Genomic DNA, 287,722 nt, shown 5'->3' with positions numbered 1-287,722 from the left:
TATTGATTTTGTATGGTGGAATTTATTTAGCATTGCAGCATTTAACCCATCAGGATGATGAAGCCATGGCTCCAAAATAATCTTGAGATATTAATCTGTCTGGTGATGAATGGGCTGTTTGTCTTGCAACCTCAAACAAAAAAATATTGGCTGGATTTGTATTAGTACATCTAACTCTGTGTGTGTGTGTGTGTGTGTGTGTGTGTGTGTGTGTGCTTACATGTTCCTTGCCAAGCGCCACTTCTGTGAGCCTCCAGTCTCTCCACATCTTCCCTCCACATATTCTCATACTCTCTTCTCCAATCCACTTCTCTCTCTCTCTCTCTCTCACACACACACACACGCACACACACACACACACACGCACCCAGGCACACAAACACACACAGTCTATAATTTCCAGTGTGCTAGTTGAGGATCATGCACTCATGCTCTCAGGTCTTTGTCTCTGACTGTGGGCTAGTGACGCTTCAATGAACCACATCTGTTTTTTTCCTTTGCCTTTTTCTCCACCTCTTCCTCCTCTTCCTCGCCCCGCTCTCTCCCTCTCTCTCAATTTCCCTTCAATTTCCCACTTCTCTATTTTCCTTTGTCTTCCACTCCCAAGAGACAGAGGGATGGAGGGGGGAAAAGACCACGGAAAACGGCGTTTCCTTGGACGGTCTGATAGTCAGCTAAAGCTACCTGGAGATAAATTCCAGAGCAGTTTTACGATCAATTAAAAAGACAAACTGCTTTTTTTTCTGACATCAAATACAGCTCTAAATCATGACAGTATGACAAAAAGGGTGCACTTGGAAATAAATAATTTAGCATGTAATTCTGATGAAAGCAGATGTGACATAAACAAAACTTGACTTGCTGTATTAACACTGTTTTTCAGGATATGCATGTGTTCAGTTCACTCTCAACTGGTTTTGAGATAAAAACAAAACAAAACAAAGATGTAAGTATCAAGGTTCATTTTTTAATTTCCGAACATATATTCTGGAAGGATGGATGGATGAACAGAAAGAGGGCATGAGGCAGGGAGTGCCAGTTTTTCCCCATGAGTGCTTCAGCCTCTGCTTTCTGGACACACACACACAGTCGTGTTACTATCACTTCAGAGGACATTACATTGATTCTACATTCACTTCCTGGATCTTACCCTCACTGTCACCATAACCACTACTTGCCCACCTCCCGTCTTCACCCTAATATTTAGTAATTTACATTATGGTGACTTGCATCGTGTCCCCATAAGGAAGGAGAGTCCCCACAATGTGACTCTGTGAACTGATTTATGTCCCCACAACGTGAGTAAAACACATCCACACCCCGTAACACATACCAACTGGCACATAATCTAACACCTTTTCAAATACTCCACACGTTCAATACACGCTCCAGCAGTCATGTCGTGAAGCGGACAGACAGGCACATATATGAAACAGTCAGTTTGACATTCAAACACACAACAACAATCAGACGTTCGGTCCGTCCAGCGGGCAGCCACAAAGATCGGCCGTCATCAAACCAAAGGGCAGAAAATCAGGGAGGGGACGATATTAGCTTTATTCTCTCTGAAGTCAATTTTTCAGTCTATTTAACTGAACCTCTATCTGTGGCTCGATCCCCTTTTCTATCAGTTCCTCTCTCTCTCTCCGCGGCCTCTCTGTATGTCACTCTGTCTGCGTTATTTCACACCAATATCATCAGTCACGGTGCATCTCCCTACATTGTTTTGCTGTGATTTCCCATGGGTGTTAGATGAGGCCTTAACCCATAATGCCTAAAGCACTTCTTCCCTATCAGATTGGTTGGGGGTATTAGGGAATTGCTTGAGTGTGTGTGTACGTTTGTTCCAGGGGCTGGGGGGGGGGGTGGGTAAAGATGAAGTCTGTTCCAGATGCTAACCCTGACCTTAACCACTACAAACCCATTACCATCTCTAAGAAAATGCCTCGACATAACCATTTTAACCCTGTCGATCATTCAGATTGGTGGGCCAATTATAGTGCAGCTACCCATACCCCAGGTGGTATCCCTTATTACACGAAGGGGGGGGGGGGGGCTAATTTACGCTTTCAGTGGGTTAATTGGTTTTTAGCCACGCCTCATGCAGTAGGTCAGAACTCGCGTTTTATTTTAGTTTAACAGAAGAATATCTGCACAAGTGAATGAAGCAGCTGCACGTTAAAGCTGCTGTAATCAATATTAAATTAATATAAAAACATTGATAGTTAATAGTAAGAAATCATCATTGATCATTGATTGAGCCCCTAAAAATGCAGACCATGAAAAAAAACCCTTCAGGTCTTACATAGGCTTAGCTGTATCTCCACACCTTTGCTTTCATGTTGTATGCATGCATCTAAGTGGTCCCCACCTGTATCTCCACCCACCCCTCTGCTCGCCTGCAGCTTCTACTCTGCTCATGAATCAAACGAACCTCATCAGCAGCTTAACTGTCTGACAAACAGCATTTGACATGAATCATCTTCTAACTTTATCCGGCACACTGCAGACCTGTCTGCACCAAATGAAAGGCGCAGTTCGCGGCTAGCTGGCGAACATATATTAACTGCTATTTATTTTTGTAGTTTGGGTCATTGTTTCTATTGATTCTAATAACAATGTAATTGCCATTGATTGCTGATATCAGGGAAGGTGCTGAAAAATATTATCATAATGGATATAAATGACATTCCTCTAGTCTAACTCAGTTCAGAGAACATTTATTTGACCAAACCTTCAAGAAATACACATTAAAGGGATTTTTAAAGTATAGGTAGCTTGGCAGTTTCCTCTTCCATGTACAATAAAACAAACGTTTCTGCTAACACAGCCAGGCTAAAACCATTACAATCAAGGCTTGAAATTGACACCAGTCAGCATTCAAACCCCGGAACAAGTTTGACTGCAGCAGGCAAGTCAATCAAATCCATTATCTACTGCGGCATACAGCCAATCTGTGCTCAATCAGCTTGTTCTGTTCTGACAAGTGAAAACAAACTCGTCCTTGCACATGAAACTATATAGTAACAACGAATAATCAAATTGAATCACCTCAGGGCTAAAAATGATAAAATTGGCTGGTAGGAATGTCCCACAAGAGATGTGTTGAAAAAAGGCAATTTCATGCCATGATTTCAACAAATGCATCCATTGATCAAACACAGCCAGGGTTGATGCATTAACTCAGTGAATCAGGGTCGATGTTTTAACTAGAACGCCTATGATTAAATGTGTGGGTTCCTCTCATTCATCCTCTCAATCGGCGGTGCAGAATGAATACTGAGGGGAGTAAAATTAAGTGACTATTAGCATTCAAACTGGCCCCAGCAATCTGTTTTTTACTCCCTTCGAGGATGAATTGGGCGGTTTTCAGTTTGATTTACTGTCATATTTCTCGCATAATATAACCTGCAGCAAAAAGCACCGACAACAGCAGCTACTGATGTTGATATGAAATTGATACGAAAGGGACACATTTGATTTCTTGGATAAACGAGGGTATCTTCCTAAAAGGTTTGCAGCTCTAACTTTCTCAGTGTTTCTTCTTCTTCCACTTTTTCCCTCGTCCCCTCTCGTCTCACTTTCCCCTCTTGAAAGGGACACTGATTCACACGCCGCCTCGTCCCATCACACGTCATCTTCGATAGCTCCCATCATACCTTCGCCTGTCTGAACCTCTCCGTCTCTCTGCTGCCTGCCTTCTCCATCGCCCATCTTTCAGTCTTCTTTAGTTTCAGTTTCTCCCCCCTTTCACTCTCTATCTCTATCATCTTACCACTTTCCCTGTGGTCACTCCTCCCTCTCTCTGTCACCACTCCATTGTGTGTTTGCCCACTGAAATTGGACGCCTGGATGGGTATGGGATTCAACATGGCACTGTTTTGGGACTGTTTGGATCTGGTGTGTGCACATATGCAAGTGTGTGTCCCTCATGTTTTCTTCCGACTGATATAATGAATGACAGATCTTCCAACAACTGGCAGAGCAGGCCGACACCAACACGCGTACAATCACACGCGCGCACATTCACGTACACAGTATGCAAAAAAAAGCATGCGGGATACCCCTCCCACACAGCACCCCACCTCCTCACTAAATGACTGACAGCTGAGTGTAGTGTATGTGTGTATGTATCTGTGTGTCATCAGACGCCCAGAGGGTGGCTGCATCCTTTATATGACACAGTGGACTACTGACAGTTAGCTGTCTAAGAGTGTGCGTATGCGTGTGTGTGAGAGAGAGTTGAATATGCGAGTGTGTGTGTGTGTGTGTGTGTGTGTGTGTGTGTGTGTGTGTGTGTTTTGCAACACGATGACAGTTCTCTCTCCACAGGCTCCTTCTCCAAAGCTGTCAGGGATGCCACATCAGAAATCTTTTTAAAGATTAATTTTATGGCATAGCTGCTATATTAGATAGTGCAGTAGCGAGTGACAGGGAGGATGGGAGTGTGACAGACTGATATATGGTATGAATCTCAGGTTTAAACTCAAATTACTGTCAAGGCAGGATGTACACCTTATCTTGCCTCTGGGGCTCTACAGGGGCCTTATGGAAGGCAAAGATACACATGAGATAGAAAGTTCCATCAAACGCAAACGGTTGAGAAGGCAAACATGTCATAACAAGAGTGGTGATAAAGCAATTTATCAATCAGTATCTTTTTAAATTTAATAGAGCATTTTAGTCTCTTGATATCAAATAATTCCTGGTGACAGCTTCACAGATATAGAGGTTTTTTTCTTAATATCGTTGTATAATGTAGACAAAAACACAAACAAATAAGCAATTCTTGGGTATGTTTGAAGCAAACTGGTTTGTCAAGTCAAGCCTGAAGGCAAACGTATTTATAGCTGCTTTGAATGGTCACACTCAAAGGTGGAGCAAGAAGAGAAGACTGAGACGCATCACTCTTTCATATGCGAATAATGGCACACTCTTCTGAAAGCCATTCATTCTGTTGAACTTGGCAGTGCAGGAAACGGCTGTGTGAAGCATGAAAAAAATCGACTTTAAGAGAGAAGTTGACTTTCCCACCGTATACCTGGCCAATTGCTGCCTGAAGTATGCATGATTTTCAGATCGTGGGTTCCAGAAAGTCACAGAATTGGCATGTCGGAAAGGTGTGGGGGGGACGTGTGGAAGAACGCTGTTCCACCGTCTGACAAGACAAGCAGCTGTTATGTGAGTGGCATTGTGTGAAAATCTGTGAAGAGCTGTAAAAAAAAAGTCTTCTGCGGTTCTAAAAGAAGCTTTCTGAAGTTTCTCACCAAAGCCAAGAGTGATCTATCAAGCTTAACTTTTAAGTCAACGCGAACAAGAAGTCTTAGTGGACGCTCAGATTGAAATTGGCGTGGGTGTGTTGCTTCAGGTGCTGCGACACAATGAAATATAGATCCGCACAATCCACAGGACTTTACTGTGAAAGCTATCCCAGTGACAATCCCTTTATCTTCTGCTGCGAGGACTGTGGGGTAAACAGGAGAAGCACAGCATTTGCTATACAAAGTAATCTACGAGGAATGAGCGCTTTCAAGTGTTTGATTGGCCACGGCAGTACCTTGCCAGATGACGTGCCGAAAAAACTCGAGCCAGGTTCGCTGGAGTCCCTTGTGTTTGCACCCCTGCTGTGTCAACACAGTGGCCTGATCCAAATGAATAAGGGGGGCTGCTCTGAATCATAGAACATTTGAACGCCTACACTTCCACTGCAACTGAGCTGATGAGAACTGTGTGGCACGGTCGAAAGCTCCAGAACGAGAGAGTAAGAGGACATCAAGATGTTTTGCAAGCTGCTCTTGACAATGTCAAAAATAATTGATGGTGTTACGTCCAACTTACAAGTTACAGTCCTTCTGTATACATTGGACAACGTCAGTGACTCATCACTGACATGCAACATGCGCCTCACAATGTGCTGCTAACTGACGCAAATGATGCCTCATCAAAGCCACTTTGTTATTATCTCAACCATGATGATCTGTGTTGTTCCTCCAACGTGCGTCCATCTGGCTGCCTGATGGGAGGACGTCAAACTGAGCTGACAAACTCTGACGCAAATCCCCTCCTCGCTGTCTCTTCCACCTTTCCACTCACTGTCTGGGGTAGACTTTCCTTATCAAGATGAAATGTCATAGGCATTTGGCAAATTTCATATCTTTCAGCGCTGATCTTTCTGACTTAATGCCAGGAATATTTGCAGTTCACCTGCAAGAACATCAAATAGTCGGCGAGGAGTGCTCTGCACACTTAAACTGACACACTTCACAACAAATATGTCTGTCATCATGAAAGGCGTAGAATGGATTTGTTCTCTTTGTCTGCACTATTTTCTGTTGTTTAACACAACATCCAAATGTATGTAAATTCAATTTCATTCATTTAGAACGGGACGCCCAGCTTCTAAGTATTCACTTACCTCCCTGACAGCCTGATCAGTATTCTAATAAACGTACACTGCTGGCAATGGGGATGCGCATATCGGGTCTATTCATGGATAAAACACTGGAAAATTACATCAAAGCTACAATACAAATCCTCGAGTCACTGATAGCATGGCACAAATCAAAGCCAAGCTGATTCTCTGCCTCTTTCATACACAGAAAGATGTCGGATCTCTGTAATGAAGAAAAATGGAGTCTGTCGCAATCACTTTTGTCCTGTGACCCCAAAGTAATGGCCTTAGTGTATAAAGTAATGTATTAAATTGGCACTCGGTACTGGCCAATACATAGAGCCCTGCACTGTGATTCGCTATTGAACATTAATAGAAGTGCTTTCTTGACAGGGACACATTTCCTCAAGTCTTGACATTGGGAATATAGAGGAAGAGAGTGAATGAAAAGGAGCCGAAAAGGTGAAGAAGAGCGAGACGGAAGAGGAGCACAGGACAGATTCACATGGCACTTTGCAAAACAACATGAAAAAGACTTGATTATAGGGTGAGCAGAGGGAGAGGAGGGATGAATTACACAGAGATGAAGGGAGCGAGGCACAGGAGGAGGGAGGAAGAGGGACCAACAAAGAGGGAAGCGGCATCAGAAAGCGACAGAGAGGGAGATTAAGAGATTTTCATTTACATCACAGTATTCTTGAGGCACAGAGCACACCATCATTACCCTTATCAAATAGCAACGAGTGATTCTGATCCACTTTGCTCAGCGAGAAAGACACATTAAAAAGAGGCGAGGCTGAGCAGGACAAAAATTGTCACCCTGGTATACACTCATCCTGCTCGTCTTTTTGATCTTCTGTGACCCAAATCTAAACCGGCACTGCCTACGGTGCACGACATTAGATTTCAGCTTGTGACCAATGTCTGCTGTCAGTAATGAAGTGTTCATTTTGGCATCTATTTCTGAGTCAGGGCTAGTCTTGTAGTCATATTTTAGTTAACAAAAAGTTAAGAGATAATTCATTTTTAATTTTTCTGGATACTAAGAATTGGGAGGCTTGTCACATCATGGTTACAGGTGTTGCGCCAATGTGTGATTTAGCATTTGCTCTGTCTGGGTTTAGCATAATTCGCTAAAATGTTTGACAGTATTAACAAAGCAATGTTCCTTTAGCAAACATCAAGATTTTGTTGGTTGTCAGCCTGCCAGACATTAATCATTCACTCAAAGTTACTGTCGACATGAAAGCTAGCCAGCTGAAAATACACACTGCAACTTTACGCCCACATGCAACATAAGCTAAAGTAAGCTAAGTGAGCTAATGTTAAGGCTTACTTTTAAAATAAATGTTAGCATACAGTCTTTTCTCACGTCTTGTCTAATAGTTTTCCAAGAACCAGTAATGTTTGCTAACTTTACCTACATTACTGTTATAAGATGCTGCTCATTAGTGCAACAGATCAAGCAGCTAATCCAAAATCAGGTTCGTAATTTCTTCATTTGTCTGTCTTTTATGTTATTAAGTTTTATTTGTGGACAAAAATTGTGATAAATTTCTAACATTCTCTAATTTTCAGAGCTCACTTGTTGTTTGCAATAGCAAAATGATCCTCTTTGTTTTGTTTGACATCATGCAGTTCTCCATAACAAAGCATAAATCTGGTTTCATCATTTGGGGAGCTTCTTCATTCTGAACCGAGAGGCAACAATCACAAACATAGCCGTGCTTGTTTTACATGTGGTCCAGTGTAATAATAGCCCTCAGGTCAGTAAACAAGCCCTGGAACGCTAGGTGATGGATTCATATCTCATACAACAGCTGGTGAATCCGGCAGGGGTGGGGGTGGGGGTGGGGGTGGCGGCAGCGGCGGCGGCGGCGGCGGTGGTGGTGGTGGTGGTACATTTGTGGCTCCCCACTCCCTCAATAACTGGGTCAAGGTTGATGTGCCCTTGAGCGAGGCGCACGCAAACTGTTCTGGCCATAAAAACAAGCTGTTCAGCATCTGGTTCGAGCCTGCTTCTCTCTGATTGGTCAGCAGGTAATTGACAAAGGTGTCCCTAATTAACTAGCTGCTTCCCCCTCGTTAGAAACCAGATGTGATGATTCTGGTCAGGAGGGCTGAAGCCTTTTAATAAAGACCTTTTTTTCTAATAAAATGAAGAGAAATTCTAGACTGATATAATTTTATAACAGAATATAAATGACACATTTGGTGATATAATTAATTTTATTCTACGTGATTAACCTTTGAACCATTATTACCCAGTTTTTCCAGATGTTTCTAACTTGCTCTTTAGCCTTCCAACATGGCAGGCAGGCTGGTACTTTCAGTGTGATAAAGACAAAAGCCAAAAAGCAGTGCCATGTATTCCCTGGTGCAGCGGTTGTTCTTCTGTTAGAAACTAGGCGCCGTGGAAGTGAGAGGTGTAAATATCATTAAAATCACAGATCAATGAAGCTGCAGGTTTCTAGACAGAAGGTAGGGGGATTTTATACAACTGTTGACTCACTGTTAAACTTCTGTGCATAGTTTCGATGGCAGCAACACTTAACAAGGTGCATAGTGTGTGTGCGTGTGTGTGTGGGAAGAGCAGACAGACTGGGGATGGGTGTATCGAACAGTCAGTGAGGGAGCAGGAAAGCTAGCAGAAGAATATGCACCAATTAAGTTTCAGCCCAAACTAACAGTAATAAGTGATCAAAAAGCTGGAAATACCAATAAAGGGAGGATTAGGATAGCTGACGTGTGCTGCTGTAACTGCAAATTTGTGCAATTTGTTTAACTAGTAGCAGACCTGTTACATAAATGTCCAATGGAACGAGTAATTTGGAGCAAATCGTGGTGGGAAAACTCCACTTTTTTTTTCAACACCACACCACAGAGTGTAATCAGCTATAATCAGCACTCCCCATCAACTGATTTCTTCTGTTTATAGAAGTGCTGATTGGCCCTAATTAATTGTCCAAGTTGATAATCTGTATGTAAAATCGACTAATTTTACTGCAGAGAGGGAAGACTGTTGCAGTCTGAAAAGACTTGAACAACCTTAAGGCATGTATTATACCTATATATGTGTGTACAAGCAATGCAAAGAACAGACCTGCTTTCATTACAAACACCTTATACATCATCGCAAATTAGTTTGTGAGAATTAGAAATCTCTCCAAGCTGCATACATGATCGCTCCTCCTCTGCAGTGCAACAGTGTCAGTACGCAGTCTGTGGAAGTGGCCACTGACAGGGTCTTGCCAGCGTGATTAAGGCAGCTGAATTTACACGGAAATTATGTGACCCCTCCTGTCAGCAGAGACAGGAAGAAAGCCGATTTCAACACTTGCGGTCAAAGCGGGGTGATCACTCCTCAGCCTTTTATCAAAGAGGATATTTGTGAGCGAACAAACACACCTTCCACTCGCGATAGCAGAGCGATGCTGCAGAGTGACACGTCTTTGCCGGGTACAGACAGCGGCTTGCAGAGAGCATATCAAGAAGACAACAATGTAGTTTGAGAGAGCAGTGATCTGTATGGGTACGAGTGAGTGCGCATGAAGACAGCCTTTGTCTCGCTCATGGTTCTTTCGGGGGACTCGTCCATGGGTTTGTTTGTTAGTTCATAGCAAAAGTTATCCTTCTTGCATTACTCCGCTTCTCTGGACTGGAGCAGGGTCTACCCACATTTGCAAAAGTCTGCGTTCAAATAATCAATATCAGAAGCGTGCGACGACTAGCTGACAAATGGCTTGAGCTAACGACTACTTGTCACCAAGGAAAATCTTTAGTGGGAGGCAGCCGTCATGACTGAGGAAGATCACAAAGGAAATGTAGGCTAAATGAAAATGAAAGTATTCTATTGTGAACAAATGCCATTAAAAGACCAAAACCAAAAATGTTTTTGTTTCTGTGCTTCTCTACTCAGCCTGTGCTTTGTCACTTTCAGCAGACGTTAATCGAAGAGGAGTAAATAGGGCATTTTAGGGACTATTTTCAGCCGCTGATTAATGCACACTGGGCACACTGGTGAGTATTAATGGCAGGAGGACGGTGCATGTGGGATGGATTCAACATAAGCTACAGTGCCCATGTTCATGGAAGCAGGGGAACGAGTCTCTCTGGAGAGTTTTTAATTCTTTGAACAATGGGGGACTTTTGAATTATGACAGAAGACACCTGAAATGCAAGAGCAAATCAGGACTTGGAGATCCATTCTGGCATCCTGCATGCAATAATGCTGTAATACTGCAATCTACGCATTAGTGAAGTGACAGCGGTTGTTATTCTGGTCACAGAGTGAAAAATTTGACAAGGATGCAGAAATAATGTTTTCTTACTCTGGACAGATCTCCGACCTCCAGGTAGAAACAGATGATGAAAACGTTCCAGGTCATCCATACAACCAGCCAGGCTGCATACTGCAGAGAGAGGCGGGGGGGAGGGAGAGGAAAGTGAGAGGCAGTTTTCCAGATATGAGAGAAGATCAGTTGTTTAACATCATATTTAACCTTTTTCAGCTGAAGAGGTCACTACGATACAATTTTCATGGACGGCAGTGCTATGAAGCCTACAAATTACTGGACTAACTTGCAGTGAGACAAACGCAAACCTTCCTCAGTCCTCGTTATTTAATGTAGAAAGAGCTGAAAATAGGTCGATGCTAAAAGCTTGAGCAAAGGAAAAAGTAAAATGGTTGTTTCAAATGAGTGTGTGAGTGTGTAAAACCCACCCCGGTGACGTATCTCGGCCTGAACTGAATGGTGCCAAACAGGCCAAGGATGACGATGATGATGTGCAGGAAGTTGGTCAGGATGGGAGCCCACTGGTAGCCCAGGAAGTCTATCACCTGACGCTCCAACACGCTGACCTGAGAGGAGGCGGAGGAGGAGGAGGAGGAAGAGAGGAGATTAAGGGTGAGAAACAGCAAATCAACAACAGCAAGTCATGTTTTCTACAAAGCATGTGGCAGCTGTGGGCTATGCAGAGGTGAATGTAGTAAAGAGCGAAGCATCAGTGTGATCCTTTTAACTTTAGCAGCAACAGTTAATCCACCTCTTTAAGCTGGTAAGAGCCTTAACCACTTGAACCCGAAATTCAATTAAAAAAAAAAAAAATCCAGCATGTAATGAAACTGTGAAACATTCAAATCTACGATGTGGAGCTGAAGTGATCAGTCGACTGACGGACAATTAATCGGCAACTATTTTGGTAGTTGTTTCAGTCACTTTTCAAGCGTCAGCTGGTGGTTTCGTTGGGTTCATGATGGCTAACTGAGGATTTTCGGTTGCTGGTTGGACAAAAGAAGCTATTTAAAGACGTCACCTTGGGCTCTGGGAAATTGACTGACATTTATTGCAATTTTCTGACATTTTTCAGACAAAACGACCTGTCAATCAACAGAGAAAAGAATCGGCAGATTACTCAATGATGAAAATTGTCTTTGATTGCAGCCCTGCTATGAAGACAATTTGTAAGAGTCAATGGTATTAATCAGATCGCTGTTTTAGTCAATTAGTCGATTAATCAGCCTTCAGTGTCACAGCCAACGAAAAATGTGTTTACTTTCTGTTTTGTAATGGAAAATCAGTCATTCCTCATTGGACATGTATAGGCACATAACACACATTGCCACAGTAGACAGAGCTTTGCTCTGTGTTAAGCCCCTTATTTCTACAGATCACTCTGCATGACTGCACTCACCTGCAGATCAGCAATGACAATATGTACTTTTGTACATCGACTGAGTCATTCTGGGGAAGGATCACCATGTCTCCATCTGCACAATGCAACTACATGCGATGCTAGCATGCCAGATTCACGCCCCCTCGCTCAAATTCAGCCAATATCAACGATCTTTCTCCAGAATGACTCACCCCATCATAAAGTGAAGCGTGTGTGACTGCTAGAATCTCTTTAGCTGGACACAAAATCCCCAAAATCCAAATATCATATACTCGGCCTATTTGGGATTTTCAGAATGGCGATCCTGATTAGACTTTAAATGATGGTCAAGTCTGTTCCTTAATGATGGACTTGCTAAAAGGTCTGTGGGGTTAAAGAGGATGCATTTACAATTAGCACTTTCATCATAATGAATAAACTGTAATCAGTTATCTCTGCATTACTGTTAGGCTGCCAGGGCTGCCTGCGTGTGTGTGTGTGTGTGTGTGTGTGTGTGAGTGTGTGTGTGTGAGTACATTTATTATCATTCAGTCACTGGAGCATCACGCTGAGATAGTTAATGAAGTCAGCACAGCGTACGATACGGCACTGCTAAATATATTAACACACACACGCACACACACAGGGAGACAGACAGACATAGAGAGAGAGAGAGAGAGAGAGAGAGAGAGAGAGAGAGAGAGAGAGAGAGAGGTGGGGAAGAAGAGGAGGCAGGATATAAATGAGGATGTACATTAAGAAAGAAAGAAAGAAAGAAAGAAAGAGAAAGAAAGAAAGAAAGAAACCATTATTAGCTTCATTTAGCCCAAAAATAGACTGATATTTACTGTTCTACACTATCTAGTAGGAGTATTTAAACACCAACAGCTTACATATAAAATAAAGGGTTTTATCTTCCATTATTCTCACTCTCTTCACACAAACACACACACACACACACACACACACACACTTCTGGATGGCTGAGTTTAGAGTGCCCTAATGTGAGACCATATGGCAACACTACAGCCTTTCACAGCCAAGCAGCAGGGACACACACTCGCAGACACACACTGTGTAACACACACATATGCAACCTGGAGCCTCGTATAAACTACACCTATCAGACATTAGTTTTAACTATGAGAGTGGTTACTGGATACGAGTGTTACATGAAGAAGAAGGTGTATGAGCGAGCGTGTAGTGTGCTGGCATATGTGCATCCACCCATGTGTGTGCGTGTGTGCGTGTGTTTCCATGTCAGGGCAGGTCTGCTGTGCTTGCATTTGACAGCACCTGCTGTTATTGGACACACTGGGCTCAGCTGGCACCACAATGTGTGAGTATGTGTCTGTGTCTGTGTGTGTGTGTGTGTGTGTGTGTGTGTGTGTGTGTGTGTGTGTGCGTGTGTGTGTGTGTGTGTGTGTGTGTGATAGAGAGAGAGAGACACACACACAGAGATTGTGCTTCTTTGTGTCCATGCCTTTATGTGTGGGACAGGCTCCATCTCTCTGTCTCTGTGTGTCTTTGTGCATCAGCTTCATTTTATTCTGCACAAGTGTGTCCACCCATTGACAATTATATACTGCTGCAATTGTGCCTCACTCACAAACACACACACACACACCCATACAGAGGCCATTATAAGAAGTCAGAGGCCTCCCAGCCCATTACTGGGGCCCCCGGGGGCCCCTCTTTCATCACCAATAATATAAACAGTCTTCACTCCAGCTGGGACACACACACAAAAACTCCCAATAAATCAGACACAAACACAAGTGGCACAGAGAGAATGTGATCGAAGGGACAAAGAATGTGTTTCTACACTACAGGCAACAACCATTTTGATTTCTCTGGGTGATTATTACGCACATCCTTAAGGGTAAGTCAGCACTTTTTTTTTGCTTTTGTTTTTATTGTTCAAACCTGAGTTAATACTGAAGAGCAGTACTGAAAACCAGACCATCTGTTCATTTGCACCGCACTCGTCTTTGATGTGAAATTCTCATTACATGGCTCAGCTGCAAAACAACTAACTTCAGCTGCCTCGGTGCATCATTCTTTGCAATTAAGTCACTGAGTTCTCCTGAAAAAAAAAAAACAGGACAAAGCATGCATATAGCCCCCGCTGCCACACTCCCAGCATCCTTTGCATGTGTCAAATGACAGAGGCTTCAGATAAGGTGTGAAGTCTCTCGGCCTTTCAACAACTGTGGCTCTGATGGGGGGGGGGGCTTGTCTCTAGCAGCAGCTATGTTAGCAGATATGGCAGTTTTGTGATATGTGCAGCTGATGAAAGCTTCGGCGCTGTACAGGTGGAGCTTCAAGCTGGCTAGCAGGGTCCTTTGGGATCTGCTGCGACAGGCTTTGATGCTGCCGACAGAGATGTTCATTTCGGTTCTGCAGCCTAAAGCACATGGGCAGGGGCACGCTCACATTCAGCTGGTTTATCTAGTCATACACTGTACGGTACATCCACCTGTGGACACAGCACATTAGTCTTAATTGCAAGTATTGAGTGAGGAGTTTTGTCCTCTCATAAAGCTGGTATGGCTCTGCAGTGGCTGCACATAACAATCTATAGAGCTAAATAAACACTGTCAAGTCTGCTATGAATGTATTTGTGTCTATGACTGCATGCACTGTACAGTGTGTGTGTGTGTGTGTGTGTGTGTGTGTGTGTGTGTGTGTGTGTATGCTTCACAAAACATCGAAAACAAGTTGCTATGAAGCCTCTAATGGCGGCACAAAAACCCTCAGGGACCAAGAATGTTTATTGTTTTCTGTATTGTTAGCATACACTGATGCTCATGCTCTTGTTAGCACATGTCTCCCAAATGCAGTAGTTAGCTGAGAGGCTGCATCCATCACTGTTCTGCTCTCCATCCTCACTGTGAACAGCCTTCAATCAAGTAACACGGCAAAAATAGTTTAGTTTTGTAGTGGCACAGGAAAAAAAACCTGCACTTTGTTTAAAAAAATGGCGATGATCTGTTTTTGCTGTGAGGTCTCGCAGGGGCCAGTCTCACAGAGCCAGACCCGTCTGCACGGCACTCAGATGTCAGCAGGGAAGCGGGGTTTCTTCTGGATAAATAAAAGTTGGAAATGAAAAGCAAGGTTAAAATGCAAAGAGAGACAGAAATTGGTCATTTATGGAGGTGGATGAAGGACTTGTGTGTGTGCTCTGTGTTTCACCCAGCACACAGACATGTAGCTGAAGTGATTGAAAAAGACACTCAAACACTTGGGGAATAGATTGAGGGCGATGAAAGGGACGGCAGAAGGAGGCAGAGGAGAAAGCGGGACGAGAGAGTCACCAGTGAGTTTGCAAAAGATTTTTTGTCCATTTGATAACGAATGATAGAACGATATCAAAGAATTATTATTGCTCCAGACAGGGAGATAGCTGCACCCTGTGACCATTATGAGACACTGCAGGGCGATGAAAGTGTCTTTTATCTTCCAGAGAAGAAGAGAAGACAGAGCAGAGGAGAGAGAGTAAGATGGCAAGGGACGGAGAGACAGGCCAAGAGATCTGATGAGAAGGCCCGAAGAGATGGAGAGGTGATTAAGATTCGACTCTTACTGAGGAAAGAGGAAGAGATGAGAGAGACGCAGTGGACGAGAGAAATGAAAACGTCTCCTCGTCGGTCTCTCAGTTCCTCTGTTCTTACCTTCTTCCCTCTCCCGCCCACTCTGTCCTTCCTCTGCTAATCTTCTCTCATTTCCTCCCTGTCTCTTTCTTCTTTCCTGTTCTCCTCATCAGCGCCTGCTCTTTTCCATCTCTTCTCCTCTCCTACATATTTAATATGCATTCATCTGTTAGCAGATCGGATGTGTCATAGAACAACAAATTACCTCATCTGCCTCCTCCCTCTTCTCCTTCCATTGCTCCATCTCTTTTTTGTCACCGCTACACTACCTTCTCCACCTTCCGTCTTCTCTTCATGCAGCATTTCCTCTTCCAGCTCTCCTTCCTTCCCCTCCCTACATCCTGCCGGCCTGTTATCTCTCTCTCTCTCTCTCTCTCTCTCTCTCTCTCGCCTCCTCCCTCCCTCAGTCTCATCCTTCCCTCCCTCGTTCCCTCGGCGCTTTGGCTGAGAGTTTTCGCTTGGTTCTGTGACCTTTAAAAAACTGCTGATCAAATTCTGCTGCTCATCCCATTATAGACGACAGAGAGGGAGGGAAAGGGGGAGGGAGATGAGGTCAGACGGGGTGGGGTGAGCTGGGGAGCGAGAAGGAGCTGGAGAAGGAGGTGGTGGAGGAGAAGAGGTGAGCAGGAGGGGTGGAGTGGGGAGGAAAACAGGCAGAGGAAGTGAGAAAATGTCCAACAACACTTTGTGAGTCAGACAGGGAGCATCACGACTGAGTAGCAACAAATCAGAGACACATCGTGGTGAACACAAGCCCTTTTTTCCCTCTCCTCAGCTTTGGTTCTGAAGCCAGCGTTTTTTTTCTGTCCCTGTATTCATCGTAAACTTTATTCTCCTAATAAAACTCTGAAGCAATCGTGGTTTACTGTTAACTTAATTAAGGCCGCCTGCCTGCGCCGTATCCCACTGTGTACAGCAAAAAGCAATCTCCTATCGATTCGGTTCACACAACGATCAATTCATCTCCATTGGAGGCTATTAGGGACCATTTGTGGCTACTTAGGGCTCGGAGAGAGAGGAAAGACGGCAGGGAAGATGGGGCGAGCGACGAGAGAGGGGGAAAGATAAAAGGGTGGAGAGGAAAGAAAAAGGAAGGAGTGGGAGCAAATGTTGGAAGAGGAAAGAGAGAAGACGGGAGATGGAAAGCGACATCGATGATCAGAGGTGAAAATCTCTCCATTAAATATCCAATTTCCCCTCTTAGGCCCACTCATTGTCATCACAACTATTCAGTCATATCTGTAATAGCCGTAATGTCCATAGTCACTCAGCTATAGATAGACTGCACGCAACTTCAACTGAGAGCTCCACTTAAATCAAAATTACAGGATGGTCATAAGACTGATATACTTAAGGCTGTGGTAATAAACCTTATTAACTATGCTTTGGTGGGAACAGGCGGTGGTAACGTACCTGTGACTCACACAGCACAACTTTCCCGAGAGTTGTGTTAAGCTCCTTCTGAGCCCTGAGGTGCACCATTCAGTTTTTTCTGATCCTATGTGCTTTCTGGGCTGGCGCAGGAGATTATCAAAATACTTCGGGAGACACAGCTTAATTTTTAGTTCTGTGCTCGCATTTCATCATGTGTTTCTGCAGCTTTACATGCTGAGGTGAAAAAAACATACCAGGGATCAAATAATACTGCGATGTGATGTGGGAAATTGTTGCTATGGTGAGAGGATGATTTGCTCGGGTTAGCTTATACATTCTTACAGAGCTAAAAATAACACAGTAAATAACTGAAATGATTAGCTGAAGAAGTTAGCAGCTGCATGCGGGGTATCTGTCAGAAAAAAAACTGGTTCATGTGTCTTGCAAGATTTCGATGTTCTAGACAAATGGGAGAAATTCTGGTTGTAAGTTTCCTGTGTTTATGGGTCCTAATTCGCCATGTTTTAGGGTGGATATCAGAGAAGCAGCAGGGGAAAATAGCATGTGAAGCCAGAATATTTGCAGATCTAACACGGGAATTAATTTCACTGGAAGCCAGACGTCAACAGATTTTGGCCTTGTTCTCACCTGCCCAGATAGTACTGCTGAATGTACTCACACATCATATCAAACACACCAAGTTCAGACTTCAGAAGTTATTTTAAACTGGATCGCCCCTTCTGGCATATGTGCACCCCTAATCCCCAAGATTACATAACGTGTAAGAATATGAGCACTTTTTGTTATCTGTTTCATGTCGCAGTAAAGGACAACCATCAGTCATAATTAGAGTACACTGCATGAGTTGCCAGTGTCTGATATTAAAAATATTGGCCCAACAAATCAGTCAAACCAAACGCTTGTCACAACTCATAGATCCCTGTCCAGATTATACGCATTTGATTAATCTGTTTTGCACTTTTATTGGCCTGTTGTAATGTCAGTTTTTAAATATCTGGCTGCCATGGCTGTCAACAGATGGAAACAGAGGATGGAGGCAGTGTTAGCCAGTTAGCAACACCCTGTAAGTACCCCAATGTGTCATGTGGAACAACCGAGATGGATCAAGATGGCAGCGTGTTAATGAAAGCTGTGCTGTGGAGGAGCACTCGTAGGCTGTCATTATGGTCACTCATCTCTATACTACAGCTCTAGACAGGCTACTTAGAACTGTGATGAGCAACTGCTGGCCCACAGGCAAAATCCAGTTTCCCGCCTAATTTGCAATAATAAGGCCCAGCACCTGCACAAATTCTAACTGCAATTTAGGTCCCACTGACGTCCAACATGCTTAAATGGAGTGTCAGTGGAAAGACAGATGGATGGACCTTATGTAAATCTTGTTTCGGCTACCTAACCAGAAATGCCACAGAGGAAATTGCCTTTGTTCTGTTACTCTGTCTGCTTCTCTTCTTTTTGTCCCTCTGTCGATTTTATTCTCAGCTTAGAATGTCACAGCCGAAGCTGCAATACGGTGCATTCAGGTCCCTGCTCCCTTGAAAGAAGTATCAGAGCACCACGGCGTTTCAGGCCAGCGGTCAAGACGAAGATGTTTCGAGGTAGACAACACGACTTCACCTATTAGCTCAATGGGCTGTACTGTGATCGGACCATTGACTTAAAAGAGGTTTCATTTTATACTGAAAAAACCTACTGTATGCTGATAAGGTTTGCATCCCGAGTACTTTAAGGTACTTTGGATAAAAGCCATTAAATAGATGGAATTTCTTAGGTATTGCAGGTCCTACTGTGGTTTGTTGAACACCACCGCGGTTTTGAAGGTCATCAAGATTTCTGTATCTTTGTCTGATAATAAAGAAGGGTCAGACTTGTAATAGAATAATGACTCAACTAACATTTCAGCATACAGGAGGTCTTATTTTTGTGACACTGCCATTTATACCAATAACACGCCATTCTGCCAATGTTTCCTCTGTAACAGCCTCTTCCCTCTGTCCCTCTCTCCCATCACAAGCACCATGGATCCGTTTCACATGATTCTCCTTGTGAATTAACTCGAGTGATTAATATTCCTATGAAACATTTCTTTATGTAAACGTGGCATTTAAATGTCAGAAACACCGGCTAATCAGTTTGGTATTTCAACAGATCTTCCCTCTCTGTCTGCGACTGTCCACCCCTCTGTCTCCATCTATTTCTGCATTGCTCTTTTGTTTTCCGTTGGCTGGACGCTGCCTGGCAACAATGACAAAAAAGTCTGGCAGGAAATCTGTTTCTGTAACTGTAAATTCTGGAGGTGCCATGTGAGACTATACTTTAACTATATAATGAGGGAAGGCGACAGTGATAAATGAAGGTCCCCCCAGATAGCAAGCTAAGCTAGCTACTCTCCACTCAGGAAGTTGAAGCTAGTGAGCTTAGCTTGCTAAAAGTGTGCAATAACTTCTTCTTCTTGTTGTCTTGTTTCTTTTTGCTCATGTTAGGGCTAGCTAGCATTAGCGTGCTGAAATCCAAGGCGACGACTCCAGCTAAATGGGTCTACATTGTTCCACTCGCAGGATCAGTTGGTTACCTTGTGTAGCTGGTGAGCTAACTGCTAACATGCTTGGCAGATGAGGTTAGCACTGGTCAATCACTAGTTCTCTGAGCTCTTTTTCCTATTTTCTCTGGACAGGGCTGTTTCCTCCATCGTGACAATTTGTTCTCAGGATTGTAGACCATTTCATTCAATTAAGAGCTCATGAAGCTCACTGTCAGTTAGCAAGCTAGTTAGCTCATTTCAATTGGAAAGAACTGATTTGACAAAAAAAATGGCTGTCTTACATGCTGGTTCTAACAGGCCTGTGTGGCTGTTGGAAGTATATATTAAACCATTTTTAGTGTCCATCAAGACAGATATCATAGCAAAAATTGAGACCCCCTTGTGAACATTATTGTACGAGTAGCTATCAGGTCAGAAATGAGATGGAAATGTCCCCAAATTGGTGCTTACAGTTTTGATGAATGAAGTCCACGTGTGCACTTATTAGCAAAAAAAATCATGACTGGAATTTCATTTTGACTCGACTTTCAGATTCAGTGGTAAGCTGTTTTCACCCAATCAAATCAGTCAGAGCTTGTCATATCAGATCCGAGCACAACCTCAAACTGTGATGCACGATTGATGGCGTGTCCCCATCCCAAAATACAGACAAGATACAGGGAAGGTTATTTATAGCAGTGGCACTTGAATGGTGCATGCACGACAATACACTCTCGTGCATTCAAACACACACAGTTAAGCACACACACAAAACCAAAGCCAGACATACATGGATACATGGATACATAGATCCACACACACACAGGGCTGGAGGACATCCTCTCTCTGCAGACTATCAATCAGACATCATTAGACTGCTACACACAAGAACATGTGCGTGTGTTTGAGTGTGTATGTCGGCCCTGGGCTGATGCTGAGCCCAATGTGTCATTATTAATAATTGCAGGTTGCCGCAGAAGCTCTTAACAGTTATTTACCATGATTGACCAACTGATTATGATGACTATAATAAACATCATCCGAAGAAAAACACCTGACGCTCCCTTTGCCGTCTTTTCTTTTTCTCCGTCTTGCCTTCCTTCTCTCTCTTCTTCTAATCTTCGTCTCTCTCGGCTCATCGCCCTCCCTCTGACGCTCTATCTCTGCCTTATTAATCAAGCCATGTAGTAGCAAATTTCACGTCTTTGATGGAAAGCTTGTCCATCTGTTTGTCTCCCCGCTGCTGCCTTTGAAAACCGTCTCTTCCTCTATCTGTCAGATTGCCTTTTTCCTGTCTGATCCGGCCAGACCAAAAGACACGCTGACATTATCAGAGGAAAGCAGAGAGAGTGAAATGCTTGGATTTGTCTCGATATGTTTTATCTCCTGCGCCGCTTTGATCTAAACTGGACCGATTTTGACAAAAGCCCATAAGAGAGGAGAAGACAACAGAAGCTGGACAAAACTCAGTCGGACTAGATAAGTCGTTCAAACAGAGGAGTGGCAGTCCTTCACATTTCAAATTATACTTCTGGTACATTAGTCAGAACTCCATGATGGATTTTGGAGCAGTTAGGGGTAAAACCTTGTTATGCCCCATGGTTGTACATTCAAGAATTTGAGCCGTATGGCTGCCGTGATTTGAAATAGATGTCAGGAGTTTCAATTTGTGCAAACGTTTTTGTTCTTTTGCTTTTCCATTCCTGGCTCCTTAATGGCCTGGACTTCCTCTGCTTATTGCCTTTTCCCTCCTTCTTTATCTTCCAACACTCCCAGTGGCTCTCCCTCTCTCTTTTCTTGTTCTTTTTTCTTTCTTTTATCAAAAGCCTTCCTCCTCTGTGCTGCTTTCTGCATGTCAGTTTTCCTTTACCCATCCTTCTCTCTCCTTCCTTTTTGTCTTTCCTTTCTCAATTATTTCCTTCTCTTCTTCCTTCTCTCTCTTTCCTTTTTGCCTACGCTTCCATTATCTCTCCTTCCTCCTTTCTCCTGCTCTCCCCACGCCTCTGTTATCCCCTCCCTCTCTTAATCGGTTTGTGTGTTACTATTCACCTCACACACACGCACACACACACACACACACACACACACACACACACACACAGTTCCGTCCCTCCTCAGTCAGTTTGTAAATGAATTATCAGCCCACCAGTGGTTTTCCGTTCGTACACTCTTATATCTTAATGGCCAATCTATACCGGCAATGCTTTTATGAGGATAAAATGTGTGCCTGTGTGTGTGTGTGTGTGTGTGTGTGTGTGTGTGTGTGTGTGTGTGTGTGTGTTGGTACGTATGTGTGTGTGCTGGTTAGAACGAGGGGGGTTCAACTGCTGCATGATAAATAGGATGTATTAGGAAGCACCTCTATTGTACCCAGGGGCTCTCGTGTGTGTGTGTGTGTGTGTGTGTGTGTGTGTGTGTGTGTGTGTGTGTGTGTGTATGTGTGTGTGTGAACTGTGTGTGTTCATGTCCACATGTTAAATGCGTGTGGTTCATTGTACAAGCCTGGATTTTGTCTGCGCTTTTTTATGTGTGCATGAACAATGTAATGGTAGAGCATGCAGTGTGTGTTTAGTGTGTTTAGTACATTAAGCGTGTGGTTGTGCGTGTGTGTGTGTGTGTGTGTGTGTGTGTGTGTGTGTGTGTGTGTGTGTGTAAGAAGTAGCGGGATATGTAGAGTGGAAATGACACCAGACAAACCCACAGATGGACGCCCAGCGGGCTAAGAAACATTAAGGCTACACAAGCACATTAACACACTCACTCTCTCTCTCTCACACACACTCGCACACACACGCACACACACACACACACACACACACACACAGAATGGTAAGTAGATGTCTGCCTCTCTCTTTCTGAATAACCTCACGGGAGCCGAATGAAATCAACCACATCATTGGTGGTTGTGGTGTGTGTATGTGTGTTTATATAGATGTGTACAAGAGAGGAATACAAGTGAGTGTGTGTTGCATCGCTTTGGGTAAAAAGGAGGAATTTGAGTCCATAAATAATATAAAAGTTGAAAGAGTGTGATTCACACGCTAGGTTACGGTAGCTGAGAGCTGACAGCAGCGTGAAAACAGCCAGGTAGACCTTCTAAGCACAAGCTTTTCCCCAGAAATGTTTCAGCTCCTTCACTGAGTCACGAAACAATAGCATCAGTGTGGTTTATTGTGTTCGGGTCGCGGGCCAAGACTGAATTAACTTTGTGTCTGAATGGGAGACATGAAAAGAACCTGTGGTGTCCCAGCTGACAATGAACTGCCGGCCAACTTTGTCACCTTATTTAAATGAGCTTCATTGTGCTCACAGCGCTCATAGCATCAATGGGCGCCGGACGCTTTATCCCCCCCCCGGTTTGCTGTTATGAAGCAGAAAATGTGGCCACATTTCCATGATATTACTCTGGGCGCTATCACTGAGGCCGCAGTGCTGATCGCCCATTCAGCGTCAGTGGAGCACATCCAGCCAGCACTTGCTCCTGGTGCATGTGGACACGAAGGCTCGTCTGCGTGTTTACTGTACAAAAACGCCCACAAGCAGATTGCGCTTGAGCCATTTCTGATGCTGGGAATCTGGAAGCCTCTGCAGCTTTCCACCAGCAGGCTAGCTGCTACTACAGGCTAAACAGACAGCGTTTTCTAAGCCGGGCTAGCCTGGTGTCTGCTTCCTGGCACACTTGACCTGCTTTCCAAACTGGGTTATGTCTGCGAATCCTTAATTTACCTGTGATTTGTTTAGTACATTGTTGCTGGCATGGCTTCATAGAAACTGACTCATTTATAGGACAAAATAGGGCTGCAGGTGCTTACAGAGAAGAAGAAGAAGAAGAAGAAGAAGAAGCAGAAATCAGAGCACGAATAAATAAACAGGAACTTGAGCCATAAACTGATATTTTACATCCAGGCTGTAACAAGCGATTGTTGTCATTATTGATTAATCTGTTGGTTAATTGTTTGATTAACTGAATAGTTGTTTGAAATGTTGAATAAAATGCACCAAAACAGTGAAACATCACAGCTCCCAAATAGAAAATATTAACATCCAACAACAGCAAAAGCTGCAATTCCTCAAAGTCTGAGACAGTGGGCGGAACAAATGCTGACATTTTTACTTAATAAATGACTTCAACAAATAAACATTTATCAATTTGGTTGACAATTACTTTTCTGTTGAATGACTGATTAATTGAATCCTGCTCTTTTTTATATCAAACCCTCTGAATAAGTTGCTGTGTGGGATTGCATGTTTGTGTGCATGATGGCAGATGCTGTCTGTGTGGTCCTCTACATGCTCCTCTGTAATGTGATTTATCAGCCACTTCAATCCATCAGTTGTGTGTGTGTGTGTGTGTGTGTGTGTGTGTGTGTGTGTGTGTGTGTGCGTGCATGCTGTGCGTTTCAGCATCTGTGTCTGAGACCTTCTTCCCTGAAGCCAACTAGCCACTAACAGTCACACTACTTAAATATATTAGTCCTTCGGCCCCCCACAACAAAAATCCCAGCTTCGGCGTTGTCTGCCTGCAATAAACCAAAGCTCTCACAAAGTCTCTGCTGATTCTCTCTCAGCGCAGACAGAGAGACAGAGTAAAAGGACGAGTGTGCGTCTGCATGTCTGTTTTTCATTAAACTAATGACAACAGAGTCAATAGAGGCAATTTGGGATGAGAACTGTGGGAATGTTGTGGTAAACTTCCCTGATTTAAAATCAATGCACAGTAAATATCACTATTACAACTGGCATCAATGTTTCAGGTTAAATTCTTTTGTTTTTTGGGGGGGGATTTGGCATCATATTTGGTGCTAACCTCTCATTTGTGTTTTTGCTGTTAGATTGATCACTGCGCCGGCTAACTGCTCAGTGTGCTCTATTAATAATCATAACATGATTGAGTCACTCGTGTGTAATGCCACTCAGCGACAGAGCGGGCCGTTTATTAAATGAAAATGTCATTAAGACTAAATGGTACGCGTGTGGAACATGGATCTGAGAGTTATAATAAGCTCAGAGGAAACAACATGTTATCTTGCAGACTGTTTGTGGGGTTAGAATTCCCCTTTCTGTAATAAATGACAATAATACAGCCGATATACTGCAAACAAACGACAAAAACACATTCCTGGTACTTCTGGCAGCCACATGAATAGAATTCAGTTGCACCAATCACAGACTGGATAGACAAATGACTTTATGTGCATCAAGATAAGTTTCTTGCGACTACAGTAGTTGTCAGCTGCGGGGAGCGTATACATGCGGCGATGATGGATGGACTTTGTCCTGTTAACCGAAAAATATGGGTGCGATATTTGTCCCAGACCGATGGTTCTAAACTCTGCAGTGCAACACAGACATAGTCCTCATATCAGTGATGATTCATATTGTAGCTGGACAGCAAAGCAAACCGTAGCAAAGATGATTTGATAAGGATATTTATTCTAAGGTGCAGCGACAGGCTCTCTTTGTGTGCTTGCAAAGTTTCAAAGATGTAATTTCCTTTCCTGAAAACTGGGAGCTAAAAACTGGGGAAGTCAATCGTGTGGAGCTGCTTGAGCTGCACCACACTGAGCCTGTTAGAGTAAATAATAAAAGAAGCAGCAGAATGTAAAATGTTTCTCTTCCCAATATGCAAATGCATCGCTTCCTGTGCACCAACAACATCTCTTACTGCTGGTCAACTGTAAGGACCTACATGCTGTGTTTATGGGTGGACGTCCTTTTACTGTGCCCCAAACTATGATGAGTATTACTTGCAATATTACTAATTACACAGTACTTGTCTTAAAATAGCCTATTTAGTATGATAATTCTGTTCATGACAATATCCAAGTAGCAATAGCGCGCCTGTTGTGTAGCCGGTATGGATTCGGAGCAGTATTTAAAATGGTGAAAGTTCATGTAGATTTCAATGGACTCCAGTAAAATCACTGCAGGTGGTGGATTGGCTCGCAGGGGTGAAGTACATCTGTGCAACTGTACACCGCTGACCAATATCAAGCTGTGACCTTTTGCACTCTGACGCTGTTACACTCCAGCAGACAAAGGCAATGCAACACACGTCTACATGCGTCTCTTGTCAACATTTTACCCAATCAAATAACCTCCTGTAAGAGATGTCCAAGCAAGCGGCTAATGTGGCGTTCCGCAGCATTTTGTAAGGCTAGGTGTCCTGCGCTCTCCCGTGCTGAGGATTTTGCCTTGAAGTCACAAGGAGTGAAGGTGCATGTTGAAGTGAAGGGGGAACACCAGTTCAGTGGGGAGTCCTCTGCATGTTGGGGTGCTGCTCTTTGATGGATCAGAGGACATCACAAACAGCACCTTGCAACTTGACAGAGACTCCACCGTGTGGGAAAGGATGCGCTTAAAGCCGGCAGGAAAACGCTTGGCAGCATCTTCTGTGCATGACCTGGTCCAAATAGAAAATGCAAGCAATCCAGATGGTTACTCCAACGTCAACAAGGTGCTTAAATTGTCTCTTGCGCTTCCTTTAAGCAGTGCAGCGTGTGAGAGGGGATTCTCACATCTCAACGTAATAAAAACAAAAATAAAAGTCACATTCTCGTCTGTCAGCCCCGATGCACGTTCATCTGTCAAGGCCGACGGCAGAGACGTTGGAGCCAAAGCCAGCTGGTGACCTGTGGATGGAGACAGCTAATCCGGGGCTCAACCAGGGACTGAGAGGAGCATCTTCATCATACACCATGCAGGAAGCTGGAGGACAGTGAGGAAGACTGTGACCACGCTAATGCATGGTGTGAGTACCACGTAGAAACGTTCTGTGCATCCCTGGCTATGCTGCAGCTGCAACACAGGCACAAGCTCCTGAATCCCCCAAAATACAGAAGACATGACCTCAGTTTCCTCACTGGAAGCTAAAATCCTGGTCTCAACCTGCATCAGGGGAAAAACTTGATCCAGTATTTTGACATCAGTTAGAAATTTCCAACATCTTCCAGATTCCGGAGCACTTATACGTGAATGCAGCCTGAGCGTGCCAGATTCAGGTCTGCACGCACACACACACACACACACAGACCTCTGCATGATTCATTCCTCACAATCTTCGAGGGTCACAATTTGCATTTTTAATAGAGAATAAAAAAAAAAAAAGCTGCTAATCTAAAATAACTTTTTGAGTGTTTGTAAAAACAGCCCAGTAATTTTGTTTCCGTCTCATTATTCAAGGAGACGGCAGTAATGACACACCAGGAGAATGCGAAAGAATTTGGACCTTGAATTATTAAATATGCAAAACAGTTTCTCGTGTATTAAGTTCAAGAAGGAGACAGTTTTTTGGGGGGGAGGTGTGAATAAACTCTCAACAAAACTGAAATCTGTCATATCTGGAAAAAAATGAACTTTGGTTGAGCCACATGATAAATTTAACCTTACAGAGATTCACTCTGCAGACAAAACAATACAAATGCATTTGTTGCTGCTCCACAGCGCATTAGTTACTGCGCCCACGAGACCCAGTCTGTCCCACGGAGAGGACGAGGGAGGGAGACGCCGTCCGGACACAAGCATGAGAGCTCAGCCGTGGTTTAGAAACATGCAGCATCGTGAAGATACAGAACGTTTCATACATGAGATGTGCATAACGCAGACCTACCAACGTGGAGGCAGCCGCTTAATGTGACAGCAATGCTTTCTGGGTAAGTTTTGGAAGGGTTTATGAAAGCTTCACTCTTGTCCTTGGAAAAGCAGCTTGACAAAAAAAGTGAAAAAAAAACCCAAACGTCCTGAGCGGATGCACAGTTCTCATGGAGGCGCTTCAGTTATTGTCCAAACAAACGCAGCGCGGGACTTCATGTGAGGTCATGTGATCACAGGTGGTCATACATGCAGGCCGATCATAACCCCTGTTTACGTTAAAGGATGGTCTTTGGCACTGGATGTCAGCCGGCTCCCTCATCTCTCTCCAGCTGTCCACTGACTCGCTGTGATGTGGTGCGACATCACATGCGAGTCCTTCACATTAAAAGAGAAAATGTGCCGTTTCTAACTTCCCTTCAGGACCACACACACAGTCATTTGTCAAAACCCTCCAAATCCATTATTATTGTGGTTTGGGTTGGAATGACTTCTTCTGCAATAACTGTGAAAGGTTAAGGAACGACCACGCGGTTAAGAGGCACCAACAGTGACTGTCAGCAGGGCGCCTCAGACCGCCTCATGTATTAGTCTTTCTGACCCGTTCATCCACTCCAACCTCCTCCCTCTGCGCCTCCCTGACAACAACAACACACTTCTTCTTCCTTTGCTTTGCTCACAGTGGACAAGAGTTGTTATTCTTGGGAGGAAAAGTCACACACACACACACACACACACACACACACACACACACACACCACTCGTCGTGGTTAACAGCACATCGCTAAAGCTTCCCACCCATCAGCACATTTCTCCCTTCGTCTCACCTGTTTATTTCACTTTGCCACACCTTTACATGCCCTTCACTCTTCTCTGTACATCCTTGCCTCCTCCTCCTCCTCCTCCCTCTCTTCCTCCTGTGACCCATCTCTCCATATCTCTGCTCAAACACTGCTCCTTCCCTCTCTATCCTACCTACCCCTGCCTATATCTTAAACCCACCTCTTCTCTTCATCTTTCTGTCCTTCCATCCTCTCCTCTCCTTCATACCACCTTGACTCTCTGTCCCCATCTGCTGCAGCTTTATTTAACCATCTATCCATCCTCCACACCTTCGCCTCCTTCCTCTGACTTTGTCTGCTCCGTGTTTATTTGTCTTATCCTTGCTATGCATTGCTCAGTCCCCGACTTACTCCTCCCTACATCTATCCCTTTCTGCCACATCCTCACTTGTCCTTCACTGCCTCCCTCCTTTAGTCCCACATTATCACCACTAGCACTCAGGGCTCCACAGCAACGCTCACACACACACACACACAGTCACAAAATCACACATGGACAGACTGCACCATCACCTTTACACACACAAATACATGCAGGCAGGCAGGCACTCGACACCGTAATCAACCTCACACATGCAGACACACACACAAAACACCACTGCTCCACTCATCTCGTACCTACGTCTCATACACACTAACTCCACACACACACACACACACACACACACACACACACACACACACACACCCTCAGATGTAATCACCATGAGTGCTGAGAGTGCAGTGCAGAGGTGTGAGACTTCTAAATGCTACTGCCTGCCATCAATCATAAAATCCTTTCTGGGGATTGGACAGCTGTCGGCATTACGCATCGTCCCCTTTTATTTCGATCAATCATGTCCTCCGTACTGCAAAAGGCCTAAAGATTGCCAAATGATATTGGCTTGCTTTCATCACACTCGGTGAATGATTATGTGGGATTCTGGGGGGAGACTTGCTTTGTGTTAGCGTTTGCTCCGGTTGTGCGTTTCAGTGTTTTTAAGTGAACTCTTTCTGATGCACGTGGGCAGTGTAATAACAACTGGTGGATGTAGATGCTCGTGTACTGAAGACGATGCGACTGATGGGCCAATAAAAGAGAGGCCAATAAAACAGAGTTTGGATTCAGTTTGGATTTGGTTTGGGTCTAAAAATGTGGACAGTTGCTGCCAGAGGCGGCAACACAGACAACCTCTTCTATCAGCTCAAAATGAAACATGGCCGCGAGTGTGAGGTTTAAGAAAAGTTTAAGAAAGTGTCAACAAAAGTAACTCTGGCAAAGGTGAAAAAAGAAAAAGAGACATTCAGACGTCTGCCTGAGCTGCTGAGGAGCTGCTGTCTGTGTGCGAAGGAGGAGGACTGAAGGTATTTTATATAGGATATTAAACACATTCATTCTGTCGTGGAGGTGGATTCGATGGGATGTGGACTCTGATCAGTGAATCTAGGCTCAGTTGCGACTTCCACCTATAACCTGTAACCTAAGGCAGGCTAACAGAAAGTAAATCCCACCTTCATGCAGGTTGTTATGTTCCACTGTTGCCGAAGCTGTTTTAGATGCAACTAATGTCTCTGCACCTCTCATTATGGATGCTAATGTATGACAATTACTGTGTGTATCTCAGTTTGCAAAAAAAACAATTCTTGGTTCAACATCAATTTTGCCATGTAGTACAACATATTAAACTCGTTTTAACGATAAATAATTGGGACAGACTCACGGGAAAAATGGCAGCGTTTGTTTGATCTGTGTAAAAGTTTCCAGCCTTGTGCAAGACGTCGCTAAAGTTGCACAGTTTGCTCCATAAGCAGTTTTCCTGACTGTAACTCCCTGTTTCAAATGTAACTCTAGATAGAAACACAGAATAATGTGACAGCATTTTATGATTTTGCAACCTTGTTTCAGAAAAAACATGTTTCTTCCATCAGTTTTGAAAGGCAGATGGCCCTACATAGCGCAGTACCCACCAGCCTCAGCCCGTGAGCCAGTCAAAGGCCTGAATCAGAGCTGTAACAAAATCAAAAATTGCTTCACAAAACATGGTGGAGAAATAGCTGAATTCATCCAAATTTGACTCAGAATCTGGGAATGAATTCACTTAAGCAGCAGACTGAGCTATAAGTAAAAAAAAAAACATTATCTCCTGCTTGCACTCATTGTTAGCAGCACACATCACAGGAATTTAAGCTCAGTCTTTGGCTATTTCTTACCAAAATGCATCTTAGGAATTCTCTCTTTACATAATGAGACACACGAAAATGTAGACTCCAACCAGGCACGCAGTGGGGATGCTCAGCGTCTCAACCCCTAAACCATGGAGCGGCCCAGAACCCGATCCTTCCTCACTCAATTGCTCATCGTTTATATTGACGATTCAACCAGTGGAGTTTCAAGGCCATCCAAGCCTTGGAAGTACTCCAGCTGCCAATCACCAAGCAGAAAATGATCTGCTTTTTACTTTCAGATCCTTGAAAGCATGAAAAAAAAAACATCCACAACTCTGTTATGACTGTCCTTCCTGTGCAAAAGTTGGACGCAGCATGACCAATAATCTCAGGACGGGGAGGTGGGCAGGCATGGGTGGGTGATCAGCTCCTATGACCACGAAGGCAATCTTTCGCCCACCTGAGCCTGTTTCAATGGATCATACCTCATTTTGGAAGAATTGATGCCTAACAAGATATTTTCTCCTTTGCCTTAAACACGAGGAGTCAGACTGAGTGTAAATCACATTCAGTTGAAATTCTGAGGGACAATATTATCCACTGAGACATTCACACGGATGGTTTAATATTAAAATATACAACATAGAAACAGAAACAAGTTGCTTACTTCACTATATGTTCAATATATATTCATATATTCTATATTTGTGGTATTTTTTACCCTAAAAGCATGCTACTAGGGAGCACTGCTTTATAGACAAAACTATGTATGGACTCCGCTTCTCACACACACACAAACACACACACACACGTCGCATTTCCATCACTTTTAGAGAGATTACAGAGACTTTCCCTAACCCTAAGCCTAACCTAAACCTAAGCTTAAGTCTTCAGCCTAAAATTGAATAATTTACACAATGCAGACTTGTTTTGTCCCCATAAGGAAGGACAGTGTCCACAATGTGACCGTGTAAACGCATTTATGTCCCCACAACATGAGTAACACACGTTCCTGTCCACACACACACACACACACACACACACACACTGCACACCACTGCCAACATGTCTCCTGCATTCAAAAACATACTGTGCTTCTATTTTGGTGAGACATGTCTACACTTTGGCTGCTATGCTGATACGGAGTCCGGGCTGAAAGCTGAGACTGTATCCGTATCTTACTTTAGCTGCCGTATTCAAAAATACAAGAGATTGGCGGATCTGATTACTGTGTCTGTGTGTGCTTGTGCATGTGTGAGTAGGACAGAGGAAGCAGGAAAAAACACAAGGCAATAGTTGCTGTGTGTGTGTGTGTGTCTATGTCAGAGAGAGAGAGAAGAGTGGAGCCAAACCAGAGGGCAGGTGTGTAAGGTAATAAGACTAAATCAATTCAAACTGAGAGGGTGAGGGAGGAGAGGAGGAGAGAGAGGAGAGCAGGGCATGAGAGAGGGATGAGTGGTGGAGGAAAAATGATTACAGGTAAAGATGAAAGTGTAATATTGAGCTCTCTCTGCTCTCAGTATCTTCTCTATTCCTTTAAGGGATTCAAAACTGAAACAAAACTCTTCTTCAATGGTGCCTTCAGGGACCACGAGGGGAGAAGCGGATTCTGTGGATTCATACTGCAAGACATCAGAGCAAAGAACAGAAGGAGCGCATCTCAGCGTCTGCGTGTACATACCTGGCCTTGCATGGATGTGCGTTTGTGTTCATTTGAGTGTTTGTGTGTGTGCGTGTGTGTGTGCAAGAGAACAAAGACCCGAGTAATATATTTATAGATCAAAATAATGGCAGCTTTTGGAGAAGTGACAGCAGACCTTGGCAGGCGGCGGTGAAAATGTGACCCATCGCAGATAAGAAAGCTGCTGTCAAAACGCGCTTTTGTACCGTTATCTTTTCATGCTACCCTCACGCAGGGGCCAGCGACTATCAGGGCTGCAAAACGATGTGCTTAATCTCGTGTTTGGAAAACAGGAGCTTGTCAAAATTGAAGCCGTCAACACGCCTGATAATTATTCACAATCACATGAAGCATAAGGAACTGGAGGCAAGAAAATTCCCCTGAGTCACGTAAGGTTGGTGTGTTAGCCGAATAAAAGGACAAAATCCGCGCTAATCGATTAGGCAACGACTGTGAAATTTATCGACAACAATCTTAATGATTGTTTTGGTTATTTATCAGGCAAAAACGTCAAACATAAACATGAGGATTTGTATAAAAAGTCCTTCAGGAGAGGGACTTTGACAAATTATAGTCAATTTTAAATTTCTGTTCATCGTCTTTATGCTAAGATAAGCTAATCTAATCATGGCTCTAGCTTCATCCTTCAAGCTCAATACTGATATTCTCCTCTAATGTTCAGTAATGTCAAACTACTCTTAGAACTGCTAAATCTATTGCTAATTATCTCGTGGTAGCAATATTCAATATTCAATCGTCTTGCTGACTAATCGCTAATTAAGGATTTATGTGATTGTATTTCTTCGGTTCATTTTAGGCCACAAAGCGGTGCTGTTGTGTTTGGTTTTTGCAGCTCGGCCCAAAAGCATATTGTTCATTTCAACAGCTGCGGCTGCTGGAAGAAGAGTCTCAATTAATCTTCAAATAGTTTGTGCTCGTGGGCGTTCTGCGACGATGTCTCACCTCTCGCTCTGCTGCACACACTGCATGTTTATTCTGAATGGCTTGTTCTGAAGCTGTTGTGTAGGCCGATCTAATGTAAATAAAAAGTGGTTTGAGACAGTTAATTAATGTACTAGAACGCTTGGTTTCATTCTCAGAAGCTGATATGCAACAAAGAAACACAAAGCCAGGTTTCCATCCAAGCATTTTTTTTTTAGCTCATTAGAAATGCAAGAAGCGACCAAACTTATATATTCTCCTTTTTTTTGTCCACAAAGAGTTAATGTGACAAATAGGCAAAGGTAATTTGTGTTTGTTGCTGAATAAATAAATAGATGCAGAAAATATTACAAGACAGAGCAGCTGTTTGGTCTGATCCTAAACTGGGTTTAAACAGTGAAATTAAGCAGCAAAGGACTGTTTGTACACGATCTCCATCATAACTTCAGCCACAGCTGTCAAACACGCTGCTGCACCCTGAGGGGACACTCTCTGCTATACGGACCCACTGGCACCTCTCTGTCATTATTTTGCTTCGGAAAGCAAGACATATGGTCTCATATGAGCTGAAACAAAGGAACCTGCCAAAGAACAGCGAGGTCTAAACGGCCAAGCCCTTTTTTCCATGTTTTGTCCTGACATTGGAACCTTGTGCTCAGGTGAACAGCTTATTTTCTTCAACCCGACAGATGGAAATTTGCATCTTATTTGTGGCGATATTTTTAACAGAGGCCAAAGGGGAAAAAAATGCACCTTTACATCTCTAACTGTGGGGATATTAGTTGAGCGCATCAACAGTTGGGGGCACTCACTCTCGAGTCGAGCATTATTAAGATCTTGGTACAAGCTTGCTGCGTGCGTTTTGGCTCACTACCACTGATGACACGTGCTCTTTAGTATGGAAATTTGCTCAAATAATGGTGATTTGGCAATCGTAATAAGTGCGACAGGGGAAGGTCTAGCAGACAGAAGAGACAACAGACTAAGGAGAAAAAGGCTTAAAATGAAGGGAACGATGTGGAGGCTGGTGGGTGGAGGTTGCACTGTGGGGGGGGGGGGGTTCATAAAAAAGTTTTCTATATGTTTCACAGATCAATGAAAGAGCAGCACATCTCTGTGGAGAGCCCAGAAGACTGAAACAAACTGGCTCAGCATTGTATAATTTATTCTATAGTTCCTCTTCAGGGTCTTTCTGGCCTAATTGCAACAAGTTCAGTTGCACCAATGGAGCTCACTCTGGGCCCGAATGACACCTTTTCCCTCATTAAGGCCACATTTTGCAGGGTGGATAATACACATAAATAGATGGAGTTATGTTGAATGAGAGAACTATGTATTGATTGGAAATACGCTAAAGGAAGACATCCTCATCCTGCCAAATATTACAGAAGTCACGATTAGCCAGGATGTAAGTTTTTAAGCAAAAACACCACCTTGTGATTGCAGGCAAAACGCGCTGTGCCATCTGTTGTGCTGCTGCACTGAACTCAAAAATGGTGCCAGAAATAACAAATAAAACATTTACCTGAGTAACAAGTATCAATGAACTGAACGGGGGATCTTAGTCTGCCTCCAGGACTTGGCTCAGATGCCATTTGAAGTCACAGATTACAGGAAAAAGTAAGAGAGATTCACGTATTCAGTTATTTTTGTGTGCATTGAACAATATTTATGTGCAGTCATTTATATAAAAATCCCCAAATACATCTGTGAGTCCTTCTGTGTGTCGCTCATTAATACTGAGACTGATCTGAATCCATATCAGATGCACTCAGTGGCAAAAGCAATGTGAAAGACATATGAGATCAGTTCATTGGAAATTCTCACATTCCTGAAACGATTAATACTTCATTTGCACAAGAACAGAAAGCTCCTCTTCACCACAGCTTCTGTTCTTTCATGGCAGCCAGAACAGAAACATCAGACTGCATTTCCATGTTTCCACAGCCACGAATAGATGGAGTCAGGGTTAAAAATCAGACCTTCTCTGTGTGGATCGAACCTCTGAACCCGAGGAAGAGTCTATATTGACCAAGTGACAGTAAATCTTTAGTAGATAAATCAATAAAGGTCACACGCTCCGGCGGCCGGTCACTTTCCCCGACAATAACCTTTGGTTTTGGCCTGTTCTCAAACTCTGTCACTTTCTGGCCGCCGTCCACTCCCTCTGACCGTGAGCCAATCACATCAAAGCAAATGAAAGGCTTGATATCAAAAGGGAGACTTTGGAGTCAAATGAGAAAGCCATGCATCAGACAGAGGCAGCTGAAGGCGTCAGTGGGCTACTTTTCAATCCACTATAAGAAGCTAATTAGCGAAGAAGCTGACAATAAAACTCGCTGGTAAAAAATTAGATAAAGCTTGTTAATCAACCAGCTGCGGTTCTTTATATTTTCACCCCTACTTAGTTTTACAGAGCAGTACATTTTCAAATGTAAAAAGACGATTATAAGAGAAACAAACTAGCACTTCAATGCAAGTTACTCTGCAATTTATTACCATTCAGCTATGGGATTCTTCAACGTGTGGGTCTGAAACGCAGCAAAAGACTCCCATCAGCTCTGTTCAGAATGACTGGCTGGAGAAATATCAGATAATGAAGGGGACACAGCTGAATGCCACTGCAGGAAAAAGACAGCAAATGTCATTTTCAATAATCAGCTCCTACTGGAGTGTGTCCACTGTACCGTTTTTTTAATAAAAACTCATCAAGCGGCATCGTCATGAGGGTGTCAGATCAGATCAGGAGGACAGATGACGTGTTTTGACGTTTCATCTGAAGGACTTTGGGTTGACCTTAGCTCAAGCCCAAAAAAAAACGCCTTAACTCCAACCAACAGACTTCCACAGGACACCTGCACTGAACATGCTAGCAGATTAGCTCGGTACCAGCAGTGCTTGATCAGGTTTGTGTTCGGGTCCAATATTTCTCAGTTCTGCGTCGGTCCAGGTCCCAGATGTCAAATAACAGACAGGTCTGGTTCAGGTTTGGGTCTGGATTTTTGGATGATTGGGTTTATGGAGCAGCGCGGCCTCTAGTGGCCGCTAACGAGCCTTTTGGATCCCTGCTCTTATTTAGCTTAGCGGCCTCTGGCAGGCCAGCCAAAAGGCAAATTTTGGCTTTGATGGGCTCTAAACTACGGCCTTTTCTTGTCGGACGACAGCACCAACACATTATTTGCTCCACTTTCACAAAGCCAACACCCAACATATTTGGGTCTCTCCGCTGTCTGCCATCTACGGTCATTACTGACAACTCTGCAGTGTTAAACGACCCATTCATCCATTAATCATCCATTCGTCCATACACCTTGCGTATATATCCATCATTGATCCTTCCCCTCTTGTTATCATCTACCCCTCCCCAGTTTCCCCGACTCGTCTCCCCCAGCCGTCTCTCTACTCATTCATCCAAATCTCAATCCCTCCATCCCAGTATCGATCCACACCCAGACATTCATCTATCCTCTATGAATATATCTATCCAACCATCCGTTCTTCCCTCCCTCCTTCCTCCCTTGGCTCCTTATCCTAGTCAAAAGGCTTCTACAGCAAGACTTAACACGCTCCACCACCTCCTCTGTCCCTGCACGTGCGCGCACACACACACACACACACACACACACACACACACACACACACACAAAGGCACTCCCTACAGGATGCAGACGCAAAGACACACAGACATCGTTTTCACAGCTCCCTGAGCAACTCAAATGGCCCGGGAGAGTCTGTGCAGAGCAGCAAAGGAGAGAATAAAAGAGAGAGCGAGCCTGAGAGAAAGACTGAGAGACACAGAGAGAAAAATTACAAGGCAACAAGGGCAACAATGGGAGAGAGAAAAATATGGTGGCACAGTATGAGAAACCAAAAGAAATCCAAAGACGGTGAGTTGAATAGAAGCGGACATGGGATCAATTCACAAGTTTCCATCCATGTTTATGCAACTCTAAACGATGTGATAAACTTTATAGAGCGTCTACGACGACATTTTATCAGGAGTATGTTTACTGCTGACGGTTAGATCGTTAGCAGAAATAGAATTTACTTCTGCGGCACGCGGCAAAGAAAAACAAGAAAATGAAATTTTAGCACCATTCCCACCTGAAAACCTCATTTCTCTTGCTTTTTTTTCTCAGCTAAATATCAAGTTTTGCTAACTTCATACCCCTTTCTGTGCCGAGCCACCTTCCCAGCCTCCCGAAATCCATTAGACTCAACAAAATATCAGTGTCACGTCACAAAAACATGCTTGTTTTTTCTCCAGATAGGAAGTGTTCATCTGACACCAGTCATCTCTCCGTCTCATAATTATGTGTAATGAAGCTCGAGGCATTGCTTTTGCAGTCGCTCGCCATTATAATTCAAGCGCTCCTTTGATGTAATGAGATCAAAACCAGTGCGCAGGCGGAATATCAGGATTCACGGCAACAACAACAATAGCAACAACCACATCAACAGGATATGAGTTCTCAGAGAACAATAAGGAAGTGTTTCACCTTGAGGGGTAAATAGCAATACAGGAGCAGCGAGTAACGTAAAGTCAGCAGCACAACAGTTTGAAGTGTATTCAAATTAAACAGAGGGAAAATCAAACGTCTGTCTGCCTGCCTGTCTGCCTGCCTGTCTGTCTGCCTGCCCTTTATGTCAAGCTGTCTGTCTGCCTGTCTGCCTGTGTGTAAATATTGAGGCAGCGGTATTTGGCCAAACACCATCTCAGCTCATCCATCAGTGGTGGTCACACACAAGGTCAGCTTCCAGCTCCGTCGATACACATCTTTGCAGCTCAGCAGGCGTACGCTCCTGTGGTATCGCTCGCTCAAAGCCAGTACATGACCTTCGTTGCATGTTGTCGCCTCACTCCCCCCTCCCTCCTCACTCTCAACTGTTGAGTGTCAATTCCACACCGGCGACGATTTTTTTTTATAAAATGTGGTCGGGGCTCAGGAATGTGATGCAGGAAGATTGAAATTGGCCAGCAGATTGTTGTGAAGACGCACGCCATCGGCTGGCTGCGGTGGATCTGTCGGCGCCCTACACAGCTCCAGTTTAAGATGAAAGGTCCTGGAGGGTTTTGGAGGATACAGGGAAGATAACTTTGAACCTTTTGGTTCCTACAAACACTCATTGATGACATGTATTAAAGGACTCAAAACAGTGTTATGTTCCATTTTTCAGAAAAAAAAAAAATGGATAAAAGTTATTACATTTGTACCTGAGCTCCTATTCTGAGCAGTGTGCCCCTATGAAGTCTGCAATGTGTTCTATTATCTTGTGATATGTTGTTTCTTGCATTACAGATGAAGCTAGACATTATTTTGGAGGAGGTGTTTTGGGCAAGTCCTTTTCATTTTCTCCACACTTTCCTTGGATGGACATTAAAATAACTTCTGCATTAGACAATATCTGCCCGTGTGAGACATTAAGAACAGCTCCCAAGGTAACAAATATCCAATTACCAAGCTTCAGATTCTCTCCCTTGTTCCGCTGAAGGTGGACGGAAGCTAACAGCCTCTTTTCACAGCGGACATTTTGACTTGTGATAGAGTGAAAAGCACTGGTGTTACTAATAACATTATTAACGGCTCATTTCTATTCAAGTGTTCCAGTAAGCCATGACAGACACGAACAATGCCGGGGCCCTGAACATGACGTGGCTGAATAGAGTTCAGCCGTCTTTTATTTTGGTGTTTACACCTGAGCTGTGACACGACAAGTTGCCTTATATATACTTACTAGAGAGAACTAATTCACAATCTACAGTTTACTGAATTCAGTTACGGAATCTGTGTCAATGTTGGACAAATTCAGCAATAACTGTGTGTTAAATTTGCTACCGCTCAGTTTTAAGCCTTCAACTGGTGTCCTTCCCGTAGCAATAGCGGCTGAGGCTCATGGGTATTGTACTATTAAGAGCCTTGACTCATGTGTGTGTGAGTAATACTGACAGTAAATATAACAAGTTTTCAACCAAACGTGTTGGAATCGTAACCAGAGACTGTAGTTTAGAAGCATATCTGGACAAAGCTCTACAAAAAATACCTGGATAAAGCAAAACATTGTATGTCTAAAGTAAAAAAAAAGTATTGAGATGCCACTGTTCAGGGCTAATTAACATTGTTTGCTGTTAGATAACATTGTGTGCTGCGGTACATCGGCGGTCTATGCAGTGGATGAGATTTCACACTGCGTGTCAGCATCACTGAGACTAAAGAACAAATAATCCAAGTGTGTAAGGGTTCAATTTAAAGCCTCCACTGAGCTGTGGAAGAATATAGATTGAGTCAGCTTTTCCAGCTCAAACAAAAGATTTCACTTCTTCCTGATTCCACTCTTCCACAGTTTCACAGACTGTTTTATGATGACAGTGTGAGTTGATACACTATCATAGTGCTGCACCCTTTTTGTGAGCCTCCAAATGCTTTTACCAGACACACCACGACTGTGAGAGGAACTCATGTTGTTTTTACAATAAAAACATCTAGGGAAGAAAATTGCAGTTTATGAGAAAGCTTTCCAAAGAAAAAGCACAACAGTGGTGCTGCAGCGGGCTCGGTGCTGGTGAGGCGGTCTTTTAGAAACAGAATACATACAAAAGTTCTTCAGCTTTGCACTCAGCGGGAACATTTACTGAGGCTTTCACTGAGGGGCTGAAAGCAAAGGAAAACACCCAGAGCTTCTGGTCACCTGAGGGTCCATCACAAGGACCTCGACAGAGATAAACACGTGGACAGAGACCCAATGTGCGAACATTTTGTTTAACATATACAGTAAGCGCTTCAAGTATTAAAATAGCAAACATGGAGTCAATAAGTTCATAGTCCCCAGAGGATGAATCCTTTCACAAAACTCCGCCACCACGAGGTTCACATTTGTGTGACATGTTTATACAACTACTGGATGTTTTGCCATGAAATTTGCTGCCCCCCTCAGGAGGAAGTGTCCTAACTTTGGGGGTCAGTTTGCCCGATTTATGTCCAAATGCCTCCAGCTAACGTCATTGTCATCAGCTTGGGTTGTACTTTCTGTTTGGCGCAAATTAGCAATTTTATTTGGCAAACACGTTAAACTGAGATCATAAGCGTGTCAAATGCTACCTGGTTAACATCAGCATGCTAGCATTGGCGCTGTGAGCAGGTTAGTGCGCTGATGTTAGCATTTAAAAACATACTGTAGACTGCTAGCGTTGTTGCACGTTCTGTTTTATGCACTCACTGACTTAAATATGGCACAAACAACTAAAGCTAGAGCTCAAATACCTCAAACTGCACATTTGCGTTGCTCTATCTAAGCCATCTGAGATCAGCTGCTGAGACGAGAAGCTCTGTCACATCCAGATGTTCAGAGACAGAGACCTCGTCATCAGCAGCACCAGTCGTCTAACATCGAGGCTCCAGCAGCCTTCAGCTCAGCCCTTGGACACGTTCCAGCGTAAAATACACCTTCCTGCACATGTTCCATCGCAGAAGCTGGAATGTTTCCAAACCTTAATGTTTCGATCGAATCCGACGACTCGCGCAGAATCACGTGCTGTTTAGTGACAGCTCTGACGGACCTGATGGACATCTTGGGCTGATGGATTTTTCTCTTCTTTTTTTTTTTTTTTGTCAGCACAACAAATATGGCACCACATTTACAGCCAAGCAGCATCAGTAGACGAGACAACATTTTCCCATTACACAGTATTATCTGCTTGCTGTTTATCACAGCATTCCAAACATTCCAGATGTTCAAACTTATCATCCATGACAGCTTCAGTTAAATTGGATTAGAGGAACATCTGGGATGGACCAGTGGTTAATGCTGAATAACTGTGCCCATGGTTTCATTCAGTTTAGAGTGGAGCATAGCAGCCATGTCATGCAAAGAAACTCGTGGATTTGCACACATACACACACACACACACACACACAAACTTTTGATCAAGCCAAGTTTTCAAACCCTCCCCTGGAGATGACTGCTCACTATGACAACAGACCACCCTGATTATGCACAAAGTGTGCTGCTATCAACAGCCGTGTTGAGCAAGGCTTCTTGTGCTTTTAAGTGCAGAAATTATGTGACGTGTAATGCATATAACTTTGCAGTAATTCAGCATTTCAGGATAGAGGCGTTTCAGGTTGATTTGCTAAGAGCTAGACGAAAAGAACTCGATGCTGAGAGCTGAGGAAGGAAGAAGTGCTTTGGTTCTCTGTTAGTGTTCTGATGCCGAGGAAGCAGGAGTTTCGACAGAGTAATTAAAAATATCTGTTGACGTGAACGGAGCGGATCCATTTGCCTGACCTACGATAATGTGTATCACAGCACCGCGGCACACTGGCCTGAAATAAGCTCAACATCTAGAGATGTTGACTGTCAATGGAACAGTAATTGTTCTGGGAGAGTTCAGGCACTGCAGGTATGCTTCCTGCAGAAACACTGTTACTTCTGCACCACTGCAAAAAAAAAAAATTATATAAAATGGCTGCAGTTCACCCACAGTTTCCCCGTGCAGGTTGATTGGCCTGTTGTTTTCCTGTCTGTACCTTTCAAGCATCTGCAGATAAACACACTTCCACTGCAGAAGGACCATTTGCTGAGCCCCAACCCGGAACAGCGACTGTCCAATCACGGATCAGTAACTGTGATGAGGCACTGCAGGTTTGTCTGGCTTTTTTAAGACTTATTTATTTTAATTTTTATGTCAAGTTTTTGATTTCTCTCCAAAGTGAAGTGGTGCACATGAGGTTCTAACAGGAGAATACTAATATTAAAGATCAAATCTAACCTAAGTTGTCCTGGTCCAAGTGTTTTTTCTACACATCCGTTAAAACGGATAACATCGCATTTTTATAAATAATACTGTAGTGCACTATCTCTACCATGAAATGATGCTGTTTCATTATTTCCATGTGTGACAAAGATCATCAGCTGTTGAAGATGCTGAGTTTTTATCTGGGACACAAAGTGTAGCGTACGTAGTTTCCATGTGCATATGTGCAAAAGTGGAATACAGGATTTTGGCTTTAAATAAAATCAAAACTCTCTAAAAAAAAAAAAAAAAAAGTCATCTGCAAACTGTGCCCTAACCAACTAAAGGAGTTAGCATTAGCATAAGCTAGTTAGCTGCAGCTGACAAAATCAGCACGCAGCAGTCATAATTTCAGCCGACAAAATACCTGGTCTGAGGTGTAAAATCTGCATTAGTTTACAGCTGCGTGAAATCACAGAGCCATTGTCTCAAAAATTACTGCAAATCCTGAGCAGTGAATGTGCCACAGTTATCATTCAAACGGCATATGTGCTGTGGAAGAAAAGCTCGTGGGGTTGCAAACAGCAAAAAGTCAACCAAAAATACATTCGAGAAAACACACGGTCAAATATGTGAAAATAAGTGGCCTCACCGGGTACGAATTATATCAACAGTAGCTCAAACAAGGCAGGAAAATGCTTATTTCAAGTTCTAAGTAAGTGCCTCTAAATCACCTAGATTCACCAGCTTTTTCTCAAAGAGCCGGCACTTTTCAAGACACTGTATCTTATTGACAGCTGAAAGCCAGAGAAGCACAATAAGCCTTAATCACAGAGCACAGCCTGAACAATACGAACCCAGTTTGGGCTGATCTGCCAGGCTCGAGGTCTGATTTGGCACAATGGAACAGAACTTCGCCGACTGGTCCTCGACAGCGCTGGTATGTGAAAGCTTGTCTCGTTCGCAGACTCTACTGAGAAATATTGAATGAATTGCCAGTCAAGTCGGTGGCCAAGGTGTGACGGCTATATTCCTCCGAGCGCAGCCAGAGACAGAGAGAATGGGAGGAGGGGGAGACAGATAAAGAAATGAAAAAAGCAAGAAAGACATAGACCTGGGGGAGAAGAGACTGACAAATTAGAGACTGCGAAAAAGAAAAAGTGACAGAAAATCCATTGACTCAGAGCTGAGGCTGCGTGTGGCCCTTGTTGAAAGCAGCGTTGTACATAAAGGATAGCAAAGCCTTTTTATCTCACTGAGTTGTGCTATGAGGAAGGAGTCGTGAAGATTGTTGGCTGAGTGCGGGAGGCTCTGTTCGCTTTCAACTCAAAGCGCCCTCAAAGTGAATCCGCTTCAGACTAAGACGAAACGATATGCACAAAAAAAATCATACTGCGGTTACATCTACAGATGAGTCACGATATTAGCAGTTCACATCCACCTCTGTCCATATTCATATAACATGTGCAGTTGAGTCTTCAAAGGAGTTCAATAAACAGTGTTTTTTGACATGTTTGACTCCACAGAGAGCTTCATCACACGGTGCAACGACGATCAGCCGAAGCTCAATATCAGCAAAACCAACGAGCTTGTGATGGACCTCAATGCAAAGAAGCTACAAATTGTAAAACATGGAAAGGTGTTTTTGAATGACACCATGATGTCACAGCGAAGCTGACCTTCGACCTTCAGGATTTTAAACGTCATCATTTTATCCTCTTTGTCTAAATTTGGTCACATTAGCTTATGAATTCTTGAGTTATGGCCAAAAAATGTGTTATGTGAGGTCACTGTGACCTTTGACCTTTGAACACCGTGGACATTTGTGTTCTCTCAAGGCGTTCCTGAGACACTGTGTTCACCAGAATGAGAGAGACAGACGGACGGACAACCCTAACACATAAGGCCTCTGGCAGTCGCAGGCACAGACGCATAAAAATGATGGAGTCTGTACCAAACAAGCATGTCACTGCTGTGAGGTACTTCAAGACGCTGAGAAACCCACAGCATGATGCACATATGTAGAGCATCGAGTGGGAGAACCTCTTCACAAAGCTGCTGTATCTGAATTCAAATGGACAATTTACTCCAATTTGCAAGCCAATTCAATGGAATTCATTATACCAAACTCAGCAGGAAATGTTTCCTTTAAAATCAAGTTTTCCAATAATTTCAGAATCAAAGAAGAAAAAAAAAAAACTTGCAATTTTATTTCTGGGAGATCCGGCATGTCAACGCTGATTTATCTGTGCTGTCATTTTCCCAAACGCGTCTTTGATAAGTGGTGACTTCTGGGTTCGAACGACGGCACGGCCACTGTTTTGCAATCAGGTAACACACACGGCTCACATGCAGAGATACAATTTCTGTATTCATGTCGCTGCTTCCAAGTGGTAAATTATTCATTACGTCCCTCGATGGTGGAAATGTCACAGGAATGTAGTGCCACAGACAGACAAACACTGTGTCTCAGATAGCCTATGGCTGCTGTATATGTCCAATCTTGTTACAGCACTTATATACCATCTTGATCTTGTACTGCTGCTGTACAAAGATAAGTGTGTTTGAAGAATGTGGGTTATGAAAATTTGCTTCAGGAAAATTACCAAAATGTTTTGTTTTTTTTTGTACTGCCAGCCATGACAGCTTTGTTTTGTTCGATTTTTGAAGGATCAATTACATATCTATTCTATTGGATCGTTGATTATCGCCTCTCTGTAATTGTGCACTACGCTGCACTGCTAAGCTATAATTCTACTCCATTTACTCTATTCAATTAACTTGCACGCCAACGGCATAATTAGCGCTGCATCAACATACACACCCACCCACCGACCGACCCGACAACCCTCCGCACAAGCTCCACTGAAGCGGCCAATGAAGCGGGGCCATCAGTCGCCGTCCTGTTAGCCACCACGCCATTGGATAATTTAGTCATCATCTTTGTGACAGCAGCATGTGGGTGTGCGAACTGATATAGTAACAAGGGCCACAACCATCGCCACGGAAAGTGAGTCACCAGTGGCATATGTGTATCTGTGTGTGCGTGTGTGTGTGCGCGCGTGGGTGTGGAAAAGGTGTTGATAAAAACACCATCTGATCTGCTGCGATCTTTTCGCTCTTGTTTGCACCAACTTCACGATCTTCCTCTCAGTTTGCGTTAACCACTGCTGCCACTCCTAAACCTTGTAAGTTGCTTTGAAATTAACTGAATTATGAAGAAATTTGTTATTTTCAACTCACCGGGACTCAAAATAACCCAGATTGATTGACGCCGCTCTCACGTCTGCACAATAAATATCATTTCTCCTTTGTTTGAGCGTGTGGACTGTTTCTTTCTGGCTGTAGCTTCTTATTTACTGTAGCATGCAGATAAGAGAGTGGGGCTGATCATTTCATCTAACTCTCGGAGAGAAGTCAAACAAGCGTATTTCTTGAAGTCAAACTATGCCTATAAATGTATCACTTCATGATTTTTACCCCCATTTTGGCCAATATATCCTCGGGGATACAGACATTTTCAGTAAAACTGTCAGAACTATGCAAATTCTGAATTATTTAACATCCTCATAAACAAAAAAAACCTCATAAATCTGCAAAAATCAACTGCTGTCTGATTTATAAAACCTATATATGTATACACCAAGTCACATGATTACAGCACTCAGGCCAATCCTCCAATAGGATCAGCCCTCCAGCCTTTTCAATGCAGCTCAAACAATTAGCTGATTAATCAAGTTGGCCCATTGACAGAAAACACATCTGCAAGTATCATAATGGACTTATCGATGACGTCCTCCGGTTCCAGCTTCTCAACCGTGAGGATTTGTTCCTTATTTTTCTCTTACGTGATAGCGAACTGAATTTTTTGGCAGGCAAAACAACCAATTTGAGAGATGTCACCTTGGGCTTTAGGAATTTATGAGAGCCATTTGTAAAGTGTCTTTTATCGTGAAAAGCAATTATCAATAATCAATCGTGACAGCAATCATTCACTCTCGCTCGAGTCGCGCTGGCAGAACTTCACATGGCAGGGCCGTTCGTACTGGACGCACGGGGACGTCAGCTGTGAAGTGGACGCATCTCCAGCCCGCATCACTGATCTCAGCTCAGCTATGGTGACATCACATATCTTGCCAATTAACCTTGCTAATGAAGCAGGAGAAAAACTGCTGTTAAGAGTTACAAAAGACATGGGCTGCACTGCAGAAGACACCCTGACCAGCATTGTTTTCTGCTCCGAGGGGTCAACTATGAGGTGGAAGCTCACGTAGCAAAAACAATTACCTCCAGCAGGGGGTAAGCAGAGGGAAAAAAACGGCTGTCTTTGAATTTGTGGTCAATTAGGTTGCTTTGAAGGAAGAGGATCGTGGGCAGTGTGGTTTCTTATGGCTGCTAAAACCTGTGTAAAAATGCCTTTATTCTTACATACTGTGGAGAGTTTGTCTTTTTTTTTTTTTTTTTTGGATTTCACCATCAGGAGACTTCTGTCTAAATGGCTGAAACCATAGCAGAGCCAACCGTGCATGGCCACACAGTAACATGTAGCAGTGTTAGACCTCCAGCTCAGCTAGCGGTGGTATCAGCTGGCTTAGCTATTACAACAGTTAACAGAGCAAAACATGCTGTTGACTATGGCATAGCATTAGTTCCACCACATTAGACACAATGACTATCACTGTGACAGCATCTCATTCACAAGCTCACACACCCTCCCCTCATTTTCACCTACAGATACACACGCAGCATCCCCGTTTACAGCACAATGCCGTGTTTTGTGTACGTACAGCACATGTGGCAATCTCGTCGGCATTGTCCCGAAGACACGATCACTTGCGCCGCCGCCGTTCCTTTTCTCAATGAAAATGTCCCATTTCACAGCACAATAGTCCTTTTTGCAAGCACACCCTTTGTGCCACGAGGGTCACACACGTTAATATCCGACGGTAAATTAGGTGATTTTCATGTGTCGCGCTCTCTCTATGCACACACTACGCATGCAGACACACACACACACACATACATAGGGGCATCATGTCTGTAACAGTGTCCTATTCAACATGACAATGGGTCTTCAGTTGGCACATACTTACTGTACATGACTCCATGAGCTGAGAATGCTACAGCACAAGCACCCCTGCTCAGCGTCTTTATCACAGCATGCCTTCAGCTTCTACACACACATGTAGAGGGAAAAGTCCACCATAAGACCCCCTGACACTGCTGAGTTTCATAAATCTACCCTGTTTAAAGACTGATTTCCTTCATTTTCCAGGGTGGCCTCCAGAGACTCTTGCCTGAACTTGTGTGTCCATCTATAGCCGTTATTCTTGCTGGTGCTATGTGCAGTAACAACGCACCCTTTGGTTACACAAAGCCAAGGTGAGGACTCAATAATGGCAGCAATTCACACAGCAAGCAGCCACCATTTGACAAGAGCCGAAGAAGTAAAGTCATGAATCTTGCTGTTGTATTAAAGGTGCGCTAAGCCATATTTTTTCTATAAACAATGGGTGAAATTACTGTTTAATGTGAAAGGTGTCGCTCATAGAGACGAACTGACAGAGTTTTATCATCCAACTCTGCAGTTTCCTCCCGCGCTCGGAGATTTTAGCGCCATTGTTTTGGTTTTGGGGCCCACAGCTCTATTGTTTTGGTTAATTCTCACTGATCTAATTGCTGCTTTTTCCAGTCGTAGCTGTTTTCAGTGAAAAAGTTCCAGTATACACACTGCAGACAGACAAAGTTAGCAGCTAGCTGGTGAGCACAGTGGCAGATATTTCCTTCAGGACTTGGTGGAGACCAAAAACAGAGCTAATAGGAGGGAAACACCATTTCAAATTCATACTGATGTTGCTAACAGCAGCGTAAAGAGGTAACTGCTTGCCGAAACGTTCCCCATATCAGTTTTATGAGACCACAATCGGGTCAATGTCAGTCAACAGTCAGCAGTCAGTGTTGTGCTTGTAGCTTGTTCCACTACCTCCAAGTCGCCACAGCAATCAATACTGCACTAAGTTTCTCTTCCTCTTTCTGTGATGGATTTCTCTCCGTGTGACTGTTGAATGCTTCAGATGAAATTTTCTCTGCTAATCAAATGCACTGAACTGTAGCTGCCCCGGCAATTTCTCGACCTGACAGAGGATTGCCTGCACTTGTCCCTTTTTGTTTGGGAAACAAAAGGACTACGCAGTTTGCCGTTTGTTGCTTGATTTCATAGCCGGAGTTTTTTTCTCATATGAACGATTTGCACGAATGAACTAATGAAACGGCTTGTGTTCCCGCTCACGCATCTTCACATGCATGCACGCATACACACCTTCAGACACATCCCTCCCTCCCTCCCTATTGTCTTGCTTGGCACTGGTTCCCATTGACACAGATGGTGATGGGAGAATGAGACACAGACAGACAGACACAGAGGGAATGGCAGCAGCTGATTCTATGAGTTTACATCAGGTCTGTTCCTCCTTCCTTCCATCCATCCATTTTTTTCCCATACATCTACCCGTGCCAGCCAGTCATCCATCCCTCCTTTACCTTGACTGCCTCAATTCATCACTCCCAGCCTCCATTTATCCATCAGTGCTCTATATGGATTCTTAGTGCCGTCTTAGAGCTCCTACGAACAGCCATTCATCCACTCCATCCAGCTATTCATCAATCTGTCCCTCAAACCAGATCCTACCTTGTATCATGACCTTTTACGCACCTATTAACTGATGAAATGTGACCTTTCAGTCATTCATCTTTCCCCCTCCATCCATCCATCCATCCATCCACCATGCTCCATGTCAGCAAGGTAAAAATGTGTCTTTTCTGTTCCCCTGTCATGACTTGTTTTTGTTGAACTCTTACAAAAAATAAAACTTTTCTTTCTCCTCGCTGCTCTGGCCGTTTAGCCACCTCTGCACAGGATCAATAGTAATCTTAACACTTACCAGCTGCATGCCACAGATGAAGGCCAAGGTGCACCTGCCACTACAGCACCCCATGGTGTCCTCCTCCCCCTCTCCACTGATCCACGTGGAGAACAAAGTTTGGGTAAAACTCCTAAATCTCCAGCTGGACCTTCCAAATCCAAAAGCCCCCCGGAGGGCCGTCTGGCTGGCTCGCAGCCCAGATGGAGGCGCTCCCCGCTCGGCCTCAGAGTGCAGCGACGGTCCTCGTCAGCTCAGGGGAATAAAAGGCTACTACTTCATTCAAATGGAGGGGCCTCTGACAGGTAAACAGCCAGGAAATGTGGTCCCTTGGATTTCCAACACACAGGGGGTCAGGGATCAAAGATGGAAGGCGGGCCTCGGGGATGATTCAAGTCCACAGATTGTTCCTGATGTACGCACAGAGCGTGTTTCTGCACACAAACCCTCTCCAAGTGAAGGCAGTCTGATAAATCAGGTGGCGTGGTGCATTTTGAATGCCTGGTCACAGAATTAATTCAGATTTCTGATCATGCGGGTCTCCTGACACAAACCAACCGGCTCTCCAGTTACGTCCACACAGGGTCCACTTGTCCAACCATCGCCTGCTGGACTAGAGAGTCCGGTCGACAACCTCGTCCATTGATCGCCTCCTCATCAACGCTGAATATCTGACACTGAATTAACGCGGTGCAGCAGCCACTTACATAAACACACACAGACAATAAAAGCAGGGGGAGATGGTGAGATTAGATGGATGCATTCCCCGGATTAAATGCCCCTTTGTTGCATAATCCCGAGTAAGAGCTACTTGGATCTGGCTAATTTGTTCTTGGGTGGAGAAAACAAGTGCAAGTGGTCCCTGCCTCCTTCCACAGCTCCTCTCCTCTCCTCTCCTCTTCTCCTCTCAGGGGAAGTAACGGGCATGTAGCGGCAACATCCTTAAAGGCTCATTCACACCCAAAAATGCAGAAACATGAAAAGAGCGTTTTTAATCCTGGATTTGCTGTTTTCGCCACTCAGAGGACGGTGAGTGAAATTGTTGCGAGGATGTTGCGATGTGTCAACAGCCACCGGAGGCTGATTTCGGTGTCTGTGTTGGCTAATAAGTCCTCCTCCTCCGGCTCATCTCCCCATCAGCTCCGCCGGCTTGTCAGCCCCGTTAGCCGCTGCTCGGTGCCTCCTCCGTGACAGCTGATAAACCTCTACAACGTCAAACAACAAGAAAAAGAGAAAAGCGGAGTGAAAAGCATGTCCACGCTTCGGATGCAGTGGGACAGGGTGAAATTTCGGGTCGAGGTAAGTGTCCAAACGCAGCGCACAGACGGTGATACGGGCGGAAATAAGGGCTAAGTTTAGTTTGCAGTCTCCGGGTTGTCTTGAAGGAGCGAGCAGAGGGAGACAATGGGAACCGGGATGGACCAACGGACCGAGAGAGACAGCCGCGAGGAGCGTCTCCCGCCTGCCATCTGTCAAGTCAAACACCGCGCACCGGCATGGCTATTCCTGTTCCGAGTTTCAAAATAAAAGCATGCGTATATTCTTAGCCTGCTGAGCTGAGCTGCTCGCATGTTCTCTTTGTTGATGGTACCGGTGGGGGGCGTCAATGACGAGAAATCGCATCACGTGAATTTGCATTTTCACCTGTGAAGATAATTTTATGGCTTATGACGGAAGCCCCATACACAGAACTCTCCAAGATTATCCTATTGCTAAGATTATCATTGCTAGGACATGTAGCGCTCATGTTCTGCATTTACTGGACCTCTATCTCTGTGCTTCATATGACCTTGAGGTCCTTTGCGGTCCCCTGGGTCAATAACCAACATCTGATCTGGCACCCAAGCATGAATGGATTTACCATATGGACAAACTGGGCCCTCTGCCAGGGGACAAAGAAAATGTATGCATTGTTTTTGTGTTGGGCTGCACAGAAATATGATGCAAAGCTTGACCCATTCTCTTAATCTTGATGATTATCCAATCAGAGTGAAAAAAAAAGAAGTTATTACTGAGAAAATGTAGTCTCATGAGTGATTGTTTTATTGGTGAGATGACTGGGAAAGAGGTGACTGATGAGCAAGCAGCAATGCACTGTGAAGCTTGGCTCATGGTCAAGGTGAGTGGGTGTAGAGAGGAGATGGCTTACACTGCTCAGACTCAAGATTTCTTAATCCAAGTCAAGTTCAAAAATAGCGGACTTCATTTATATTTAGACGTGACCTACTATCAATAGTGTAGTCAGTGTGCGGGAAAAATGCTCTTTTTGACTGCCTCATTTTGTTAATTGGTGGCGAATCATGCTGCTGCCATGGTGTTCTCTATTTCTGTCTGATCAGGTCGACCCTGTTTGGACGGGGTCCTCTGGTTCTTTCACAAGCACTTGAGTTGAGTGACAAGTTTTTGTGTTAGATGGTGCTTGCACCCAGCCAGAAATCACACGCCTTAAAGTTTTATCCACTCCAGCACAGGTAAGCCTTACCAAGTTTTCATTTGTGGAATATATGTGTATGTATGCAGTGTAGCATACAGCAAAAATATGAACTAAACATCCAGTAGCCTTAGTCAGGAAATGAATGTTGCATAGCGTATGCAGAAAAGTTTTAGACCTCTTTGTTTCTTAAAACTGTAATTGTTTTTTGGGTCATATTGGTGCCTGATGATTGTAATCAAACATAAATCAAGCGTACTCTGCATCTGTTTTTTGTCTGCTCTGCTTTGGTTATTGTAAGATACATTATTAGATATGTTTAAGAGGGGTAATTTATGCTACCTGTTGAGACAGACGGCACAACAAGAGGCTGATTATTTAATTTTTATTTTAAATAAGGGTGTTTTTTATTCCCCTTTTAAACTATGCCTAAGAATATCTCACTCTTTGGACTGGTTGAGGTTATTATTTTGAAGGCTGAAGGATCCTCTTTCCGTCCCCGTTGTGGCTGCCTCTGGCTGGCTTGATGAGGCTGATGTTCCGCTCGGCAGGGGAGCGGCGGGGCTCTTTTCACTCACTGAGACACACAAACACAGACAGAGAGAGATGTAGCTTTGGTCGCCGTGCAGCTGCTCAAGAACATGGCCTTCAACCATTATTCTGTATGAGACTCTCTCTCTCTCTCTCTCTCTCTCTCTCTCTCTCTCTCTCTCTCTCTCTCTCTCTCTCTCTCAGTGTGGAGTCCTCTCTGAGTTGTCAAGATAATCATTTTATCCTCATTTCTCATTCACTTAATTGAAGGCTGAAGGGTCTCATGATAACCTGCTATTAAGGCTGAATATTTAAAAAAGGGCACAGAGTGTTTAAAAATTTCATGTAACGTATTAAAATTGCCCACAACTATCTGTCAATTATGGGAAAGAGCCTTGGGTTAACACTTCAAAGGGTGATTGCCTCATTTATGAATGACACTTAATTTTGCTCAGTCGCTCTGTGTTGTTCCCACAGTGGCTGGAGTTCAGTGAATGCATCACGGCTGCAGACTGCAGCCAAATTAAGCAACAGCAACAACAGAAAAAGCCCCTGAAAACAAGCAGTTTCCCCCAATTAAAGGTAGGGAATCTATGTGTGTGTGTGTGTGAGAGTGTGTGTGAGTGTTATGGGGTCACTTGTGCCACGCCTATAAAATGGCCAGCAGTTTATACAGACACAGGGGTGTAGAGGCTATCACTGCTTTAGCTATACAACATAATGGCCTGCTTTCCCCTCACCATCAATCTCTGTCACAGTCTACTCCTCCCACACACACACACACACACACACACACACACACACACACACACACACACACAGGAAAACAGCACACGCATTCGGATACACACAAACAAATGCACATGCGCGCACACGCACACTCGAACCACACGCGGTGCGACAGGAGTTTAATTATGCCGCTAATCTTGAGTGACAGTGGAATGTATAATGGCTGATTCCCTGGGGCAATGTGTCAAAGCATCCACCCATTCATCCATCCATCCCTTCCTCTATTTATCATCTTACCTATCCATCCATCGCCCCATCCGCTCATACAGCTTCTTCCCTTCTGGCTTCAACACCCCCACACCTCTCTTTTATATCATTTCCTGCTCTTCTTCTTCCTTTCGGTGCCCTTTTATGTCATTTTTGTGGCCTCCCTAATAGTCGCTCAAAAATTCAGCCTGCCTAATTTTCTCTTTGTCGCACGCCATCTGCTCTTTCACAAAGGTTTCTGACTGCATGGGCGAACTGGGCCTGCGCCTGGGGGCCTCTGAGCACTGGAACCTTGGCCGTGGCTCACCTGAGGGTGAGGCCCCAGGTGGTCTGAGGTTTGTCAGCTCAGGAGTGAATCCCGAATCGCATGTGTGTGTAAACCTGTAGCAATCTGGGTATTTTTGAAAGGAATAATAGCAAAAAAAAAAATCACTGCTTCCAGACTCTGACGTGAATATTTTTAGTTTTTCTGACTGTTTTATGATAGTAAGCATAATACCTTTGTGTTTTGGACTGTTGGTTGTACAAAACAAGACATTTGCAGATGCCACTTTGTCCTCTGGGATTTTGGTAACAAGTGTTTTCACTATTGTAGGTCACATGATTAACTGTTTAATCAAAAAATAATAAACAATAATCAGTAACTAAAATAATGGTTAGTTGCAGCCCTTGACAAGTAAACTATATCATCACAGTTTGCTATCACCAGAATTTGTTTAATTAAAAAGATTTTACATTTTAAAATACACCTTATCTTTGCTATATATTTTAATTATTTATCATTTTAGCTAATAATCTTTCACTTTAACAGAACATTAGGAGCATGCCATTGAATTCACCACACATAAACTGGTGACAAACACACCAAACATACGCATTTATGCAGGATAACAGCTGTAGAAATGGTGTATCATGGCGCAAATCCACAAATAATAAATAGAGGGAAGAGCAGCATTTGAATTGAATTAGAAACAGTCACTGGCCTTGGACACAGCCTTTGAATACATCACAATATTCACTAAGTAGCTGTGCTGGAGCTTTTAAATCATATTGCATGACCTTCCTCAGTCGATGGAGTTGTCCAGTTGTCACGAAAATATGGGAAAATAAATTCAGAGGCTTCAAATACGTCTCAGCCAATGTCGACTTGAAGGTAAAGAAAGGGGAGTACACCTGGCATGAAGCTGCTGTTGCAGTCTCATTTGAAAAACTGCACTGCTTTGCCAACCTACCCTGCTTTCCTGTCATGTCAATAAAGCTTATTTGAATTGGATTTTGACAGAGAGAGAGAGCGACAGGGAGAGAGAGAGAGAGAGAGAGAGAGGCTACACCTCCTTCCAGATAGTGAGATAGTACATGTTTATTACTTTATCTGTCGGGACCAGATGTCACCAGATGCCTGATGCTGCCAGCCTATCTCAGCCCACTCACACACACACACACACAGACACACACACACACAGTAGAAAAACACACAGACCTTCTGCCACTTTGACATGCTATACCTCCTACACCTTGTCCTATCGGAAAACAATCTAACTGCATTGCCAGGTAGTTGAAAATAGTCTTAATGTATGTGGAATATCAGTCACAGTGACTGAACCACTGCATACTCATATCTACTGTCGACACCACGTAAAACTGAGGACAAACATTGTTTGGGTACCGTTTGACATAGACAGACTGAGGGAAAACAAGAGAAAAGAAGGATGAGGAGGGAGAGGGAGACTTCACCGGTTCATGTGCTGGTGAGAAAAATAACCTCCATGTTAAGAGTTTCGATGTAAAAATAGCAGAAAAATACAATCGCAGGAACAAAAAGGCACATACTGAGTTAATAAGCAGCTGCTGCAGTGAACAGAGAGGAAAGGCTTTACACCGCAGAGACAATGGTGAAGATAAATAGCAATCAGAGGTGAGGAGAGTATAAGACTAAAACAGAGTACTTTGACTTAAATGACCAGCGTGTGGGATTCGGTGGCATATCGCTGTCGGGTTGCAGATTGAACTGAATACTCCTCGCCTCACCCCTCCCTATCCAAGAATGCAGGAAAACCTATGGCGACCATGAAACCCGTGAAAGCGCCAGTGCTTGGTTTGTCCATTCATAAGGTAGAGATACCTGAGGAGAGAAAAACGGGGCTCAGAGCCTGAAATATCCTGCCGACTGGCTAATTGTGGCATAACTGCATGATAATCTGTAACTGCCTTCTCACAACACTCGACTAGAAACCAAATTAGCTGAAAGTAGAATAACTAATTTTAGAACATGCTCAGAAAGTATATTGGCTGCTCAATTACAGTCATAAGACCTTTTCCGCCCTCTGGTTATCCTTTCCTGATAGATTAGCATTCGTTTTCATGACTTGCACCCATGAACAGAAATAGATAGTCATGATGAAATCACAGAAAAAATAAGGGGCCTAAAACACGGAGAGTCAATTAGCTGAACTTTGACTACAAGGCTGCAGGAAGTTAAAGTGCTAATCCACAAAACAGGCTCATAGCAGCTTGTAAAATGGCAAATTAACATTTTTATACTTTTTACTTTTTTTACTCAAATTAAGCAAATGAGATATAAGTTGTTCATTTGTAAGTGGTAGCCAGATTTGGTTACCTTTGGGTGGAGCCAGGCTAGCTGTTTCCCCCTGTGTCCAGTCTTTATGCTAAGCTAAGTTAAGTGGCTGCAAGTGGTACAGTAGCCTCAGATTTAACATACACACATAACAGTGGCATTGATCTCCTAACTAATCAAACTCTTTTCCACAGTCTTTTCCTCAGCACATACAAATAAGATGCTGATCAACATTAAGTCAGAGCATTTTAATGACTTTTATTTCTCTGTTTGCTACGCTGAGCATGCACAGTGAGGAAGTCTGGTGGAGAGTGTCATTGTTTGCTAACAGCTGAACCATTTGCAGCTCAGTGTCAGTAACATGAAGGAACAGACTCCAGACAGAGCAGGAAGATACAGACACCTGTCACCGTCTGGGATGAGGGGGTGTAGACGGGACAGACAACAGCATGAACAGGTCTGACAACATGAATTCACTCTGAAAGAACAGACGGTTAAGTCACGATGCGGAGTATTCAGTGTGCACGGCAAACTATTATCTTAAATTGCAGCCCGTTCACTGTTCTGCTGTTGTGTACATCAATATAAACATTTGTTTGAGTCATGCAAATTTATAGAGCTAGTGGTGAAAGAGAAGATGAGGTCCAAACTGAGCAGCATCTCTGCAAATATGTTCCAATCTCAATCTCTGATGTGCAGTCAGACAGCAGCGTTTAGCTGTTGGCTCGGCACCTCCAAAGGTGGTTCATAAAGACTCAATTTTCAGCATCACAGTCTTCTTTTTATATATAGTCTAGACCATTGGGACTGACATTTGAACACTTGCTAAAGATCCTATTCACTTTTTCTATTCACAGTGAACAGTAGGCTTAATAAAACGCCAGTTTCACTGAGGATTTTCAGTGTCATCCATGGAACACTTTCTCAAGGTCAGATAGGACTCCTCGTTGTATAAAAACACATTTTCATACTCATGCATTTATAAAAATTCACAATGAATTTTGGTTCTATGCAACTTAAAGCGCGCCGCTTCACCTGTGAAGGACTTCAAAGTCAAACACATCCATGCAAACTGGAAGTTTCCATTCAACAGTAACCGTGACCACAAAATAAAAGTTCTTTTTAAAAGAGACTTTTTTATTCTCTAAGAACATGTTAAGATCCCATTAAACATGACTGGATACGTTCTGTTGTCTGTGCCTCAGAAAACACAGAAGCTCTCCACAGATTTTGTACAGATGAAACATCCAAAGTATCATTAGACCATGTGTTATTTTGCTTTTAAGGCTAATTTGTTGTTTGAATAGAACAGCTGGTGTCCATGCCACTCATCACTGATTGATTCTATGTAATGGATAATGTCCATTAATTACTGATTATAGACACTCCGCAGGCCACTATCCCACTTATACTATGGTCTTGTGCCAAATAAATAAATAAATAAATAAATGATAATACAAATTAGACCATTCATTTATATTGTCTTGTCTTTTGTCTTTCCCTGGTAGCACCAGAGGGCTTGACTAATTCCTGGAACAATCATTACCCTCCCATAAGTTCTGAAACTATATGGAAACTTTGATCCTCAGAGGATGAGGCGTTGAAGGACTGCACTCAGTGTTGTAAATTAGATATTCAGATTTTTTTTCAAGGTCCAACTCAAGTGGAGGCTGGTATCTTTACCGCTTTTCCCGTAACATTTAAGTATGTCTTGAAACACCCCACTGCTCGTCTCGAATCTGGTGTCAGTCATGACATTGACTTCAGCTGAATGTCAGTTATTATCGGCCCTTAGAGTCCTCAGGGTGGCAAAGCTGTTCTCGTCCCCTGCCTTGGTGGACTAGGCAGCTGCATAAAACTCCTGCAGGGTCTCATTCATAGCGTTGGCAGTGCAGTTTTCAAAGCTGGAGTCCATTTGTTTTGGTGTAAGGAAGTCTCTCAGTGTATTAACTCCCCAATTTATACTTATTGTTTTCTTTGTTTTTTTTTTTAAATTTTACTCTCCTGGCGTTAACTCCTTGTGCCGTTTCTCCCTTTTCTTTTAATTTCTCTTTCCTCGGCTGCATCCCACTCATCAAAGTTGTCATGCTCTCCAAATAGGTTAAAATAAATACTGAAGCCATTCATTGTCCTAATGAGACATTAGCTTGTCAATGTCTTGCAATAAATGGAGGCTTTTGCAGTGTACTTGTTGCTATGGTTACTCATTTTGGATACTGGCTAGTATTAATTTAGAGCAGACAGTTTCACTGGAACTACTTAGTAGGTATCCATTATCAGGAACTAATGGACACCCTGCTGCCAATCGAGTGTTCACTCAGACTGTGGTATAATGACTAATACGTTGATTAATTAAGCACAGGGAAAAAAAAAAAAAAAAAGGTATGATGGTTAGAAGCTGTCATTTCCTTAAATCTTCTTAAATGCTAGCAGCTCTCTACCTTTTCTCAGTAAGGAAAGAGAAAAAAACATTTTCCCCATGCTGAAGTAGTAATGCCACCTGATTATCATCCCATTTCAAGTGTCAGTTTAAGGAATTTAATCGACAATCACAGTGAAGCGTTGCTTCAGGCTTGTGAAATGATTGTCATTAATTTCACAATTATAGAATTATTTCATTTGCCTTCGAGCATTTTTCTGAGTGATCCAACAGCAAAGGTGTCTTTATCCCTGTGAATTATTACAGCACAGGGTGATACGGCAAGCACCATTTTCTGTTACCAGTCATTTTTCTTTCTCTGTCCAGAAATTGAAAAAGTTGTTTATTTTTTTCTTTGACTTTCCAAATTGTACAGAGTGACAGAATTTAGTCCACTTAAATAATGGCCCTCAACATTTTATTCATTTTACCTTGTCCAGGATAGACAAGGACATGAAAACATAATGGAAAACACAACATGCAGCACTAAACACAAATATTGTTGAAGTGTCTTTAAGAAATCCATTTTAATCCTCTTACAACACCAATGTGGGTCCTCAGCAAATAATCACAGGTAGCCTAAGTAATGCTTCTGCAGATTACCATGCAAAAACAAAGGCAACCTCAAAGTGTGCATTGTCTCTGACATGCTGATACAGACATTTATACCATGAATCACACACTTATTCGGCTTTATTTGTGCTCCTTTTCTGAGGCTGTGTGTGTGGATGTGTATTGCTCATGTTGTGGGGACGTAAATCTGTTTATGCAGTCACATTATGTGGAGCAAACTCAAGTTTCCTTAAGGAAATAGTTGTATTTTAGGGTGAAGACTTCAGGTTCAGGGTAAAGTTAGGTTTAGGGTGGCTCGGGTAAGTCTCCAAGAAATGAATGTAAGCCTATGTAATGCCCTCTGAAGTAATGGAAACGCGACTGACTGTGTGCGTGTGTGTGTGTGTGTGTGTGTGTGTGTGTGCACGCTGGAGGCCTCATGTGAGTGCATGCACTCAGTCATGTGTGTGTGTGCCTGCAGGCAGAACTGTAAGTGCTATTAGACTTGGATATTGCAGCAGTAGCTCACAGGGGCTCAATACAATTCACTGCGTTTGTCATTTTTTATCAAGAGCCGGGTCTAAATGTATAACGTAAATCACAACAAGCTTTAAGTCCCATTATTGGATCCAGCCCCGGGTGAATTCCTACTCAATACTTTTAATTTTGCAGCTTCTGTATTTTTTTTATTTTATTTCTAATGACAGGAAATATTCTCAAGGACAGCCGTCCCTCTTAAATCCTCATACGTGACCTTCTGTATCTCCACTTCAAGAAAGCAGAAACAGCTCTAAAAGCACTCCTATCATAGCTCCTTCCTCTCTGGTTTGTTACACAAAGGCTTCCCTGTAAATACGTAGTAACAACTAAATTACCCCCAGGTGGATATTGCTTGGAGTTCAATGAATCACAGGGTAATTTCACCTTTCAGGTGTTTGCCCACTGAGAAAATAAGTGTGAAAGCGTTTGTGTGTCCGGACCTCATTGTGAATTATGATTTTGATTTACCTCATGTGCGCTCACATCGCTGTGTTTGTTCTAGCAAGTGCAAACATGCATGCTGTGCTACAGTGTGTTTAAACAAGTGTAAGAGTTTTAAAGAGAGAAAAGATATTTTCCCGCTTGCTGTCAGTGCTTTTAGGCGTGTTTGGTGTTTTTGAGTATCAATACTGGCGTCAATTAGTTCCCATTCTGGGCTCTTGATGTCTTTTTAGTGCTCTTTGCTTATGTGCTGCTGTTGTGCAGCGATCACCTCATTATCTCTGAAAATCTGAGGATAAACGTTATCATTAATATATTCATCAGGTTAAGTAATGAGCAAACAACACTGAGAAGAAATGCCTTAAGCTTAACAAATTGTTCAGTGGCAATTAAATCATGTTCTGAACAATATTATGAGAAATCTTGACATTTCTCTCCTCGACACGATACAACATTGGTTGCTTTTAATCATAAAATACACTGATGATAGAAATGATACTAGTGATTCTTGATACTGTCTCAAAAGCATTTTTTATGCAGATCCTTTGTGGATTAGAGTGCCCGAGACATTGTTAGGAAAGGTTACTGTGACAGTTTTTAAATGTCATTTTTCAACCTTGTGAGCACTAAAACCCTATTCATTCCTTCGTGTTGCAGTGGCAGCTGAAATATCCCTAAACTATGAGCAGTGTCTCAAAACTTGCTCAAATTAAGTTGAACTGTCTGCATTATGAGGAGCGGGGAAGGGAGAAAATATATTCTCCTTTTTTGTAAGTTGGTGAACAAACCCTTTAATATCTATGTTGATGTCTTTGAAATGGTGGCTGTGCGGTGCGCCCTGGTCGCTCACCTGGTAGAGCTCCATGCACAAAGGCTGTGTCACCGCTGCAGCAAGTTCTACTCTTTAACCAAAGAAGTGGTCGCTGTGCGAGTCCCCTCATGTCTAGACACTCATTCTGGGGTCTGTCTGTGACATCCAGACAGACTATGCTCTTCTTCTAATTAAGACAAAGTAAACTGGGACAGATCATTTCCAAAGTTAGTCAAATGGGGCAGGGCATTACAAGCTGAGACGAGACAGATAGTATGAAGATGGAGAGAAGGCAGCAGAGAGAGAGAGAGAGAGAGAGAGAGAGAGAGCACGCGAAGGACAACAGACTGAGATGAGGACGATATCGCGGCTCGAGATGGGCAGAGAGACCAGACAGAGTGAGATGAGAGAGACGAGACAAATTAGCCAACTTTGCAGCAGTTCAAGGAGAAAAGGCAACAGAGGGAGAAAGAGGAAAACAATTACAGTGTGTAGAGCGGAACAGCAGAGAGAAAGAGCAGCGACGAACAGAGGAAAATGAAGAGCTAGAGACGGAGAAAGAGATGTAGAAAAGAGGATATCGATTGGTTAAAAATGCATGAGGTGTCTGGTGCACAGCTCCTCATTTCTAATGCCGTCTGACCAGACAGTCTGAAGCTAAAGCATCATCTCCCAGAATAACTGTGTTTAATAGCTCAGTTTATATCATTTGATGTCAGCCGGTGAATCAGTCAGTCACTTGCTCAGACGGGCAAATGGAAACACACACAGAGAGTAAATTTGTCAGTCTCCAACACAATTAGTCAGTAAATAAAGGAAACTTTTAAACTTAACATGCCAAAATGGAAAGCAAACCTTTGCGTACAGTTGTTGAAAGTGTCAACCCCGTGTTTACCTTGCTTGCCTGCCTGCTGCTGCAGATGCACTGAAAGAGAATCTGGAAATAGAGCAGGTAAATAAAGATGTGTGCTGTGCCTGTCTGGCTGAAAGCTCCTTCCAATAGCACCAAGACCAAAAACAGAGGCATTGGACTGACAGATTGGTCTGTGGTCCTCTCAGGCTCCACGACAGTGAGCCAGTCTGTGCTGTTCTTTAAACTACGGCTCAGTCAGAGTCTTCATCCTCCTCTGGTGGTTTCTGTTGTTCTTCTTTGGCACTTGGTTGCCTGGTTTTTATTCAGCTTTACTTTTCAATTCGCGCATAAAAAAAAAAAAAACACACGAAGAGAAATGCCAGAGAGACAAAATAAAACTCAAAATATCACACCTTTGGCTGAGGTGGGAAGTGAGTGTGTAGATAAAAGCAAAAAGTGATAAAGTGCAGTGAAAGCAGATGTGGAGCATTATGATGAACATGGAGCATTCACTGAAGTGCGGCAGATTAAAGCGTCAGATCTGTGGAGCGTTAAGGAGACTGTAACCTTCCTCAGATGAATACATGACACAAACAGAACAACCAAAGCTTACTTTCCATCACTCTTCTGACTTACTTGATTTAAACCCTCTCTCTCCTAATGCAACACAGCTCTTCTCCATCACCCCTGGGCCGCCTTCCCCAGCCCTGTCCGGGTGAAGTTTAGTTCCTCCTCCATCGTTTCCGACTCCCTCACTCATGTGTTGGTGCATAGCTCTGAATGAGTGCTACCTTTATGTAGAATCTGGCACTGAATCAGGCTTCCCGTACCATCAGGGACTTCGCTGCTTCTCTCTGCTCGAGTCCACCTTGTTTCGTCCAATTACTGCCAGTTTGCCCTTTTCCATTTCCACCGCTATCTGTGCACTTTTGCCAGTCTTGCACATTGTTCTACAATTCCATGCTCCTTTACTAGTCCTGAGCTTGGGTGTGAAAGTTAGGCTGGCTGCACAGCTTTCATTGTACAGCGTCATGCTTTGCCCTTTCGACCTCAGGTGATAGCATCTTAGGTTCATTGCAGTTGTTTCTGAAATCACTGTTATCTGCTGAGTAGGGGATTGGCCAACCCAGCTTCAGCAGAGCCCCATTAGCCAGCGCGTTCAGGGGTTGTTCTATAGCAGGCTTTCATGGTAGCTGTAGTGTCTTAATGAAGGCATTACATTCTGGTCATCTGTTGCACATCTAACCCCGTCAGCCTGAAAACTTTCAACCATTTTTTTCTCAGCTTCAGCTTTTCTGTAGTTATAGCTCTTTCCCATATAGGGCAGAGTAAAGGAGGAAATGTTAAACCAATCGTAGTCGATGTAGAGATGTTTCACTGGATTTGACTCGATGCAAATGCCTGATGAGAAGTCAGAGGATCACCAAACTCATCAGACTTCATCTGTAATCTATGAATGTCTGGACAACATTTTGTGCCAATCTGTCAAATAGTTGTTGAGCTGTGTTAGTCTGTAAAATAAATACAGCAAAAACGACATTATGTTGTTAAAATGCTAGCTGGCCTCATTTTTTCCCTCTTGTTAATATCCAGTCAGTCAGTGTACATGTAATATCAGTCCCTGAGCTATAATTGTTCCTCCTGACACTGTGACTTTAATTTCCACGTCCTGCCTCCCTCTCTGCTATCTTTCCATCTGTCTGTCCTGCTTCTGCCAACACTGTGTCTAAAAGTGTGTGTGCGCACGTGTGTGCATGTGTGTTTACTGTATACCCTCCAGTATGTTTCTAGGTCTGTGAACTTGCATCAAGACACAGCGTGGTTTGGTGACGGCGGCCAGCAAGTGCCAGTGTGACAAAGAGAAGCGCTCGCCCGGCAGATCAGAGCTAAGATGAGAGGAATTTTACTTCCTGGCCAATCCGCAAAGCCAAAATGACTCCTGAGGCACACGGGCCACTCAGGCACCTGTTGGGTACACCCACCTGGCCTACATTTCCTTCAGTCTGCTTCCTGTGAAGAGTTGCTCACAGCCAAATATTTGGCGGAGCTGGCATTGAGACCAAAGTGACGAGCCAACACAAAAAGTAAAATAAGCCAGAAATTTCAAAATGTGTGTGTATAAACTCGTCAATCTCTGATATATTTATTTCACATTAAGACGAAACATGTTAGTTGTCCCGTCATGCGCACACATCAGGAGACGTGAAGAAGAGGCGGCGATCAAACTGCCAACGATTTAATTACAGACACAATATCAGTTTACATTTTTGTTTCTTTAAAAAAAAAACCTACCTATTCTAGTCTATTTTGTACTAATGCACTGTCACTCCAGATGTAATAAGCCCCAGGCTCGTTCGATTTAGCAGATTTCATGCGAATACACACATCAGCTCCACTGGTTGACATAATTATCTGAAACAGCAAGAAATTTTTCCTGGCCAGCAAGCTCGGCCTACAAACACTGTGCATGTGTGTGTGTGTGTGTGTGTGTGTGTGTGTGTGTGTGTGTGTGTGTGTGTGTCTTATCCCATCAGTAGGAAAGCTTTGGGCTGGTTTACATTTGCATAATGAAGTCAATAACACTGCCCTCCTGGGAGGGAGCATGGTGACATTATTACTAATTTAATAAGACGGGTTTTGTGTGTGCGTGCGTGTGTGTGTGTGCGTTTTGAGAGGGAGGAAAACAAAAATGGTGCGAGGTAGAGAGATAAGTGCAGGAGGTGAGACAGGAGGATGGAAGGGATTTCAGAGGGCAGATAAGCGGGGAGGGAAGAGGTGAAAGTAGAGCAGGTTGGGTAAAAGAAAGGAGGACAGAAAAGAAGACTGAGGGGAAAGAAAGAGGGAGATAGAGAGGACCAAGAGGTGAGGGTGAAAGGAGGACATCAAGTTAGAGAGGAAGACAGCGTGTGGAAGGAGGGTGTAGAGAGAAAGAAATGAGAGAAAGCAGGCAGACAAAACGTGGGTGAAGGAGGCAGACAGTAACGAAGAAGCAGAGAGATGAATGCCTGATGTGTGCTCTTCACTTCTGTTTTAATCACAGACTCGCTGTCCCTGCTGGTCCAAGGCCTGCAGCTGTCTGGAAGTCCAGAGCAGGTTAGCTGTGTCCCTGTGGCTGCATTGCTAACAGAAGACACAGAGCCTGAGTCTGCCCCTGGACCCGTGATACTTCTGCAATTCAAAACATTATGCAAGAAATTATGCATCTTTAGTCTTTTACAGCAACGCGTCTTAATTTAACAAGTGTAATGTGACACGTAACTGTAGTTTCGAACGATCTCACCAGATAATTAACGATGTACCTCACTGGTTCCCTTATTCTCAGGAGACTGAAAAAACTCAAGCTTTGTATTTCAGTAAAACTTAAAGGTACTTGTACTTTACCTGAGTATTTCCCTTACTTGCAGACTCATACTACCACTTCACTACATTTGTCGGACAGCTTTAGTTCTCTTATATATTTTCTTTTTGCCAATAAATTCCATGAACAGATCCAAACAAACAATGATGTGATCCTGTTAACAAGTACCGTCTGTGTATCCAAAGCCTGATAGGTCTTCCTTTGTGTCATTGACCTACATTGTCGTCCAAAAACTATCAATCACACACATCAGTGAACCACATGGCGGCAGTGGGTGACATGTTCCCTTTTTTATAACAAGCACAGACGCTGTAGTTTATGTTGAGTCAACCGGCCTTATTCTTTAAATACAATCGGGAAAGGAAAGACAGTTTATTCATATGGCACATTTCATACACGGTGGCAGCTCAAAGTGCTTTCCAAATTGCATGAAACAATATTTGGAAGGTGCCTAAGATCATCAGAGAGGTTGCTCCAAGTATGTGCGGCATAAATGTAGCTTCTCTGTGTTTTGAGTTGACCCTGCGTGGGAAGAGGCAGCGGGCTCGCAGACCTACAAGGTCGAGAAGGTTCACACTGTTAAAACATGTCTGAAATGTAACTTGTTTCTGGTTTTGTGAGCGATTTGTAGATCAATAGCTGTGTTTATAGTGGGCTCAGAGCTTTGGACACGACTGTAATTGGAGTCTTGAAGGTATAACTCTTGGTCATGCTGTACCAGTAGTGAGAGATATGTATAAGGACCTGTGTAACACAGAATCTTCAAGCTGAACCTTGCTGCTGAAAGGCACAAAGGAAGCAGGAAGCTACAGTCACACAATGCAGAGCCTTCGGGGTTTGGGTCTACGTGAGAACTGAAGTGCTGCTGAAAGTGTCTCCTCGGGCTGTTGGAGCGACATCTTGGTCCTGATCAGATCCAGCTGTGCCTCCCAGCAGCCACAGGTGTGTGCTTGTCCCTGCTCCCTGTCAGAGGTGCTGATCTGACGCCAGCAGGACCGAGCACCCGTGCCGCTGTCCGAGGATCTGAACCTCAGCCAGAGCCCGAGGTGCAGGCTCTCCGTGTTCTGTCCCAGAGACTTTCAAAGAGCCAAAAATAGCCTTCAGTTTTGATTTTGAGTGTGATGCTCAGAGGGAAAGACTCGCAGCCTTTGAGTTACAGACAGAGGGAAGAATTATTCAGGATGTATCAACACACACACACACACACACACACACACACAGCACACAGTGCGCTGTAGTGCAGACATGAGCGTTGTTCTTGTTGATTGCGCTTAATTTCATCAGAATTACTTCGGATGGTTGGTTTCATCACTCATGGGTATGCCCGTGTGTGCGCGTACAGCAGATATCTGACAAAATCTAATGAAATGACAGATAAATCAGCAAAAATCAAAATGAAACCAACAGTAAACATTTATGAAGTGGCTGAGATGTACCTGAACTGAGGCTGGATGAGCGTTTGAGCAGCTGGGAGCTGACTGACTGCCTGTCTCTGGTAGTTTGTCTGACATATTTTCTTTTTGAAGTGTTTATCAAGGGGCAGAAAACATTCTAATTTTAACGCGCCATTTGCTGACATAGACAGAAAGCAGGGCTGAAAATGGACTGTGGGAGGGATATCTGTCTTCTTCATTTTGGTCTTTTTTTGTTACAAAGATTTATATTTTATGCTCACCTTTACTGTTAAAAAGATCAGATTATTGAGCACGGTGGAGAAATTAATAAATCAGATCTCAAGAACATTCTCTGGAAATACAAATTAAGTTTTTTTCTTCCAGCTGAGACCCAAACACACACCACCATCTCTGATATCACCCTGTTAGCTGCTACGACCCACAGGCTGGTGCTGAAGTGTGGTTTTATATGAAGGCCAGTTTAGTTCATCACCCGAAATCACATCTGATTAGATAAATCAATGTCAACGTAATCCTCAAAATTTTATATTTTTACATTTATTTTGGACGTGACTACAGCTTGAAAAAGTATTTTCATTGTGTCTTTAAATGTTATCTCCACCACTGGTATTCCCACCTTCACTTTAATCTGCATTACAGTGGGAAAAATTGCCATAAAGTTAGCCTAAGACATTAATTCAACAGCGTGTTTAAGTTTTCTTGTATACAAACAACAAATTTTGGGTGGGTAAAGGTAAAATTTTACATCGCAATATCTTGAAAAGTTTCTTACTAGAACTAGAATAATTTAGTATGAACAAGACGTGAAAAACATTTGCAGCTCATTAAAATGGATAACAACACAGCACTTTACTTAAGTGAATCATTTTCATACAGTCCCGAACTTTTTCTTGAGTATGATCTCAAGATGTGTGGTTTGTGTGTGTGTGTGTGTGTGTGTGTGTGTGTGTGTGTGTGTGTTTGTGTCCCCCCCAGCCCTCAGTGCGCCCTACATATAAAGCAGTCCAGCCCAATGTTAACACCAGCTGCTGTCTGTATCTCTAATTATAGCCTCTTCAGTGCAGGCTCCCAGGGCGAGACTGGGGGTCAGGTTACTCCTTCCCCCTGCTCTCTCTCACACACACACACCCTCGTTTAAACTGGGCCTCAAAAACAGGTTCTGACAGGGCTTAAGAACTCACATGGGGCGAGTCGACTAGATATTTATTCGCTTATTTACTCTTCACTTTGACCTCTGTCTGACAGGTGGAGCACTGGAGGAAGAAATATGTTTCCCCTCGAGGAGGTGCAAAAATGGTTGAGAGAATTAGAAGTTTAAAGCTCTCTGTACTTTATTTCTCAAGTTGTTGTCAAGGACACAAAGTGAACACGCTCGGTCTCCCGTTGTGTTAAAACGACTGGCGCTGCAGTTATTGGAGGACCCACCGATCATTTAAAATAGTCAAATCGTATTAAAGCAGACGATGAAGCGAAACAAAATCAGCAATAGTGCCGCCTCGTTTATTTCACAGGTGTAAGGGAGCTGCCTTGATGTGTTGCACAGACTGGGTCAGTATGGCAGGTTAGGCATGGAGTAATGGGCCTCTCAGAGGAGTAACATCAGCTGTTTGCTGCCTCCAGCTGCCTCCATCATTATAACATGATTAATAAGCTCAGTGTGTCTGAGACATATAGCACCGGAGACTTTTCAACCTTCATCTCTTCACTTTATTCTTTCCTCCTCTCCATCTCTTGATGGTTTACAGCGATAAACACTGTTTTCTCTCTCTCCACTCCTCTCCTGAAATCTCCTCTTCCCTCCCTCCACTTCCTCTACCTCTCTATTTTGGACCCTCGGAGGGGGCAGGGTGACTCTCAGTAGGTCAGCCCTTCTCCCTGCTTCACTCTGTCGGCCTCTCTCTTTCTGTCTCTCTCCAGCATTTAACCAGCTCCAAACTGAATCCCAGAAACTTTGACTCAAGAATCTTTTGGACTCAAACTGAAACCTTCAAGAGGAACTTTGAAATTAACGAGAACAATAACAAAACGCAAAGAACTGTTTTGAGTTTCCTTCCATTTTCTCCTGTGGGGAAGATTTTAGTGTATTTTTAGACCTGCTGTGATCCAGCTTAACACAGTTGCTGTGTGCTTTTTGCTGCCGGATTTGAGTGTTGCCTTCATCGTCTTTTTCTCACAATCAACTGGGGCCAAAAAGGATTTAACAAAGGAGTTACATGCTTGTTTCTATGGTAACGTTGCATCAGGCGAGCCATCGAAGGACTGCAGGTTATCGCTGAACATCCAGCAAACTCAAAAGGTGCAGTGAAAATCCATTTTTTTCTGGCTAAACTTGATAATAATGATCTGATGTTACTGTATGCAGGAGGTCTATGCACAGTCACTCTTTCTCATGTCCATTTATATCTGAAAGGTTAGCTGCTACTGAAGGTACGCTGCCAAACTTTATAAGGTGGAAAACTGCAATATTAATGGTGTTCAAGGGATTTTATTGCTATTAAATAATTACATTTTGTGTTATAATATATAGTACATGTCAGCTGCAGCTTGAGCTGTTAATGTTTAATCATTTCAAGCAGGTGATTATGACCCAAATTTATGATTATTGTAAAGCTACGATCTCTCGTGGGTGTAGTAATTGTGACGCCGCAAAGCAGGACATCAGGTCATGTAGTATAAGGGCCAAAAAAGGTCAGCGCAAACTGTACATAACACTAATGTACTTATTCCCAAACCATGACCTTTTTACTAAAACTTACCAAGCAGTTTTGGTGCTTAAACCTCAGCAAACCGCAACTATTTCACAACGCTGGTATCTCCAAAAGTGTCATTTTGGGATTCATTGACAATTGACAATTGACCTTCAGTCATTTAGGATCGAGAACGTGTTGATATTTTACCTTTCGTGACTAAATACCACACTGTTGGCACTTTTAGGTATAATTGTGCACGAACATCTTGACGTTGAGTGGAGCAAATGTGAGGCACAGATCAATCAAACGGTAATTGTTTCATGTGAGGGAGTTTTAGAGGCCTGAAGAGTTGAAAGTTTTCAGTATTTCATGAGAAAAAACTCATATGTTTTTCTTTCTTTTTCCTTATATCATCCTGAGATCTCTCTGATGTGTCTTGGGATCCCCGGGGGGTCCAGACCCCCTGGTTGGGAGAACTGCATTTAAAAATATTTGCTTTGATGTTGAAATAATCAGTTTTTCTTCTCTCAGTTTTTTTCTTCGCACTTCATACAGTGCCGTCATGTAATTACTAAAAATGTAACCAAGAGGACGGTTGGCATGTGAGTCGCTGCTGTCATTGTCTGTGCACATAAGTTGAATTTAACACATATGACAACATACTGAGCTTCTGACAGATTAATTCTTTTGTCAGCTTATTCTGTGAGAAGAACCATATTACACTTCCGTGCTTTTACTCTCACTTGATGTCAGGCTCATATTATTCGATCAAATAATGATTAGTAGCTGAAGATGTATTTTCTTCCCTTTACTTCAGAAAAAGTACCAATGCAACAAGAAAAATGGCCCCTGTGACTGCTATGTTATTATACTTGACGTTATTATATTGATGCATCAATGTATAAGCAGCATTTTACTGTTGCAGCTGGTCAATATGGAGTTTTAACTACTTTATTTTAAGTTCTGTCTGGTGGTTCCCAACTGAGGGGTCAGGCTCCTTGAATGGGTCACAGGATAAAGGGTCAGGACATGATTAAAGAGGAAATAAAATGAATAAAAACATAGTTCTGCTGTGCAAATTTATACTCATTTTTGCAGTTTTGGAGGGTCACAAGCCAAAAAAGGTTGGAAACCACTTAAAGACCAGTGTGTAGGATTTAGGGGATATGTTGGCAGACATGCAATATGATATTCATAATCATGTTTTCATGTGTAATGACCTGAAAAAACAATCATGTTTTCGTTACCGTAGAATGAGCTCTTTATGTCTACTGAGAGAGCAGATCCGCCGTGTTGCACCGCCATGTTTCTACAGGAGCCAAGGGGTAATCATTTGGTTGCAATCTGCAACCTCACCACTAAATCTTACACGCTAACCCTAACCCTTTGATGCAAAACAACACGTTTTCTAAGGTGATCTTTTCAACGTTAAATGGTAATCTGAAAAGTTAAGTAGGTAACTCCAGCTGTCAGGTAAGTGTAGAGGAAAAAGGGTAATATTAATAATGTAATAATATAAGTAGAATGGACTGAAGGTAATCTAAAAATGTCTTAAAAGTGTACTTATATGCAGTACCTACATATGCTTAGCTACTTCCTACCTCTGGAAATAATACCCAACAAGATGACCCTGTAAGCAGAACCATGCCTATTTATCTTGAAGTTGGTGTATTCATAAAAGCGGGTGATGCATGCTCGTTAAAAAGAGGGGATGACTCACACTCTCATAAGTGCCTTTGTTGCCTTTCATTTGCCCTCAAATAGCGGTCGGTAGCCTGTTCGCACATCGTTCTAATTCTGTTCGTTCCTTTGGTGTGGAGGAGGCAGCAGCAGCAGCAGCAGTTGGTGTCCTTGTTTGTGTGTGAATATCAGCTCAACACTTGGTGGTAACAACAGGTGGCCTGGGTCATCTGGTTCTGAAAAGAGGACAGACACATACGTAGTGTATGGGAAAAATATTTGCAGGCTGTGACTCAAACTTTGACAGAAACTATAAAAGATGGGCCATATGAGAGAACTACACTGTAATTACATGGTTTGGAGAAGAATGGTGAAGTGGATGATTGCACAGTGCAGCGTTTTTTTCCTGATCTCTCCGCTGTAGGACATTTAGACTGTGCTCCAACCCTCTGTCATTGTAACGTCGTGACCGTTTTACCTGCTGTGGATCAATACGCAGGCCCGACCGGCCGCTGCCTGGGTTCCACTGGATCAATGGTCAGCTTTTATATCACACACGCAGGCACACACAGGCACCGTCAGCTCTTCATGTGAAATGACACACACATGCCAGCTGTTGTTCACCAGATCAATGGTTAGCTTTCTTGACGCACACGCAAATGCACATTCGAGTGTGTGTGGGCAGAATTATGTTAAATTGATTTTGTAGTTTGTTATCTGAATGCAGCTACAGAAAGGTCAGTCTGAGACCGGCCGCTGAATCAAAACACATCAATTCTTCACGTTATACAACTGTCCTAGATAATGTATGTTAAACCTCACCAATAGAAAGGAAATGTTCTTCCAGCAGTTTAATACTTTTAACATTTTGTTTGTTAAGATTTCCCTGGAGACGTTGCACCGTCATTTGCATTTTTTGAAACTGTGCACCACTAGCATACTAAAAAAAAAAAGGCATTTTTAGACTTTGGTGAGAGAATTATACTGCTTAAAATGAGTATGAGTACTATAGTATGGACAGGTATGGTGTTTGAAAGGTGAATAAGAGAATTACATTGTGATAAATGTAGCTTTGGCAATCATCTCTGTCTCTTTCAAGTCCCCAACTTTATGAGAGTACAATAGTAAGTTGCCAGAATAACCCTTTAAAATTCAGCCTTGATGTCATCTGGTAAAGGATAAAGCGATTACTGAGTTTGTGCCAATATGGAAGCAGGACTAATGTTGTTGCAGTGAAGTTCAGAGGTATCCATTCCTGAATATCAGCTATATCATTATCAATTCAGTATGCTCTCCTGGCATGAATGTCAGGTGAACAATATTGCCAAAGCGTCAGTGATAATGCAAGTCAATAAAGCGATCAGATAAAAAAAGAAAAATACAAAAAAAATATCATTATGATTGAACAGCATTGATGCTCTGATGAAGGAAGAGTGATGCCGAAATATCAATATCAGCTATTAGCTAGTCAACAGATTATATTGTGCTCAGATGGTCTGTATTCCTACATTAAGTAAAGGTCTGCCTGATCAAATTACCACAAACTACTTTACACACAGAGAGGTAGTCATCAATGTTTGGCCCTCGAGCCTCCGAACAGGTAAATCCAGCCACGCCAAAGTGCTCCTGCTTTTTCCATCAAGTCATAATACTTATTGCTGCGTTCACTGTTTAAAAGTCCCGTTCAGTCGAGCACTCCTTCTTCTCGGTTTGAGTGCACGGGCCACATAATGAGCTATAAAGTGGCCAATTTACTCAAGTGATCGGATTTAACTCACATATAGAAGCATATATATTGAGGGAGAAAAAGCACTGAATTGTGCCTTGAGGTGCATGTACGATATAATGAGGAGACGGGGGAGCATTGTCACCAGTCTACACTCGGCTTGTATGAATTGACAGTGAAGATGAAAGCCATTAGAGTCCAAACTGCCACCTAATTGTGTCAACGAGAGTGTCATGACGAATGGTGTTAAATACCTCGGCCGGACCAGCACGGAGCACGCATGGATCCGCATCCTTCAGGGCCTCATTAATAACCTTGAGAAGGGCATATTTCTTCCAGATTAGTCAGTCCTATTTTAATTCAAATCTCCGGCGCAGTGTGACTATCACTTTATATTTGCAGATAAGTGGTGTGAGAGGCAGGCAGCGAGACAGAGGGAAAAATAAATCATCTGAGGCGTTCATCGCAGCACGCTACATAATGAACACAAACAACCTAACGCGGGAGCGTAATCATGTTATGGCACACGGCCCCACCGCCATACAGTGATGAAAACTTTCTTTAGAGAAGTAATTTGTCTTGTAGAGCAGATTTTTCAAAGTGAGATGGAATTTAATCTCCTCATCCCCTCGGGCAATATCTGTCTGTCTCCCCCTCTCTCTCTCTCTCTCTCTCTCGTTGCTCTCTCCCACTCTTCCCCCCCAAATGTCTGTCATTCTCATCCTCACACAAAGAAAAACAGAACATACTTGAATGATTCACTGACATCCATGCAAATAAACAGCTGCTGTGTGCATTAATCAGAAGAACGGGGGACGTGAATGCAACAGGCTTGAATGTTGCACAAAGTGCAGATCTTACTCATATCAGTGACAGATTTATGTAACATCAGTTGGGCTCAGAGGGGAATTCAAGGTGGTAAATGTCAAAATCATGCCATATGATTATAGTACCAATCCTGGGCTCGTCCTGGGCTGTGACCCTGTGCTGCCCTCAATCAAAGGCCTTAAGGCAAAGTGAACCTTCCACCCTCACAATATTCCCAAAGGTTTTAGTACTTTATTTTGAAAGTTTTGGTTTTCCATCGCCAATCTTCCACCGAAGCCAGACAGCTTGTTGCTTCACTCTATTTCTCATCATAATCTTCTAAAGCAGGTGCTGATTGCATTGCAATCTTGTTCCTATAGATGGTTATAGATAGATGCTGCTTTAAAGGTGAGGTCAGCAATTCTAGAGACCTCAAACAAAACTAGTGGGTCAGCAGAAAGGGTTACACTGTGAGAGCTACGAGACGATGTTGTCATCAAAGTTAAAAGTGCATATAGCCTGGTTTCAAGAGGACACGCTCTCACACACTCCGACACTTTAAGGCTGCTTTAATCAATATTTCATATTAACAGTCTATCAGATAACTACTTGTATGTCAAAGCAGTGGGTCCAAGTGGCAAACCCACACGAGTTATCACCTGACTCTGCAGTTCCCCTCAGCTCCACATAACTTTTCTTTCAACTGGTTTCCCTTCCCACAGCTCAGCTGTTGTGGTCAGCTCTCGCTCCTGTCATGAGCGTTGTTTTAAAATGCAACAGGCAGCTGATTCCAGCACAAACCCACTCTAAACCACCCGCCCAGCACCAAACAGCACACAATGCTAATTGGTTGCTCATATGTGCTACATGTGCAAATAAGCTTTGTGAGTTTGCCGTATCAACTCAAAAGGGAACAATATGTCAATGTTGTGTTTACTGCTTGTTTTCGCAGTGGCAAAATAAATAAATAAATAAATAAATAAATAAATAAGTGAATGCAGCTTTAGAGGGGCACTGTACCAATTTTACATATACAGGCCAGTTTGCTAGCCACTGGGAGTCTGAGACCGTATCTGTGATGATCAGAGTTATCTTGGTTTGGGCTTGGAAAACTTTCTAACAGAAAGCCAAGTTTGGAACACGGAGATGAAAAGAAGCCGCAGTTTCCAGACACGGAGGATTTAATGAAAAGACGTTGCCGTTTGCACAAAGGGGATCCAGAGGTTTTTGATGGTTGACTTTGGAGCTTGACAAAAAGTTAAGCATATCTCAGCCTCTGCTGCAGCTTTTTTTATTTTGTTAGTCTTTTTAAAACCTGTCTCTTGTGAGTCCTTGCATTTTATGGAGATGAAATACTAAATCACACCTCTTTAAAGGTGTGACATGTCCCATTGCGGCATTAAAATGTCTAAAAACGACTAAACCTGTGTTATACAAGTTGTTAAGATAAGTTTAACAGTGAAGACAGCGACTCCCATGATCCCATGCTGCTTCATAACGTCACCAAACTATTTGATTGAGAGACCCCTAGATTTCAAAAATTACACACAGTGCATTTAAAAAACATCAAAATCAAAACAGCAAGCCTTCAAAATGATCTTTTCACACGACTCAAATTTACTTACTCATAATTATGTCCTCTCATTTCTCTCTCTCAGCTCTCCTCACCAATGAGCAGTCAAGCTAACGGCGGGGAGGCGGTCCCTCCGGCTCGGACCAATCAGAAGACATTTTTGGATGATGTCATCATGACCTTTAGCTCTCCGATGGCCTGGCTGCTGGTCGTGGCTCTGATCCTCACGTGGTCAGGAGTCGCCATCGTTCTCTTTGATCTGCTCGACTACAAAACTCTGGCAGGTAACGAGAGTCTTTGTCCATCATTTGTTTTTATTCTCATTTTAATCTCTTTTCGACTTTTGCTGCATTTTAAGTGAACTTTTTGTGCACCATTCAACGATGCTCATTCCATTGTACTGTGATTATATTGTCATGTTTTATTGTACCATATGACACTTTCCTTCAACTCATTTGTACCCATCCATTCACACGTCATTCACACATCCATATTTCATCCAAACAACAAGACATTTTTGAAGCAGTCTTCAAAAGTGGACACGCTCTCATGAAGCTCATCATTTTCAGCAACATCCCTGTGTCAAGTCTGGGGACACGCAGCGTCTCTTTTTTCTTTTCAACACATGTTAATAACAGCCTAATGTCCCATCGTCTGTGGTGCTCCACACTGTTTAAAGTGGCACATGGTGCGTCGTGTGCTGCCCCTCACTTGACAGACAGATGTACTGATAATGACACGCTGTTTTTACGAGTTCATTTTCTCACACTCACACGATCACCTCGACTCCAGCATGAATTCGTCCATCAGCTGACAGTTAATGTACCAGCGTAGTGACACAGCTGTGTACATACTGAGGTCTGTCCTTCTCATTTTCACTTAAATGCCTCACTCATACTCTTGTGGAACGGATTGAAAGGTCACTTCCTGGTGTTACCATAATAACTTTCATAAAAACATCTAGTAATTTAAAGTAACAATCTCTCTTTTTTTTTTTCATGCAGTTTCATACATTCCTGCCTGCTGCTGCACTACAGTAACTGAGTGCAGCTTTGTTTCCTCATGTATCTTTAATCCTGTTATCTCCAGCTCATGACTTAATTGTCCTGCCTGATCAAATTTCTTTTCTGTGATCACGCTTTAATTACTTCATTGTCATGAGATAACAGAAAATGAATTTCCCTGAGAACGCTACTATGTCGCTGATTGATTAAAGTAAATGCAGCAGTCAAGCTCTCTCCTTCAAACGCTTTCCATTCAGCTTAAGACTGTCTATTCACTGGGACCGTGATCAGCCTTACAAGGCTCTGCGCATCCATTAATTTATATCTTGAGATAATGAGAAACGTCTGATTGCAGCATAACAGGGGAAATCAAGAAAGAGCTGCCGTGCCACGTCTGCAGCGTGTTGTTTTATTTTTGTAAACATGGAATCTGGGTTGTTAACCACCCCAGAAATCAAAGCACTGAAGAAAAAAGTGTCGCCATGTTAATGTGATTCAACTCCACTTACAACTTACTTTACATTGAAAGCAAAAGTTGGACATTTTGGAAAGTGCTGTACATTTAATTAACGCTACAATACAGTCAGACTAACTGTACTGCAACTAAAAGTTCAAGATAAGACGACCACCCCGTACCCATTTGGTGCACTGCAATGACTTAAATTAAGCTGACACATGGTCAAACTGCCTCTGATCTTCCACCACACAACAGGAAATCAATCACTTTGATGCTGTAGCAGGTGTATTCCAGTGTGCAGTCAATTTACTGTGATAATGACCTTTCTATCAATTCTACTCATATCTGCTTCGTATCACTCCCACAACTACTACACACCACCATGTTTTTGGACTATCCAACAGTCTGAGGATAGCCCTGCCTCACACATCCAACACACTCATCTGTAACTCCTCTCCTCATTGTCCTCCTTTCTTCAAACCCCCCCCCCCCCCAACCCTTTACCTCTTCTCCACCCTCATGCTGTCAATCACCTGCCATCCCATCCAAAGAGTACACATCATACTGTGACGACCCAGTGTGTTTATCTCCTGGTAAAAACAACAACAACAGCAAAAACCACTAACAGTTTGACTGCACTGCTTGGTTGTATTAGAGCGTTGTCCTTGACAGACCAGAGAAAATCAAGACATACACGATCCCTGTCTAGCATGAGTCCAGTATTTCAAAACGTGGACAAAGGGTAAATCAACTAGAAATCCGTTCTGTATCATCTGCAAGTGTTTACCAGCTGCTGTCAAAAGTTAAACATCAGCTGTGACCCTTATGGGTGAAGCCACTGTGCTTGAAAGTTTCAAAGAGCTTGTTTTCTGCCCACACATTTGCTAAGATTTTTAGATATTTCCCATTGAGACTGTGGGCACTTTTGACTATTTTATGCCTTTGCTAAAAAACAGCTTGTTCTCACTCACAACTTGTCACACATGGATGCTTGTTCGGGACCCCGTGGTGTCACCTCTCAAGGCGTCGGGTACCTCTATAGCGTCATGTTTCAACCTGCAGGGTAGTCCGACCTGTATGCACAGCCCACTCTCACTCCAAAAGTGTCAAATGATGTGGTAAACTATGTGATGGAGACAATGGTAGACCCCAACTCCAGTGTTCTGCGACGTGAAATTAGCGCCTTTGTCAAAGGAGTCTGGTGGCTTTGAAGAGAGCGATATAACAGCTTCAGCTCCACATTGGAAAGGACTGTAAGATTGCAAGGTGAAGTGCTGAAAATATTCTAAATATGGCGCACACTTTAGCAGATATTGATTTTTTCATAGGTGGGACTATTTTAAGGTGGCTTAAACATGTTTTGCTACTGACTCCAGTGTACAGCAGTGCGTTGCTTAGCTTCCTTCACCAGTGCTCCTGCTGCTCCTCCAAACTGGGGGCGTGTTGACTGCCATCTTCTGTAGTTAATACAACTTACACTGACTATTGATATGGAAGTACTACAAACTGTTCTAAAAATCCAAACACGATGGATTTACCCTTTGAGTTTCCTGATGCAAAACTTTTATCAGTTTATGTGTTCAGGAGAATGTATTCTTGCCCTGGTCTGCTATCAAACGCATGTCTTTATCGAACCTCTCAGCTATGATGGATGGCAAATTAAAGGAAAAAATGATTTCAAGTCTAGAAAGGTGTTTGGCCTGTCATCAGTTCTCTCAAATTTCTGAAACTCTTCTGGAGGGATGAACAGAGCGCTGTCTGACACATCGCTGTAAAATCTCCTATTGGTGTACAGTTGAGTTAATTGAAATGTGATGATTTATGAGGCCATAGCATGTGATTAATATGTTATACTTTACCCATTTATTGGGGTTTTTTCTTTAATTTGTCACCAGTCTGTGTATTGTCTGAAGGTGCATAACAACTCAACACCTGCATGCATTACAGTGGTGGACCTGCATGTGTATTTGTGTTTCCTCTGGACCTGCAGTCCTCGATGGCTACGACGCTGTGTGATACACGGCCTTGTAATTAAAACGTCTAGGTACTGGGTTACCACTGTGGCGTCTTATGACAGCAGTAAATCTGTAGACCTGTTGGGATCTCAATTTGAATTAGTTTAATTTCGCAGGATTATTTTCTTTTAATCGCTGACATGGAAAAATATGTCGATGATAAGCTGATGTGGCTAAGGTGATAATATAAGAGAGCCTAAACAGAGGAAATGGAATACAGAGTCCCTGGATGAAAGTGATTTGTTTTATCTCCCATATTTTATGCAGAGTTATCAATAAAAACTAATAAATCTTTCTGTAAGTCAAAGAAAACCTTTCTCCCAGGTCAAAGGATCGGCCTGAGCCGTGGAGGAAATGCACATGAAAGCAAATGTCCCCTTTACGTTGTAGTTATCTTCCATTTTCTGAAGCAAATATTTGCAAGTTGACAATGACAAAATGCTGGGCTGCATTTTTAATCACAAGCCTTTTCTGCAACCATGACATTTCAATAAAGGCCAGTGCGTGTAAATGAAATGGCAAGGAGACATTTTTGGACAATAAAAGAGAAATGCAATTCTCCCCGTCGTGAGCGAGCAGAGATAGAGTTTTGTATTTGTGTGTATATAAAGAGAATAGACCAAGAAACATCAGGGAAGGATACAGATAAAGAAATGTGGAGAAAGAGACGCACAAACCTGCGTAGACATACTGTAAAGAAAAATACAGTAATTCAGAGGAGATTAAGGCAGAGCGTATAGAAAACAGCTGGAAGCAAGAAAATGCAGAGACATGAGAGAGAGAGAAGGTGGAGGAGGAGAGACAAAGAAGCAGCACTGCCAACACTTTAATCAGTCACCTTATCAAACCTTAGTTCTCTGTCAGAGAGGCAGAGGCAAAGAAAAAAGAAGAAGAGGAAGAGGAATAAATTCTTAATGTATGTGTTTCTTCTTGAGGAAGAAATGGTAGAAATGCTGCAGCCATGCAGTGTTAATGATGTGGAGTTAAATTGGAAAGCTGAAATATGTCATGTGTCCAGTTATCGCTCCTATGCAAGGTCAGTGTCACACCTGTAAGGAAAGAAGTAAGGAAGGAAAGGAAAGAAAGACAGAAAGGAATGAAGGAAGCAAGAATGAGGAGGGAAGGAAAGAAAGGAAGGAAGAATGAGGAGGGAAAGAAAGAAAGGAAGGAAGAATGAGGAAGGAAAGAAGGGAGAAAAGGAAAAATGAGGAAGGAAGAAAGGGAAAGGGATTGAGGGAAGTAAGGGAAGAAAGGAAGAAAGGAGGAAGGAAAGAAATGAAGAAAGATAGAGAGAGAGAAAGGAATGAAAGGAGCAAGAAGAGGAAGGAAAGAAAAAGTGAAAGAAAGAAAGGAAGCAGACAGAAAAAATAAAAGAAGGGAAGGATGAAATTGAGGGAGGACTAAGAAAGGAAAGAAAGAAAGAAAGATGTGGCAGGAAGAAAGAAGGATAAAGAGGAAGAAGATGAAGGAAAAAGAAAGAAAAAAGAGACAAGCAAAGCTCTGCATCATTTCCTTATCCAGTTCAGATGTGTCTCTTCCAGCTACTTCATGCTCTTTTCTTCTGAGAGGTTTTTCAGTCTCTTGCTTGTTTTTATCTCTGCGGCACAATTTGTATTTTTATTCTGTTTCTCTTTGTGTTTAATCATTTTGATGTGGCTGTGAAACTACACATAACTAAGAGAGAAAGGCAGAAAGGTGGAGAAGAGACAGGATGACATCATGAGAGCAAGACAGAAAATAGATTTAAAGAAAGAAGAGGGACAAAAAGAGACACAGAGTGAATTAGAGAGAGAAAAGGAAAGACAGAGGGGTGAAAGGCAATAAACAGAGAGTCAGCAGGGGGGAAATGCTAGCCTTCTATTCCTGGTGTCTGCTGCACTGTGCCAATCAAAGAAATGTCAGTGCATTAATCAGCTGTTTATGAGGTTCCATTATACGACTCCTTCACACTGGGCAACAAACAGGCAGATATCTTCTTCAACCTGAGAGAGGGAAAATTAAAGAGATTAATTAATGGGAGCACCTGCAGGGACAAAGCCATCGTAAACAGCACAGACGAGTCCGTGTACAAAAACAAAACAAATACAACCAGAAACATTTTTAACACAGTTGACTAGATGCTTTAAAATGCCTCCGCTGCATCATTTGGTACCAACATGTTACCAGGTTTTGAACCCTGACGGTGCCTGCAGCCTCTGCTGTGTGTGTTCAACACCCATGGTCACTAATGGGCAAAATTACCTGTGGGGGAAATGATCCCAAAAAAAGAAAAAATAACAACAATCTATCAGTCGGTATCTTGGTAGACGTTTCTCGTGAGTCACCCTTCATAAAGGCTTTATAAGCTGTGGTTAATAGCTTCATTACCAGTTAATAGAGCATGTATTAATGCTGTATACATCAGTCATCTGGAGAGACATGAACTGTCTATTTATTGATGAAATCATTAACTTTGTAATGAGCCATCAAGCCTGCAGTTGTGTTAATGAGTCGTCAATAAGCATCACAGGTCTCTCACTCTTTCTTAAGCCAGTCAATCGCTTGTAATTCTAAATGTAAACAAGTTAATAAGTTAATCAGAATTTGAAGGATTATCCATCATCATCATATGATTAATTAAAGAGCTAAACAGACAAAAGGAAGGATCACCCGCAGAAAATCCCCAATGGCTTAGAGCTGATCCATTAGGTGCTACTAAATGTTTTACTAAGCATTGATAAAGCTTTAGAAAATGGTACAATTATGTTTTCTTGCAGATGTGTTGGAATTTTGGACTCCTGCAGTGGAAACCAAAAGTTAGTGAGTGACAGAAACATGAAAAACCTGCTGAAACTGTGTGGGGGGGACGTCGAAATGCTGCTGAAAACATGCTTGTGTCATCGCTGTTTGTTGCCGTGTTCTCCTTCAGCATGTCGAGAGATGAAGTCCTAACATGTTCTGCATGATGGGAAATTTGTATGCAGTGTTATTATTATTATTATTTTGACTATCATCATCTTTATCATGTAAACTATTAATCTGAAGCTGTGTGGGTGTGAGTGACTGAGAACAGAAACTATGCAGGGCGATAAGGGCCACTGCTCGTTGTTCTCTTTATGGATTCTCTCCTCCGTTATCTTTCCTCTGTGTTGCCACCCTCTCCTTTTCTTTACAACCTGTATTTTACACTTGACTTCATGCTGTGTCTCCCCTCAGGTCTCCCTCCACCACCTGCCATCGCTAAGAGAGGTTTGAAGGCCAGAGGCAAGCGCAAACTCCTGAGCCATCACACAGTCACTAATACCACATTTAAATAGGTTATATCTAATATTAAACAATTCGTCTTTGTCTGGCAGCCTGCTGTAGCCAAACTGAGACTTACGGTATCTGTATAATAAATCATAGTGTTTCATAGTGTTTGAGCTCTACCACCTGCATGGGGTGACATATGCCTACATGTGTATGCACAGTATATACATGCTATTTAATGCATACTGCCATTATGAAGGTTATCATTTCAAAACTGTGTCGAGTGAAGAGCGACTTCAACTCTACAGTAAGGATTCCTGATATTTTGTCCACCCCCTGTTTACTTCTTCAAGTTCATATTTTACTTCTTAAATTACCTTCGGTTTGTCATATTCAACTTTTCTGTGTCTTTATTCTATTTAGGTGGCGTTCGCCCAATAAGATCAGGCCCTGCTGCAGTCCCTGGTGATGTCACAGCTCAGGAGAGCATTGATTGGATGGAGATGATATGGACTTTTGCAGCCAGTTTGGTAGCTCCCGATGAGGAGGAGGAAGGTATTCACCAGCTAACTGAAACCCTCACATGTAAGAAAACATCACCTCACGCTAATGAACCATTTAATGAGGACGATGACTAACAGCTAATATCGTGAATGGGATGCCATCTTATTCTGGGCGTGACACTGACATCATTGAATCAAACATTTTGATATTAATATGGAAATGTGCTGCAAAAGCAAACTAAATGCTGATGTTTTTAGCTCAGATGCTCGTGAGAATCTGTCGTGCTGATGATCGTAATGGAGCTGTCACAATGAAATCACTCACTGACTAACAGAGTTATAATGAATACGAGGCCCCTTTAACCCGCTAAATTGTGGAAATACATTAGGCATATAAAATAAATTCTCATCTTATCGTCTTCATCCAATTATCAGAACCAACGTCCCATTGAAAATACTGCTAATTAACTGTGGTGAAACCGCGATCACTTACTGTGTATTTCACAATATTTCATAGCACTTAATGGATGCTGTCATTCAGAAGGCGAGTCGCAGAAATGTGTTTGAGTTATTGTACCGTGAACGCAATAATAAATTAATTTATCATGGGAGAGATGCAAGGTCAAAACAACAACAGCAGACAGAGGAATAATTTTATTATTCTTATTATTATTTGCATGTAAAAAGCCATTTTCTGTGGATCTCGGTATTACTAATATTCACAAGCAGGATGGATGAACACCTCATTTTCACCTCCTGTCCTCCAGCTTTCCCCTCCGAGGAGCTCTGAGCAAGAGGACTGCGGAGAGAGGACAAGAACGGACAAGTATGAAGAGCCGGAGAGAGGAAGAGGAGGCAAAAGAGACGAGTGTCTGACTGCGGCGGGAGAGAGGACGTAAAGACACAGGAGGAAGAGGAGGAGGAGGAGGAGGATGTACAGTTTATCACAGTTATGTTTCTGTCTGTCTGTCATGTGGATTTGATGAATAAAAACTGCCCATTTGAAACCTGGGTTCTGGTTTCTTTCCTGAGTGTAATTAACACCATAGCATCTTTTTTGTCTCTCACAGTTTTTCATACTTTTTATAAGCTGCATCCTGTTATGGAGCCCCAGAAGGGACAACATGTAGTGAAAGACTATCAGCTGAAAACTGTAATTAAAAAAGTAAATACTGCTAATTAAATAATTAAAATGGAACGTACAAAGAAACATGAAGCCTAATTTATTAATTCAACTAAAACTTGAATGTGTATGAACGTCTATTCTCAACTTTTCCAATGCACCACTTCACACTCTCCTCAACTCATTTCTGATTTTGGGAAATGAGCTTGAAATGAAAAACAGAAATCATTCACAATATTCTGAATTTGTACATATATGTTTGCTTATTCATACCATTAAGCAATGTGGCAGCCCTTCATGTCCCTTGCTCTCCGTCTCCAGCCTTTCTATCCGTCTGTACTGCAGGTAGTCTGAGTTGGAAATGACCAATGGCTAACAAGCCCCCACGCTGACACCAGGCAAATGATCAGGTACAGCAACAGCAACAACCTGCCGGGCAGAGAGACGAACATTAATGCCAGGAAGAAGCCGACATAGAAGAGATAAGGATCAACTTGCCTGCAGTGGGACGCTCCAGTATCAGACTGTGTGACTCCAACGGGGAGCTTGAACCTTAGAAGTAGACGATGGCGGGCGACAGAGAGAAAAGACCAAACTGCAAATTCATAATTCTTCTCAAGATTAAGGGGACAGTGTGACCCACAGTTGAGAGAAAACAGGACTGAATAAAGTTGGTGGGAAAATAAGAAAAATAGGCAGCAAGCCTGAGCGTGAGATACCCAGCAAGATAGATGAATACCTCACATAGCCTCATTTAACCTGAGCATCTCCATATGAGCCAAACCAGGCATTCCCAATACTGTGAAAACTAGGAATAAAGAGAAGGGGAAAGTACTGCGTTCTGAAACACTGATATGTCTGCAGTTTATTCAACGAAAATAACGACAGATTTGAACAGATATTTGCCTGCACAAAGCAAAAAGCTATTTGCAGGTCTATCAGGAACACCAGACCAGCACTGCAGCGGTGGAAAGCAAAGCACAGTTACTCAAGTACTGAACTGAAATACAGTTTGGAGGTACTTACTGTATTGTATTTATTGTGTATTTGCATTGTCTGCTGCTTTGTACTTCTTCTCCACATCTCAGAGGTATTTGGAAATATGCGATTCTGCATAATGAGTACTTTAATTTTCAGTACTTTTTCAGTAATTTTCAGGACATTTTGACGCTAATACTTTTGTACTTTTACTTAAGCAAAATTTTGAGTGCAGGACTTGTAACAAAGTATTTTCTTATGAAGTAAAAATCCTGTATTTTAAATTTTATGTTGGTAAAAGTACAGAAGTAGTAAAATATGCTTAAAGTAGAGAACTTTATTTTGACATTTGGATCATTACTGTTGATGCTATGTAAGCAGTACTTCACTGTTGTAGTTGGTGGAGCTTATTTTAACTATTATGTATACTTCTGGGTATTTTGCTCTAAAACAATGCATCATATGTTTAAATGTAAAAAGTTTGTGAAATATTGTGAAATGTAAATAAAAATGGTGAATAAAATGTGAAATAATATAGCACGAAAAAAAGTACATTTTCTTCTGAAATGCAGTGAAGTAGAACTACGATGTAACATAAAATAAAACTAGATATTGCAAATACCTCAAAATACGACTTCATCCAAGTGGCACTGAAGTAAATGCACGCAGTTACTTTCTACGACTGACCAAAATTAGCATGAAAACATCTGTGGCATCCGACTCATCAAGTTGTGTACAAAACCAACTCCAGTTCATTTCCCAGACAAATATGTCGGCATCTGCCTCCTCATTTCTGATAATCTTGTTGTCTGCAGCCTCACATGGAAACATTTGTATAATTTACCAAATGTAAATGGGATACATTAATGTTTAATTAGAATGAGTGGGCTCACAATCAGTTTTGTGGAAATGTGATTCTGGCGTAATGAAATTGTCACAAAATTAAAATGAAATTATAATGAAATCATAACTTTATTACGGCTCTAATGGAGCTTTAACCACGTTGTAGTGAACGTATCGGTGTAGCAGAAAGCCTCGATGGCTGTACAGGGAGCTGATTCAGCAAATGACATTGCATCATGCATTATCATCTATTCAAGATACTTTCAGAGAAATCTTATCAGACATTTTTTTTTCTTATTACACATCACTTGTCTCATCATATAATGGCCAACTTACAAGAGGTAAACGTGATGAATGAAAAACATGAACCTTAGAGCAAGTGTCTCTTGTATGTCTTGATATATCCAGATTGGTCAGATGAAATCACTGAAAACCTCTTCAATAAAAATCAGTCAGCATGAGATTTCCTTCTCTCTGTGGAGATGTTAATGAAAGGGGCCTTTGATTTGTAAAAGCAAACACTCCATCCTCTCCAACACACACTTACACCGTCTCATCACAGTTTAGGTAAATGAACAGCAAATGAACACCACTTTCATTCTGGTAATGTTTTGTTTGGGAACTGAGCAGCAGCCAGACAATGATTTAGCACAGCATAATAGGTTAAATGATGATCTATTTTAACTAAACTGTGCGGTTTGATTGCATGAATAACATGAAACAAAGAGATGCAATGTGGCAAACTGGATACAGTGATGATCATTATTCTGTAACTTAGAATATTTAGACATTTTAGGAAATACCAACATGTCTTTGCAGAGAGTTAAATGAGAAGATTGATGCGACTTGAAGCTACTGCCAGCACCTGGTTAGCTTAGCTTAGCACAAAAACTGGGAGCAGCAGGAAAAAGCTTTAAAGCAGTTCACATCTGTGTATTTTCATTGCAGTGTGGGATCTACCACAGTAGACTCACAGTAGTGTAGGGAGGAAACAAGATGGTGTGGTCATGTGTGAAGAAGGTTCCTGTTGGAGATGTTCCAGCTACTTGCTGGGAGAGATCCTTGTAGCGGCCAGGAGGTGCTGACAGAATTATAAGTCAGCTGACCTGAAAAAGACTGCTGCAGCTGTCCTGTGTGAAGATTTCGCCCAATTAGTCGTCTTCGGTGCATGATTTTTGCTCAGAATTTCAGCAAAGCATTTAACCTCCATAAAAACCTTCAGATGAGTGAACATTTCCACACACGTGTCATGTTTTTTTCAAAGCTTTAAACCATAGAAATCATTTTTTAATCACGCGGATGAGCAACGGTCCCTATTCCGTCTTGTACAGAAAAACTGCTGAGTCAGCTTTTCGTGTGAGATTGAGAAAGAGAATCTCTCCATTTACGACACAAAGAAGCGAGGTTCAGCCTCCATTGTTGTGGTTTTCATTACTGGTATCAGGATGTAAATGGTATTCAATTTCATCAACAAGATAATGTGATGGGGTAAGAGCGGTTAATCTTTGAATAATTGGCAAAAATAATAATACTACACACACACACACACACACACACACACACACACACACACACACACACACTCACACACACTCACCTGCCTTTAGATTCCCGGCAGTAAAAGCCATGAATAATGGATCTTAGTTTTCCCTGGCCTGAGGGAGAAGCTTTTAAACATAATTTGTTGCTTTAATTTATTTACACAACCTGGCAACCCTGGCCCTCAGGCGAGGTGCATTACACAGAACTGAACAGCGCCGGGAGGGGTACACGCACACATGTACCGCACACGATAAAAAGTGCATGTGACACACACGCGCACACACGAGCAGGTACGACAATGTATTCTTTTCTGTCTTTTATGCAACTTCAATGTCACAGACAATCTGTTTGGCTCATTCATACAGAAACATGTTATTGTTAAATATTTAATAATGGTGCAGTGAAAACAGATGTCACCATCAGTCTGCTAACGTCCCACTGAAACCATTTATCTCCGAGCCGGATATTCTGCAGAACTTAATTTTCACCCTTGATGGATTTCATTTTGGAGAAGTTTTATACTGATGGTGCATGTTGTTGACTTTCGGAGATGCACATTCACACACACACACATGCACTCAGCCACACATGGAGCATCAGTTGATCCACAACATATGATGATAAGAATGTATGCAGCTTGTTTCATACAGACAAAACGCAGTTAGCAAGTTATCCCTAAAAGTTCTTAATGTTTTTCCAGGACGCAAGTATTTCACCCAAAATCAAGACCTTTTTGTACACTCAGCTCTGCCGCCTCCACCCGACCAAAGTCTGCCGCTCCGCTCTGCTCATCCGGTTCCCTGAAGGCCTCTCAGGACCTGAATCTCCTCAGCCTCGCTCTGCTCCGATCAAGCTGTGATCCCTTGCTCTCATCATCTCCTGCGTACTTGCAATAAACACTTAACTGCTTCCTTGGCTCCCTCGTTTGTCTGCATGTGGGTTCACTAGTTTCAAAGCCCTTTGACAACTCCTTTTATAATGACTCTGTGAAAATGGATAACGGTTGTGAAAACAGAAGGTCAAACTGCCACAAAGCACAGTTAAGGAATACGTCTCAGACAGGCTTATACTTGGCAAGTGAAGTCCAACAAATTACAAAACTCTGATGGAAGCTAATGGTCCAAAAAATCTAGCAGTGTACTTCTGGGTTGCCAGAGTAAGTTCTTAATCCCTCTCCAATGCTGACAAGATCAGACATCGCAGCTGCTGAGGGTTGCTTGGGAATGCCAGATCCAAACTGATGTTCGAGCAGAGTAACGTGTCAGAGGCTGATGAGGTGTTCAGAATCAGTGTGTGTGTGTGTGTCAGAGTCGCTGAAGTCTGTGAACTCGACACCCAACAACACCGTCAAGATTTAGCACTTACATAAAATACAACCCTGATTCAAAAAGTTGGAATCAGATTCTTTGGAATCAGGATTCTAACAAATATACACACAAAGCATATCATGAAGCTCTCTGGTTGTGGTTCTGTTTTTCTGACAGCAGCCTTCTGATATTTTCTATCCCATAAATCCAAAACAGATTTCAGGATCAGCAGTGCCACCAGCCTTTGATCATGCTCACCCCATGATGAGTCTCATGTTGCCAGAAGTCCAGAGTGTGCTTACAGACGGTGTTTACAGCACTCTGGTTGGTGGCCCATGATCCCGCTGAGTACTAATCATAATCACAATAAGCTGTTTACTGTGTACAAGCATCTTCAGTGCCCCATCATTAATAGTTCTTGAAGCCATAATATTAGACAGAAAGCAGACGCTAAGCACAAAAGCCAACATTTGACTGGATTATGAGTTTGCAGGAGCCTACACTGATGCTGCGACTGTTATTGCTGTCCCAGCAGGAAATTGGGAGCTTTTCAAAATTAGATATGGCCAGGTTATTACACAAAAATATTAAACCCTTAAATATATCAGTTTTAATATCAGTGAAGTTGTGAATGCACCCATGGTCCTTGCTGTAATGCAAAACTTATCAAAACTACAGGTTATGGTTTGGTTTAAAGGAGAGATTGTGGAAGTTATGAGTAGCATCTATTCTAACAGGAAGAGGAACAATACGACTCACTTTGGAGTCAGCCTCAAGTGGCCATTCGCAGAACTGCAGTTTCTGGCACTTCCACCTTGAATTCATCCTTCAGCCTCACTTTAACACTAAGTGTGAAGTCTGATGCTGTAGGTGATTGGTGTGAGCCAAACCAGTTGTACAGAAACAGCAATCTGATTCAGTCATTTCTGGAATAATTTAGCATTTTCAGAAACGCACTTATTTGCTTTCTTGCTATTTGTGAATGCTAATGCTTTGAGGGAGTCTGAGGCTGCAGAGATGACGTGAGGTGACAAAGAGGATACTGTTGTTAGGGTAGACAGAACTTCTACTAATGAGTGCATGCATTCGTTTGTGTGTGTGTGTGTCAGAGAGAGAGGGAGAAACTGTCATGCATTTCACCATTAGAAGTGACTTTCTAGTAAAACAGAATAGGAATGCATTGAATACAAACCGGAATAACTAAATAACATCAGCTAAACTGAATTATTGATACACGGATGAGATGTAAAACAGATTTGCCCTTATAAAATTCCACATTTAAAAAAAAAGATGTTTCTTCCAACTCTTGTGTAAGCTTTGATTTTTATCTGTTTCCGTGGTGTACCTTGTTATTCTAATTTGGCAGCATCTTATAACCAGCGTCTTTGTGGTTAATTATGATTCTCCAGCCAGCAATCGTTGTGCTGTATCAATAGTTTATGGATCCATTTTAATCTTCTCACAGCTGAATTCAGTGTAGCGGGTCAATCTTTTTAAAAGCGCCACGCAGCTCAGTGCAGCACGGCGCCGTATTCTCTATTTCCCAGAAATGGAATAATAAGACAGATATTGTCAGACTATTTAGCATGATATTCACAAACAGATCCAATTCATCTCCCCACACAACTTCTTGTAGCGCAGTGTTTGTCAGCGAAATGAGAAGGATATTAAATTTGCTGGTGAGGTTTGTCAACCTGAGAGCGCTTTTCTGTCACTGCGGCACTGAAAGGTAATCTGTTTCTCCATGCTGCTGTCGTGATCAAAGGAATCACACTCCCATGACTATCGCACACAACAACCCACACAGACGCATGCAAAGACACAATGAGGCGCATGGATACACCCTGACACATACTGTATGTGCACGCAACAACATACACACACCCGCAGACGCGCAAAGTTCCATGCTGCATTCAGAGGCGTGGACATGAGCTCAAACACTGCGACTTACATTCACACACACACACACACAAAGCAGATCCCACTGGCACTTGATGTTGTGTGTTTTCTTTAAGAAGCTTGGCTCCTGCTGGGAATACAGCAGAGGGAAAATGCAAGCACACGCACACACACACACACACACACACACACGCAAACACGTTCACACACCAATACTCAAAGCAGCTCCACAGCAGAACCCAACAAGTGAGTAAATGATCAGTCGAGGCTCCCACGCCATTTGAGACTGCAGAGAGAGAGAGAAATAATTTTATTTTTGAACATTTAGGATCTTTTTTGTAACGTCCCACATTTAAAAGCTTCCCGTACGACATTTACTGGCAGCCGCAGGAAAACTTGTAACTCTAATGTAGCTTTTAATTTCTCCTGCTCGAAATGAACGAAGATGAGGCTCATGCTGCGGCTTCAATATCCTTTTAGCTGAAATATTCAGCATTTCTACAAATGCTGGATTTTTTGAAGGCAGAAGGATTTTATTCACCAGAGAGGCATTTCAGTGATCTGAAGGCGGCAGCTGAGCCATACAAAATATGAGACGAATACAGACGGTGGGTTTATGTCGGTGGTTGTTTCATGGATATTTTCTACCTGCACCAAGGCCAATTTCTGTTTTAAAGATGTGATGTACCACAGTTTATCGTAGATGTGCTGCAGCAGGTTTTCAGTCTACACCATCCACTGTATCACTGTATCAGACCCCCCCCCCCCCCCCCCCCCTCGCTCGCAAGGGACTCTACCCAACCCTCCTTTCATGCTTTAGTCATCCCGCCTGGGCTGCTGCAACATCCCTCCTGGCTCGACTCCCAAAGCACTCTTTAGCCCTTACATCCAGAATTCTCTCCCCAACACACACACACACACACACACACACACACACACACACACACACACACACAGAGTATTTTTTTCATCACTTTTGGGGACATTACATAGAGTTACATTCATTCCTTGGAGACTTACCTGAACCATAACCATAACCACTACTTGCCTGACCCTAACCCTTACCTTAACCTTAACCCCAGTCTTCACTCTAAAATTGAATGATTTACATTATGGGGACTTGTGTTTTGTCCCCATAAAGAAGCTGAGTCCCCACAATGTCTAAACAAATGTATATCCCCACAAAGTGATTTGTTTTAGTCACTTTTGGGGACATTACAAAAACTTCCATTCATTTACCCTGACCCCAACCTTAACCACTACTCACCTCACCATTACCTAAATATTATATATTATTATATATCTTAACCACTGACCCAAAAATCAGCTGGTTTCCAATGGGGGAGGTAGAGTAGCTACGTCAGAAACACACACACACACACACACACACACACACACGGTCTGTAGACCCTGCGCTGGCTACACACAGCTGTTTGTGTCAAATACAAAACGCGGTTGCACAAACCTCCAGGCCACAGTCTAGTTGTGCACGTTGGCCTGTGATCTGCATTCTGTCGTTAGCTGCCACTTAGCTTCACTCTCCCTGCAGCAGGCTGGTTATCTCTCACCCCTCCTCCTCCTTTCCCCCTCTCTAAAGGTGGAATAACTTTACTCCAGATGGATCAGCAGAGTCACTCCCTACTTCCCCTCATAACCACATGTATCACATCACCTCTGACTTACATCGCCTATACATACATATATATAGATTTCCCCTCCTCAATCCTCTCTGCCACCTGCTTCTTATATTTTAGAGACATGCATTTGGACAAGGGGATTCAGTTTGCTCCAGTTTATTTGTAAAAGAGAGAAAACTGTGCTGACGGGCAAGTCTGAAGTCATTTAACTCTTCATCTCAAAAATGTTCCTCTTCGTCCTTTCCTGGTGACTTTAATCAATAGAACAAAAAGAGTGTTTCTCTAAAGCCATGTTGAAAGAAGATGCTGCAGGGTGAGCGAGCACTAAAGGGAATGGGGGAAGAGCATGAGAGAGAGGGATAATGAAAAAGAGCAAGACATAGGACAGACTGTGAAAAACAGACTGAACAGTTAAATGTTTTCTGTTCCTCCAACCAGGTAGAAAAAATCCCAAAGCATCTCATTACTGTCAACAGGATCTCATTGAGAAATTTCTGTTCAAATGATCTATGTTGCATGTATAATTTGGTTTATGACCAAATACCTGCAAAACCAACGAAGTCCCCATCAGCCTCAGCTGTACTTTGCGTTTGGTGCTAATTAGCAAACGTGAACGTGCCGCTGCAACCATTATACCTGCCAAATATCGCTGTGTTAGCATTGACACGGGCATATCAGCCAGACGATGTTAACGCATAGCTCAAGGCACTCCTAACTTTTTTTTTCAGTTTGTTTGGGTCATAATTTGGATTTATTCACAATAAAATCACAACTAATTCCATAGCTATCATCAGAAAGTATTACTGCACTGTGTGTCACCCTGTGAACAGATAACAGGAAAAAACAGTTGGAATGAGCCGCCTCTGTTTTTCTGCTGTTGCCTATTTCACCTCCCCCTTCAGCCCCAACTCAGAAAGTGAGGGGAGGGGGGTGGTGATGGTGGGGGGGTGCTGTTTAATCAAAAAAAGTGTCACATTAATTCAGACAAATTCAAGCAATCTAGTTTTCTAATAAAGCTGTCATATTTGCATCCGGTGACTTACACTCACCATCGTTTTAGATTAATTCCCGTCACAACCTTTTGATTTATGAATGCATAATAACTGAGGGCAATGTCTGTGACTGTGAGCGAGTGTGTGTGTGATAGAGAGAGAGAGACAGAGAGAGAGAGAGAGAGAGAGAGAGAGAGAGAGAGAGAGAGAGAATTTGTGTCTACAAAGCCCTGACTTTTAATCTAACATGTTGCTTGTGCCTAGATGAGAGAAAATCACATTTTGCGATAATTGAGCATGTTAAGAGGAAAAGATCAGACTAGTGGTGTGACGGAGCGTGAGTTGCATCATCGGATCTCTGTTTTACAGCAGCTCTTCAGCTTTCCTTATCTCACTGCAAGTCATGTCAAAGGACCAAACACATGCACGAATTCCTTCCTCTTGTTCGCCTGACATTGTCTTTCCGTATCCATCCCTCGTGTAAAACATCCACTGGTCAGCGCCTGCTCTTTCCACTGTGCTCCAACAAGAAGAGGCATTTTTTTTTCTGCAATTGCTGCTTAGTCAGCTGTATTTTTCCTTTTTTTTTCCAGCTCTGTGGTGAAATTGCAAGGTAATCTCTAATTTGCATAATTGTAGAGGATGGCAATGTTATCAATAAGGCACATTTTTGGGGGGATTTCATTCACTGTTATAGCGGATTTTATGCAAACAATCTAAAAGAGACTTCCTCCTACAACTGTTATGGCTCAATAACGAGTCCAGTTTAGCCTCTGTTCTTTTACTTCCTGTTGTTTCACTGTCTTGCAACTCAATTCCACCCCCCCAGTTGGAATATTATCAGGTAAACATTTGTGTTCTCCATTTTGTCGCCTCAGATGGTGTTGCCAAAAGACTGGAGGTATTGGACTGTCACAGAAAAACACCCACACCTGTTACGTTATTTGCTTGGATGCAACTGTTTTCACCTCACCGCTGTTGAGTAAAGTAACTGAAGTGCACACAATACATATAATCCTGCTATCACGACTGGATCCAAACTAAACAAGAGCCTGATATTCCTGATCATACTGTCGAAGTCTAATCTCATGCACAAACATTTCTGCCAGTGTCAATTTGCTTTGTATTCACCTTTGTGTTGCAGCGTCAAACATCCTCTCTGCACAGTAGATGATGGAGCGGCGTACCACAAAGCTCCATCAGCCGTGTTTTTATCAGCTGAGAAATATTTCCAAAAATTAAATCTATTCATGCTTTCATGTCCTCACGCTTTGATAATGGCAGCAGCCTTTTTTTTTACCTTTTTCAACCAAAAGCCTGTAAATGGACTACAGCTGGCTGACTTTAAAGCAGATCTCAGACCACATCGCAGCTGTTTCAGCCTTCTTACGCTGAACTCCAGTTTTAGGATTGATTCTGAAAGCTCCTTGTGACCTCTAGTTTCTGACCTTTCAAGCCCTTCACATCTGTATGGTAATTTTTCTTTTTATCGTGCATTTCTGGACTTGGTTTCATGTGTTTTCCTGATGATCTTTATTATTTTGTTGTTTTGTTGTCATGTGCTGCCTTTGGTTTGGAAAAGTGCTCTATAAATTTTAGGTTAATTTACCTCTCACTATTAAATCACCCAATTCAAATTAACCTGACGCACCAGATGGTTTATTTGAATTGAATTCTTTAAAAGCTTTGTCAGGCTTCCCTCAGTCTTTACTCTTTTTGTTTGTTGCCATCCCAGCTTACCAGCTGGCTGATGTTGTCCCGGATGCTTTTCATTGTGAAGTGCTTTGGTTTTGAAAAGTGCTCTATAAATAAATCTCGACTCACTTTACTCAGAATGAGATATGTTTGATATGATCTTCATAGTTGTAAAATGAGACCAGCACCTAAGACTGAGACATCTGTTTCTGTTAACTGTCGGCTCCATCTTTAAATCTGCTGATGCACTGCAGAGATCTGAGAACTAGGCTGAAGGCCAAATCATCCTCTGAAACTTCGCTGTAAAGATTCCTACGTTTCCTGAATGAAGCAGATGGACTTCTGATACCTGATTAGCATCTTCTGGCTAAAATGTGCCTCTGCTTGTAAAAACGGTGAAGGCCACCCACTGAACCAGCAGTTATATGAAAAGACTGAAAACATCCAAACACTTCAGCAGTACACATTGCAAATGAAGCTTTAATCCCTCTGTTGACATAATTAATGTCTGTGGTGCGTTCAAAGATGCTGCTGAAGAGGCTTCAAAAGATTTAAGCTAATATTAAAACCACCTCAGTTGCCTCTCTTCCAGCAGCTGGAGAAGGAGCCGCACATTTTCACTGCCTCCAACAGACTCTGCATGGCGTTACGCAGACAGCGTTATGTTACACAGTCAGAGCTGCACAAAACTGTCTGTTATTCCACCATCATACATGAAGGAGACTAAGCAGAGCCACCAGGAGCCGTCTCATGCCCTGCAGATCCAGATAGGCTCGTGGCAGTCTGACACCAGGGAGAAAAACATCTTACCTACTACTGCTGTCTGCCAACAGACCTTCATGACGAGTCCCAGCTGCCAGCGTGTGCAGACAATCTGACGAACGACTTTGGACAGACACACAGCGGCTTTTGGTGAAAGAGTCTCTCTTTGCTTTAGTTTTAAAGACAGAACATACAGCTCATCTGAGGGGAGAACTTCATGTGCTGAGGCACCGTGTTTTTAGCGTCAGTGTCTGGTGGGACTGAAGCTGTCCAAACCTGCAGACAAGCAAGTGAGAAACAGACAGACAGACAGACAGACAGACACGCGCACCACATACAGGCTGTGATCAGAATCTCAGACCGATTAGGACATCAAATTGAGTATGTAGTGTACTCTCACTGCATAGCGTGTTAATTCTATGTATGTGACTAATGCCTGGATGTATACCAGATTAGCAGCGTGGGCTTGCTGGACACACTCAGTTGCCCCAAAATGCATTGCATCTGACCTCAGAGCGGTAATTTTGTCATCACTGAGTATACTTTAGAGTGAACAGTCTGCTGATAATGGCCATAATCATTCATTTAGTGGGCAGTGTGCAGCACACACTGATTGAGTATGTAGCACACAGCCATTGTTTAATGGGCATCAGGGATGATTTTGATCTTCCAGTTATGGAAGTTAATATTTTTTTGGCAAATATATGTCTAGATGGCCCAAAAAGTGTTTTGGTTTTTTTTCTTTTCTTTTTTTGCTTTGTTTTTGCTGATGCTGCACATATCAGCCGTTGGAGTTGCAGTGAGCGTCCTCTCATCTTTAACCCTTGACAAGCAGCAGAAAGCGAGCTGAGAGCAGATGTTCAAAATGCCACAAAAGATTCATGGACTGCACAGCACCTCAAATTAATTGACTGAGTTTGCTCCTCTGATTCTTATTTCGGAAACCCCTTTGGTTGTACAAACTCAGGACTGCGCTGTCCCATCCAAAGCGCTGACTCACCCTTACAGAGCCGAGAATGTCATTTTACAATGATGTCAACAAGTGTGTTCATGTGACTGGAGCACATATGGCAGTGAGCGTTTGAGCAGGCTGCTTCAGTGTGGCATGAAAGGCTGTGCAGTGCTGCACCCTGCTGGCTCCGCTGTATACATGAACAGGCAGTGTTCCTGAAACATGATGCCACCTTTGGGCTAGGGCGCACGGCTGGAAGAATCTGTAATGACAAAGCAGGGCTCTAATTAGCAGCAGCCTGGAGGTCAAAGACTGAACAGAAAGCCTGGTCAGATGGACAAAGTAATTGGTTTCCTCAAAATATGAAATAATGATGTGAGTTTCTGAATAATTTTACACGGCAGTATGTGTGAATAATGTACAGAGGACATGTCTACATGCTGAAAATATAGCTTAAAATATGTAACGTTTCAATTTTATGCATTTGTAACACATATCAACATACCCATTTATTTTGCCACTTTCACTTTAAAAAAAAAACAAAACAAAAAAAACGTGTCAGAGCCGTGCGCGTGATCAGGGCGGGACTGCGGACGGACAGAAAAGGTCCCGCTGTTTAACTTTCACTTTCTGTTGCAAGTAAATGGTGAGTGTCTCTATCAAGAAGGTAAACCTAAAATACCATCGAGTGAACCTTTGTTCAGGTTAAATAACTGACGGCTAACTTGACTTCAGCTGTTGACACTTAAATTATTGAAATCATTCATCCATCGTGTGATTTGATCAGCTCAGAGGTTTGTCTCTCCCTTTCCTCCCTCCCTCTTCTTTAATGTGCTGTATGTAATGTATTGAAATAAGTGTGACAAAACGGGTGTTTCTGATTGTGCGTCTTGTTTTTCTACAGGTGGAGTCATGTCACTTTTACTGGAGAAAATAAAACGCGCCAACCCTCAAGCAGCCAAGGTACTCCAGAGTAAGTAGCCATTTTGAACAGGATGATGGAGCAAACAGTACAAATAAATCATAAAACACAGGTGCAGTGTGTGGGTTCAGGTTTTTAGAAACACAGAGAAGCTGTCACACTGGTGCTGGACACAGAAGCTGTTTTTCTGAGCTCATGAAGTTGACTTTTTAGAGATACGCAAGGCTACAAACATGATGATCTTACAGGATATGATGCATCGCTGTAGATTAAACTACCTAACAGTATATGAAGTAGTTCAAATGAGCTCAACCTTAAACATCTATATAAGTAAAGTGCAACATACGCGTTAATCCACAAAGCACTGACAGGAAGCATTTCACTGCACAATGAGTACTTTCACTTTTCATACTTCCAGTAAATTGTGCTGATCCTACTTCCATACTTTAAACTTTTTAATGCGGGACTTTTACTTGTAGTGCAGTATTTTTCCCAGTATTGCTACTTTTACTCAAGTAACAGATCTTAATACTTCTTCCAACACAACACTTGTTGCAGAGGCGAATTTACGCACTGACTCGTGTATCCAGTCACTGACTCGAGAAGACCTGCACGACCTGTTTCCTGGACCTGAGAATTTCCAACTGAGAAAGCACATCTTTGAAATAATACAGGAACAGGTGAGCTAATGAGTTGAAATGTGTAGAAGTGATTGCAGAAAGCTTTAAATGGAGATCAACAACATGACTAGAGACGTGTTACTAGTGTTATTAAGTGAAATGCTCCATTAGGATTGTTCTGACATTGAATATTTTTGTTTAAGAAGCCGGTTGATGAGCTCATCAGCAAACTGAAAGCTTCCATCCAACGTCAGCCCAGCGGGGGTATGTACAGTCTTGCTCGCAGTTGCTTTCACTTTCACATTTGACAGCTCTTTTGGTTTCTGTTTTATGTAACGCACACAACCTGATTCTCTCCCCCCAGCTTCTCTAACTAGCAATGGCGTCTTGTTCGATTACCTCCGTGTCCAGAAAGGCATGAAGAACCAGATGGATACCATCCAGGGTTTCCTTAATGCTCACATTGGACTCCTGGAGGAACTCTGCAATCATCAGCCAGACCAGCAGTCTGACAAAGGTTCCAAGTGCATAAGAAACACGCATCATTAATATGGGGAAATTGAATCTTCAGTGGGATAAATCAAAGCACATTCATGAATTAATTCAGATTGGGGAAGCATACTTCAGGCTACAGTGATGGGATTTAAGTGATGTTTATATCTGTTCTCTCTTGTGTGTTGTGTACTTTGCCAAACAAGACAGCTGGATACAGATTCCACCCGTGGAAAAAGCCAGTGAGTGAACCTCGAGTTTAGAAAATGTCATCACAGACTTCTGGTCGCAGGCTAAACATCTGTCTACCCAGCACCAATTGAGTCTCTTCCATATGTATTCAGTAATGTCCTACATATAGATGTAAAGTTAATCAATTTTATATGCTTTAGTTTATTTTTTGTAGTAGTGGGTGTAGTATAATTTTTCTCAACTGATATGTGAAGAATTGAGTCAAACACTGTAATCCATGGTAGTTTTCAGCAGCAAGTATTGTAGCAGAAGTGTGATAGTTCATGTGCTCAAAAATACAAGAGCAATGGAGAAATGGAGAAGAGGCACATAGAGGAGTTGAGCTGGTGATGCTGTGCAAGGCTGACATTGTGCAAGAGATCATATGAGCAAGTGTGCAAGAATGACACTGTGCAGCAACTATCAAAGTCAAACGATCATATGAGCAAAATGCCTGCAGCATGAATCTTGGTACTTTCCATGGTTTGCAGGTGTCTCTGCAGCCAGTGTTAGTAGGTTCTAACCGGTTCTGATCGGCATTGTCTGTAACCTTACATAACCCTGTGTGTCCTCATATAACCTTACTGTGTTCAATCTATGCTATCTATCTATCATCACTCTATGAAAGAATAACAATGTTATCAATCACACTATGATTTGTTATGTCTTAATGCATATTGATTTTTGGTGATTATTGTGATTATACTTACTTTTTAAAAATAGAGCTTATGACAATCAGAAGTTAATGGTGTAATTGTAAGAGGTAAATACTTTTTAAAAAACAGAGCCTGTGACAATTAGAAGCTAATGGTGAAATTTCAAGGGAATAAGAAGAGTAAAAGTATCTATAAGCCCAGACTAGCGGTCAAGAGATAACGTAATGGTGTATAAAAAATAGAAGGATCAGAAAAAAGAGAAGATGCCCCAAGGGTGGGGGTGACCTTGAGCACAACTGTATAAAAGACAGACACAGACCCTTGTAAGTTGGAGAGACTTGGAGAACTTCACTGGAGTTACATCTTGTGTGTCTCTGAGTGTTTCCCCTTTGTTGTCGACAATAAAGTTGCTTCTCGGACTTCGACTCCTGCAGCCTTTTTGAGCATTTTTCTCGGACAGCTGAATTTGATTTACAACATGGGCTCAGTAATTGCGTTATGCCATTGCACCTAAAGTTAGCTAGCGCTTTTCTTTGGGATACTGATTGAGTATGTAGCACACAGCCATTGTTTAAAGGGCATCAAGGATGATTTTGATCTTACTGTTATGGAAATTAAGATTTTTTTGGCAAATATATGTCTAGATGGCCCAAAAGGTGTTTTTTTTTTCTTTTCTTTTTTTGCTTTGTTTTTGCTGATGCTGCACATATCAGCCGTTGGAGTTGCGGTGAGCGTCCTCTCGTCCTCTTTAACCCTTGACAAGCAGCAGAAAGTTTAATGAGCTGAGAGCAGATGTTCAAAATGCCACAAAAGATTCATAGACTACACAGCACCTCAAATTAATTGACTGAGTTTGCTCCTCCGATTCTTATTTCGGAAACCCCTTTGGTTGTACAAACTCAGGACTGCGCTGTCCCATCCAAAGCGCTGACTCACCCTTACAGAGCAGAGAATGTCATTTTACAATGATGTCAACAAGTGTGTTCATGTGACTGGAGCACATATGGCACTGAGTGTTTGAGCAGGCTGCTTCAGTGTGGCATGAAAGGCTGTGCAGTGCTGCACCCTGCTGGCTCCGCTGTATACATGAACAGGCAGTGTTCCTGAAACATGATGCCACCTTTGGGCTAGGGCGCACGGCTGGAAGAATCTGTAATGACAAAGCAGGGCTCTAATTAGCAGCAGCCTGGAGGTCAAAGACTGAACAGAAAGCCTGGTCAGATGGACAAAGTAATTGGTTTCCTCAAAATATGAAATAATGATGTGAGTTTCTGAATAATTTTACACGGCAGTATGTGTGAATAATGTACAGAGGACATGTCTACATGCTGAAAATATAGCTTAAAATATGTAACGTTTCAATTTTATGCATTTGTAACACATATCAACATACCCATTTATTTTGCCACTTTCACTTTAAAAAAAAAACAAAAAACAAAAAAAACGTGTCAGAGCCGTGCGCGTGATCAGGGCGGGACTGCGGACGGACAGAAAAGGTCCCGCTGTTTAACTTTCACTTTCTGTTGCGAGTAAATGGTGAGTGTCGCTATCAAGAAGGTAAACCTAAAATACCATCGAGTGAACCTTTGTTCAGGTTAAATAACTGACGGCTAACTTGACTCGTGTCTGTTTCAGCTGTTGACACTTAAATTATTGAAATCATTCATCCATCGTGTGATTTGATCAGCTCAGAGGTTTGTCTCTCCCTTTCCTCCCTCCCTCTTCTTTAATGTGCTGTATGTAATGTATTGAAATAAGTGTGACAAAACGGGTGTTTCTGATTGTGCGTCTTGTTTTTCTACAGGTGGAGTCATGTCACTTTTACTGGAGAAAATAAAACGCGCCAACCCTCAAGCAGCCAAGGTACTCGAGGGTAAGTAGCCATTTTGAACAGGATGATGGAGCAAACAGTACAAATAAATCATAAAACACAGGTGCAGTGTGTGGGTTCGGGTTTTTAGAAACACAGAGAAGCTGTCACATTGGTGCTGGACACAGAAGCTGTTTTTCTGAGCTCATGAAGTTGACTTTTTAGAGAAACGCAAGGCTACAAACATGATGATCTTACAGGATACGATGCATCGCTGCAGATTAAACTACCTAACAGTATATGAAGTAGTTCAAATGAGCTCAACCTTAAACATCTATATAAGTAAAGTGCAACATATGCGTTAATCCACAAAGCACTGACAGGAAGCATTTCACTGCACAATGAGTACTTTCACTTTTCATACTTCCAGTAAATTGTGCTGATCCTACTTCCATACTTTAAGCTTTTTAATGTGGGACTTTTACTTGTAGTGCAGTATTTTTCCCAGTATTGCTACTTTTACTCAAGTAACAGATCTTAATACTTCTTCCAACACAACACTTGTTGCAGAGGCGAATTTACGCACTGACTCGTGTATCCAGTCACTGACTCGAGAAGACCTGCGCGACCTGTTTCCTGGACCTGAGAATATCCAAATGAGAAAGCACATCTTTGAAATAATACAGGAACAGGTGAGCTAACGAGTTGAAATGTGTAGAAGTGATTGCAGAAAGCTTTAAACGGAGATCAAAAACATGACTAGAGACGTGTTACTAGTGTTATTAAGTGAAATGCTCCATTAGGATTGTTCTGACATTGAATATTTTTGTTTAAGAAGCCGGTTGATGAGCTCATCAGCAAACTGAAAGCTTCCATCCAACGTCAGCCCAGCGGGGGTATGTACAGTCTTGCTCGCAGTTGCTTTCACTTTCACATTTGACAGCTCTTTTGGTTTCTGTTTTATGTAACACACACAACCTGATTCTCTCCCCCCAGCTTCTCTAACTAGCAATGGCATCTTGTTCGATTACCTCCGTCTCCTGAAAGGCATGAAGACCCAGATGGATTCCATCCAGGGTTTCCTTAATCCTCACATTGGACTCCTGGAGGAACTCTGCAATCATCAGCCAGACCAGCAGTCTGACAAAGGTTCCAAGTGCATAAGAAACACGCATCATTAATATGGGGAAATTGAATCTTCAGTGGGATAAATCAAAGCACATTCATGAATTAATTCAGATTGGGGAAGCATACCTCAGGCTACAGTGATGGGATTTAAGTGATGTTTATATCTGTTCTCTCTTGTGTGTTGTGTACTTTGCCAAACAAGACAGCTGGATACAGATTCCACCCGTGGAAAAAGCCAGTGAGTGAACCTCGAGTTTAGAAAATGTCATCACAGACTTCTGGTCGCAGGCTAAACATCTGTCTACCCAGCACCAATTGAGTCTCTTCCATATGTATTCAGTAATGTCCTACATATAGATGTAAAGTTAACCAATTTTATATGCTTTAGTTTATTTTTTGTAGTAGTGGGCTCAGTAATTGCGTTATGCCATTGCACCTAACAGGCTTTTCATCGGGCCCAAGTACCCCAGACACCCGTGATCAAGTGATGCGCCACGGTGACCAAAGTCGTGGCCATCTTCAAGAATTTCAAGGTGAATCTCCCTTTCTTCTTCATCAGGCTTTCATGACATACACTATTTTCTCACATTAATGTTTGTTAATGTTTACAACAGCTGTCCTATTCATTTGATTTAGTACTGCTAGCTGTCCCTGAATGTTCATACTTAGATTCTATTATGAGTCAAAGTAAAGCTTTTTGTGCCAGTAAGGCCTGAAAATATTTGGAGCTTCAAATGTTTGTAGTTGCCATGTCTGCCAGGCCTTTTATCAGCACATTTAAAAATACTTTATCCTGATGGTATATCCTTTAATCCTGTTGGGTGAATCATAAGAAAAAGGCCTTAGTGGGGTTGAAGTGTGTGTTGGGGATTCGTATCTGGCGGCTGCTTGAAGTCAAATTCAAAAAATTTGGCTAAATATAAATCAGTCTGACAGTGTTAGAGTTACAGTGAATGTTGTCTTTCTCTTTAGGAAGTTCCTTCAACACACAGGCCACTCTGGAAGGTGAGTGTGTGATAATTAGACACTCAGCAGCACACTTGGATGTGTTAGCTCTGCAGGCTAATGTGTCAGTACAGTATCCCAAAGAAAAGCGCTAGCTAACTTTATTGACAGCAACATTGTTCTCAGTGTTTTCGTGTTTTAATTTGATGATAGTAGGTCTTATGAGACACGATGTATCAGTGAACATGACTTCAGAGTTCATAAAAATATTTTTTAAAAGCTTAAAGCTGTATGTTTTTTCCCCCTCAGGATTTTTAGGATCATAGCAATACTATTTTAAAGAATTGTTTTATTCTATTGTTATGTTCACTCAGTTCTTGTAAATGTATGAATCACTGTTAGCTTCAGAGTCATTTTTCTTTCTATTGCCACAGTGAGATACCAGGTGGTCGTCACCGGTAAAACCTTTGATGCCGATGTCCAGCTGATGCATAAAGTGCTGAAGTCATCGAATCAAGCTGAGGATCAGGTTCAGTTTGATAGAAACAGTGTGAATCACCAGGTCACTGTTCTCTTCTGCCCAATCTGTTCACGTGTTGGGTCAGATATTGAGGCAGCCATGAGTGATGGTAAAGTTCAGGGTAAGATTGAAATGGTAATTGCATATAATCTGCTTTTGGTTTGGACTTTATCCTCAGTTCATTCTGGATAATCAAAGTTATCAACATTTTGCTGTATTGGTAAAAGAGAATCTTTTGGTAATCAGAATATAAATCTTTGGATAATCATTTGTGGTCACTAGTCAGTCTCTCAGAATTGCACTCCTCTCTCATACTCTCTCTTTTCTTTTGGTGTTCACAGATGGTAAACCTGTCATTCTGGTGTTGATGCACCACACACATGAACCCAGGCCTACACCATCTGTGCAAGCACGGGGGAGTTACCCTGGCATTGTGTTGGAAGTCAGCGTTTTCTTCCATGAGAGAGCGCATGGATTACTCCCATGTGAAGAAAATAATTCTGCAGCCAGCGGTATACGAAGGAAATTACTGGAGTATGGCACTCCGAGACCTCGACAGAGCAGTGCAAAAGGCCTGGGTGTAGGTGCTAAAAGTGGTGGGACTGGTAGTAAAACTGGTAAACTGTTGGGGTGGCTACAGTGATGTTGATGCTGGCACTAGTTACGCTGGTACCAGTTATTTTACAAGATTATTCCACTATAGCAAGTGACTTGTGATTCATCGGTTTTGGGCAGAAAATCTGTCTGAAATATCTCTATAGATGAAAGAAAATGTTGACTTTACTGGAAAGTGTTGATTTAAAATCAGTTGATATATAACCTTGTAATAAATTCAAATTCTTATAATCAATTTTCCGTTTTCCAGCTGCAACTATATCAAGTCAATAGTAGGCTATTCATAGTGTGCATTGAACCTGTGCTTTGTAATCAAAAGAAAACTAAAAGCTGAGCTGGTAGTTGTGAGCACACAGCCTTGAATCTCATGCTGCTGTTTGATTGTTGGAATTTTATTTTATTACTAGTGAAGTTAATATTAACCATGTCTTAGTTTATGTATATATTAAGACTTGAATACACAATAAATGGTTAAAGAGTGCACTAGCCACAAAGCTCAGACTAGCCAAATGCTAAACTTTGTGTCTTTTTTAGGACAGACACTAAAAAATTAATGCAAAAATAAAGATGCTTTAAAACATGACTGCATTTTTGCTGTACCCTACTCTAAAATGGTGCGGAAAGTGTGTAATGTGTTATATCGCTTACCTTATACACCTGATGTATTAATATTAATGATTAACATATTTAATGCTTTCAATAAACTGCATTTATGGGTGTAATCATGTTGTGTGTGGTCCTCTTTAGTATCCTTTTTATATACTTTTTTGATGGCATGACCAGACAGATGAACCTGGCTCATGTATCCTTTTGACACTTTTGTACACATAGTAGCCTTCACACCAAAACATTTTAAGAACATTGCATTATTAAATTAGAAAATAACAGTTTTTTTTCTGTGTGGTTGATTGTGAGGATGCCTGCAATGATATATCTCACTCAACTTGGCTCCAAGTTTAAATTCAGATGTAGGATTGTTTTCACAGATAGTATTTTATATGCAGTAGTAATTACAGCTGAAATGAATATTCAATTTGTGTGAATACAATTTAAATCCAACCTAAATGGGTTAAATGTATTACATTTACCAAAACCTAGCTGATAAATTCATTAACAGTCACTTTTATTAGGTTAAGGGCCCGGTGCTTTTATTCTGGAAAGAGAAAAGCTCTTTTGCCCTGGAAAAAATAGACCGGAAGTGTGACATTGTTTACAAACAAGCTGCTTCCGGGCCGACGTTAGCGCGTGCCGTGGAGCTGTTACTTTCCATTAATTGTTTGGACATAGCTTTTTTAACAGTGACGGCCACCAACGAACTCTCTGCAACAAAAACAACAGCATGACAGGTCCTCAAAATGATTTTCGGGTTAGTTTTACTAATTAGCTGCACAACTCCGTTACAGACAGTTAGCCAACAGTTAGCTAGCGCAACAGATGTCCGTAGTGTGGCTGTTTGATTCATTTCCACAGGTGATAGCTACAGGCACGTCTGTCTCTAAAGGTGTCTCATCAGTGACTATACCGAAGAGAGTTGTAGACATATGCTTTTATTTACGGCTATGGTATTTGTAGTTAGCTGTAATGTGCGTTGAACCTGCACAGCTGTTAACGTCAGTTGTACGTTAGCTTAACTTTGTCACTCCTGGTTGAGTGTCATGCTCCTCGGCCGTGTGCTGTTGAGCCCGATCAGATCGATCTGTTCAAAACGTGTTGGTTTACAGGGAGTTTTTGCTGTCAGTGAACTATCAGTTCGCAGGCTACATCCCATATCTGCCGCTCACTGCCACAACGTCAGCGCGCTGACATCTGCACACCGGTTCCGACTTAAGGTAATGAAATGAAAGCACTGAAAAGAAGAACTCCCCACGCTGTCATCGCCTCAGCTTGCAAACAGTACAGTGTGATGATAGTTGTGACCTGGTTGTCTCATTTCTGTCTGTCCTAGGCACAGTCCTGTCTCTATCAGCTAACAGTGAGTGATATGCAGGCAGCCAGTATCTCCTATGGCAAAGAAACCGCTGCGGTTGCCTTAGATGATGATGATGATGATGACGACGACGACGAAGGTGCGGCTGGGCAGGAGAGTCGAACTGAAAATGAGGACTTGAAGAGGACCATGGTGTTTCCAGATCAGGTGCAGGCAATCCGCATGGAGGTGCAGCAAGATGAGACTGTAGCCTCCTCAGGGTCAGGTGGGTTGAACTGACTGGCTGACGGGCTGGATGGCTTTGACAAAACTCAGTTCAGCGCCTGTTGATCTCTATAACTGAGTGCACCCCATATAAACAGCTGACACAGCACCGGTGGGTGGATGGTTATGGATGGAAGATGTTTTATGAAGCTTTGGGGCTTTCTTTTTATTTGCACTGACAAAAAGATGGAAAGCTTCAATGTGATTTTAACAGTTTTTGTCCATGTGCAATAAAGGTCCAAGCTGCCTGTGCACTGTTAAATCTAGGATACTCTTGTTCAGAAGGGTAGATGTTACTGTGCAATATATTACAGTAAAACAATCAATAATTATAAATGCATTATATAAGCTGCACAACTTTCAATGAAGCTCTTTATCAGTTGAATTCAAAACAAAAAAGATAGTCCAGCACTTGAAAGTTGACCATAAATTACATTTTGGGCTTGAGTAATGTGTGAACATGATGATCGTGTTTCCTGATATTTTCATGTTTCAAGTATAAAACTCGAAGGAGGTTTACTGTGTTCATGAACCATGTCCATCATACACAGTATGTTTGTTTTGTTGTCTTCTAATTCATTTCTTTTCTTAGCAGCTCCAGCAGGATCAAGTGAGAAGAGCACAAAGAGGAAGATGAGGAGGGAGAAGAGGAAATTGATGAAGAAAAAGCTCAAATCAGCCGATACCTCGGGCAATTTAATGTCAGAACTTCCGTTCTCTCTGACCAGCCCCACCACATGGAAGGAGCTAGGATGTGTGTACACTCTTAATAGTACTTTTCAACGTTTCTTTGAATTACAAGTTAGGATTTTTTATAGTCTACTGTGAAAGGTGGCCAGACACATGTGTTATTTACTATCTGACTATGCCTGAGGTATGTTTGCTCTTTCTCTCTAGTCCCCAGCCCAGAGTCCACCCAGAAGAAGAGAAAGAGGAAGAGAGGAGACGTTGGAGGGCGAGTGGACAGTGAGGAGGACGCAGAGAAGAAGAAGAAAAAGAAAGAGAGCCAGCGACCCAACTACTTTGTCTCCATCCCCATCACTAACACACAAGTAAGGAACAACTGTACTACTCCCTCACTGGTGTACTTTAATTATAATTCTGACGTTGGTGCACGTTGTACCCTATTCAGAGTCCTCTCCTTTCAGTTTTTTTTGCCAAGTCATTTTCAGTTTTTTTTTTTCTCTACTAAAATAGAACTAATCCGAAGTTTAAAATTATGTTAGGCGTTGGACAGCAGATGGTAGTAATGCAGACTGATAAAGATTTGTTATGAATTGGCTAAAAACGTCCAAAAACAATGGAGTGATGATTAAATACAATAAAGGGGAGCATAATTCCTTTTGTTTCCTCACGCAGCAATGAAAATGAGAGTAGTCTTCTCATCTTTACCATGTAAGAAACTCTTTGAATTCTCCTTTTGAGGAGAAATCTTTAATCCGCCCTCTCCAGACTATTGATGAATTCAGTGTTTGACACTTGGCCATGGTCAGTGCAGCTCAATCTATAGAGGAAGAAAATATCTTACGGGGAAAGAAAACGATTCAATTTCCTGACAGATGATGAAACTGAAATCTCCAAAAAGCTCCTCTGATTGGACATTGATTAACCCTGCAGTCGTTAACTATTGACGCCTCGTCTGTGATGGAGAAACTGCAGAAGATGCCCCGGTGTCTCCTCCTTTCAATCTCTGGCTCATACATACCAAACCAGAGGGGAGCTCTGGTGAAAGAGAGGGAACCAACACTTACTGTATGTGATCTGCCCTATTGCAACTGATTGAACTTCAATTTGTCCAATGGCAGATCAGTTCAGCTGTGATCGAGGTCCAAGAGGCGATACTCCAGCAGGAGCCCCGATTGGCCAAAGCCATGATCCCTGTCCCAACTCTCCACATCACACTATTAGTCACTCATCTCGCCAATCAGGAGCAAGTGGACCTGTGAGTGGGTGCAAACACAAACATACGCTCAGCATGCTCGCAGTATATTGATGCGGATGCCAGTCCTTGATTGGCTCAATAATATTCATCACACAGCTGAAAAATGTCAAAATGTTTGCAGTGAAAAACGTCTGTAAGCCTGAAAATGATCTTTATAAAGGCCATCAGAATATTCATGCATAACACAAATGCATTTTTTTCATTAAGCAGGAATCATGCATTATGAAGAGCTTTCAGTTTGAATTGTTTTTTTTTTCAAGCCAGCTGAGATGAAACTGGAATTGCATAGAATATGAGCCATATGAACACACACACACGACATGAGCATGTGACGCAAAGCAGAGTAGTTCAAAGTTTAAATAGTCCAAAACGCTTTCCAATACTGGGGCTTGAATATCGATAAAAGTGATTGCAGAAAACCATATACAGCATATTGATGCAATATTGATTTGTCCTTCCCCTAATGCATGCCGATCAGCTCTCTGACGTACACGCGCACACAGACCTGTACTCTGCAGCGGCCGATTGTTATGTCTGATCTATGATTTTGAATAGACCGAATTGCTTTTTTGTCCTGGTTTCTCCATTTTCCTCATTGCTCTTTCAGGATATAATGCACACCACAGCTAAAATACTGAACCTCAATCCAACAGAGTACCCCTCAAATTAGTTTACTTCCACAATCCTCTCATGCTCTCCCATTCAGTCTCTGTTAAAGCTGGACGTCGTCACAGTATCGGATGGATCAGATGGCCACAGCCTCGTTTGTTGCAGCACTGAATGTGCAGACTGAAGCTGCCGCTCGTCGACAGGGATGCAGTGTTTTGCAGTGACTAATTACACAGCATGTCACGTTCTCCTGTCTTATCTCTTCCTCTCAGCATTTCCAGGAAATGCTGTTGATGGGTCTATAAATATTTTAGGTTTAGATTCCAAAAATGAGCCTTGAAAACACTGTTGAAGGACAATGAGTGAGGTTAGAAAGCAGTCTGAGCCTTTTATTGTGATTCATACTCAGAATAAGACGTCACTCAGAGTAAAATTTCATCTCATTCTTTTGAGATATCTTAAAATTTGTCATGTGAATATTGGTCAAAATGTGTCTCAGGACACTTTTGGAGGAACTTAGTGTGTTTCCACCACAGGGATCAGGTCACTTTGGGAGCAGAGCTCGCAGCACTGAGCATATGTGATTAGTCGAGTACTCCAGCGTTTTATGTCAGCTATTTTTGAAAATCTGCTGCTGCAGTCCACGCATCAACATTGAGTTAGAGAAGAAAGTGAATGACAAATGGACGGACGTTCACCACTGTTGTAAAGTATCGTGCAGAACTGACGCAAAAACAGCTGTCGCTTTTCACTTTTTCATACATCAGTGGGCTAATTTGCAGAAGCCTCGCAGGTCTTTAGACTGTGGTGGAAACAGAGGCAACCGTGGGCTGAAGGAACCCTTTAGTTCCTTTAAAAAGTAGTTCCTGGGACTGTAAAGTTCCGGGTATTTTGGGTGGAAATGCGGCTATTGCTAACCAAACTACTACTATCAATGAGGAAAAATGCTACCAATTTGCATTATTTTTGGTCAATGAAAAGAAATATGAAAAAACGTTCCCGACACCGAACATTTCTTAATTCAGAAAGCGCTGGATGTGACCTCAGCTGTTTCGTGTGCCAGCCATGTTATGTGATCATACTGATGCTTAATCTACATCAAGCAGAAGACTGTGTCATTACTAATCACTGGATTATGTAATATGAGAGGGAGGGAGAGAGCGAGGATTAAGTCATGAATCGGTGTGTGTGTTGTGCATATTCATGTGTATTTTTCCCTTTAGGGCGGCAGCCGTTCTGGCTCAGATCGAGCCGTCATTGGCTGAGCTGCTGGGCGGGCGGGATCTGGTGCTGCCCTTCTCAGGGATCGGTCATTTCAGGAAGGAGGTGGTGTTTGTTGGGCTGGCCCAAGGACAGCACAGACACACGCTGGACAGTGTGGCAGGTCAGTGATAAACCTTTTCACTCTCCTTGTGTCCTTCTTCCTTCTTCTGTCCTGCTTCAGCACTTCTGTCCGTCTTTGTAAAAACTGAATTGTTCGTCTTGTAGTTTTCTAAGTGCTTCTCGTGCTGTGTTTCATAAAGGGATACATTTCATTAGAGGATGTTTTTTGATGCAGTACCTTCTCTTTTTGTCCCTGTGGAGGGATGTCTGAACTCGGGGGGTCAGCTGAGCTGCCCTGCAGCCCTGATTTGTTGTCTTTCTTTAGGACACTTTTAAAGTGTGGACGCCTGCTGCTATGGGATGTCACAGACAGCTTTAGGAGACTGTAGGGTAAATTCTGGGGGGTTGGTATCGGTAAGCTGACTGGGCTAACTCTCGCACTCTCAGTCATAGGTGATTGATCCTGACTTTTGGTCAGGTCAAGCAGTAGAATTTTAGAAATGAATGTCAGCTAGTATCAACACAGTGAAATGTGCCAAAAGTTAAGTGAGGATTTGCTGGCTCGACACCACTTCTAAGATGTAAAGATCCAGTTTTGATTAAAACTGATAAGAGCGTATACTGTGCCTATGGGTGTAAGCTTTAGATCTTTAGATCCTCTCACACTGGCTTGACAGTCAGTGTATTCACATCCTGTTTCTTAAAGCAGTCTAAGTGGATTTGGTTCAATGCTGTGATATTCGTGTGATTTTCTCCTTCTCTTTTTTTGTCTTTCTTTCTTTTCTGTTTATTGCAACCTTTTGTACGTTCCTGGGTTTATGCATTTGATATGTCTTCATTTATCTCCTTACATTTGTCCTTTTGCATCTGTGCACATGTTTGGGGGTGTGTGCAGAAGCATTTGCGTGTATGTTTTTGTGTTGTGCCTTTGGCAACAACATTAAGCCAACATTTCTAAGAGGATTCCCGCTCCATTGCTCTTGCGACACCAACGCACATTCTCGCACGCACACACACGTACACAAAATAAATGAGCTCACATATGCTGAATGCAGTTCGTTTACACTCTGAAATATCAGAAATGTGGAGTGATTTCTAAAAGGAGAGGCATGCATTTGTGCACATCAACACATGAAATAAGGACCTTTTTTTCTTATTCCACATGTTGCATGTGATCCAGAAAGTGCTGATTCTTTGTGCCAAGCTATGGATGAGTTGCTGGTGTTCAGAAATCTATATATTGAATTGTCTGAACATACAAAATTGGAGCAGCGCATTTGGATTCTGCTTTAGTGTGGATTTCCTAGCAGCTCCTGTTTGCTTGGATCTGAGCAGATGTGTATTAACTGCTAAGATCCAAGCAAATACTACATTTGGCACATTAGTGATGGCCAAGCTGGGACAAATCCCAAAAGGCGTTTCATCTCGGGGCTTGTTATAAATGGGAAATGGAATAAATTAATCTTTTGGAGAGATAGAGCCACGAGGGCCCAGTTTCTGCATAATTACCTCAACTATTACTATCAGGTTTTGTTTTATCTTAAAAAGTTATCCACTGGAATTGCGTGAAATGTGTTTGTCAGTCGGAAGAGGAGGAAGTAACGATAAGCTTTTCATACCGAATGACCAGAGGAGGCTGTGGTAGTGATGGAGGGTTACGTGACTCCATCAAACTTCGCCTCTTAGCAGACATAAAAAGAGTCAGACCTGCCACGATTGACCCAGACAAACACAACCCAAATAAGTGTGAAGCGTGTTGAGAGCTAACTTCTATCTTGTAAGCTAAAATGTAGTATTGGTATTCATGACTTCATGTGAGTACTACAAGCAAAATGCTGGTGTTGTGACAGTAAAATCAGCATGTACATGTGGACCTAAGCTCCTTGTAAGGACTTGCAAGTAGATCATTGACGCCATAGTGTTCTTAAGAATGGTGCCGAGCGGTTTCATCCTTCCACCGAGTTTTATTTAGGTCTTTGACATGAAGTAGGAAACGGCAACAACGCATTGTCACTGTTGGCAAAGCAACGTAAGGATAAGGCAGGAAGTCAGCCTCTCCCGTCCTCTCATCTGCTCGCTCCACCACTGTTATTGATTATGTACTAACCTTTCCCTCTATGTAGAGCTCCTCTTCTAAAAATACCTCAGCGGTTTCCCTCTAAACCTCATCAGGTGGCGTGTGCGTCTTTGTCCGTGTGTGTCTGTCCTTGCAGGTTGTCTTTGTGTGTTCCGTGCCCTTGTTTGTGTGTCTGTCTTTATCTGCGGGGTCAGATGACACACGCGAGTAAAAATCTTTTTCCTCCATCTTTTGACAGGCACTCTCTGCCATCCATGTGTCCTCCGCTCTGGCTTTTACAAAAGCCCGTGAAGGGGTTGAGATGGTTCATTGTTGTAGGTTTGAACCCATCTCATGGTCTCTCCCTTCTGTCCCTCTTTGGCCTGATCAATAAAATGGTTTCTCCTACTGGTTTTGGTGTCTTTGAAGTTTTGTGTATGTGTGTTGCAGAGTTGTTGCAGAGCCGTTTTGTGGAGCAGGGTCTTCTGCAAGAAGACAGTCGTGGGTTTGAACCCCACCTCACCATTATGAAGCTGTCCAGAGCGTCAAAACTGCGATCCCAGGTATGCACACATATGATCGAAATAGCTTGCGTGTGTGTGTCTGTGTGTTAACGAGGTTAGCGTAGATGCTGCTATAGCTTCAGTTAGAGCAGAGAGTATTTCTTCGTTGGAAGAAGATCAAAAAATGGCACTGAAGCCTTTTCTCTGTATGTTTTCACGCTTCTCCCAACTGGCTTCAGCAAGAGTCCTGCTACAATATAATGTGGTTTGTTATCAGATTGGTTGAAGTTAGCTCACGGTAGACGGTGATAGACAGATGGTTCATCCAATCACCTGCCAAGTGTTTTTTTTTTTTGAGCAGCCTGCCCTTTTCCAGACAGTTTCTGAGGACGGCTTTGCAGATGGTTCTGTGTAACAAACCATCTGCCACATCAGGCTGGTCAAAAGCATCAGCTGCAAGAATGTTAAATCGCTCTACTTCTTACACATATGGGAAAATAGTTAATCGATTTTCTCGCTGAAAGACAAAGTGGTGATTAAGCCATCATAAAGATTAAACATAATGCTTAACAATTGCTGTAGTTACATAATAACCAAAAGATAAAGTTGCCACAGCACAGTTTTGTGTTTGATGGATAATGTCAGCATAGATTTGCGTTGTATTACTCACTCGGGTTACGCTTTCATACGCAGCACAAATCATCATACAACTGACTTCGACAGAACTGCCAAACGGCCGCTGTGTTTCTTCTTTTTATTCCCCTCACCTTCCTCTCTCTGGCTGTAAAATGAAATGTGTCATCCAATAGCTGGATGCCAAATTATGGCTCCAGCTAAAAACTACCAGTGGGAATAACACATCCGCTGTGTTATTTTAAAAGAAAATTGAATGTATGTAATTTTATGGTTTGTCAGCCTTGTATTAGGATGGATTAGGGGGAGAAAATTACCCAGGAATAAGAGCAAGGTATATGAGGAGGGCAGAGACAATACGGCAGTGTTTGAGGGAACGGTGAAATGGATAATGATATATAAATGAGAGGGTGAGAGGACAGAAGGATAAGCAGTGGTCAGGAGGGCAGAGACAGAGGAGGGACAGCGTCTGTCTCTTTCCCTTTGACACCTGATGACATGTTATCCTGCCTGGCGTCTGCCGGGCGACATTCTTGTCTTCCCTCAGTGTCTATTTTTCTGTGTGTGTGTTTGTCAAGAAGGTGATAGGTGGGTAGGTGATAAACATTATGTAAACAGTATTTTCCCTTTGTGTCTTACAGGGTATAAAGCGTGTGGACCCAGCCCTCTACTCCAACTATACAAACAAGTAGGTGCATGCTTTTTCATGTATTATTCAGTATAGTAACCGGAGAGAACTACTGCACTTTTTGCACTTATCCAGTTCTAGCTCTTGACAATTTCGCGATTCACGACTGTCTGATTTTCTTCGCACTTTAAATGCACGTCAGATTTATTTGAACAGCACCATATTGCAGAATGTTTCCTTTCCAGCTTTGTGGTTTTTAGGATGAAAATGGAATCACACAGAGCAATTCGGTTGTCACTTTTATTTTGAGTGATCATTACTGCTAAGCGACTGTAATGGCCGACATTGGCCTTTTACGATCTGCTGAAGTCATCATTCTCTGCCTTCACACCTCCTCACTGTCACCTTTTCTGTCACACTGCAACACTCAGGTTTTTTGGAGACCAGACAGTCGAGCGAGTCGACCTTTGTTCCATGTTGAAAAAGAAGCAACAAGATGGATATTACCACACAGAGACATCACTACACCTCGGTTAGTATGCACCAGCATGCAAAACAGAGCCTTATTGTGTTTGTCTTATATTGAGCCACCAGAGGGCGCCATCTGCTTACATACAGGACTGAGTTAGAAGTTGGTTTCTGAAGCTGTGGCAGTGCCTGAAGCAGCATACGTATGGGTAATGAATCGGTGTGATTGTTGTTTTTAGTCTCATTGTTTCCATTGAATAAGACATCTAAACGCTGTCTAAGTTTGCAAATCGCTGCAGAGGCTGTTTGTGTTGGGGATAGACGAGAGCTCATTTCCATTTTTGACATAGCTACCCAGTCCACCACCCTGCCAGTTCTTTCAAAAGTTGGCAGTGCTGAATGAATGCAGTGCTGACGGGCCTGAAGAGGCTGCAGTAATTGGTTAAAAAGTTGATTCGAGTGGAACGTGTCGATGAGTTCTGATGCGCTTTTCCTGAGGTGTACAGTCACAGTGAAGCTTGGAAAAAAGATCCCCTTTTTATTAAAACTTGGTGTGAGCCGAGCAGATTATTGTTTTCTGATTGTGTTGGCAGCAGTACACGCTGCTCGTCTCAGTCCACAGTCGTTAGCTGAATAGAGGAAATACTCAGTTTAATGGATCTCACTGCACTGTGGGTTAAAATATGGCACAAATCAGATCAGTATGTTACAAAATGTGAAGAACACATTTTTGTGTTGTATCATCTGTGCTGCCAAGGCTTATTGTTGAGCAGTTTATGACACTGTGTAGCCCCACATGAACTCCAGATGGCACTGTTGACCACTGTGGGACTTGGGTTGAAGCCAGACAGGCTTTATCGATGTGCTCCTGGTGTCTATCGAATGCTCAAGGCTTGTAACAGCAGGCCTGGAGCGAGCAGAGCATTTTTTATCTCTACTAGGAAACAGGCTTTTAGAAGATTATTTCATTTTGTTTTGTTTGTGCAGACATAAAACAATTAGTCACAATCAGATTTTGAGCAGTCACTCTTTGTTGCACAGCTTTGCCACAGCAGATGTGGGACGCAACAAGTGTGGAGCTTTGTGACTGTTGTAAGCCAGGATCGACTGGCTGTGACAACAGCAGCGGCAACGTGTACTCTTGGTCTAAATGTAAAAATGATTGTTTGTGTTATCATGTACTGATTTAGACCGCTGGGGATGCAATTTAAGTAGGATTCTGATGGTAAGGATGCATGTACCTGATATTTGATATAATGAAACCTCATCAATCTCTGATCCCTGTAAAATAGTCTGTTATTTCTGATGATAGCGTACCAGTGGTGTAGCATGGTGCAGAAAGTGTTGGCTTTTCCAGGGTCTGTCATGCAGGAGCTTTTTGCGAAAATGGGAGGAAACAGAGGAATCATGTCATTTCTTTCAAAGTGAGTGTAATGACATGAAATTGCGTCTGGCCCATAAAAAAAGCCCAACTTTCTGTGTGGTTCTGTTCAAACCGGTCTTCTGAGGTCACAACCCTACAAGCCGATGTTTATGCTGGCTTTAGCAAAAAGAAAGCTTGGGGTTCTGCCAATTATGGCTTGAATTTGGCTTGATATTCTGTAAGTGGAGTACTGTTATAATATTTTGATATAGGCTGTGCAAAAAAAAAAAACAGCAAATCATGCCGAATGTGCCACTTTTAAGGCTTAATTAGGAAAAAATGGGTTTACTTGCAGTTGGATAACAATAACCACATAAACATGAATTCATTATCACTTTGTCATCATGCAGTTAACAGGATTAGCTTATACCCCCAAGTACACATGAGCACATGCAAACGTCCACATACAGTATATAATAGATTGACAGGGACTCCCCAAGTCCCACTGTCAAGTAGCTTCACTAATTGGTGTGTGTGTGTGTGTGTGAGTGTGTGTGTGTGTGTGCGTGTGTGCGTGTGTGCGTGAGAAGCTGTCAGCACGAGTGGAACTAGGCTGTCACAATGTTTTGTGGATCACTGAGCTGACTGCGAGAGACAAAGAGTGACAGTGTGTGTGTGGGAGGTGGAGACAGAGCAGGGGGATGTTTACCTCACACGTCTCATCATCAAAAAGCCAGTGTTTCTGTCGAGTGTTTTTCACAATAATGCATACATATTTAAAATGTGGTAAAACTGAGCTCTGCATGCAGTGACAGGAATTCAGGGTCTGTCTCCCTCAAGCTTGTAAGTTACGTACGATTTGTAAACCTTGACTATGTTAATTTTAAAAGACGGCCTGGTACAGTCACCCTCAACTGTCATGTAACTTCACAACTTATGCTACTGTTACATTTTTTAACACATCCCAAGTGCTGAATTATCTGTCTTGTCCCATTGCACTCACTCTGTCGGGTCACCTGATGATGTTCTGTGTTAAGCAAATCACTCAAGGAAATCTTTTAGACGTGAGATTACCCTGCAGCAGCCACAGTGGTCGCTGTCCTGTAGAAAGTTACATCATCTTGGTGTAAACATGCATCTCTTTTAGCCTTAATAGCTCCACTCCACAAGCTCTACTGGCTTAGCAGAACAATGATTCACCACGAGGATATTCATCGTTTAACTTAGGGCTGAACAATTAATGCACATATTATCAGAATCCCAATACGGCCAAGTGCGATATCTCAATCCACAGTAGCTGCAAATTTTTGCTAAAGGTAAAATGTGTCAGAACATGCCATCATAAATGAAGCACTGTGGTGCTACAGAGATGCCCAGGTCTGCAGATCTTATTCTCCAGATGTAAGAGAACGTGCTTGTTTGGCACAGAGATCATCATCATCATTTTTGTATTTTGTTCAGTGAAAATTAAAGTCGTGACTCAAATCCTAAACGCGGTATTTCTCAAAATGATCGCAGTATTTTTTGCGTATTGTTCAGCCCTACCTTAACCTCTGAACGAACAAGCGAGCAGTCACCCTCTAGTGATCCTAATTTTTCACGAGGTCGTATTCGATTTAAAATAAAAAATAATTGTGCCTCTGAGGCACTGACATGCACACACGACATGTTACTAAATCAATACAGGATAAAATGAGTCTTAGATGTGTGATGCGGGACCGATTGTACTCCCACAGATATACACGGGTGCCGTGGCCACAGTGTCAGAGCACGACATTACTGACATGAGACCGAGGTGTCGTTTTAGATCATGATAATCAATAATAATTACAACACTGACTAACAACTAGCACCAGTGTGGGAGATGCAGAAGCTGCTTACTGCAGACGTTGACTGAATGTGTCGACAAACTAGCATGAGTTAGATTGATAAACACATTTTTCATGAACTGCAAACAACGGCTAGATGGGAGGAAGGAAGGAAAAGACATCAATCAATCTACAAACCTCAGTGGTTTATGAATGGTAGAGCTGTAGAAGTCTGTAGCGTGAAGCCACAATGCAATCACTCAGCCAGCACTCAGCAGTGTCATTGCTCAATGTAGACGCTGATGCAGCGGGGAATAAAGGATTGATTCCTTACCCAAAAATTCAACCGAGAGACTGCTAATAACATGAATAATGGAAATGAAGGGGCAGCTGTATTGCATACTTTTCATTTTCAGTAAGAGCTAACACCTAAATTACATCTAAATTATTGAAAAAAAAAAAAATAACATCATACATTATATATTGGTATTCATAATGAAATATAGACTGTGTGTGTGTGGTTGGTACACTTGGAAGAAATAGTTTCATGTGTTGTCAAGTTAAAAATGCTCTTGAAATATGCAGGATCCCTGATTATCTGAGCATGGTGAGCAGTGACACTTTTCACAGGGAGTCAGTCAATGAAGGGAACTTGGGAGTACAATACAGTAGAATAGAAAAGATGTTTGTGCTTGGCCGGTGGCCCACCATTACTGTCTTACACCATGTCAAGCTGTGTAACTGATCCAGAGAATGCCGTGTCTCCTGGTTAAGCTGATTCTCGTCTGGTTTATCCACCTCTACGTCCCAGTTCCTCAAAGAAAAAAACTTGCTGCATTGTCCTGATGACAGCAAAAATACAACAGAAGAAGAACTAGTTTATGTGTTAACGGTGGAGCCAAACACGCTCATGATGTTTTAACACGAACAACAAAGTGGAAAGCAAAGACTGATGCTGATAGCAACATTATCATTCATTTTGAGTTCAGCCATCCCATCTCAGTCAGTTCACCAGTTATCCATGTTCTTTGAGACGGAGGTGCACAGTGGAGATTTAGACACATTTCAGTGAAAACAGAGAGGTGACAGTTAATCAAAACAGTAAAACTGCTGGCCCGACAGCTAAACGATGAGCTGAGACTCACTATAAAGCTCCATAAAGCCAAGCTGTTCTGCAGATTTAGGTGATAATCCTCTTGAGGTTCATCACTACAAGCTATTACTTTCATATTTTTTCTAAGAAAGAATATTGATTATGCAATAACATTGGTCGTGTAGTAGGATTGAACCCTTTATCACATGTTCTCCTGCCTGCTGTTGTGTCATTGTCTCTCTCCTCTGTCCACTTCTGTTTAGACTGATGGATCAGAGCGTTGGACTCAAAGCGAAGCTCGTTACCCAGAACAAAATCACACACTTAAATCTCTTCTCATTCGTTTTCCACGCTGCTCTGTTGGAATGCCATGTTAATGTAATCAGAATAATGGGGGTAATTAAAGAAGTGAGTGTTTGTGAGATGGATAATAGGTCCGTGCTGTGGTGACAAGTCTCCTCATCACTCGTCACGTCACTTCAGAAGGTGCGTGTTGGGGGAAAAGGGTGAGTAATGTTTAAACTCCTTTCAGTTAGCCAGAAAAGACGCTGTTAGTAAAAAGCTAGTTGGCAGCAAGTGAGTAGTTGAAAGGCCAAAGAAAAAAATAGAGAGTAACTCCAAAGTGTTGTGTCCTGACACACACAAACAAATGGCCGGTGTGACATTTCCAGTCGGTCTGTAAAGCGGAGATAATATTTTTTTCTGTATTTTTTTTTTTTTTTTTTTTGTATTTACAGTACAACACACTCACCCACCGCTTCACACGCAGAAACACATCTACAGAGGCACAAATATCTCCAAACAAGAGCCCATACACACCAACAACAACAAAAAAAAAGGAGTTTGCACACATGGACAGATGAAGGTGGTCTGCTGCTCTGTGACCTTTTGGTATTTTATGGAGATAAGGTCACTCACTTCTGTCCGGGCAGTGCTGCTTTGCTTTTCCCTCTAAAACAAGTCTTTGGCAGTGTTCATTTTCCAGTCGCCAGCCGTGAGCGCCAGATGCTGCAGTTTGCTGATTTGCATCTAAGTGGGCTAATTTGTTGCTATATATATATTGCAGTTATATTGAATTAGGAAAGTGCAGCATTTGAAACACCAATATTGAGGAATTAGGAGTTGTTTAACAGTATTGGGGGATTATTGAGGCCGTAAATTTGAAATGTAGCGTCAAGTCGTAGACACTGTCAAGGCTTGTTGGACGTGGTTGAATTTGTTCAGACTGAATATACACTAGGACACACTAGTTACTCTGTTGTGTAACTGTTAATTATTGCTTACAACTCAGCAGCTGATTTGCATTTTCTCCACTTTTTTCTCTTAACTTTGTCTTCAGAGTAGCATCTTCTGTCACTGTTATAGGACCTCTGTTACTGTAGACAGCAGTGATCAGTGTCTTATTACCACTTTTCTGTGCACGGGGACAGACATTGACAAAAACCAGAAATGATCGACCTGAAGGGTGAATATGTTCTCTTACTGCTTTAAGGCGTCCTGCATTAAACCATATTCACACAGCGGCCATTTTCCTGTGACTATCGTTTTACCGATGAAGAAGACAGACAAAGACAGTGGTCAGTGAAAATGCAGAGTGACTTCAAGCCATTTTTCAAGGTAAAACAACATGTTTGGTAACCCATTAGCTCCAGAAAACAACTAACATTATCATTCAGCCACTTGCTGGCTAACATTACCGTTTGATAGTGATGCGTTTGGAAAGTCGTAATGAAATATCAACGCATATCTTGGACACATTTATTTAAGCCTGGAAATAAAACACAGTGGATGTAATCAAGCTTGCAACGTATGACTTGGAAGCTGGAACACAGCAGTACAACGGTATCCTTTTAATACCTGAGCGTGACGTCAGAGCAAAATGGCCGCTATGTGAATGTGCTCTATAGAAAGGCTGGCACATCGTTACGGGCTTGGTTTTTAATGATTAATTGCATTGAATAGACTCTAAAACTGTCTTTCCCTTTGCTAACCCTCTCTGCCTCTTCCCTCTAATGCATTGCAGTGAATTCCTCATTCATCAGATAGCATCTGAATAAAGCCTTTGTTGTAGTATTGAATGTATCTCATACCGCAGAAGCATGGCGTCGTAACACTTCAACCATAAGCAATTTTATAGCTGCAAAAACGCTGCAGAGCATAATAAGACAATTGAAGAAAGTGCTCTATGAGGGGAAGAAATATTAATGGTAATCCAGCAGCCGCAGAGCTATTGTTGGATAGAAATGAAAAAGGCCCGATTAAGTGTGCAGTAAGAACGCTCACTAATGGCACTGGTGGGCCTGATATAGGTTGTCCTGCCAATGGCGCATTCACGTCATATCGTTAGTTCCCAGAAATGAGTTGTGAGAAGCGGGAAATATCTGACTCTGAATTACAAAGTGTCAGCAAACCTTTGAAGAAAAGCCTCCATCACTGTGTGTATTTGCAGCACTAAGTGGCGATGCGTCAACCATCTTTTTAAACAGTCATTGGTTCTGTCACACACAACCGTGAGTACGGCAGTGATGTTGGTGGTTCTGCCAGGAAAGAAGAAATAGATGTCAGGCTACCAGAGAACTCTGTTGAGGCAGCTGCCAACAGCATCTGTAGGATCCCAAAGACGCCTCGGTAGCAACAAGGCCCTGCTAGTGCTTTTCAAACAGCTAGTGTGGTGTCTAGATCTACACTGAGCATGTGGCAACCTGTGTTTGCAGAAGTGTTAAGAGGATAAGAAGAAGGGCTGCAGTGAGATTAAGCAGATGAGAGGAGAAAGGACTGAAGGTAAAAACGAGGCAGGTACAGGAAGAGAAAGGAGAAAGTAAAGCAGTGACGTACATGGAGAATAGAAGGAGAGCAAGGAATAAGTGCGGTCAAACAAGAATGATAAATGAGCATGGCCAGAGATAGCAGAGATGGAGGAGAGGAGAATGGGTTTGCACAAGCAGTAGAATTAAACAGATAGCGAGGACGAGACGAGCAGATAGCATGGCCAGACAGACGGCGAGAGAAAATTGAGTCTGAGCGAAGGTGACATTAAACAGATGAGAGAATTCAAGATTGATAAAAAAAAAAAAAAAAAAAAAAAAAAGCAGGACCAAGGAGGCCGACGGGTCACGCAAAGATGGAATCAAACAGCACAATGGAAAGAAAGGGAGAGGAATGATAGTGGAGTGCGGCGACAGACGGAGGAAGATTGGAAAAGTGTTTGGAAAGGGAGAATTGTCCCTCAGGTTTTCTATATCTGATGTGATGAGAATCAACCAAAACCCACTAAAGTGTTTCCCTCCATCGACTTGTCTTTGTGGCTGCCTCTAAATGTTTTAATCTAGTGCTGATCATTTTGAAGATTTCTTTGGGTGAGGCAAACTCGTTCTGCTGTGGCACATGACAGCAGTTACTTTAAAACCAGCTGTATCAGGACACGTTATTTCAGATCTGTAAATCTTCACATTAAATTCTGTGCTGTAACTTAAAAATAACCCTAAAATGACCACAGTTTACTCAACTTCAACTTCAAGCAATAATGGATTGCTTCTATTAGCAAATGAAATTAAGAAGGCCTTGTAAATAATGCAAACCTCAAGATGTAGAAATACAAACCCACAGCAGTAAACTGTATGATTTATTCAGAGAAGCTTTAACAACCAATTTAGCAATCTGTGTGTGTGTGTGTGTGTGTGTGTGTGTGTGTGTGTGTGTGTGTGTGTGTGTGTGTGCGCGTGTGTGTGTGTGTGCGCGTGTGTGTGTGCATGCAAGACGGAGAGGGACGTGTTAATTAGGAGAAGCAAACAGGCTTTTTATGTTTTTTCCCACCCAGAGCTTCCGCTATAATTAAAGTATGAATGGTGTTCTGGTTGTTCGGGTAATTTAATCCTAGGATTTTGGGCCAATTCAGTTGGAAAAACTCACGTGATGCTGAGTTCCACAAATGCCAACAGTGGAACCACCACATCATGTGGTCTTGGTATTGTGTTAAATGTAGGCTGGATTGGTGGATGCATATCACAGATAGTTTTCTTTCTGGATTAAGTGTCCTATAATAATGGGACCGAATGGCATTTCTACTCACCCAGAGAAGAGCTTAAGATTACATTCTGTTTTGATTCACAGCATCCCAACGTCTCTATAATCAGCCTTGTAAATTAGGAATACTCAAATGCGTGACCAGGTGTTGATACCAGCACTTAATGAATATGGACTGATTGCTGGACATGCTGTACTGTGCGGCTTCGCCTGCTTGTTTGTTGTTTCCATGTCTGAAAACAGTTGGAGCTGAAATGCTAGAATGGCATGCATGTCACACACAGTCATAACAATATTCATAACATGCAGGTGCTTGTTTTAGTGCTCGCACATCATGTTGTGTTCTTTTGGTATGCGCACGTTAACATGTCTACAGTTAATTATTAACATTATAGTAAACAGTAAGCCATATCAGCTGCAGCAGACTGAAGTCACTGTTATCTGCAGGCTCCAGTTGTCTTATTCTCTTTGTGTGCATAACTTGTCTTGTGACTAAGTTGTGAGGCACCGTGAGTTGACCTTCAGCTACACAAAGTCAACACTGTTGCAGTGTTTCTTCAGCCATCTCTCTCTCAGTCTCTGCAATGTGAAGGCTTTAAAATAAGTGGGCTCTTCAACAGGTACGCACAAAGGCGCCTATTACAGCATATGACATGCGTTTCCACTGTGTTGGTTGGTCTAAAAGCTGTTTTATAATTCAGGGAAACGCTTACAGGAGAGTTAGTATATCCACAAATCACATGCTGTTTGGGAAAGTGCTAGCTGGTGCTGATTGATGTGCGTTGGCAATAACAATAACCTGATCTGTGCCTACCATTAAAAGCACAAATCAATTAGATTATGAACACATGTAGGCAGGGACGATGCGTTCATGTACACATATGGGAAGAGTAGAAATGAAGCCTAGCAGCAATTTGGCCTCGTCAATGACAACACTTAAGCCCTGCAAATAGCAGTCCTCGCAGCTGTGTGTGTGTGTGTATGTGTGTGTGAAGGTGCCAGTGTTTGTGTGTAAAGTGGCAGCTGTGAGTTGAATGCTGCTGTTGGAGACAGGGCTCCACTGTGTGTTCACACAGCTGAGCTCAGTGCATAATGTAGTACAATGCATGCGGTGTGCCCGTGCTTCACACTCGCATCCCCTTACCCCTCGTCTTTCTAATCCTCCATTAACCCTGAAGAGCAGAGATGTGTTTTTAACTGGGCCTCATCCTCGGCGCACAGGCAGCAGCAAGAAGCGCTTCCCAGAGGCTGGTGCACACTCATTTGTTTTATTCAAGAGGTCATCAGCGGAGCCGCTGAAGGTGGGGGGGGGGGGGGGGGGGCTGTGGAGAGGGCTTGAACCAAGGCCTTCTGATTGAAAAGCAGCGTCTCTTATCACCTTTCTGCCCGCGTCCTCATCATTCCATATAGAGCGACACACTGCAACAACAACAGGTAGCTCAGAATTAGGATGCAGACCCGTCTCGGCTCGGTGTAGTCCGGACCAGCTTGCGCAGGTTGGCAGGCAGAGCTGGACGGTAGCCTTCAGTTGTAGGGGTGCAGTTTCTTCAGCAGCCCACAGTTCTTTGAATTAAGCGTGAATTTCCACAGAAGAAGACGTCCTGATTGTGTTTTCTGCACACCTGGCCTACAGTATTGCTACATTAAAATTAGCAAAGTGTTTACAGTTTCATAGCTTTGCATTGGAGTTGGATTGAAAGTGTATTTGTCACAGTTATGTGTCCTCGAGTAACTTTATTGAATAAATTGGACTTTTAATACTACATACATGCAGGCTTTTCACTCTTTGGTGCCGTGTCCACCAAAGCCTTTCCTGCTTTTTTTTTTTTGCTTTTTTTTTTTTTTAATATGCTTGCAATGGTAACACAGTGGATTTACAGTATGTCCACAGATATTTCAGCTGAAAAAATGCTCTTACCACCAGCTGGGCATCGTCAAAAAGAGCGTCTGGTGTTTTCAGCTGGAGAAATAAAAGGCTTTGCTGGACACAGCTCCTTAGTCAAAGACATTTTTGGAAGAACAAATACATTGCACTCCCATACATCAAGCAAGCACTCCTGCTGCTTTTTTTTAAATCAGTGTAAACTTCAAAGAGCTTGATGATCTGTTTTGCCATCATCATAGCTCCATTTCACCTACAGCAGAATAATAGGATGAAGCAGAACATTTTCTTCCTCTCCTCCGTCAGGGTAGAGTTTTCAATCAACGCCGCCGTCACATGGTGCCAGACTAGACCGAGCTCCGACTGCGAGCGCTCGTTTGAGGCCATTGCATCAGAGTGCATCGCTGACGCAGGGGAGTCTGTCGGTTTAGCCACCAGCACATCAAAATTGGCCAGCTATTCTCGTTATGCAAAAGAATCAGCTAAAACACTGAATCACCTTGTGTCTCCCAGGTATTACTGTGATCCTGCTGTGAGGCTTAGGAATGCCAAATTTTAGGATGAATGGACTGTCAATCGAATCACATTTTTAAACATACACTTAAGATAATAAAGGTAACTAATGATTATTGTTATCAATGATTAATCGATTAGTTTACAAAAGTTCAAATCCAAAAGAATACATAATGTAGTTTATGACATAAAAAATTGTGTGAAAGCTCATTTAAGGCGGGCGGAATAAGAGAAATAACAGCCTGAGCTGACCTGACACCATCGGGTTATGCTTGGTTAGGTTCAGGATGTAAATTCAACACCGGACCATCTATTATTCATTACTTTTGCAGCATTTTTTTTGAATCACTGTAGTGCACAAGATGATATGAAATATGTGCTGAATGTAAATGTGAAACTGCTCACAGTCTCTCTTGACCCTCACCTCGGGATACTCGTCTTTACTCTGTCCATCACCTGGACCGTAATCATACTTTACCTCGAAACTGACCTATTTTTATCAGTGGATTTGAATAGATTTTGCTTCTATTCTTTGGGAATATTTGGCCAAACCTGAAAACCATCACATATCTCATTAATAACACAGATAAATGCAGTAGCAGGCAGCGGCTGCCAGCTATTCAACAACCATTATTCAAGCTATGGTGATGGTGATGGTGTGGGAGGTGGAGTCTGGAGCCCTCCTCCCCCTCCATACACACACACACACACACACGCACACACACACACACACACACACAGTAGTCTGTGCTGTCTCCTCATATATACCGCTCCCTTTTCCTCTTGCAAACACTTGTAAGCATGCTCGCTCTGTCTCTTTCTTGAATACACGCTTACTCAAGCTTGATCACACAACACACCCCTCCTCCTCCTCCATCCCCTTTCATCGACACACACACACACACACACACACACAGACACTTTTCTGCCTTACACCTATCCCTCCTCTGCTTTCCCCACCCCACACACATTTAAAAAATTACACTCTTTTTGTCTTCCTGTCTCCATCACACACCGCTCTCCCAGTCTCTCTTTCTCGCTCTCTCTCTCTCTCTCCCTCCCTCCCTCCCTCTCTCTCTCTCTGACACACACACACACCCCTCCTCCCTGTGTCAGTGCAAAGTGGAGCGAGAGCAAGGAGCCACTCGTTCATTATTTTCGTCTGCTGACTTGCTCGGTCTTCCTCGGGCTGCACGGAGAGAAAGGGAGGCTTTTTTGTCGCCTCCATCCTCACTGGGTCTGTTTGTCCTTTTGAGGGGAGGCGGAGAAAGAGTGACAGAGAAGGGAGGTAAAGAGTGGGAGAGACAGGGGAAGAAGCAGGACTCTCTCTCCATCTGTCTTAGACCAAGGGGAAGAGGGAAAAGAGGGGTAACATCGGGGAGAGGTGACCGGGAGGAGAGGGAAGGAGGCGCCATGGGTCAACTGTGCTGCTTCCCGTTCTCCCAAGCGGAGGAGAAAATCAGTAAGTGTCTCCTGCTCCTCTCTTCATGCGTGGGTGGGTGTGTGTTGTTGGAGAAACCAATTGGATTGATATAATCCTCTGTGCTGTGCATAGGGAGCGACTGCATGCATGTAGTGTAGGAATATACTGTACACTGTATGTGTGTGCGTGTGTGTGCGCGTGTGTATGTCTCAGCAGTCTGCATCCATGGTCATCTGTGACCTAGAGATGGGCAGTGAATATTTGTGAGAGAGAGTGTGAACATGCAGTTCTTTTTGTGTGCAGCCTTGTGTTGTATATGTGTACGTGTATATTTGTAGGGTGACAGCCATATTTCAGCTGTGTAATTAATCTCTCGTTGCTCAGTGGCTCTATCTGGCTTATGATTTATGAGCTTTTACCACAAGATTGAATAGTTGCCTTGTTCGTAGTTACTGATGAGTCTCCTCGCAGTCCTCCTACTGCAAATGTCAGCCATCAGTACTAAATTTAAAGTGTGTTCTTCACCCTTTATGGATTGGATTTGATTTACCTCCAGGCATTTAAAAACTTCAAGCTGCTCTTCAGAGTTTTGTCTCTCACGAAACATAATGTGTATCTCTGAGATCTCTGGTTGATGCATCGCACACTTCTTTGCACATTACTGGCACCGACTGTCGATCAGCAGAGCAGCATGAAACCAGCGATAGGTTGTACATGTACATGCAGTCCAAACGAAACTGTGATTCATTCATGAAATTATTACTCCATAGCACCTCTAGTGGTCAGAAACTCCACAAGACACCTTTAAATCATCCATCTTTGGAGAAAGTGATTAATAGAGAACAGAATTAGGTTGAAAAGTAAGTTTTCTTTTCTTAGTGTTATGCATGTTGATGCAGTGCAACTGTCTGATTAACAGTATAATTAAGGTTGGGTATTAAACTTTTAAGGGTATCGACTGAATTACGTCAGTACTACCGAGTACCGATTCACCTTTAATCAGTCGGTGCCAAATTTCGGTACCTGAGAGCACATCAGAGTGAGAGACTAAGAGTATAGAGACAGAGGGAGGCAGAGTGACACTACACTACATTTTCACCATTTTGGTTGATGTTGGCTTAGCAATTTTTCTTGAGTTAGCCAACTCTCAGCCACCACCACTCTAATCTGGGATTTCCACCAGGCGTGTATCCATCACATTGTGTGTATGACTCCTATTTGCTCCACCCTACACACATCTTCAAACCCGACCAGTCACATTTCAGAAGCAGATCAGTCATTTTTCCTTGATTTTTTTTTTGTGCATCTGTCGTGGGTACGTAGGCTCCGGGGTTAAATGGTTTCTATTTTTGTCTGTTTTAATTGCGTTTATCGTTGGATGTATGATCAGGAGTCTGCACGGGGGGTGTTTTAATTTGAAAATTTACTGGAGTCTCTACACTGTTCCTGTGTCTGACTTCCTGTCTGTCTCAATCTACTATGTGCAGATTGATGTGTCATGTGTCAGAAATAGACTTGGCGTGTGTTCTGTGCTGAGTAGAGTGTAGATAAGTTTCTGGGACGCCAGTGAAACGGAGACGCTTCACGCCCGGTGGAATTGCACTCATTGAGTGGAAGGGCAGAGATAAGCTCCGTCATACGTGTTGCAGACAGAACGCAGTCGTTACGTCCTCAGTGGAAATTAGGGGTTCAATTCTGAGAAGGAGGTCACATCCACAACAGATTCTTACGCTATGCCCTGGTACCAGACTGACAGGCAGGAGGCTGTAGGGACAGGCTGGGAAGGGGAACTGAACAAAGATACTGTTGGGTACCGGTGCTAATAAAACACCTGTACCAGTATCGGTTCGAATGTAAACACTAAAATCATATCTTTCCATCTCTGTGTCATTGGAAAATCCAGAATCTATGACATTTTTCATTTAAAAAACGTTATTACTCGACATTAAATATCTGCTGCTTCACTCAAAAGTCCATTCTCAGTGTATGTGCACGGGAGATTTCACGTTTTCACACCACGCTTGGACTATGATTGGCTTCCAAACTAGTCGTGATGTGACAAAAATCATGCTGATATGAAGGCTTAATAACCACAATTCAAGGTGAACACGGTGAAACTTTCCTCCGTCAATGGATGAATGTGAAAAATGACTTATGAACAGCTCCCCGAGGGTTATCACCACTTTCCTTTTGTAAATGAGCGTGTGGCACAGATAAGCCAGATATCTCCACATCTGTACAAGCACAACCTTTTTTTGTTCCGTGTTTGATGTTACAGCAGCGGTCAGTTATGAAGGCAGATTAAAATGGATGAATAAACAGGCAAAGTAAAGACACAGATTTTCCATAAGCAATGGTGGAAACTGCACGGAATAAAATGAGCTCTGGAGGATGATTACTGATGAGGCTTGTGGTTTGATTACAGCTTTAAGCAGCGATTTCTCTTTCATTGTTCTGTGGACGCTGTAGCGAAGGTTAATTTGGGTTTTGGGTCAGTGTACGATTCAGTTTTGATGCCAGTACATGTTGTTATAGTAGAACTAGTCTTCCTACTCTGTTATTATCATAAAAACGATACACGCTCTCTTTAGAGAAGATTGTTTTCACAGCCATAAGCATATATTTGAGCAATTTAAAAATGTCAGTTACGAGCTAGTGATCCCGTTATTAGAGTATCATGCTGACATTTTGGCTGCTGCAGCTGTTTTTTTTAGCGTGGTATAGATTAGCTATGGAGTGAAGGGAGGCTTCAGTCGATACAGCTAGAATTCAGTGTTTTCCCTGTGATGCTCGGGGGAGTAAATTGGATTAGTTACTTGCTTGCTCCAGTTTTCATTCTAGTACAAGAAATTGAAATTGATCTTATTTAGGTGCTTAAACCAACAGAAAATGACCGGTCCAACTACCAGGAAACTTTCTTCCCATTTTTCTTAATTGAAGTTCGGAAAGTACAGTGTGTACAGTGTGTACTGTCACTGCTGCTAACATGTTGGTTGAATTAACGTTTTGACAGGGGTACAAGTTAGTAAAATGATGCAGTGATTTGTGGCCTGGACAGTGCGTGTTGGTGTATATAAGATGATGCTGTCGTACTGTAAATGAAGACATTGACACCAGCTGAACGGCGATTCTGGAAAAAAGAAAATGATGGTGCATGTGGGTGCATGTGTGCTCTTATGTAGTACTGCACTGGTAAAAACCGATATATTAAACTGGGCTGCCTGCACACACGTGCACTGTGCACTCTTTTCTTCCTGCTCCTCTGTGTTTCTCTTCCTCCCTCCTGTGTTTTCCCCCATGTGTCCCTCCCTCTCCCTGCTTGCAGCTGCATTGCTATAAACAGTTGAGCCACTGTGCCCTACTTCTGAGGGGAGAGAGATGGAGGGAGAAGGGGGGGAAGAGAGATGCAGGGAATGAAGACTAATGAGGGGGAAAGGAGGGAATGGGCTTAAAGAGGAATGGTGATATTGAGACAAAGGGGGAGGCGAGGAGAAGGAGAAGGAGGCGGACAAAGAGGGGGAGTGTGTGTAGGTCAGATGCTACCCCTGTGATGTGATGACAGTCACCCTCGTGAGCACAGCAAGGTGTGTGTGTGTGTGTGTGTGTGTGTGTGTGTTTGTGTGCGAGAGAGAGTTCAACCATGACCAATATGACAAGGTGTCACACAGTTGTGTCTGCAGTCGCTGCAGGTGAAAAACATACACACACACAAGCGAGTACTTGTTTGCACACACACAAACACAAAGAACGCCAGAATTAATTTCTTTGTACACATTTAACTGATCATTTTAAGACATACGTGCAATTATAGCATCAAGAAAAGGTGTGAGGGTGAGATGTGCAAAATTTTATGTACAACTCGAAAGGTTATGTCCATTTGCATTCATTACATTGCTGTCGCGTCTCCTGTTTTGCACTATGTGTAACAGGATATAATAATCTACTGTAAATTGAGTTAGCTTCATCATCAGGCAAAAAACGTGCTGGACGTTTATAGGAAACTGGTACAGAATATCAAAAACCAAAGCATTATTTTTAACAAATAATAAAAATATGGCAAACAAGTTGAAGATTGGTTGCCAGTTGTGGGATTGGTGTTTGGAAAGGTGTTCGTTGGAATAATAAGTCAGGTTTAGGTCGTGTGGTAGAAAGCTAAAGCCAGTGAAATCCAGAGCTGACGTCCTCAGATCCAGGTCCAGAAGTGCAAAGATGTCTGATTGAAAATGATGTAAAACACATGAAAGTAGCAAATGTTCACATTGGAGAAACAATTTTTGTTTGATCAAAAGGCTCTAACGATGACTTCATTTAATAATTTCCGCTGATTGATTTTCTGTTGATTGGCTCATCGTTTGCAGTGGAGTCATTTGGAAAAGCACAAGCGCTTTATAAATTACCACAGTGGGTTATGATCTGCATCAAAGTCTAATCAGTTGAAACTTACTTGAAATCTATTGAGCACTTTGAGATTTCCTGCCAGTTACCAGACAAAAAAACAAAAAAAGGAGACAGACGGGACATAATACATTATAATTATTGCGGTCATAAATTGAGCCGTAATGAGCCGTTGTCTTCTCACTCCCTCGCTGCTGCTCTTCGAGAGGTCTTGATTGTTTAAGCCACCTCTCTTGTTTTGTTAAACTCTCCTCGTGTTTTCCCAGTCAGCAGGTTCACAGTCCGCTGAGCAGGTTTTAAACATTTTATTTAGAGGTAGTTTTGTGTTCATGCACGTGGACGGTGTGCCATGTTGCTCTTTGTGATCTTTATGCACAAATGCACACTCAAACAGCACCACTCCTTTCGTAGCGTCGGATTGTGCTCCACCTTTGTTCACGCTCTGACCGTGATGTGTTTTCCCCTCGTGAAAGCAGTCAGATGAAGGCAGCCCTGCCCCTCGCAGAGTGGCACAGCGGGCCGGGAATTAGCCTGGATGAAGGGTGGCTCGGCCGGTTGGCCGCTGCGTCAGATGTTCACCTGCATTAACAGTGTGGCACGGAGCAGAAATGACCTTGGTCACAATGTTTTCCTTTTAGCCAGTCAAGGTTTGCGCAACTGTGGCATTACTCAATGAAAGCTGTTTAAAAAATTCAGTCACGTGTTGGTATTTGTGAGAGCTTCACAAAAACTCACGCAGGAGCGAGAGAGCGCCGCACAAAGAAAGGGAAGTGCTGGCGAAGGCAGCAGAGACCACATGTGAGGAAGAGGGGGAGAGAGATGAGAACAGAACAGGGAGGAGGAGGAGGAGGAGGAGGAGGCGGCGGCGAGGGGAAGAGATGCATGCATCACAGCTTAATTCATCCTTTCCCCCCCTCCATTCAGTCTTCTCTGCCAGCTTTTCTTTCATTCTGGCGCCTCTCCGTGCGAATTCTCTCCTGTTCCATTCCTGGCTGCTCTCTTTTCCTGAAGAATGTTGAAACACTGAAATATTCACATTCTTTGTTCATGCTGTAAAATTCCAGAGGTCTGCATTCGTCTGTATAAGTGCGAGTCTGACAGCCGACCAAAGCTCAGCGAGCTTGGGTCGCCGAGCAGAAAAAGCCGAAGCCGAATAGCGACTGACTGCTTTCGCCCACAAGTCAGGTCCTGACACAGAGGACGGAGGCACAGCTGGGCTTAAATTACGCCACACATGCCCCGACGCTTGGTCAGGGGGAATGAGGACAGAGGTTTTGTTATGTGAAGAAGTTCTGTGCTTTTTTTTTTTTTTTTAAGGTTCAATAAATAAGTTCACTTCTTCAGTGCTTTGTCTCCTCAGTGTGTGATTGTACCAAAGTCTGACTGGATCACAGCCCGACATGAAGCCAGACGCAGCCATTGTTCTTTGTAAAGCTGCAGCAGGTAGCGTTTATGTATTTAAGTAATAAGAATAAGCCAGTTTGGTGTCCATAACAAGGCGTGGACACAGGGGCGATGCTAAGAGGGAGAGGCATGTGATTCCTTGTGTTCCTCTGATTCTCTGAAATGATAAAGAAATGAACCCCCTACAGAAAGCTCACCATATCACATTTAGTCACAGTGGGGCTGTGCTGAGCTGATAGAGCCAAGTCATGCCATGTGGTGCTTTTGTAAGTTAGCTAACACACTAGGTTGGGATCCTTTGTGCCGTGACACCAGGCTAGAGGACCAAAAGATGTTAAATCAAAGCGTAGTATGTTTTTTAGCCTATTGTCCTTTTGCACTAGAAAGGACGGGCTGTTTGTTTGATCTACGGTCGAGCAGCGTGCACATCTGTCCAGCTGCTCTGCTTTAATGTCAGCGTCCACTGTCAGACCTCTGAGCCAAATGTGAGGAGATGCTGTGCCACAGTTTTTGTCTTGAATGAAAAGAGGCAATGCTGAAACTATCTTTTTTTAGCTATTCATGGTAACAGTGTGGCTCCAGGGAGGGGAATGTTGGTCAGTCAGTCTGCCACGTGCCCTTCAGGATGCATCATAATAACTTTGGTGATCCTTTAAAAATCCATCTAGCACCGGGTCAAATTTTTATTTGTCCAAAACATTGGCTTATGACTAAATTCTTGCAGAACTTAAGACATTCCCATTAGCCTCAGCCGTGCTTCTTTTTGTGCTTATCAGCAAATGTTAGCACGCAAATCAATTTACTCTGGTGTTGCAGACTGTACAAAAGTACACCATCAGATAATACATCACCTTTGTGTTAATGTTTAGTGTTTTAGTGTTATCTTTCAGTGTTTTTTTGTAAGTATTTTCCATACACATTAATAGAATTCAGTGCAGTTATTGTTTTAGTGCCTTGCTCAAAGGTTATTTGATAAGGACAGTGGGCTATTCTCCAGTTCAGTACATGAGGTTGCTCCTCAACCTCATGCTGATCCTGACTCGGTCTGTAACGTGCATACGAGCTCTCCAGAGTACACTGAATTTACATGTGTTGAACTGGGCTGCAGTGAGTACAGTATCTCTGAGACAGTCTCTGGTATTTCCTCAGGAAACTGCTCCACCATCAGTTCTCTTTGCCCCCCAGCTTCCATATACCCCCGCTGTCCTCATCTTTAACATCTTCAAGGTCTGTTCTTCCTCTTCCTCCTCAATCCTTGCTCTCTCCCTTATTTTTTTTCCTCTCCATGTTCCTTCTCATTTTTCTGCCCCTCGCTTTAGGAGGGTTTCATGCTGCGCAAACACGCCCTCCTCTTCCTCACATCACATACTGTACTGTAGTCTTCCTCCTCCTCTTTCTCCCCCTTTTTCACTGGCTTCTCCTCCTCCTCCTCCTCCTCGTCTTCATCCGCTCATTGCTCTCTCTTATGCTTTATCCTCTTCCCCCCTACCAGATATGCTGCATTAATTTTCTGCCTGCTAAAGCTTTCAGGGAATCAGTTCATTTGAAGTAAGAAGAAATTAGTCATAGCAGCAGATTATTAGCCTGGATGTAAACATAATCAGTTAGGCGGCTGTATCCAGTGAATTTGACTCAGGTCTTTAATGGGATTATTATGGGCCCTTTCAATACTGCACGTAGATGTGAAGTGCTTGTGTGCAAACCCTCAGCTGGAACTGGACATCAGAAAGTGCTGGCTGAAAATTTTGGCAGGCTTCAGCAGAATGTCAGCATTGATCCAACCAGGAAGTGGACTGCATTTGTTATTTGGAAGGAATGGAGTTGCTAAAGAACAAGATAAATACGCGTGTAAGGGAGTTTGAAGTAATGGTGTTAAAAGGTTCTTACACGGCACAAAATAAATCACAGCAGAGCAGAGGCCAGGAGAAGAGAGCAGTGCCAAGTAAAGCAGAGCAGAGCGGCGAGGCCGGGGATGAAATCAAAACACAGCAGTCACACAGTAGTTGTCACTTGACATTGTGCAGACTCCCAGCTCGCCGACGGTACAGTCATAGTCCCAAACACAGCATCTGTACACCGACAACCCTTCAACCTTCCTGTTCGTCTGAGCGATGACAAACCCTGGACAGATTAGAGACAGACAGAGGAAGCAGAGGCGTGAGAGAGGAAGAAAGTTGAAGGAGAAAATAACACTTTGACAGCCAAAGGTAGCAGCTCTGGTGTGTGGAGCTAAATGCTAACATGCTCACAATGACATTGCTAACATTTGGACATAGTGAACTATGGTCAAAGAACACTACTGAAACACTACTGAAAACATAAACAAGACTAAGAGTCTACAACCACGCTATCGTCTCTTTGAGGCTGCACTGAAGCGCCTCAGTGCTAGTGTCAGCATGCTAACACGCTCACGATGACGTTGCTATCACTGTGACTTTTAGCAGGTATCATGCTGACCATGTTTAAAATCTTAGTTTAGCAAATTAGTGAGCTAGCATTCGCTAATTAGCATGGGAAGTCAGTAGTTTTGTGGATCATAAATCAAACTGTTGGACAAAGTGGAAGTTTGACCTGATGATGGCGCTAGATGAAGCATTTTTTTGATAATCATCATTTAACTTAATTTCCAGCCATGCTCAGGTTGCAGCCTCTTTTCACTGTTTTATATCATTGTAGGTTGAATGTTTTTAGTCTTAGTTTGACAAAACAAGACATTTGAGGACACCACAGATACTTAAAAACAATTATTTTTTTTTTTACTATTTTTCAGATGCTTTAAGACCAAATGCCTTATTGATAAATCGAGGGAATGATCAGCTGATTAGTTGCAGCCCTACTTGAGATATTTCAGTCTTGACCAGTGAAATAGACCAGACGACCACGCTGCGATGATGGCTAAAACATTCCAGACAGTGAAGACACAACCTGGCATGGTAGCGCTGTTGGACAGAGGACAGCATATCCTGGACTAATCTCATTTCCACTACAGGTTTAACCAGAATTGACTGATTGGCTTTGCTTGTACCATATGGGCAAAGGGGTTCAGTCTGGCTGTATATGACTTAACAGCACAGTGAAAGAGGCCAAGACTTATGAAGATGAAGGTGTGAATGCAGCTTTAAATCTTTGTTATTCACTCAAATCTCCCACCTGCTCATAAATTTTAATGCTGGGGGTTTTCAGCTTGCTCCTGACATTTGTTACATTTGTTCCGGTGTTTTTTGCTCATTTGCTTTCTTTTTTTTTTTCTTCTTCTTCTTTTTAACAACTTTTTAGATTAAATAAAAACATGTCAGTGCATAGAGAGGGAGAACAAAAGCAATATCTGACAATAGGTCACGACAGTAAGGCAAAGATGAGCCCGGAGCAGAAAGGCAGCGAGGCAAAGAAGAAGGCAAGTCAGACACAGAGAAAGAGACAAAGAGGCTCAGCGAGAAGAAAAAGTCAAACAGATGTGAAAGAAGAGGACACTTAGAGACAAGAGAGAGTGAAGTCTGCCAAAAAAAAAAAAAAAAAAAAGCGATGGAAGTCAGTACAACCTCCTGTGTTGTTAAAAGTTGAAGTGCCTGTCTGGTTCTCATCCTGTCACCATGACAACACTGCCAGCAAGAAAAAGTAGAGAGAGAGAGAGAGAGACAGAGAGAGAGAGGGGAAAAAAAGGTTTTAGATAAAGAGAGAGCGAGAGAGAGGTTTGGAAAAGTAAAGACAGAAAGAGGTTGGAGGCAGAGCCACAGAAATGGTGGGAGGATATAAGCTTTGAGAACGTGTGTGTGAGATAATGTTGAATGTGTGTGTGAGACTGAGATGTGTCAGACGTGTTGCTGTGGAATCACTTTATCCAGAGAGCGAAAGGCTTATCTGTGTCTCTGTTAGTGTGTGTGTGTGTGTGTGTGTGTGTGTGCGCGCAGAGGGAAGCTTTACTGCCATCATTCATCTAGATTGAATGGGCAGGTAAAAACTCCCTCTCACAAACACAGACCTCTTTAAAAAGACGCAGGCAGAGAGCAGACGTCTGACGAGCCAGAGTCTGTCTCCTGTCGGCCCGAGTTCATGAGCTGAGTGACAGGACACGACGTGAGGGATTTAGTCCTCGTATATGACGTTCATCTTCCCGTCTTAAAGTCATCCAACAGTTCATTTTCTAAAGAGCTGCCTCAGCTGAGTTTGCAGACTTGTGGAGTAATTTTTGCTCCTTTTCTGAGACCTGGGCCCTGTTTCATACACTTTGGGCGGATAACAGTGCTCCTTCAGAATATTTGTGCGTCTCTTCCAGTCTTCATGCAGCCCAGGGGTCCAGAGTTAATCTTTAAAGTCGCTGCTGTCGAGCACCAGAAGTATCTCCCTTGTGTTAACAGACAAAAAGGCTTTTATGTACTGTACTTCTTCGTGACTGTATGAAATCCACGAGGCAGCTCTTTTTTTTATGTGTGTGTCTTTATTTAATGTTTGATGTTTGCGCCTGTGTTGCAGATTTGGTTCTGAAGCCGCTCCATGTGTCTACAATCAGTCAGGAAGGTTCATTTAAAAGCGAATCTACATGTGATTACAGAGTAAGAGTACACTCTGATGTAATCCCTCAGAACAGTCGAATTTCGGCATGATTAATGATTCCTTTCAGCAACCTCTGGGTTACTGAGATCACACTGACAAAAGATCACTTACTAGATGTCTTTTTCAGAGATCACCTGGAGCATGTCAAATCTTTCCAGATTCTATGAATAATCATCAGTTTTTACTCATATTCAGGTAATTTCATCACAGCTGAAGAGTTACTCGGCAGCATTTTAGAACCTGCCAACAAATGATAGATTTCTCATCTAAAATCACTTCACCTCCCTCATCCGTTGAAATTCGGTTAACCTGAATGATCCAAGCGAAAGCAGTCTGCTCTGGATGAGACAGCAAGTGATTAAGGAGACCGTCCATTAACCGTACTGTCTGTGTGTATTGGCCTTCCCTCCACCTCACTGCTGTAGTTTCCTTGAGCAAGGCAGTCTCGAATGGCGTCCTTCAGTTGCTGATGAAATACACGGATTTTCTCCGCCTGTGCTGTAATTACTTCCTCCACCACACACTGAGTTCTGTGTAAATAAAGTTTAAACCATGCAAACAGGGTTGAGGCCTTCAGCAGCTGTTCGATGTGTAATGGGTTCAGCATGTGTACATACTGCTGCGCTCTCATCCTTATGGGAGCTCCCACTGCACTCAGACGCTTCAATCTGCCGTGCTGACAAATACACATTCACTGGGATTGTCCAGATGATCGAACCTGTGTTCACTACAGCGTGTTTACTTTGAATCGTAGGCTGCATGTACCGTGACGGCGTTCACAGGAACGGAGCGAAGAGACGCCGCAGTTCAACCAGCGTGCGTGTTGATGTGCGTTTGAAATATTTCTGCTGTGTTTTAGCGGCCCCTCAGACTACCACCCGCTGGAAAGCTGATAAAACAACATCATCACGATCAAAATCGCCTTACCTAGATAAAAGCAAATTGTTTTGTGTGATCACCAGCTGATACAACAGTTGGTTCCACAGACCAGCATCATAAATAATGAGCAGCATGCAGTCTGCACAACCAACGTTTTTCAGTTTGTGAGAGGCCCATGCTGGGTCCACGTCCTCGCCTGCAGTTCCTTAATTGCTGAGGTCTGTGGCCGTGCATGCAGGGCTGTGCAGACTGGTGCGAAAACCATGCAGGGCCCCCTTAGGATGGTCAAGTAGATCTATTTACCTATAATCTGTTGCCGGATGTCCTATCTTGATATGGAAAAGCACATGTTAATGCAGGTGTACGTGCACACAGAACACATTGTGATCAGATCCAGACCTCATCTGGAGGAGGTCGGGCTCTGCATCGTGATCATATCTTAGCCGGATATAAATGCAGTGTGAACAGCGTGACCACATTCTTAAGGAAAATATCCACCCAGCATTTTTACCTAACTCTGCCTCTTCCTGATAGCTTCAGGTGCCCTGCAAAACCCACAAATAGTAGCAGCGGCTAGAAAGTCTTTCCTCACAAGAAGCGATTTAAAATGAACGACGGCCATGCATCTCTTTTACTTCGCTTTAAGTCCACAAGCCCCCCCTTAGCCAATCTGCGTATTGACATCCGAGTATAATGCAGGCAGATTGAAGATCATGTGAACGGCCAGTTAATGGCAGCCATAATACAAAGGATTAGATTGGATGTCATTATCCAGATTCATGTTAATACCAGGTGTAAATGTGGACACCATTTAAATGAAATTATCTGTTAGTGCCGGAAGCGCCAGTGTCAGGTGACTCATCTTAATGAGAAATGGCCAACATCCCAGGAGTTCCACATAACTGCGTGCACTGTTTACTCAGAAAGGTGGATGTAGAATAAATTCAGTCCGCCGCAGTCCTGAGGGCAAAAATACCTCGTCAAACAGCGGTCAGAGGTGTGAGTCACTCAAACTGACAGACAGGCTGCAGGTAATCAAGTAGCATCTGAGTACAGCGGCAACAGAGCTTCTCAGAAAGCACAACTCAATAAAACAGTTAGATGTACGAGAACAGAACATCATGTTAGGTTCAAATCCATTTAGAGAAAAAAAAAAAAAACAAGACAGAGAAGCTGATATGATTACAGGTTGGAGTGTAATTGGCTGAGTGAGAGGACTACATATGCCGGCTGGTCTGGTGACGCCTGGTTTCTGTTTGTCAGCCTGTTAGCAGGCTGGATATTTGGCAATAATAACAAATCCATGGATACATAACGCATGTATCACCAGTCCAGCTGGTCATGATATGCAGACATGACATGCATGTGACTGTGACTGCAGTCTATTCCAGTGGCATGTGTAGTCGATCTCACCCCAGCAGAACACCTGGGGGGGATATAAAATGTCCTCAGCATGGATGTGCGAGCAATCGATCATCAGGGACTGACACTTCTTAGCAAGTCGTCATCGACTGAGATCCCTGCAGGGCACTTGTGCACCTCATTGTATTCATACCTCGCAGTGGCTTACAGACGCATATCACCAGTATTAATACATGAACAGAGTGAACCAGAGCTGGGCTGCACCGTGTCATATTTAATAAGTACTGGTTTAAGAGTTTAAAGGTGCCCTGTGGAGTTTATATTCAGTGTTACTCACCAAAACACATTGTGTTGTTTCACCCATTCAGCTTTACGTGCATTGCTTTGTTCTTGGCGTGTTGCTTCCACCTGTAGATCCGTAGAACAGTGTGAAACTAAACTGGCTCATAAAAACATTGCCGTAAAAAAAAAAAAAAAAGAAAAGAAAATTGCCAGCTTTAAGGAGGAACAATAACATACAAAATACATCACGCTTTGTGGATACAAGCCTGACCTGAAACCGCTATCACCCTCGTTCAACGTCTCACTCCTACTGTCTCTTTATGTGATGAATAATAGAGCACCACTCTGCTGTCAAATACAAACAAGCCTATGGGCCCAGTGGGATTGTGTGATATGGAAGATTAGCTTGTGGATTTTACTCTTGGCCACGGTAATCAAATGTTGAAGTGCGTATAGTGTGTTTTTGAACCTCTGCATCAGTCTGTGTGTCGATGGATCTTTGTGGACGGTTGAGTGATTTTCTATTACTCTCGTTCTGAATGGCTTAGTGTGTAGGCTGTGTGTCTTACAGCCTGCCTGCCTAACTGTCTTTCTACATGAATTATTGACCTTCTCCCCGTCTTCATTTTTTCTCTAACTGGCTTTACGTCTGCCTGAGTCCTCTCCTGTCTCACTGTCTTTTAGTCTGCCATTTTGTCTGTAGCAAAAGCAGACCCAGCAGCATGCATGCATGGAAGAGCCGAGACTTGGCTGTTCACCTCATCTGTTCGGTTTCTGTCTCTGCCACATCTTATCTACCGTCGCCACGTCCAATCTATTGTTGCTGGATTCGGTCTGTGATGAGTGTGTGCAGACTCATTTGTTATTGTCAGATTGATCGTTATCTTCTGCTTTCATTTTGAACACACTGCAATAACAATGAAATCAACCCCGGTGTCATGTGAAAAGACACCCAAACACCACAGTGGGCTTAGAGTTACAATCAGATTCATTGTGGTTTATGGCTTCAAATGCTGCTACACAAGCTTATTTTTTGGGATTTTTACTGCCCTCCACTGTTTTGGTTCATGCTCACTGCTCTCATGGGCATTGTTTTCAGCTGCAGCAGGCAGTTGTTTTGAGCAGAAAAGCTCAGATAAACCAAATTTTCACTACTTGTCCAGCAAGAAAACAGCAGACAGACACATTTAGCAACTATATGGTGAACATAGTGGAGCATTTAGCAGCTAAAGAGCCACATGAATTCCCCAGAAGGTGGAGGAGACCATAAACAGAGCTCCAAATGACCTGCAACTGTTAGCTAACACATTAGCCATATCAATGTCAACGGTGTATATAAAATACTTTTGTTGTGCTTGTTGTACCCAGGTGGGCGTCGCCGATCTGAGCCAGACGAGGCAGAGCTGTTGAGGGTCAGCAGGCGATTGGTGGAGGATGCTGTCAATCGCGCCTTGCAACAATACAAACAAGAAACACTTCAAAACGGGGGTGGGCCGAATGTCACGACAGTGCAGCCCCCCGGAAACACTGAGGAAACCGCAACAAAGACGGACACAGCTAAAGCTAACGCCACTACAGACAACAGGAAGTGACATCATCGGACTGAGGCCCAGACACTGAAAAACCAGCAGCCCAGAAGACATCAGCCAGGTCTAGCTAACCAGGAGAAGAGTCAGTAAGCCCTGGGCACAAAGCCTGAACCAGCCAACCAGTCGGCCCAGTTCGCTGACAAGCTAACCCAGCTAGCCAATCAGAACGGCTAGCCAGTCATGCTAGCCACCTGCCCAACTGACCTAGCTTGACACAGTGCTAGTTAATAGATAATGTAGCTTGAGTTCAGTGCTGTGACTGTCCCAACAGGCCAGCTAGCTAAGCCTGCTCGTTAACTCACTAACTCTGGTGTCCTGCGTCTTAACAGCGAGGATATCGACCGTCACTCAGCTGTGGGTCTGTGTTTGCACGTCAAACCCAGAAAACATATGTGAAGCACTCCTCTAGAGACACACGAGCACACGTATGGTCCACCTTAACCTGTCACTCACAAACCGCCCTTTTAGAATAAGATAAATCATGTTTTGTAGACACCGTCACCTGCCCTTAAAATGGGACTCAATATCCTCATTTTCCCTCTTTCTCCTTAACTTCATTGTTTCAGGTGAAGAAAACATTTAGTTTTCTTTGAGCATATGTTTCTCTTGGAAAATCAGTGCTGTCTTAATGGATCAAAGATCACTCATCTGCTCATCTTTGTGGCTGCAGAGGGTATGTGAAGAGAGCTGGTTTGACTGTCGGAGTCTGAGGTGTGATTGGATTCTTCAGACTTAAGTGTGAAATACAGCAAGTTGGACTTTGTGTAAGGTTTTTTTTTTTTTGTGTGTGTGTACTTTACAGCGAGTCTGGGTCCAAAGCACTTTCAATTCAGTTTCAGGAAATGATCTTTAATTGATTTCATTTCACTTTTTACATAAGACACCAAACTGCTTTCTGTCTTGAGGTCGTTCAGAGAAAGTGATCTGGCCCCAGCTCTGCTTTACGTATTATATGCTACTGTTGTATTAACCAAGTGTGTCGCGTCGAGGCAGCACTGAGACAATCATCAGTTTGAGATAAATGCAGCTCTAAGCTCTGAATTTCAAACGGAAACTAAGCGACTGCAGCTTTTCCAAACCCGATCTGGACACCAACGCTATTGACACTGCTGTCCCTTTCTGCAGTCAATGGCTCTGACTTTACAATGGAGATATTTAGCTGGGGCTGCTGAAAATAAAATAACACTCCTACGATACACTACAAGTTGCCGAGAATGCATTTTTACTTCACAAAACCGCCATCAATGACCTGAGTGCTTGTCTCAATGAAAACTCAAAATCTAATTTTTATGTTGTTATTAGACCAGGTTTTCATAACTCAGCCTCCCGTCTGACCTCATATAAATGTCAATACGTTTTCTTTTGTCAGTTTGTTTCTGTGAAATGAGTCCGAAGCAGCAGCACAGCTGTTTGAGGCTCAGTGTTTATGGGGAATATTTACGCTGATCTGCGGAGCTTCTCTACATGTAGGAGCAGTTACTCAGATGCTGAAGCCGGGGAGGCTAACTCAGACAATCGCTGCTGTCAGCTGACACCCCCTCCGGCTCATAATTTCAGTGTCTTCCATCCATCTTTTTCTGTTAGACTTGAAAATGAAATCGGCCTTTCATGCTCTGCACTTGACTCCACGGCTCACGAAAATCCAGAAACACACAGGCGTCAATGTGAAATTGAGGGAGATCTCTTTTTTTTTTTTTGTTTTAAACTCGACTCCCTGGAGATGAGGCTTTTGACTGACAGCAGGATGATGATGATACAGCTATGATGAAGGTATACTCTGTTATTTTATCCTTTTTAACTTTTATTTATAATGCTTCGCTGTTAAAGGAGAATAGTCGGCTTCCCTGAAATGCATTTCATGTGCAAAAATGAAGATTCAATTTTGGAACGAGAGAAGGAGCTTTCAGTTTACATTCAAAGGTGAAAAAAGCACAAAATTACAAATGTGTTATTTGATTGTCTTTGGTTTCACTTTTTAAGGAGCAGGTAAATACAGTATATGCTGTTAAAATCAAATCACCTCTGTTCAAAGTGGCCTTAAGTCACTGAAACAAATTAATGGGATTTTTCAGTTTTTCTGTAAGTGCTTAAAGGTTCTATATATGACGTTTTGAACATTCATATAGCAGCAAACACGTGAATATAGTGGAGTAATGGTGGCTTCTCTGTTCTTTGTGTTAGTCGCTGCTCCGGCTGCTCACACGTTAGCACATGTGAGTCCCTCCCCGTGAAACTGTTGGCCCTTTCCACCTTTATAACGAGTTTCAGACTGAAAGCAGAGCGTTACTCGCGTGACTTTGATCACCGAGTCATTTATTTTTGCTCATTCGTCCCAAACAGCCAGAATATCTTACCGCATATTAGCCGCAAGCTAGCGAGCAGCAGCAGGGCAGAAGATGAGTTTGTGCTCAGTTCAGCCTGTGACTGAACTCAGCATTCAGCAGAGACTCCGATTATTTCTGTTCTGTTCATCCTCTCTGGATGTTCGCGAAGGTCGGCACCTCTGCTGCTCGCTGCTGCAGGCGAGAAGCGAGAGTGAAGATAAATTTCTTTTTTTGATCCCAGAAGTTTAAATAAGCCCTTAATTTACAGAGTTAGTCATTTTTGGACAAACCAAGATGTTTTTGTTGAGTTTTATTTTGTTTCTCTTGAGTTTGAATGAAGCTTGTTTTCCAATGAGCTGCAAGGTTAAATTACTGATTTTGTAAATGGAGTCTGGTGGCTTTGAGGTGAGCGATATAACGGCTGTTTATCCTGAGGGGAGAGGTGTGGCCGAGGCACCCGTACTGCGACATCCAGTGGCAGTGAATGTCGTATATAGAACCTTCAAGGTGACGATTCATATGTAACATTTTTAGCCAATAGGGGTGATGAAGGCTCACTTTGCTGTAAGATTTGCCAAAGTCTCTTAAATGTCAACCTGTGGCTAAAGAGTTGCACTCTTGAGTTCAGTGTTAAAATTGTCCACCGTGAAACACAGTTCCTGTCATTTCTGTTTTATGGTAAATGTGTGAACGCAGAGAAGCAGAGCCTGTTTTCCAGCTCACATTTATTTCCCTCCAGCGTGAACAGGTATGAGCTGGAAAATGTGCTTTCATCTCTGTGAAATCCACTTAAGTCCTGTCACTGTGGGCTCATTGAAACGTCAATAACAAAGGTGAATTCTGTCTTAAGGTGGACTTTGAATGCTTTCGTTTTGATCTTTTATTGTCACCGGATCCTTAATCTCCTTAAAATCCCCTTTAATACACAACTTGTCCTATTGGCTTGTATGGTTACTCTGTTCATCTGTGTGCGTGTGTGTGTGTGTGCGTGTCTGACTGTAGGATGTTTGATCAATGGTTCCCCAGAGAAATTCTTGTCTCTTATCAATCATGGAGCTGTATGTGTGTTGAACGTCTGTACAAATTTGTCTTTTCTGTGTGTCCGTGTGTCTGTCTGACTGCGTGAGTGTGTTGTTTGTACTGTGTTGTATATATTGTCTCCTGCCATATTTGAACAATAAAACAGGATATGAAAAACCAATATCCTTCTCTTCTTCTGCTGATTTAAGTGTGTGTACATGTATAACAACAGTGGTTGCACATTATGTATGTGTGTGGCATACCTACAGTATGTTTTCATCAAGACAGACATAATTCAAGGTCACTACTCGCTTCTAATGCTGTATTATGGGGCTTCTTCAGACGTTTTTCTTCATCAGGGTTTTTGTTGGAGCATTTTTTTCAATGTCATTTCCATCTGGGGAGAAAGAGGCAGTAAATCTACCAGGTAGTACTTTGAAAAACTCAAAAATGAGCTGTTTTATAAGCAAAAAAGATGAGTCCTAACATCACTTTGCCCCAATGTACAGCACTTAAATGCAAGGCCAGAGAGAGCCTGCATATCCTGTTTTATCACAAAACTCCTCAAATAAAGAGCATCCAGACAATTTAATTGAGGGCTTTTATCATGATTTTGAGGAAAGGAAAACTCACCGCTCCTCCTTAAGAAGAAACATTTGCGTTATCGTGCTTGTCAGCGTCTTTGCATGATTGCCAGATGGCACATGCCTTACAGGGCTTCACCCCTTATTTTACCCTTTTTATGTGCACGCTGCTTGATTGACATGTCCCTGTCGCTAATCTATTACTATAAATTCTCAAATATTATTTGCAGCAGTGGAAGACAGAACTCAGCCTTCATTTGGAACACCGTTTTATTTGCAATTGCTTAACGCAACCTCAAACACTTCCTACATGTTTCACCTTTTAATGTGAAATATCTGCAGGAAGTCAGTAGGTCAGTGTTAGCTTAACATCATGTACTCGTCTTTCTGTTGCTCAGAGCTGCAGAGTGACAGGACAGAATTCAACATGTGTACTGTTGTAGTAGGTTACAGGTAACTCACCTGTCTATTTTTACATACTTTGCCTGATTAGACTGTCCATGATTGACACCTCTCTCACTCTCCTGTTGTCTTGATACATGTTAGGGTGGGACAAACTACACATTTTTAAACTTACTGGTGCATGTAGTCCTGTGACCTCGTCTTGTGACAGAAAAAAAAAAAAGTTGTCGACTAGTTGCCCTGTGGGTAAAAAGGTCATATGTTTTAGGGCGTGGCTACCTTGTGATTGACCAGCGACCAATCAGGATAAAGGCGTACCTCCCCAGCTCCACTCTCTTGTCCAAATATGGTCACCACCGGCTCCAAAAAGCCAAGATGGCCAAACCGGAGGCTTCAGGACAGCAGTCCACAGACATAGAGAATGACGCTCTGTTGAGGGATAAATGAGAGGATGAGTGGGTTTTCGTTTTTTTTCTTAGATCCTTGACCACATCTCAAGATTCAAAGCAAAGGATAGAAATGATGCAGAGCTTCAGGCAAGCAGCAAACCTGGAGCCACTTTCATCGACTTTCAGCATAATGAGATCCTTGACAAAAGAAAAAATGACCTTCCTCGTCCCTCCGCTGACATTTAGGAAGCAGACGTGACGAAGGCGGCCTCGTCATACCTGTTGCAGCAGCGGCACTGAGACTGAAACGATAAGTCACATAAGCAGAGGGCACAGTTCTTCTATCTTTCCTCCAGCCTTCCTCCCAATATGACGATCACCTTTAAATAACTGAAGAAAAAGTCAGCGTGAGACGGGGTCATCGGGGTGTTACCAACGTGAATTGCTGCCAGCTCTTTTATTTCACAGCTTCCCTCATAATGTGAGAATCTGTTGAAGCACGTAAAGCAATGCGGCACAGCTGATGCTGTGATTCAGTCCCGGGCTGACCTGTGTGTGATGTTCAGTCGTGATGGCTGCAGATTCTGTGGGATTCATCAGGACTTGTAGATAATGAACAGCCTGCCAACTGTGACTGTGAAAGGCATCGTGATTGAACCGCAGACCCGCCTGAGGGATGGACAGAGGGCAAATATTTAATCACCTGTCCAGCTTGATGGAGATGATCTGACGCGTCCTCTCGGAATCTGCTCTCTTATTCTGCTGCGTTCGTGTGGTGATTTGCAAATGTTAAGATTTCAAGTGTAAAAATTACGTCAGGTTTCATCTCAAAGACGACGCTCCGCCTGGGAGGTCAGGGTTTCTGCAACTTTAAAAATTCTGGCATCATCTAGTAGGATTATCTGCATTTGATGTAGATTTAATACATTTGCTAAGGAGGTTTTAAATTCATCAGTTCTATTTTAGAGGGCAGATAGACCTCAGGCCAAGAAACGATTAGATATTGGAGATCCTAATCTGGGAATTTAGCCCAAGTAGATGATCAATAGCAGACTAATGGAGAGAGGAGACATTTTCCCGACTCTATAAAAATGTTTTCTGGGCTGATAAGTCGGTTTGTGTCACACAGTTTGAAATGCTGAAATGACTTTGTGGGCTGGCAGTTTTAAGGTTGACGCTGCAGCTGCTTTGCTCTAAAATATGAATTTATCGCTCCAAAAAACATCCAATTAGAGCGTCTGATGCAAGTTGTTTGCCCTTTATACCTGCTGTGTCTCATCATAAATTAACATTAACGTGACTTGTGCTGAATATTCATGAAGCCCATGATAGCGTCTCTCCATCAGAGAGAAAACTGTGAATAAGAATACTGAAGTGTTTATTAAAGCTCAATATTTCAGGTGTTTACTGTCCATTTAAACCTGAATATTTTGTCATAAGAGCCTCAAACATCAAACATTGAGATGGTTAGAGAGTGAAAATCATCTAAAATGAGGAAGTCAGAGTACAATTAAAGGGCCTCTCCACCAATTTCCTTTTACCCATTATGATCAGTTTATTAAGGTCACTGTATTATAGTAAGATGCCTTTGAGTTGCATTGTGGGAAGTGTAGGAAGCAGGGTTTTGGGGTGTGGCCCGTACTTTCAATGTGACATTCAGAGAGCACAAGGACTTATTTCTATTTTATAGCTTTACACCAGTTATTTATTTCATTTATTTATGTATTTAATATTGGTTTGTTTGTTCTAAGTCGACACTCACGTGGCAGCCGACGGGACAACTGTAACTGAAAAACACATTCACTGAGAAGCAGACACACTGCTCGTTTGGGGGTGAGTGCGCAGATGATTAGCCTCCATTATGGCCCAAATAATGTGATCATTTTAAACTTTTTTGGCATTTTTAGTAGAAAACAAGGAAAAGCAAAACACAAGAATGTTACAAAACTTGGCCAGCGCCCATATACGACCACGTGCCTCTGATGTGCTGTGCACTGTGTATGCGTGTTGGTGTGTGTTGGTGTGTGTGTGTATGCACACTCTCTGAAGCCCACAGGGTTGTTCTCTGCTTTTGCTCTGAAAGACAAAATATCCTCCTCTTTTTTTTCCTTTTTACCCTCTTTTCTCTTTCTATTTTAATCTCAGCTCATGGCACCATCTGCCTTACTGAACACATGTATTTGTGAGACTGTATGAGAGTATGTCTTTGTGTGCTGAGATAAAGAGAGTGTGTTTGATAAATAGCATGAGTTAGCAGTCTCTTTGTCCTGCATATGTGTGTTTGGCCAGCTTACTATACTTATCAACTCATGGATCTCAAATGCTTTTTTGCCAAATCTACACAACTCACACATACAATGCATGCATGAGTGTGTATGTGTGACATATAATTATAAAATGTGAAATTAGAAACCATCTGACTGAGGCTGCAGGCTGAAAGCTAGCAATTATCACAATAATAATTTGAAGTTAGAGGGCAGGCAGAGGGAGGGGGAGGGAGAGCTAGTCTTTGTGGTGAAGAGCCTCGCCTGCAAGGTGACTCAAACATGACTGGAATATGAACAAGCTAACCCCCCCTCTCCGCTCACCCACATACAGATACACAGCATCTATTAGAAAGAATGATGCTCTCTGTCTCTGTTACAATTATAGCTCCCTCTTTTACTGCCAGGAGGGACCCACATTATTTTCTACTGGAGAAATGTGTGTTTAGCTACTCCGCTGATACAATACAATAATTAGAAAATGAATGGTGCTGGGTTTTTTGGAGTTATGTATAGCATTTAAGGTAATTTATCTGAGTAATTAAGTGTTTCTCACATGGGTAATGTTTCTTTTTTTTCTTATTTATTTATAGCTATAGTTAGTTCATAGATTATTGGGTTAGATTAACATAAAGACTGCAACCTGTCTTATGCTAAAGCTAACCTAGCTAACAGCTACCAGCTCAATCGACCTGCAGAGCCAGAGATAGCTTGCTAACATTAGCTAAATAACATTAATTTGGGCTTATCGGAACGCTAACATTAAAACTACAATCATGAATTTGCATAATCGCAACTTGTCCTCAACTTTATGCAAATAAGCGTGAAAAAGTTTGTAACCTGGCTGCCAAAACCAAGCACCACCCAGCTCGCACTACGTCAGCCTCCAGCCGGAGCTGTCAGTGCTCTGGTGCGTTCAGGTGCATCCTCACAGGATTCTGTGTGTCTGTACCTTTAAACTATGGGTCTGTAACTGCAGGAGCTCTGCAGGGTGATGGAGCTCTACAAACATGAGAGTGGTATTGATCCTCTCATTTAACTCAAATAAGCATATTTCCTATAACGCTCGACTGTTTAGGTTAAAAAAAAACAGGATTCATTGCAGACATTAGCTTATATGAGGTATCAAAACGTAGCTCCAGCTTAGCCATAATATACCATAATATTTGCGTACTTTTACTGAGCTTTCATTTTAAATTCAGAACATTTTCTTGAAATGAAGTATTTTCCACTGTGCCGTCCTTTGTGCGTATGACAAATGTTACTACAGACAAGGTGTTTTATAGTGGAACAATTACCCTCACAGCCTGCAGCTGTGTTAAACTACTCTGTCACCTCACGCACTGCACAGAACTGTAAACAATGGACTGACGAACTGAAATAACACCTTCTACATGACATCAAAAGACATTTTCTCTTAATTTGCTGTGATAAACACCTGCTGACAGGTGGGACTAAAACACAAGCACTGATTCATGGTTTCTAATTCATGCTTTAAGGAATGTTTTGGGTACTTAGTGAAGGAAGCAACGGCTGAAGAAGCCAAAAAAGGAGTGGTAGTTAGAAAACATCCAACTGTGTGTGTCACCTCCAACCATATATATATATTTTTTTACTATCTGAGTTCTCTGACTGGCTTGATTCACTCTCTCTGGTTTTCCTATCGCAGCAGAGGTGGTTTGGTCTGTCTGACTGTGGAGCATCTGTTGTTACACTGCAACTTAGCACCTACGATGCATTCAAACGTTAAAAATTGAAGCTGAGGTTTAGTGATGACCAGTCTCACAGTGGTCTCGGGGGGCTCTAAGCCCAGGATGCAGCGACTGCACCCTTGCAAAATAGTGTTGGTGTTGTGTTGTAAGCCTGGCATTAAAATAGGTAAATGTCAGGCTTATACCAACAGTCTGCTTCCTACTTCTTGCTAGGTGATGACAGACACAGCTGGTGCAGTTTCCTCTCAGTCCAACCTTACAATCAGCAGGCAGTCAGCAGACCAACACATCATACACACCAGCAGCCGTCACACATATAAACACAATAAATTAAGCATAGCACAGCAGCCGTGATTCAAAGTGCATACATGTGGGTGCTCACAGGCAGCGCTCATTTAAATGAACCGCATCTCCATCCAGTAATGGATGTTTTTGCTGTGTGAATAAACGAGTGAGGGGGGGGTCGGTGTTTGTCTTTTTGTCTGTTGTTAGTGTTTGAGAGGACGTGAGGATGCTCTTATTGATGGCAGTGTAACACTGGAGGAGGAGGTTTTGGCTGAATGTTTTTTTTTTTTATCCATCTGAGGAAACTCTTTGTGAGGCTCTCACAGGACCTGACGGCGCTAACAGTCCATTTGAAGTGAGTTTCTGTGTGTGCTGAGAAATGTGTGACGGTTATTTGTTTTCTGTGTTTGAATAAATGTGGCAGTGCGCATGCAGTTGAATGAGTGGGTTTTCTTCCTTCACTCGGCAGGATATTAAGCAGATCAGGTTGCACTGATAAGCTTCCCCAACTCCTTCAGTCTATCATCCTGAAGAATTTCATTTTATCAGAGCCCTTTATTTTATATTTATCGCCTGCAACAGACACTGAGAGTCGCCTCTATATGTTTGTATCCTGTTAGTGGCGGAGTTCGCCTTTCAGGGAGGAAGGAATTCACAGGAAATGATGCATGTATGAATTTGCAGCGGTCACTACGAGCGTCTAATATCGCCACAGGTGGCTTTACATTGGAATTAGTCGAAAGGCCGGTGCTTCTCATACAGACACTAAAAAGTACCTTGTGCACCTTTATAAGACATTGCGGAGCGAAGGGAAACCAGGCTGGTCTTTCTCCTTATTTCTAATTATCAGATAACTGTGTGGACTGTCCTTTAAGGTGGTCTTACTGAAATAATGATTCCATTAACATGCTTTGTTTGGCTCCACTGGAAACAGATGAATGACTTGCCTCCTCTGTTGCATATTTGAGTCATTTCAAACAGTCTGCGTCTGGTTTTATTAAACACTCTTGCTGCTGTTACCAGTAACCATCGACTCCACCAGGACTGAAATCTTATTATTGTTTATATTCTTGAAAGCGGAGGACGTTTTAAGGTCCTCATGCAGCTGCTGGAATTAAATACTTGCGTTAAGAGCACTTTAAAGCTAAATGAACTTAAATTACGATTGACATCTGGGGCTTTTTCTAATTAATTTCTGAGTGTGGCTATTTCCTCTGTGAAGTTTAGATCTGATAATTAGTGAGCATGCTAACACACTGAGCAAAACTAGACTCCATGTGGTTTCTCCTTGAGCCACAAGAGCAGATTAAAGGACCATAATGAAGGCTTTGTTTTAGCACATTAACTACAAATTGAGCGTCACTCAATTGATTTTCTACCTTCAGGGCAACCTTATGTTTCAGTTCGGGCACAACATTAAGATCAACTCGCAGACGCTTGAAACTTCAAGGTGCTCATCCGATATTCAAATTCAGGTGTGAGCAACCAAGAAACCTATTCAACAAACCGCAAGCTTCCTACGAGCAGTGAACACACCAACATATAGTTTGGAAACAAGCTGCACCAACAAGTCCTGATAAACAGTTCACTGTGAAGCAGCTGTGAAGTGTAATGATTTATAATCGATGTAAAACTGCCAGCGTGTTGTGAGCCTGGGATTCGATTGCCGTGTGTGTGCGGTCATTGTGGCTTTATGTGATGCACGCCGTCATTAGAAACGGGAAGATAATGACACACGAAGGGGAAGCAGAGGATTTATTGCTGGTTCACTGTCGTGTCATGTCCTCTCTCAGTGATTGTGTATCTGTCAGCCTCCTCTTCGTCCTCCCAGCCTCAAACTCAGATTCATGTTGACTCTGTGTTAATAAGCGCTGCAATTTACACTGCAGTTAAAGCACACCAGCAGATTGCTCTGAAATCATCCTCTGTGTGTGTGTGTGTGTGTGTGTGTTGTTACTGACCAGACGTGTCTGTACGTGCCTATTACATGTGTGAATGAGCAGACGTCTGGGATTTTTTTTTTTTTTTGTAAATGCATCCCGTAAATTGTCCCTTACTCTATGCAGCCATGAAAGTGTCTGAAATAATAATCCTTCCTCGCTCTGCTGAGCCTCAGTCACAGAAAAGTCACTGCCACCAGAACTTTTTCAGAAGATTTAGAAAAACTGCTTGAAGATTTTGTCCCTATTAGCAAGACACACACTTGCAAATGTGCCAAAACATTCCCACCCACGCAGCACACACACACACACACACACACATCAAGTATCAGCAAATATCAGCGGCTGTCAGACTGTTGACACTGCAGAAGAAATGGGTACAGTGCACCCACAAAGAAGTGTTTACCCTCATCCATGCTGCTTCTCTCTCTCTCTCATTCACACACACACACACACACACACACACACACACACAAACAAACACACAAAGCACTCAGGCTGTGGAATATGTGTCAAGCTTTGTTTTGGTCAGAGACTGGCTCAGCGCCAAAGAGGAAAAGACCCTCAGGACAGAGCAGATAGGGGATTTGGTCACATTGTGCTGCTTTTTTTAATCTGCATGTCTGTCTTTGTCATGTCGCTCTGCAGATTCTGCCACATAATCGCAATTTCATCACGGTCATGTTATTTATTTCTATGGTTCAAAATTTGTCCTTGGGCAGCTTTCAACCTCAAAACCTCACCTGGCAACAGTAGAGTGAAGATGTTGTTTTCTCCTCATTTAATTATCAGTGATGAAGGTGGCGATGTTGTCCGCTCCCTTAATCGTCACACCATCTGGCCACACACACACACACACACACACACACACACACACATGCTGCTGAGCAGGTGGGGTTCCTTCAAAGTGAATTGAAAATGGTTCACAGTCACAGTAATTAGTCACCAGCACTCGCCTGAATGAGCCCTGACTTAGCACTGAGAATAAAACACCTTTGACTCACTTTTAGTATCTGCTCAGCGGAGTGTGTGCATGTGTGTGTGTCCAGATGGAAATGTGCAGTGTGATGATTAAAGCTACGATGTGTAAGAACTGACCACCTGTTGAAGGTCTCTCCAAACAAACAGGGGGCAGCATATCCTCTGAGTAACCGCTAGCTGCTGCTCATATGCTCGTTGCTGTAGCTGCCGTTAGCTAGTTAGCTCGGTTAGCCGTGCAGCTCGTGGCTCTATTAGCTGACTGAGTCTGCCTTGACCTGGAGGTCAGAGCACCGTGGGACTGAAGCAGGTTCAGCAGCCTCCAAGACCGATTAAATTAAATGAACCTGGTGGTTAAGCTCATTTTAGTGTAGGAAAAGAAAGAACCTTAAGTTAAGAAGGTGCATGGTAGTGTTTTTCCTCTTAATTAGGAAAATAGGTGTAAGAATATTGCCTTTCCTGCCATTTAGCGAGTTTATTTATTAAACAAAAACAGCTAAAAGGGCTTGTGAAATTTAGCAATATTGCACACATATCCCAGTCATACTATTGGATTAGCAACTCTGGTGGTATAAATTGGTCTTACATGACAGGATAAGCCTGGGCTAGCTGGTTAGCATGCTAGATATCGCTGCAGCACTACATAGATGTCTATAATATGAGATCTGTTGATAGTTTCAACACAAAAACAAAGCTTTCCTTTTGTTCTCTAGTCTCTATTCTACTGCCGTCATGCTTCAGATTTGTAATTGAGAACATTTAATTCAAAACGCTTCAATGGGCAGTTTTTTTTTGTTTTTTTTTTCCATTTTCATCAGTTCACTGATAAGTGCACAAAATGATTCTGTGTGATGGATTGATAGATTTGTAATCAGCTGGAGACACGCTGCTGGCAGCCAGCAGGGTGCCGAACAGTTTACATTAGAATACAGCTGCAAAGTTCATTTGCATAGAAATGACAGAGTTCTGTCACTGCTTTGCATATGAAGTGTTTGCACATCAGAAGCAGTAAGATGGAATCTGTAATAGGGCCGTTTAGGAGTTATTTAAAGAGACTAACTTTAAAAGTTCTTTTGCATTAAGTGAAACATTAAAAGTTTCCTATTATGAGCGATGCGCTCCAACAAGAACACTGAATATTCTGTCAACAGTTTCGGTTATTTCACGAGAGATTTCAGAGATATTTCAGCCACTTTTCTCACTGGTTTTGAAATGGGCGGGACTCTGTTGTGTTTTTCTTCTGGACTTACTGATGCTTGTTTAATAATGAACATTTAACATTATCCAGGAATTGAAGCAAAGTTTTCAGGGGCTTCAGTATCACAAACAACAAAAATAAAAGAATGGTGTCATTCTATGATAAAAGTTATTCCTTGTATTGGGTTCTGCGGTTAATTTCAATCGTCATTGCTTGTTTACCTATAATTATATCTAATTATATATTGATTACTGCCTGTGAACATGCAGGACTCTTGGAAGAGTAACAGTTTTCTCTGATGTTCTCGGAATAAACTGATCGAAATAAATGGCTTCCTTTGGCCACCTCAGAATTTAATTCTATAGATTTGTGGGATTTTGTTGAGGTCATAATTCTCCTGCTTCACAGTGTATAAATGCATTTAATGTGGACACATTTATCCTGATCGTATCGATGTCTGTATGTCTGTATTTGAGTGCAGATAAACAAGCTGATGCTGCTCTCGTCGTCGTTGTCCATCTGCCTCCGTCCTCCACAGTAACTGTGCGGTTAATGATAATTATGTCAGTAATTGCTTCCTCTTTGGCATCATTATACTCTGGATTGCATTCTCCAAACACACACACACACACACACACACACACACACACACACACACACACACACACACACACACACAGGAAGGCCAACAGTCAAAAACAAATCCAGAGGATTGTGATGTCACTGTCGTCAACCTATCGCTCCTCTCCCTTTACCCTCTCACCTGTTCCTCCCTCATCCTCCCCACACCCCGTAAGACAATCAGGCGAGATTCAGTATGATGGGGTTATGAGATCATCAGGGGCGCGCACACACACACACACACACACACACACACACACACACACACACACACACACATACAATTCAAGTCAGACAGGCAGGCAAAATGCTGGAGACACACACACCTCCCCCTCCCCACACCACCGATGCACCCGGTTACCATGGCAACCCCTGATGAGGGAGGGGAGTGCTTGTGTGTGTGTGTGTGTGTGTGTGTGTGTGTACATGTGTGCTTAACTCAGAGCTTCCCATTTAGCAATAATTGAATGTGAAGGAAGGACGGCGGAAATGTTTGAGTGTACATACGGTTTGTGAGTGCGGTATTGAGTTTACAAGGCAGTGTGTGTTTGTGTGTGTGTGTGTGTGTGTGTGTGTGTGTGTGTGTGTGTGTGGCTTTTCTGGCTGTTTGAGCGTGGATAAACAAAAAGGGCTAAGATGATCTCCAGGGAAATCTTTCACAACTGTAACTTCAGCATAAAACCAACTAGTTTAATGTGTGAACTGAGGTTTTATTAAAAACAGAGCACTGTTGTATACGCTGTAAAAGTAGCAGAAAGATGAATATGTAAAGAACCCAGGACCAATTGCTTGCTGATGAGACCACCGTAAACTTTGAATATAACTGGCAGCACAAAGCACAAAGCACAAAGCAGCACTTGTTGCAAAGTTTTGCGTAATGCTAAAATAAATTCCTAGAAAACAAATGACACAAAACTCAATGCAGGAGAATTAATAAACTGTAACTCCTGAAATCTGCTGAAAACATGATGATTCATGTCCTGCTGAGTGTCAGAAATGGCAAGAACGACTTCTTTTCATTCAATGTATTCATGTCAGTCGATCGCAAGATTCTGTTCTTCTGTTTCAGACTGAGAAATGTATTGCTTTTATAATAGCAATGAATCCAAAACGGTGTATCTTTGGTGCTAGCTACTCTCTGAGCTAAATGCTAACATCAGCGTGCTAACATACCTACAGTGACAATGCTAATATGCTGATGTTAACAGGTAATATTTCTCATTTTCACAATCTTAGTTTAGCATGTTAGCAAGCTAATTTTTCTGCCTTATCGGGTTTCTATTTTGTATTTTGTAAAACACTTTATAACAGCATTAAATTAATATTATCAGCTCTAAACATAAAGCTGAGGCTGAATATCAACAGCGAATTTCATGTCAGTCCAACCAATAACTGTTCAATCCTGCATGTTTGGCTTGATGTATATCCACCTACTCTTAATGTGGTGTGATACATTACTACCAGAGTTTCCTGATGAGGGATTATCCAACGGGTGGCGAGGAGCCGACATGAGTTTGTGAAAGAATCACCTCTTTGCATGAATTTTGGTTGTGAGTGGGAGGCAGTGATCTTTCACTGGAATAGATATTTATAGACATTTTCTCGAACTGTTCATGTAGCATTTCCCCCCCGGTATGATCATGATACATGCTGTGATGGCAGTATATAGTAAAGAACGTGTGTGTGTGTGCTTATATTGAGTATATACACACATATACACATGAGTGTGTGGAAATATATGTATGTGAAGAAAAATAGAGCAATAAAACTGAGCTGCTGCTGACGTGAACAATGAAGATGAGGAAGTCAGAATGGAGCAAAAGTGATCTGTGAGTCCACAATCGATACAAGATGACACATTCATGCTGTGCACCAGCCCATCTACCGCTCACAAGCCTCACATACAGCCATGCTATATATAAACCCAGGGCATCCCACGCAACGCTAACAGAGCTGAGACAGAAGCACACATATGTGACGACAGCTTTACTCGACCGTGCTGTGATATGAAACTGTGCATCCACATCCCACGGGCCGACATGACGCCACGTCACGTTTAGGAACAGAATTTAATGGGGAAGCCACGGGCCAAACAGCACATGAGATGACCTACATCTCAGCCAGGCCTTATAGAGAGACCATGTGATGACTCTCTCACACACACACACACACAGAAAGCAGAATGGGATTAAACGCCCAGAGTACATGGCATTAGTTGTGATGTGATTAAGTCATGGTTGACCTAGTATGTATGAAACTTTGATGAAGAGGAAGAATGATATCAAGCTTCATGTTCAGAGAGCTAAAATCAATGTTTCTCAACACAGAGCCGCTCTCCTCCGAAGCCACAAGCGAGGACGACCGGGAGCTGAATTTGCTCTGTCATCATGATGGAAATCACGAGCGATGTTCAGGCTCTAATGCACTTAAGTAACAGCTTGCATAATGTTCATGTAATTAACTTACAGCTGACCCGGTGAAGATGTAATGTAATTGAGAGGATAAGTAGGAATGATTGATTATCAGTCTTAACCTTATTGTTTTTTTTTTGTATGCAAATGCTGAGCTGAGGGGAAGTGAAAGTCCTCGACACGAGACGGTGAAGGGCTGACAGAGAGACTTCACCTTCACGAAGGAGCCTCGCAGGTAAGACTGGATTATAAAGGGAGGAAGCTCGCTTTGTGTGTGCTAGCAGATGTTAGCATGCTGACTTTGCTAAACTAAGATGGTGAAAATTGTAAATGTGTAACCTGCTTAACATCAGCATGTCAGCTTAACAGTCGTCGATTCAAGTCTTCTGACCACACCCTCACCATGATGGGTGACACAGACTCTTTCAGTGGCTGCTTTTCAGGTTTTTAATTAGCTCTTAAAGTGGCATTTTTTAAGTTTTGTTTTTGCTGCTAAAACGACAACTGCTCAGGCAAAAATGTAGTTTTTTTTTTTTTTTTACTTTATCAACCACATTGGACGTGACAACAGGCATCACTTCAACCATAATTTGATTTGCTGACCCAACAAATAAACCCCTAGGATCAGGATTCAAGTCTTTCTCTCACCATTAGTTTCATTGCCAATTGACAAATGGCAAAAATCCCAGATGTAACTCATCGCCAAAATCCTGCTGTTCTTGGCTCAAAACTGGCCTTCCCATCAATGGATATTTGTTCAGATGTTTTACAGACATCTCTGTGGCAGAGAGACAGGAAAAAAATCTAATGGGGCCAATAGGATTTATAGCGTCTCTCTCTCTGTGCTCCAGTAATAAAAGGTATATCTGCGCTGAAGGAAACTGTAAATGTTGAACTCCCCCTGCTGGTGTCAGCCCGCTATGTTACTGTGCTGTATCTGTATGACACAGCAGCTTAGCACAGTGCTCTCAGAAACTGGGATCATCAAGGTCACCACCTGCCTGAGTGACTCGCCGGAAGAAAAGGTGATACTTCAGTGTTTGAGAGCTGAGACTCAGCTAAACAGAGACGGTGTGAGATCTCCACCACAAGTTACCATGACCGCAGGGTAACATGGCATTAATTTAAAGACGGACAAATGCTTCACAACACACACACACACAAGAAAGCAGGCGCGCGCGCACACACACACACACGCACGCGCACACACACACACACACATACACAGTGAGCCAGTTGTAGAAAGAATCACCAATAAAGAGTTGAACCCAAATTACCAGATTTTTTTTTTAATGAAGTAATAATAATGTACAATATAAAAACTGACTACAAACAGAAAAATAAAAAAGATGCCATGATCGTAACAGGAAATTCAGTCTTTGTGATCCTCCTGACGCTGAGAGCTGCACGTTATTGTACAGTTTATTGAAAGAGATCAATTCACTCCATTCTTTGGAGGGAGAGACTTTACATCGGTAAAGCTGAATTCTGCTGAAGTGTTTTAGTTTTGAGTTTCCTCGACAGTAAAATCAGTCTGGGTTTTTCACTTTGCAACAAGTAGTAGTTTGGGAAATCGGACCTTTGTCTGCACTTATGAACAAGATTCTGGCTCAAGGAAACAATCAGCTCTGCAGGGTTCCTGTCTATAAGAGCACAATCTGAACTGTTAATCTTTATTTTGAGCAAAATCCACATCAAGCAGAGCAACTCATGGCAAAAACTCAAAAGTCCACCCTCACGATTGTACCTGTGTGCTTGTGTTTACCTAGAACACCTACATAGGTGTGTGCGTGTGCTGTGAGGAGGAGGGCGAGGCGGCAGCAGAGGATGAGGAGAGTGAGGAGGTGGAGGGCTGAGGGGTGGAGGAGGAAGCGGAGGGAGCGGAGGCAGCGGTGGCAGCTGACGAGGAGGTCTCGATCTTGCTGCTGTGCGTGATGAAGCACAGTCGCAGCTTCATGGCCGGACGCAGGGTCATGATGATTTTCTCCACCTACAGGCGGAGAGACAGCAAAGATGGAGATGCGTTGCTCAGTAACGTGCTGGTAACAACGAGTAACATTCAGAGAGACTCCATCAGTGCAGGAAAAACAACAAAAAGTAACCGACACGGTCATGTTTGGTTTGGGTTTTAAACGAGTTGAGTTCATTTCCTGACGCAGCAGAATAATGACAGTTCAGGTCAACACGTACCACATTCATGTCTGTTACATCACTTGTTTTGAATCACAAAATATATAACACATATAGCTCGAGAAAAGAGCTCTCTTAGTGTTCAATGACAGCTTTGTCTGCTAAATTAATTAGCTGAAAAGTCCATTTAAGTACACTTGTCTGAGCCTCGAGCTCAAAGTGGAGCTACTGCTTCATCTCCTCTAATTAACTGCGGTGTCAGGCCTGGACACCGGCAGGGAGTTGTCTTGCTGCACAGGAGGTGACAGATTCAAACTAAAAATGGAAACTGAAAACACAAAACTGTCTCCGGAGGAGCTGCGAGTTCATAGATGTCATCTCTCTTGAAGTCAGGGTGACGAAGGTCACGGCTTGTTTTTCATCAGCTCCCTCTGTTGTTTGTTGTTTTGTTGTATTATCTTGTTACTGTCTACTGCACTTTAAAGCTCCCATGAAATCACAATTGATCTTTAAGTGTTTTTATCGCTTATGACTGTCACTTAAAAGCCGATATCTGTCCCAACAATGGCAAAAACTCACTTGTAGGTATTCTTAATGGTATTTTAGAGTTTGTCATTTCCTGGAAAACAATAGAAAAATGTTGATGACTCATCCTGCACTCCGGGGCATGACGCTTCGTCAAATTTTCAGGAGTTTCTGGGGAGAGTGCCTCACTGGCAAACAAACTTTATACCTTTATTTACAGATAAACAGAAACAGGATCATATTTTATTGAGAATATTTTCTGGTGTTCCCTCTGGTGTCCTACAGCTGCTCAGCCTCAACTCTCTGTGATTTAAGGAGCTTCCTGATGGACAGATAGCTTTAAAGCAACTGCTAACTTTAGCTGCCGCTATTGGTGTAGCTTCCTGTCTTTACAGGAGAAAGGTAAACATGCAGAATCAGACAGCAATCTTCACAAAGAGTTTAAAAATGTCAGGTTGATTAATGGCTAATTTTCCATTTTAATAAAAGACAACTGCACCTGCTCCTTCACACTGTCTCCAGTGTACATGTATTTGATGTGATAGAGGAAGTCACAGATTGGGTCCATGTAGCTCAGATGTTGGCAGTGTTGATCCACCGCCTGGAGCATCTCATAGAAGGCTACGCCAATCTGAAAGATACAAACACGAAGCATTCGACATGAAACTTCAAATAAATAAAAAGCATTGTGTTGCACCTGTCGTGTAATAATCAAACTTTTGTGTGTACCTCCAACATGCATCGCGTCCTCTCTTGCTGGAAACGCTGCAGGAACGGCCCCACCAGGTGATACACGTAAAGAAGCTGGAACTCTGTCTGGACGATGGGCTTCAGCATCTCTGACAGGAATCTACAGTCATAAACAGGTGATTACATGCAAAACATAGAGGAGGACAGGAGGAGCAGGAGAGGAGAGCAATAAGACTGAGCAAGACTTCCTCACTTGGGAATCAGAGACAGCTGTCCGATGGAGGAGTGGTGCCAGACAGCGTGCGCTAATGCCAGCACGTAGCTGCAGTTCATTTCGCTGTAGCTCTGGTGGCAGGCTGTGAAGTCCAGCAAGGCAAAGGGATAACCTGCCCACTCTGTCTCTGATGTCAGCGCTGGAGAGCTAATCACAGACACGATGCGGTCGTGGAGAACGATCCAGTAGGGCTCCTGGAAGAGGGGAGACAGAGGTGGTCAGAGTGAACAATCTCGATGTGAGTGAAGGACTGCGAGAACTTTTGTGGTTGTTCTTACAGGAAGTGCGGTTATCACAAGTCCAATAGCATTCATCCAAGCTGTGATGTTCTCCCTGGGAACAAGAGGCTGGCTGAAAGATGAAAGAAAACATGGTCTGACTCAACATTACTTCAACCCCGATTCAAAAAAAAGTTGGGATGCTGTGGCTGAAGATGCAGCGCTACCAAAACGCTCCAAATAATCTTCATCATTAAAAAATGATAGAGATCAATCAGAGCTACCAACCATCTGAAGACGTCACAGCACTTGTCTATCGTACCTCTTCAACACAACGTTGAGCAGAGAGTTGCCCACATCTTTTCCCGGCACGGCCAAAGCCATGAGCTCCACGCAGGTGACGTGCAGTGCGTGAGCCGCGGGGTTGGGGAACTCATTGAACCTCCAGTCACAGTTGGGGAAGGGACCGGGTGACTTGCCAGCCATGGGTGAGCGAGAGTTAAGGCTAAAGGTCACTGGAGGAGGAGATGAGCTTCAGTGAAGATTACCCTTTATTAATACTATAGTGGGGGCACTGGGAGTGAAACTTGTTCTCTGCATTTGAACCCATCCCTGGGTGGCAGTGAGGAGCCACCGTGCAGGGCCCAGGGAACAATTCCAGCTCTGATCCAGTGCTTCGATCGAAGGCACTGACAGCTGTAAAACAGATGTAACCACACATGTAAAAGCAATTACTAGCTGCCCTTAAAGCAACGAGGCATTAAGGGAGACTAGACACACCGACAGTAAAGTAAATATATTATTCAGGTGGCCTAGAGGCCCATGACTTCTTATTAGCCACTATCAGTATCAGTTAGAGACCTGAGACAGATCAACCTGCCAACAGGGAAATTAATGAAGGATATTGTCCACAAGGCGTCCAATCAGCTTGCAGTAGTAGGTGTCGTCGGGGATCCACACGTTGTCCTCTCTGGGGTTCATGCCAAACTTCAGGTAGGTTTCACTGAGGCACCACCCTGGGGTCCGGTTGTCCTATAAAAAACAAAGTGACTATAAGTATCTTGAATTACTGCCTGAAATGGAAGTTATCTCTATATTTACATGTATGATTCCAGTGAGAAACATGCTGTCTTCACTCAGAGAGTATGGTGTAATATTTAATATAATATATGGTCTGTGTCTGTGTGCCTACCTTCAGCGATGACATGATGGCATGCACCAGTTTTCTCTTCAGATTGGTTCTGTCTCTCAGATGTCGCTCGTAGTAGTGAAGTGTGTTGTACAGGTAGGTGACTGGACGGTCTGCACACAATCACAGAGGTAAAAACACAGCAGTGTGAACAAACCCTCACATTCACATTTCATTCAATTCACTGCTGTTCCTTTCTCTCATTCTAAAACCTGCTCCCTCTTTCATCCACACAGTCTTCTCACCATGGAACTTGTACAAGCCTCCCAGGTGATCGAGGAGCGTCTCCAGAGACTTGGAGACGGGAAGAAGCTCCAGGAAGCGGTGGATGACGATGTCAAAGACAGGCAGGAAGCGCAGGCACACGTTGCCGAAGTAGATGGGCAGGTACTGAGGCTGGAGCTGCATGGGAGGGTTGACCTGGTCTGCAAGGCCCTCGAAGTACAGCTTCTCTGGGTATTTCTGGTGAAGGCACAAACATTTAAATCCAAAGAACATTGTATCTTCAGACCTTTTTTGGGAATCAGATTGACCAACTGTGGTGAGGATGGAGGCAAGTTTCGTTACATGCGTACCTTGTGGTAGCTCATGTGCTTGTTGTGCCAGTCACTCTGCAGCCAGTGCTCAGGAGCGTTCTCCTTGACAAAGTCGTTGACTCGGTTCCTGAAGTCGTTGGGCTTCAGCAGCAGCAGCTGGATTATGAAGTAACAAACCTGAGCCTCGTTGCCCTCATGGCTGCGCATCGCCTGAACGAAGACAAGAGGACGAGTGAGACGCACAGAACTTGTCATACAGCAGATACATTTCTCTGTGTGGAAGTTTCTGCTCACCAGACACAGGATAAGTCTGTCCAGAGTCACTATGTTGTATTTCCACACCATGTCGTTGAGTATTTCGATGCACTTGTTGAGCTGCTGCCCGCCGGCTGATGTTGAGAACTCATAGACGAGGAAGTCTGCAAATGTCCGCACGTGAGCCACCAGCGCCCGAGCCCCGATACGCTCCAACACCCTGAGGGACACAAAAATCAGGCTGCACTTGGCTCGTCGTCCCATGAAAACACTGCGTTCTCCTGCTGGATCAGCTTGCTCAAGATGTTATTTAGAGACTTGGCAACACCCCCGCCTCGAACCAATTAGTGTAAATTTAAAATGCAAGAACATCAGCAGTGAGAAGCATCATTACCACACGCTTGAACAAAAAAACACACTCAGCAGTCTGTCGGGGATACTGACTCTAACAAGTGGAAAAATAAACTTGCAATTACTTTAAGTCAAGTTATAGAGGGGCTGATTCGCCGCTGACTCATTAGCAGGTTTTGCCCTGACAGAGATATGATCTCAATAAGGATAAGAAGAAGGCATGAAAAATCAAAGGTGTAAACACAAAGGAAAGACCAGACCGTTTATTATCCATATCTGGAAACAGTTTTTAATATCGGATGTAAACAGGGTGAAAATAAAACCACCAAACCTGAAGCCTATCTGGTTGATGTGGTCTGTCTCCAGCAGCATCTTCCACAGCAGACAGAGGAACAGCGGGGGTGACCCCTGCATGGAGAAGTGGGTAATGATGTCATTCTCATTGGCCATGGACTTCCACTTCCTGTACTCCTCTTCCACGTTCTTCTTCAGGTTGAATCGAGACTCCTGGGGAACGTTGTTCTGTTTGAAGAATGCCTGAGAGGAAGAGAGCGAGAGGGTGAATGCATCTGACTTGACATCCAATAAAACAGTTTGTTGTGTCGGTGTCATGTCTAGGTGAAGCACCTGTAGTGGAGCAGGGAAACAGGACAGTGTGTGAGAGGCCCAGTTATGAGGCGTGAAGTTCATGATGGTCTGGAGGATGTCTTTACACCAGGTCCCGTGGATGGAGTCAGACCCTGTGAAAAAATCTGCACGGAAGAGCATAAAATTAACAGGAGGCAGGAAACAGTCAATTAAATTGGCAGAAATAAATGAGAAAGGAAGTAAAGAAACCAACAAACAAACTCAGAATAAAACAGAGAGCCGACAAGACCTCAAGAAAAGACAGATCTAAAGATTGAAATGAAGTACCGGTGACGTGTGTGGCTCTGGCCAGGGTGAGGATCAGCGCTCGGTTCAGCTCCTCAGACTCGGCTGACAAAACAGTCTTGGGGTCGTTGAGGAAGCGGGTGAACTGGGGCTGCACTTCAGAACTGCCCAAGGCTGTGATCAACCGCAGAGCTGTGCTCTCAACACTGAGACACAGAGACAGCAAGGCAGACCGTTATCATGATCATTCGAGGTGGACGCAATAAAGACATCACATGTGCAACGTTGAACAGCAGCTTGTAGTGATTCTGTTGAATATATGTGAATGTGTGTGTCCACATTACCATAGATGCAGCTGGTTCTGGTTGGTCTGGGGCACAGCAGCCAGACTGTGCAGATGGCTCAGTAGCTGGACTCTGTAGTGTGGCTGGATGTGATGCATCCTGTAGCTGAACATCTCCAGCAACGTGTGAAGGATTCCCCACGCGTGAGACTTGAACACATTAGGCAGCAACTGGCCTGAACAGACAGAGAAGCGTCACGTTATTCAACATGTGTTCAGTGGCCGAGAGACAAATTAATGTTCTGAGTCAGACCGTTTAAGAAGCAACCCAGTGGACGAGCAGCGACGACTGAATACAAATAGAACAACGCTGCTGGAGGAGTTATTAGAGAAATTCTGAACGTGTACCAGATCACTCATAAAGACGAGTTTGCAAGATGCTCCTGTTCATAAGAGACTTCATAACTAGAGCGGAGTATTGTTCAAAATTTTTCCACAGTGGTGCTAATTCCTTGTCTTCAATACAGATATTAATGAACGTCCACCACAATACACTGAGGAACATTTGTGAAACGATCAAACAGGTTATTATCTGAGCTTTGAATGAACATGCTTCTTCGCTTTCATTTCTTCATGATTTTTTTGTTACTTCACTCCTGTTTTATGGCTGGACTTTGGAGATGTCTCATTAACTGTGGCATAATATTTAATTAAGGGAGTGTCTTATCTTAAAGGTAAATATCTGTTTGATTGTTTTACGGTGGTTCAAGCTATGAACTGTATCCAGCACAGTGTGGTAAATCAAATCTGCTTCCTGCTTCCCTGTCCTCATTCTGCCTGATAATCTGTGCTTCTCACGGTGTGAGACGTGTTTTCTGAGTGTATGCTAATAATGTTAAATACTGACTGACAGCCAACAATTCTCCTTCAGGGAACATAATGATGTGATGCTGAAATGAGGTGTTACACTCTGTGCTGTCTGTGCCTAAGCAACTTCTCAACACGGTGGACATTTAATACTGATTGAAAGTGCTTCTGTAACTCACTGATGAATCCTTTGATGCCCAGCGACTCGATCTCCATGTAGACCAACAGTCTGCTGTATGTTTCCACCAGTGCGGGGGCCAGGGCGATGCTGGATTTGGCGTGGGCCAGCTTTATTACCCGTGTGGCAATACTGTGGATCAGACTGGAGACGGACAGACAGACGGACGGGGGGGGGGGGGACAAAGAGAGTGAGAGACAGTTCGATATATTTAATAAACCATCTGTCTATCTCCTTTCCTCTACCTCATCTTCGCATGCACTGTGAGTGAATCCAGCAGGTTCATGGGCAAAGGGGTGACGGATCCTGATGCCATACAGTTGGTGCCGGGCAGGTTGATCCTCATAGATCCATTTCCATAAATGGTCTCTACCAGGACGCCCATTGGCAGAGTGAAGCACTCCGAGTTGGTGCTGTAGGCGTTGCACAGCAGGGCAATCTTGTAGTCAGACATACCCAGAGTCTTGTTACGCAACGACTGCTGGAGGAACCTAAGAGACAGGAAGGAGGCAGGAAGGGATTTTATGTAACTATGAACTGGGTGCGGTATTCCAGTGAACAGATGTTTGGAAGCGCACCTGAGAGGAAGCGCACAGCTTTGAGGTATTTAATGACCTAAAGTGCATATATTTCAGGCTGCGTACTCATGGTGTAGTTTCAGAGAGTGTGGGATGGGTATCTGCAGTTTAGAGTTGTCGTTCTGAGCTTTGCGGTTCAGGTGGATCCAGATGCAGGTCATGGCAAAGGAATGAGTCGACTGGGGCTTGTTGATGTCTGGAACTGGAATACACTGCAGTGGGAGAGAAAAGGCCGATCAATCTGATGGCACAACCTATAAAGTTTTTACTTATAGAACAAATTAGTAGGAGCATAGCCACAGTTCCTTGGCAGACGTGCACCTCTTTTTCTGGGTAAAGCAGGTCAAACAGCTTCATGACAGGCAGGAAGTCGGCTAAGGCGTTCTTCTGAATGCTTCCTGATATGAACTGCAGCAAGACCCACATCAGGTGGTCTCTCCCTTTAATGAGGCCTCTACCTGCAAGCTAGAAAGAGAGGGAGAAAGACAACAAGGGTCACATGAGCTGAGAGCACTTTTACAGTTTCCACATCCTAACTTGAATGCTATTTTATTTGCCTTGTAAATTTTGCTTCATTTAGTTGGTAGCTACATTTCCCAGGAGCCACTGTGCTCTCTGTGAGGTGGTATTAATTTACTCCTTTTCGCAGATATGTATGTGCAGCAGCACATAAGTCTTTATTGGATCCCAACAATTTGTTTTTGCCAAGTATTTTACTGTCTAAGCTGCCTTCAAGCTGCTTGATTAGCAAATGTTCGGTTTCACGATGAGAATGCATTTCCTATTAGCAGCTACTAATAGCATAAGCTTTTAGAGCGTGGAGATCTTGTCCGTGATATGATTTCTTTTTTGGGTGTCGATGAGACTTTTTAACTCGTCTCCCTCTTCTCACCTTTTGGTGTAATGACAGCACCATGTGTGGGAAGCTTGCGAACTGAAACAACACGAAGAAGATGAGTTGGGAGGAGAGGTGCTGCCACAGCAACTGGCTAGTTCCTCCGATATCGGCGTCAAAGTGTTCCTCTGTCTCGGACCGCTCCATGGCGTACACCACGAGGTCCACCAGCTGCTCCTCCAGCACCGGGCAACGCTGCTTTTGCTGGCAGGGGAGTGTTGAAAGGATGAAGACAATAGAGGGCAGGAGAGAGAAGTTAAACAGAGTGAGGAAAGAAAGCCAAGTGCAGAGACAGAGAGAAAAGGGGTGAAGGACAGGAGGGGAGAAGAAAGACAGAGAGAAGGAGAGAATGAGGTGAAGATCATCATTAAATTACTTCACATACACATTTTCATGGTAAAAGATGCTCCCACAGTTAGAAATTGACTTCTCCCTCCCTTGCATGCGGGACGGCGTCTCCTTCCTGCCTCTGTCAGCTGGGTAAACATTCCTCTGGCCCCTTTTCCACATTTGTCCTTACCTCCAAATGTTCTGGTAATTTTTCTGTGATATTGTTACGTAAGAACAGGCGCGAAATCTAAGTCTCCACATACATTAGCTCCAGTTATTTGCAGCAATCTTACATGAAATTTGTACAAGGAGTGGGTGAGTGGCCATCAATGTTCATTGTACTTATAAATAAATTTAAATAATGTTAATTCAAACATGTTGTAATGTTGACAAAAGTAAATCTGAGCTCAGCAGAAATCTTGAGGAGCTGTATGAGCTGTTTTTCTGGGACGTCATATCATGTAGGAATATGTAGACTAGTACTGTGTACTAGTACTCATTGGGGTGTCTGAACGAGTAATGCTGAGACTTCCATATGTAAAAGGGACTTTGGATGAAGGATGGGAGGAGCGAGGGAAGGAGGGAAGGGAATCAAGAGAGAGTCAAAAAAATAGCTGGGAGGGCAGGTTAACAAGATCATGTGGACGACTGTGTCGACCGTTAAACTCATAGCGGATTGATCGTTTCATGCCAAAGATTTGGAAAAACATTTTCCTGTTAACCCAGGGTGGAAAACTTTACTTCACCCATCTGTGACAGAGCAGGAGGAGTGTGGATCTCTGCAGTGGCTACCACTGGAGGACTTCACAGAGCCCTTTTCACAGCACGGCACAGAACAGCACAGCACAGCACTACACACCAAACCAAACGCTGCAACGGGGTCTCGCATGCAGGCTAACGGGTCTGGGAAGGTGGGGAGCAGGTGCGAATGGGAAGAAGAAGAGGAGCTGCGAGGCTGACCGTCACTTCTCTTCCTCTGCCATCGAACACGCGCACGTGCATGCACGCATGCGCACGCGCACACACACACGCATGCTCACACAGAGAGAGCGAGGGGAAGAGAAAAACAAAGGAAAAGGGAAAGAGAGAAAGATCCGCAGGCTATCTTCTTCTGCTGTACAATGAAATCAGCCCAATGGGTCACCGAGTAAACCACACCAGTGAGCTGGGCTACAAACACACCTACAACTCAACCAATGGCATACCGGTGTGTATGTAGAGCGAATGCATTTGAAGGTAGTTTCACCGCAACCAATTGGGGGTCTGTGTCACTGTCTCTCAACCCACATTTTATCCAAAATGAGTACTGATGTGCCACCGATAGTGACCACTGCTCCTCATCAAATGTTATAAGTATGTCACTTATCCGTTCATTTCACACTCTTAGACTAAGTTAGATTTATTTTTGAGTGTCTGGGTGAAACTTCAATTTGCCTGAACTGCTGAAAATAAACAAAAAGCTCAAGAAAAGCTGTTGCCTGCACTGCATTCATCGATGCTAATGATGCAAAGGTAAAAACCAGAGGAAAAACAAAAGAAAACAGGAAGCCATCAACCCCCGCGCATCATCAACACAACACAGGTCAGAGCACACGCATCCAGTCAGACGGCCAATCAGAATCACTCGGCCGACCTGGGCAAAACACGGATCAAATCAGAAAAACAAAAAAATAAGCCTAAAGAGTGTTTGACTCCGTGATGCACACTTTGCCATGTCTTCTATTTCTGCAGCTCTCTGTGCTCGTGCAGTTGAGGTCTGTGTGCTGCCGTCCAAACTTGGAACTTTGTAATTAGAAAAATATCTCTCATCTCTAATCTGGAGAGGCTTTGCAGAATGATTACGTTCACGAAGGAGTGGAAAGTGAAGTTAGCAGAGCATGAATGTTAGAAATTACAAGCCACTAATTCAAGAGGCCCTTATCTTTGCAAATGCAGTTAATTGACTGGATGACACACGTTGCATGGGGATAAAGTTTGCTAATGTACTGCTGCATCGAAGTGTGAAAAGTTCATTTAGATTGGAAGCAGAAGACATGACAATCAGAAAATCATTCACATCCAGCAGCTCACAATGCCTAAAAATAAATAAGATGACATTAATAAACTGATCTCCTGATATTCAAGGACAACGGATTCTAAAAAAAGAGGAAATATATTTAATGTTTTACCTCATCAGCTTCACTGACTTTGTAAATTTATGCTTATTCTGAGTTTGATGCAGCAACATGTTTTAAACAAGTTGGGACAGGAGCAACTAAGGACTGGAAAGATGTGGAACGCTCCAAAAACACCTGTTTGGAACATTCCACAGGTAAACAGGTTCATTGGTAACAGGTGATAGTATCATGATTGGGTATGAAAGGGGCATCCTGGAAAGGCTCAGTCGTTCACAAGCAAGCATGGAGGGAGGTTCACCGCTATGTGAACACATGATTGGATAAAGGATGTTACTGCATGGGCTCAGGAACACTTTGTAAAACTGTTGTCTGTAAACAGAGTTGGTTTGGAAATGCTTTCTGTTTTTATTTCTGTTTTACTCAATGTCCCAACTTTTCTGGAATCAACGTTGTCTGGTCTTCCTGTGATCTACTCTTGGCTCACTCACTTGGCTAATAGTGACTTCATTTGCAAAGCAGAATAAACTGTATTACTGTGCATGTTAAGTTGGTAGTTTGTCAAAATGGAGCAGTTTTGCCCAGGTCAGCACAACAGAAAACACCATAAAGGTCAGACACGAGAGGACCTTGCTAACAACAGGCAAGGACCAGACTACATTCACACATGCAGTGCAGCAGGACTTGAAATGTCAACAGCAGGGTCTAAAATCACAAATACTTCATGTGAGCTTGTTAGCTGGTCTGTACAATGGCTGGGACTAAATACACTGTTTTCTGATGACAAAAACTGCAGTGCAGAGCGTCTGTAAGTGTCTCGGTCTGGAGTATAAACAGTATGATCGGTGTAAGATCGCTTTAATGAAAGAAAATCCAGGATTGTAAAATAAAATCTGATGATTCATCTATGGAAAGTAGGCCACAGCACAGTGAGTAATACATACGATTACAGCTGATTAAGTGCGTTAAACATTAACATAACAAGCTATTTCAGTGTTGCAAAACCATTACTGACGATAAATTTAAGCAACCATCAGTAATGACGTGCTTAGGTTGCTAAAACAGCAACAGGGCTGATTCACGAATCCCTCTCTATGAGCATTAGTGGTGACCAGTTAGTAATGGCGAAGCAATAGGCCAGGGATTCAGTTTTTGTTTGGGATTACTTGTTTCGCCCTGAATATCGTCTAATAAAGCTGCTGAATACTGGACATGAAATATTGGCCGGCTGCTGCTTCAATCGACACATGCTATAGCTACTGTGCTTATGCTTCAGTGTTAAAGCAGACAGAAGGTAGCATGTGAACGGAGTTAAAATGTGACAGGAAGCTACTCACTTGCTCACCACCCTATTAACTGAACCCCCCATTAACCTGCCTGTCTGCTGGTGTACCTGCCCCGTGTTTATCTGGCCACATCTGCCTCTTTCCACTAAGTATATCTCTAAGAAACCCTGCTGTGACCATCTCAAGCTCTGGAGCATTTCTCTCTACTCATCTCGAGTTTTCTTTTCTTTTCTTTTCTTTTTTTTTTTTTTGTCCACTTTCCCATATTTATGACAGTGCCTAAGAGGCTAAGCGTCCAATGGGCTGGTTAGTTGGTAGGTCGGGCGACCAGGAGGAGAAACAACGACATACCTGGGCAATGTTCAGAGTCTAGAGAGCGCATGGCAGAGAGACAAACAAACACAACACACAACCAGAGGACAAAAGAGAGAGAAAAGAGAGGGAAAGAAAGGAGAAGGAAACAGAGAGGGGATAAAGGAGAGACAGACAGAGAGAGAGAAAAGTGGTGACTAAGGAGCTACGTTGTTCACTGTCTGTTCAGCACAGTTAGCATCAACTCAGCCAATTCAATCAGACAAGCTGGATTCTGGGTAACTGATTCAAAGTCCGAGCTCTGGCCCGTGTGGATCACTCTGTGTGGACACAATGAGAGCTGGTCAAACTGTGTCTGCGGGGCTCAGTGAGCTGGGCTGAGTTGAAACTGCATGAACCCAACAGGGAGAACTAACACCAGTGCATTATGGGTCAAGCTCACAGCACTGGCTTGCTTTACATATGGTGTTATATAGCTGTGTTACCAAGGCAACAAGGGAGGAGAGGGGTGTCAAAAGAGAAAAAGGTGAGGAGGAGAAACGAGAAATAAAAAAGAATAACAATGAAGAAAAGAACAAAAACAAAAAGCAGAATAACGAGGAGGACAAGTCTCCTGGACTTGTAGATGTCTCTACAAGTCCAGGAGAAAAAAGACAGGGAGCGGCAAAGGGGAGACAGGAACAAGGGAGAAAGGAAAAGCGGGAGCAGGTAGGGGAAAGAGGAGTTGGGTGGCAAAAAATCAAAAAAATTATAAAGACAGTGAAGAGCCAATAAAGAGTCAAGGGGACAGGAAGTGCAGGCAGGTGGAGGGCCTATTACAGACGCAAAGGAGCAAAAGTAGAAGATTGTCATACCTGCTTGTTGAGTCCTAACATGTTGCACACCATTTCTCTTGAATATGGCTGTTCTAACACATAGCGCAGCAAGCCCGTCTGTGGCTCAAACAGGTCCTACGTCACAAAAAACACACAATTTGTTACTGCGTTTGTTTATACTGCATGTTGTGTAGTGTATATACAGCATGTTCATATTTTACCTTGTCAAATGGCAGCATGCCTCTCAGAGGGAAGCGGAGAGCGGTGGGGTCTAATTTCCAGGAGTTACATATGGCCCCGCTGTTATTCACTACTGGTAACAAGCTGCACCGACCTGTGGACACACACAGGAAATGACTTAAGAGGCACATCGTGCATACGAGTTGCATTATATACTTCACTTGATGTAAGTGACAAATCTGTGGTGAGGAATGTGGCATTTGCTTTGACAAAGCATAAAGAAGTGTGTGCGTGTGTGTGTGTGTGTGTGTGTGTGTGTGTCTCTTACCACAGATCGAGTTGATTCTAGCTGTAGGTCTGAAACTGTCCACAAAGTCTGATATCAAACTGCCAAGAAGCTACAGACAGAGACCAAGCGGAAGGGAGAAGAAGGCAGAGAAAACAAGAACAGACAGAAGAGAAGATAAAACAGAAACATTTGTTAGATACACATGGCATAGCTGCATGCACACGCACGCACACACACACACACACACACACATACACGAGAAACCCACACTTACCCAGTGTGACAGCTGTCCCTCCGGATACAGTTTTCTGATTTCTGTGATGGCAAAGTAGGCTGGCAGGAGGCAGGCATTTCTGTCCAGGATGTACTCTACCACCTGGAATACACACACACAGGCTAAAACATTAAAGTGATAGATTTTTACAGATAACTATTCAAATAAGCCACCAGACTGAGAAATAAAGAAATCACAAATAATTACACTTAATAAGTGAAATACGATAGACAGAAAAATACCTCTCTGGCAGCAAGAAGCTGTTGGACTATAGCTGAGCTGACAGTGGTGGGAATGGTCTGAATTTTATCCAGTACGGCTTTCAACAGATCTCGAACGCCCTGAAACACACACGTTCACATGAAACACATATCCGGTGATGGATTTCAGCTTCAATAGCTGTCTGTTCAGAAGGGATGCAGCGATAAAATCGAGTTGGACATTTTTTAACATGGCTGATAAAGTGAAAAATGAGCTTAAAACAGGTCAAGATCCTAAAAAACTACAAGTTTAATTCAAGTCTTCTTAGCATTGAGATTGGTGATGAATTGTCTCAGCTGTGTTTCTGTGTGCGTGTGTGTGTGTGTGTGACCTTGTAGTCCACCCCTCCGATGATCTTGCGAATCAGTTTGAAGGTTAACGCCCACAACTGAGTCCTCTCCCACTCCAAGCTGTCCGAGCTTATGAGAGCCACACACACCATCCTTCAGACACACGAAGAGATTCATTAGATGATGATTAAGACAAATAACATGACACGATAGATTAGAGTGCAAACACAATTAAAAGTAATATTTCAAACAATGGAATTATCACGAACCATGAAAATGATTCATCTGTTCTAATTATAAGTGATGTTGTGGCCTAAACAAAACTCTTAATACATCTTGACAAATTAACTGGATAATAATAGACTCAGTCAAGCCGCACAGTGTCATAAATGCACGCTGCACTCTGTAAGTGTGTACGTGGGTGTGTACCTGGGCGGTAACAGACTGGTCTCCACAGCCATTGCTAGACAGTCATAGAGGAAGGAGATCCTTTTGGGACTGTGCTGGCTGTGTATGAACCGCACTATCCACTGCACACACTGTTCATGAGACTCCTGCAGAGAGACACAAAGGCAATCATTAATCAAACTTCCAGCCGATCACTTGTCATCTTACGTGCGCGGTGTGTCTGTCTCCATGTGTTTAGAGACCTGCGGTAGTGTTCCCCAGAACTGCCTGAAGGCTCCGAGACAACTGATCAGCTTCGTCCTCTCATCCTCTGGAGTGTCCATAAACATCCTGAAACACCATTGTTATTTTAGCCTGCAGCATTTCGTTTTACACCGTACACACAATCCACAGACATAAGACATAAAGTATGTCGACAATGAGTCAGACATGTTTTAAGTCCTTCATAATAAAACAGGAAGTGTGAGTTTGGAGGCATCTTACCCAGCAAAGGCCTCTTCTATCATCTCAGTTTTCTGAGGAAAGGAAGAGAAAAACAAAAACTGTGAAAAGATTATGCAAGAGGGAATAAAATGTGTTCATTCTTTATCTTCTGCAGTTTCAACCGACAGCCTTCTGCTCTTTTCCTTCATAGCTGTAGTCCCAAAAATAATGATTGCTAGAGAGCAGACAACGCCTGATGTTTGCAGAGATCAGTGTCTTGCTGAGGGGCACTTCAGCAGGATGAATGCCTGTCAGCTTGGAGGTTTGAGTGCAGGTGCAGTGCAATGAGTTTATGTTATTCAACCACAGCCGGACGAAGAATTCTACTTCCTTTACCTAGTAAAAACAGTATCTGTTGTTATGAAGCAATGTTACAATTACGATGTTAACACTGTCTGAAAATCTAACAAAAATTCGCAGTTGTCTGAAAATGCTCTTTTTTCAAATGTAACACGCCACTACTGTGAAGTAACGTTACGTTGTACAGATAACTTCCCAAGTTTGCTCAAGGTGTTATGAATGATGCTTATGTACTTGAATCTGGCTAACTGATTGCAAGAACTTGCAGACCCAATGCAGAAATCTAAAACCTGCATTTCGAAATGTTCACGTAACGTTAGCGAACGCAAGTGAAACGAAAACTATCCAGCAATGTTGTCGGAATTATTCATTTGATAAACCACAGCAGCTTCTGACATTTAACGTAAATGGAAAAGGCTAATATAGTCGAAATGCTAACTAATGTTAGCTTTAAATCTCGGTTAATAAAGATTTAAAAAGAATTACCACAACATCCTCAAAGATGCTCTGGAGCTGTGTTTCCATTGAGAGTGCCATGTTTGCATCAAAACCTGTCAATTTTTAGCGAAACATCACACAAATGAATCAGGCTACTCATGCAGACAATGCTACCAATGAGCTACATGCTAACAGGTACCGGAATGAACGCGCCGAGAGACGCGCAACCGCAAAAACAATCCGGAGATGCAACAGAGATACAAGCTGCATAGTTCCGCCGCTTTACCTTGTCATCACGATGCGTAACACTTATGCCTCTGTATTTATCACATATGATAATTATGTTACATGATGCCATTACATATACATATGACAGCTGTCACAACAATTTAAAGAGATATGTCCTTTAAAAATGTATATTTACAAGCCTTTACAAGCCTTGCTATAATACAGGCTGTGTGAGGAGACAATGACAGTAGCGACACATGTCCACCAAATGTCACTATCGACGGTATTAATGAGCACTTATGCTGTTTTGTTGGTGCTGTTTTCTAATAAACTTGGTCGAATTATGTCATTCATTGTGGGCAGTGAAATTATTTGTAATTAAGGTGTGGTGGAGAACGTGGTTTTCCGTGTCACTTGGAACCCAATCATTTGTGAAACATGAGCTGCAGATGCAAAGAAAACAGTGTCAGGTTACTCATAGAGGTTATCCGAGTTACCCAATGACCTGCTTCTTGGAACAGGTCCAAGAAGAAATATAACAAAGCAGTTTCGATGAGACCTCCAGGTCTCTCAAACGATTTGTAGTGAATTCAGTTTAAATAAATAAAAATACGTTGCATTGTTATAAATCAATGAACTACCTAACACTATGTAAAGTATACATTAACCTGCTTATTTGTTGATTGATCAATAATTATCCTATAATATACAGGCACAACTTACTTAATGAGGGCTTCTTAATTATTATTTTCTTTATTTTTGATAGGTTATATTGTGCTGGTGATGTACTCTTAAGCAAAAACTCGAATAGCAGAAGTCGGTAGGGGACTTTTGACTGAATATTTTGGTACATTTTAAACGGATTATAAGGATTATTAACTTCCTCCACCAGTGCGTAGTAGCAGGTTAAACATTTGCAGTATTGTGCTTCTCTCATCGGTCGATCCACGCGCACCGTGCACGTGGCCTCCGCCTGCACAGGTGTACTGTGCGCAAACAAGTGAGGTCACATTCCTTCCTCGAACAGGGAAACCTGTTCTGTCATTGTAGAGCGTTTACGTTTTACGGTTTGCGGTCACAGATATTAATCCACGCCTCGCCTTTGATCGTGTGTGTGTGTTTAAGCTGATTTCTTTCAGTGTGGAGAGACATCCGGCTGCTGACTGCCGCGCAGGTGACCGAGCCTGTGGAGAAGATAGGCCGGTGGAGGAGCCGATCAGCTGCCGGGAGCTTGAAGATGCTGTGAAAAACATGACCTCTCCATACAGAGATGTGGACAGTGTTTATGCTTCTCAACCTGGGGGCTCTGTTCTTCACAGGTAGGACTGCATTAAACTAACAGCACGAGCACTGTACTTGTTTTTTTAGTTTCTTTCTTTGCTAATTCTTTACCATGGTGGGTTAGGGTTTAGGATTAGAGTTAGGGTTACTGCAAGTGCGTGTGATCACCACTGCATGATAGCAAAGGACGTCTCTGTCTGTCCACTTGGTTTTATGGTGTTGATAACACACAAGGGTTCATAAATGCAATCTTGGCTTGAATGATTCTGTAAATGATTCAAAGAAATGAATGTACAGTGTTTTCCAAGTTTACATAAGCTGGGCGTAGTTGTGCATGACACAATAATCAAAACTTAATGCATATTAAGTAAATATCAAGTGTCAGAATATCAGGTGTTATTATTTAGACGGGCTTTGATTAACTTAGTCCTTTACATGTCCGCCGCCTACGAACCTCATTCTCAGGATGAAGATAACTTTCATCACTGTGTGTCCCATGTGGAAATAGTTAAAATGGGGAAAAAATGTAAAACTTTCGTTATGGTTTCTTGTGTTTTATGAGCAGCCAATGATCTCACAGCACAACAATGTTAGGTATTAACGAGTATTTCTGTGGTCCACAGCACAGAGGAAGTTAACCATTCAACCGCCATGTGAGACTGAAATGCATGAGCAGAAAGCAGTAAAAAAGTCTAAAGACAAACATGAGTTCCTATCGAGTGTGTGCCTCTTATCTTTCTCTACTTCAACTTCTCTTTCTTTTCCCCCCAGTCTCCTCCTCTCCTCCCAGTCCCGTCAATGTCATCTTCTCCTCCGTCAATCTGAGGAATATGCTGCACTGGATTCCAGGAAATGGCACACCAGATGACACACACTTTACAGTGCAGTACGCCATGTACGTAAAGATTTTGAAGTTTAAACAAACAAACAAACAAACAAACAAACAAACAAACAAAAGAATAAAACGTGTCCCTGAGAAAATAATTGAAGTTCTTTTCTTTGTGGTGCATGTAACTACCTTGGACTTTACCTGTTTAAAGCTGAAGTTGATGTATTTAAACTCACCTTTGTTCAACAAGTCTCAAAGGAATTAGAGACAAAAAGAAGGCGAGAGAGGAGAGGTGGTCAGAAATAAAAGAAAAATGAAACTAGATCTAAGAACGGCCTATGCAAGCTTCAGTTTCTTGCTTGAGGGGGAGTTGAACAAGAGGAATGTGGTTTTGAACTTCCTCCCTCCATTCTTGTTGTCCCAGCTTGTGCAGTAATTCAGAGTAGTCATCCTATACTCCTGTCAACTCCTGTCTGTCTCAGCTATGGGGACAGTGTCGAGGACAGCAAAGGAAGACGGGTGAACTGGAGGGCGGTGCGGCGGTGTACAGAAATAGGGCGGAGCTGGTGCGATCTGAGCAACGAGACGTGGGATCTGGAGCAGGGATACTATGCCAGGGTCCGTGCTGTGAGCAGGAGAACATCCTCCAAATGGGCGCTGACATGGAGATTCGATCCAAAGTCGGACAGTAAGTTAAAGTGACAATCTGTCTAAAAATGTGACATAAAAGACACAGAGGGAAGGCTGGACAAAAAGAAAATCTTTAAGAAAATACTTTTTGGTAACCTAGAATCAAACCTGGACTTAAAATATTTAAAATCTACCTAAAACAAAGTATTTTTGTGTTTCTCTACAGCTACTTTTGGCCCTCCACTGGTTTCTGTGGACATAGAAAACAACACTGCCATCATCACCTTGAAGGGACCAATGATATATCAGCCTAACAACCAAACACCAGTGGTTTCGATGGCAACAATCTACCCTCAGATGACATACAACCTCTCCATCAACAACATCCGTCATGGCCAGATGGTGAGTAAAAATATCTGAAAGTCCTAGCTTGTCCCGAGCTCCTGACACAGACAGGCTCTTAAATCAAGCACACCTGGAGTTCTGCTGCAGCACCGACTAATCTGTGTGAGTGTATGTTTGTAGCGCCACATCCCAGTGGGCTCCAGTACGTACAAGTACCGCCTGATGGAGTACGATACAGAGTACTGCTTCTCTGCCAAGGCAAAATTCCACTCCATGCCCGTCCAATGTCAGCCCTCTGCATGGCAGTGCATGACCACGTATCCAGGTACAACCGCGTTGCTTGTGTGTGACTATTCCCCTACCCGTTTGACAGGTAGAGAGGAATGTGATTTAACCTGATACAGAAGCACGAGAGAGATTTATGTTTGTGCCCGAGATGTCTTTAATTACTTGTGTCAATCAAGAAAAACTGTTTTGTTTGTAGCTTCATAACAGAGCATTTTAGATGTTATACAACGAGTTTTGATACGGTGTTCACATGGTGCCTTTACACACACCTGACGTGCTCTTGATTCTCTTCTCCCTCCAGACCCTGTGATTGGCCAGCTGCAGAGGGTGATTGTGGGTATTGTTGTTACATCTGTGTGCATGTGTATGGTGTTGGTGGTTGGCTACCTTCTGTATCACTACCTGACGGGGACAGGACAGAAGACCCCATATATACTGGTAATGCAACCACAAACTGTACACACTTTTTACACAACTTTTTGTTTATTTCTGTCTTTGCCATCTTAGATTTTTAAACCTTTTACCATTCACTGTTTCACCTGCAGCATATGAGCACTGTGTAGAACCTTCACTGACTGCTGGTACTATGAAAAGTTGAATGAATATTAACATGTATCCTCTTTTCTTGTAATTGTGGTGACAACTGCAATGTGTGAACTCTGTGTTAACATGATGCCTCTGGACTCTATGGCTCATTTTAAGGGAAAGCCTGTATTGCACACTTGCCCGGTGTGGCCCTTTATTGGTCAGGGAGCATCTAACATTAGATGCTACTGGGATGCATTATAGGAATGACCTTTTCTGTGATATGTTAATGGTATATGATGAGTAAATAATACAGTTTTGACTATTGCATGGCATCTCAGTCCATTTTTAAAAATGTTTCAAAAGCTAACGATCAGTACTTTAACACCACATTCCTTTAACTTCCAGAACCTGCCTTCTTTTAATCTGCCCCCTCTGACATCCCCCCATGAGAATCTGAACTTCATCACCATCATCAGGACATCAGACATCAGAGGAGGCACATCAGAACCTGCATGCACCAACCAGCAATACATCGTAGATCCCCCACCAGGATACACCCCCCAGAGGTCCGAAACACACCCGCAGCCTGACGGGCCCTGGGATGATGAGTCCATTGACTATGGGTTTCTTGACATGGCCCCGAGAATCAGTGTCAGAGAAGAAGAGGAGGAAAGAGAGAGGAGGCATGACGGAGGGGATGATGGCAATAATAAAGATGAAAAGCAGACACGCGGAGCTTCTAATGAGAAGAAAGAGTGGAGAGTTGGGGATGGATGCTTCGCTGGAGTTTGGGCTCCCCAGGCAAAGTCCTACCTCTCGCACACATCATCACACACATGCCCACAAGCACACACGCAGGCAGAGAGGAGCACGCTTACACAGGCGCACGCATGTTCACAGGTAAACTCAGCTCCGTCGATCCAAGCTCAGGCACCATTACTGTCTTTTCAGGGAGGAGAGGATAAAGAGTTTCCAGGTTTGTTTATAAAACAAACCCCACAATTGGGCCTTTTCCGTATTCCTTTAAATCTACGAACAAAGAAGGAGAGAGGAACGAGGGTAGAGATGGACAGAGAGGTGAAGGGAAGAGCAGGTGGGAAGATAGATGGAGGCGTGGAAGTAGAACGTGACAGTGAGAGAGTACCCCTTTTTTCTTACGCCTCTCAAAACATCAAAGACATGTCAACCTTCCACGCTGACCAATCAGATTTCTTACCAGGTGACTATGGTGTTCTGAGACTGGCAACAGGGGGTGAAGTAGAGAAAGATGAGGAGGAAGAGGAGGGAACTACTTGTATTGATTGGGATCCCGAGACCAGGAAACTAGTGTTGCCAGAGTTGGCGATGGAGTTCACCAAGGAGGGAGGCTTGGATGAGTCGATGCATGGAGAGAGAGGGAGGGAGAACAGGGTGGGAGGAGAGGAGGAGGAGGAGGAGAAGGTGAATGCAATGAAGGACAAGCTGACATTGGAGAGTGTGTATGTCAGAGAAGCATCTGAGGAAGAGGAAGAGGCAAACGCAGAGAGAGGGGTGGAGAGAGGTCAGGAAAGGCAGTGGGAGGCTGATGATATTTTGACCAAATGGGGCTTGGTAATCTCAATGGATCAGTAGATGATATTCATCAACATATTTACCCCATTGTTTCAAAAAAAGGCTCTTCTTCTGCACTTAAAATGTACACTTAAATTTAACATCATGATTGAAAAAACAAAATCTAATCTTTTGAAATACTCATTACAATTGTGAGCACTTAGTACTGTAGTATGGTTAGTTTTACACCTGTGAATGCTGCTGCTTTCTTATTGTTATTATAGTGATTTGTGGTTTAAATGATAAGAAATCACATTAATCAAACAGTGACCAACTCTGAATGAAATGCTTTTGCCGAGGGAGAAGTGTTTGCCTTAACACTGAGCAAAATGTCTGTTAGCGTGAACTACATTAATCAACGTATTCTGTATTTATTTACACTTGATATGAAGGCAGAGACCTTAAAGATAACCTTCTGGAAGTTATTCTTCCTGATTAAATGCTGTCTTAGTGTAAACTGTGTCACAAAGTTCCAGGTGAAGCACTTAAAACTTTTCCTCCTGACACACCTCAGGACAGTATTTACTTGTATGTTGTCTGTAAATTGGGGTGAATCATTGAAACACTGGGCATAATGTAATTAATTCCTCTTTTACTCAGTCAGTAACTGCAGCATCCTTTTTAATACTAATCCACTGGTGCTCAATATATTATATGAAGGAAATGTTGGTGTTCAGAGGAATAAGATGGGCATTTTTGTGGTTAATGTGCTCTTTTACTGTACGATGAAGTCAGACCTTCAGCACTTTGCTCTTCATCCTTTTTCTGCCCAGCCTTGAGATTTTATAAATATTGAAGCTGCCTAACCTGCAGTATGTCAATACTACCTTGTTTTTTATTCAGAAGAATGCTGCATATCTCATGTTTCATTGTTATATAATAGAGGAAATCATTACACTCCTTTGTCAATGTTCTTCTTTCTAATTCTCGTCATGTGAAGTCATAACTACTCATAATGTTCTATGAAGGAGGCTTTGATGATACACAGAATCCACACAACAGTCGCCAGCATTGTGCTTTCTTGTGGTCTCACTTTGGGAATTTCTGGCAGTGAATTACAGTAAAATCTTTTCCTGCTACTGTGCGTCCAAAGCCACAATATGGAGGAATTCTGAAAGTCTACAGGTACATTTAGTTTCACAATCACACAACTCAGATTTTCTGCAATGTGATGATAAGTATGATGCTGTGCATGAAGTCGTATCCATTTTATTCAAATGGTTTTATTCTGGGAAGGAAGTCAGTGATGCTTTTGCCATAGCTTTGTGTGTTGCATACATTAATGTCCATTCAAAATAAATAACGATAAAGTGAACTTGAACTTGTTCTGCTATGTTTTTAATGGTAAAAGACTTTCAACAGTGTTTCTTTTTCTCTCCAGAGGTTTGTTCTCACCAGCTTTTACGTATAGCTTTGAAATATTAACACACTTCAGGAAACGTTTGCTGGGCCAACCTTTGTTCTGCTCTGTGATTACCTTTCACTCTTGACACCTGACAGATGAAACAAGAGGGTGAACAGCGACATCTGCTGGTCAAATTGCAAACATCGAACTCATCACCATTGCTGTACAGATCAACACTATGATAGTCATAACAATGATTATAATAATGAGAAGAAAAGTAATAATCCCGGAGTTCTTGCATAACATCTCCAGGAAATTCTGTAAAATCTGACACCTTTTCTCCCATGACAATACCTACAGTACACACAGTACACACATTATTGTCACGGGCTTGTGAGGAAAGGCCAGGACCCAGATGCAGAGTACCAAAAATACAAGTTTATTGTTCAACAAAGTACTAACAGAAAATCACCTTAGAGGGAAAACGCGGACACGCGGAAAACCAACAAAAATCACCGTGACGGGAAAAACACTCTTCAAGGGAAAAAACAACTGAAAAATCACCTCAACGGGAAAAGTAGCAAATAAGCGTCACAAAGTAACAAAAGACGAAAACACTTACAAAAGAACAGAAAGCGTCCAAGGAAATGTATATCGATATGTCGATCACGAGAGGCAGGAGGTCGGCTTGAGAGCGAGGCACACGAGATGCTAAGGCAATACTCCGGCGCAGGAGCAGGTTTGGAGCCGGCTTAAGTAGCCGGCTTGATTACATGATTAGAGGCAGGTGAGTGTGATCAGCCTGCTGCCGAGCCGATCACCCCGCCTCCGTGCGCTCCGTCTAGGAGCAGAGGGAGAGAGAGAAAAGAATTATCGTTGGGACAAGTGCACAGGAATGACAACATGACAATTATATCACTTTGACACCAACCTGACCTAAATACAGCGTAGACAGTTATGTATGGCCGCCAGTATTTTCATGTTGGATTATCAAATGTACCAGTGGTGGAAAGAGTAAGTACTCAAAATAGTAAAAAAAGGAAATGTACTTCAGAAAATGGCCCTCGTGTGATTATAAGACACATTAATAGATTGTTAATAATAAAGTATTAATGCTTAAGCAGCTGGCATTTTACTGTTGCATCAGGTGAAGGTGAGGTGAAGCTTTATATACTATTGTGTGGTTAATCCATATCTATAATATTTGTAAATCATGTTTTGTATGTAAAATCTCAATTTTAAAAGAAACTAGCAGCTTTAAATTTCAAATTCAGTCGAGTATGCGTTGCTTCTTTATTAATTTTTAGTGAATTAGTAAATTAGTAAAAAGTGGGTCAAAACGGACATATTGAACTAACTGATGAATACTAATTTTCCGAAATTGGTCAACAGAAGAGGAAAGTATAATCACTTCATAATCTTCTAATCTAAAAGAAAAATATATGAAAACCTGCTGCACAGAGATGAATGTTTAACTATACAAACCTTTAGGTGGCGCGCTGTCTCACGGCGGCTCCTCCATCGCGCCTCATCCATCATGGCGTCGCCCTGCCCGGCTTCAGCTCCCGCATCACTGGGCGGGACCGCGGCGGCTCGGCCTGCCAGTCGTTGGGCACTTCCGCCGGGCTCAGGTTTCCTTCGACTCGGCATTTAAACCGAGCTGCTAGACATCAGCTGGTGCTACATTCAGCGCTGCTCCGTGACAGAAAATAACTCGCAGCACCAGCCGAGCGGGCTCGTCGTGTTTTGGACAGAAATAATAATCCCGGAGAGGTCTGGGCTGTTTTGCGGGCTGATCAGCGGGAGCAGCGGAACAATAACGGCGGCTGCGCTCTGACAGCAGCTCGGTGCATCATTTTTGGGATTCCTCTGCTAGGACGAAATCAAATAGCGGTAACGTGATGTTGTGCATGAGCAGCATGATTTAGGTTTCTCTCTGGGCACTGTTTGTTTACAAAAACAGATTGGTAAACAAAAGCAAAGTCAATGAATGCAGTGTTTTTTGGCCCAGGAGCGTAAGTGGCCTGGATTTGGGAGGATCGATGGACTCGATGATGAGAGTATATTGGAAGGGTCAGATTTAAATTCAGGTTAAAAAAAATCAAAATCAAAATACACCCAATTTGATCTTGTTTTAGTTGTAAACATTACCAGAGAGGTAATTTTAAAATAGCTTTCCACTGGGCTGAATATAACATCAGGCCAAACGTCAGTATTATCGTCAATAACACTTCAGTCACCACCCAGTCAGTGAAGCAGCACAGAGAGACTTTATCTGCTATTTCTTTTATTTTTTCCCCCCCTGAGACTGATGTGAGAGAAAATATCTCAGATTTTCAAGATATTTTTTGCATATTTTTCCCCCAAAACAGACTTTTTTTTAGAGCATTTCCAGTAAAGTATATCAACAATATAGATTATTATTTTTAGTGTGTATATGTCAGTCAGTATTTTTGTTTGGGTTTAAGGTGGACTTTAAGTTGTTTTTTTTTTTTTTTTTTTTAAATTAGGAGCGATCTTCACCTGACTTTTTAAAACAGAGTCTTAATTTAGAGCTCTTGTCTTTTAATGCGAGGAAATCTTGACCAGTAACCTGCCAGTCAACAACAGAATCTTTGACCAGTTACACCCATTGGAGGCTTTACTAATCTAACAATAAACAACCAGCAACGATGTTCAGCTGGCTTGGAACCGACGACAGGAGGAAGAAGGAGCCAGAAGTCTTTCAGACCGTCAGCGACGGACTTAAGAAGCTCTACAAGACCAAACTCCTGCCTCTGGAGGAGAGCTACAAGTTCCACGAGTTCCACTCTCCGGCCCTGGAGGATGCAGACTTTGACAACAAGCCCATGGTCTTACTGGTGGGACAGTACTCCACTGGCAAGACGAGCTTCATACGGTGAGAAAAACAGCACACACACACACACACACACGAAGAGCTTGCTGTGGAAGGGGGAATGAAGCAGATAGAGGGGGAGAGGCTGACACACCCAAACTGACTTCACCCTCTCTCAGCTTCACCACTGAAGCAGCTTTTCATGGTCATGCAATAAACACAGCTTGCATAAAATACAGTGCAACGGGTTAGAAAACAATCCAAAATACCTGAAGATCAATATGAAAAGAGCAACAAAAAAGATCATCCATCACACACACATAAACACTAAGGGCTTAGCTGCAAGGAGCCACACCTCTGCGAGCTTTATTGAACCCATAAAAAGTTTATATGACAGCCAACATAACGCACACACACATGCAAGCTTAAATCATATGGAGGAGGCAGCACTGTGCCTGGCACTGCAGGTGACGAGGTGTGTGTGGTGTATGTATGTGGAGACCTTTCACATCAGGGTTTGTTCATCAGCCAGGGATTAGACTTAGCCCTGTAAGTGTAAGACAGTTGTTGGTTCAGTGAAGAATTAAGCATTATTTTACAGGAAGAAGCTTGTGTGAGCGCTCATGACCTGGAGTATCTCTGGTTTTGATGTATGTGTGACAGCGGGAGGTATTAGCAGCTGGGTGTTGGGCCTCCTTGAACTGCAGGGCGACTGCTAACGAGTTGCACCTCTAACACACTCACACAGTCACACAAACGCACACATTTGCCAAACATAGTCGGTAATTAGTGGGGCAAGCCTTTGAAAGCCAGGGAGAGGATGCTGTTAGTGACTTCCTGCTATAAGACGGGACAGCACAGACGTCCCTGCTCGCTCCTCTTCTTCCTCTGACGCTCTATCTAGCTGTCTTGTCTTTACTCTTAGCAGCCTGACCCCACACCACGGACATTGTAACAGGAAGATGCAGAATGTACAAGCTGCTGAGTAACCCCTCGGTCAGCATCTCTGACTCTGGACGCGGCCGCCGTGCAGGTTCGAAACACTACAAGGAGGAGATAAAATAATGATAATAACTAACCTGCAGAGAGAAAGGCTACAGCTACACAGGAGATTCAACCAAACAACCTTCCACTGATTGGCCCCAGCTTCCGGTGACCTTGCAAAGGATAGCTGGTTATAGATAATGGATGGATCTTTTGCTTTCTGTGAATTACAAAAGTCACAAAGCGTAAATGAATATCTGTCTGGCAGCCAAAAGAAAGAGAGAATTGATGGAGAGGCAAGAAATGCTGGTGGAGGGTAATACAGTCTCTCTTCTGTGGCGGTCATTCAGAGGTCTGTCATGTGACCCTGTCTTCAGTTTAGGCCTGCAATTTATTGATTTTCCACTTTTGTCCCAAATTTTTACCCTCAGAGTCTTTCAAAGAGCCAAATCATCTCCTCAGCACGAGTTTTTCCTTCAAGGTGACTGGACTGGTGTATGATGTGAACTGATGTGTGTATGTGTATTGCACACGCATACACACGCAGTATATGCATGATATGAACATCCAGTCTGCTAGATGCACATGTTTGTGCATATGCATTGCACAACTTACCACAGACAGACGGGAGGACTCACACTACACAGACACGTGCACAGAGAGATGGCTCTACCAGGCACTGCTAGCTCCTCTGACAAGGTGTGTGTGTGTGTGTGTTTGTGGAGAAGATGTATAAGGGAGCCATCCTTACATCTGGTAGCAGTTAAAACGTATACACATCCCACACTGACATTGAAATTTATGATCCTTTTTAGCTGTAAACCTTTAGCCTGAGCCTCTGGTCTGCCTTCACGTTGTTGGTGTTGTGAAACTCACCAGAGACACACCAATCTTTGTTTGTCACACGTGTGATGTCACTGAATTAGCAGATGAGGATTCGTCCTTTCACACCTCAAACAGTCAGCTGTGTTGCCGTGGCAACTGTTACAGATGAGCTCAAACGTTTGGATCAGCTGGAAGCTGAACATGATGCAGATTTGAAGGAAAAACATTCAGGAATCTGAATTCTTCGGGAGTTTTAATGCGGGTGTCCTGAAAAATGTGCCCAGTCAAGATCCTACCTGCATAAATCTGATGTTTGGTCGTCTCTCCCTTAACCTTTGACCTCAGTCAGCTGTTTTTCATTGTCAGTAAGCAGAACAAGCTGACCAAATTCTTGCTCTGATTTGTCCTCTGAGTCCAGTTTGACTAGTCTGTACGCAGTCAGAAGATTCACAGCTGATGGTGATAGTGAAGAACACTGATTTAACTTCTGCATTATTATGTTCACTTTCATCAGTTTGCCGCTTCCTCGTCTCAGAGTGTGACGCTGCCATCACTACTACTACTTCAGCATCTCCCTTGCAAACAGATTGCTCGTCATTCAAGTCCACTTCAACGCCTCCATCTCTGCTCTCCCTTAAACAAACAAACTGAAATCAGACATTATGCTGCTGAGTTTGGAGCAGTGACTTCTTTCGTGCTCAGCAGCCGTCCAGCCCTTGATGATGTCAGATTCCCCTAATCTGTTTTCCAGCAGCTTCTAATTCAAGGCAGACCTGTTTTCTGGTGTTTTTTTTAAATTTTTTTTTTTTACTGCTTCTTACCATCCAGACCAATTTCCTTTCAGCATAATCGCTTTGAAAGGGCCTTGCAGCACTCTTTTCTAATTAAAGGCTGCAGGTAGAGCACATCTGTCCTGCTGCCTACAGCTGACCATCAGGAGGGATATAAGTGATGTAAGGCCTTTTAGAAAACATACACATTCATATTGATTTTTAGTAATGTCGCCTTACAGTATGCTAGTTACACACTGCCCTCGACTCTATTGTTCATTGTCTCAGGAAGCGTCTTCTGGAAGGATTAGTCCAGTCATAAGGGCCTTTTATGTACACTTGATTTATTCTTGCACGGCGAACCGTCCATCAAAAACATCTCATCTCCTGCCTTGTTTAGTTTCACGCCACATCTCACTATCTCCCCTGCAGCTACCTGTTGGAGCAGGATTTTCCTGGAATGAGGATCGGCCCTGAACCCACCACAGATTCCTTCATCGCGGTGATGCACGGCGACACAGAGGGAATCGTCCCCGGCAATGCTTTGGTGGTTGACCCCAAGAAGCCCTTCAGGAAGCTGAACGCATTTGGAAACGCATTCCTCAACAGGTAAACACACACACACACACACACACACACACACACTCACACCGATGGCAGATGCTGTCAGTATGTATGTATGTTTCATTATTTTTATTTCGCTTTTAAATTTTGTTACATTTCAGTTAGTTTCCAGACTGGGTTTACTCATTTCAGTTTAGTTTTTTGTTCTTTAAAAACGGTGTTTTGGTGTTAGTTAACTCCTCGATGTGTACTGAAAACACAAAGTGGTGTTTGAAGGTGAAGCATGCCAACGTAGAGGGGAAAGAGTGGAGAAGAAAGACGGGGTGAGAGTACAAGTGAGAATCCACACCACAGCTCTACATTCCTGTGTGATTGAATTTCCCTCTGCTCACTGGTCAGGCTTTCCTCTGCTAATGGACATTTGGCCGTGTGTGTGTGTCTGTGTGTGTGTGTGTGTGAGGGAGAGAGAGAGAGACAGTCAGTCATCTTTGCAGAGTCATCCTTCTGGAAAGGGAAACAGTGCCAAAAAGTCTTTACTCTTGTGGTAGTGTCCTGGCTGTGAGGGCCCACCACTGCTGAAAGGAGACAGAGGAGACGCAGACTGTCAGAGGGGATTAGGGGGGTTCACAGTGAGGACGACTGCTAACCTGTTGGTGTTTATGCAGCTGGAGACAGAGATGGAGGAGAGAGGGGGGAGCGGGCTGGAGTCTGGAGTGGGATGATGTTTGTTGTTAGAACGTTTTACACTTCTGTCCAGTTTCTTTTAACTCTCCTCTGCTCTGCTCTGTGTGTGTGTGTGTGTGTGTGTGTGTGTGTGTGTGTGTGTGTGTGTGTGTGTGTGTGCGCGTGTGTGTGTTCGTTCTAGGTTTGTGTGTGCTCAGCTGCCTAACCCAGTGCTAGAAAGCATCAGTGTGATTGACACACCAGGGATTCTGTCAGGAGAGAAGCAGAGAATCAGTCGAGGTAAGATGCTCATGCTTTTATCCTCCTCTGTTTATGTTAATGAGCGTGTGTGTGTGTGTGTGTGTGTGTGTGTGTGTGTGTGTGTGTGTGTGTGCTCGTTCACTGGACCCATTCAGCTGCAGCCCCCTTCATCCCACTGAACTCTGTACTACCATGTCAGCATTTCCTTTGGATGTGTGTGCGTGTGTGTGTGTGTGTGTGTGTGTGTGTTTATTTTAGCTTTTAGCTATCAGGAGGATTATGCTTCATTCATTTCAAAGAACAGGAAGCAGCGACAAAAAAGATGAGCTTTGAATGTGCTCTCTCACACACATACACACACACACGCATGCACACGGTTCAGATTTCGCAGCACTAAACAGTTTGGTACTGATTGTAAAAGTTGAAAACCAGCGTGCATTTGCTTGGTCATTAAACTTTTATGGTGAAGAAGCAGAGCTGCACATTTAAGAGGAGTCGCAGTCAAGGGTGCTTTCACGCCTGCAGTCCGCTTCATTTGGTCTGGACCAAAGGAAAAAAGATGATATGTTGTTGTGTTTTAGGTCTGGTTTTAAACATGAAGTTACACAGACTAACTCTCTGATTGGACAGTTTTTGCATCCTGCATCATCAGGACTGGCATGGCAAATTCAGATCCTGGTGACTGACGAAGAAATAATTGATTTTAAGCATTGTTAGTATTATTAGACTGCAAATCAACTGCATGTTATGACTAAGAACTAACAGGCAGAAACAGGACGTAAAGGAGGCGACGATGATGATTATCTGATGGATTTATTAGGAGATAAACGATTGTGATCATTCTACAATCACATCATCTGCTATCAGATGTTCTTCACCGTGCCAGAGTCTGCTTGGAAGCAGACCAAGACCCACCTACTTAGATTTGACTGAGACAAACTGAACAAACCAGGCGAAAACACCATTTTAACCAAACCAAACCAAAGGTTAGGTGTGACCATTCTGGGGACTCAATTCTACTTTGGTCGCACATAATTCTCCATACTCTCGTAGCCATAGTGGTTCAGTTGATTAAAAACAAGACACACGCACGCACCCCCAGCATCAGTTGAGACATGTGATGCATTAATCAGGTTAACTAACGCCTGTATTTGTGGAAAAAAAATATAAACAAGACATAATTATATTGTGGTCATACTGGGGAGACAAACAGGCGCTGACACTGAAGAGCGGTGGACAGATCCCAGCCGTGGAGCTGAATCAGTTTAGGTGTGAAAGGCTCCTTCCCAGCTTCCTTATCCTTTGATATGTGTCCGGCATTCCGGCAGCTGGACGCTGGCATTGCCATACCAACGGCTAACATCTACAAAGAGCTGGGATGGTTAAAGACACCTATAATTTAGTCTGGCCCACATTCACTCACTCCAGCTCTCTCTTTCTCTTCATTCTCTGCTTGTGTTTGTTCTCAGTTGAAACAGCCTGCAGTGCTAAATTTGCCCCCTTAACTGTTTTCTCATGCCAAGTAAGACCCACATGAATTGTTTCCGTGTTACCAAAACATTTAGCATTGCGCCTCACTATGACAAAAAAAGACTTTGGGTTTGGTGATGAGCTTGAAAAACATCCAGCTCAGTTATTGATTTATACACGCTACGTTAAAAAGTGATTATTGGAATTTTAAGCCACATTTTTCATGATAATGTCATGATCTCATGATGATGTGATCGTGTTATTTTCCCAGATATTTCTTTGCATCCCCCTCCCTGCTGCAGGCAGTATTTCCTCTGCATCTCCAGAAAGTTGCACAAGGACTATATGATGGAATTCAGAGTTGGCATGATCACATAAACATATTTAAGAAGTTCTTAAAGGCTGAATAAGAACAAGGAGCGCATTGTGGTCATTGAGTTCAGCACATTGCTTCATAGCAGGGTTGGGTTTGGATTAATGCTTGTCATGAGAACGATGTCCTGAGAAAAAACAGAGCAAAGCATCAGCTGAACTTCAGATTCTGTTTCAAACTGGATGTAATTTGATTGAAACAGACCCGCACCAGCTCTGTTCTGCCTCCTATTTGTTTGGTCAGAGTGTCCTCTGAACATGTCAAACCAAATAAACAGCACAGTGAGGTGTGACCCTGCTATTGTCTGTTGGATATGAAAAAAAAAAAAAAAAATACAGGCTGACATTAACCTCTGCTGAGTCAGCACAGCTGTGTTTGCTCCAGGGACAGAGTGTGTGTGTGAGTGGTGAAGCTTTTGTTTGTGTCTCTTCATTTGTTTAGTGTTTTAATGTTTCATTTGCACATGTTATCTGTGTGTTCTGTGCCTCATTCTTTGCTGTTATTACATTTCTTTTACCCTGTTTAATTGTTTTATCAATGTCTGCATTTGTGTGTGTGTGTGTGTGTGTGTGTGTGTGTGTGTGTGTGTGTGCAGATGAGGAGTTGTCAGGCTATAGCTCCCTACATAGATGTCCTTATGGAGGTATTGTAGATAATAATCCTGGGTATCAAATAGCTGCAAAAAGGCTAATTGAGGCGATACTTTGAAGAATTTATGGACTGTTACATGTTCTTCATTAGACTATTGTCACATGGTTTGGGAGAAAAAAATCATATTCGATAGCCAGCCAGCTGGATATTTCAGTCAGATTAGTCAGATACTGAGAGGTTTATATTCATGATCCCCAGAAGACAAATCATAGTTACTTAGTTTTTATTGGTGATCGTTCAACCATCTGATGAATTCTTCCTTGACCAACATTTGTGTCCATGACATGTTTTAAGAACTGATCTATGTGTGTTAGTGACTGTTTGGAGCTCTCCAGAGGAAGTCTCATGTCAGAGAAGCCAGGGAAGCTCTGGATTATCAAAAATGGAGATGACTCATATTATGGGGATCAGTTGGATTTTCCAAGAAAAAAAAACCTCCATTTTGTTTTTTTGCTGTGTTCAGGACAATTTAGGGCATCAGCCTTTGGGCAGGGGGTGTGTAGCTCCCAGCCAATGACAGCACGCAGGATGTGAAGGCGGGGCTCTGTAGAAACGCAGTGACCAGGTGTCGTACAGTAAGCACGCTTACCATAAAAGCATTCAGTTTCTCCCCACACCATGTGAAGAGTGTGTTATATGAAGAATAATCCACTGAAATTCAAAAAAAATCAAGGTATCTGTCCGTCTCTTAACCCGTCAAAGCTTTGGCCAAGCAGCAGTGTGCCCTGTGTCTCCTCTCAGCTGTGGACAGAGAGACGCAGACAAAACCAGTTTCCATGTTTTACATACTTATTGCTACAAACGCTGAACTTTTGCTCACGTCCCAGTGAGGAATGACTGAAAACTCAACAACATTGTATCGGTAAAGGAGTCCTTGAGGCGTCAATCTACAAATCATTCACCTCCAGTCTGAACTACTCCTCTACTGAGAGGAGCAGCAGTGCAGCCGTGGTAGCAATAGCAGCGAGTATGTAAAAAGGGGGATTTCTACTTCAGCTGTGTCTGTACAGTCAGGCTGCCTGTCTGTAAGCACAGGAGGTGGACCCGTGTGAGTCAGATTTGATATATTCAGTGATAACATATGCAAAGATTTACTTTAGACAAAAGTTTTCAAACCATAGCTCTGACATTCACCGCATTAACATTGAACTGCTCCTTACTACCAAATGGGCTGGTTTGCCCTCACATGATCTCAGCTGTAACACGTCCACCATTAACACCGCGGCTCTTCAGCTTTGGGTTGAAATCTAAGCTCACTAATCCTTCGTTTTGTCCTTCGTCCTCCTCTGTGGAATTTCTCCAGGTAAGTTTTGTCCTTGAGTATAAAACAAAAGTCAAAGGAGGCAGTGATGTACTCCTGCTGACAGACTTAATCAGCGATTCATTTATTCATGCATAATGGAGGCATTAACTCATTCGTTCAGAGGCTATGATGGCATAAAAGGTTAGAAAACAGTTCGTTTATGATGCTAAGTTGTTGAACAATTCAGAGCCAAATCAGACAGTGAAATCTCATTATTTTTGGTTTCCCCCCCTCATTATTTAGTTTTTAAAAGGCGCTTCGTTCAGCCCTGGCAGTACTGCCTCCATCTGTAAACAGACATTCTTTTCTCTCAGCGTGTTGTAATATGGGCGTCCTTCTTATTGCCTTCTCCATGACCCGAAGCCATTGTAATGGTTTCCTCTTGGGAATTTTGCAACATCACAGCTGAGGTTCATGACTCAAATCATGGATTAAAGATAGCCATCAGAAAAACTTATTTCATGCTGCTTATGAGGTGCATGCTTCAGTCACCAGTCATCAGCAAAATGCCCCTCCTTAGTGCAGAATGGGATGGAGCAAAGAACCAGGAAGTGAAGAAGATACAGATCTCTCTTCTTACATTCTCTTTTTATCTAAACTGTCCCCTCTCTCATCTTAAATCTTAATTTCCTCCTCCTCTCAGGCTATGACTTTGCGGCTGTCTTGGAGTGGTTTGCCGAGCGAGTGGACAGGATCATTTTGCTGTTTGACGCCCACAAACTGGACATCTCTGATGAGTTCTCAGAGGTGATAAAGGCCCTGAAGAACCACGAGGACAAGATCAGGTACTGTAGACCTACAGACATAACTGATTCCAGACAGTGGAGGCATGAATAGTTGTTCCCTTTGTACATGAATCTCAGCATTATAGCATGTTTGTGCAACGTCACTGTCGGCAGCTCTTCGCTTTCACTGTTCTCTCGTGTTGATTTATGTATTTTTTTCCAGGGTGGTGCTGAACAAGGCTGACCAGATAGAGACGCAGCAGCTGATGAGAGTGTATGGTGCCCTGATGTGGTCACTGGGGAAAATAGTCAACACCCCTGAGGTACAGTAAACAGGAAATGTGAAAAACAAAGGACCCTTTCCACCGTCTTGTCTGGGTAAAAGTGAGATGAGCATGTGGCCATTGACAAGTGCAGTTTTGTGCACACCCACAAATCCTCGGTGCATTTGAAGCTGAATAATCAATGAAAATGCAGTTTAAAGCACTGGAACCGCAGCTCGCTCAGGCTTGTTTGGTGTGGTGTTAGTTTCAACACCACCATTTTAATTATTATTGAATTGGCTACTGACATTGTGGGAAAACTGACTTGTCTAACTTGTGTCTTTCCCTTCAGTACAAACTGAGCTTTGTTGGAGTTGGTGTCGAGTTGTCATCTAAAGGCCCATTACATGCTGATGTACACTACACTCGTGTATTGTCTAACGCTCGCTCGTTGCCTTACATTGTCAGAAATGTGTGAGTGTCTTCTCTTACCTTGTTTTGGTCACTGTTGACTTTCTGCTCATCTGCCTCCCCCTGACAGGTGATCCGGGTCTACATCGGCTCATTCTGGTCCCACCCTCTGCTGATTCCAGACAACAGGAAGCTGTTTGAGGCAGAGGAGCAGGACTTATTCAAGGACATCCAGTCTTTACCGAGAAACGCAGCACTTAGAAAACTCAACGATCTGATCAAGAGGGCAAGACTCGCCAAGGTAAGGTACAAGTGGAAGACGTGCTGATGGGGCAGCTCACAGTAGAAAGAGGTGGTTCTTTGCCTGGGGTTGTTATTAATTAACCTATTCCAAATTAAACCCATTCGCCCAAACATCATCTGATTTACAGTTATTTTCCAGGGGGGATATGTGTGTGTGTTTCCCATCTATGCTTCCCATCACTCGATGGCTCTGCCCTCCCCGTCCAGCTGTTAACCTTGACAGAAAAAGCTTGTCGCTTTCACAGAACCAATAAAACCTGACCAATTCTCCAGGCTATTCCTCTTTGAGTGAATTGTTTCCTGCTTCCTCTCTGGACGGGAAGTCAGGTATGAGAAGCGACCGTCTGGTGTTGTAGCTCGAGGAAAGGCAGAGGATGTACCCATGCACACACTCACACTGAGCGAAGTTTTCCTGTTTAACAGCTGAAAGGGTGTGTGTGTGTGTGTGTGTGTGTGTGTGTGTGTGTGTGTTATGAGCATCAAGGACACAAGGTGGACACAGGGAAACACACTCACTCACATTTCACCACAGCAACAAAACAAATAAGGGTTTTCCCATTACTTGTGCCATATTTAGTTTGTGTTGAATATTAAAAACAAATGTCAACAAGGGGGACATGAGAAGGAGTGTTTGATGTCTCCAGACCCCAGAGTTTCAGCAGTCTGTGGCTTATTGTGTTAAGCTCCAAAATAAAATGATGTGAGAGGCCGAACATGAAGAGCTGGACAATGATAAAACCCAACAAACCTGTAAGTGGTAATAGTAGATTGATTAATCCTTCATGGTGACTTAATCACTTCAGCTCATTGTTTAAAGTTATAAACCTGAACGAGTTTTAAGAATTTTATCATATCAAGCCCAGTTTGACACTTCTTAAGGCATTTGTTCCCCTTGTATATAGTGACTTCTCTGTATAATAGTTTGCATTCAGTGGTGGGGTCCGCCATTCCCGTGCTGCATTTAAAAGGCATGCTCACGCACAAGGGGCTCACAGGAAATGCTGCATGCATTTATTGGACGAGATTCAGAAGACATGTAATGACTGGAACAGCTGGTCAAGAGGCATTTTGAAGAGGAAACATGTTTGCAGGGGAGCAAGTAAAGCTACATCGGTATACAGACATGTAAACAGAAACATGTGATGATGGTCTTCTGCTATAGCATCTCAGTCTCTTTCCTGCCTCCAGTGATCAATACACATGCCACTTGAGAAGTAACTTTGGGACTTTTAGTATCAAGACTTTCATAGCAGTGCTACAACTAACCACAGGTGTGGCCAAATCAACCAGAACTGACACTGGCACTTTTAAGAGGCAGGCTTGCTGTAGCTGTAAATGAGCATCTCTTCCTCTCACTGTGCAGGTCCATGCCTACATCATCAGCTCACTGAAGAAAGAGATGCCTTCTGTGTTTGGGAAGGAGAACAAGAAGAAAGAACTGATCAGCAGTCTGGGAGATATTTACAAACGCATAGAGAGGGAGCATCAGATATCACCTGGAGATTTTCCCAATCTGAAGAAGATGCAGGTAAACTGGAAAGAGCAAAGGAATGTGGATTTATAGATAGAGGTTTAGATAGATAAGACCTAAACTTGTGCTTGTTTTTGCTCTCTGGGTTTTCTCTTCCAGGACCAACTCCAAGCTCAGGATCTCAACAAATTCCAGCCTCTGAAACCCAAACTCCTGGAGGCAGTGGATGACATGCTGGCCAATGACATTGCTGGCTTAATGGTCCTGGTGCGCCAAGAAGAAACCCAGCGTCCAAACCCAGTTGTGAAGGGCGGCGCGTTTGACGGCACTTTGGACGGCCCGTTTGGCCACGGGTACGGCGAAGGGGCCGGCGAAGGCATCGACGAAGCCGAGTGGGTGGTTGCCCGCGACAAACCTGCTTACGACGAGATTTTCTACACGTTATCTCCGGTCAACGGGAAGGTGACGGGGGCCAACGCCAAGAAGGAGATGGTGAAGTCAAAACTGCCCAATACAGTGCTGGGGAAGATCTGGAAGCTGGCAGATATCGATAAGGATGGGATGCTTGATGATGAGGAGTTTGCGTTGGCCAATCACCTGATAAAAGTGAAGCTGGAGGGACATGAACTGCCATCAGACCTTCCTGCACACCTGGTGCCTCCTTCCAAGAGGAAAATACCAGAGTAAATATGAGGTTACACCATCCCCTGCCCCCATAAACCTGTAAGTAGACCCTCCTCCCCCACCCAGAGATAATATCCTAATTAAAATAGGAATATTCCTGTAGCATTATAGCACAAAAAATACAAATGAAAAATATATGAGCAAAGGTAGACCTCCTGTCCTACTCCCAATCCCATTCTGTTTCTGTCCCTCCCCCTTTACAGATTTTCCTTCCTTTAAGAGGCAAATATTAGAGCAAAATATTCAGTTACATTCAAATCAAGCTAATGAATGCTGAGCGTCTGATTCAAAGGCTTTCACCAGGGCAGAAAAACTGGATCCTGACGAGTGTTCTCCGACTGAAGTCAACTCTTTAGCCCAGTGTCCTCTTTTCTATTCAAGGGTGAGATACTGGGATTGTTAGTTAGGGCAGATGTTAGCACAGCTGAACAAGAAACACTGGAATACAGCAAAAATGTGAGCTGATCCGAACTACTGGAAGAAAATGTGGGAGAAGCAACCGTGTGAAAAGAAAAAAGAGATTTTGGGGAGAAGGATGCCTGGGATTTAAAAATGCAAATAAACAGCTTATTCCCATTAAGACTTTACCTGTAATAAGAGCTATTATTATTGTACTGACGGCAGTAATCCTCACGACCGCCAGAACACGTCTCCTGGCACAGCAGAGTATTCTGGCATTCGTTTTTCATGGCGACATTATAAACAGCTACAAAGACTTCCTGGCAAGTGGCGTGAGCACACACACACACACACACACACACACACACGCACACACACACACACACGCACACACACACAGAAAGTGAGCACAGTTCTGGTTACATGTAATCAGAGGAGCAGCTTAATTACCATAAAAAGAAAATGGCCCACATCAGCTTTTTAAAATTTTAAATGTGATATGCAGGTGTTGATGTTTGGGTGTGTGTGTGTGTGTGTGTGTGTGTGTGTGTGTGTGTGTGTCGGGTGGAGTTTATGACATCATCGTTTACGTAGCACCTGGATTGACCTACTGCAGCGAAGCAGGTAAACAAGCAGAGGAGAAACTAAGGCTTTTTTCATAATTCTAATCATTATTAACCTTTTTGGAAGTACTGTGACTCTAATATGAAACTACAGGATGGGTATTGATCGGACACACAGGTGTGCCGACGTTCTCAGTCTAAATGTATTGTGTGGACTTGTTGAATGTGCAGGTGTTCGCGCACCTGTGTGGGCACATCCTGACTGTTGTGCACACAAGTATCGGTGTTATCATTTGTAACATATACGTGTTAAGTCTCGAGCATCACACAGGCTGCTGAGTGGGTTATTGATTGAAAAGTGATTAATTGGTTATTGTTCACCTTCTGAGAGTTAATCTAACCTGTCAGCTGCTTATTCTGTCAAGGTAATGAAACACTAATCAACACATTTTTCACACGTCTCTGTTTCCATTTCACGTTAAATTGTAAACATGTAATAAATGTAATCCTTCTTTGCAGTGTTTCTGATTTGCTATACGCCAGCATGCATGTGTATAAATACTTCACGTCAGGATCGTGCTTGTGGTTTAACAGTGAGAGTTGCTGCTTGTAAGATGAAACACTACTATAACTAGATTTGGGCTTCCTTGTCTTATGAGCGGGATGGTATTAAACCAGTTTGAGCCACAGAATTGACAGAAATATTCCCAGTTTACGGCCCTTTTGTGCTCCTCCTCCTCCGTGTGTCTCTGTGCTGTTACTGTGAATCTACTGTACATAATAAGACTGATCGCATTCCATGAACACAGATTGGGAAATCATCCACCTCCATCTTGGGTGCTTCATGCGTCACGAGCTCATATTTCACATATAGGCGAGCCAACAGGACGAACGTATAAAGGATGCTTGTCGAATGTGATTCAGATCCACAAGCTGCTTTCCTGACAGATTTCAACATGGAGTCCTGTGTACTGGGAGAGTGGAAACACTGGCGTTATGGTTGTTTGCTGTTTTAAGATGCATTGCGAAATCTGTATTCCACTGCTTTTCTGTCAACATAAACAGTCCAAATGTGTAATAAAAATTCATTTACTCAACCTTTTTTTTGTTGCCCTGTTTTGTTTGGTTCGTGGCTGTTTTTCAGATGAAAGACAAACATGCATTTGTATATACATAAAGCTGACATTATCCTGGCCAGCTGTGATGTATATGATACATATGCTCTGGATAAAGTAGATTTTCCTTGATTCTGCTGTGAGAATAAGAATCTTCCTGCAAACAGTTAAGCTTATTTTGAGAGTTTTTCACTCTTAATATGATGAAAACTGCCTCAAACTCAATAATGAGGGAAATATTAGAACATTTGATTATAAATGATTTCAGTGAAATTAGAATAAACTCACATTGGAGCCTGAACAGTCATTTCTCTAATGTGCAAATCATGAGACTCATATTGGATAACTATAGTGGTATCAGTAATGTAGAGAGAGTGGATTTTATTTTCAGTAAAGCATTTGGTCATGTCTTTATTAAAAGACACAGATGATCAGTTTGATGCCACTTATAAACTGTCTTCATGCTGAGAAAGGAGCACAACCCTCTGTGTTCCTAAATAAAAAACTAAAAACAACAGCACGGACAGGAAATCACATTAATTTCTTATTTTCAGGGGTGTATTAATGAGTTTCCCTCAAAAGACTAAATGAAAATCAAAAATATGTTGTGTATAGCTGCAGCTAACAGCTAGCTGTTGTATGTTAAAGGGGAAAAGAAATGAATTTCTTCATGTTAAACCTCAAGGGTTTCATCTTGGGTTGAGTTCAGGGAAGTTTTCCATCCATGTTACAGAAGTCAGTGAGAATAATTTATGCTTTAACTACAGCTTGAATGTGTTTATGCAGTGGTCCTTTAAAATGCTCTGTTGTGTATATATATGAAGGGCAGATTTCCACATTATTATAAAGAATCACTGACATGAACCATAACATGACATGAGCTAAAAATGACAGGAAACAGGATGAAATATTAGCTTGGCATCCTAGACATTGTATTATCTAGGGACTGTGTGTGTGAGTGTGTGTTGCAGGAAGTCAAAGCATCCCCTCAGACTCACAGACCTCTCAAACATATATAGACACGCACAAACACGCACACACATGCCGAATGCAGGGAAGATGCTTCACTCTCTCACACAGGAAGTTCTGTTCTTGTCTGCCATTTCCTGTCCAGCCCACCTTGACCCTCACACACACACACTCACACACACATCCTCCATCATATAGCAAAGTTATTGTTTTTGATGTATCAGGATCAAACTTGCAAGAGTCAACTTTGATTCTGTATTTGTGTGTGTGAGCATTGTAGCGGTCAGTGGTCAGGCAACTGTCCCTAGATCATAAAACGGACAAAATAAACTAAAATTAAGTAATAGGGGAAAGAAGACACAGGATAACTATTTTAAGTGTCGTATTTTAGTCTTTCCTGGAAAGTGTAGAGGAATGAGATGGAGAAAGAGCGGAAACACACGAGAGAGAAAGAGCGACAGAGGAGAAAGCATCTGGAGTGAGAAAAAGTGTTTCCAGTTTTGGATGGGGTCTTATCTCTGCAGGAGGCAGAACGGTATGTCTTGAGCTGGTTTGTCAGTGGTAATAGATGTGGGGCGTCTGTCAACAGTGATATATGAATGTGTGTGTGTTTGTGTGTGTGTGTGTGTGGTTGCGTGCAGTGAATGTGCATGATGGATGTGTGTGTTTGTCTGGCGGACGCGGGAAGCTATACATCAGGGTTTAAAGTATACATGCAGACACACGAGGGAACTGGTATCTCAGAGCACTGGGTGTAGATGATGCTCTCAAACACACACACACACACACACACACACACAAACACAAACACACACACATACATGAGAGAGAGAGAAGAAGAGAGTTATTGACTGATTTGATTACAATAAACACCTTACATAATAGATAATCAGTGCTACATCAGCTTATTCATGTACCGTATTTCAGACGGCATTAATCATCTTAATGACTGAATATAATGGGTGATCACATCTGATTTTGCTTCATTTAGTGGAAATGCTGTGTGAGCTTTCTTAGAAATTGCAGTACACATTGTACATGAAACGTGTTGTGATTGTATAACATGTTGTGCTGCATACGGCTTCTTCCTGTAGCAGAGGCAGATGTGCGGTGGGTTTGCTGGTGACCTTTACGGTGATCTACAAAGTGCTCAGCAGCACATGCACGCATCAAACCACATTGTATGTGACATGTGACCTGTGTATGACCTGAGTGTTTCTTGTGTTCTTAATCTTTTTTCAACTGATCTCTTTGAAAAATGAATTTGAACTTTCGTGCCTGTGCAGGGAGATTCAGAGGGATCTATTCTCGAAAAGGAATGTTTTGCATTTTCTGTATCTTAGAATGAGCTCTTTATAGCTACAGGGGGAGTGGGTCCTCTTCCAAGTAGTCCAGGAATTTGCAACCTCACCACTAGATGCCACTAACTGCTACATACTGGTCCTTTAAAACCAAACTTTAAGTTAAAGGACCAGTGTGTGTTCCCCCCACCCCTCCCTTTCAGATCGTGTAAGAAAACATACTGTGGCAGCGAAGCTAGCATAAAACACAAAGGCGGACATGGACAAAGATCCACTCCCTCATTCTAAGCTAACAAAACTATTTTTAATGAAACATGTTATGAATATTTCCATTTCTGCCAGTAGATTCCTCTAAATCCTCCACACTGGCCCTTTAAATGTGGCCATTCTTCCTCTGTTTTTCATCTTCAGTTCTGTCCATTAGTAAAGCTGTCCAGCCTGAGAAGGCCTGCAGACAGACACATGTCTCCTCTGTGACAGCTCTAGTGCCAGCTGCTGGTGATGAGCTTCATCAGGAGGATGCACAACCCCCCACATTTATCCCCACTGTGCAGGCAGCTCAACCAACCAACCGACCAACAGGATTTGCTGGTTCATGGACAAGGATATGATCCCACACCAGCTTAACATGGACAGACACTGCTAATTCACTCTGCGGAGTGAGCCTGGCTCCAACCTGAGTATCTGACACAACCACTTGTGACTCTCTCTGAGTCACAGCTCATCGCTGCTTTGATGCGTGTGTGCTCGAGGGTGGAGTGGTCACAAGGTCGGCCGAGTGGTGACACCCTGCTGTTAATTACTCTTTGTCTCCATGGTGCCAGAAAGTGTGAGAGCGGGAGACGATAACAAACAGAACTCAAATTAAAGCCGCCTCGTGGTTGTACGCCTCCGCCAACCAGTCAAGTTGCAGTTTACATCCAGACTGTCCAGACTCATATAAGATATGTGGCGAAGACTTTGAAGGAATTTAATAAAAGGTATTAAGTTCTTCAGCCCAGCAGTGCAGAAGATCTCTACAATCAGCACAGTTTCGAGGGTGGACACCCAAGATTAGTGTCAACAATTCAGGATCTGCCCAAATGTGAAATATGGTCACAATCTTTTGCATAATAAGCATATGGATTCTTGAGTTATGGCCAAAAACATGTTTTGTGAGGTCACAGTGACCTTTGACCTTCGACCACCAAAATCTAATCAGTTCATCCTTGAGCCCAAGTGTGCGTCAACGTGTTCCTGAGATGTCGTGTTCACAAGAACGGGACGACGGACAGACGGACAACCTGAGGACACGATGCCTCCAGAATTAGTGTGTAAAAAAGGCCTAAGTGTTTGTGTGTGTGTGTGTGTGTGTGTGTGTGTGTGTGTGTGTGCTGCACTTTAAAAGTAACCCCAAGTCCTGGTGGCCATTCCTTGAACCTCTTCCTGGCTAAAACAGAGGCCATGGACGAGGTCAACATCCTGTGAAAACACACACACACACACACACACACACACACACACACACACACACACACACACACACACACACACACACACACACACGACGCATTCGTTCATTTCTGTGAATGCTATGGCGTACGTCCATCTCAGGTTGGTCAGAGTCTCTTGTGGTTTTTGAGACTTGCCAAACAAGCCTGACCTTCGACCTTTGAAATAACAAGCATCATTGTTCAGAAAGCAGGAAACATTTCATAAATATACCAACTTTTGACCTGAAAACAAATTTAACCGAACTTTTAACACAGTTACGATGCTATTTCAGACTCTTGGGGTGTGCGACTAAAGTTCATTGTCGTGTTAAATTAAGAATTTCTTCCGTAAAGAAACGCTCGGCAGCTCAAAATAACACGAGCGTATCGTCCTACACTGCCGTCGCTGGTTAGTTATTTTCCTGATCTCTCGTTTTAGATGTTCTAAAGTCTCCGGCGTGGAGATATCTCTGGGAAAGAAAACAACATCCTCGTTACACAGTGTGATAAGACAACATATCACACTGTTGTGATCTGATATTTCCTCTAATGTGGTGCCGTTTCCACCTGAAAGCCCTGACTGTTAACCTTCAGGATGTCGCTGTATGAGAACCTCAGATAAAATGTCAAGCTTCAGTTTTTTTTTCATTTACTCAAAACAAGACACAGCTCAGATATTCTACTTTCTCATGAAGCAACCTGACATCTTTTTAAGTGCATAAGTGCATTTACTCAAGTACAAATTTGAGGTTCTTGTACTTCACTTGAGTATTTTTCATTCTATGCAACCTTACACCTCTACTCCACTACATATCAGAGGCACTTTTTACTCCACTACATTACCACTACCACTAAATTCTTCATACCCTTCCTGTCCAGTGAAATCCACATATCTCCAAATGTGCCATATTTTGAATGTTTGTGATAAACTGAAGGATTACGTAAATGTTCTCCTACTTCTTAAGAGAAATAAATGTTTAAAACCCCTCTTGGATTAGCTGGAAAATGCATCGTCACAAAGCTGAAGACTTTTTGGAGATGTGTGGTTCTCACAGGAAAGTGACACTACAACCATACGATGATCTTATAGAATATGATGCATTGCTGCAAATCAAACGAGCAAACAGTATGTATGGTTCAAATGAGCTACACCATAAGCATCTACAGCAGTAAAATACAACATACACATTAATGCAGCAGTGATATATAAGACAGTAAAACACTGACAGGAAGCATTTTACTGCACAACGAATACGTTTACTTTTCATACCATAAGTACATTTTGCTTGTAATACTTACAAACTTTTACTTAATTAATGTTTTAAATGCAGGACTTTTACTTGAGATGGAGTATTTTCACAGTGTTTTACGAAAGTATGTGATCTGAATACTTCCTCCTCCACTGTTTACTACTCTGGTCCAAAGCCAATTTAAGGAGCTGATTTTAATGTTATGTACGTGAGTGGAGGAGTGTGTGCGCGGCAGGCAGGAGCAGAGTTTTCATCATTGTTATGTAAGAGTTGTCTGAATGAGGAATTCTCTGATACGTTATCGAGGTTTCTGAGGAGAACAGGCACCAGACTGACTCAGCTGCAGACGGCAGAGCTCATTTATTCAGGCGTGGACGGACACCAGTCATCACTATTATTCTTACTGAAGTTGATAATTTTGAGCACAGTGAGTTCCAGGGACCAAACTCAGTTTAAAACCAATACTTCAGAGTCACTTTAGTTGTTTTTAAATCAGTTTTCACTGCTACAGCAGCCCTGTCACTGGTGTCCTCCAGTGGTTTCCCACTTAAATGATCTCATTTAAACTTCATACTAACATTATTTCTTTTAAAGTGCAGATTAAATGCAGCCCTTTTTAGTTCATTGCATGTATTCAAACACACCTCTGGATCACTTCCCACCATCAATCCCTGCTCCTCTTGTGATTTACGCCTGCTTTGACTGACATGTTCCCGGCCTCATAAAAGAATGTGTTGTGCTTTAATGTCGTATTTTGCTTTGCTGTCTGTTTGCGTGAGGGCTGAGCATTTTTCTGGCGTGCAGGGCAGTCGTCCTGGTGAGGCAGCACGCGGGTAGAAAACGGAGGGAACTCTGTATCACTTGATGAATGAGCGTCTGTTATCTGAACTGGTCAAGAGCCAGGACGGCGAGAGGATGTGCAGAGAGGAGACGGTGGTTATTGTTTGCTAAATGTTTTCCTCTTTAACAGACAGACAGGATACATCGTCAAACTCAAAGCTTAAATATAAACACTGTGGTAGTAAAAGCTTGAAAAAAAAAAAAAAAAGCATTATCACACTTGGCTTTTCTTCATTCCTGATATTCAGGAATCATGTCCCATCCTATTCCAGATCAAACCCACATCTTACACACCCCAAGAGAAAATACCTGAGCTTTCAAATGTCCCTCTATGATTTACTGAGGATGCAGTCTAATCTGTCTGGTGTTAACACAAATACAGACACACAAACTGAAAAAATCATGCTACTATCCAAAGATCATCGATAAGCTGTTAGAAGTAACAGAAAAAAAGGAAACAGCAAAAGACTAAATTCCTTTTAAAGTCACTGTCCTCTCCATGTGACTCTGCTGCCCCACAGTGGTCACTCAGAGTAAAGCTTCAGGCCTCACAGTCACATGTCCACAACAGTTTATGATGTCTTCTATGTAAGGTGGATTGAGGTAAATATAGTGTAAATCAAATACGGCAAAATCTGGAGGACACATTTGAATGTTTATACCTTGATTGTTTAAGGTTACTGGTATTTGGTATTTCTTCTAGTTGGTCATTTGTATATCAGTCTCATTATCAGCACATTTGCAATCAGTCACAAGTGTTGTAGTCAAGGTCATTGTCACCTACGATGGAGCCTTGTGGTGAAAATGAGCTGCTGGTCTCTGATGATTAGTTTATGATAGATTGAGCATACGTGCATTTCGTAAAATGCACCATGTAAGAACAATGTATTTGAAAAGAATAAAGGTCTGAAAGCACAAACTGCAAGATGCGGCCTCCAGATTAGATCACAAAGATGATGTTTCTTTAAGGCCACCTAAATTCATCATATGCTTCAGTGGTGCATGCAGCTACTTTCATTTTAAAGATTACACAGTAGAACATAGTTTGAACTGAATCCTTCATTTACTCTGAATCAAAATGAAAACCACTCAATATGTTCTGACTCAAAAACACAGTTTCGTTTCTCCTGTTCACCTGACTTGCACAGGAACATAGAGCTCCTGTGGAACCACACCGCCGCTGAACTACCCATGTGTGTTTTTGGACCACCACCACACGATGACAGGGTCACTGACATCTGCTAAAATAAAATCATCGCTGTTTCCAGTCAGTTCTTTATAAGCCTGACAGCGTCGACTGATTCCACTCTCACGATCTGCTAAACATAAGGCTCCAGTCAGTTAGCTTAGCTTAGCATTAAGACTGGAATCAGGGTGTGTCAAACAGTGAGAAAATCCACCAACCAGCACCTAAAGTTCATTAATGAATACAACATTAGGCCTTTTCTGTGTGTCATATATCAACAGAATTAAAGAAACAGGAGAGGAAGAAGTCTTAATTAATTTAATTAAGTGTAATTTGTCTGCTAGCATTATGTGACACATGTTGTTATTTGCTCCAGAGTCAGACTCACCACCTCAGCATTACTCTGCCAGAGACAAGCACCACATGCTGAGCAACACTGGTGCCTGCTGGGTTTCCACTTTCCACGAAGAACAACTAATTTAACTTTTTAATTTTCTAATTGAAGCTCATTTCCTCGGCCGACTACTTCTGTGCTTTGATGAATTTAGATGGAGCTTTTGCTGAGGAGGCAAAAATCAGAAAAGAACCGCAAAGGTCAGACGCTAAAATAAACTAATCTGTGATGCTGGCAAACTACGCCCTGCTCGCCCCACCACCCTCTCCACCCACATTACCTGCGCCTGTGAGGCGGACTTTCCTTCCATGTCACTCTTTCCAAACCAGACATCAGTTTGGTCAAGTGATGTCATCTGAGCAGACTTCCGAGTCTTTGCGCCGATCCTTCCACAGAAGGCTTCGTACAACCTCCCCACCCCCCACATTTTTAGCTCTACCACCCAAGATCAGCGAACATGTTCATTTGTAAAACTGAGATTATTTTTTGGGGTCGAATTTGACACAACATGACTTAAAAGGCTGATTTCTGTTCATGTAAATTTTCTCTTTGGTCTCAAGGTCTCACCTGTACACTCTCCTAAAGGCTATAGTTGGGCTGAAGCAGTTTTGAGGCTACACTACATGCAGCAAACAATGTCTCAACCATGTCTGAGTTAATATAAGATTTAGATTCACTATTTTTATTTATATTTTACTCTACTGGTTTTCACACATCCAAGTTAGTGCATTCTTGCATTGTTCACCTGCCTCTGCTACAAACCACAGGTTTCAGTTTTAGTTAGCAGATGTCTGCAGCAGCCAGCCTCCGGGGTTTGCGTTTGTGCGTGCGTGTGCATTTTATTAGTCTGTATGGTCTGTATGTATATAAAGTACCAAATGCCTTCAATCCCTTCAATTCTACAAATGCCCAACCGTCCACACCTGTACTGAGCTAACAGGTAAGACACAGATCAGTCAGGCCGTCTCCAGCGAAGTAACTGACGCTCCAACCTTCATTCTTTTCTCAAGAGAAAATAACATCACATGACGCTGACATGTTGCACGGCTATGCTCATGTGTGTCATGCTACGTGGCTTACAGGTTCAGGTGCTGCTGACCATGAAACCGCAGCGTACCCTGTTTAAGACCAGCAGGGGACATCCCCCACCTCCGTCCCCCCGTTTCCTGTCCTCTCTCTAGTATCAAAAAACTTTCTCTAGCTTGTGTTTTTCATTCGAGAAGCTAACATACATTGTGACGCCACTTCCGCTGTCCTGGAGGCTGTGCTGGCAACCTCAGCAGGACATTTGACGGATGGGAGGGAGCAATGGTGGACATGGCTAAAACAGTGCTGGTGCTAACCTTGCTAACAGGACTCTTTACGTGTTTAGACATAAATCTAGTTTAATCTTTCGCTTTTACTGAGGAATAGAGGCATCAAAATGCACTATTGAGGTCACAGCTGAACGATCCAACACTCCCACAACACAGATGCCATCTCGGATGAGACCCACTCACAAAATGATGAATCCTATTGAAGCATATTGCAATATTTCTAATTCATTTCTGTGACATACACTGTAAGGTAGCACAGACAATGCAGCAGTGAAGTGCCCATCTTTTTGTTGTAATGGAATATGGGTTAAAGATAAATAAATTATACATCTCCAAAGACAAAAGTGACACTGATGGTAATGCTTCCTGTTGTTAGTTGTACTCAATATATAATGAACACAGCATTACTGTTAGCACAAAGTGTTTTGGTTGCATTGGTGTATTCTGGATATGACATTCAGTGTTGTGACGAATTTTGAAAAGTAAACTCCAATAGAGAAATGTGAATAATATAGTCGAAAACGCCTTTAAATTTTCTTAAAATGCCTGAGATTCATGCATAAATACAGCTTGTTCCCCACTGTCCACCACTGATGCTGATTTTTTTTCCATTTGACATGCTCCAAAATACTATAAAAGTGCTGCAGAACAATATAGACATACAGTAAATAACCAACCTTTGTCATAAAAACTCACCAGTCACACAGCAAAACACATTTTTTTACATCCCTTGATTTTCAACTATTAAGAAGAAAGACTTGAAAATAAAACTCTAACTGAAGTTTAATTCTTAACCTGCCACGTGCACACAGCGCTTTAAAGTATGAGTGACAGATTTCAATCACGCTGTGTAACTGCTCTTGATATAGACCTTATTTATGCCAACATGTTCACACATATGACTTAAGATACTATCACGTTTCATCATTTGATATCATATTTAAAATCATACTTTTAAAAAATAAAACCACATGAACCAGCCGCAGGAAGAGGAGCTAAAAACCACAGTGCATCTGCACACACACACACACACACACACACACACACACACAGTCACACACACACACACACACACACACACACACACACACACACACACACACACACACACACACACACACAGTGAGTGAGGTGGAGATATGCTGTCTTCATTTCATAGAATCTGTTCTCACCCACAGCACCCTCCACCCCCCCACTCCTCTGTCGCCTCTCTTTACTGAGAAGCGTTGACCACATGACCGCAACTAGTTTGCAAGCTGCTTCAGCTTATTTCTTTTATTTGTCATGGAAGCTGTTTTGTCACCCATGCTTTCAGCCACACACACACACACACACACACGCACGCGGCAGCATAATAAAAGTGCAGGACAAAGAAAGTGACGCAGACAGAAAGAAGACAACGCGACGGGCAGGTCAAGCTGACAACAGAAGCAATCAAGATGATGATGATGATGAAGAAACCCATCATTCTGATGGCCTGTATCTTGCTTTTGTCGTCCCTCGCTGTCCTGGCATCTGAACGTAAGCTGACTGCATTGCACTTCTGTAATTATTTGTTATTATAAAAGATCAAAATAATCAATGATACGGTTCCATAATTTAAAAAGAGATTACAGCGATAATAACGACACTTTTTAAAGCCTAATAAAGTTTACATGCTTTCATCTCTGAGTGTTGGGAGGGAAAAAGTTTCTCATTATCAGTCAAAGCATTATTATCAGTCGATGCATTAAAAAGAATAACATTTTGCAGCAGATGTTTGTATTTTCATAAATCCTGATACGATAACAACATTGACAAATGCAAAATGTTGAATTATATCAGCTGTGTGACAAATAAAGGGGAATGTCTCCCCCCGATTCTTCTTCTTCTTCTTCTTACAGGTGGCACGGTGCATTTGTGTGTTGGTTAAATGGAAATCTCTCTTTCTGTCTGTAACATTTGTGCTTCTCTCTTGGTTTCACAGACAGCTTCAGTCCAGATGAGTGCTGTTTCGCCTTTTACTCCACAAAGCTGCCTAAGAACAAGGTGGTGAGCTACAGACACACAGACGAGCGCTGTTCCAAGACGGCTGTGGTGTGAGTGTCTTATCTCCTCTTACTAAACTTCAACCAAACTCTCAAGCAAACGGTACCAACAATCTTTGTCTCTGCTTCAGTGTCACGATGAAGAACGGCGGCATGTTCTGTGTGGACCCGTCTGTGGACTGGGTGAAGAACATCATGAAGGCCAAAAAGGGGGTCCACGCCAGAACCGTGACCAGATCTGACTGATCCACTGTTATGTTTCGACACCACTTTAATGCTCGCTGAGCCGAGCAGACGTGGTGATGTGGCGGTAACCCATGATTCATCTCCAAAGCTTTCGCTCGTTTTATAAAGAATATTTAGATTTTTTTTTTATTATCTGCTCTTTTGTCTGTTTTAATGTGGCTTCAAGTGATGTATTGCAAGATTAGATATAAGCTACTTTACAGTGCCCAGAATGTTTTCTGATATATTATTAAAACAAAACATGATGAAACATAATTTTCTCTGTTTTGATTTTCCATGGAGGCCAAACTTTGATCATAATTTTGTCAAACAGCAGTGAAACATCAGAGCTGGTGTGGTTTCCGGCAGATAAAGCCACAGGAAATTGAGATCCGACACCACAGAGAGGCACAGAAAGACTGATTGAACTCTTTAGACAAACGTCAGCTGGGATGAATTATAAAACACAACATTGCTGCCTCATATTTCTCTGTAAAAGAACAACAAGCTCTACTTTAGTTTAGTGAGCGATGCACCACTGTGGGCAGCAGATGTCGCTCTTCTCTCTTATTCACATCCAGCAGTGTTTCATGGCGGTTCCCAAAGGCAGGTTTGTAATCACTCTGGGTGACCGCAGCAACATTAGGAATTATTCAATCTCATCTGTAATTGCACTCATGGCAACAGCAGCTCACAGAGGCAGTGTTTGAACTCATATGCTGAACCACAGCGCTGTCAGTTCTGCAGATAAGGAAGTCCAATCTGACAACTGGAAACTCTCTGTGCCAGCTACAGTCTGGGGTCAGTGCTAAAAAGAAACCCACATGAGGGAAAACACATGACGAACACTGAAGACACGGACTGCAGACGCCAAGTTTAGCTTCAAGTGCTCTTACTTTGTTAGAGTTCCTCCACGTTTCTCAACAAACTGACCCCAAAAAAAAAAATCTTTTGAGGCCTCAAAAGATGCCAATGCGGTGACATCATCACCCAGCTTTTCTGGAAATAGTTTAAGACCCAGATTTTTATTTTCATACCATGATACTTCATACATGTGCGTGTGTGTGTGTGTGTGTGTGTGTGTGTGTGTGTGTGTGTGTACAAAATCCTGTGAGTACAATATACTCAATGAAAGCTCATGACAAAGACTTAGTACTCACACTACAGGTGACCCATTAGAAGGGATGGTCTGATTAGATTTTGGAGGCTTGCTGCATAGATTTGCATTTCAATGAGGGGGGGGGGGGGATAAAAAATCAGGGAAGATGAGGCAGCTCGAGTGCTTCTTGTTTGCAATTGTGATGCTCATCAACAATCATGTCGCTAAATAACAACTATTAAAAGCTTCACTTTGATCTTCAGCGCTTTGGGTTTGCTGAAAATACTCACTCGCGAGACCGCAAAGGGAGTCTTGGAGATGTTCTGATAAATCTGCTTATAGGAGCGTCTGTCGCCGTGACCTACCTGTGGCAGAGAGGAATGAGGACACACGCAAGCAGCACTTTCACCAGCGCAGATGTTTGTTAGGCTAAAGTTCCAGTACATTAGTGTAAAAATACTCCATTTCAAGTAAAAATCCCTCATTAAAATCCCACTAAAGTGAAAGCACAGAAGTATTATCAGCAACGTTTTTCTTACCTGTAGCGATATTTCTCCATTAAGACTGTTTTGGAGTGGGTTGCTGGGCTCTGGAGATACTGGCTGATGTTGCTTTTGAGTTTTTTAAATGTATTTTTTTGGGCTTTCTGGAGAAACACAAGCTGAGTCCAATCTTGTTCCACTGTATTCCAGAGAAAGCAGACATCACTACAGCCGATATCTCCAGAACTCAGCAGCTCACTCTGAAACAGTGTAGATGGATGAATAGCTGTTTACAGGTGAGAGTGAAGAAAATGTGTTTCTGACTTTGGGATGAATTATCCTTTTTAATATCAGAAGTAACAGAAGAAGAAGAAGAAACAGGACAGCTGCTGTGACTGATATCATTATAGTGTAAATGATTTTCATAGTTTTGTCCCGTCAGTGGTCCCCAAGCAAGGAACCCCTCCAAAGGGTCACAGTCTGAGAGGCTGTGAGACGATTAAGGGGAAAGGAATGAAGAAAATGTCCAGATACACTAGTTTGTATTCATTTTTTAGACTTGAACGATTATTTAAATAGAGGAGAAATGTCTGCTTGGTAGAACTTCTACCCACTCACAGACATCCAAAATGTGAAAAAGGGCCCTAATTAAACACTGCTGTTTCACAAGGGGTCACAAGCCAAAATGGTTTGGAGCCACAGTTTAACCTGTAAATGATACGTGCTGTGTCAAGGATATAGTATGTCAATCGTTTGTTTTTAATTGATCATCTCAATCTGCAAAGCAACGATGCAGATCTCATTACAGCTTATGGGCTGGAGGGAACACCAGTATGATCAATGTAACATGAGCTAGCTGAAATGTGGTAGAACATAAACTAGTACGAGAAATTAATGCTGGTTTTTACTCAGAGCCCTGATTCCAAAAACAGGTTGGAACCCTGTGTGAACGACTGAGCCTTTGGAGGACGCTCCTCTCATGCCCAATCACGATACTCTCACCTGTTACCAATCAACCTGATTACCTGTGGAATCAGGCTCAGGTGTTTTTGGAGCGTTCCACATCTTTCCCAGTCTTCTGTTGCCCCTGTCTCAACATGTTTGAAACATGTTTGCTGCATCAAATTCAGAATACCAAGATATTTATAAAAATCATTGAAGCTGATGAGGTCAAACATTAAATACATTGTCTTTGTAGTGTTTTCAATTGAGCATATGTCAGATGATCATGTTATATTTTATGCTTTATACAATGTCTTTGGAACTTTTTTGGAACCCGGATTGTATTATAATAACTGTACCGTACTTGTATCAAGCTCCTTGGGCGGCACAGAATATCTGTTCCATTACAACATGTTCTGGCTGCTTTATTTGAACAACAGCAGAGTGTGTGTTCATGAAAAAGCTGCACTCACACGCTCATGTAGGGAATTCAGGTAGCGTTACAGGAGACTGAGAGGAATGAAGAGAGGAGAGCAGAGAAGAAGAAGAGCGTGAGCACTACAGGCGATGATACAGTCCGGGGGTGAGGGACACAATAGCATGTCATCAGGAGTGTGCGCGCGCACACACACACACACACACACACACGCACACACACGTGAACACACGTACGTATATAAATAACTGGTGTGTGATGTCAGCTTTTCCTGACAGATGGGATCAACATAAATTAAACCCTGGGAGAATGAGAGATGGGGTGTGTGTGTGTGTGTGTGTGTGTGTGTGTGTATAGAAGCAATAAGGCAGACAGGAGGATAAAGGAGTAAAAGAGGTTCGCGCAGTCGAATGTGCAATAATAGTTAGAGCAATAAAAGTGTGGCAGCATGTGGGAAGACCAATGGCGGTCATTCATTGACTCACACACACGCACACGCACGCACGCACACGCACACACACAGAGTTGGAAGGTTATTAAGATGCTCACCATTATGAGCAGACGGGGAAATTAGACTGTAAATCACCTGTTTAACGCTGATCATTACTCACTAACCTAACAGTGTTACATTTCGGGCACAACTCTCACCACCAAATTGTCACTTTAAGACGTCTGCCGTATAACTTTTCTTGTCACGTTGTCATGGTAATAAGCATCAGCACATTATTCTGCATGCCTTTGGCTGAGCAGTCCGACGATGACTGAGTTCAGCCGTCCAGATTCCTCCGAGTCCTGCGCTGCCGGACACACGATAACGCTGCTCTGCATGACCAAAAAAAAAAAAAAAAAAAAAAAGTGAAGTCGTCTTCTGCAGCAGCTATCAAAAGGAAAGGATTAAAAGGAAATTAAAAGTGGGAAATTAACAGAAATTGAGAGAAAGAGTAGGAGGGAGATGAGAAAGAGAGGCGGGGGGGCACATGGAGAAGGGACCGAAAACCTAGAGATCAATATCTTCCGTATAATTACCTACAGCTTCCTGGGTTGCTAGGAGACCAAATAGAGATGAGAGGGAGAGAGAAGGAGATGAGACATACAGACACACACACACACACACACACACACACACACACACACACACACACACGCACACACACGCTAATTTCAAGGTTGCGCTGCTTTTCATTGTGTTTTTGCCTCTTGAGTTTAAACAGAGCTCATGCCGGCAGGGTGCAGAAGAGGTGACGAAGATGAGGAGGAGGAAAAGTGAGATTGAGGGAATTAAATGAAAGTGAGGGAGGAGGGCGGGGATGAGGGGACAGAAAGATACGTCAGGTCTTTAGGGGATTGGCCTGCATGAATAATTACTGAGATATCGACACAGCTTGTCTCTTCATCGTCCGTCTTCCTGACCCTCCACTCGCTTTTATCTTTTCTAATCCCACGTCCACTTCATCCCGCCTCCTGTCCCTTCACTTCTCTCTCCTCACTGTCTTCATGCATATTGTTTCTTTGCCTCTTTTCTCTCCATCTTCCTCTTTCTTTTTCTCTGTAGTTTCCTTATCGTTCTTACTTTTTCTTTTTATTGTCCCTCCGTATCTGTGTCTGGAGCTATGAATCTGGTTATATGTTCACAGTGATGAGCAGCAGTTCTCTTTGAAAACATGCTTCATGATGCAACATTATGACTAACATCAGCTGTAATGAACTATTAGCGCAGACTTTGGATATTTGCAAATGCGTCTTTCTCTCTCTAAGCCATCGTCTCTTTCTGCTCACTTAAATCTCTCGTGAATGAACTGAATAAACGTAAACAAACAGAGCAATAATCTGTTCACATTAAGCTATGGCAAACATTTCAAGGGTTGGTGATCATCCCATACACGATCAGTGTGAATGAGAGCCGAATGCACTTAGCCATTAATCACTTGTTAATCAGGTGCACTGAATGTGATCTCATTAAATGGGAACACTATTGGTGCACTGTACCTTTAAATGGAGGGAGAGGATGGTGAGTGGTGGGATGCAGAGTGAGGGAGAGAGAGAGGGACACATAGTAGAAAAAGGGGGGTTGCTGTGTGCACTTTGTCTTGGAGAGGTGTGTGGGTTGAACGTGATTTGACTGAAAGAAAGACAAGAAAGAAAGAAAGAAAGAAAGAAAGGAGAGAAAGTGACTTCAGAGGAAATTACTGAAAAGAGCTGCACATCCTTTGAGGATTTTTTTTTTTTTAGGGAGGAACTGCCACTGACTGAGCTTTCTTGAAGAACATGTTGGAAAAGGAAACAAATGGCAGATATCACTGACCTCTGACGAGACAGCGCTCTCACTTTTAAGGACTTCCAGGCATTTGAATGAGGATAAGTCAGCTGCCTTGAGGAGGTTTCTCCTGGGAAAAATCTTGCTTTACTTCAGACTTGCTTTACTTCAGCCTGTGTGGTGACTCTGAGAGGAATTTCAGAATCTGTCAGAGAAATTTGCGCTTTCCAGGGAAGAATGAAATTTGCTTGAATACTGCTGAGAGGCTGTTAGGCAGCAGGATATTAGTCGGATCAATCCGAAGCTTTTTACAGTTGACTTTTCACTGTATTCCTCTGAGATGGAATTAAATATTTCTGCTTATTCTATAGACATATATTGATTTTTTCACCAATTTACCATATATTTACACTACTTTAGACCACTTGTTAGTGTTATTTATTTGGTAGAGAACGTCACATAGGTGGTGACTTCTGATCTGATTCTTAAAGGATACAATCAGCCCCCACTGATTATTTTACAGGCTTATCAACAACTATTTTTAGCTTTAAGGATAAACCAGAGAGGTAGAGACAGGCAGAGAGATGGCACAGAAAGAAGGGGGAACAGAGCAGGGCCATGTTAAGACGGGGGACAATCTTGGAGCCAAAGCCATGGTCGGGGCCCCTACAGCAGGTGGAGGAGTGGTGGTGGAGGTCAGGGAGAAGAAGGGACCTCTGCGGGCTGCGATACCCACAATGCCTTTCCCTCTGGCTGTCATCTGTCTGTTTCTGAACACCTTCATACCTGGACTCGGTAAGTCTGGAGTCACACTTTTCTCTTTCTCTCCATTTCTATTCGTTGTGTCTCTGTGTGTGAAAAGGAGCTGACCACAAACCCAGACAAACAAAGACCCGAAGAGCGTGAGACGCACGGAGGGTTGAAAATAGGGAAACAAGAGACAGAGTGGAGAGTTTGTGGCGGTGGTGCGAGCGGGCTTGATAGCAAATAGCAAGATCAACAAACATGAAGGCAGAAAATCAAAGAGAAAGCAGAGGGGGGTGCTGAGTGGGCATAGAAGTTGCATGGGAAGTTTGCAGGCAGTGAATAAAGCCAAAATTAGTTCAGAGAATACACTTGAACTGTGTCCAGCTGTGACCAGTTTCACACGAAACTCACCACACGAGCAATTTATCTGACTTCTCTTTAATCATCTTTGGAAAAAACTTCTGTTTGCGTGAATGTACACAGAATGCATATTTTCCCCCCTGAATCTGCCTCTGTGTGTGTGTGTGTGTGTGTGTGTGTGTGTGTGTGTGTGTGTGTGCTTTATCTGTGTGCATGCATACATGTGTGTGGGAAAAGGAAAGTCTGAATCCATTCACACCTTGTGGTGGAAAGTAACTACATATATTTGCTCAAGCACTGTTCTTTAGTGCAATTTTACGTACTTTACTTGATTATTTACCACATATTATAGTATATGTTATTCTGAATCAGCCATTCTGCATAACAAGTGCTTTTACTTTGGATACTTTGATGCAAATGCTTCTCTTTTTCACTAAAGTCAACTTTTGAATTCAGGACTTGTAACTTGTATCGGAGTATTTCTACACTGAGGTATTGTTACTTTTATTTGAGTAAAAGATCTGAGTACTTCTTTCAACACTGAATATGAGTTTCAGGGTGTAAATACACTCAGCTGTTAGTCTGGGTCTGGATCAGTCTAGGTGTAAAGATCCATCACAGGTCTCATCATTATGGGCAGCGACACCATCACTGTGACTGAACTCGGCATTCGTCTCATCATGGGGTGAAACCCTGACAGTGTAGCTTTAAGATGTAATCTTAGCGGCTTGTAGCTCATTTCAGACGACATTTAAACAGTAACAGGTTGTTCAGCTTGAGTTTCAAAGTTCAGCTACAAGTTGAACTGAGTCAGTCCAGTGGATCTTTTCTGCAGGCAAAATTAGCTCTTTATCAGCCTGCCCTGACACACTGATGCCCCCTGTGCTGCCTCCTAGAGGATGATAGAAGATGAAAGAACACCAACAACACATGAAATACACTAAATACAGCGTATAAATGTACAAGAACTACCCAGAAGATATGACCGATATCTGGAAGGAAGTATAAAAAGAAAGAACTCATTAGTTGCTGTTGCACTACGATGCTACTGACTATAAAACATCTTTTCTCTTTGGGTCTTCAGATATAAAATATTTGATCAATGACATAGACTCAGTGGTCACTTTATTGAGCCTGATGTTAAAATCCAGTACAATGCAGTACAACAGCTCAGCCATACATTCTAACAATCTCAAGATTTAAGTAATCTAAAACACTGTGCAGATCCAGATCCTGATCCTTCCCTATTGCTGGGATGCCTCTGCCTTCTCCATCTAATTTCCTTGCTTATGTCTGTGTATAGTAAAATTATGTAACATCTGGCAGCCGCAGAGACATACATGTACACACACACACAGGACGAAGAATCAGCCTCACCGCTATGCTGATCGTCACTTTGTGCATAACAGAGCCTGTGGAGCCAGACACATCGTATGTCATTCATTGATCTAGATGGGTTCAAAAGCAGCAGCAGCAATTAAAATGACAGAAATATGTAGCAATTAAAGAAATAAAAATCAGATCAGAGTCCGTCTCGGGCCCTCGCCTCTGTTCTGTTGGTCATAACTCTGGAGACCTATTATGTGTGTGTTTGCCCTCTGTTCTTCATGCTGTGCTTTCCCCCTGAAATCTCTTCTCCCATCATCCTTTTCTCTCACTTTTACACACATCCTACAATGTTTCTGTTGCAGCCTTTCTGCAGTAAATGTTAAACAGGCATGTAGGAAAACAGGGTCAGCTCACACCAGGACCTAAATAATCAGTTTTTCCCCCTCCAGGCTGGACGGTTAGCCTTACGTGCTACCTCAAAAATTGTGCCCAACATGTATGAAAGAAAACACCTCATCGATGTGTGTGTGTGTGCTCACATTGCGAGTGTATATGTAGATTGGCCTGAATGCCTTGACATTTCATTGAATAGCTGTGGCTAGTTGCCATGACAACACTGACTGAAATGAACACAATGCATGTGTGTGTGTGTGAGAGTGAGTGAGTGAGGCAGAGAGAGACTGAGTGTGTGTGTGTGTGTGTGAGTGAGTGTGTGTGTGTCAATGCCATTTGGGTCTAATTGACTGAGACTGAAAACAGCGGCTTGTTCTATTCATCCTGCAGCCAAAATAAAATTTAGAAATGTGTAATTGAATTTGGACGAGAGTCAGAGCAGAACACGATCTCCTGCAGACACGCACACACAGGTGTATGAATAAAGTGCGCGCGCGCGCACACACACACACACACACACACACACACACGTTCATGCTGAAATGGCAAATACTGTGTGACACTTTAATAGCTCGACAGATCTACAGAGTCAGTTCAGGTCACCTCGCCCCTTTGTGTTGTATTGTTTGTACGTCTGCTGCTGTGAAAAAGAAGCTGTTCAGTAAGAAACATTTACCTGAAAGTACCTGAAAACCTCATCTGAACTGGAATACTAACTTTCAAAACTCAAGTCACATTTTCTGAAGACAACATTGATAGAGTGACACATGCAGTGTGTTTATAACACACAGTATGTGATTTAGGGGGATACATATATTGGCAGAAATGGAGGATGAGCAGGAGAGTATTTAGTCATTTGCAATTGGAAATCCTCGCCACTAGATGCCACTAAATCCTACACACTGGTCCTTTGTTCACTACCATGCTTCTTTTCAGGTGTGCTGGAGATACTGTGCATGGACAACAGGTCTGACAAATAAATGACAAAGTATATCAGTGGTCCATGCACATGTTAGCTCTCATGATCTTACAACATAATGGTTACGGTCTGGTTAGGTTAAGGCACAAAAATGACTTGGCAGAGCTTTAAGGGCAGATCGTGGTTTGGTATAAAATTATGGGACCTTGTGGTCATGGTTAAAGAAAAGCGGAAACATTTAGCCCGGCTCTTTCAAAGGTTACAATATCTGCTCATAGCACCTCCAAAGTTCACCAGCTCGTTCATGTTGATTAACTATGCACAAATATTAAAGTCTATAATCATGAGGTTGTGGTTTCACAGGAGCCAAGCTAGCTGTTTCTCTGTTTTTCCTGTCTTTATGCTAAGCTAGGCTAACTGTCGCTAGCTGTAGCTTCGTGTTTGCTGTACAGACATGATAGCGGCAGAAAAAGCCTCTTTTCAACCTCGCAGCAAGACAGCGAATCAAGTTCATAAAATGTCTGTTATGGATTTCTTTTAAAGAAATTAAGGTTGGATGTTGGTCGGAGATAAAAAACACAGAGAGCTCTGTCTGAAGTTAAAAAACATGCTTACCAGCAAACAGCTCATCTGTCCGCCCATGCACCTCTGTGCAGAGGAAGAGTTACAGCACTGAACTCCCACAACTTGTCCTTTGCACATTGCACTTTGTGTATGAAAACAAGCAATATAGCTGCTATCTGTTCATCCCCCGTTTTCACTCTTCATGCTCCTGGCCTGAGCCCCACACAGTAGTCAGCGCACCACCTAACACTCAACAAGAAAGTAAACAAGTGGGTTAAACTATTCCTTTAACCAAATGCTGCCAATGCTGCTGTGAGTTTAAATGAAAGTCATTATGGTCTCAAAGTGTCTGACTTTGATGAAAATTAATGGTTGCTGGTAATTTCTGGTGTCACCGTCAGACTGGAAAACTGTCAGATACAGAACGATAAGTTCACATGTGCATGTTGTTCTTTGACAGATTACATTTCACACCAGATTGTTTGCGATGAGGAAAAGTCTCTTCCACACCACAGACTGAAAATAAAGAGTCCAGGGTCTACACCCAGAGCACCACAGCGAGTTGGAGGATTCAATCTGACAACCGCCTCCTCTCGGGTCCGCTTGTTTTAACTTTACATTAATCATGCCTGACGTTAACTTGCCAGAACTTTAAATTGTCCCCACAATGTGATGAAGACAGAGTAAAAATCTATTGGTGAGCACCCCAGAAGCTGTAAGTCAGTGCAGCGTAAATGAATTAAAGAGCTGTCGGCTTGTAAATAATTGCACATACTTATTGTGAAGGAAACTACGGCTCAGCGCTGTTCCCATCTTCGCCTTAAGAGGATTGGAAAGCGTGAGGCTTTGACACACAGAGATAAAGTGAATATATGATTTAGCCCTCGGTGTGAGTGTGTGGGTGGCAGAGGTCACGTGTGAGTGTGTGGGCCTATGTGTGTGAGCACGAGTGTGTGATTGACAGCATGTGATACTGGCGTCAGGTTACGTGGTTGTGTTGACATCTCGCCTCTGGATGTTTGTAAGCGTGTGTGTGTGTGTGTGTGTGTGTTTCTATCTTTTTAAGGACTGAATGGGCTCACCATTCAAACAAACCATCCAAAATATGGACATTTCTGTTGGTCCTCATCAGTGGCGGACTCAGGCTGTCTGAGGGCACCAGCTGCATGCAGTGCAGATCGCAGTGATGCATTTAAGGTGAAACAGTTCTGAACCCTGTTCTATAATGAGGGGAGCCTATAGGGTACTCCACTAGAAGAGTACCCTGGAGGGCCCTGTATCAAGTTTTCTCAACTGGAAGGGCATCCTAGAGGGCACTTATTTATGTTTTCTCCACTAAGGGCACTCTAGAGGGCACTTCCTCGGCCTCATTTTAACCAAATTAATTATGAATGAGCTGTAGGTTAAAAACCACAGTTTGATCAGAGTTAGGCCCAGTTTTAATGTTCAGCTCATGGACAGATGGAAAATGTTATTGGGTTAATTTTTTCAGGCGATCACCACCCACAGCCTGTCTTCTGACTCTGATCGACACTCAGACTCAGTTGCACTCACTGTGAACGGCTGTGAGGCTTATAAAAGGGCTCCATACAGCATGATGTGACCATATTGCTGAATGAATTGCTGCAGCTGAGAGGTGTTGCTATGAGATGCAATCATGCACAAACATTCCCATGTGATGCCAAGATGGTTTGACGACCTGTGCTGTAACATGTCCAACACTCCTGATGTTGTTTTTGTAAATGAAAGCCCGAGAGCAGTTTTAATCCCAGAGATAGGCTGTTTTTTCATCTGTACACGGATGAAGCTTTTCTCTGATGAACTGATCAGGTTGCAAACACAAGATATAGATGAAGATTAGAATACTGGTATTTGGCAGCGTCAGACACATTGACCAGCTGACTGTTTGTGGGTTACAATTGGCAGGCTTACCAAAACAAATAGCTAAACAGCTGGTGAAATTTTGTTCCATCTCAGCTGTAACAGGAAGCCTGCGGAGGTGCAGGCGGTGTTTTCTTTACACGTCAGCGTCCAAGAATGCAGAAGCTCTCTGTAAATATCTGAGTCCTGTTGACAGTTTTGATGGAATTGGCAGATTCAGCTCAGACATTTAAAAAGTGTTTGTTTATGCAGTATATGCTGTACTTACAGTTTGGCTAACATTACCAAGTTTTCTTCTCTTACTCCACTCAGTAACTTCACAGTAATGTGATTACTGTATTTATTTATTTATTTATTTTACAGCAACACTTTCAGCAACACTTTGTGCAAGAGATTAGAATAAAGTAATTGCAAAAATGCAAACTTTTTTTTTATGAATCAGTCTCCTTTCTGCACGTTCAGTAGAGAGACTGCTCTGGTACATGGTAGCTTAGCATAGGGCGTGGGCTGGAGGAGAGTGCAGCTAGCTAGCTTTCTTTATCCACTGCTAAGTTGGAGAATGTTTGAGGTCCACTGCCCCACTGCTTCACTGTGAATGTGATAAAGTACAAGTCTGCATCCCTCCTGTCCCAGTGGAGAACTGTTAGCCTGTCCATAACAGTGAAGATGGGACTTCCTGAGAGCTACAGTCGCCAGGGCTGAGCTGCTGCTGGTCATTAAACCAAAAACTTGCTGCTTGGGGGGGGGGGGGGGGGGGGGGGGGGGGTTAGGGATTTTTTTTTTTGTGGTTGTAGAGCAAGCACCACGATTGTGACATAGCGGTCACACTCATTGCAGGATGTGTGACGTATTGTACGGAAAGGCTATAATATGACATTTTTCTTAGAACCACAAATACCCCGAAATTACTGAATTATCAGAATTTAATCCTTCTGGTCCAAAACTATTTTCTGAGCAATAAGTAAATTATTGTAATTACTTTATCAATCAGCGACATCAAACTTATCGTATTTTTCAAGTTACTTACCCAACGCTGCCGTTCTTTCTCCTTTAATTTCCCCATTTCTTTCGACCCCCCCCCCCCCCCCCCCCAAATGTCTCCGTCTCTTTCCCTTTCTTTCTGTCTTTGTTTCTTTCTGTCTTTCACACTCTTACACTCCATTATTAACCTCCCACACTAGCAGTGGGTGCTTCGTAGAGTTCTGTGTGTAATTATGGTCATTAGTCTGGGTAATATCTAGGCGCACACATGCACGCAGACAGATTTGTACTTCTGCACTTGCGAGGACCCTCATTGACATAATGCTTTCTCTGGCCCCTTATCCGAACCTAACCCTTAAAACCAAGTCTGAACCCTCAAAACGCCCTTTGACGGTGTGTCAGAAAGTGAGGGCCACCCTAAATGTCCTCACTGCCCAGGTCTTCCACATGTTACATACAGAGGATCCAAGAGCTTTTCACACACGGAGCACTGTTGGAGTAGATTTCTCAAACCAGGAATATTAAAAACTTACTGAACCTTTATTGTTGCAGTGGGGGATTGTTGAGCACCTCCATTCTTTTCCATCTGCGCACATTCATACACAGCAAGCCATTTCCTTGATGGTTTGCTTGGTGCAATTCAATCATTGGCAGTCTGAAAGGCACTGTATGAGGCCGGCAGCTGCAAAGTGTGGAACAGGGAAATAATTGAGCTTTTTTTTTTTTTTTACTGCTTTGATTTTGCCTGCAGTGTGGAATTAATCTCACACGAACAGAAGATTTCCTTCAAATTATTTTAGATATTGTCCTTAACATCCAACTGGTGGCATGTTTAATGCCATGAAAAGGCTCAAAATGTTTTAAAATCCTGTCGCTCTCTGCCCAGCACCATGCAACGAATAGGGTTTTTCCATAGTAGTGAGGTCACATGTGAACCACTCCGAAAAAATCAAGCCATGCTGGTACAATGTGAGCGTTTCTTTGCTGCACAGCAAAGCAAGGAAAAGTTTTTTGTTCACAAGGCCGTCGCCTGAAGCTCTTTTTAGCTCACTGTGGCTGTTTCTGTTCCTACTATTCCTCCCTGCAATATTTAAAACTGACCTGCTGACAGAAAAGTGCAGAATTTGTCTATATCTGATTGATTGGGCCTGTTTTTATTGAAGAACAGCCCTGTTTCGGCTAACTTCCTATAACTTCTTCACAATAAAAGCTTCCCATGAGCAATCAGTAAAATAAGGCTGACATCTGAATCCGGCCTGTGCAACTTGCATAGGCTTCTGTAGTTAGCTTCTGTGTGTCCCTTCCAAGTTACCATACTGGGGCAGAGACAGCAGTGTGTTAGCTGTATGCTATGTGGCTGGGCATTAATTCAGGCTGTGTCTTCTCTCATACACCCAGCATGTTACAAACAGTGTGGCTATCCCTAAATATGTCTCTAAGTTGGTTGGTAGAGAACAAAAACTGAGCTAAAATTGAATGAATGTTGAACTTACATGTGTCAGATGGCCAGAAACATGACTCCAAATGAATGCTAATCGCTCTGTATTTGCTGAATGTGTGAAGCTCATCAACTAAAAGGTGATAACACGCCAGGTGGTTGCTTAACAGCTTGTTTCCGCTGTTCCCAAGTGGCTAAATAGTCACCTAATATAAAATATTTATGGGTTCCAATTTCTCACACGTGTATTTACTCACTTTTGTGAGAACCTATCGGCTGGACTGGACTGTCAGACAAAGCAAGTCATTTGAAGCTGTCACTGTGGGCTTTTCAGTGCTTTTGCTTTTCACTATTTCCTGATATTTTATAGACCAAACAGAATGATGATGAAAATACAGATTAATCAGTCATGAAATGAATCATTTGTTGCAGCCTTAATGGATCTATGCCTACATGTTGATCCTGTTGTCAGGTACAGGAAATATTTGCTCCTTCCAACACGACTGACAGAAGCCCACTGTTCAGTGAACACCACACACGACTGGTACCTGAAGAGCTGACAGTAGCCAGACCGTATAAATCCTGTTTTACATGCCAAAGATGGAGGTGATGTGTAACCATTCAGCCGCCGGCTTGCTGTCAATCATGGCTCATGTCTGGAGGTGGGCAGCTCCATCAGCAGCCAGAGCATCTGCTGGTGGGTGTGGCCTCTGCGACCTGAACATTTCTCTGTCTGATCAGACCATATCGGCTTTGGGTGGAATCTCATTTTAGCCCACTGCTGCTCTTTCTGTGAGATGCTTTGAAATGAGCATCGGCTAAAAGCTTGAAAGGAGAAGTATCTAATTCACCGCTCCTCTTTCACATGTAAACAGTTTTTTTTTTCCCCTCAACTTTTCTGGGTCTGCTTACTATTCTGGGATTGTGCTTGTCCAAGAGTTTTTGGAAACCATTCCAGATAAGGCCAGCGCAGGCCATGTGAAAGTAAATATTATGGTGTACATTCAGATTTGTCAGGGACTATGGGTTGATGGAGTATACTGTGTTTCTATAGAAAGCTTCATTATGACAGGGCCCTCAGTTTGCCTGCAAATTTATGGTTAATTAGAGAGAGAGATATGTAAACAGAAAAGCAGACAGAGAGAAAAACACAGAAACAGACTGGGAGAGGAGAAGTGATACAAAGCTAACTTCTACATGAGTCGACTTTGGCCTTTCCTCGCTCTTGAGAAACAAGATGCAGCTGGCAGCGCAGCCGTTCTTGTTCCTCCCTCCCCCCACCTGCTTGGCTTGCACTGTTATTTGAATTCCTGCAATGTGACAAGAAGTGGAACCAGCAGAAAGAGAAGGGCCAAGGCCATGATGCACTCGACGCCCACCAGGCATTTCTTGTGTCGCATTCAGTATTCACGGCATTCAGTTCAGTATTTGCAAAAAGGGTACAAAAAGCCTGCAGAGAGAAAGACATCAGCTGAGTCTGTGAATAATTTATGTACAAATGAAAATATTTCTTGGACGTAATGACTCAGTCGCTAAGAAAACACCTCTTAAGCAGGCAGTTCTGCAAAAGACATTTTATACTCAATGAAGACTCTCTGAATTAATACATTTCATTCAGCTCATCTTAACCAGCCGGTTTAGTGACACTGCTGTAATTCAGACTCCCGTGAAGGCTGTTTATGCAGTCTGAATTCTTGAGATGTTGAATGTAAACTGGCACTTCTCCAGAATGCTTAGAATTAAAAATATGCACAATTATACAAGTCCCACCGTCAGGAGAGGAGTAACGTAACATTTATGGGACGGGAAATGAAGGATGGGCAGAATAAAACTGGGTGCATCATTTGATGAACATGATAAATAGAGTGAAATAATTCTGCAGGTGAGATGAGGGCGCACCGTGCAACGTGGCCACTCTCCTCGTTTCAGTTACGCTTGTTAATGTCATAAGTGTGCCGTTTGTGTTCTGCAAAACCTTTTTCATTTTAGGAGGTATTGTATGTTTTCCTGCCATCATTGAAGGACTGGGCCCAGATGGTGCAAATGATTGGGTGGTAAACTATTCTCAGGAACTGCCTTGGCTGCGTCCTTCTCAGGATTTGATAACAGAGTTGGGAAAAGTTGCTGCATGTAAGGAAAAGTCTTATAAGAAGAGTGAGAGGACAGAATTGATTTCCGTGTAGAAATGATGCTTTTGTGCTTCTCTCAGAATTGAATTATTTCCTTTTTTCTTTTTGCCATAAGAAAGATTTATTTAGGTTGACTGATTTAATGCACTGATGTCACATTTAGAAATAAAATGTTCAAATCACAATTAAAGTAAAACATCCTGTAATGAAATAATCAGGTTTGTGTGCTTCTCTATGCGACACATGCACACACGGTGCGTTTACTGTCCATTGAATGAGGCCATTGTAGGTCCAGGTCTCCAGATAACAGTATAAGGAGCGATTTCGGATTCCATTGAGGCAGACGAGGCTTGTCCACAGAGATAATCCTGTTTTCAGCTCGGTGGATGTGACCATCGATATGTCTGCGTCTCTCTGTGCTCTTTTCCAAGGCACCACTCCTGCCGCCACCAAATACTCGGCCTCTTAAATATTGACTCACTCACTGAGTGGACAGCAGCTTCGGTCTACAATCTGCCTCACTGTGCTCAACCTGTAATTTCTTGTAGGCAGAGGAAAGTTTGATTCAGTTTTTATTTTAGATGATAGACTTCTGGAGTTATGACTGGCTATGACTGACCATGACGATGGTCACTTTGTGCAGCTACTTCTTTCTAATCGGCCAATGCTAACATGCTAAACTAAGAACACGGTGATCACCTGCCAAATATCTATGTTAGCGCACAGTCATTGTCAGCATACTAGCATGCTATTAGCATTAGCATCAGGACTGAGCTTTTTTTTTATGATGAACTGTTGAAAGAGTTTGTGTTTGTGCTAACAGGATGTTTTTGTCCCACAGGTACCTTCATCTCAGCCTTCACGGTGCTGTGTGGAGCGCGCAGTGAGCTGATCTCAGAGCGAGGTGTTTGTTGTGTGTTCTGGCTCAACGTGGCAGCAGCCCTCATCCAGATACTGACAGCTGTTATCATGGTTGGATGGATCATGAGTATCTTCTGGGGAATGGACATGGTCATCCTGGCAAGTCAGTACTGGTCTGTCTGGTCTGACAGTCTTCCTGTCTGTTCTCTTCACCTCTCTTTTTTCTTTTAGTCTTGTCTCCTTTTCTTTTGTCTGTCTGTCTCACGCATGACATGCAGTAGGTGGTTGAGTTCAAAGTTTCATCCAAACAGCTTTTCACAGCATGAAAATCAAATTGCAATACTTATGCAAAAACATCACACACACACACACACACACACACACACACACACGTACATATCTGTCTTTTCGCAGGCTTTGTTCACAGCGAGAACTAGAATTACTGTCGTGTGGTTGTACGCCTCCTCCAAACTGCCGGGTTGCAGGAGGCCCCCTGTCCTGGTTGTCGTCCAGGGGGAGAAAGTGAAGAGGGTGGACTCATTCAAGTGCCTTGGGGTCCAAATGAATTTAACAGAAACGCTGAAGCCCTCTTAAGGAAAGGACAGAGCAGATGGTTCTTCCTGAGGAGACTCAGATCCTTCAGAGTGAGCAACAGGCTCCTACTGATCTCCAATCAGTTTGTCACAGCTGGTGCTCTCCTCTTGGTGGTTGTGTGCTTGGGGTGGTGGCAGTTTCAACAAGCTATTAAGGAGGTCAGTGAGGTGATCGGGTTGGTGGGCAGTGTGGAGGCAGTGGCCAAGAGGAGGACGAGGGACAAAAACAAAAGTATGGCGGATAATCATCCTAACCCTGTCTACGGTGAGCTGTGGCAGAATAAAGCTGATTCTGATAGAACACAAGTAATGTCAGCAGACAATGCTTCAAATATGGATGTTGCTGCAAAGACGCTACAAACTGTAAAACGTGGATGCTTCATGACACACATCTCAACCCATTTCAGTATGTGATCAAACGTGAAATATGGCCACAATCTCCCCTTCTGTTCCTGAGTTATGGTGTTGAATAATGGCCAGCAAAGTGTTTTTGAAGCACATTATGAAGTTGACCTTTGACCTTTTCGATATAAAACGTTATGACTTCATGTGTGAACTCTTGTCATAAGCAGCATATGATTTCTTTACTTATGGCCAAGACCTTTGCCCACTAAATTTTAATCAGTTCCTCCTTGAGTCCAAGTACTCATTTCTGCCAGATGCAATGTAATGAAATTCCCTCCAGGCGTTTCTGAGGTATCGTGTTCACGAGAATGGGACGGACATGAGGTCACAGCGAGGTCACAGTGACCTTTGACGATGAAAATCTAATCAGTTCATCCCTGCGTCCAAATGAATGCTTGAGTCAAATTGACGAAATTCCCTCAAGGCGTTCCCGAGATATCATGCTCTCAAGAGCGGGACCGACATCTGCACGGACCGACAGACAAACACAATGCCTCAAGCCACAGGTGTCGCCAGCGTGGAGGCACATAATATAGAATATAATAACGGCAGCAGCTCTGCAGAACAGAGAAAAACATCAGATACAGGAAAAAAAAGGCAGAGGTAAACGCACACAGAACAGAGACAGAGAGGTAATTTTACTGCCTTCTCTGTCAGAAAGTAGTGTCTTCTCAGGCATTGATGCATGAACAAGGGCGAACACACACACACACACACACACACACACACGCACACACACACACAGAGTCACTGTTCCCTCATTGCACCGAGGCAGCCTTTGAATTACCACAGCACTGTCTCCTTTGTGTGTATGAGTGTGCCCATGTGAGGTAATTGCTGCCTGCATGTGCAACCAAATGCGTATTAGCTCGCACATGCCTGCAAGGATCTGTGTGTTTGTGTGTGAGGTACAGTGATGTGTGTGTGTGTGTGTGTGTGTGTGCGTGTGTGTGTGTGTGGGCGTGGGCAGGCCCCCCCGCCCAGTGTTTTTGTTCACTGCTCCCCACTGTTGCTCAGGCCTCTGGGCACACGTCGTATCCAACTGCCACTGCTAAAATCTATACTCGTGTTAGCGCTCACGGCTAGCAGCTTATTGAATATTTATATTGAATATGAGAACCATTTTCCTGTTAGCACCGAAGGCCTGATTCTCATGGTGAAATCATGAATGTTGATCTTCTACGATCAATTATTATTCAGCTATTTATCACCACAATAATGTCTTTGTAGCTAAGGGAGTTCTGCTCTTATTCATCTATTCCCTCTCTTCTCCATGCAGTGAATCTCTCTGATAATGTGGCATATTTAACCGTTTTCTCCTTCCCCCTCTAATGAGCCTGTGTTGCATATGATCAATGCCTTCTCTCTTGCTTTACCTCCATCTCTACAAACAGCCCTCCTTCTCGTCTTTCTTCTACTCCGCTCCCTCTCCCCTCTTTCTCCATCTATCTAATGATCATGGTATTATTTGCCTCCCACTGATCGCCTCCCCTCTGTCTCTTTCTCTATCTAATGATTGTTCCTTGATCTCGCCACATCCTTGCTACCTCTCTTTCTCTCTCTCACGTTATTCCTCCCACTCTCTGCCCACCCTCCAGTCTCCCTCTCCGCCTCATTTTCTTTCATTTTTTTTGTCTCCCTCTGTTCTTGTCTCCATATCGATCCTACAAACCATGGTTATGTTACTGTATTTGTGTTCATTTGATCATGTAATGTATCTGAATTAGAGCGAGGTCACTTTGGGTTGACAGCAGGTTTTTCTTTTCCCTTGAATGTGTCTCTTTGTCCAAAAAGCCTGTTCGTGTGTTTTTAATCCAGTCAGCTTCTGTATAAATTACTTGAAAAATGAAGTTCATGGCTTCCATCACTAACTGACTGTCTTGTCTCTTCTCTCCCCCCACTGATCTCCTCCTTCATCGACCAAAGTTTCTGATGGTAGGTGTTTCTTTTACTCGCTAAGAGTCCCACTGCCAGTTGATAAAACTGTGGAGTGATGTGGAAGCACATTGCAGACATAGTGATCAGCCATCTTAAATATTCTGTAAGACAGAACAAATATCCACATTTCCCCGGCATTTTAAAGGTTTCTCATCTGGGCTGCACCAGAATCACACGTTATGTTTGGTATCTTCACAAAGTCAGTCTAAGTCTCTCCAGGGGTCCACAGCCACCCTGATACAATTGCTGGCCCCTCCACAGGCCTGGGGGCCATTTCAAGATACAATCACACCAGCAAGTGTAACGCCAACAACAAACAACTGATTAGAAAATTGAGGAAACTTACCGATGAAGTCTCAAAGTAATCCACCAACTGATAAGAAATGGTCTGGTTTCAGTGGCAAAGGTCCACATGATCCAAACCTGTGAGATATTTAGTCCAAAAACATGTAATAATCCACCAAAAGATGGTTTATCCCTCCAAATTAACTCCAGCAAGCATGTACACTTAAGTGACAAGTTGGTCTGAAGATGGCTGCCACACTCTGACCTTTTGATTGACACTTCACTTGACCAGTTAGAATGTTCCATTTCATCTTGCCAGCAAGAGCCAATGAGAATCCGTGTTTAAAGAAGGCGCCCCATTCTCTTCTTTCATGTAAAGAGAGGTTGTTTGCACATGACGTCACGTCACTCTTTTGTTGTGGTGCGAACTGCAGATGGAGGGCCAGAAGTGATTTTCTGCACAGAAACACTATAACACTCAAAATGCTGATGTTTTGTGTTGTTTACAGCTGCTCAGATCGATCAAACCAAGAAACCACAAGGAGCTTTTATTGAGTACCAAAATTTGTGGTTCATGAGGGTGAAAAATGCAAGAAATTGACCAGAAGAAGCTGGAAAAACTGGCTTGTTAAGTGGATAATGGTGGAAATTGTGTAACATTAGCTAATCTTTCAAATCTATGGTGATAGAAGTGATGACTACAAACAACACAAGTAACAACCAAAATGTCTGGTGATCTTTACCAAACCTCAATGAATGAAGCAAATACTGTTGAGTTTTCAGAAATGTTGGTGCGTTAAAAAGTCAGGTTTCTTATTCGTCACTGATGGGCTTAACATTTCCAATCTATCTGAAATCTAAATACAAGCCAGATTATTACAATTTGCCTCTTTGAGGAAGGTGTTGTAATAGCTCAACCTTGCCAGCTAATATTTGATAAAGCATTAGCTCCTAATGCTGCAGCCTGGCTCCTTTTGCTTGCCGGCAGCCTCTTCGCTTTCGCTCCTCTCAATTAAATCAAATGGAAATGTCAAAAGTTCAAAGTAAATGTTTCGCAATTTCATGTTGCTCTTTAAGGCACTCGTAACTGAGGGCCTTAAAAGCCAGATAAATTTCACAGTTGTTATTTCTACGAGCATTCAAAAAGTCTTTCTCTGGCTTTTCTTCATCTCCCCCCTCCTCTGCCTGCCCTCCCACACCTCCTCAGGCTACAGAGACCAGGGTCTTCCTCAGGACGTCTGAGAGAGTCGCTCTCTCGTTTGTTGATCGATCCCATGGACAGTTTGACCTCCTCAATCTCCCCGACGCGTGATGGTGACCTTTACTTTTGTGATGACCTGTAGCTGTCTGTCTTTCAAAACGCCGGAGCACAGAGAGAAGCAGAAACATGAAAATAAATTAGCCTCAGCTGCTCCGTCGAGAAGCCTTCTGACGGCCCGCTGGAGGGAAGGACCGAGACGGGGAAAAGAGACTGAAACTGTACACAGTGGATAAGAAAAACGTGTTTGTATCTGTTGAGTGATTCTAATGGTGATCTTTGAATTCTGTCTTTTGATATTTTTTATTTGATCTATCCGACAAAGACGTGCAGACCACCAGACTGCACGACACGACTGGAGGAAGTGAAGGAGGAAGGACGATGTCTCGGTGCGATTGTGTGAGAAAATGAAGGTGTTGATTTCCAAACTTCTGTACTTTTGAATGATAAAAAAACAAACTCCCACACATGTTGTACATAGAAATTGCTGTAAGAGGTGTTTCCAAATCACATCGCTGGGCTCATAACAGTGTTTAACACCTTTGGATTTATCCAAGTTTTACTGTCACGTGGTCTGTTTGTGCTTCAGCGGCGTTTCCTGTAGAGAACACATGCCTGTAACTGGAGCATGTGACCAAACTTGATCTCGATGGAGGTTTCTGCAACCCGTCCATTAATCTACAGCCGCTGTAGGCGCAGTGTTTTGTTCTTTTTGGACAATGTTTCACTGTACGAGCAAACACATCTTTAACACGCTGCATCTCACTGCCGATCACAAGATGTGTGTCATGCTAAAACTGCAGGGCTGTGTTGAAAGTGACTCATGCCTCCTGACGATCGCTCGCCTCTAATTTTCACAGCTCTTAAATGTGTAAATCAGTGTCAAGGGGATATTATACGTCATTAGAACGCTGTATTCTAATTAACAGGTTCCCACTCTGGGGAACCGTAGTCAACACCCTGTCTGACACGTTATGACAAAGATACAATTACAGCAATGTCATTCAAATTTGTGACTGAATTTCTTTGTTTGAACAGTTATTTTTGCCTTGTTTGATAAGAGTCATAAGCCGTCCTAAACACCAGAAGAGATTAATATGAAATTCAGACAATTAGCTTGTTGAGTTCACCGTTTCGTGTGTACATTATATATATATATATATTAATGTGTGGGTGCTTGTGTGTGTGTGACTGATAGTGTGCAATCATGGATATGAGAAGGTCTGTAGGTCATAAGTAAAGATAACATGTACAAGACTCGAAACGTTTATTAATATTTAACACAACTGCCTTGGAACTGCTGATCCAAACAAAGCCTTTCCCATGATACCACATCAGCTTTCTCATGCGCTGTCTCATTGGCTCGCTTCCCTGAGAAGTATCCCAGAGTATCAAAAAGTCAAAGAGCCTTAAACTAAAGGAATTAAACCATCGAGCCTTCGCTGTAATGCTAATGGAAAGCGGCGCGCTGAATCGAAATCACTGCCTGCGCACTTGCAGGAAATGAGTGTTCGGCTCCGGCCGGGCCGTTTGGCAAAATGCTTCTTACAGTCCAGGTGAACGGCAGCTTGTTACCTCCCTTGTAATACGGGATAGATCCAGCAAATGTCAGGCAGCGTTTCTGCAAAACAAGCGGAGATGCATGTGTTTAAATCACAGTATTGGTTGTGCCTCTGGAGAAATACATGTGCTCTCTTCTTCATCTGATTTTCTACTGGTGGTGTGTCTTTTTAATCCTCCTTGTAGATTTGAATCCTCTTTGTTTTCTTAGCCAAATGCCTTTTTAAGAGTGCTACTGTTTTTACGACCGTGTTTCTGTTGTATAGTGTTTGTGCGAGGAACAGGTGATGGTGATCATCATGATGGCTGTAACGGTGGTGATATTTTATGCCTTACAGGTGACCAGTGTTCTCTCACAAGTGTTTTTGTAGCCGTGATGCTGGAGTTTCTTTAGCTTTGTTTGGGTTCGGGTGCAATTTGTAGATCTGAAATAATCGTTATTTGGACACTTTATTATAATCATCTGTGTGTGTGAAGGGGAATATTCACTAATGTAATGTTTTTTTTTAACAATGGTGGTGTTGTGCTAGCTTTCCGGTTGTAGAATGAACATACTGCCATGTACAGTTCCCTGCATGCATAGCTTTGGTGTGAAGTCACTGTGTAGAGTAACACGCACACACAGACTAACTTAACTATTTTAAGACTGTAGCTCAGTTCTGTGAATTTGCAACATGGATTTTCTTTAAGGCCTTTCGAGTTGACTGATGAAGAATCTTGCAATTAAAAAAGTTTGAGTTCTGATTACTGAGTGCCGACTGGATTGTGCGTGTTTTTCATTTGATGTGAATCAGAATTAAAACAATCTTTAAGTAGAATCAGTTCGAAGGATTTCATCCTAAAAATCATGGAGTCGTGCTTCTCCTTGTAGGATCCAATATGTGCACATTTTTAATGTAAATACATGATGTGAGACTTCACATCTGACTCATGAATAAACATACGGTTTGAATATGGAAAACTGAGCTTACTAGACATGATGTGAAAACTGTGCTGTGGTGTCTTTGCATGAGTTTTGTGGTTGTTTGTCTCTCAAACTAACTTCACGTACAGAAGGTCGAGCACCGTAGAGGTGGATCATGACAGATGGAGGATGCACTAGGATCGTTCCTCCATCGAACGTGACTGTCAGCAGAACGGAGAAAAAAGTAAAACTCCACTATTTGCCAATCAAACACGGTCAGACCCTGCAGAGATCGTCCCCAGGTCAGACAGGACTGCCTGCTCAATTTGCCCATATTATGAAACAGGGGACGCCTCAGTGTACACTCAGAGGAATGTGCGACTCTCTTAATTAGTCATGAAGCGCTGAAATAAAGTAACACTGAGGTGAGGTAAGTTCATCTTGTTGAATACTCCACACTAAAACTGTATAAAATCTGTTTCCATGGCAATAATGAAAATAATCTCATTAACCATCTGCACAGAGCTGCTGGTGGTGAGGATAGAGAATATGCAAATGACACTGAAGGAAACTCTGTGTTGTGAGAGTCTGCCTTTAAGGATTGTGCCCAGACTTGCTGACTCTCCCCTCTCACCAAATAAGGATTTCTCACGGCCGGCTCTTTCTGACCAGACGACGAGGTGCACAACATCCCCCGAACGCTCCCGCCATCCGCCACGTCGTGTAAACACAAGCAGGGCTGAGATGGAAACAGCTCAGCGTCGCAATCCGTGACGTCAAAGCGCATTCGGGTCATCAAGGTGTAACGCAGTCAGAAAACCGTTTCCACCCGCGACCCAAACTGGGTCAAATGCCGCCATTAAATGCTTTCAAACTCTCGGGTCCTGACCTCTTGGTTAAGATATTCAGAGGCCAGTGTGTGCTTCTCAGAGACCCATCTGGGAGTCCAAAATGTGGTTTGTAGAATACAGTTTTAGAAAATGCATTCTGGGAAAACAGCAGATGGCATTTAACTGGAATTAATGAAAATGCATGCATGACTCTCTTGGCAAGCTTATGATTCCGTAATAATAAGAAATCCATGCAATGCAAAATATACTCGGTAAATGCTGTAGATTATTAACTTGGCAGGCGGAAAATGAGGGCATTTTGATTAATTAGTCTCTTCAGCCTCAGTGTTTCAGGTATGTGAGCATACATGTGAAGGCTCTGATGGCATACATACCCACACTATCCTCCAGTGCTATTAATATCATATGTAAGAGTCAACATGCACCTAATGAACACGTCTGAGCTCATCACTTCTCACTGTAATTTCTCCCGTCTCTGCCTTCTTGTCTCATAAAGCAGAGATGACACATTAAACGTGTTACAGTAAATGCAGCCAGCTGAGACCCACATCATCATCTGTCTGACTTCAGGTTATCTTTGGCCTTTTTTATTGCAATGATGTCAGTAGCTTCTTTTTTCTTTTCTTTTCTACATGACCTGTTTAAATCAGTGCGAAAACACAACAGCGCCACATGCTGGACACTGAGGGGCATTACAACAGGCAGGACGTTTGATACTGAATGGGCTCAGTACAATTGCGGAAAAAGTGTGATTAAAGGATTTTCCAAGCACGGACAAAAAGCGTCATAGTCCGGGTGAGTCAGAGAGGAAGAGGGCTCTGAGTCTACGTGTGGATCTACATGCACTCTGCCCTCCTGGACATGAGCACTGGCATGATTTAATTGCGTGGATATTTAAGTGCACATGTTTTTTTTTCCCCCTCATTTCTCAGGCTTTCTGCCAGTTCCTCCATTTCTGGCTAAGACACTGCTAAATAAGGAAGACAATGTCTCCGTCTCCTCCTCTCACTACTGTATTTCACCCATTGTTCTCTTCTGAACACACATTACAGCCTCTTAACCTGCAGGCCACGATACATGAACTGAATCTGGGCTATATACCCATTGAGATCTATGATTTTCTAACAGTGCAAACTACTTGATGTTTCTCTGAAGAGCCATTCGAAGGGTCTAACACCACACACACACAAAACCACGCAGAGCCACACGGCAAGTATAGATCAAACATTTACTCTTTTCATACCTTTATCACAACTTTCAATACAGATTTCGATTAGAAAATCTAAACCACATTTTCACTGAGTCCTGATATGGAATATAAAGTCCAAGCTAAAAACCCTCCACTGGAAACTGCAGGCACCTTGTTTTTTTCTTTATTTTCTTCTTTTTTCCAGCTTCACTCCAGAAACCAAAATAACTGCATTCACACAGCAGAGACGAGAGAAGTTTCACAGCAGCCGGGTGACGAAGGATTTCACACCCGGGAAGGTGTTGAGAGATTACCAGCATGTGAGAGGCAAGGTGAGCCCAAGAGCCGGAGCTTGTGCGATACCAGGATGAGCTTCTTCCATCTCAGCGGTTCATTAACATTCATGACTAATCCCAGTCAGCCTTCCCGTCAGCCTCAGTCAGCAGCATGGATCCATATGGTTTCATTTCTATATGTTTTTACAATCTCCTACTAACAGTTGAACAGACAGAAATCATGCTTCGGGACTAAAAAATAAAAACTTTTGCTCGTTATCAACTGGAATTCAGCTAAATCTGACGAGACACGAATGTACAGCAGAGGCTCTACAGAGTTGCATCACCAGACACAAACTGAGGAAAATCACGCTGTCACCTGAGGTTCATTCAAAGATCCTGAATGTTCATGTTAACGGTCAGTTTGAGGAAGACAGATAGTTTGAATGACACAGTTTTCACCCTAAAAAGCTAAAAGATATTAAACAGCAATTGAAATCTGCCTACAGTGACACAGAAAACATGCTGCACGGGTAAAAAGTCTTGTGTGTAAATGGGGAAAATTGCAGAACAGAAATACGTGACCCCGACATGTTGGTCCTGGTCTACACTGTGACTCATTCTGTATTAACCTCATTATTTCGTGACTGTGGGTTTACATTTAGAATTCAGTCCTCTTCCTTAATACAATCAATGTTTTACGCTTTCATCAATGACATTTCCACCAGACGGGACTGTTGGTGTGATTCTCCAAAAGATCAGCAAAACACAGCAACGCAAACAAAAAGAAAATGCAAGAATAATGTTGAAAACATCGGAGGAGAGAGAAAATTCAACCTTTTTTACATTCATTTCACACCTGAATATGCAGAGCTGTTTGTCTCTCCTTACGACCACATCCCAGCTCCTCCCAGTCTGTCCACTCAGGGTTGCCTGAAATGGGAAAGATAAGCTGGTGCTTGATGACCAGTTGTGAGTAGGTAACGTGGCCTTTGCTCTGCAGTCCTGACCTCGCCGCTGACTTGCACTTTCCTGTTGGCCCCACGATCTGTCCATCAAATCGCCTGACACTTGGGGATCGGTTTAGGCTGAGTGAGAGGCCGGCGGTGTGCGGCCTTCCCAGTACTTCTGATATGCTGACTGAAACATGTCCTTACATCGCAGCTTCGCGTTCAAGCGGGAGCAGATGAGGAACGAGCCGCCCATCTTGCGGTGGAGCGAGTACGTCTCCTCGGGCGGCGGGGTGAGCCGTTGCTTGAGCATCACGGGGATGAGGTTGTGGATTCTCTCGGTGGTGGACTGGGCGCCGAAGTCGAAGGGCTCCGAGGAGGAAAAGGCCTCGCCGAGGATCATCACGGCATCCACGTGGGCATTGATCATTGACTGGACAGAGGGAGGGGAAAACAGGCTGCGTGTTAGTCTCAGATAATGACCATCCAGCACAGCAACACATGCTGCAGCCATGCTGTGTGATCTAGAGCAGAGACAGAGACAGAGACTTACCTTGGACTCATACCCAGTCAGGAACTTCATCTCAATAGACTTCTGCTGAACTCCCTCCCTGTTGCCCTCGGCAGCTGAACGGATTATCTACAATCACAAACAGGTCATCAGTGTCATGGAGAATCTGTATAATCAACATGAATCTTATTTTAACAATTAGTTGAACCACAACATACCAGTGTTGTCACGTTATTGAAATGTCTAATATCGACACAACACCTTGAAGAACATCGGTATTTGACATGATGGGGAAAACTGGCATGATGTTGAGGGCATCAAAATTAAGATTTTTATCAAAAGACAGGTTCTCCTCAGCTTCTCTTTGGTACTAAGACAAATACCACACTTTTTTAGAAACATGAGCTGTTGCTTAAAATTATTAGCTCATATTCAAGTGCAGCGAATGACATAAGTGAGTGAGAGGAGGCGGGGCTACGTGGGCAATGCAGGGGTGTGTGAGTCAACTGGCTGCCAGACGCAGCTGATACCAGGCTTTAACAATGCAGAGGATGAGCACTGAAACGCATTTAAGTATTCAGCATTGAAAAGAAGTGATTTGAAACAGAGTACGACATTAATCCACTCCGATTGTAGTGAAAAGAAAGAATCTTACCTCTATGTAGACATCTGTGAAACTCTCATCAAATCCTCTCGTGGCTCCAAAGTCCAGCAGCGACACCTAGAGAGACAAAATCACCAGAGACCACTTATGATTTTCATGCTCATCGTCATCATTATTTTTAGTGGTAGTAGTAGTAACTGTAGCAGGAGTAACTCCAGTAACAGTCCTATTTTTATCCTGTACACAGACTCACCCTGTGTGTCTGCGGATCATAGAAGAAGTTGGACCAGTTGGGGTCAGTCTGCATGTACCTGAACTCAAACAGCTCCCTGAGGCACAGCGTCAAGATGTTCTCACAGATCTGACACAGAAACAAACATACAGAAACTCTAGTGCTGTTCACTGGCATAACAAATGACTTCCTGCCACAAAGACCCATTCATCTATCAGTGGATTTATTGATCAGAAAGAAACTAGTTCTCCCATAGTCTGAACACATTATGCAACACATCCCTCCCGACGTGAGTGCACCCATTAGCCAGCGACACATCTATCGACCCCTTCATCCGTCCGGTTTGTCAGCTCTGTCACCTCGTTCTTCAGCTCCTGCGAGAGGTTCTCAGTCTGGTCCAGGGGAAACCCGGGGACAAGCTCTGTGGTCAGGACATGGCTACTGCTCAGCTCATCGATCACCTCTGGGACATAGAAGAACGGCTCGTCCTTCAACAGCTCCCTGAGTCAGACAGATGAACAGACACAGAGACGCTTAAATGCAGGTTAAGCAGGCAGGTGGTACGTACAAAGAAGGTAACAGTAAACTGTAAATAAACTCTGCAGCATTTGTAAGCGTCTACATTATGAATGAATGGAAACAGAAGCTCTGCGAGGGCCGACGTGCTAGACTGTGTCAAACTATATGAGACTCACCTGAATTTCTTTGCACACTGGGCTTCTCTAACGTAGTCGCACTCCAGTGATAGCTCTTTACTCATTACGTCTATCAGGTGCTCCGGAAAAAGACCTGAGGAGAGACGAAGACACCAACCAACTCAGTATCTGACCAAGTGTGGAATATGGCCACAATCTGCCCTTCTGTTCCTGAGTTACTGCGTTAAATAATGGCCTGAAAAGTGTTTTTTGCAGAATATTATGACGTCACAGTGAAGGTAACCTTTGACCTTTTGGATATAAAATATAAAATCACTTCTTTATTTTATCCAATGAGACCTTTTTAGTGTGTGAATTCAGTATTACAGCAGCAGATGGAGCAGTGAAAACACAGTGAAGCTCAACACAGATGTGCAAGTGTCTACGTAAGAATTAGAAGGTGAGCACGCTCGTGTTTGCATGTATAACAGAGTTTACCTTCAGGCAGGGCGTTGCTCATACTCAGCACCGTCATCAGGTTGTTGACGTCACTGTCGATACTCTGAGCGACACCGGGATACTGGGGACAGACAGAGACACATATTATTTAATTTGATCAGAAAATGAGAGAAAAAACATCTTTTATGTCACATACTTTTCTGTGGTGCTTTTATTCATAATCCCACTTTAAAATACAGGACCACACGTGCACCACGCTTACGAGTAATCTCCTGACTCTCTTTTAAACGAGTCTTTAAAGTGTAATGTAAATAGCATTCACTGGGATTGTAATTATATTCTGTACCTGGCAAATCACTCATGAGCTCAAAAAGCCTTAAAGTAATTTTTTAAAGACATCAATTAAATAATCGGTGAACACGTAAAGGCATAACATAACCTCAGCTCAAAGAAACCACAAGCATCTGATGTTTACGCTGACTCAGATCTGCTCTGTAAACAGAGCAGAGATCAGAATGTGTGTGGTTTCTCTTCAAATGCACGTTTGAGAGGACAAACACATGTGAGACACACTCCAGTTACGCTGTTTATCCTCATAACATAAAGCTGTGTATACAAACACACACCCTTTCACAGCCTACCTGTATTTTCATGGCCACCTCCCTGCCATCCTTCATCCTCGCCAGGTGAACTTGGCCGATGGACGCTGCCGCAAACGGACGCTCCTCAAACGATTCCAGCTTGTCTCTCCAGTTAGGACCCAGGTCGCTGTTCAGCGCTTTCTACAGACAGACAACAGACACAAACAGTTGATAGTTCTGCAGCTCGTCACAGTCAACTCAATGTATCGCCATTAAAAAATAAACTGCCAGCTTAAGTAAAAGAAAAAAAGACCCTTACTGTCATTTGTTTGATTGGCATGAAGTCGGCACTCTGTCTTACACGCTCGAAGATCTTGGCGAGTTGAGGGTTGATGAATGCGTCATCTGAAACGCAGACACACAAAGGTCTATTGCAATAAAAGACTGATACTGCATGGCAGCCACAAATACGACACGAGCAGACATTGCACACGACGTGAGGAATCACTATTTCAAACTGTATTGTCAGTTTCAAAATAGTTTGAGGCCCCTCAAGGTTAACACTATTTTAGACTGGTGCTAAAGGGTACAATGCCTGGACGGGCAATTATCCAGCGACAACTGCGTTCCTGCCTTGACGGATAAATGTCAACAGCTGGCAAAGACCACTGCAGTGACTTTACATCCTCCTCACTTGAGTCCAGTCATGTTTTCCCATGTTCTGTGGGATAAACACTGATGCATGCGTGTCCACATACAGACGACGACTGCGACCTTTCTCTGCATGATTCAAGACTTTGAGATTCTCCTTTAACTTGTAAAATATTAGTCTTGCACCATCCTGCTCGTCACCTCATGCACCTGGGAAGTCTCCTGGCTATTCCAACGATAAACAAATTGAGAGGTTCACTTCATCTGCCCCAAATACTAAAGTACAGCTAACAACTTATACCCAGTGTTGACTCGTCACTTGGCTAACTTGTCACCATGTTAGAGATAAAGTTGTCCCAGTTCTGTCAACAATCACACACATGCACACAAGGTGAAACCTGTTTAGCAAACACCAGGAAGCCGTTGTCTTCTGCTCCGTTATTACTGTGTTTGTTGCTTATCTTAATGACACTGCCTGTGTTCGGTTTAACCCAACATGTTATGAATGCTAATGAACGAGGGGCACCAGCCAAGGTCGGGCAGCGAGGGTAACAGAGATAAACAAAAATAATGACGTGTTTAGTGCTCTAACCCGAGCCAGCTGCTCCAGCTCTGTGACAGGATGTTTCCTGCTGCCGGCCGTCCAGCCTCTAGTTTCAGCTGGCGTACGTATGCAAAACACAAACAAGTGCTAACTTACACTGTAACATTCTCAGCTGCTGCTACCTGCATGTTTGTGCTGGAGCGCAGTCTGACAGAGCAAAAGGTGACCTCATGTAGAGTCACTGATCAACAACAAACAGACTTCTGTGCCAACTTTCTTCACTGACGGTCGTTTGTGGTCCAGCGTTTCTTTCTCAGGTAAAAATGGATAGTGATCTCTGGTCTCCACGGCTGGTGGAAATGATGTATGTGTGAACTTTTGTGACTGAGTTCCCTCATCAGATCTGTCAGCTTTATTCTTCCTCCATCATTGTCCATTCTGCCGTACATCCCTCCTCGCGCTCACTCTTTTCATGCTGACTCATCCCTCTTTTTTATCTCCACCTCCTCTAGCTCACCCCGTCTACTTCTTTCCTTTGTGAGTGGATGTGTGTGTGTGTGTGTGTTTGTTATGCACCTTGAATGCTGAGCATCTGTCCCAGTTTTAACGCAGCTCCTCTGACTTTGCACAGGGTACTGACGATGCGCTCAGCGTTGGCCTCAGACAGGAAGGGGCTGGAGTCCAGAACGCCTTTCTTATTTTCACCTGCAGAAGCACAAAACACAGGATTTCATCAAACTTTTATCTATGTGCGAATTAATTATGTAACATTTTATGTTTTACGGACAGGTGAACTAATTTGGCGTTGATCAATATCAATAGTTTAAGGTTCAGGTTTATATAGAATATGTGCATCTGTTTGCGTACATATCCGAGCAGACGTGTTTGTCTGTGTGCACAGCATATGTGTCAGTAGGCCATCAGGTAGTGTGTTTAAGTGTGTCTGCCTTCAGAGGCTTTAACGGAGATTGGCCACACACAAACACACACACACTTACGAGTGTGTTCAGAGCATGGGATTAACGCACACACAGATAAACACCCACAAACAGACGCACAGATTTACGACCGTACGCCCCTGCAGCTTAGCTCTGTTTTAGGATTAGCAGGCTCACGGTGCAGAGCAGGAATGTCTGTTTGCAGAAGGTGGCGGGATGGTGAGGGCGGCGGCCTAACTGCGCTCTACTGGCATAGAAAAGGTGTGCAGCGTGTAACAACATGCACCAAGGATGGGCACTGAAAATGATGTTAGCTTTCACAGCAGTGCTCTTCCAATAGGAATGCTGATGACGAGCCAGAGAGAGACACACCTGTCCTCACAGGCAGAAAATCACTTACATCCTGCATCTTTATATATACACAAATGACACAATCAGAGAGAAGCAGCTGTAATCTCAGCACAACAGTTGTGAAACTCGCCACGTGCATGATTCAGTCTCCCAGATAGCAGTGACATACCTGCTATTAGACTATCTATCTACTGCTGTTAGAAAAAAATACTGGAACAATAATGCAAAAACAAACAAACAATGCTGTGAAAAAGCAATTGCCCTCTTTCCTGATTGCTTCTATTTTTGCACATTTGTCACAAACTCAGTAAACACAAAATACCATTTTGAATGATTCTTTCTTTTATTGAAAGAAAAAGTTATCCATCTCCCATCATCACCCCTGTGAAACAGTAACTGCTTTCACATCGCTGTGGAGGAATCCTGCTTTCTGAGCATGAACTGCCCATTTAAGGTCCTGCTCACATATATAAGTCGGCTGTTTTTTGGAAAGGTAAGTGTGGGTGTGTTACCTGCTGCATCACTGTGTCTGATGGTCTTCTTGGCAACTTCTGCCAGTGCTCCAATACCCAAACCTACAGCAAGACCTGGCAGAAACACACAGACAAAACAACAATGCACTTATGAGTGTGGACTGGTTTGATACATTAACTGTGTAAGAGACAATAAAAAGGTCTAAAATGATGTAAAACTGCAAACAATGTTGTTCCACAGTCATGCAGCGACACTAAAAAACATCCTTTTAGTGAGTCAGTCAGTCGGTCAGTCAGTGTTTCACCAGTGTTCAGTGATGTTGGTGTCTATAATTACTGACTATATGAAGCCACCTGTTGCCATATTCTCATTAAAATATCACATACAACAGAATATATGACACAAATAAAACAACCCGGCAGTGAGCAGTGACAGAGCTGCAGCAGCTGCACGTCTGCCGACCTAAGAAAGCACATGGAGATTACATCAAGCATCTAATCATATTAACAATTAAGATGCTGAAACAGTTAATCCTCGAAAAAATTAGAGGGTTTATTTTAGCAGATAGAAAGAAAAAGACAGCCTGCACGAGTCGTAGACTGTTTGTGAGTGCACTCCTTCATCTCTGGTCTGTACTTTATATAACTCTGCATTACATAATCAATTAGTCAGCGGTCTCTGAAGCGACAAATGTGAGATCCAACGGTAGATGGACAAATCAGGACGCCGTGTGCTTCAGTGTCTTGTACGCGAGATGAGCGTTTCTTCATTGGTCAAAGACATGTCATCGCCTCTATTGTTGGAGACAGGTTGGACCAGAGGGAAGACGGACGCACACCACCCTTTACGAGAAAATGCGCTGAACTTTGCACCACCTATGTTCCCATGTGTAACCTGATCCAGTGCTACTCTGTCATCTCACTGTTTTTGTCTTCCTGCCTCAGTGACGATTTAAAATGTACAGCAGTAAATTTAAACTCCAGCGCAAAAATACACTTAAATAGCAGATGAGGCTGCATCCTGTCATTGTATGTATGACTCCCCGCCGGGCAGAGATCAGCATTTCCAGCAGCATCTCCGGGAGACAAAATCTTTTCCAGACCAAGCACAAGTGTCTGTCAATCATTTGAGACAGCCATGTGTTTACAGAGCGACTGCTGAACACTAAGTAGGAGCTTTAAAAGACGACTCCCCCTCCTTCATTCAGTATTCAGAACCGGGAATAAAATATACTTTATGGCCCTGTTTCCTCACAAACCTCAGAAAAACCTTCCAAAGCAGTGACGTGCGTGGCAACAGCAAAGTTATTAAAACTTGCTTTTTCAGGAAACGTGCCAACAGATTTATGAAACTATATAAATCACTTTGCTGCTTGTTCTCAGCCTAACACGCCTAAAAGCTGCATTCTTTATCTCCACTCGCAGCTGAGAATAAAACTTGGATAACTTGTCAACAAATGTTGCAGGAGAGCGAAGGACAGGCCGAGGACACATTCCTCCTCCTCCCCCACCTCTCCAACACCTTCTAAATGTTACCACTGTCAACATGCCGAATAACTCGGCTCTGCCTTCTGCATCTCACTGCAGCCTGTGCAAGTCCCGTTTGTTTGGTATGAGCTATGTGTATTTGTGTTGGCAGTGGTCTGACTCATCTGTCCCGGGTTCAAATTAGGACCCCGATTCCAAAAAAGCTAGGAAGCTGTGTACATGTACATAAATACAGAATGCCACCAATGAACCTGTAGATGAGGTAAAACATTAAATATATTTTGAGTGTTTTGTAATAGAGTATATGTCAGAAAGGATTAGTTAATTATCACATCCTGTTTTATTTACGTTTCACACGAGTGTCTTTGGGACTTCTGTGGAATCGCGGCCCACAGCTCATGTTCTCCTTCATATTCTGTGCTTCTAGCTTCTCTGTCCAACTGCACGCCACCGGTTAGCTTATCCATCTTCCATCCGAAGTGAATTTATGAGCTGCTGATCTACAAACTCTGATCTGTCATGTTAAACCGCGTCTCAGGCTTGTTGTGAGCTTTTCATAACGCTTGTGTGAACGTATTAACCTTTGAATATGTTACAGCTAATAGACTGAGAGAACAGGCAACATGGTCAAACGAATGATCACACAACACAACAATCTGCTCACACAGATATTATTACAGCTGAAGCGTCGCTGTCCTCTCTCTCAGTCTGTCTATCAAGGAGTGTCTTTATCTGGACAGGAACACGGGTCCATTAAAGGGCCAGATACACCTGATCTAACCTCTTGAAGTGTTTGTTGAAGTCATTTATGTCTGTACATCTCGTACATACACTCAGTGGCGTTATCTTGACGTCGTGAGAAGGCCGTGCAGAAGGATAACAACAACTGTCTTGAAGCCAGTGACTGCAGTTTATTGAGGAGGTGGACTCTTACCGGCAGACTGAAGATTACAAGGTTAAGACGTCTGCTGAATGTCACAAACTCAATTTCATGTCACATTACTCACACAAACTTTCTAACATTGTCTATCTAGCTAATTGAAGAGAAATCACAGCATGTTTGACACTATATACGACTTGCATGCAGACACACATACCTACAGCTGTAGTCAGCCAATCAGACGAGATTCAGACAGATTAACACAGAGTTGTATCACTGTACCTCCAAAGTTGGCCAGTCTGCCGAGCCGAGTCACTGGCACTTTCCTCTCTCTGGCTCTCTCACTCAACTAAAGAAGACAGAGCAATAAAGATACCTTTATATTAAAAGGCGTGTGTGGAAAGGTGCATGTTTGCATCAGCGTCGATGTTGAGGGACACACATTACCATCTGTTTGTGTGGTTTCATGTCAGCCCTCTTGCTCTGTCTTGCTTTCTCGATGTCTTCGGCCGTCAGCCCTCCGACTGTGGAAGGGTCCTGATGGTAGCTCCTGAGGTGACTGACCTGATGCTGACAGTATAGCTGTCCCCACAAATGCCTGTTCAGACTGTGGTTGTAGAGATGGTGATGTCCAATGAAATGTCTGCCACATCCAAAGCAAAAGTGATTACCTCCATCCTCCAAACAGCAGCAAAAACATACGGTATATGGTACACAGCAATTGAGTGAGAGACTAATTATACCTGGCATCTTGGTGGTACGATCTGGTGTTTCCAGGAAACTGTTTGCTGGGATCTTTGTATCCCTCAAACAGCGACTGCCTCCCACGGCTTGCTCCTGCTGCTGCTGCTGTGCTGTCAGCACTAGCTCCTGTGTGATCCACTGTAGCGTCCACACCTTCCTCCCTGAACTCTGAAGATGTGAACTCACTCTCATCCTGAGGGAAGTCAAATTCTAACTCCGATGAAGAGGTCTGCTGCTGGCCAGACAGCTCCTGGACAGACACATACACATGAAAGCGCACTCGTAGTCTTCTTTCAACATTTAATGCAATGTGCAGTTCCTCATGAATACTAAATTATGCTGCCACCTACACACACCTGCATTGTCATCATAGCGGCAGAGAGGCCTTGCTCTGCAGCTGATTGGACACTTTGGACTGCGGCACCGACTCCTGGGACTCCTGGCATATACAAATATTAGCTTTATTAGTACTTCAGTACGTTATTAACTAACCATTCATCAAGATTATCAGTGTTATTGCCCATAATGAGTGCTAGTAATAAAAACAGATGAAAAGTCTAAGTCTGTTTAAACAAGTTAAACGCTATCTTGCAGGAAATTAAAATAATGTCGAAACAAATATTGTGTCACCATCTCTGTTCAGGTAACAATTATATTTCAAAACTCCAACTCTTTTTATAACCTTTTATTTTTATGGAATAATGGCTATAAAGTTCCTGAATTATCAGGTCATGAAGCTGAAAAACAGCTTGCTAGCATTTTTGCTAACATTACCTTTCAACCAGTGGGTAAACCAGCCACAAGTCAGTGCGCTATAGTGGAGTTAGCAGGTTAGCTAGCCGAGTGTTTTTAATGTGACTACCACTCCTTTCCAAAAGATAATATTTCAATGTGACACTAGCTTTTTCTTATTAATGTCTTCTATCTGTACAACAATTATTTCCACCTGCAAGTACTGTTTGTAAACATTACCTTTCAACCAATGTGTAAAGCTAACCACAGACTAGCCTACCCTGGTGTGAGCTAGTGTGCAAGTCAGCTAAAGGGCAACACTGTGAGTGCTAACAAGGCAGCAGCTAACAAGGCACAGCTAACAAGGCAGCAGCTCTAGAGCAAGTGCTGAAACTTTTACTTCCATTATATGACATGTCTGAAAAATAACTACCTGGGGAGTACTGTTCACATTTAGGAACTACACAGGCATGTTGACCTTACCTGCTCCACTGCGCAGCATGCTGCTCTGAGTCTCCACAACCGCCTGGCTCAACTTAGCCAAACCTCGCATTAGCAACATCATATCACCTGCCATGATGGACTGGAGACAGAAAAAAGGATAGGAAAAGAAGAAAAAATGAGATGAATACAGAGAAAAGGGGTCGATATCACTGTAAGTTATGCTACATCTTATTCCATATTTAGCAGGCCTGGCAGCGTGGAGGGGCACATACTGTACACAGACCAGACTAAAGGTCAGGTATCTATATGTGTACCAGTAACCTGTCGGTAAAGAGAAGAGGAACAAAGACAAAGACACATGGACGAGGCAAGTGGAAAGAGAAATAAAAGCTGTCGTCAACACACATTCTGCTGCCAAACAGAAACACACACACACTCACACACGCACAGCTGTCACATCTTGAGAGGACTTTATCTAAAAATACTCATGACCTGCAATAAGCATCACACACACAAGGAAGGAGGGCAACATCATGCACGCATTTATGCTATGACGATATATGTATATGTGTGTGTGTCGTCCAGAACTGGATCTGAAAATGTCACTGGAAACCAGGAGGGAGGAGTTTGAGTTGCCGGCTGCTGACAGGACCGTGACATTGTTTTCTATTACAGTCTATCTCAAAGAATTACACCTTTTCTTTGTAAGAATCAGTCTGGTGTACCGACAGTTGCCACACTTAGCTTAAACTGTGATGCAACAATGCTTGCGAACGTAACTCAATGTCAATTTAGGACACAAATAAAAGTTAACTTCACTCCTCTGGTGTTTTCAGCTCTTATGTAAACAAAAGAGCTTTCCGTCCTGTTGCAATCTGCAGTATTACAGAGTGTGTTTGTGAGTGTGTTACAGGTGCTGTTTCGTGGGTGTGACGACGTGCTTCAACACAGCTCAGCTAGGAATCGGGCCAATGGAAAAAGCTGTTGCTGGGAGAGTCGAAGCAATGTGTGAGTGCTGCTGCGCACATACACACACTGAGTCAGTAAGTGGGTCATCCCTCCTCCTTTAGGGCTGCTCTGTGTTTTCAGAGGGAGGACTGGAGACTGGGGGGTGGACGTACTTTGTGATACAAAAAGGGACCAACATTCAGAGCCCCGAGAACAATAAGCATAAAAACAGACATACACGCCTTCATGTTGTTACTGCGGCTGATTTTAAGTCACGTTGACAACCACCAGGACAGCAGCCCTAAACTGTTGCATCCTGGGTAACTATGGACTGACTCAGCATGTGATGGACCCCCAACACAATAATGAGCACTGTAGACTTGATCGTCCACAAAGGTCTTAACATTTTTAAGGTTGTGTGGACTGATGTTGTCTCTCTGTTTTATGTAGCATCCTAACTGTTTTCCCCTGTATGTGGTATTGCTCTTTCATCAGCTGCAAACTCATTTCATTAGCATGACACAGTTTGATCCCATCAGCTGTGTAACCTTGGAGGAAACTGTGCAGCATTTGAAATCCGCCTCCTGCTGCCTTCATATTTTAACTACAATCTTTTTTAAACTATTTTTAACTGCAGGCATCAGATGAACTCTCTGTTCTATTTGTGGGTCTTTTCTCCACAGGCTCTGAAAACTGCAGTTAATACACTCGTTTTAAAAATATCTGTCTAAACTAATCACTAATGATTCTAACAATGCTAACAATGCTAATGAACAATTCTGAACAATTCCCACATCAGCTCTCCCATTAAAAAAAAGGCTGGTTTTTAACAGCTTAACACCTTCCTGGCCCTAAACAATTGATTCAGTGTTTTCCAGTCCAGTTTTCAACCGCATAGCACCACCAAGACTCAAATGATATCCACTTAAACACAACAGTGGGAAAGTTTCAGTTTAAGTATTACTGGATCTCAGCGCTGCATTCAACACAGTCAACCACAACTTATTACAAGAGACTGTAAATATGTGTCGGATTTTCAGGCACAGACTTAACTAGCTTGAATTTTGTTTGAAATACATGGTCTAATTTGTGTCACTTTGTAATTACATACACTAACGGCATATTGAAATGATGTGGCGTCCCCCAAGGCTCCATTCTCGGGCCTATTCTGTTCAACATCTGCATGCTCCCACTAACCCAGATTATGAAAAACATCAAACTAACTGACCATAATTATGCAGACGACACACAGATTTACATAACAATGGCATCAGCTGACTGCAGTCTCATATAAGCACCGAGTAAGTGCATTAAACAAATCAATGACTATATGTGATTGGAAGAAAAATCAGTGCTCAGCTTCAACACCAGCATTTAAGACCATAAACCAGAGGAGAAATCAAATCAGCCTACTATCACATTAAGAATGTATCCAGAATTAAAGCACTTGTCTTATCAGGATTTAGAAAAACTTGTCCATGCTCCCTTACAAGGAGTCCAGACCTCTCAGATGGTCTGGAGCAGGTCTGCTTACTGTCCCCACAGTCAAAACTAAACATGGCGAAGCAGCTATTTTCCTCTGTAGTAATTCCTTTAAATCCTATCTATACATGTCTTTTTATGTTATTTTTATATTTTTTTTATGTCATGTCTTAACGCTTTTATGTCTTATACAAAGCACTTTGAATTGCCTCGTTGAATAGTGCTATGCAACTACATGTACTTTGTCTTTTCTTTTATATGCATCTAAGGGCGAACTGAACTATTTGTATAAAAGGTCTGCAAACACACAGACTACAGTGTACAGACTGAAGAAATACTGCAGGTATCGGCATGTTTCAAATGTCAATGAAAGGTAAAACAAAGATTGTTATTTGTACTTTACTGTCCTGACAATTATCACAGTGGTAAACTGACTCAACTCAGCAAATAAGCAAGATCCTGCAAGACCTTCTGGCATGCTGAAAATTCAGATCAGAAGCTGCACTGAGGCAACGGAAGCCCCTACTAACACAAAGCTGCACGAGTCATGGAACATGATTTCATGGAAAATATCTAAGCTTGCGCTGCATGAATGGCTGAAAAAACCATACTTAAAACATACTTTAAACAATGTGCAGTTCTGCAAAACTGGTTCAATACATTCACTTGCAAAATCTGACACTATTGAGAAGAAGCTACTGTTACCAAATCTAATCTATTGAGCAACTTCCCGTTTGTCAATGTGGGTGTGTTGCCTCAGTAGGTGTGTAAAAGCTGCTTTTCCCTCAGTGTCAGTGCTAACAAGTCAGCTATCAGAAACAGAGGATAGGACGCAATGTACAAAAAACCTGAACAAAAATGTAGAAAACTGAAAAATCTGATTCAAAGCCCAGTAGGTGAGAGGTCACTACAAGGTGCTGCATTTGTGGAAGCACACCGACTGGGATTACGCATGGTATTATATTTTGAATGCACACTCACCCACCCGAGCCTCAGTTGTTGTCTGGGCTCTGCTGCTGTCCCTCCACAAGCTGTTGACTCACTGCTATAAAAATAACCAGCCATCGCTGCCCGAGTGTGCATCGACATCCGATTGCTGTGCAGTACACCTATTGGCTTTCTCCCAGCCTCCCGTCACTGCCTTTGACTGATCCTGAGCCAGAAGTGGGAAATGTTTGTCCCATTACTGTGCAGTGGTGATCAACCAGTTTCGCCACCACTAACAAGCGAAACGTGACTGAACCCATGTTTCCTGCAGGACTGCACAACAGGAGAGTTTGGGTTCTGTTTGCTCCCAAAGTGAAAAGTGTTCATGTGATCAAATCTGTACTAAAACACCAACAAGCACTGAATGTGTTAAGACTGGATGCAGGCTTGAGTATGTTGGTGGCCATTCGACCACTGGTGATTGGTCGGATGATTACTTTCATTATTGATTATTTTTATGACAAAGCAATTAAACTACTCTATAAAACGGCAAAAAATTAGGAGGAACGCTGACCACAAGTCTTTAAATTGCTTCTTTAGTCCAAACAACAGTCCAAAACCTAAAGACTCCTCATTTACTATCAGAAATAAACAGAAAAGCAGCAAATCCTCCCATTTAAGAAACTGGAACCAGTTAGATTAATCAAATATCAAATTAGTTGCCGGTAAATTTTCTTTCCATCAGTTAATCTTTGCAGCGCTAACCTGCATCGCTGCCTTCTGAGCTCTTGAAAGTAAAAGTGGTCTTTGTAGCCCTTCCTCACTTTGTGTAATTAACTGTAATTGGCAGTGAAAAATAAACAGCTCAATCTAATAAATTAACCTTTAATGTCCTCTTAAAGAATAGTGTTATCAGTGCTGGCCACAACAGAGCGACGATCAGTGTTTGAGAGTTTAATAAAGACAATCCAACGATAATATCTCAGCCAATATTAGTTTTTTTAACAATCACATTACATCAACAAACCTTTTAGATAAGCATCCCCGGCATTTGCTGTGTAAAGAACAGCGACCGCGGTGTACTGAGCCTGACATGTTAGAGATAAAGAAAAAAAAAAACTCGCCTGAGCTCTTTAAAGGACAAGCTGTATGAAGGAAACACCTCAGATAAACTGTGTTAATAATCATCCATACTGATACAGCTGTGATAAGCTCATATCAACCTCTGTCTCAGTCAGGCTCTAGCAGATGATAATAGATGTTATACTACAGCTCCAAACATCATGTCATGCATTCACACACTCCATATACACACACACATACACACAGGGTAGATACACACATGCATGCTTAATTACTGTGTCTTTATTTAAAATAAATAGTTCACATTAATACAAATGATTGCAAATGTGCCAGAGAGAGCTGCAAAACTGTCACCTTGAACGACTGCGCAGATATGAGCTCTATGTAAAGGTACATTCACTATGAGTATTCATTAGTATTATTAGCACATGAAAGTAATATTTTCGGGTGAAAATGAATTGGAAATAAAAGTGCTACTCAGCATGTGGCTCCTGTCAGACATACGCTTCTTTCAAACACGTTCAGTGAGGCTGCATGCGCCACTTTCACTTCACTTTATGAGCATTATCCCCCAGAAATCCTCCACACTGGCGAGAAGACGCCGTTCAAAACATGCCTTATTTCACTTCCTCGTGGGCGTGCGGCCACGAGATCACAACAACAAGCGCGTGCGACGGTTGTTGACTGGTGATCACTTAAATGAACGTTTAGAGCTGCTTTAAACGGCTGAGAGTGACAGAAACGAGCAGGTTTGAGAGACAGGTTTCAGGGACTTGGGTAAATCTCGGCTGAGCTGGCAGGTCGGCAAAGTTTGCAGAAGTAACAGAGCAGCCATGACCGACGGGCACGTCAGCACGCTGTCCGGGATTTGGCAAGCTGAAGCAGCGACGGTGAACGGGGTTGTGAACAGGCCGAAGCAAGAAAATACTAATTTACCACTCATTTTATTAGCTAATGCCTGTTAATCTGCGTTAGCGTCTCAAACACTCACCTGCAGCTGTCTTGCAACGTCCCCGCTTATTTCTCGTCCAGACGAGGTCAAATGAATCTCTCTTTATTCTTCAGTACAGATATAACGGGGGATCGGGGGTCTTTTTTTCACGGGACACGGTTTGCTAGCTGCAGGACTTGCAGATCGTTCGCTGGTCCTCCTCCTGCCGCTGCTGCTGGCGGCGTTTAATCCACTTCGTCTCTCTCTCCACCACGAGGTCAAGCCTTATTTACCAACTTGAGGGAAGCCAGAGCCGTGCGTTGACGCAACCCACCAGCGCCCCCGTGCTAACACAAACTGCACGTTTTGCACACGATCCCGCATAAAGACTTCATAAAAGTGGATGCATTTTAATCAGTACGCTAAATATTTTTTATTGCAATATGTGTGTAATCATCAGCCCTGTTATATTTTGCAGTTTCACCTCTGGAATCATCAAATCTCCTTCAAATCTAGCCGTGACCTCATTTCACCCGTGAGGAGGCAGCACAGCATATCTCTGCGTCCAGCTGCCCCGATAGACTGTACTTATGCACGGCTCTGGTCTTTCTCCTCCCGCCCGCCCATCATCTGCTCCTATTGGTCCTTGTTGTGTGTTGACAGGTTGTGGGGACTGACTTGCGGCGCCTCATTGGTTCGTCACGCAAGAAAATCAGAGTGCATGTTTGTGCCTCTCTTTATGGCGAGTGGGCAGAGCCACTAATTACAGGTCGAAAGAGACTGCCGCGTGACATTTACGTGAGGACAGATGATTTGTACGTCCTGACGTCGTCCCAAACTGAATGCGTCGCTCATGTCCCGTCTGATAAAGCCTTAATAAGCAAAATTACTGAACAACAACGATAGAAATAATAATAACAAAAATAATAAACTTTGTTGTATAGCACCTTTCATACAAGATATGCAGCTCAAAGTGATTTACAACAGAGAAATCACACGCGCCAAGTTCTGCATAAAGAAGACATAGAATGAACATAAAAACAGGCAAAGGAAATGAATGTAAAATCAATTGGAGAATAAAACCCACTTGATAATGATAGTAAACGTAAGATAAGATAAGAATGAAAGTAAAGACGAAAAATAAAACATAGCATAAAATAATAAAATAAAGGTTAAAACAGAATGCATAGAAAGGAGTTCAAAAGTGCAGCAGTGCACAAGTGTGAGGCAAAGCCCAAAAGTTTCCGGCCTGTATGAGGAACTTCATAACTTCTTAAAGGCTAAAGTGAAGAGATACGTTTTTAGCTTTCTTTTGAAAATATTTAGCGAGCTGGCTTCCCTGAAAACTATAGATAACGTGTTGCAGATCATCAGAGGCTGCATCCCCAGTTTTCTTTTAGCAGCAGCCAATGAACTTGAAGGCAAATAACGGAGGGATTCAGCAGTGTAGCTTAGACGCGGCCCATTAAGGGCTTTGCATACAAGAGGACCTTGAAATCATTTCTGAATGTTACAGGAAGCCAGTGCAGAGCAGATATATGCTGATCTGATGTTCACCACCACTCAACAATATCATTTTTGGTTTCCTTATGATAAAGATGACTAATTTATTAATAGAAAACTATCAAAACATTTCAGATTCGTTGGCCCACCTATCACATTTGTTTCTCATTTTAACCCCTCCCCTCTCAGTTCATTCATCTATTTTCTTCTGTTTCTTTTTCAAGTTTCATGTTCTTGTTGATTGAATGATTCAGCGTCAGTGTCATGTTGTTTTCTGCTGTCATCACCTGATGGCACTTGCATTGCTTGTATATATTGCTTGATTTCAGCAATAAAGTTAAGGAAAATCGACACTGTCATGTTTCCAACTTTGCTGACAACTTGTGTATGAATTCATGTCTGAATATATTAAGATGGCAGTACAGCAGGCTAAAAATATGCTCTCGTATTTTTGCATATGGATGCAATGACTAACGTGACGTGCATTGGCCTCACGATCGTACATGTGACTTATGTACTAGTAGGCCGACACAATATTTCACATTTTTTTACTACATTATTTACACAAAAATGCTTTTTATCTTGTAAACGTCCTCCTCCAAGTGTCCTGCTACACAGTATGTTGAGGGAAGAGGTCTGATTATAACTATATAAGCTGTTTGGGTTGTCACAAAATACTAGACATGTGTAATGTAAAATACTTTGGTAGAAAAAAATATGTATTTCATGCCAAAATACTTGTGCAAAATGCAAATTGTGTTTTCACATTGTCTTGTAATGGTTAGGCTCCTTGGATGATTTAAAAATACGAAATAGACAATTTTTAATAGTAAAAATTACATTTTTATTAGAATGGAATTAGCAATAACAGTAACAATACTGTTATTTACTCTATAAAACAGTTGTTTCTGCAATGATACAGCTAGTAGTATCATTAATAACTCTAATATCAATAACAACACCATTAATAACAATATGGCACCATCTACTGGAAAAAGTCCAAAATAGCGTTTCGCCCTGAATTACGGTCTGGATCCTTGATTTTGACATTTTAACTCGCAACCAAACCAAAACAAACCAAACCAAACCAAACCAAACCAAAACAAAACAAAACAAAACAAAACAAAACAAAACAAAACAAAACAAAACAAAACACTTCCATGACGACATGATCAGTACATTGATTCCAGAATGCTCGAGAGTTCTAAGTGCTTTGATCTAGGACGTGTATATATAAGCCGTAAAACCATCTGCAAGCATTCACACTTTATACGGTTCATGAAAGCATACGGTTTTATCACGCACGTTAATAATACTTTTGTGAAACTTCAGTGAAACTTTAGAGAAACTTCAGTGAAACTTTCGTGAAACTTAAACGAAGATGACGAATTCAAATATCTTCAGTAGATTGTGCGGAGGGAAGTCTGATCACCATCAGACAGTAAGTACAAACACCCGTTTAATTCCCCAAACTTTGTTCATATCTGAATTTCTTTCATAGACGTAACGTCCAGCACACCGAAAGTGCTCTGAAATTACAATATTCTTAATTGAACTCAAATGACTTCACTGCTTAAATTTTTTGACTTTTTTTTTTTTTTTTTTTTTAATCACAGAGTCTTGAGAGTTATCAGAGGCAAGACACTTCTGATTTCCTCAGCGGGGCTGAGGAGATGGAGGAGGCCAGGCGGGAGGCTCTGATCCGTCAGTCAGAGACCATTTGTGCTGCAGACAAAGCACGCACGGGCAATGTGTTGAGGAGACTCTTCTGCAAACCTTCGCCCGACTCCGTCCGTTCACCCACCCCTTCACCTCCTCCTCCTCCAGCACCTCCCACTCCTCCTCCAGCACCTCCCACTCCTCCTCCAGCACCTCCAGAACCTCCAGAACCCCGGAGAAGAGTGTCCCAACTACCTGTGATGACGGTAAACCAGGGTAGAACAGGTAAGTCCATTTATAGACAAATTAATCAGTCATAATTGCAGAGCCAGAAATAAGACCAGAAACAACAGAGGTTTCTGTTATTGTTTAGTTTAGTTTAGTTTAGTTTAGTTTTTTTTTTCTTTCTTTTAACTTTTGTTTCAGTCTCTGTTGGAGGCACTAAGCCTCAGCAGGTCAAAGTAGAGATTTGCTAATGATGTAGGTGAAGATGTGAACACAGTAAACATGTAGAATTGTGACTAATGAATATCTGGATCTAAATCTGAACAGTCAAAGAAGTAGCCAATGGATACAGACTCCAAACGGCTGATGGTAAACTGGAGGCAATCCAGAAAACACTGGAGGAGTACTATGAAAAAACCACCGTCCACATACCTCAACGCCCACAGATACCAAGAAGGAAACCTGGATCAACACCATTGACTCCGGCTCCTCCTCCAAAACCGACGCAGAGGAGACGACCTCGTCATGAGGTGGTCCTGCCGCCTGCAATGACTGACACCGGAGACAAGAAAAACGACATTACAGTCAACCTACAGGCAGCGAACGACGAGAACCTCGAGAAGCTGCAGCGACTGCGTCATCCTGAGGCAGAACTGTCTCTCAGTTTGCAGCTGCTCACCTCAGAGGACTGGTAAGACTCCAACACCACACAGTACAGAAAAAGATTTTCTGCCTGCAGATACCTGCAGTGCAATACATTTACATTAACAATATTTAAAACACGAGGTCAAGTCTCATATTAGCTAAAATCTCAGTTCTCCGTCAGTTCAATGACTGGGGTTCAGCGGCTACTTTATTCAGCTTAATATGGAACCAGTAACTTCTACCAGTTGGTGCAGCCATGACACATTTTAGAAAAGCCTGAGCTGGCACTTACAGTCGTTGTTTTCTATGTTCAAGCTTGACATTACCAGCAGTTTTTTTAAACTGAAGGTCTGTCAGTTTGGTGTTGTTCATAAATAGAAGTATGATTTAATAACTGTATCATTTCATTACAGGATGAAGACGCTGGAAGGACTGCGCATTATCCGAGCTGTGGCCCAGCACCACCCGCAGACACTGATACCCAGACTTTATCGAGTTTGTACAAGTCTGAGTGAAGAGGTATGACAGACATGATCCTTTTTTAATCGTTGCGTTTATATTGTTCTCGTTTGTCTCCATGAGTCTATGAGTGTGCTCACTCCAGCACATCTGTGACAGAAGTATGACCCCTGATGTTCATTCTTACTTTCTAGGTTAGAAATCCTCGCTCTACAGTGGCCGTTGCAGCGATTGACACATTCCGTTATCTGTATATCTACCTGCAGAAGAACATGGACCTGCTGGTAGAAAGGACAGGTGTCTGCCTTCTGCAGAGAATTGCACAGTCCAATGCAAATAACTTCATTCAGCAGCAGGTCAACGTGGCCCTGGAAGTCATGGTGCAGAACTGCAGCTCAGGTCGGGTCCTGAGCCTGTTGCTGAACACGGGACTGAAGTAAGTTCACATTCAGGTTCACAATGAATTAGTAAGTGTAGTAGCAGCAGCATTTAAAAAAAATGAAATGAAACAAGATGTGCTGATTTATTTTGTCTTTGTCCTTCCTTAGTAACCTAAACACTGCAGTGAGGACCAGCGCAGCTCAGCAGCTCCACCTTTTGGCTGACATGATGGGAGTGGATGCCATCTTTGAAGCAGATGAGAGCCTCACCCACAAGTTCCTCACTGCTGTCAGTAAGATGTGTTTGGACGCTCACCCCAGAGTCAGGTATGTTATAATGTATTTAGTTGACAAGGTTCACGACTGTGTGATCTGATGTCTTCTGGTAGGTTTTTGTGAGAAATTCTCTTTGTTCAAACGTGTAACTTGTACATTGAAGTGCTAAATAAGAAACCTATCTGTCTACAGGACCCATGGACATGACATCATCCGGAAAATGAGCACTCACAAGGACTTCATGAGGCAGTTGAATGCCATCATTTCCGACAAACATCGATGGCCATTGGCAAGGATCCTGAGAAACGCCAATTAGGAGAAGAGGAGAAAGCACAGGTGATATAGGACAGCATGGTGGGGCAGCGGTTAGCAGTGACACCTCACACAGACGCAGCCTCAGAGGAAACTTTCGAGGCTGCTCCTGTGTGGAGTTTGCGTATTTTCGTCGTGTGGGTTTCCTCCGGGTGCTCCGGTTTCCTCCCACCTCCAAAAGACGCGCAGTTTCGGTCAATGTTAAATTGGAATTGGCAGAATCTTGGTAATTATAAATCAATTATCAATTATTATCAATTGATATTTTCAAAATTCGATATTTCATTTCTATTTTAATGGAGACGCTTTGATAAAACATAAAAAAGAAGAAGAAAAAAGAAATCTGAAGAAAAATAACAAATCTGACATAATGAAATAAAATAAAAAATAAATCATGTAAGTTCACTTGTATACTAATATGATGACATCCTTGTCATTTACAACTGCTCTGTCGAGAGCATCAGGAGAAGCAGAAAAGTTCTGCTTTGTACTCACAGAACAGCCTGAAATATGACTCTGTTTTGGTCGTATGAAAAACCAGGAATATGTAGTATTCCTCTTGTTGAAGGTACATGAGCTTTAATAACTTTAAGCATTTTGTTGACTTTCTAAATCCGGTTTAATAAAGGTCATTTTGAGTGGAACGAAAGGGGGATTGTGGCTGTGATGCGATACCAGCTGGGTCAGTATTATGCTGTTTAGTGTTTCCCAGGTGACTTTGAGTGTGACACGAGTTTCGGCTGAGTGTGAGAAGCCCTTTAGACACCAGCCGGCTGAACAGGAAACAGAACGGCAACATGTTTTCCCACTCAGGGCTGCTTTCTCATGACAGGAGACAAGAGGGGCATGAAGCCACCAGCTGGAGGGAAACACACCACTGCACCATCTCTCACTCCCACCATCACCTAAACATAGACGTGAGGAGCAGTGAAGCCGCTACACTTTATACCACATTATATTCACTCTATTGTTCCTGTCGTAGTAGTGTGTAGTAGTATGCCGCTATGTAATATTTCCTGTGTCCTGACTTTGTCTTTCTGAGACAGTTGTCTCTCTGCAGTGTCAGTGAAGTGGCAGCAGAGAGCGCCACAGAGCCACACAGACCATGTTGTATTACGTTACATAAACAAGGTTATAATTTTTCCCCCCAGACTAAATGAACTCACTGCTCTTCTTTAAGTGAATACATCTCCTGTCAAACTTCCTGAAGTGTGGACATGGTCAAATTTGGGTCAATAACAACCCAGTTTTCACATATGGGACCTAAACTAGAGGAAATAAAATCAGAAAAAATGATCCCTTGCTGTAAGGCTCAAGCATACCAAAGCTTTTGTCATAACATACACATACATCATATAAACATTGTGTGCTGAGCGGCCAAAGAGTCAGAAAATGTGAAAAATGTCAAACATCTTTTGAAATTTGTAAGAGCTGCATGTTCGAAAAGACCCTGAAAGGCTCACCTTCCCCAACACCCTCCAAGAAAAAAGAAAAAAAAAAAAAAAATCACATCTCCGCAGTGGTTTCCCTTTCACCACCTCTCTGCTCCTGAATCATGTCCTCTCTTTCCCGCCAGCTCCGGATGCTGCTGCTGTTGTGGACAGGTGTGATTTGCATGGCAAATGACCCCCATGCAAACACAGCAATTCATGTGGCCAAGGAGCAGCAGCAGCCGCATGGGGCCACTGTGGGTTTTCTCAGGTCAGGACGAGAGGTTGTGTCCTCATGGGTGAAACACACACTCTGATGCCTCTTCAAACCATTTTCCCCACAAGGTTCAGTACCATCGCTTTAACTCTATCTCCTGATGGATGCACAGACCTTTCAGATAGCAGAAATCACACATGAAGGGTTTTTTGGTTCAACGAATACACACTTCTTTAAAGGAACAATCCAAATAAATACACAAGCCAGCAAATCCAGAACAGTATGATACCTACTAGCAAACAACTGTAAGTGCGCATTGGGAAGCAAAAGCAATAGCCAAGACGGTTGGTCCTAAAGGCTTAGTTTGACATTTTGGGAAGCGTGTTTATTTGCTGTTTTGGAGAGTTAAAAATGAAGCAGAAGTCAGTTAGCTTAGCTTAGCATAGAGACTGGAAACAAGGGCAAAACAGCTACCAAACAACTCTAAAGCTTGTTAATTAACATGTCGATTGTTTGATCAAAAATCTTTGTTTTGCTTCTCCTGTTTCTGGTCTTTATGCTAAGCTATGCTAACCAGCTGCTGGCAGGTGCAGCGGCATCATCCTTCTCATCTAACTCTCAGCAAAAAAGCTAACAACCGCATTTCCCAAAATGTTAAACGACTTCCTTACAGAAGGCACTGCATGGAATTATAATCAGTCTCTCTCTCTGTCTACTGTCACTGCAAACATGAACTGAACACTATGGCACTTTAAATGTATGGTATAGTGGAAACTACATACTGTTTAGTTTTTATTGTTCATCAAGAACCTGTTACATTATGAGACATTTGTTTCTCCCACATCTGGCCAACAAGGTTTTTTTTTTTTTCTTTTTTTTTGCATTTCCAATAATGTCATAGTCTGAACATCATCAGTCTTTCTATAGCCATATCCAGTGGTTCGAATAATGTCCACAATGACAGCAACCTGCCCCACAGCTCATTCTGTAACACATGCTTGAAGACAAAACAACACAACAGTCCAAAATTCAAAATGTCACAGTATCCCATTCACTAAAAAACTAAACATAATATAATGTTATAAATAAAAAGAGAATGAAATACAAATTAAGCCCAAACTTTAAGAGGATAATAAACATGCACCCATGTAAGACTAAGCACAGAAACCGACAGTTAAGACTAAGAGAAGATTCCATCGTCACATTAAGAAGTAAGAACATATTTTCAGTTGTCTGACTTGGCTTTGTAATGTCAAGGCACTGTATAGCTTAAATAAGATTGTTCATGGCTGTAAGTGTTCCACAGGATTTGACTACACTGAAATAATGTTACAAAAACTACATCAAACATAATAAATCTTTCTGTACACTGTGAACAATCCCAACGACGCGTGAGAAGTGTTTGGCCAGGGTGGTACAACGGACGCCATGTTGGCTGTCACATATAAAACAATGCCCTCCATAACATACTGAAACTACAGTGAGATGTTTTAGCTCCATATGATTGCCAGTGATTGCCAGATTATTGAGGTGCAAACATGGCTGCCGCTGAAAACCTCACTGACCAACCCACAGTATCTAAATTCTGTGTGACGGGTTAAACAGAGGTGAGAAACAGACCTAAAACACACCTAAAATCACGTTTTCAGGAGAAAAACACACTCAACCGCACAGTCCTCAAATGTAATGAAGTGCAGATTGTTTTCTTCTTTTGCAGAAATGGGCAATGTGGTGAAGTTGTGGTCAAACAGATTAAAAAAAATCCCATTCAATTAAGTACAGATACGCCGAGGAAGAAACATATGGGAGTTCTGAACTTGCATTTTTAAACCCACTACTTGAACAACTTTAAGGTGATGACAGCATCTTTAAAAGCAGGGTAGCATAAGTGCTGGTTTGTAGAAGACCTACAGTGTTTTTTCTGATACTACCACCAGGTCAGGTATTTCACATGCCACACATAGTGACTTTAAATAATAATTCTGGTGATATATTTTTATTATTATCAACAAATCCTGTGAAAAACAAACAATGAATCGGTATTGTCTGTGTAGCTGAAGTCTGACTTAGTGCACTCCTCTGCGCCATCAATGTTTAGTTTTTGCACCAAATAAAATGTAAAATATTATATAACATAATGTAAGATCTGCATAGCTTTAAGATAACTCTGGTGTATCAAATGGTAACACTAAATATTGTACATGGTCCCTCACAGATAAAAGAAAATAAATAAATGCTATAATGTGTATTAATCCGCTGCTGAAAATAGTCCCCAACAAGTGCACTATTTCCTCCTGTTTGACTAAGGATTGCTAAAAACTACAGTGCCCAGCTGTTTTTAGAAAATTATCTAGAAACTATTATACTAAAGTAACTATACTATCTCCAGCAGGAACAAACGGGTTTGGGGCTGAGAGCCTCGTTTTATGGGATTTGTTTATAATAACAAAAATATAGAATATCACCAGCCATAGCCTTCAGTTAGCTGTAGACAATTTACATTTTTTGCATTTAAGTGGAGAATTCCTGTAGCCAAAGGGTAGTCTTGTAGGTATAATGCGTGAACGAATAGACATATTTTCACAGCAGACATTTCTACTCGAGATATAACACATACATTTAATGATACTGTGCATGCTGCTTTCAAATTTTGCCTATTCCCTGTGACACACAATAGTCTACATATGCAAAGTCACATTTAGCAGGCAAGGCGCTTGAGGGATACTGTGCTTTGCTTTGATTGAGGTTAACATTTAAATCCAGTTTTTAGTCCGATAGTTTATGTCAATGCATGCTCTTTGTAGAAAATATTACTTTTCCGCAGTGCCTTTGGGGATATTTAGATGATATTCTGGAGGAACTTCTCGGTGATATCATGGTGTCTATCTGTGTTTTTCCTGCTGTGACTAGTTAATGTCTGCTGTGAGAAAGGCCTATTATTATCATCATTATTATTATTTTTATTAAGCCTGGCCTTGGGTGTATAAGGATCACATCAAAAGGACTACGGATGGGGAAGAGCAAGATCCTAAAATCCACTGGAAGTGGATGAAAAGGTCACGTCCATGAATGGACGTGGCCTCACATTGTCATGGGATGATGTGGTTTGCAACATGAGGGCAAACATCTGTGAAGGAATCCTTGAGTAAGTCCAAAGTGTTCCCCAAAAAAGGAAGAATGAGTGCAAGTGATTGTAGAGTGTCCAAATGTTCACTTGGATTTAAAAACCCCCTCAGACTTCAAGTCTCAGAGTCCACCATGGATGAAATGATGTCCACCAAACTATCGAGTCCAAAAAGGTAACCGTCTTCTCTGTTGCCCTCCACCCACGACGCTCGGTGGGTCAGTTCCTCCCCTTCAGGAAGAGGCGTGGTTTTCCCAAAGTCGATCATCCAGACTTTGGCCCGTCCTTTACTGTCATGAACGAATAACAAGGAGCTGCCAATCACCTGCAGGGACGCAGAAAAACAATGGAATGAATAAGAAAACAGGAAACAATGACTAAAAAGGTTTTAAGCTAACTTTACTTGTTTGGTTGTGTCCCTCAAAAACATGATCTCACTTCCTGTTTTCTTTCACCAAATGGTTACATTCACTGCTTGAATGTTTGTGTGTGCGCGTGTGTGAGTGTGAAACTGACGCGTGCGCATGTGTGGTCAGGGCTGTCACTGTCCAATTTCCATGACGAGGCCACTGCGTCTATGTGTGACCTTCTTGAGGGAGTTAGTGTCACTCAATTACACTTAATTACTTTATCAATAAATTACAAGTTTACAGAATGCATGTTAACCAGGCCTGGGACTAATTCAGCAAATCAAGGTATGTATGCATGTATACTACATGCTGTAATATCCTTTGCATTAAAGCAGAAACATGTAAACCCTATCAGGTCCAAATGCACTGAAGGATTGGGGAAATGCTCGATTATTGGTTGAGAGTTGACAGTAATGTGCAACAAACCTGAACACTTTGCATACCTTCAAACCCACACAGACTTACGAGGTTGCACATTTTCCAACACAACAAGCATGATAATGATTTCTTTGTGAATAATGATTGATGGATACATTCATACATGACAGATAAGATCAGTCTTATGTTGATTCTAAATGTGTGTGAGCTGCACCACATGAGCAGCAGCGGTGCAGAGATCAGCAGCTTCCGTCGCTGGACGTGTGTCTTTACCTCGTGGGTTTTGAAGAATGGGGAGATCTCCAGAGTGTCTCTGATTTCCTGCAGCCTGGTTAAATAACAGTTCTGGGGAAAACAAAACAAAAAACCCACAAGCTTTATTATTTTGTTCACTCGGGTCTGCTCGCCTCTGAAGTCGTCTGTATTAGAGCAGTCAAACAGGAAACGCTGCTCGGCGTGGAGCGAGTCTGACACAGCACGGCTTTTCTAAGCTATTTTTACAATCGAAACATGGGTGTCAACACGCAATGTCTTGATGTATTTGATTAAAAAAAGCGCTCACAAGCACACACATGTACGCAGTCCTGTCAGATACTAAGTGTGTGCGTGTGTGTGTGTGTGTGTGTGTGTGTGTGTGCGCGCAAAGAGGCCCAGGGAGTTCCCAAGGACTTCCCTTTTCTTCTGGCCCAGGAAGCTTAAGGTCAAAGTGTGTATCTGTGCATCTCTGTGCATGTGTGTGCGCCTGTGTGTGTTTCCCATGGGGTTGTTAAAACTGCACACTACAGTTGAACTTAAAATTCCATTCCTCATCTGTTTTTCTGTCCTGCACAGTGGTCAAAGCTGTTCACGCACACACACACACACACACACACACACACACACACAGAGTTAACTTCAAACACACTCACCAGTACGTCCTTATTCCCTTTGACGAAGTCATGGAAGGCCGCAGTGACTTGGTCTCTCGTCTTTGTTTTCTTAAAGTCTCTGTTCACTGTCCCATCCTCCTTCTACATTGGAGAGGAGAGGACAAAGTGTAACGATGGGGATCATGAGGGTGTGCGTGACCATTTATTTATATATGTTTATATACGTTTACAGTATATCTACTCTCTGTCCTCATGAACTACAACTTCCAGCTTCTTGTGGAGGTGGGAAGGATGGGAAGGGACGAAGGAGAAGGAGCAGAGGAGAGGCTGGATGAGAAAAGCAGAACAAACAATGAGGGGAGGAAAAGAAGGAGGGGGCCAGAGATATTTTTAGAGATTTAGCCTGAAAGCGGGGAAAGGTCTTTGACTCTGTTTCAGCGAGCAGAACCACACACAGAAACACTTTGTTTAATGTCAAGAACTTGTGATTTCTGTGGCTATTTCAAAAGATTTGATGTGTATATGGGTCTGAGGGCATCATGTGACCTGCAGCTGAGACTTTGGCCAATACGCCGACATCACACAAAGGAAATCATCGTGCAAACCAGCACATTAAATTCACTCTCCACCTGTGGTGCCAGCAGAGTGGAAGCACTGGTAGAAGCAGCAGTGGAACGACAGCAGTAGCAGTACTGGAGTTGCAGCATTAATATCAGTGGTGCATGTACAGTAGTCACAGTCGTACAGTAGATTAGCATCAGAAGCTGGACCAGCAGTGGGAGAAAACCAGTTCAGAGTGGAATAAATGAGCTTTTCTTATTCTGCTGGCTGCCAGGCAACGAGGTACTATTTGGAGCCAAAAGTATTTTTCCCTTTATGGTTCAGGTCTGAGTACAGCTCGGACTCTCTCTCTCTCTCTCTCTCTCTCTCACACACACACACACACACACACACACACACAGCAAACCTGATTAACACACACTTGTCACATACATAAGAGCACGTACAGGCAAATACACACACACACAGAAAACGGCACATGAACCGCACGTCCACACTTCTTTTTTCTTTACACACAAACACACACACCTCTGTTTCTGGGGATATCCCTCGGTGTCATGGCAACAGACCACCGGGAGGTCGGGAATGTCCTTATATAGCCACAACGCTCAAATAAAGACAGCAGAGCCCGAGGATTTCTGTGTGTGTGTGTATGTGTGTGTGTGTGTGTGTTGGGTGTCAGTGCCAGATGCTGAGGCATACACAGCTGCCGCGGACAGGCCTCATGCATGACAAAGGAACTCATGCACAAACATATACTTCAGAGGAAGTTTCTGTTCAAAACAGGAAGTTAGATCATACCCCTGAAGGACACACACACCCACGCGCTGAACACTGGAAGAAAAGAGGGAAGGAAGGCTGCACACACACACACACACACGCACACACACACACACACACCTGTCGCTTTGTGAGTCTTACCTTGACTCCCTCTATCCTAAATCCCAGAGTGGCTGTTGAGCTTATGGTCTCCCTCCACTGCATGTATCTGGGCTTGGTCACCACTTTCTGCTGGTTCTCCTCTGGCGTGGGCGCCTCGGGATCAACCTCGATCATTTTCTGATACATGTCGGGTCTCGGGGAGGGCTTCTTACGAGCCTTGGTCAGCTCTTCCTCAAGGTAGGTCCTGAAGCGTGGGAGGAAGAAAAAACAGGTGGTAGGTGGGTGAAGACGACAGAGAAGAAGGAAGGGTGGCAGACATGAGCACAGAGAGGAGGACGAGGTAGAGAGGGTGAAAGAGAAAGTGTGAGGAAGACGTCTCTTTGCAAACATCATGACACAGCTGCTCAGAGGAGCACTCTGTTCAGGGCTAAGGTAAGATTTTGTAGTTTTTGGCCACTATTTCAACTGGAAATGCTAAAAAAGTGCAAAGATCTGGAAACACAGGCACATAGTTAAACAGGAGTCTGTCTGGGGGGCAGCGAGGTCATCATTCAGGTTTTAAAGAAACCAAACTTGTTTGGAGGAGAGAACAAAGGCGAGCGGTGAAATCCTCCTCCAAACTGTCATCTGTAAACATCCACGACAGTTTACAGGCCGACTTCCTGCCTCAGCTTTGGCCCGAAGGGCTCGCCGAACTTTGCGGAGTTGTTGTGTGTACAGAGAGATTATTATCGATATTTCAGGTGCTCACATGTTGACTTTTCACTCCAAGTAAAGGGCCGAAAGCTTCAGTTTGTTGTCCTGTCGCACATCTACGTTCATTTATGATTGGTGGGACTATACAAACACCCACCACCCTGCTATCTACACGCTTATGTGACGTCACGTGACGCGTCCTCTCACCTCACTCCCATCTTACAGTCCATCACACACGGGAAGTCAAACTCGGCCAGCAGATCCTCCATCTGGTTGTATTTCTGGCCGTCCTTCTCCACGTCTCCATGGTAACCAGGCACGTACGGGCGCAGCACGTCCCTCATCAGGAGGGACAAGCAGCGCTGCTCACAATCACAGTGTTTCTGTGGGATGGACAACAGGCTATTGTCATTCTGTATCCCTGGCTAGACTGATTCGGTATTAACGGAAAAAGCAACTTTACGGACAACAACAAAGAAAATGTGATTGGTGTGAACGGGCGCCTTACTTTTAATATACGGCCGTTGGCTCCCGCCTTGAAGCTCCCTGTAAAAAGACACATTCTACCGTGAAGAAGCTGAAGAAAGTGGTAACAGATACAGTAACTGGGACTGGCTTGGTTTAGGTCTGTTGGGTTAAATTGAGATTAAACATTGGTCTAAACCAGCAATTGTGATTTTTCATCAACGTGCACGTGTGTCATGTGTTCTAAAAATCCTAAAGACATCCCAGACATACAAACTGAATCATGCCGACCATTTTCAGGCTGCTGTAATCTGAGTGATCTCATCGTATTGTAGGCTCGGAGGAGAAACTGGTATTAAAAGACGGCCCCCAGTGCTCAATCTGCCAAACAGCCGCCACTGGTGCCAGACGCACCACAAAATCTACAGCTCATAGATATTTAAGCACAGTCTAACTGGCCGTTTGGTGTGTCAGGGTCCCTCAAGTACTGTTTTAGCCGCATGTTCACTGATGTTTTTATTCCAATGAGCCATATAATATGTGTGTCCACACACCTGCGTGCCCAGCCAGTTGTATCCAGGGATATTTCTTCTTGAAGGACATGACAAACGGTGACCAATGGACCATGTTCTTGATCTTCTTCCAGGACTTGTGCTGCAAACACACAGAAACCGATAATTTTGAATCTGCTCTAAGTGTTATTACTTCAGTAAAGATGGCTGAAGATTCACGGACCCCTTTGAAGACATGATATATGTATACAGCATATACCCACTTATTTTTCAGTCAGCAGTGCATACACTCACTTTTTAATCCCCTCTGTTGTGCATCATTCAGTAGTATTTTCCTTAGGATGGTGAAGGCATGACTTGCCCTTCTCTGCCTTGATTGGCTGGTTCTCATTGCATTCGTTGGTTGGCTTTAGGCATGAGGAGTGATGATTGGTTTGGATAAGAATAATATCAGGGTAAGCCAATCAGAGGCAGAATGGGGCAGGTGAGGCCTTCGCCATCCTAGGAACAAAGATCACTTATCAGCCTACCTGCTGCCCTGCTGGTTTACCTCAAATAATAATGAAACAAAACAAGACCTCTGGAGTATTTACTGAACAACATAAACAGGAAAGACAAAGCAAAGTACTCAAAAAATGTACTTCCAGAATTTCAACTCTCGCTGCTACATCAGTGCCATTGGGGACGGGTGAGGGGCATAAATCGGGGTATAAATTGAGAGTATACCCACTTCTCCATGCACCTCTACACCTCTGGATATATGTAGAGTTTAGCAACTCCATCTACTCAATGCTCAATCATTAGGATGGCAGCATGCACTCATCTTAAAATCACCCAGGAAACTTTTGGCTGATCCAGTGCTTTTTTTTTTTTTTTTTTTTTACTGTTTAATGGCTATGAGCACACACAGACACACACACACACACACTCACTCAGTGTGGGGCATCCCTGACCCTGGGGGAGCTGTTTTCAATCTCTCTCTGCCAGCTTCTCCCACACTCTCTTTTTTCTTCGTCTTTAGCTCTTTCAGAACACTTAAACTAAACTCTGGAGGATCGAGCTGGGGTTTCCCCTGGTAACACACACACACACACACACACAAACGCACATACACGCACACACTTTCTCCTTGGGCTCTCCCTGTCCCTGGCAAGGATACAGTAAACTGCAGGACTCCTGCCACACACACAAACACACACACTCATTCACAAACTGAGACATATGCTGTCTCCAGCACACAAACACATACTGCAAGTAGTTTTCAACATCAACAGCTTTTATGTCAGTGACCACAGACCGACTGAAGTCTACTTCTCTGTTCTCTCCAGCCCTCCTGTCCACTTCTCCATCTTTGTGATGGAAAAGACTCTCCCTGTGCATGTATATCAAATTTTAACTGCAGAAGAAAAACATGTTAAGCTCTCTGAAGGCAATAATAATGGATACAGACAAGTCAAACAAGGCCAAAGTCAAATATTTGAAGAACAAGAAGTGGGACAGATGGAGATGAGCAACACGAGGCAGAAGTTACTTCTTTGAATAAAGGATAAATAAAACCAGTCTTTAATCCCCATGAGCCCTGGTGCATGTTGCAACACCTCAGTGAAGCTACAGCACAGCAAATAACGCTCTTCTTGAATAACATATTCAAAAGAAAAGGCACAGTTTTTATGCCAGCAGCATTACATCAGATGGAAAAACTCCAGATGTCTTGTTCTGTGGGTTTGAACAATGCTCGGCTGTGCAACACTGTGGCAGAGCTAACAGTGGATGCAGCAAAAAAAAAAAGAAAAAGAGAAATGTTTCCCCTTAAAAACACATTGGAAATGCTTCATACAGCTTTCACGATCGATTTCAATGCAAAACACGGACACGCGAATGCAATTTACATCACGACAGATGTCAAATCCACCCTTAAATCATCACATCTGCTCAGTAATTGGTTCTTGTGTAAGACAATACTTGTTCTGAAACTTCCTACATGGGACAGTGGTAAAGATTTCCTCCTGTTAATGCTGTGATCTCACACACAGAAGATTTCCTGTGGTCTGCAAATACCAAGAGAAATAATATTATGTCTACAAATAACCAAAGAGAAGAAGAGAGGAGTGGAGAGGAGAGGCGAGGATAAGATAAGAGAAGACGACCATAGAAGGAGATATATAGCCCATGTCACATAATCTGGACCTGACGAAAATTCATCAGCTGATAGCATGACTATCTATGGTTAGATGCACGCACGCACACAAACACACGCGCCTTCAGACACACACTTTTTCTCTCTGTCTCTCTGAAGAATCACATGAGGGGGCTTTCTCTGCACCACTGAAGGAGAGAAAGAAGAAACTCACCCCCCCCCCGACCAAAAGTAAAACACACACGAGCACGGATCACATGGTGGAAACTAACTGAAAGGTGGGTCAGCTGAAATGGGTCTCGGAGAGAAGCTTGACCCTGGGATTACTAGCATTTGACAGCAAGTTTGGTAGCACGGTTCAGTATTTCCACAAGTCTGCTGAATTGATGTCTTAGTGCAAATGGTTTGTTTCAGCTTGTCTGAAGACACAGTGCTTTCTAATGGAGGCTCAGCGTGGCTTGTTGCACTGGGAATCTCCATGTGCATATATGACTAGACACATACGCACTGTTGGCTCCGCCTGAATAAACTAAGGTTGAAATGAAACAAAACTCAAACACTCTTTGAATTTCTCCTCTGATCCATTGACAGCGGAGCCACATTTTGATCAGCGGACATTTAAATGACTGCTTCTGGCGTCTCGTTAGAGGAAATGCAACACTGACAAAGCCTTTCAGACCACCAGAGGGGCACAAGTAAGTTCAGCTGAATGCTATCCCCCTCCTCATTTTTTTTCCCACCATCTATAGCCAGTTAGCAAGAGAGCAAGAGTATCAGGCTACAGCTTGGTAAGCAGCCAGGGTCTGCACTTTCTCTGTCAGCTCACACTGTCATCCATGTACTATTTTGCCCACTTACAGCTGGTGTGTGTGTGTGTGTATGTGTGAGAGCTGCGGAGGGCAAGAGAGAGGAGAGAGAAAAGAGAAAGTCTGGACTATCTCACGTGTGAGTAATAGCAGGTGTCATCACAGCGTGAAGATTTAGGAGGCAGAGACATTAAGATGTAGTCAGAGCAGGAGGAGGAGAAGAGGAGAAGTTTGTGTGTAATTAAAAACTAAAGACAGCAACTATTATCAGCACTATCATGGCTCAATGAAATCCAGCTCCCAAAGTTGTCAAACAGCACTAAACGAGGACTCAATCCAGGTATGAAAAGCACTCTGAAAGTCTGACATAGAAGTACCTGAAGGTGGCTGGTGCGGAGGTGGATGACGGTAATGATACAGATGGCTCCGAGCGACACGACAACACTCCACACTGAACACAGCCATGCAGACCACATCATGGCCCAAGGGCTGCCTGTCAGGTGACAGACTGATTATCTGTCCAGCTCTCCTGCAAAAACGCAGCCGAAGTCCGTCTCTCTCTCTCTTCAACCTCGGGCTCGCACGCTCCTCGTTCTACGCCTCAGCAAGACTTACACGCGTGTGTCTCAGCGTGTGCAGTGATAAACAATCGTGCATCATTTGATTGGCAAAACAGAGGACAAACATTACCTGGGCATGCAAATCCCCACCTGGGTCACAACATTTGACAGACGCAGACGGAGTTAAGTGTACGTGTGTGTGTGTGTGTGTGTGTGGGTGCGTAAGTGTGAATGCACACTATGTACCGTGAGAATGCAGAGGCTGCGTGGAAAAAGCAAACTAAGCCTGAGTGTCCATTCCCTGTTTTTCCACTTATAAATGTTTGAGTATGCATTTAGGCTGGTGTAAGTCGGTGTGTAAACACGCACGTGGCTCTCTGTAGGTGCGACACAGAAAGATTGTGACAGATGTTACACAAACACAAACTGAAATTGACAAAAGGAAACATGTGAGCTGATGGAGCTCCTACGATGCACCTTCAGCCTGTAACATCTGAGTTTTTGTGAAGTAAAAAGGAGCCATGCACCTAAATCACACTCCGCGCTCTGCATGTGTGATTTTATCTGAAAGTACTGACCGGGTTTCACCTAAAACAGGTCTAAGATACTCTCACCGCAGCGTGTGAAACGATCGTTTCACAGTTGGCAGGTGACAATCGCCTTTTGTGCGCGCGTGACAATGTGCCCATGGAAAGTCAAGCTTCGAAAGGTTTGAAGAACGTGTAGATTTATTTTCAAGGATGCACAACAGGTTTAAGAAAAAAAGATGCACTTCCATGAACATCTGAGCACACGTTCGAAGCAGGCAGGCGAGTGTGAAAATGAGCAATCCAGAGTTTTGCCCCTGCCTTCGCTTCGCCGACGAGAGCGCTGCATATTAAGTATCCCATCAGGAATCACACTTTACTATGCAGTGACAGTCAGGCTGTCCAGTTCAATCAGGGGCATGAGTGAATTTAAGGATAATGCTGCTGTCTTTTAAAGAAAATCTCCTAGACCTGTTGGTGTGATCATCAACGGTAAGACTCAAAATTTATTAGATGTATAAATGCTGATGGCATTGTTCAACGTGTCTGTGTGTCTCTACCTATAGCCTATATAATACAATGACTTTTTCGGTCATTTCCAAGGTGCTCACACATGTGTAATGTGGTGCACAGGCAAGCAGTAGCCACAATAACTGCTTCAGGCTCGGGTCGGGTTTGGACATAAAACACAGAACGCCTGTCAGGTTCAGGTCAGCTTCGGCTACGACGCTCTCAGACTGGCGGTCAGACACATGTATTATCATTCAGGCTCCTTTGTGTCTTTGGAAAGCAGCTATCTTTTATTCTATTTGTTGTCAAGTGATGAAAAATGAGCATTTTTCTTATGTGAGCAAAGCTGGACGTGAACCTGGAACCGGAATACAATTCAGGAAGGTGTTTGAATTGGCAAGTCCACACACACACACACACTCACACACACACACACGCAAACACACATACACACTCTTTCTCCCTGCCTAAAACTTCCGTCAAAGTCGGCCTCCCTCTCATCTTTTTCTGGCTCATTGCTCTCTGGCGGTCTGTCTGTCTCTCCTATCTCTATCCCCAGACCAGCTGGATGACAAGCGGCGAGCAGGAAGAACAGTAAAGTTTCCATTGAGGGAGAGAGAGAGCAAGAGAGAGCGAGAGAGCGAGAGAGAGAGAGAGAGAGAGAGAGAGAGAGAGAGAGAGAGGAAATGGTAAGAGAAGGAACTTCTTGCAGACAGGAAGTGGGGGGGTTGCCGCTTGCCTCAGCGACAGTATTTTCCACATCCGCCGCTGACTACAAACAAAAGAAAGAGAAAAAAAAGGCCTTGCCCTCTGTAAACAACAGAAAGAGCACGGAGGAAAAAAGAAGCATTGAGGCGAAGAGTTTCGACTGGCCCCTTGATTATCAGCATGTAGAAATGTGCATCGTATCTTTCAGCATCTGCAGACGTGTTTTAACGCAATGTACATTTGCGTACGAGTAGCACGTTGGTTTTCGAACTGTACAATTAACAGATGTAGAATTGAAAAGGGTGTTCTGCCAAAGAGAGTGCACAGATGGCACAGAACCTAAAGAGAATCAAGTTTACACAGGGAGACCAGATACCACTCATTTGCATGCGTGCAGGGAGGAATGAAAGGAGGAGAGAGTGGTGAGAATGGCAAAAAAAAAAAAAAAAAAAGAACAGAAAAAACGGGGCAAAGGGTAACTCTGGGTTACAAATGTGTAATGTGAAGAAGCAGGGGAAACACTGATGCATGCTGATGTTTTCAACAGAGAGGCACTGAGGAAACAACAAGCCTGATATCGCTCACCACAAGGTCCCCGTGCACATACAAATATTGCAACTCTCTGAGTCTGCAAAGTTTAGACACACACACACTCACACACACACGCACAGACAAAATTAAACTGCAGGGAGTGTGATGCAGGCTAAACAAAGTGCAGTAGGTGCATACAGAGTGCATGACAAAAACCAAAACTGGCCAGTGGAAAAATGGTTTTGCAGACTGACTGACTGCTGCATAAAGGTGAGAAAAGGGGACACGTGAAAGAAAAAAGGGTGAGATGTTTGTGATGTGAGTGTTCAGCTTGGCTGTGACTGAATAATGGAGTCCAATGGGGAAGACTGGACTGATTTCATGATGGAACATTGAAGACATCTGAGTTTAGACCTAGCCTGAACGCATGAATTCAACAATGGGGGGCTTCTTTGCCTGCTCACTAACCAGACAGAAACTATAAAAGCACAGACATTTAATGTGGAACTGTCACATCTAATACCAAAGACGGAGTGTCTATTTGTACCTGGATGAGAATAGTCACACAGGTGACAGGACTTTACCCAGGAGACCGGGGTTGGAGTCCTGTGTGAAGCCAAAAGTCAATGCTTTAGGCAACAAAATGACTTGGTTAGGTTTAGGAAAGAGCATTGTTAGCAGAACACACCTGGGTGCAGCACAGAAATAAAGCAACAAGTCTTCACAAATTCTGTCAATATAACCATCACATGCAGAAGGCTCAACCTTGTGTGCTGTGCATACTAACATTTGCATTCTTGTATCACATCCAGCAGGGTTTCCCCAGCGTGTCTCTGACAGCCCTGAAACCGTATGAAACCACACTTTACGTCTGCGCCGGGTCCAAAAGCAGGTGCTCTTTCAAACCAAACTGTCAGCTTCTGTAACTGCGGGCCGACCTGGCGCCCCCACGGCCGCGGCGGCTTGAGCTCGCACACGCATGCCTGCTCGCCAGCAGCAAGCTCGCACAGAAACGCCAAATAAAGAATTGACCGGTGTTTCCCCTCTGACAGAAAATCAAGTCGGCACTCTGTAACACACACAAATAAGAGTTGGACACGCACACATAAACCTACAGACTCTAAGTCTCTCTCGCTCTCTCACACACACACACACACACACACACACACACACAGCTGTGAGAGGGAAACTCGGTTTGACGTCACAGGGCTGCTAGGCAACCGGCCGCCGTGGTAGTGAAGATTTTCCACTGCAGTACAAACACAGTGCATGTCTGTGTGTGTGTGTGTGTGTGTGTGTGTGTGTGTGTGTGCGCGCGCGCGTGTGCTGATAGTTTGTGCCGACCCACTTGAGTTACAGCTCAAGACTTTTTTGTCCCGTCCTGTCCGCCGTGTTTGGTGTTCGGTGAGGTTTGATTTGATGGTTGGGTGAACAAGCACAGGTGCACATTAATGTTTGTGTCAGTGTGGATCACACAAAAAGGGATGTGAGTCAGCGTGGCATAAGTTAGAGCGTGTTTGCGATAGAAGAAACTCTTTCTGTGTGTTCTACAACGTGCATCTCGCAGAAGCTGCAGTGCTGTGTGTTCAGAGGGTGTGTCAGCGTTAGCGTATGTGTGTGTGTGTGTGTGTGTGTGTTTTACACTGGAGCAGTATGGGTGCAGTTTTCTTTCCAAAAGACACATCTGTCTGTGTGAGAGCGGCAACTTTTCAACAACCACAGGGTTATTGAAGCGAGTCCAAAACTGTAATGCATCCCAAGTTTTGTTTACAATAGAGACAGCGTGAGTAACAATACACCTCTTGCATCATTTATAGTGTTCATAAGTACTGCCCCACTTCTGTGCTACAGCAGCTCCTGCAGTAGCTTTTCTGTACATTACACAGGTCAAAAGAGCTCCAAGAGCAAGTTTATATCAAAAGCTTATCGAAGCTGAAGCTGTAGAGCGGAAAAAATGTTGTTTTCAGGGCGATACTTACAATGAATCTACAGATTTCTAGACCATAAACTGTCAAACCAATACCAGTTAACCAGAGCCTGGGGGGGTGACTTCACATGGTTTTTTGGTAGTAACAGTCCACCCACAAAGGTATTCACTTTTTGTGACTTGAAACACAGTAAATCTTCATATTTGAGAGGCGGGAACCTGCAGCTGTTCAATGATTAATCGACTAGCAGCATTTGTTTCAAAGATTAATGTTCTGTAGATAATAATTGATTGATTGACTAATTGTTAAAACTAATGAAATTTTTATTAGGAAGTAAACTTCTACATAAAGTCAATCACTGTGAGAGGTTGATGCTGTTTCCAGCTGCTGTCGTTCACTGTTGAATTTTCCAACTCGTTCATGTAAACCATCTTCAGTTTTAATGCTGTTCGGCCAGCTGTGTTGATAACATGGTGATTTTGTTGTCAGGCATTCTTCGCTGTCTTAAATCCTATAATTGCAAGACTCTGTGTATCTTATTACGACAGTTCATTTTCCAATTTCCAAGCTTTTCCGCGCATCTCTGAGGATTCCTCTGCAGCTGCTTAGGTGGAAATGCTCTGCTGATGCTTTATAGGTGAATTACACAGAAGAGCCAACACCCCGGTGTCACCTCATGACTCTTCTCTGTTTCATTCCCTGGAACTCAACAGAAATGCCGTAGAAAGATAAACACAGATGCCAATCTGCTGCAGGTGCCCTTTTGCCGCTAATTTAGTAGAACTAGGAAAACACTGGCGGTGCATATATGCCTTCTGTCCTTGGAGAGGTGCCCAACGGTCGGAAGATCAGCCAAACCGAGGCTATATATGGCTCTGTTCACATTCCAGCCTCTGCCAGTTAAACACACACTCTTAAAAAAAATGAGTTGATCCAAAAGTTAATGACCATAACAAAACAGATGTGTTTGACTGTGTTTATACCGAAGAAATGAGCGAGCCATGCTTACTTGGGTGAATGATTACTGGGTGAATGCATCCACAGTGACGTAGAGCCTTTTCATGCCTATAGATACATTCTGCAGAAATGTCTGGATTTATGCTTTTTTATTTTCCACCAAGTCTTCAGGAAATTGTTGCTTCCTTGCACATGTATTTGTCTTTGTCTGCAGCCTGTGCCTATAGAATTGTACCCAAGATACCCGTCTGCATCTGTGTACTTCCTGGTACATCCTTAAATGTCCCATAGTATGAGAAATGTCCTTTACGTGCTCGGCTCTGATGTTGCCTTTTCTCTCCTGCTCTTTCTTTTGTCTCTTCCTTTCTGCCAGTCTTACTCTCAAGCTCACTCTGTCTTCCTCTCTCAGTATCACTCCTCTTCTCTCTCTCCCTCTCCTCTTTCCTACATACCTCCCACACAAGCAAGCATGCTTTATGTGTATCTGCATGTTTGCCTCCTGCACACACACACACACACACACACACGCATACACAGCAGGTTTCCTTAAACTACAGATCAGGAACTGTGACAGGCTACAAACAAGAACATGAACAGCCGGCATGTTTGACATCTTTGTGTTATGATGAGGGGAAATCCAGACTTTTACAAGTAACTATAAACCTAAAACTATCTTTCAATCGGCTGCAAGCACCAGCAGGAGCTTCTCTCTCTTTCTTTGGCAAGATAAAGGAAAAAAACAGTGACCGGAAATATGCAAAGAGCAATACAAACACTATTCAAATCCATCTGACAAATTCATTTAAACAAATAGTTTGTAATCTGTGTCAGCGGGGAGAGCTGGGATGTTGGTTTGAGGGATTGGTCATGAGATTTAAAACATGCAAAAAAAAAAAAAAAAAAAAAAACTGCATCCATCGCGCATAAAGCTGCAGTCTTGTAAATCTTGCACTGAAAATATGATCAGAACATAATGAAAGCAAACATGGAGAATTAGGTTTTAAGACAATGTCTTCAGAATATGTATGGAAATATGCGGACGCCACATTGATTGCATGGTCTTGTGGCAGGGGAGACCTCGGTTTTAAAGCTCACGTACGATTCTTAATCGTTCAGCTGATAAGATGTGAACGTGAGCTCCAGCCGCAAAGTCCTTCAAAAAAAAAGGGACACTTCTGGGACATTGTTTACAAGAAACGCTGGTAAAAAATCAGTTACACAATCCTTCGTTAAATCGTGCTTCAAAGCAGAAGTGAGATGGCCTCCTGAACTTATCTTGGCTACAAATAAAAACACATCCACCCACCCACCTACACACACACATACCCAAACAGGCCTCAGCCTCCTCTTTGAACGCCGTCCAAATGCAGGCAAAGACTAAGTGTGTGTGACTGGCAAATTCTCTTGCTTTCCCTTTTTCTATCACCCGTGCTCTCTCACATGCACACCCTCACATTACCCACACACTGAAAACACACCTACACACACACACACACACACGCACACACACACATAGGTCGGGGCACAGAGCTAGCTTTGTTACTGTGAATGTCAACCATTGCTCAGGCAAAGAGCTCTGGCCAATTTGACACAGGAGCACCCAGCAACATGCACAGGCACACTCAAACACACACAAGACGAGGTCGACCGATTTTTAAAGGCCGATATAATAACGATAGTTTGGAGCAATTATTTTCCCTCAAAGTCAGCCTGATCTTGTCTATCGGAGCAAAGTTCTGCCAATACAGAACGTCCTTTCAGCAGCAGTTAAACCAACCTGATCAACTGGTCAACCTCTACACACAACACACACCCACGCACACTGACAGACTCGCTCTCGCTCAGCTCTACTTACCGCTCTCTGCTTCGAACTGAGGAGCGCCGGGTTGAGAAGCTGCTCTCCTTTCTCCGTGTCACTGGAAACGTCCTCCTCCGACTCTTCCCAAGACGAGGAGAAACCGGCCGAGGAGGCGGAGGAGGACGACAGCTTCCTGAGGGAGCGGGTGGAGGAGTTCGGCCCGGGGATGGGGCTGGAGCTGGGGCTGGGGGTGCAGCATAGCCCCTGGTCTGACCCCGGGCCTTCAGAAGTTTGAGGCTGGCTTTCCAGACCGTGGTCAGTTATTATGACTGCAGGGATGGAGGGAGGGATGGAGGGGGAGTGATCCATGGAGTGATCGGTGACGTCCAGCAGACTCTCACTGCTTTGTGCCTGAGGAGAAGCAGGCGCTTCTGGATTAACCTCCAACCTGTTCACCTCCATCTGGAGCGGCGTCTCCAGACACAACCGGGCCTGTTTCCCATCTCTCTCGGTCCGTTCTCTTTCGTCTCCCAGCATTCGATTGTTGTCTACCTCCTCCTCCTTTTCTCCATCTTTTTTCTCTCTGTCCGCTGTGGCATCTGAGTTTGATGCCTCAAGGGAACCCTGAACAACAAACGGTCCATCTATACAGGGAGCCTGCATTGTTGTTTCAGGATGGCGCCCATTTTGACCAATCAGTGTCTTGTTCTCAGTGTTTGTTTTAGTGGCCTTGGTGTCCTTCTCACCTTCACCCCTTCCTCCTCCTCTCCTTTCTCCTTCCATTGTCTCTTCCTCCCTCTCTCTTCCATTCTGGATGACAGGGGGGACTTTGCTCTCTTGTGGGTGGGTCATTGGGCAGTCGAGCTCTGTGTTTGGCTGGCTGGGATTGGAAGGCGTTTGGCTGGGCGACCGTCTTGGAGACCGAGGGCTGCGCTGAAGCTCACTGTTAAGCACCTGGGCACGAATTCCAGAAATGTGGGCCTCGAAAATGCCAACTTTTCCCCTGACCTGAAAGACACAGAGAAAACGAGGGTCTAAACGCAGCAACAGCTTGGTTTCCTTGGTCTAACTGTAGAGCTTATCATTCACAGGTGCAAAACAGTTCACCTGATGAGAGACTGATAAACTGAAATTACAAAATATCACCATAATGTACTACCAATATTAAGAAATTTGAAAATAAAAATGAGCCTGGACTCGAGTGTCGTCCCATTTTTGGCATTTACCAGACTGTGTTGAAAAACGAACTGCTGGCAAGCTGCAAAGTCAATGTGTGACTGTCTGCAGTTTCAAGTGCTGAGTACAAATGTAGGCTGGAGTACAAAAATTAAACAAAAATGAAACCAACGAACAGCGGTTATGTAAAAATCCTACTTCAATTTACGGAGATAACACAATATTGTCATGGACTTGAGCATACATTTTAGTGCAAGTGCAAATAAAATTTATTGATATTAAACCTGAGAAACATGTTCTGGGCTATCTTTAGTTTAATTAGTTAATATTGATTTACGTACACACAGTCCAAGGCAAGCAAGGAAATAAAATGAAAATCAATAAGAAGAAGTATGAGACAGAGAAACATTCTTTAATATGAAAATATCAAAATAAAAGCCCTCTCTCTGAATGACAGATGCTGAAAGTTTAATTTCCCAGCTTTCCTATTGTGCAAACATACAAGAAACAGCTGAATACTGCATAAGTAGCAGCAGCAGCAGCAGCAGCAGTAGAAGTAGTAGCAGTAGTTGTAGTAATTGCAGTAGCAGTAGTAATAGCAGAAGTAGCAGTACTAGCAGTAGCAGCAGCTTGAGTAACTGTTGCATTTGGGGATCATCAAAGCTGGGTGAGAGCACTTCTTACAGGCATTGTTCTGACTTTCCCCGCAAATTAAAAGAAAGTAGTACATCCTTCATAGTTTGAATATACTGCTTTATATTCCTAGATAGAGACAGACAGATGCAGCGAGTACGATGGAGACCAAAGAGACACAGAGAGACGCAGTTAAACAGGCAAAGACGCGGCACCTCGACGTTCTGCAGCTCTCTGTGGATCTGCAGCAGCTGCGCCTGGCGTCTCCTGTCCTCTCGCTTCTCTCCCGTCTCTCCTCCCCTCTCCTCCTGCCCTTCTCCTTCCCCTCTCTCCTCACCGCCGGGTGAGCTCAGTCGTCGGACCCGCTGGCCCACATTGACTCCTAAGAGCTCCGGGCTTCGCGGGGAGGGCGAGCGAGCGCGGGGGGCGCGGCCTGGGGAGAGCGAGGGTGAAGCGGGGAAGACAAAGGTTCGACCCAGGGTCCGAGGGCTTGTCTAGGAGACGCGAGACGGAATTAGAGACGCTTCAGAAATGACTCACTCGTATCAGCTTGTGTTTATACGTGAGTAAGGGAGGCAATGATCTTCACACTGCTAAAACTACCAGCACTAACATTATAACATTATAATAATGACTTCATATACTGCTGGTAGCTTAACCTATGATTAGATATCATCATTTTTTGGTTGAGTTATATTTTGTATTAATAATATGAATCTGCACTGTATCTAGTGACTAAAAATTGTCCAATGTCTGAACAGTTTCTGTTGTTTTGGTGTTTTCATGGAGATAAAACAGGACAACACACCAACAGCCTTTTCAGATTTCGCTCTCACAGGTTGGATGCGTTACCTGAGGGCTGGTTGAGCTGTAGAGACCTCCACCGAGCGCACCCCCACCCAGTAACTGGCAGTAGGTGCTGCGATCTGGAACCGGCAGCACAGGTCGACCGACTGGACTGGTTCTCGCTGCGGAGGTGGTACTAGAGGAGCCTGGCTGGGAGTGAAACTGATTACTGCTGCAGAGAGGACAGGAGAGGCTTGGTTGGTTTGTGAGCATCTACATCTATCATGCTGATATAAGTGTTACATTTTGTTGCCTCATTACACACATGAAACTATCGTACTGTAGTAGGTTATGTATGAAAAACTTCAATAATGCAGCACATGATAAAGCAGCATGTTACATGGTAACCTGATTAGAAACAGGTTATTTCATCGTACATTCACAGTGTGAAGCTCCAAAACATCCTTTGTTTTTCAGTTTTAATCATTGTTTTAACCCTTGGTTGTATTTTCTTTATGACTTTTATTTATTGGTTATTAACATTTTATTGCTGTCATTTTTAGCCTTGCAAAATTTTGCTTCAGTGTTGTTTATTCTTGATTTTATTTTTTGTCTGCGTTGTGTTATATTTTGCTTTGTGGAGCACTTTGGGCTGCTTGTTTATACGAAAAGTGCTACATAAATAAAGTAAAAATAGAGTTACTGACCAAACATTTTTAAAGTAAGCGTTTCAGGAAAATGGCAAAGGTTGTACACTGTAAAAAAAACAAAACAAACAAACAAAAAAAAAAAAACGGAGCTGACCTGTTCATGACTCCGAGGCCGTTCAGGTTCAAGGCAGAGGCTGCCATCCCCGCGGCCAGGCCAGGGGCTCTGAGTGCTGGGTACACATCTGACAATCTCCCCTGAAGCTGCAGGGAGGTCTGGAGAACAGCTTTCAGTGTTTCCTCTGCATTCAGTCAGCAGCGGCAGCTCCACGCCGCAGATCTGCACCCACCGCTGCAAAAAGAAAAAGAATTAAAATCAAATAGCATCAAAATGAGAAGCAAGCCTTTTTTTTCCCCCCCAAAAAAATTGGACAGACACTTCCTGGAAAGCCATCTCAAACTGCGTCATGGACAAAGACGATTATTCATGTCGTTCTGCTGTTCACTCAAAATAAAAGATATCATTGCTGGTGCTGGGATTAAAACTGAAGACACATAAAGGGAAGGTGACAGTGGGAGAAAAAGGGACAGACAGAGAGAGAGACAGTCAACAATATTGGAAGAAAATGAACCAGGAACACGTTTCAATCACTGGAAATAATTTGCCTTTTCTCAAGTTAATGTTTCATAGAGGTTCAGATTTGTATGATGCTCATTTGAATCAAACAACTGTTTTATTACAGAGTCCAACTCCAGTCTTTACAGGGGTGGACGTTTTCCTCCTCTCCAGCTAAATAACTGTTCTCCACCATCATGTCTTTAAAAGCCTATTAGAGCTTTACATCTAACTGTATTAACCTTTTCATGCTCTCGTTTCACAGCTTTGTTCCTGAAGGAGCAGCACAAAGTTCAGCCCGACCGATCTGCTGCTCTGCTCCATCCTGCAGCTCCACACTGTTTGAATACGCTTCGGTCTAAAAATAAAAAGTCACTTTAAGGTAACATTCTTTCAGGGAGAAAATGAGGGAGGCACGTGGAAAAGGGCAGAAGATGGAGATACAGAAAGAAAGAGGCAGAGAGGGAGAATGAGTAAGGGTGGGAGGCAGAGAGAGGGAGGCCAGCGCAGACAAAGAGTTAAACACAGAAGAAGAAGAAAAGCTGGGGAGGGTGGAGAAGAGATGGAGAGAGTTCAGCCGTCGGTCTGAAGGGACGCAGATAAAAACGTGGAGACGGGGGCTTCAAATAAATTAGAAATTACGTTTTAATTACACTAATTCAGTAGAATTCGATACTGCAAATGAGCTAACGAACATACGTATTTTCATAGAACCCGAGTAGACGCTGGGAGTCGCTGACTCAGCACTTTTTGCTGCAATACAAAGACAGTGTGTTCACATTTTTCTTCTTGTGTTCAGATTCATCAAGATTGTTCCAAGACACTGAGTCATCACTGCACCACAGGAGACTAATTGCTACGTTAGGTTCAGATGTTTTTAGTTTGAGAATTAGCCGGATGTCTTGAGACAGGCCTGTCCTACCGAGACAGAATCAAGTCTTAGGATCACTTGATCTTAAATAAACTTATCAAGTTTGATCACAGGAAAAATCATGAACCGGTTTTCCTGTTTTTGCTGTGCAACAGTGCAATGGTCTCCTCCCTTTACAAGAAACAGGCCTTCAGGAACCAAAACCTGTCATTTAGGTCCTTAATCAAGATGGCTGAGAGGTGAGGCGCAGGAAGGGAAACTAACTGAATTAGATGGACACACTCAGCTCGTCACTGTAGTGCTTCATGTGGTCTGAGGCTAAAGTCTTTTAAAGCTTGAAAATGCCAACTGTAGCGACGTCCTCAACGCCGGCCCAGTGCATTTGATTCAGACAGATGAGTGATTATCCAGAGTTCCAGTCTGCTTTGTATAATGTGAGATAAGCAAGAGAGTCATTGCTGGTGTGCAGAGCTGTGAGCAGCAAGTCTGGACGACTACAGGAAAGTCATTTTTTATATCGTGAAATTACAAATGCCAAGATGCAGACCCTACGGGAGCACAGTCAGTAATATTTCAGCAGAGTGGCAGTGAAATGAGAGCCGTGTGCTGCACGGTCAAACAGAGGCAGATATTTTTTTTTTCCACCGTGTAATAACTTCTGTCTCACAAACCTGTCAGCAAAATTAAACTGAAGCTCCAGCATCTAGAAAACAAATCCTTTTCAGTCCAGCTCTGGGGCTCGCTCAAGCATACCGGCATTCTCGTCATGCGCCGAGCTGCCAGAAACGGCCTTAGGATGTGTTTTGATTCCAGATAAGTTAAGACATCGGGTCATGAACATCGGGGTAAACATGGGATTTCCTCGTTGGGGAGTGACGCAGTTAAGAGAGAGGCAGGAAACAATCTGAATGGCGAGTCACTGGAGCAGCGGTGAGGCTTTTTTCTCACTGCTTAATCACTTCTCTCTGCTTGTTGGGACTCTAACATCCAACAAGTTTCAGCGAAAACACCCCGATCCAGGACAGCGACTGGGAGAGAAGAAAGAGCAGCGAGGAAGGAAAGCGAGGTGTTTACAGGCTATTTTGGTTTAGCCGCCTATTCTAAATCTTTCATGCAGAAGCAGCCGATTTACTGTCTGTGAAACGGCTCGGTTGTAATGAAGCAGCACTGGGCACCAGGAGCCATTTTCACACTGCATGTTGCACATGGTTAGCTGCATCCCAAAGCCTTTTCTTCCCTCAGTAAAGGGCAGTTCGGGACTCGGTGTTCAAAGTTTCATTGGCTCGAGCTTGAAAAGGCACAAAGAAGAAAATGCCTCACATGTTGAAGGCTTTAACAGAGGACGCACATCGCACCCCCGTCAGCCTGAACACAAACACAGCGTACACAAAGGATTAGAAAAGCCATGATACAACACACATCTAGCCTCCTCTCTCTCACTCTGATAGCCACTTGTTTGCACCTTCCTCGCAGATAACATTGTCCAAAAAAGATGCATGCATCTGCAGAAAATACGCTAAGCTATCCAATGAGCACAGTGTTGACATCTCAAACATTATACGATACCATATCAATACTGATCAACACCAGCCATGCAGCAGGACGAGTGAAGCCAGCCATGACTTAATACCGCGCTCACGTGCCATAATCACGACTCACAAATGCAGCCTTTGGCCCACCAGAGCTGACAACCGCAGTAAAAATGGGGAACAAAATTGAAACTAATACTTGTTGTGATGATTCTGGTACAACCACAGCAGACATAAAGCAGCTCAGAATGCTGCCTGTGTGCTTCAGAGCAGCCTCGTGTCAGATTGAGTGGGACTGCGTGAGTATTCAAACTGTCCACTTGCCTACACAAGTGGGCAATGAGCCTACATACAGTGCAGAGAAAGCAACCCAGCTGATGAAGCGTTTCGAGGATGCTGATGATGACATTTACATTAGCAGATGGTAGGCTGAGGCGACGTGACAGTGCAATTAAGTCCTCTAGCATCAGAGGGTTTATACGATCTAAATCATATTTCAGGGTGGATTAGGTCATAACGGGCAATGTTTATTCTAATATTAGATGTTTATGTGATTTTTGCATCAATGAGATGGTGTAACTTCATTTGTTGGGGATTTAACCCACTAGATTACCCCCCAAAACGCACTGTTTTTTTTTTTTAATCTATTAACAGCTCCTCAATAGAATTTCAGGAAACTAGATGTCACCGTCTAAAATGAGTACACCACAACAGACGATTTTATCCATGTCGTCCACTTATAGCAGCTGGGATACTCAAAGCTTTACGGTTCCCAGAGGCATGAAAAGGCCTAAGGAGGGCCTCGAGGTGAACCCAGACTAAAGTAGACAAAACAAAAGCTGCAATAAGAAGTCGATTTATTAAGAAGATCAACAAAAAAAAATTAAGTATTTTAACAATAAATTTTTTACATGCCAGACATTCATCTAATGTGAGGATTATCCAAGATCAATCCTGACGTTTGATGGTGTTTGGTGGGAATTTTTCACTATTTTCAGACATTTTTATAGACAGCACAATTTATTGAGAATAGCCAGATGAATCGGTAATGAAAATAATCACTGGTTGCAGCAATGATGGGTGATGGCTTGCTTTAGATGGTCCCATTTTGGGTCTGGTTGCTCGCTCATAAAATGAATTTTGAAGCCCCCAGTCTGACAAATGTCTCGTCCAACCTTTTGTCCCATCCGGCTCTTTTCATTAGCAAATTTGTGCGAGTTTCGCTAAACATAAAAAGGGTTTGGTAAACGATTTGGCTTTGATAGCTGGATTCAATTCTGGATTCAGGCACAATAAAATGCTGTCCACCTCCAATCTGAGTAGCATTATGGCTGAAAATGAAGTGTTGTATAGTGCTGTGTCACTGGAAAGGCGCTGTTATCTAAAAATGAATGCATCTTTAATTTAAAAAAATAAATAAATAAATAAATATTCAAGGGAAAATGAACAAGATTCAAGAACACTTAGTTCTTTTTTAAGTAAAAATCAAAAACAGGGATAAAACTGCTCATGTCGACTGGTTTCCCCTTTCACTAAAAGGATGAGCAGGCCTATGATAAACTTTCACTGTTGCCTCTCCATCTGCAGTGGAGGTGGTGGTGTTCAAGGGTAATAAACTCCATCCAACAACAACGGTGTGCTCAGATGGAGGTCCTGAGCTGACAGCAGGCCCTGTGTGATCTTACCTCAGCGCTGCGCCCTCCGACGCTTCTCCGGGACTCCTTCGCTGCTCTCGGTGATCTTACAGGCAGATCCCAGCCGTTGTGCAGGAGGATGGCTCTTCTCTGTGTGTGTATGTGTGTGCGTGTGACACTAGAATAACACTGAGCACGCACGCACGCGGCTCCTCGTGCACCGAGGGAAACTTGTCATCCACTCCTCTGCTGTGTTGTTGCTTTCTTCCATGCGCAAACTTGTTCGACGCTGCCGCCGGTCCTCTCTGTTTCCTCACCTTTTCACCAAAAACCTTTTTCAAAATGTCTCTGTGATCCGGAGCGGTCTCTCTCTCTCTCTCTGGCTGTTTTGGGAAAACTTCAGAGCACGTCGCGTCGGCCGGTTCGAGCCTCACCGTCTTCTATCAGGGTGAATAGTTTCTTGGGAGGTTTCTGTTGTCATGCGTGCAGCTCGACACCTCTGAGCTCGTAGTAAAGCGCTGTTTGTCTGAGTGTTTGAAGCCGGAAGCGACGAGACAGCCTCTCTCTCCCTCTCCCCCCCCTCCCTCTCTCTCTCGCTCACTCTCTCTCTCTCTCTCTCTCTCTCTCTCTCTCTCTCTCTCTCTCTCTCTGTCTGTGTGTGTGCCTCCCTATCACTCCCCCTTCTCTCTCTCTCTCTCTCTCTCTCTCTCTCTCTCTCTCTCTCTCTCTCTCCCTTTCCCTCCCTCACTCTTTCTCTCTCTTACCCTCTCCCCCCGGTCTGTCTCTCTCTCCCTCTTTCCCTCTCCTTTTCTCTCTTTCTCTCTCTCTCTCACACACTCCCCCCTTTCTCTTCTCTTCTCTCTCCCTCCCTCTCTCTCTGTCTGGGTCTCTCTCTCCCCCTCCCTCTTTCCCTCTCTCTCCCACCCCCCCCCCCCCGCCCTCTCTCTCCCTCTTTCCCTCTCCCCCCCCCCCTTCCCTCTCTCTCTCAACCCCCCCTCTCTCTTCCTCTCTCTCGCTCCTGTGCAGTCACCATCGGGGAAGCCCTCAGATAAACATAAATCACGCGTGCACGAGCGCACGAGTAAACTTAATTAGCAGCGTGAGCACTGAGTGAGAATCAAAGGTGAACTGGTGCTGCAGCTCCCCGTGAGCACTGACAGAGGTTCTTCTCGGCTGTGGGCAGGCAGCGGTGGAGGAAACATTCACATCCTTTGCTTAAGTAAAAGTACTAATACCACAGAGTGAAAATACATCCTGCACTGAAAATATCCCCTCAGTAAAACTCTGTGTCACCAGGGAAATGTGCCTTAAGTACTCAAAGTAAAAGTGAAAGCAGACAAACGTCCCCTGTGACTGTTGAACTGTTATATATGACATCATTCATTATGTCATCAGTGTAAAAGCAGGATTTGACTGTTGCAGCTGCTTGAGGAGCATCTTTAACTGTTTTATACTGGACTGCAACTAGTGCCTACTTTCATTATGCACTAGTCTGCTGATCAGCTCCTCCACACAATGACTGATGGTTTTGTTTATGAGTTAAATGTGTTTGTCAGTCCCCTGATGCTGTGCACACATTTAGGTGCTGATCCAGTCAAAACCCAACAAGTTCTCTTTATGTTTTTGCCAGAGTCGTGTGCACAAAGAGTGGAAGCATAATAATTAGGAATGCAGTGGTCAATGAAGTACATAGACCCTTTATTCCTGTAAAAGAAGAAGCCAAATTCAGCAATTCATTCCAAGTAAAAGTCCTGCATTCACCATTACACATAAGTACAGATGTAGCAGTGACCTCACTCAGAGTTTGTATTAGTATAAATATTATGTTATTGGGTTATTATTACTCGTGTATTAGCACAAAAGAAGTATTTTAATGTTGCATTATGTTCATTGTCAGAACCTTATTTACAGTTTGGTAGTTTTAGTCATATTTTATTTGTAAATCATGTATTTTACATGTAAGATCATAATCTGAAAAGTGTCAAATCTTAATGTTTAAGACATTTACACAGATTTTCTGATGACATGAAATCTTTCAAACCAGAACATTGACTATAATGATAAGCAAAATGAGGACACTCAAATAATATAAGACTTAAATAATAATGCAAAAACAAATATGTTGTATTATCATAGAACCTGTAATAAAATTAGTAGGTGAAACTCTCAGTGTTTGTATCCAGTGCTGAGTCCTGCTGCAAGGCCATATAATAGGACTCTGGCCTCAAACAGGTCCTGGTACACCATCGGTCAACCATGAGGTTTTTATCAGGGTGGAGAAGTGTTTACCTCAGGTGTGGATGTCTGCGTTTCAAGGACCATGTTCAGGAACTCCTACGTCTCTGAACCACTGCCAGGTTCCTTGGTAAATGAGATTCATGCTGCGATGGTGAAGGAGTCTGAACGCTGTCAGGGCTGACACACCTCTTCAGTCTGTGTACTGTAGATACGCAGGAGACTGAGCGGTGTAGGGATGACAAGGAAGATCCTAATCCAACCGTCCGATGTCAGAAAGTTCTCAAATCAGAGTCACCAGATAATTTATTAACAGCATTAATTGCAAAACTAAATCTGCCACATTTTAATGAGAATGTAATCATATTACATATTTCTTTTTTTTGTATTTTAAGTCCATAACAGGGACACTAAATGACATTTATTGGGGTCGTCCTGCAAGCATAATCAGTTACAGTATGTGAGCTGGGGTGAGGCGTGTTTCCTTTCAGCTCTCTTGGTATGAAATACACAAAATTCCTCACATTTTTCCGGGAGGGCTTCAGTATGACTGTGACTTTGTGTAGCGTGCAAAAGAAAGAGAAAATCAAACAAGACCACATCCACTCGTCTAACACTTGAGGAAAATGGGGCTCTTCTCGAAGGCAAATTGATTCAAATCTTTGTTCTAAAATAAAGAAAATCTGATAGAAAATCCTCTTCTTCTATGTTTTCAAGATGGAATTCATCTCACATGCCCAAATGCAGTGAAACTGAAGCTGAGGAGGATTTTTTTTTTTGTTTTTTTTCCATTTTTGTGTCACGTATTGAGATGCTCTGGTGGTGCAAAGGGGAGCTGCTGCCCTCTAGTGGTCACTCTAGCAACGTGCGGAACGGGCTGGCAGTGAAAGCATCACCACCACTCGTCTTTACCAGTGGACAGCTTTTGGGGTTAAAAAAAAACAAACAAAAAACGTAGAAAGAAACTGTAAAAAATAAAATGTTTAGGAGTATGAGCAGGTTTCATACAAATGTTCACCATCACATATAACTTTAACCCATTTTCTAAATATGAATACTTCAGAGTCTTTGCTTCTCAGAGAGCCTGTGAGACAGTTTGCATGTCGCAGATAACCACAGCTCTTTCAGCTCATTTACTTGAAGACAGCTTTCTGTGAAGCTTATCTCATTCAATGCAAACCTGTCTCTAGTGGTGCATTCAGGTGTCTTTTTTCTTAAGTTTCATTGCATTTTACTTTGTGTTTAATGTATTTAGAATGTGTATTATGGTTCTGAATAACTTCTGGGTGTACACATTTGCCACGCTCACACATGTGAACACACAAAACAAACGCAGATGTTTGTGACGTTTCTTGTTTCAGCTTTCTTAAGTCAAGACACA

The 287,722-nt window shown here is 42.9% G+C and overlaps 12 protein-coding genes across 28 annotated transcripts in view; 8 read left to right on the top strand and 4 right to left on the bottom strand.

Moving 5' to 3' along the window:
- The window catches only part of nkain2 (sodium/potassium transporting ATPase interacting 2), a 79,981-nt gene extending 30,371 nt beyond the window's left edge, over positions 1–49,610 (bottom strand). The window contains exons 1-3 of the mRNA XM_076755627.1: positions 48,488–49,610; positions 11,115–11,252; positions 10,723–10,803 (exon numbers count right to left, since the gene is read on the bottom strand). Of these exons, the coding sequence (XP_076611742.1) occupies positions 10,723–10,803; positions 11,115–11,252; positions 48,488–48,541 (273 nt within the window). The 5' untranslated portion in view covers positions 48,542–49,610. The remainder of the gene's footprint in view (positions 1–10,722; positions 10,804–11,114; positions 11,253–48,487) is intronic.
- Positions 49,611–49,625: 15 nt separating this feature from the next.
- trdn (triadin) lies at positions 49,626–82,063 on the top strand. 3 transcript variants are annotated; one of them, XM_076755629.1, is made up of 6 exons: positions 49,638–49,765; positions 50,806–52,010; positions 73,950–74,148; positions 80,536–80,583; positions 80,992–81,153; positions 81,839–82,063. In XM_076755629.1, the coding sequence occupies exons 3-6, from the start codon at positions 73,962–73,964 to the stop codon at positions 81,859–81,861; spliced, it is 420 nt and encodes a 139-aa protein (XP_076611744.1). In that variant the 5' UTR covers positions 49,638–49,765; positions 50,806–52,010; positions 73,950–73,961; the 3' UTR covers positions 81,862–82,063. The 3 variants fall into 3 exon arrangements, with proteins under 3 accessions (XP_076611743.1, XP_076611744.1, XP_076611745.1); XM_076755628.1 differs by lacking the exon at positions 50,806–52,010 and having other exon boundaries at positions 49,626–49,765; XM_076755630.1 differs by lacking the exons at positions 49,638–49,765; positions 50,806–52,010 and adding an exon at positions 52,665–52,795.
- Positions 82,064–95,364: 13,301 nt separating this feature from the next.
- LOC143336685 (uncharacterized) lies at positions 95,365–103,460 on the top strand. 11 transcript variants are annotated; one of them, XM_076756957.1, is made up of 15 exons: positions 95,365–95,447; positions 95,706–95,774; positions 96,282–96,403; positions 96,547–96,607; positions 96,708–96,860; positions 97,042–97,077; positions 99,527–99,595; positions 100,103–100,224; positions 100,371–100,428; positions 100,529–100,681; positions 100,863–100,898; positions 101,104–101,193; positions 101,633–101,665; positions 102,040–102,246; positions 102,467–103,460. In XM_076756957.1, exons 2-15 carry the CDS (start codon positions 95,714–95,716, stop codon positions 102,766–102,768), a joined length of 1,503 nt encoding a protein of 500 aa, XP_076613072.1. In that variant the 5' UTR covers positions 95,365–95,447; positions 95,706–95,713; the 3' UTR covers positions 102,769–103,460. The 11 variants fall into 11 exon arrangements, 10 of the variants coding, with proteins under 10 accessions (XP_076613072.1, XP_076613070.1, XP_076613071.1 ...); XM_076756955.1 differs by lacking the exon at positions 95,365–95,447 and adding an exon at positions 95,458–95,595 and having other exon boundaries at positions 96,550–96,607; positions 100,368–100,428; XM_076756956.1 differs by lacking the exon at positions 95,365–95,447 and adding an exon at positions 95,458–95,595.
- A 520-nt stretch (positions 103,461–103,980) lies between these two features.
- Positions 103,981–143,185, top strand: akap7 (A kinase (PRKA) anchor protein 7). 3 transcript variants are annotated; one of them, XM_076756166.1, is made up of 11 exons: positions 103,983–104,106; positions 104,479–104,569; positions 104,686–104,932; positions 105,524–105,685; positions 105,829–105,983; positions 106,737–106,873; positions 108,706–108,866; positions 111,312–111,424; positions 112,639–112,685; positions 113,057–113,157; positions 139,440–143,185. In XM_076756166.1, the coding sequence occupies exons 1-11, from the start codon at positions 104,096–104,098 to the stop codon at positions 139,661–139,663; spliced, it is 1,449 nt and encodes a 482-aa protein (XP_076612281.1). In that variant the 5' UTR covers positions 103,983–104,095; the 3' UTR covers positions 139,664–143,185. The 3 variants fall into 3 exon arrangements, with proteins under 3 accessions (XP_076612280.1, XP_076612279.1, XP_076612281.1); XM_076756165.1 differs by having other exon boundaries at positions 103,981–104,569; positions 105,527–105,685; XM_076756164.1 differs by having other exon boundaries at positions 103,981–104,569.
- A 13,876-nt stretch (positions 143,186–157,061) lies between these two features.
- Positions 157,062–173,651, bottom strand: med23 (mediator complex subunit 23). Of its 2 annotated transcripts, XM_076756161.1 has the most exons (31): positions 173,459–173,651; positions 172,673–172,704; positions 172,432–172,519; positions 172,211–172,335; positions 171,823–171,934; positions 171,473–171,571; positions 171,231–171,332; positions 170,996–171,065; positions 170,709–170,821; positions 170,527–170,622; positions 169,712–169,729; positions 165,628–165,834; positions 165,057–165,200; positions 164,802–164,947; positions 164,403–164,648; positions 164,159–164,301; positions 163,174–163,348; positions 162,872–163,035; positions 162,584–162,708; positions 162,288–162,493; positions 161,645–161,825; positions 161,390–161,560; positions 161,060–161,276; positions 160,818–160,927; positions 160,531–160,657; positions 159,948–160,113; positions 159,686–159,758; positions 159,387–159,601; positions 159,173–159,293; positions 158,943–159,074; positions 157,062–157,778 (listed from the first exon to the last, which is right to left on the bottom strand). In XM_076756161.1, the coding sequence occupies exons 1-31, from the start codon at positions 173,507–173,509 to the stop codon at positions 157,563–157,565; spliced, it is 4,191 nt and encodes a 1,396-aa protein (XP_076612276.1). In that variant the 5' UTR covers positions 173,510–173,651; the 3' UTR covers positions 157,062–157,562. The 2 variants fall into 2 exon arrangements, with proteins under 2 accessions (XP_076612276.1, XP_076612278.1); XM_076756163.1 differs by lacking the exon at positions 169,712–169,729 and having other exon boundaries at positions 173,459–173,621.
- Positions 173,652–174,744: 1,093 nt separating this feature from the next.
- On the top strand, positions 174,745–180,389 carry il20ra (interleukin 20 receptor, alpha). The gene is made up of 7 exons (XM_076756434.1): positions 174,745–174,957; positions 175,691–175,814; positions 176,231–176,436; positions 176,605–176,780; positions 176,904–177,048; positions 177,313–177,449; positions 177,945–180,389. The coding sequence occupies exons 1-7, from the start codon at positions 174,909–174,911 to the stop codon at positions 179,148–179,150; spliced, it is 2,043 nt and encodes a 680-aa protein (XP_076612549.1). The 5' UTR covers positions 174,745–174,908; the 3' UTR covers positions 179,151–180,389.
- A 1,688-nt stretch (positions 180,390–182,077) lies between these two features.
- ehd3 (EH-domain containing 3) lies at positions 182,078–197,090 on the top strand. The gene is made up of 8 exons (XM_076756135.1): positions 182,078–183,373; positions 186,322–186,498; positions 187,319–187,416; positions 191,818–191,959; positions 192,123–192,222; positions 192,704–192,874; positions 194,240–194,404; positions 194,507–197,090. Exons 1-8 carry the CDS (start codon positions 183,147–183,149, stop codon positions 195,032–195,034), a joined length of 1,608 nt encoding a protein of 535 aa, XP_076612250.1. The 5' UTR covers positions 182,078–183,146; the 3' UTR covers positions 195,035–197,090.
- Positions 197,091–207,243: 10,153 nt separating this feature from the next.
- LOC143336529 (C-C motif chemokine 14-like) lies at positions 207,244–208,305 on the top strand. Its single transcript, XM_076756755.1, has 3 exons — positions 207,244–207,357; positions 207,803–207,914; positions 207,995–208,305. The coding sequence occupies exons 1-3, from the start codon at positions 207,276–207,278 to the stop codon at positions 208,107–208,109; spliced, it is 309 nt and encodes a 102-aa protein (XP_076612870.1). The 5' UTR covers positions 207,244–207,275; the 3' UTR covers positions 208,110–208,305.
- Positions 208,306–213,124: 4,819 nt separating this feature from the next.
- Positions 213,125–231,686, top strand: stum (stum, mechanosensory transduction mediator homolog). Its single transcript, XM_076756786.1, has 3 exons — positions 213,125–214,096; positions 224,884–225,076; positions 229,332–231,686. The coding sequence occupies exons 1-3, from the start codon at positions 213,886–213,888 to the stop codon at positions 229,465–229,467; spliced, it is 540 nt and encodes a 179-aa protein (XP_076612901.1). The 5' UTR covers positions 213,125–213,885; the 3' UTR covers positions 229,468–231,686.
- A 2,220-nt stretch (positions 231,687–233,906) lies between these two features.
- Positions 233,907–251,339, bottom strand: LOC143336329 (atypical kinase COQ8A, mitochondrial-like). The gene is made up of 17 exons (XM_076756419.1): positions 250,810–251,339; positions 245,418–245,517; positions 244,559–244,641; positions 244,202–244,452; positions 243,906–244,101; positions 243,741–243,807; positions 241,130–241,204; positions 239,905–240,033; positions 238,453–238,538; positions 238,194–238,334; positions 237,592–237,673; positions 237,154–237,247; positions 236,818–236,959; positions 236,480–236,587; positions 236,278–236,343; positions 235,665–235,751; positions 233,907–235,544 (listed from the first exon to the last, which is right to left on the bottom strand). Exons 2-17 carry the CDS (start codon positions 245,509–245,511, stop codon positions 235,245–235,247), a joined length of 2,001 nt encoding a protein of 666 aa, XP_076612534.1. The 5' UTR covers positions 245,512–245,517; positions 250,810–251,339; the 3' UTR covers positions 233,907–235,244.
- A 3,344-nt stretch (positions 251,340–254,683) lies between these two features.
- On the top strand, positions 254,684–256,212 carry LOC143336661 (TOG array regulator of axonemal microtubules protein 1-like). Its single transcript, XM_076756925.1, has 5 exons — positions 254,684–254,827; positions 255,195–255,300; positions 255,435–255,676; positions 255,789–255,947; positions 256,089–256,212. The coding sequence occupies exons 1-5, from the start codon at positions 254,685–254,687 to the stop codon at positions 256,210–256,212; spliced, it is 774 nt and encodes a 257-aa protein (XP_076613040.1). The 5' UTR covers position 254,684.
- Positions 256,213–258,634: 2,422 nt separating this feature from the next.
- itpkb (inositol-trisphosphate 3-kinase B) lies at positions 258,635–284,697 on the bottom strand. Of its 2 annotated transcripts, none has more exons than XM_076756207.1 (12): positions 284,158–284,697; positions 279,614–279,808; positions 278,876–279,041; positions 278,239–278,517; positions 276,272–277,222; positions 265,795–265,894; positions 265,284–265,321; positions 264,983–265,158; positions 264,119–264,323; positions 262,676–262,777; positions 262,041–262,112; positions 258,635–261,304 (listed from the first exon to the last, which is right to left on the bottom strand). In XM_076756207.1, the coding sequence occupies exons 2-12, from the start codon at positions 279,658–279,660 to the stop codon at positions 261,095–261,097; spliced, it is 2,346 nt and encodes a 781-aa protein (XP_076612322.1). In that variant the 5' UTR covers positions 279,661–279,808; positions 284,158–284,697; the 3' UTR covers positions 258,635–261,094. The 2 variants fall into 2 exon arrangements, with proteins under 2 accessions (XP_076612322.1, XP_076612323.1); XM_076756208.1 differs by having other exon boundaries at positions 278,876–279,038; positions 284,158–284,642.
- Between the last annotated feature and the right edge of the window lie 3,025 nt (positions 284,698–287,722).

This window comes from Chaetodon auriga, chromosome 18 (genome assembly GCF_051107435.1).
Source record: "Chaetodon auriga isolate fChaAug3 chromosome 18, fChaAug3.hap1, whole genome shotgun sequence".
Classification (NCBI taxonomy): Eukaryota; Metazoa; Chordata; class Actinopteri; order Chaetodontiformes; family Chaetodontidae; genus Chaetodon; species Chaetodon auriga.
This window is presented reverse-complemented; position numbering and strand designations above follow the sequence as displayed.

What these genes read in the sequence shown, in the direction of transcription:
- trdn (XM_076755628.1), top strand. Translation starts at nt 49,718, where the DNA reads ATGTCCACGCTTCGGATGCAGTGGGACAGGGTGAAATTTCGGGTCGAG. An exon ending in CGACTACAAAACTCTGGCAG is followed by an intron (nt 74,149 to 80,535) that starts GTAACGAGAGTC and finishes GTCTCCCCTCAG; the next exon opens with GTCTCCCTCCACCACCTGCC. An exon ending in GAGAGGTTTGAAGGCCAGAG is followed by an intron (nt 80,584 to 80,991) that starts GCAAGCGCAAAC and finishes TATTCTATTTAG; the next exon opens with GTGGCGTTCGCCCAATAAGA.
- LOC143336685 (XM_076756954.1), top strand. Translation starts at nt 95,714, where the DNA reads ATGTCACTTTTACTGGAGAAAATAAAACGCGCCAACCCTCAAGCAGCC. An exon ending in CCAACGTCAGCCCAGCGGGG is followed by an intron (nt 96,608 to 96,707) that starts GTATGTACAGTC and finishes CTCTCCCCCCAG; the next exon opens with CTTCTCTAACTAGCAATGGC. An exon ending in TCCACCCGTGGAAAAAGCCA is followed by an intron (nt 97,078 to 99,526) that starts GTGAGTGAACCT and finishes GTTTTTCTACAG; the next exon opens with GTGGAGTCATGTCACTTTTA.
- akap7 (XM_076756164.1), top strand. Translation starts at nt 104,396, where the DNA reads ATGCTCCTCGGCCGTGTGCTGTTGAGCCCGATCAGATCGATCTGTTCA. An exon ending in TGTAGCCTCCTCAGGGTCAG is followed by an intron (nt 104,933 to 105,523) that starts GTGGGTTGAACT and finishes TTCTTTTCTTAG; the next exon opens with CAGCTCCAGCAGGATCAAGT. An exon ending in CACGCTGGACAGTGTGGCAG is followed by an intron (nt 108,867 to 111,311) that starts GTCAGTGATAAA and finishes TGTGTGTTGCAG; the next exon opens with AGTTGTTGCAGAGCCGTTTT.
- med23 (XM_076756161.1), bottom strand. Translation starts at nt 173,509, where the DNA reads ATGGCACTCTCAATGGAAACACAGCTCCAGAGCATCTTTGAGGATGTT. An exon ending in AGGCTTGTACAAGTTCCATG is followed by an intron (nt 160,928 to 161,059) that starts GTGAGAAGACTG and finishes GATTGTGTGCAG; the next exon opens with ACCGTCCAGTCACCTACCTG. An exon ending in CAGCTGTCTCTGATTCCCAA is followed by an intron (nt 159,294 to 159,386) that starts GTGAGGAAGTCT and finishes TTATGACTGTAG; the next exon opens with ATTCCTGTCAGAGATGCTGA.
- il20ra (XM_076756434.1), top strand. Translation starts at nt 174,909, where the DNA reads ATGTGGACAGTGTTTATGCTTCTCAACCTGGGGGCTCTGTTCTTCACA. An exon ending in TTTACAGTGCAGTACGCCAT is followed by an intron (nt 175,815 to 176,230) that starts GTACGTAAAGAT and finishes TGTCTGTCTCAG; the next exon opens with CTATGGGGACAGTGTCGAGG. An exon ending in ACATCCGTCATGGCCAGATG is followed by an intron (nt 176,781 to 176,903) that starts GTGAGTAAAAAT and finishes GTATGTTTGTAG; the next exon opens with CGCCACATCCCAGTGGGCTC.
- ehd3 (XM_076756135.1), top strand. Translation starts at nt 183,147, where the DNA reads ATGTTCAGCTGGCTTGGAACCGACGACAGGAGGAAGAAGGAGCCAGAA. An exon ending in GGAAACGCATTCCTCAACAG is followed by an intron (nt 186,499 to 187,318) that starts GTAAACACACAC and finishes TGTTCGTTCTAG; the next exon opens with GTTTGTGTGTGCTCAGCTGC. An exon ending in AAATAGTCAACACCCCTGAG is followed by an intron (nt 192,223 to 192,703) that starts GTACAGTAAACA and finishes TCCCCCTGACAG; the next exon opens with GTGATCCGGGTCTACATCGG.
- LOC143336529 (XM_076756755.1), top strand. Translation starts at nt 207,276, where the DNA reads ATGATGATGATGATGAAGAAACCCATCATTCTGATGGCCTGTATCTTG. An exon ending in CGCTGTCCTGGCATCTGAAC is followed by an intron (nt 207,358 to 207,802) that starts GTAAGCTGACTG and finishes TTGGTTTCACAG; the next exon opens with ACAGCTTCAGTCCAGATGAG. An exon ending in TGTTCCAAGACGGCTGTGGT is followed by an intron (nt 207,915 to 207,994) that starts GTGAGTGTCTTA and finishes TCTCTGCTTCAG; the next exon opens with TGTCACGATGAAGAACGGCG.
- stum (XM_076756786.1), top strand. Translation starts at nt 213,886, where the DNA reads ATGGCACAGAAAGAAGGGGGAACAGAGCAGGGCCATGTTAAGACGGGG. An exon ending in CACCTTCATACCTGGACTCG is followed by an intron (nt 214,097 to 224,883) that starts GTAAGTCTGGAG and finishes TTTGTCCCACAG; the next exon opens with GTACCTTCATCTCAGCCTTC. An exon ending in ATCCTGGCAAGTCAGTACTG is followed by an intron (nt 225,077 to 229,331) that starts GTCTGTCTGGTC and finishes ACACCTCCTCAG; the next exon opens with GCTACAGAGACCAGGGTCTT.
- LOC143336329 (XM_076756419.1), bottom strand. Translation starts at nt 245,511, where the DNA reads ATGGCAGGTGATATGATGTTGCTAATGCGAGGTTTGGCTAAGTTGAGC. An exon ending in TCGTACCACCAAGATGCCAG is followed by an intron (nt 244,102 to 244,201) that starts GTATAATTAGTC and finishes TGGATGTGGCAG; the next exon opens with ACATTTCATTGGACATCACC. An exon ending in TGAAACCACACAAACAGATG is followed by an intron (nt 243,808 to 243,905) that starts GTAATGTGTGTC and finishes TGTCTTCTTTAG; the next exon opens with TTGAGTGAGAGAGCCAGAGA.
- LOC143336661 (XM_076756925.1), top strand. Translation starts at nt 254,685, where the DNA reads ATGACTGACACCGGAGACAAGAAAAACGACATTACAGTCAACCTACAG. An exon ending in TTGCTGAACACGGGACTGAA is followed by an intron (nt 255,677 to 255,788) that starts GTAAGTTCACAT and finishes GTCCTTCCTTAG; the next exon opens with TAACCTAAACACTGCAGTGA. An exon ending in GACGCTCACCCCAGAGTCAG is followed by an intron (nt 255,948 to 256,088) that starts GTATGTTATAAT and finishes ATCTGTCTACAG; the next exon opens with GACCCATGGACATGACATCA.
- itpkb (XM_076756207.1), bottom strand. Translation starts at nt 279,660, where the DNA reads ATGGCAGCCTCTGCCTTGAACCTGAACGGCCTCGGAGTCATGAACAG. An exon ending in ACAGCTCAACCAGCCCTCAG is followed by an intron (nt 278,518 to 278,875) that starts GTAACGCATCCA and finishes CGCGTCTCCTAG; the next exon opens with ACAAGCCCTCGGACCCTGGG. An exon ending in CATTCTTCAAAACCCACGAG is followed by an intron (nt 261,305 to 262,040) that starts GTAAAGACACAC and finishes GCGTCCCTGCAG; the next exon opens with GTGATTGGCAGCTCCTTGTT.